The sequence below is a fragment of the Esox lucius genome, chromosome 23 (genome assembly GCF_011004845.1).
Source record: "Esox lucius isolate fEsoLuc1 chromosome 23, fEsoLuc1.pri, whole genome shotgun sequence".
Classification (NCBI taxonomy): domain Eukaryota; kingdom Metazoa; phylum Chordata; class Actinopteri; order Esociformes; family Esocidae; genus Esox; species Esox lucius.
In genome coordinates, this window is record NC_047591.1 from 8,223,414 (window position 1) to 8,480,116 (window position 256,703).

The 256,703-nt window shown below is 43.9% G+C and overlaps 2 protein-coding genes across 5 annotated transcripts in view; one reads left to right on the forward strand and one right to left on the reverse strand.

Annotated features, from left to right (window-relative positions):
• The window catches only part of cerk (ceramide kinase), a 22,779-nt gene extending 15,112 nt beyond the window's left edge, over window positions 1–7,667 (reverse strand). Inside the window, exon 1 of the mRNA XM_010886980.3 lies at window positions 7,426–7,667. Within this exon, the coding sequence (XP_010885282.2) occupies window positions 7,426–7,597 (172 nt within the window). The 5' untranslated portion in view covers window positions 7,598–7,667. The remainder of the gene's footprint in view (window positions 1–7,425) is intronic.
• Window positions 7,668–9,658: 1,991 nt separating this feature from the next.
• On the forward strand, window positions 9,659–143,058 carry tbc1d22a (TBC1 domain family, member 22a). Of its 4 annotated transcripts, XM_010886981.4 has the most exons (15): window positions 9,662–9,911; window positions 10,781–10,837; window positions 13,810–13,993; window positions 14,097–14,346; window positions 18,629–18,808; window positions 32,663–32,733; window positions 43,667–43,795; window positions 44,976–45,038; window positions 45,688–45,753; window positions 51,559–51,673; window positions 67,695–67,801; window positions 80,693–80,768; window positions 94,271–94,398; window positions 116,612–116,707; window positions 140,237–143,058. In XM_010886981.4, exons 1-15 carry the CDS (start codon window positions 9,850–9,852, stop codon window positions 140,363–140,365), a joined length of 1,713 nt encoding a protein of 570 aa, XP_010885283.2. In that variant the 5' UTR covers window positions 9,662–9,849; the 3' UTR covers window positions 140,366–143,058. The 4 variants fall into 4 exon arrangements, with proteins under 4 accessions (XP_034145856.1, XP_010885283.2, XP_010885285.2 ...); XM_034289965.1 differs by lacking the exons at window positions 116,612–116,707; window positions 140,237–143,058 and adding an exon at window positions 112,818–113,126 and having other exon boundaries at window positions 9,659–9,911; XM_010886983.3 differs by lacking the exon at window positions 45,688–45,753 and having other exon boundaries at window positions 9,663–9,911.
• The last annotated feature ends 113,645 nt before the right edge of the window (window positions 143,059–256,703 follow it).

The window sequence follows — 256,703 nt, forward strand, 5'->3', positions numbered from 1 at the left end:
GAGTAGGGCAAGGGTATTTAAGAGTCATACTGGGAGTAGGACGACAGTAAATAAGAGTGACTGCGCTAGGAGTAGGGCAAGAGTACATAAGTGATACTCAGAGTAGGGTGTATATAGGATTTATCATGTATTTGTTCAACAAAGTGGTAGGATCAGTGTGAGCAGGGACTAGCTGATGTTACGGATCTGCCTACTGATTTAGTGTAACCACCCAACGATGACATAAAACCCATTATGTCTCGGTCGACAGCCTAACCTGCGCTGGGATGAAAGATACGGGAGGACGTTTCACACGCTTCAAAATGATTGAAGGCAACAATAAGCGGAATGGTACTTGAAGAATGGTCATAATGAGTGGCTCAACGCTGACACTGGGGTTCAGTGCAGACACCTAACAGCATATGGCTGTCAGTCACTTGATGGGAAAAAGGACATACAGGGTACTTTAAGATGAGTAAGGTGAGGTTTATTAACAGAATGTGTGTGTAAACATGGGAATGCAGCAATCAGAGTTATTCTCCAAAGAAAATATAGCTTGTAAATAGACTTGTACACCCAAAATGAAATCCTAATTGGACATGAGTCTGATTCGTCTTTATTACACCATTATTACAGTTTAAATAAAAAAGAAATTAATTGATCAAATCGAGGATTTCGATTTTGGATTCCACACACCTTACTGAGTACTTCTCAAATTTCATGTTCCACCTCACATATTTTTTTTTGTTATAAGCCAATTTGTATAGGTTGCTTGATATATGGTGTATTACATTTGAGTCACTGGATTAAATTGAGCCGTTATATGCAGTATATTATCATTATTGGCCCATGAAAAAGCACTATATACAGACTCTATACACCCTACAGAGTATTTCTCTAATGTTTCAATTAAGTCTTGTTTTTTGTTATCAGGCAAAGTTACCAAATCAGTCTGTACATTGTATATTTGAATATTGTTCTAAAAAAATATTTAAAATGTTTTCCATTAGTTACTATTTGCATTTGCTTAAAATCACCATACAAATTCCCTTTGACTAGTATTCACTATCTTCATATTAGGTATTTAAAAAATTCGAACTTAGTGCTGCCAGCACAACGGTAATTTCACACGGAGTGTCAATCCCACAAGATACACAGAAACGCAACTAGGGATTCAACAACTACTCGATCAAATCATTAATGTTTCTAAAAAAAAAGAAGGCAATTTCTTTATCGATTGTTTGCGTCTACAAGTATAGGATTAAATGTAATGCCCTTACATCGAATCGTATATATGTTTCTGGATCTAAATAATGGCAATGATTAGCAACAGATTAATTGATCATCAAAATAGTTGTTAGTTGCAGCCCTTAACATAACTGTTTTCCCCCAATGTACTGAAGAAAGCCTTAGAAGGAGTTAGATCGGGCTAAATAAATGACAAGAGAAAGGAGGGTGTTAGTATCAAATGACACTCCAGCCACCTTACGAATGTCCCGCTCCTACCTTTAAGCAAACCGGTAGTACCCACATTGTATGATTGTAAAACATTGTTTGTGCCATGTTGACATTACACCTTCATCAGGCTTTATACAGTGGGGAGAACAAGTATTTGATACATTGCCGATTTTGCAGGTTTTCCCACTTACAAAGCATGTAGAAGTCTGTAATTTTTATCATAGGTGCTCTTCAACTGTGAGTTGAAGAAAATCCAGAAAATCACATTGTATGATTTTTAAGTAATTAATTTGCATTTTATAGCATGACATAAGCATTTGATACATCAGAAAAGCAGAACTTAATATTTGGTACAGAAACCTTTGTTTGCAATTACAGAGATCATATGTTTTCTCTAATTCTTGACCAGGTTTGCACACACTGCAGCAGGGATTTTGGCCCACTCCTCCATACAGACCTTCTCCAGATCCTTCAGGTTTCGGGGCTGTCGCTGGGCAAGACTTTCAGCTCCCTCCAAAGATATTCTATTGAGTTCTGGTCTGGAGACTGGTTAGGCCACTCCAGGACCTTGAGATGCTTCTTTCGGAGCCACTCCTTAGTTGCCCTGGCTGTGTGTTTCGGGTCGTTGTCATCCTGGAAGACCCAGCCATGACCCATCTTCAATGCTCTTACTGAGGGAAGGAGGTTGTTGGCCAAGATTTCGTGATACATCGTCCTTTCCCCTTTGCAGAAAAGCATCCCAAAGAATGTTTCCACCTCCATGCTTCATGGTTGGGATGGTGTTCTTGGGGTTGTACTCATCCTTCTTCTTCCTCCAAACACAGCGAGTGGAGTTTAGACCAAAAAGCTCTATTTTTGTCTCATCAGACCACATGACCTTCTCCCATTCCACCTCTGGATCATCCAGATGGTCATTGGTAAACTTCAGATGGGCCTGGACATGTGCTGGCTTGAGCAGGGGGACCTTGCGTGCACTGCAGGATTTTAATCCATGACGGCGTAGTGTGTTACTAATGGTTTTCTTTGAGACTGTGGTCCCAGCTCTCTTCAGGTCATTGACCAGGTCCTGTCTTGTAGTTCTGGGATGATCCCTCACCTTCCTCGTGATCATTGAAGCCCCACGAGGTGAGATCTTGCATGGTGCCCCAGACTGAGGGAGATTGACCGTCATCTTGAACTTCTTCCATTTTCTAATAATTGCGCCAACAGTTGCTGCCTTCTCACCAACTGCTTGCCTATTGTCCTGTAGCCCATCCCAGCCTTGTGCAGGTCTACAAATGTATCCCTGATGTCCTTACACAGCTCTCTGGTCTTGGCCATTGTGGAGAGGTTGGAGTCTGTTTGATTGTGTGGACAGGTGTCTTTTATACAGGTGCAGTTAATACAGGTAATGAGTGGAGAGCCGGAATTCTTACTGGTTGATAGGTGATCAAATACTTATGTCATGCAATAAAATGCAAATTAATTATAAAAAAATCGTACAATGTGATTTTCTGGATTTTTGTTTTAGATCCCGTCTCTCACAGTTGAAGTGTACCTATGATAATAAATTACAGACCTCTACATGCTTTGTAAGTAGGATAACCTGCATAATCGGGAGTTTATCAAATACTTGTTCTCCCCACTGTATATCCTTCCTGTATTGGTGTGGTATCGTCTGATACAATAAATTGTTGCAATAAATTGTTCTTTGTTTTACAGTCTACAATATTCTTTTTTTGTGCTGCACCGAAACTGTGCCGAGGTGTGACCATGAAACCATAATACAGTGTGGGTTAGGCATACCGTCGATTCCCTCTGGTTACCAGCCCCCTGGGGCACCATGTAACGAAGACAACATACACCACTAACCTGTGTTACGTCATCTTTGACTGAGTCTACACACCTCAGCAATTAGGAGATGATCTAGATTCTTTTTTAAACATATACAGGTTATTTTTCAGTCAGGTCATATGGCCATACAAGTCGGTGGTAACCACACAAGACATGTGAACATTGCCTCATACTTTCTGGCTTATACAAACACCTTGAGCAGAACATATGAGACACGGTTGCTCTTTTAAACAGATCAACAGTCTGGGCACAAATGTAAGATAATGATACCCTCCACTGCTTTTCCAACCTATGTGATGACAACCTGAGGGTTAAAGTCCTGCTTATTATCAAAGGTAGGAGGAATTTCATATCTATATAGGTCTGAATATTCTGCTAGGGTGGTTGCTAATATGAGTAAGAATACGGTTGAGACATTTCTGGAGGCTGGCTGTGCTACCCAGCTCTAACATGGCAACAACTGGCCGACCGTGCCCGCTGCCAAAGAAAAGCTAATGACTACACCAGGCAGTTCCCTCAATGAAAGGTGGATGGATTATGCAGGCTGATAGTTACGTAACCGTGACTGAATGATATGCAGTCATTCTTTCCCAATAGTGGTAGATTTACCAACCCTGTAGTCATGGAGAACCGACAATATGACACGCTCCACACAAAGACACAAGCTTCATTTACTGTACTGATTAATGAACAATGTTGTCAGTAGTTCCATTATATATGTCATTCAACTCACAATATATAATTTTGCTTAATACATTAAAAAAAAGTGTATTCAGCATTTAATCATTTGTTTAGCCATTCAGTGGTGCAGCTACTCGAGAAACAAAAACTGTCTTTAGGATGTCCCCACTGAGGAGGTTGTGACATGTTCCCCAGGCAACCAATGGAACTTTAACATGATTTTGATATACCTTTTTTTTTTATGTTACAAATAAAATGTATCTTAAGGCTAGTGTGAAATAAAATTGGTAGTTTGATTAACTATCTTTAAGTACTTTCTTAAGTACCTTCTCCATAACTTGTGAATTTAATTAATAACTCATGAATTTCTGCAGAGAATAATGATGTCAGAGCAATTGATTTTTTAAATAAGGCTGTGGCTCTCCTATGAAGACGTGGCTCCAATGTATTGTGGCTGGAAGTGTTATTAGTGGTCATGTCTGCTTTGTGACAGCATCCCTTTTGATTAAAACAGAACTTCAATTAAAACAGAAGTGATAAGGAGTTTTTGGATTTACAAAATATTAACAGTTCAACCTGTTTTCTCTTTTGTGTGTCCCTCCAAGAAATGTTCTTTACACGGTGCAGAAGGGCAACAAATATCATCACCCACAACAACATCTGCTAAAATGTGTTTGAGACCAACTTTGAAACTAAAGATTTTAAGCTCTTGGGTGTGAGTGTGTGTGGGCCCCGAGGACAAAGGAACTTAAAAAGTATAGACCATTAGTGTTCATACTTGGGCTCCAAAAGAAGCAGTGGCTGGTAAGAGAGCAGAGATTCCCATACCTTCCTGACAAAATGTTAACTGGAAACATTCTATCTACCTACCTACGGAGAGGAAGGCAGACGGACAGTTTAATAACCCTATCTGATGCCAAGCAGGTCCAAAGCTCAAACATACACTATATGAGAGTGAAATGCCCCACTGGTAACAGTGAAGCCTACTGTAATTGAACAGGTTGGTAGACCCATGCAAATGTAGAGGAGTAGAGGGCAAGGAGCACAAGGCCCAATACGCTTTATATGAGCCACTGATATCCTGTATCTTTATTCCCTATCCATATTTAGTCACTGATTGGAGAATGTGTGAATTGTTTATGAGTTATTAGTGAGGTCAGACACGGATGCCCCCCGGCCCCTGTTTTGTTTAAAGACTAGGTTAGTTACCATTTTTCTTCAGTGTCCTATTTGAGTGTGTGTTAGTGTGCATGTGAGAGACAGACTGGGATTTATTATTGACATTTATATAACAATTTGGTCCATATGTTTTTTTTTTGTTTAAACATCCTGCTCAGGGTTTTGTTTTAGGTTAAAACTTATTTTTGCTTAATTTAGATAAAGGCAATAATGTTAAAGGTTAAATGTTTAATTAAGTTAAGGTTAGGCATAATTGCTATTTTATTGAGGTACACCGATCAGCCATAACATTATGGCCACCTGCCTAATATTATGCAGGTCCCCTTTTTTGCCGCCAAAACAGCCCTGACCCATCGAGGCATGGACTCTACTAGACCTCTGAAGGTGTAATGTGGTATCTGTCCCCAAGACGTTAGCAGCAGATCCTTTACGTCCTGTATGTTGCGAGGTGGGGCCTCCATGGATCTGACCTGTTTCTCAAGCGCATCCAGCACAGATGCTCGATTGGATAGAGATCTGGGGAATTTGGAAGCCAACTCAACACCTTGAACTCATTGTTGTGTTCCTTAAACCATTCGTGAACCATTTTTGCTTTGTGGCAGGGCGCATTATCCTATTGAAAGAAGCAAATGCCATCAGGGAATACTGTTGCCATAAAAGGGTGCACATCTGCAACAATGCTCAGGTAGGTGGTACGTGTCAAAGTAACATCCACATGAACGGCAGGCCCCAAGGTTTCCCAGCAGAACATTGCCCAAAGCATCACACTGCCTCCGCCGGCTTGCCTCCTTCCCATAGTGCATCCTGGTGCCATGTGTTCTCCAGGTAAGCGACGCACACGCACCCGGCCATCCATGTGATGTAAAAGATAACGTCATCAGACCAGGCCACCTTCTTCCACTGCTCGGTGGAGGTCAACTTAGGGTAGCGTTTTGGGTAAACCTCAGTATTAAAATATTGGTTAAATGTTGGGTTAGGCATTAGGGTCAGGCGTTATGCTTAATTGAGGTTTTGACATAAAGGTTAGGGTTTGGTTTAGGGTCAGTGTCAAAGTATCATTGTAGCCAGAGTTGTTGTAAATAACCAGCAACAGGGTTAGATTTAGGGTCAGGCGTTAGGCTTAACTGAAGTTTTCACATAAAGGTTAGGGTTTGATTTAGGGTTAGTATAAGTGTCATAGTATCTAGAGTTGTTAATAACCAGTGTTGAATGTGAGACACTACATAGAGTAAAACGTTCTCATCAAAACAACTTCCATCATTATCATGTTTTCCAAAGATCAATTACATTTTTTTAACCAATCCTATCACTTTGATTTTCTGCATCTGAAACTGGTGTCAATGTGCTGTACCTCCATTACACAATAATTATTGAAATTAGTAGTTGCTGCAGTTTAAATAATTATATAGGACTCCCCAATTTTGAATAGCTCGGTTGTTATAACAGTGTTCTTACAATGCTAGGGTTGTAGGTTCAATTTCCACAGGGCCCAGTAAAACAAATGCTCTCACTTGTGAGACTAGAATGGGAATGTGTTGTCCTCACCCTGGTCCTTGGTAGTTATTGTGAATGCAGGTTGGGTTTTGGTGAATAAACATTCCAACTGCTAGATATCCTAACTCTGTCTGTAGTGTATAACAAAGGGAGTTTCATAACATATCACTTTGCGAGGCACCCTACTTGTACGTTAGCTAAGAATGCATGTCAATAGCATAATGGTTAATGATACTTAAGAGGTGTTTTTATATAACACTGATATGTGAACACATACTGACATTGGCCAAGTATTAAATAAAATAACACCATCTGGATGTTGTGTAATACTACAGTGAGGACCTCATTCACTAAAACAAACACATTGTTTTTGATGAAGGACATAATAAAGACATTTAATCAATATTATTAAAATTGGACACGAGACTTGATTAGTTCGCCGGCTGCAGGTTGAGCTATATGTTAATTTTAATGTTTTTTTTACATAAATGATAGTTAAACCTGGTTTATTGGCGTTGGCCCTCCATTAATAGTATTTATTGTAAATTGAAAATATCCTAAATCATTTTGTCACTTAAAAATGTTGCCTTTATTTTTGCTTTCCAATCGGACACAATAACGAACATTGAATTTGCTTTTAGCCTCAATAATAGATATCTGATAATTTCCTGTTAGGCTAATTAAAAGTACACTTTGTAGTAACTTTCGCTTTCCAATTGGACACAGTTAACGAAACGTCTTCACTATGCTCAAAATACAGGATTGCAAAGTGATATGCTGTAGCAACACTGAATTACTCACCATCTTTAGAAACGCAGAGAAAGCTCCGAGCGTGTCTTCTGCTCATATCAACCCTCTTCCAAAATAACATAACGCGGTTCAAAGTCAGATCTGCAACACTGTTTCTGTAAAAAAGTTGCGATGACAATAATGTTGGTTGTTTCTCCAAAACTGAGAATTCTTGTAATAACATCGTCACAATTTTGCATTTCTGCTGAAGCGACAGTTGCAATATGTGACCGTGTGTGACGGTTCTAACTACATTGAACGATTTTCAATGATGAGTAGTGAAGTGGGCGGGGGAAGTTGGGCGATGCGAGCAGTGGCGGACAGCTGCCTCCGGCCTTAATTATAAGGGGCCTCGTGAAATTGACATAATAAAGTATAATGGATAACTTTTTTCATGCAGTGCTAGAAGCCGCAAATCCTCCGTTTGAGGTTCCTCGTCGAACAACGACCCACAATTATGCCCTGCCCAGCTCCTGACTTTGACCCCAGAGTGAATAAATGGACATAAGTGATCAGCATTTCAGAACTCCTTTAAGACTGTTGTAAATGCATTCTGGGTGATAACCTCATAAAGCTGCTTGAGAGAATCAATAACGAGTGCGTGCAAAAATGTCATCAAGGCCAAGCGTGGCTATTTTGAGGAATCCGCAATATGAAATGTGTTTTCATTTGCAGCTTTGCAGCACTTTATGAGACTTCCCTGCACTTTTTGTAACAATGCATGAGTTTATGAAAATGTGTGCCATATTATGTCTGATACCTTCCAGCATTCATGAAACTTTGGAGCGTTTTAGAAAACATTGCAGCCAAGTATTTTAGAAGTTGTTTGCTACCATTCACACATAACTATTTCAGGTGTCATTGATTTTGTTTCCAAGTGGACCTTGATTCATTGTAAACAAAGAAAGCAAATCTGCAAGTTGCTGTCACAGAAAATTCATTATAGATGTAATGTTTTGTTTTTGCTAGGTTATGTAGACAAAGAATAATATTAAAGATGCTGGAATAGCCTAAACATGTGAAAGAATGTGTTAATGTAAATGTATGTTAATTTTGCCTGGTATCTCTAGCTTGAGCAGTTTAAGAAATACTATTGGTGGGTTAATTCATGCAAAATATGCAAATTGTAATAGCCATAATAAAATGTTTTTAAGAACTATAAATTGGGATTGAATTGAATTATGTAAATTGAGTTATTGTTAAATATGTGTGTGTGTATATATATGTACAGTGTTTTACATATAGTGTTATATGTGTGTAGCTATTTGTTAATAAATAGAATAAGTATACAAACATTTATAAAATCGTGCTTTACCTTATGGCAAGCACATTAAATTCATGATGGGTGAGTCACACTTCACAACTTACATTTTAGCTTTAGTAGATGTTTGCCATGAATTAAAAATCAGCATCAGGCCTACTAATGCAACTGAAACCTGTAGTTGCTTACAGATGTAAATCGCGTTTATGTGGTTAAGACTCAGAACTAAATAAATCAGAAATTCCCAGCTTGCTCATTGATTGAATATACTCAATCAATCAATCAATCAATCAATCAAATGTATTTATAAAGCCCTTTTTACAACAGCAGTAGTCATGGATGTAGCACAAAATTCTGGGCCCTGTACATAGGCGGTCTCTGAGGGCCCCTCCCCACTTTATTCAAGATTCAAACATTTTTGAGGGCCCCTCTACACATTAGGGCCCTATATACTTAGTACCCCTTTTCCCCCCAGTCCAACGCCCCTGGCAGTAGTCACAAAGTGCTTTACAGAGACACCCGGCCTTAAACCCCAAGGAGCAAACAACAGTAGTGTTGATACACCTTGAATCAGCTTGATGTTTATATTTTATAATTTCAAAAATATATTAAAAATCAAACTTTTAATATTTACAAAATGTTCAATAAATAAACATACTGGGCTAAACAGCTTGCCATAGGTAGATTATGGTCATTATGCGTTTTAATGAGTCACCGAACTCCGAGCCGTCTCTGTTAAAGTTGATCTTTTTATTATGGTTATTATGATTACTTTTTTTTCGATCAGGAACCTGCAAGTAAGGATTTAATTGTATGGTTTGCCTCGTTTATCCTGTACATACGTCTGATGAAAACCTGACAATACAAGCTTTCTCCGAAAACACTTGAACGCAGCGCAAGACTGTCAGTTTACAGTGCTCGATTCTTAACGGTCGGCTACTTCATCGCTTCCCAAATCACTTGTTGTAGATCGTACTTGTGATTGGGCGATCGTGAGGAAGTGTTAAACGGACCAATCTATGCAGCTCTTGTTCAGAGAATAGCAGTTCCAATATGGCGGCTTTCTGAGTTTTGGAGGAGGGGACTGGGTGTAAATAAACACACATTAAACGTTTTAAAAACTATAACAACATTTTATTTTTGGTGTATATGACATATTGTACCGTGGAAAGAAAATGTCTACTGACAGCAACAAAAAACAATTCTGGAAAAGAAACACAGCTAAAGTCCCTGGCAGGCAAGTGACGTGTTACATCTTGCTAGCTAGTTAGCTACATTTAGCTTACTTTGCTTGCTAGCTTGCTCTTACGTTGAACTGTTGTATCTAAAATACAGTATACACTTGGATTAAAGCATTATAAATATATGGCGTGTTATACTTATGTTATACTTTGTCGGGTTAGCAAACGTGCGGTTGCTCTTTCTATAGTGAGTGTCGAGACCACACACACTAGTCAGCCTTATTGATAGGCAGCTAACTTAGCGACTAGCTTAGCGAACCTCCCAGCTAGTTTAGCCAAAATGTCTAATTAACCAGTTGGCTTACTTGCTGACTAGATAGTGTTTTACTAGATGCGAGCTGGCAGGATTTTTTGATATATCTGAATCGTTGTCAGCGAGTATTGTAAACAAACTAACCATGACATATTGAGACCACTACATGAACATCTTTCTTAGCTAACGTTATAGTAACAGCAACAGAGTCAATAGTAATGCAGTAAAATATTCAGCTTTCCATGTTCAAGTTGTGGACAAAATCTAGAAAGCTGACAAAAGTGTAGCAGAGATTATATGATGCATCTAACTTGTTGCTTCCCGTACATGTGTTTATCGGCTGCTGGGAAGAATTTTCAAGTTTTAAGTAATTTCACTTTTAAGCTATATTATCAAAATCTGTAGTCGCATTGCCATCTCCTGTTGAGGACTGCTTTAAATTAAACCTGTGTAAACCTTAGGATGTTCTGTTCTATTCATCTTTTTTTTTATTATAGTGCACTTTAATTCAATCAAGGTCTTAGTTGATTGAAGAAGTTTACCAGGTGTTTACAATGACATTTGCTTTTCCCACAAACCAAACCAATTTGTAATTTTCTTTTCTCTCTACAGCATACAACATGTGTATGGTGCTCAACATCCTCCATTTGATCCTCTTCTGCATGCTAAGTAAGTGTCAGATTACTGGTAGTGTTTGTCCTTCAGTGTATCTGAGTCCCAAATGGCAATATGTCCATATGAGTGGAACACTCAATAGTTAGGTTGCAGTTTAGGTGTTGTAGCTATCTGGGACACTGTCTCAATAACACACACATTGATGAAACCATTTGAATGTGGCCCTCTGCTGTTTTAGCACACCCTCACTTAACTTTCATGACTATCCTACAATAAATGGCTTGCACTTTAGAAAGTGCATTCCTCACATTTCTAAAGGCTGCCATTTGCTTGCTTCTGTAAAAGAGGATTTCAATTGGTTATTCTGGATGAAGTAGTGAACTAACCGGAAAATCCTGTTGATCAGCTGGTTTTTCAGGAAATGCTCAGACTAATGCTCGGTGGGGGGGGGGGCCTCCTAGATTGGGTTGCACGATGTTGGAAATAACTGACATTGCGATATTTTGTTTTTCTGTGATATATATTGCGATAAGAAAAAACAGAGGATGCCTTCAGAACGAGCTTTGGCTATCAACCTGACTGTCTGTGTCCTTCATTCTTCCCCAGCCCCATCCTCTTCAATTAAAATGTATGAAACGTATGCACATTTTTTATATTTCAGAACAGGTTGCTAGGTAATAATATGTAACAGTAATAGTATAGCAACAGTAGTAAAGTAGAATGCGCAATTGGGCATAACTTACCAACTGCAAGATGCAGTCCGTGGCCAAAGCACTGCAATCTGGTCTACTTGTTCAGGTGCAGCCTTCACCATGTTCGTGGCATTGTCTGTTGTAATACAGACTAGACGACTCTCATCTAGGCCCAAATCAGCTAAAGCTTCTCTCATCCCTGTTGTGATGTTCTCACTTGTATGATCCTTTGGGAATATGCAGTTTGCAAACAGCGACTTTTCAGGTGGAAGTCCTCATTAATAAAGTGTATGGTCAGACTTATGTAGGGCTCCGTTGTCCGGCTGGACCACAAGTCTGTTGTTGCTGTATAATATTCCACTTGTGACAGCTCTGTTTCATCTTGTGCCTTGCATTTCTCGTACAGCTCTGAGATGGCATCTTGAGAAAAATAGTTGTGTGATGGCATTACATACCGCTTGTCAAGCTAACAGATGTTTTTAAAACTCTCTTTGTTAACTGTGTTAATTGGTACCATGTCTTTGGCGATGTGAAATGTTATTGAATGTGATTTTTCTCTGCCTTTTGGAACCTTTCTTGTATGGTGTTTTTGCTTTGGACAGCATTGAAATGCTTTGCACTCGTCATACCAAGATTTGTGGTGCTGCCTTAAATGATCGAACAAATTGGTCGTGTTGCCTCGTTTTGTGGCAAAAATTGCAAGGCACTCAGAAAAAAATATATATTGTAGACTATATCTGTTTAACCTACTAATTCGCATGTTCTGTGACGTGACTATTGCGGATGCATACCTCCCAATGTCGATGCTGAAACGATATATTGTGCAGCCCTAATCCTAGCCATTTGTTGTTTTTCACGGCCCATCCAACCAGAAGGTAATCTGGATCAGTGCATTGTGAAATGCATTGCTTGAGCCACCTGTGAATAGCTATAGATAAATGAGACCAGGATACCCTGCTCCCATCCCTGAGCGATGCTGGCAGTTTGCACTGCAAACAGGGTTTCTAAGCCGCTTGTCAGCTGGTGGTGCCGCTGATGCTCGAGCCTAGACTGAGGCTGTTGGCTTACTGCACCGCATCAGTCTGCCGGTCTAAGTATTCAGTCATCACTAGCTGCTTTGTGGCCTTGCCAAAACCAGAACCCATTAGTTAAAAGTAGGCCATTAGAAGGGTTGACTTGTCTCCCGGGTTAATAGCTCGACTTCATGATCAGTTCACTTTTGACGTCTGTTATATTGAATCCCACATTCCTAATACATGTTTAATCTAAGACTAGGTAGCAGCCCAGCACAGCCTAGTCCCGTCTAGCCCTGCTGGGCGCAGTTCTGACACTCCATCCTTCTCACTTACAGTACCAGTGTACCAGGTCTATTCCCTCAGTGGTGGGTTGACGGGAGCAGAAACACCTGAAGCAGCCTATCCTCATTAATAGGCTTTTATTGCTTTGCTGTGTAGTCTAAAGTGCAGGAAATCTAATCATGTGGCTGATGTCCACGGAGGGTCTTTTCATTTAGTTGTTTTTGTTAAGCTCACTGGCAGAGTTTTTGTCACCTCTGCCTGGAACAGGCTAGTCACCGCCAGTCACACTGAACGTGGTTTTGCTTTTGTTATGTTAATGTTTCGTCTTAAATGAAAATAATATCCGCTGCTACTGCTTTTCAATCTCTGTGGTGCACATGAGAGCGCATGAGAGGAAAAAGGTTACATTTAATTGGCTTTTTATTACATATTTTCCCTCTGAAGGCAGTCTCACATACACAAAGGGAGGTTTTCTGTGAGAAATGGTTGATTTGATTTAATCTGGTTGGTGTATACCTTTTACAATAACTATTTTGAAATATTTTGAATAGATTCTGACTTGTGGATTGTCCTTGTGTTATTGTGATTGTCAGATATTTCTTCCATTATTTCTTTTACCATTGTCATCAGTGTTTTTTTCCTCCCAAATGTGGCTTGGGTGTGAACATCTATTTATTGACATCAAGGGAACAGCTGCTGTCTTTCACAAATCAAACAAAAGAGTGACCCTTTTTGACCCTGTGAATGGAAGACCTGTTTTAAAATGACATACAGTATTTAATATTTGAGACTTACTGACCATTTAGGGCCATTATTATGTTTTTGACCTTCCAAACTGAATTTGTCTCCCAGTCCTTGCTTTCAAATGCCTGGATTTTACAAACTCACAATTACCACCTCTCCTTGTCCTTCACCGAAAACAAAATTAGAAAACAAATGTTCACCATCATTTGTGGTTTTTGATGTCATCTTTAATGTTTTGGGTGAGCTCTACCCTAATCTTCTCCTAATTTGCCCCCCCCCCCCCCCCCCCCAGTCTAATCAAAGCAGGCAACAAGCCCCCGATAACCCTGGGGGGGAAGCCAAAGAAAGCCACCACCTTCCAGGAGTTTGAGAGCATCACCAGCGACGCCTGGGACGTGGGAGATGACGATGATGAGCTGCTCGCCATGGCCGCGCAGAACCTCAACATCGAGGTCGTCATGGAAACCGCCAACAAGGTGACTCCCCCTCTGCAATCGGTAGTGACGCAGGGTGTTAATGCATTATACCCTGTTTCTAAGACACATGACACTGAACTGGGTGGTCATTGTCATTATGAAGGTGATCGAAAACCACAGTAAGCAGCAGGAACGGCAGAGGCAGGACGACGGAGACATATCAGAGCCAGACCAGAGGGAGGAAGAGGAGGCGCCGGAGGACGAAGAGGAGGAGGAGGAGGATGATGAGGAAGAACAAGGAGAGGAGCTGGAGGAGACGAACCCTGAGGTGTCGTTCGCCTCTGAGCACAGCCCCCACAGCGACGGCAGACTGGTGAAGTCACTGAGCGAGGCCCCCATCGGATCACCTAAGGGTTCGTAACGCACGTCTGCCCCGCTTCTCTCTCCTCTGTCTCCCCATCCATCATCAAACAGAAGTATAAGCACCGGCTGGGGTGGTGGATGTGAACAAGTAAGGGGTCTTGAAGGCCTGTCAGTCTCCAGTCTCCACCCACTCCTCCACAGTTTCCTCTGAGCCTGCTAGGCCTTTCATGTTCGTCTGATAGTGTGGTGACAGCCTCAGCAGCAGTGCCTTGTTGTTTTTTTCAGTTGGGAACGGCTTGCTGCCTGCCGTCTGTCTGCCTCTGCCTGCTTTCTGCCTGCTTTCTTCCTGCCTGATGTGTAGGGCTGTTACAATTGACCTTTTAGTGGACAGTTAATTGTCACTCAAATAATTGCGTTTAACAATTCAATTGTCCATATTGTAAATGTTATGCCATTATTCTAGTGTAACCTGATAATATTGTAAAAATACACTTGGTGAGTCCGGAGATGATGACTTATGGTGTTTGTGCTTTTGAGCGCCACCTTTATGGAGCAAATCTGTCAGTTTGCCTACTCCAAATGATTGGGCTCTCCTCTTTCAATTTGGCTTAAAAACTAAATGTGCCCAGAGCAGCACAGTTGCTTTGGAATTACCTCTAAATCAACCATGTTAGCGATTGCTGTTCAAAAACACAACCGCAGAGCATTGACAGTAACGTTTGACTGGGCATCGTGACGTTTCACCTCTTGCTCTGCTCCAAATATTCTAGCCTAGTTATTTGAAACAGCCTTCCTTACGTAGCAAAAGGTGTTTCAACATTTGATATGAAATGGGACTACATATATTTCTATACATACATTCAAATGTGCATGATCTAAATATGGTTTGAAATGACAAAATTCTACCTATAATATTAGTACAAATATTTTACAAATATTTTATATTTTTATATGGAATTTTTATATGGAATTGATGCAACAGATAAGCGACTGAAACTTGTTACATGCCTATTAAATAATAATGTTGCTTTAAATATACTGAAATTAAGAGGAAAATGAGTTTCAGTAAATAATCTGCGCCTATAACTTCCCAAAGAGCTGACAAATGCACTTCTCCCAAGTGCTAGATATCCTAACTAATGGAAACTGACATAATTTGCATGGTATTTGTTGAGACATTTCTAACATTGGACTAAAAATCCTGGAAATTATTTTGGAATAAAAATATTGTGCAAAAAGATCTAGCTCAAGTAATCGCGACCAGGCAATTATGTAACTATTGCGACAGCCCTGTGTTCTTTCCTGCTGTTTGTTTGAACTTCAGCCTACCTGTTTGCCTGCCAGTTTGCTGTCTGCCTGATTGCCTGCTTTCTTGGTGTCTGCCTGCCTGCCTGCCAGCTATGTGTCTGCTGTCTGCCTGCTTTCCCGCTGTCTGTCTGCTGCCTGCTTTCCCGCTGTCTGTCTGCTGCCTGCTTTCCCGCTGTCTGTCTGCTGCCTGCTTTCCCGCTGTCTGTCTGCTGCCTGCTTTCCCGCTGTCTGTCTGCTGCCTGCTTTCCCGCAGTCTGTCTGCTGCCTGCTTTCCCGCTGTCTGTCTGCTGCCTGCTTTCCCGCTGTCTGTCTGCTGCCTGCTTTCCCGCTGTCTGTCTGCTGCCTGCTTTCCCGCTGTCTGTCTGCTGCCTGCTTTCCCGCTGTCTGTCTGCTGCCTGCTTTCCCGCTGTCTGTCTGCTGCCTGCTTTCCCGCTGTCTGTCTGCTGCCAGCTTTCCCGCTGTCTGTCTGCTGCCTGCTTTCCCGCAGTCTGTCTGCTGCCTGCTTTCCCACTGCGTGTCTGTCTGCTGCCTGCTTTCCCACTGCGTGTCTGCTACCTGCTTTCCCGCTGTCTGTCTGCTGCCTGCTTTCCCACTGCGTGTCTGTCTGCTGTCTGCCTGCCTGTCTGTCTGCTGCCTGCTTTCCCACTGTCTGTCTGCTGCCTGCCATCCCACTGCCTGTCTGTCTGCTGTCTGCCTGTCTGTCTGCTGTCTGCCTGTCTGTCTGCTGTCTGCCTGCTTTCCCACTGTCTGCCTGTCTGTCTGTGGTGGTGTAAAAGGAGATAAGACAGCAGCCTTAACCCCAGTAGTTATCTCCCCGAAGAAGACACTGGCGGAGTAGATACTGTCTGGTGTCTGCATCATTCATCCACATTGTGTGTGTGTGTGTTCACTGCGCACACACACACACAGACCGAATGTCTGCCTTCTGCACACAAACTCTTCTTTTCTGCTGGAGGAGTGTGCCTGTTATGGTGTTTGACTGTAGTTCTGTTATTGAGCGTATTGCATAGATCTCTGACAGTTGTTGAGGGACAGCCAGACCAGTGCTTATGGATGAGGACTTTCATGACAATCAGATAACTGCCAAAACCATATAATATATTCATTAAAAGTAAATAGGGCTTGTTTAATTGGCTAGAGGATGTGTCCTGATGATGACCCAGAGCTGGTTCACCCACCCCACTCTTTTCTTTTCCTGCATGAAGTAGTAGTTCTGCGACTACTTCACTTAAAATATTCAAACCAACCTGGCGCCTTGACCTTCTGTTTAGGGCAACTCGCCCCGGAGATCATGCACATGTAATTTCCATTCAGCGCCGTCATATGGCATGACTATTACCTTGTTCCCCCGTCTCCCCCCTCCTCTCATTCCTTGCCTTTGGATGGGATGCCGTCTACCGTTGTCTGTCTGTGGACCCAGCTGCCCAGTCCTATATTAGATAAAGCCCCACAGCAACGCTTTCTATTTGGCTTCACCCAGCCTGTAACCTTGCTGCTCTCTGCTAATGGACACAGCCAAACAGACACACACAGACAGAGAGAAATACACAGACAGAGAGAAATATGCTGGCAGACAGAGGCATGAAGGCAGACAGAGGCAGGCCGGCCGACAGAGAATTAGTTCTGTCTCATCTGTGCTCTATAGATCTCTTAATCCTCTGTGGGTGGCATTCTGTAGTCTACCCTTTGCTGTTGGGAACATAGTTCCTTACCTAATATCTGTCTGTAATTGGTTGTAGTAAGAGTTTGCTGTTGCTGGATTGGAGAAAGGTTGTCCTGACTAAGATTTCTATTTATCGACTAAGATTAAACCTGTTGACTTTTCCATGTGTAAAATGTCACTTGTCTAATTAATTATTTGATACAGACAGTGTTTTAATAAAACCAAGTTGTTTTAAATGCTTTGAATAAGATGCTTTAAATAGCTTTTTTGAAATAATAAGAAACAAATAAGTCAAGAGGGGTATTGACACCTAGAAACAATAGATGTCTTCCTGTCTCAGTGCAGCTGTTGGTCTCCCATTAGGTTTAATGGCGTTACGTTTACTATGTCTCCTAATGTGGCCAGAAGCCAGTAAGATAGAAAAAGTGCCTTGTTATAACTGTGGGTGAAAAATGTTGTTCATCCTGCAAACCAGCCAAGTGTGTCAGTTAAACACCAAACGCTAGGGAGGGCAGCCTACGTCAGTCACAGCGATGTCGACGTGGAAAATAAGCTTACTGTAGGTTCAGCGTCTTGGGAAAGGCCTCCATACTGTTTGGGTTGGCAGGAGAAGACTCTGGATGGGCAGAATGCCATTGGATTTTGATTTCATCATAGAACCTTTAGAGATTGAAATAAAATATTTTGGAATTTACCTTCAGCGTTGGTTTATGTCTCTGATTATACACCAGTATATTATGGTTTTATTTCAGTACAACAACCGTGTAAGACGTTTCTACCAGCTTTGTTCTCATTCAGATGTTCAACTAGACCTAGCATAGTCAAAGCTATGTGAACAAATGGCTTGTCTCCCAAATAGGGCACTTGCAAAATATGACAAATCATATATGCTACAAGATAAGATGTTCAGATTTTAGTCCTCAAGAACATAAACAATGAATAATTATATTAAAAATTGCTTATCCAGTTAGGATATTTTTAACCTTCTTGGACATTAAACAAACTTGCTAAATTCATGTCCAGCACAGAACTGACTCCTTTCACTTCTCCCCAGCCCTCTTCCAGGCCTCATTTCAATGCCAATGTGGAAAACGTGCTTTACAATATATTATAATATTATAATAAGGCCTCAACTATAATAAGGCCTCAACTATAATAAGGCCTCAACTATAATAAGGCCTCCACTGTTAAGGACTAAACTAATCGCTAGTTGAAAAAATGAGGTCAGCCCTAACATGCACTTTGTATTTCTGTGGCGTTTACATTGAAATTGGTGTACTGGAAAGAAAGATGCGTGTCCATGAGTCTATGTACCCGTGTTTTGTGCGTGTTCCATCATTTGTCTTTCTGTGCGTGTGCAGATGTGGCTGGAGACAGAGCGTGGCTCCACCGACAGCAGTCCCTGCCCCACCGACCCACCATCCCCATGGTTGCGCGTATAGCCGACCAGAACACCTCCGGGACCCCAGCCATGACCGAGAGAGAGGCCTCACGCCTGGACAAGTTCAAACAGGTTCTGGCCGGACCCAACACCGACCTTGGTAAATTGCTGTGTTCTCCTTTTAGTTTTTCCTCAGTGTGTTCTTTTGTAGAAGAAATGGTTGACGGGTCACAATGAAGCCACGACCTTTTACTGTTTGTGTTTAGTATCATAGCACTCAACTGTGTCCGAGTTTCAGGGTTAACCTGTACTTCCACCCCTCATCTCCTCTGCCTCGTACCCAGTAACAGCAACCGTTGTACTAAAACAGCACCCTATATTCATAGAAAGCACAGTGTGCATCTCTGTGGTAATGAACTCCATCTGAAGAGAAAGCAAACAAGCACTGAAACGTTTGCGGTGTTGTTTTAACGATGCCATTTGAATGTTGAGGGGAAGTGAGGCTGTGCCATCCAGCCAGGGCATATAATCCGATGGGTCCAAATGATGCTTTTAGCTTTACTTCCACTGCACTGCTTTGAGATGACGGTGTAAAGCAGCCTCTTGGTTCTTCTATGGGCATTTCTCTGGCCAATTTAACATTTTATGGGCGATGCTTTACACTTCTGGGGAGGATTTGTTTCTTTGGGCCATTTCAAGGAGTCTGTTCACGCTTTGAATCTGCCAGTCATCTCTACTCCATCCTGGAAAAGCATGCGGGTAGATTGGTAATGAGTTGTTTGGGTGCTTTCAGATGGTGTGTGCACGTGTATGCCTGTGCCTGCGTGTGTCTGTGCCTGCGTGTGTCTGTGCCTGCGTGCGTCTGTGCCTGCGTGCGTCTGTGCCTGCGTGCGTCTGTGCCTGCGTGCGTCTGTGCCTGCGTGCGTCTGTGCCTGCGTGCCTGTGCTGTGCGTGTGTCTGTGCTGTGCGTGTGTCTGTGCTGTGCGTGTGTCTGTGCCTGCATGTGCGTCTGTGCCTGCATGTGCGTCTGTGCCTGCATGTGCGTCTGTGCCTGCATGTGCGTCTGTGCCTGCGTGTGCCTGCGTGTGCCTGCGTGTGCCTGAGTGTGCCTGCGTGTGTGCCTGCGTGTGTGCCTGCGTGTGCGTCTGCGTGTGCGTGCCTGTGCTTGCGTGCCTGTGCTTGCGTGCCTGTGCTTGCATGCCTGTGCTATGCATGTGTCTGTGCTGTGCGTGTGTCTGTGCTGTGCGTGTGTCTGTGCTGTGCGTGTGTCTGTGCTGTGCGTGTGTCTGTGCTGTGCGTGTGTCTGTGCGTGTGTCTGTGCGTGCGTGTGCGCATAAGCTGGGCTCATAGCCCTTTTGTACTCATGATGATTTTCCCTGCAGTCGGCTTCTGGATTCCTTTGAATATCCTCGGATTGTTCTCTGTATAATTCTGTGTGTCTGTTCCACCTGAATGGTTCCAGGGAGCCAGTGGAGGCTTAGCGTGGTTATATCCTACCTTGGAGGGAGTCAATACTGTTGTTTTTATCATTGTGATATCGCTGGTGTCATTGTGGTATCGCCGTTTCAACCCAGTGGCTGATTCCGTATGGGGGGCTCATCATCACTGACAGGCTGCTCAGTAAAACCAGAGGTGAGCCGGGTCATTTTAGGTGCCACGGTGTGCTGCTGCTCAAATATGTGTGGGAGTAGGAGGGGAACCAGTGAGGTGCTGAATGATGAATTGGAAATTGGGAAGGCAGTTTAAACCAAAACGGGTCCTCCCGTATTGCCACCATTTTCAAATCGCACATCTGTATAGAGCTCGGTCTCTGACAGCCTGTGGCCAACGAGGTCCTAACTAGAGGAGCCCCTCCCACTGACATGTCTTGGTCGGTCCTCAGTGTGTTATTCTAATGCCTTGGGGGGACGGGGAGGGGAGGGTGGGGGCCCGGGCGTCGGCAGGGTTACGGTCAGTGATTCTAAGCCTGTCAACAGTGATTATGGTGGGCCAGCTGTCATGACCTGCTGTCTCAATGAAGTTGTTGCTGCTTTATTACATATCCAAGCTGACTAGCCCGGCGCACGTTGCCTGCGATGAAATATTAACTTAGTTTAGAGGCCATAATTAAGAGACTGGGAGAGGGAGGGAGAGAGAGAAAAGGAAAGAGGGAGGGAAAGAAAAGAGGGCGGGGAGAGATGGAGTGAGCGAATGAGGGGAGTTAGAAAGAGGGAGAGTGAGAGATGACAGAGATAAATGATGGTGATGTCCTGTGGTTGAGGAGGCTGTCCTGGTTTGTGTCCTGTTTGCCCCTCTCTGACATCACACCAACGGTAGAGCTACACAGCCATCCATCAGAAGTCTCACTACCAGCAGCGCTCACTCGAACCTCTCTCTCTCTCTCTCTTTCCCTCCCTCCCTCCCTCTCTCTCTCCCTAACCTCTTTTACTCATCCCTCTCTCAATCACACAGCTGTCTATCTGGGGGGACACTGCCCTCTAGTGTAGAACAACCACTCTGACCGTTGTCCTTAAGGTTACGGGGCAGTGTGTGTCTGTGTGTGCGTTTCGGTCTTCTTTCTCCCGGCTGATGGATTGCAGCCTCGTTTATGGTTCCAGCCCTCCATCATGTTGGGATTTGTCTCCAGAGGTTTGTGTGTGATGGACTGACTGACCGCTCCAACTTTCTGCTCTTACCTGTTTATCGATTCAGAGATGAGGCATGGGACAGATATAGACTAGACCGATAGGCCCTCAAACAACAAAACGCACATTTTCTCATTGTTCTGCTTCTTACAATATGTGCAGGTAAAAAGTTTGGCTGACAACTAACAGTAAACTATCAATAAAGAGCTGGGAGGCAGGGGTAATTTCCTATAATTTTGTAAATTATAGGAAATTGGGACTATGCATATACATAATATAGTGTATATCCTATCATTTAAAGAAAGAAATAAACATAAGCAGCTAAGTACATGACAAGATGGCTACTACAGCAACACTCAATACCCAAGACAATTGTTAGCATAAAGTAGCTTAGTACAATCTGCGCTTAAAAGCTGGAAAAGTTTCAGAAAAAAGTCATTACTCCATAAAACACAGCTTGAACTAACAAAAGCATCCACTAATGGCCGAAAAAATAAGGTGCCTGCTGAAGGACTTTCAAACCCTATTAACTAGGCACATGTGGAACTTCTCTAGTGTTGCTGTTCTTCAGCAAGATTAAACAAGAATGAGCTCAAACTGCCTTAAAGCTACAGCACCCAATTTCGCTAGTAGATGGCAGTGTATCAATGGAGAACTCTAATTCTATATATAATATATACCGTGGATGTACAGAACGCCCATGATTCATGAAAATAATGTACTTTTGGAGCCGGTAGACATGGTGTTCTTGTCAGTCGAACCGGTGATTCCTGTTTTTCTTCTTTTCAAGATGACCACATTTATCCTGCCTTTCCGCACTTTTCGCTGCAAATATCTGTTTAACCATGAAGAGAAGGCTTTCATCCTAAGCTGCGTGCTGTATGAGCTGCACAAACAACAGTGGTAGACCTCGCATCTGCACTTGATGAGATGAGTGAATTCTATTTTTAACCGTGTCGACTGAAATGGATAGTCATCATATTACTATGTCACATTTTTATCCTCTACGTTCTTAGTTTATGTCTCGTTGTCCTTTTTTATCGCTTCCAGGACAACGATCTTGTCCTGCGTTTAGAACATTCTAGTGGCCCCGTGATGAATGCTGGGTACGTGTTGCATTTCTACTACGATTTTGACCAACGTTGACACATTCAGTGTTTGTGTTATAGTACCTTATATCTTGGTGTGGTTCATGGGATGATCGCCAGTGCTCAACCGCTTCTCTTTTACAAATGTTGGCCAAAAATCGCTGGAGGAATCTCTGGCAATGCTTTTCTGTCACACCAGTCAAAAGGCGTCCCAGATTTCAGCGTATGTAGACCTGTCTAAGATCTCTTGTCTGTTACTGCTCTGTCACCTCCCGCGACCAAGCGTGGTTATCAGGCTAGCTTCATTTTAGAGACAAAAACAGTGTACTTGTTTTCCCTGAATAATAAGATTAATTTGGGTTCAAACTGAGTGTTACTGGTGACCACCAATCTGGCTCTCCATCCCCATATTTGATGCTGAAATGGCTAAATCGTATGCAAACAGAAACACTTCCACGTGGCGTTCCCCAGCTGATTAACATGCCCTCTGGACAAGTGATAATGTCCCTCTGATCTCTTCTTGGCGTATATGACTTACCGTGAAATACAGTGGGCCGTGAGCTTGTGGAGTGGAGTAGTGTCTGGTGGTCTACTGTAGGAAAAGGCAGAAGATACAACAGCACCATTCCAGAGTGCGTTTTCTAACATTCTGACCAATTTGGGGTTTTCAAGTCTGTTTTTTTTTTAGAAGGGGAGTAGAAATGTAACCTTTTTTGCACAAATGTTGCTCTGCAGTGTACCACCCCAAGAAGGGCTACGTATTTGGGCAGATGCCCAATCTATGAGTGCGAAACATGCCAAAAATGACTTTGAGAAGTACTAATTTTCAAATAACATCTTTCCCTAATATCCTTCATGATTTTATTAGCATGTATTTTGTGTTAGTGTGTGGTAAATCTTACAAATGCTCCTTAAAAGAAATGTATTGGTTAGATTACATCGACATATACAAACTTAGCCGGCAAATTTCCTAGATAAGTTACCTTTGAATATTTCAGGTAACCTTTTAGTTAAAATGTATTGATAAACTTTATTAAATCAAAAGGAATTAGTTTGCACCCCCTGCTGTGAGTAACATTGCACCTGACTTTCACCATAAAGCCCAAGGTGATCGGGCAGTTTCTCCTCAAGCTCTTTAGTCACTGATGTAAAAAGTGTTAAAACTGTCTGCCACCTTGCTGCTGTCAGATTCAATCTCTCTGTTAATGCTCAGTCCTTACTATAGTATTGAGCCTTTTGGCCCTTTGGTCCCTTGAACCATTTGGCTTATGTAATTATATAAAAAAAGTGAAATCTAACTGATCTGCAGACTTCTTAAGTACATGAAAAACTTTATTTCTCTTTTTGATTGCCTTAAAAAAAATTATCATTAAAAAAAACATTCAATTAAACACTTTAAGGAAAGGTGTGATTTGAAATTGTGTTCCTCTGGTTTATTTTTGTCTCAATGTTGTGTAATTACACCATTTGTATATAAAAAGCATTTTGCGCTTGATAGTTATACCACAGGCAGGATAAGCGAGGAAGAAAATTCTGCACTGCACATTTAGCCGCTCATTCCATCTACCTAAACCAAGGAAGCGTTCTCTGTCTTGCGCCACTAACCTAGGCGACATATGCAAAAACTGTTTGCTCACTCGGTTAGTTATGTCATGGTCAGGATAGGCTATAATAAGGAGGAATTTAAACCACTCATTGTATTCCATTAGCTAGATTTTCAATTGTTAGCTGATGAGGGTGTTTATTCCCCTTGTACATGATGGAGGGCTGAACTTATACATTTCTCTTAACTCTTAAAGATTTCATGGGACAAGCAGCATCATCAGTCTTCCATAATATCGCAACACTTCAGTATTGTTGACAGTTGACTTCTTGAAGTAACTGAAGAAATTGTCTTTATTGTAATGTTTTGATTGATCATTTTTCATACCGATTTAACAACTTGCAAATACTCCTACTGTTATGATTTCTGATTCCTTCATTGAGCAATCCTGTTCCATTAATGAACCCATGTTGATCCATGTTATAACTTGGTCTGAATCTTACATGACTTTGTGAGGTCCATGGTGTTATTTGGTCTGAATGTTACATCACCTTTTAAGATCGATGTTCTTACTTGGTTTGCGTGCGCTATGCCTTGCCATGCTACCACTCTAGCATTTCATTTGCTGTCTGCCTCTTCAGCCTGTGCAACAAGTAGACATGTTTTGTTCTAATCTTGCACCTGCTTTGTCTTGGACTAGCCTGCTGTGCCCCCCAGATTGTGGTTGGTTCTGTGACATGCTAGCTGGGATGGGGGAGGCTGGGTGGGTGAGGTCCAGATTTTGGCGGAAGAGGTATGGGGATGGCTGATTACAGTGAGTGGAGTAGGATGGCCATTTTCATTGTTGGAGTTTGGGTGAAGGGTTTTTCATTTTTTTAAATTCAGATTTTCTCTATGTTTTTCTTTAGGCTTTATTTCAGGAAAGAGAAGCACATGTAATCTGCTATTTGCTCCGATTTTTCCAGCAACATTTTTAGTTTTGGATCTAAGTAAAACAATTATTTATTTGTGGTTGTTTGATTCATAGCAGTAGTCATTCTGTCTGTATGTCAGCATTTGTGGCTGTTAGGTGGGCTGACAGAGTGGAATAGAGCAGGCTCCAGAGAGCTGGGTTAACCAGACCACGGCAAGAGTAGTAGAAACCCATTTATCATCACAGAGACACATTATGACTGGATCTACCTTTCAGCCTCTCTCTGTCCTGTCTTTTCCATTTCACCTCTCACCTTCTCCCTCTTGCCCCAACCCAACCCCTCTGTTTAAGTTATGTAAAGTCAGAAAAGGCACCTGGTAAGAAAGATGTGGAATATTAATTGGGCAGTAGCAAGTAGTCTGCCCTTTTAAATACAGGCCTAAGCAAGACTGATATCTTCATCCACCACTCGCTCCTGGAAGAACTGTGCCCTACAGGCTATTGGTTTTAATGGGTTATATCAGCCAGTAGGCTGCTCATGGTTTGAAGAGAACAGAGTTGTACAGAGCACATTCACACTTTGTCTTAGGTCACTTGTTTTCATCTAGCCAGCTTATTAGAAGACTACACAAATATTAGGTGATCGGTGGTTAATTCAATAGGTAGCTCTAGGCTTCCAAATAATTGGCAGAACAAAACAATTATTGTCGTCTGTCTAACTGCACGCAGCCTGAACAATTCTGACTGCGCCTCATCGATCTCCGTCGTGGCCTGCGGAACACAGCCCTCGGCGTCCCGACAGACGGAAGTCAGGATGTTAACCTAATCTACTTGGGGTTTTTTGTGATAAAATAGCCCCTTTGGGGGACTTGAAGTTATGTCCCTCCCTGCCTTCTGACTGATACATTTGACCTGTAGCATCTGCGACGGAGGCCACTCTTCCGTTCCCTGTCCCTGCTCTTAATGAGGGTTTTCAGAACCCGCCGTGCACAGCCTGGTTGTTTGAGCTGGATTTCACCAGTCACAGGGGTTAGCTTTTACATTTTGTTATTTTGAGGGACTAAGAGCGGCGAGCATCAGACATCAGCCAATTACCTCTCTCTGTGTCTGATGGTGGCAAACGCAGCCGTTTCCATGGCGATGCTCTTTCCTCTGATTGGGCTCCCCCCCCCCTCCTCATTCCTTAACGCGTCCCTGTGCACTGAACACCCCCACTACATTCTGACTCTTTCGGTGTCTTTTCCTGCCCTGTGCACTCTCACTCTCCTTCTCTTGTTGTTGCTTTCTGCTTCTGTCTGCCACTTTCTGTTGTTTGTCGATCACTGTTCATTTGCCTCTCTCTGCCTGTTACAACTGGGGGAGCTGCTGATCTATGGAACTCCTCCTGTCCTCTCCTGCTGCAGCCCCAACTGACTGGTTCCCTCTTTCTTTCTCTCTCCGCTCCATCGTTTTCCCTCCTCCGCCTTTTTCTCTGTCTCTCTCCCACTCCCTCTCTTTCTCTCTCTCTCACGCTTATGCGTATCTATTGCTCTCTCACTCTCCTTCGGTCTTTCGCCGTGTTGCAGCTGCCTCTCATTCCACAGCTACAGCTGACAATCCTGTTACACAGCAATTCCGCAATATTATAGGCTTACTACCGTGGCACCATTCCGGAGTTAATAGCTGACATCAAGGTTCAAAGTGGTCGTCTAATTCAATTCAACTCAATTCTGACATATTTTGTTGAATCGGTACAGGAAACATTTAGGAGGTACAGGTAACTGCTGAATTGAAGGAAACATCGTGGCAAATGCATTGGAGGGCAAATGGCTTCAGTATTGGCATAGATTCTGCAGATATCTCCAGCCTGATTGTTTTATGCAAAGTTACATAATTTGGTGTTTTGTCTCTGGTGATGGTAAGACGCTGTTTCAGAGTGTTGGGATTTGAAAGTTTCAAATAAAGCTGCGTTATCTCATGAAACAAGACTTCTTAGGATACATACCCCTCTCTCCAGGGAGAATGGAGCGGAAAGACACTTTTGAAAGAACATGGTCTCCATTTTGGATCGTTGACACCACTATATTACTTCCAGATTCCATGTGTCTTGTGTTATACAGTATTCCTCACACCTCTGCTAATTTGAGATGTGTGTGTGTGTGTGTGTGTGGGGCTGTCTGCTCTGACCTTGTTAGAAAAGCGTGTGTGTGGGCTTAATGAGATCTCCTGTAATGAGGATGTGTTCCTCAAGGCAATGCCCTATGCCAACCGCTGCCACGTGGCATGGTCTGCCAGGCCGGCCCTCCATCTACCCGTATTCTCCCTCTGATTATTTAAATTTTTTTTTGTCTTGCGAGGCAAGCTGCTTTAAAGTAGGTCTTTGTCAATAAGCAGTGTAGAACATGCAACTTGAATTCATTTTAAGTAGGTCTTTGTCAATAAGCAGTGTAGAACATGCAACTTTAATTTCTCATATCGTTTCTGTTTGTTTGGTTTTTACTTTGTGAATAGCTTTTCAACCCCCAAATGAATGAATCAAGGCTTGATAGGGTTCCAGCCCCCCCCCCCCCCCCCCCCCCTCCCGGAGTGGAAGTGTTTTGCAGGCAGTGTTTGGTACTGTAGCGGACATGCCCCTTAGGGAAGTGGTGTCTGACAGTGGGAGTATGACTCACTAGATTACAGTGTTATTCAGCAGGAACTGGGCACATTCTAACTTCACGTGGTAGAAGAAAGACGTATGTCTGTGAACTTCCCATGAACCAAATTATAACCAATATAGATCCGGGGGTGGCGGGGGGGGTCCTCGTAATCCCTGCCTGGCACTTAGCCTCCATTTAAGGCCTTAAAACATTTATCGTTGCTGAACCTGATCCAAGCATGTTCCAAGACATCAGAGAAAAGTTGTAATGAATTGCTTTCGAAATAATGTGTCATCTTAAATTTGAATATTGTACGCGGCAATGAAATTTGCAAGAGGCGAGAGTTAATAAGTAGGGGAATTTCTAATGCAATCAGTCTAAGAAGCCATTCACCTCTCCGCTGTGACTTTGAGAGGCCGGGCAAGGGGGTATCAACAGGGGCCCTCCAGGGCTACAGAAGCAGTACCTCAGTAAGGCTGCTGAATCAGTGGGGCCCCGATCAAACCTAGCCTACTAGGATGCTATTCTCCTGCTTATAATGCATCTCATTGTCTGGAGTCCATCTGGTAATACAGACGAGTCTCTTTTCACCAGGGTGTTACTAGGCTGTCCTCCATGGCCACTTGGTCTTCTCGTCCTTTATATGCGCTAACAGCGATGGACTCCGTCTCGTCTACACAGACGGACCCTGCTGAAGGTGGCGCGGCTCGTTGTTTACCGCTGAATAAAGTCATCAGACCACATCACGTCCTTTCTAGCCACGACAGCGACGTGGTGCCAATTCGTCTGGTTTGCCTGTCCTCGTTCTTCGCCTGAAACAGGGCTCTGCTGCCTCTGGGATGTGAGGCACTGGGTCTCACATTTAACAAAGACTGGGGAGTGCTGCGTGCATCCGTGGGAAAGTGGAAAAGCACAGGTCTGTGTTGCGGTACCTCCAGGTGGGCGGACCTGTTGGCTGTCTGTCCGCCCCATTGCCCCCTCTGTCTGGCTGGTGTTTGAATAGTGCATGGCTCCGGTCTGCCAAATGTCTGCCTTCCTCTGCCAGTCACCACCTCACTCAGGCAGCACTGACAGACAGCTCTCCTCCCTGCTGATAAATGGCCTGTGTCTTCCCTCTCCTTCCCGTATTCCTCTTTTCATTTCCCCCTTGTCACACACACGCCGGAGTGCAGATTTGCGTACGATCACATGCACCCGACACACACACACACACACACACACACACACACACTGTGTTTGGACTCCAAGCACTTGACTCTCCATCTGGTTGTGGTCATACCAACAGGATTGTTGCCAGCTCGAAGATCAAGAGGTTCTGTGAATGAAACGACGACAGTCTGTCTCGGGACTGTGCATTATAAACACTTGATATTTAACGTATTTAGCATCCATTACTTCAACCTGTCCCATAGGGATACAGCTGTTTCAGTGCTTAAACAGGAGGTACACCATGTTACAAAGTACCAGCGTGGCCACAAGGTATACTGTACTGTAGCCAAGTCCTATCCAATACGAGCTTATGAATAAACCATGACCCAGGTGGTCTGAGGACAAGGTGTCTGGGACAGGAAGTCATTCTAGTTGTGATGGTTTTGGGAAGGCCTTTGTCATCTTCAGAGAAATAGGACCGCCCTATCATTACTAGTCACTGTCATTCATAGTCTGTGGCACTTTCCTTTGATTGTTGTTCCGATGTCTAATTATTATACTGGGCCCCTACAAATCCATCTAGAATATCCCTTTTCTGGATTCTTCTAGATAAGCCCTCTCAGACAGAACGTGGACTCATTGACTGTGAACTTCATACTTAGCTAACTCTAAAACTCTTACTCTGGGCTGAAAGACTTTTGATTTTAGCTCTAGGCCTTTATCTCCGGGGACCTTGTTCCACTAGCGTTTTTGGCGTTCCTATTTTATTTATAATGCACAAATGATTTATTCTCGGAAAAGCTGTGCTTTCTGAGAAATGAGACAGCCCCGGCCACCAATGAAATGTCATTGTCAAATTAAAACCTGGCTCTGCTGAACAAAGTATGGGTTGTTTCTTGCCCCATGCAGCAGGACTTCCAGATGGAATTTGCTCATCAATGAATGAGTCCTGGGGGAGATGATGTAACCCAGTCCGTTAGGAGAGACCGTTAAAGGAACATGTTGGCGGAGTTAAATTATGACGCTTTTATAGCACTCATTTTCAACCGTTTAGACTACACAGCACGCCCATCCAAAAAAGCGATACTTCTGACCTTAGCCGTATGTATTAATAGAATGTCATTTAAGAGTTTGTCATCTGAAGCACAGTAGGTGGTTTGAAGCCTCGTTACCGTCTTCGTCTGTGGAGAGTAGTGTTTAGAATGCCGCGAGCACAGGGGGGAGTGTTCCGGCGTGTTCCGTGTTCTGTATGTGATGAACGGTTCCATCAGGCAGATGCTTTCTCTCGGTTGGACAGATGGTGCCAGGGAAATGTCTGACCTCCAACCCTCATGAACACAGGCGCCTTCGCCAGCGTTACCCAGTCGCACACACACACACCATTCTTATGGCCATTTGAGCAGGCCTCTTTCGAGGTCACCGGTGCCCGGGGAGAGGGTGTATATGTCTGTGCCCCCTCCCCCGCTGTGAGATTAATGCCAGGTGGAGAGTATATAACAGATAGTTTAATTAAGCAACGGCCTGTAAGATTCATCGACTAATTCCTGTGCCTGACAGCGCAAATGAGGGTTCAGAGGTGGCGACTGAGGAGAGACACCGGCGAGGAGCTATGTTTAATGACTTGAATGACTTCCTATTCCCATAAAGTTTCTCCCTCTCCTGCAAAGTCTCAGAGTTCATTAAAGCCTGCCCCCTCAGTGCGGTGGTCAGCCCTCCGGCTCTCCCTCCGGCCGCCTCCTGCTGGCCGCCTCCTCCCCACTTGGTCGTTCGTCGTCCTCCTCTGACTGCACCTGCCTCCTGACGCTCTGTCACCGTGCAGCCCCTCTCCTTCCCGCCAGCTGTCCTGGGGCAATGGAAGGCTAATAATGTTGGCTTAATTACCAAACACACGACATTTTAATCACATTGAGGATGCGACGGACTATTTCATCTGAACGCACACGCTTTACAGCCCGATAACGACACGCATCACCTGTCTGACAGCTCGGGGACCTCAGGGCGTCTGTGGGATTCCGTTCTGATGAGGACATTGGTTGCGTCACGGTAATCTCTCGACTTTCGCTAACTGTGCACTCGTTCTCTTCTTTGACTGGAACGGGAATGACTGGTGTATGGAAAGTCTGTGTAGGCCTCACCAGAGGACCTTGCCACCCATTAGGTTGTCAGCAGAGACCCTGGAGACAGGAAGACATGGGGATAAATGTTTATATATACACTATATGCAAGCCTCTATCCTGCGCCTATGGACTTGTATGTTTGTGGGATAATAAATACCTGATTGTTGGCTTCATCCTCTCCACTTAATTTTTCTTTTTTTTTTGTTGTACAGGGAATGGCAGTAATGAAGAATAAACAGATGAAAAGTGAACATGTTTAGAATGTAGCCATGCCTAAAGTAAGTGGCGCTGCTCATAAAAGCACCAGGGTTAGGTGTGTTCATGGTCAGGGTGGGTGGATCTCACCCCGTTTAGCCCATGGACCCAGGCTCTTCTGTACAGGTGTACGTGTCAACAGTTCACATTGCAGTGTCTGTCTCTAACAAAATACTTCATTGCATTTGTTTTAGAACCTGGCAAAGTCATTTGTCACTAATCAATATTTCTCTTTTGTTTATACCAATTTCCTGCGTGCGCTCTGGGATAGAGTCAAGGTGGGAGTTTAGGCCTAATTCCGAAATGCGTCTTTGGAGAAAGAGCGATGTAGATTGGGATCTGGGAATAAGGGGTGGGGAGGGGGGGGGGAGAGAAGGAGCAATGGAGAATGTGAGTGAAAGAGGGAGCGAGGTAGACAGAGGTGGCGTTGCGCTGTTTTGCCTACCGGTGTCATCTAATTTACACTCAAATCAGTTTCCCCCGCTCTTGTAACACGAGTGAGACGATGCACAATATGCAATTACACTGAAGAGATTCTTGTTGAATTTGTGTGGAATTTGGATTGGAGGTGGCAAGCGGAATGTTAATGAAACAGTGCTAAACTTCAGTGAGGCAGAAACGAAGCGAGATGCCTGGCGATTTCTGAATAATGGATGAATGACACAGGGAAAGGCCTCGCGTGCGTCCAAAATGGCCCCTTAGCATTTCCCCTTTTGGGGGCGGGCTGTTTTGGGGTTCAGGGTACCGTTTGGGCCTCAGGTTATACCGCTGACTAGTCTGGACAAGGTGAACCACTCTGCTCTCCACGCGGATATGCCAGTAGCGAGTATTCACGGCCGTGAGTTCCGTGGGATCTGTACGTTTCTTTGTATAGTCAAGTGCTCTCGTGAGTCGAGAGGCTGTTGGTCTCTCGTCTCTCTTTATCTAAAGAGTCCTATAGTTTAGTGCACAAATGAATGCACACTTGCGATTCTGTACGTGTAACGCATTCAAGGCTTTGTTCCCTGACAGGGTGGCTCTTTTGCCCGAATTAGCATGGTTTGGCCTCGCTGTGTCTGATGGATGCTGTGGACATGCTGTGAAAACCATAATGCCCGTACTACACTACTTACGGCAGAGCACTATAGGGAATTATGGAGCCAATTTGAACACATCTGATGTGACAGATCCTGTATTAAACCATATTTTATTTATATTTCTTTTATTATAGACCTTAGGGGAGCTCCTCTCTGCCAATTTAAAGGTGGAATTTGCACCTCAGTGAGATTGTATTCACATTACTGCCCCTTGGGCCCGGAATACAGCCCCTTGACCATGTTTCTGGAAGCCTATTTAAATGTTCATCTTGTGGCTGTCAGAGATGTCCTAACAAGAAGATTCTGGGTTTGGGGTTTGTTTTCTGGCACAACAATGCCGGGAATGTCAGGGAATTTGGGAAAAACAAATCATATGGAAAAATGGTTCCTGGATGTGAGAATTCTGGGTATTTGGGGAAAATAGTCTATATTCATGTTGGTGTCTTTGTGATGTTTTCCCTGAAGCGAACATGAGAAATGCATTAGGTTAGTGCTTCTTTGTGGAATATGGAATTATTCACGTGTTTAGAATTCTTCTGTTCTTTTGCTTTATTAAGGCAAAATATGTTATATCAGCATTGTTGTATTCTTTGGAACTATCAAATTGGTGTTCTGTGTCTTCTCCTTTTAGAGGAATTACGGAAGTTGAGCTGGTCTGGAATTCCACGCCAGGTTCGTCCAATCACATGGAAGCTTCTTTCGGTAAGTAAAGCCTTTAAAATATATATGTATTTTATTATTTTATTGTCTATAGAAAGTTTTTAAAACTTGAAATACTGGTCTCAAATTTGGAAGTGAATTTCTTTCATTTGTTTGTTTGATCTTTTTGACATTTTGTCTGGAAACGCGTCTCTGCCGAAGGTTTTGTGGTCAGGCGTTGATCACACAGCTGTCCTCTACAGGGAGCCAGGTGGTCTTGTGTCTACCCTTGTCAGTGGCAAGGCTGTGCTCACTGAGCCTGTACCTCGTCAAGGTTTTCCATAGCTTTTGATCAGTATCCGTGGTCAAATAGTTTGCCGTGGCTTACTGTCAATGCCGAGCCAGACTCACTGCTTTGTGCTTGGTTTTCCTAATGGGTCCTATATTTTTGTTTTGACTGTGTAGTAATTTGATTTAGACTCTCTCTCGCTTTCTCTCTCACCCCCATTTAGAAATTAATTGCCATGCACAAATAATGTATTCATGAGGTGGAATGTTTACTCATTAAGCTATTGTCGCAGTTTACAGTGACCCAACTAGTGAGTGACTTCTGGCTGGCGAATACTTAAGCCTGGGGAGCATTACTTTGAGAGGTGGGACTTTTACAGTAATTGCTGTGTATAGTTAATGTCCCACAGACAAGGGCTCATAAAACCGCCTAGGGCTAGCGAACACAGTCTGTAGTCGAGACAAATGAGTGTCAGAGGTCTCCAGTTCTGACTGAGGACTGAGATGTGTAGCTGTCTTTTGGGGAGTAGATGGTTTGTTGATGAAAATCAGCCTAGTTGCTTGGCTCTGCTTATCCACTTTTAAAGCATTTAGGGGGAATTGGCTGGGATGTTTGATGCAGTATGGAGTGATGGGTTCCAGTTTATTAGACCTTCACCCTCTAGATAGAATCACCTTGTCTTTGCTGATGATGACAGCGCTTTGAAACAATATGGGTGTCAGATTCAGATTAGTATCAATATCCTGATCCAATATCACCCTAATACTGTACCCCTATCAGGTTGTACTGCTTTCTGTTTTGCACCTGCTTGGTTTCAACGGGACATTTGATAGGTTCACTTTGGTTCCTCATACTTAACTTGCCTAGCCACCCTACTTGCTTGGTCCAAATGCTGCGTCAATCCCAGAGGCGTTCATTTGTTTTCCTGAGAGGAGTCTGGATCTAAGAACCTCCACAATACCAATGGATGATGCCGGGGCCATGTGGGTAAAGCAGCTTGTGAAGTTATCTATACCAGTGGTTCCCAACATTTTATCGTTTCCTGTGTCACCAACGGAATTGTGTTTTCCCGGACTGCCCCTGAACTACTTCCTTACGTTTTTACTACCAATAAACTGATGGTCTCATGCGTCTTCTCCAGTACCCCCCTGTGGATAGGCCAAGTACACCAAGGGGTCCTAGTACCCCTGGTTGTGAACCATTGTTCTAAAAAACTCTTACCAAGGAGCCTCCAACTTCAATGTGTTGAACAATATTTCAGAGGGAAGTTCCAGTTGGTTGTTAGGCAAATTCCTGTCTTCCAGAATATTCAGTATATGCCTAAATGACACAGCAGGCGGACATGAGGGATCCGTGTGTTTGATTTCATAGAAAAAAGAAACGGAAAAGAAAATAGATGCCAAACCCCTGCAACATGCCATCCCTATCCTCCCCTGAAGGACTCTGGGATATCTGAACACTCCCCTGACCTTTAAATCCTCTCTGCTGAGATGCCTTCTGCGATAGACAGGAGTGGCTCTGAAAATATATTCCACCTTCACCCCACACACCACCACTATTCCATAAACTTGGAGTCACTTAATAAAACTTCACTCCAGACGCGTCCCCGGTGACCTTCTCCGCTGCAGACCGTGCACTGGATATTCAATTTGTTCATTTCCAGAGGCTGTTTAGGGCTAGGTGTAGTTCTTCCTCTGAAAGAGACAAGCAGACATTTTCTAGGCTGAATATATTTTAAATGCTGCATCACCATCCATCCTCTCCCCCCCAGCTGCATTTGAAAACCCGGCCGCACAAATCACACATCACTGTCTGGAGTGTTATTAGGAAAGGGTGGGAGTTATAAGCTAGAAGAAAACAGTGAACGAGCCTTTCTCTATTCTCCTGCTTCTGCCTGTCCCGTGGTGATATTTCTTTACGCTTGGCTGCGAGTTTGTTTCTATATGTCTTTGTCTCTACTATATGACACGCAGGAAATTTCTGCTTTCAGCCCTGAGAAAAATTATGAGCGTTTCTGCAATAAAAAAAATGGAAAAAAAGAATGGCTCACTTGGCTTTCAGCGCCCGGAGGAAGTAAATTAAGTGGATTTTCTGTGTTAAAAATGACTGTGCCGCCCGTGGCAATGTGTACATTCTCCTAATGGAGCAGAATAGTTAAATGTTAAGTGCTGGTAAAGTAGCTGCTAACTGGCTTTGTGGTATTGATGGGACTGCAAGGCCAGATGTATGCCTAATGACCCCTAGTTTTGAGAGTACATTCAGCACATCATATTGGCTGTAGCAAAGTTACACGACACTTGCTTCATTGTAAAACACAAACGTTCTGATCATGCACTCAAGTACACCCCCCCCCCCCCCCCCCCCCCAGGAGAACAGTAACCCCCCCACACTCTCCGATGGGATCCTTGTAGCGAGGGTCAGAAGCTTTTTCTTCACGCTGCTACCATTTAGCAGACAACGATTGTTCAGAAGCATCATAACCAGGACTGAGAAGGGGGAAAATAAGACTCAACTTAAAGGCCATCAGACCGTTAAACTAACGACCTATCTGTCCGGCGCTCTAAACTGCACTTTAGAGCCCATTTGCACTCACACTCGTGCACACAACCTCCCCCCGAAGACCATTTAATCCATGCAGAATCTCTCCAGCTCTTTGAGACTTCGCTTGAAGAGTTTCCTCTTCAGCTCGCCCCACAGGTTTTTCATGTAGTTTAAATCAAGGGTCTGGGGTGGTTATTGCAGAAGCTTGATTCTGTGGTTAATAAGCCTTTTTTGTGTAGAGGGGTGGTGGAATGCTTTGGATAACTCTTGTGTTGGTATTTAATAAACAATGCCATGTATTCTAACCAGGTTCCCAGGACCGTTGAAAGTAAGACAGTCCCACAAAATCACACATCCACCATGATACCAGTGCATTTTGACTGATTTTCCCTCTTCCTGCTCCAAGCCCATCTGTAGGCCAAAAATCTGTTTTTATCTCATCTTACCATAGAAGCTGGTTCCGATAATGTTTACCAAACTACAAGCACTGATGATTATGTTGAGGCAAGACTTCGAAATAGGCTTGTTTGCATGGAGATGACGTCTAATTATAGATTTAGAGGCTTGGTGAGTTACATTTTTAATCAACTCATGTAGTTCTCCAACTGTGATTGTTGGAGTTTGTCAGGCGTATTCTTCACAGCTTGAGTTGATTTAAAGTTCTTAAAAATGCAGTAGATGATTTATGGCCACTGGTTCTAAATGTGGGGCTGTTGAGCCATAAAGGGTTCCCAAAACCTGTGTTCCATGTCATGTACTGGGACTGACGCACTTTGAAGTAACCACAAACATAGCCGCAGTCTCCCCCCCCAAAAAAAACGGAGCAATGTGAGCCCCACAAAGCTGGAATGTAATGCAGGGCTGCCATTCGGAAACCGCTTCTATCCATGGCAAATTAAAGACACAACCGGACCCCTGAGCAATGGGAAAAGGTAAAACGATCTGATTTAGTAATCTGTTACCTTATTTTATACATTCTGACTGGTTTACCCTTGGAGAAAGTCTTAGGATGCCTTCAGCCTGCAATGTCTGCTGCCAACTGTAAAACATGGTGGGGCATCCATAATGGTATGGGCAGTCATCTAGTGGGAGTCACCGGGTCTGATGACTGCCCTGCATTGTCGGGTAACTTCCAAGGAATATGAGGCCATTTCACTGGACCAGGTGCTCTTTATGGTGCCAACACTGGTCCCTCGTGATGTTCCAGTTTTCCAGGATGATGATGACCCCGTACACCGAATTGTGTTTTCCCAGGCTGCTGAACCAATTCAGAGTGTTTTTATGAACTGCGGGATGACGTCAAACTTCTTCCACTGCATCTTAAATCACCAGATCTGAACGTTTTTTAAACTTAACGGGACTTTCTGAGGTGCAGAGTGCAAAGTGTATTTCCACATTCTTTATTCCTCAAAGGAATAGAGTCTTTTCATCTTGAAGAATGGTGCAGTATTGTACTGTATATCGTTCAGGCCTTGAATGACAGCATTCCAAGGAGGATTGGAGCTGTTCTTAAGGAAAAGAATGGCCCTACACCTTATTAGGTCCTTGATATTAATCCATTGTTAGGGGTTTCTCTAGTTTTGTCCACCCCCTGTATGAGCTGATAAATGTGCCCCATGGCATACAACCACTCACTTTCAAATGTGTACGATAGTGAGTCTACTTATAGATTACGCACATATAAACAACATATTGCACATCCAGCCCAAACAGGTGTTTAAAAAAAAAAAAAAATCACTGAAGTCCCAGACTCAATCTTCAATTATTCAGTAGAGAAAAATATAGCTTCACGCAGGTGACCAATGCAATTTCATACAGCTTTTAATTCCCACCCAATTTTTTTCTGTCCCACACATGCCCGCGCGCGCGCACACACACACACACACACACACACACACACACACACACACACAGGCCTACACCATGTGCGTACACACAGGTCAGACAGGTGAACTAGGTGTCTGTGTGTGGCAGGTGAGCCAGACGTTTGTGAGTGTGACTCCGACCCAGAGCTGGAGCTTTGCTCAATCACACCACATTGATCCACGCTATTGAACCCTGTGTGTGTCTGTGTGTTTGTGTGTGTGTTTGTCCTTTTGAGTGTGGTTCTGCCTTCTGGCCATCAAGTCTTCCCCATGTGTGTCACTCAGACCCAAGGCTGGAGCTTCAATCCATCACTCCACATTGATCCATGCTGTTCAGTCCTCCAGGGGGTGACGGTGTGTGTCAAGGTTATACGTTCGTTGATTTTATATTTGTAGGAGATTTACGACCATGGTTCACTATTGACCTAGGACGGAGACAGTTCAGGAACTAAGGAGACACCCTGCTTGTTTTACATGAGCCAGCAAAATGTTTAGCTCCTCTAACTAGATGAATGGCCCCGCCCTGATTAGGAAAAAAACACTGGCGTTTAACACAGCAGTCATCCGCTTCAATGATGCATCAATGTGCGTCGATGATGTCTTCCCAGCGGAGCATCCACATCCCAACCAGTAGCCTTGGATTATAGGCAACACACAACGCACTGCGCTAAAGGACAGAGGGGCCACTGTCAAGGTGCCGGACACAAACACTATGGGTCACATGAAGTCCCCTCCGCGCTCTATGACCTGGCCGGCGTCAAAGCAGGACTGAGATTGAATGCTGCTATTCTGGCTCTGACGCTCGTCGGATCACGCAAGGCTCGCAAACTCTCACTATAAAGGGAAACCAGATGAGCTGAATTTCTTTTTGTTCACCCTCGAGGCAATTAACAATGGACCACGCCCTAGAGAGTCTGCTGTTCCATTCATTGTGCTCCTGCTCTCCATAGTCAGTGTAGATGGTTAACATTCGTAAAGCCAGGTGAAATCCATGAGTCTGGACATGTTGGCCGGGGGTCTTCTTGGACATATTCACCCTCTCCATGACCTGCTCCGTTCCACCGGTTTTAAGCGTTTCAACGTAGTCCCTATGCCCAAGAATGCCACCCCGTCCAAATGCCTCGTCCAGTCACGCTCTGTTGATCTGTCGGAGTGAAGTGCTTCAAGAGGCTTGATGTTGGATGGACGTGTGCACATCGGCCTGCACGGTACGCGTCCTGTTCAGTTTTTTCAGAAAATCTGGGAAGTTGGCGTTTTGGATGTTACTCATGTCGATATCGCAATTTATATCGCAATTGGATTAATCGTGCCGGCCTAGGATTCCTTCCTTGTGCCATCGTTCCTCTGCAATTTATCCAGATTGTCTTTTGGCCTTCAACTTTCCCTGATGTCACCGTCTCCCCCATACACACTGGTTAATAAATCGGCATCTACTGGCAACCTTTCAGCACCTGAACTGGTTTAAAAACCTTACTCCAAAAAACGCTCTATTACCCGAATGGTTATAACTTTAGTGTAGTTTTTTAATTTTTTTTAGTGAGTTTACCTTTATTTTAGATTCTGTTTTAGTTTTCATTAATAATCTATTTGTGTGTGTTTAATTCTAGCAAAAAAAATTTAACTGCGGGGAATCGTCCTTAAACCAAAGCGATGACTCTTCGGGGCACCATTTGAAGAGCTGTCGTTTTAATGCACGATCAATTCTCTCCATCCTGCTGACTTCACACTGTCTTCTACACACAGACGCACACACCCCATTCAGCCTTCAGCAGCCTTCTCCAACGCTTGCCTAAGTAGAAATCATTTTTGTTTGTCAGTTTCTCGCTGGTAAATAAAGGTTTCATTTACTCCCCAAATTGATTCCTTTAGCTTGTTTTTCCGAGGGTGAGCAGTGGGAGAACAGAGTTTGTTGTGTGTGTGTGTGTGTGTCAGGTGTCAGCCTATGGATTCATGGAGAGATTAGTGGAGAAAGGAATCCGCAGTAACTTAAAGGGGTCTTCAGATGTGTCTAGGCTGCTCTGCATTGATATGTAGGCCACTGTCAGCTCCTTGCTGTTTTACTCACTCCTCGTCAAAATCTACACAAGGCTGAAATTCTAGTATTATATGTGTGTTAGTTGGGTGGAAGCTAATTGAAATTGAAATTTCACAATGACCAAACTTTGTACCAAATGCTAACCGAACCGAACCCCTCAACGGTGCCTGTGTTTTTTACTGTGTGGTTTAATTCTGTAAAGAGACCGTTTCAGGCCTATAGCATATGTTGATGAAGTGCAGTGCTTCTCAGTAGAGTGCGCGTGCGTGTTCTCCCTTGTCAGACCCTAGTACAACTACCCTCTACCTTGGTTGAAGAAACATATTTCCCCTTTATGTTGCCTCTTGTCTGGCCACAGTTGGGATGACTGGCGCAAGGCGCTCCAGCCCATCTCACAGCCGTAGCATCCAGCATCCTCTGCCGAATGAACACCTTCAAGGTTACATACAAACAAACCCAAAGAACAAAGACGAGCAGAAGGTTCCCTCAGTGTTGGGACTTACATTTAGGGAGGGTTTCTCTGTCACAGATTAAGTCTGGTGAAGGACAAAAGATCCAAGGCCCTTAGGGTTTATATAATATATTGGGATATCATCTTGGCTTAGACCGCTCTACCTGCTGTTATGTCTTAATGCAATCTTGAATAGTGCCAAGATTGAGGCTTAAACAGTCTGTTCTTTACAAGCTGCATAACAAACTTAAGACAGATTTTGGAAACAAAAGAAGGCATAGGAGTTTCCCTGTGAATGGAATGATAAGTGGTTAATTTATTAAGCTATGTCCATGGGAGGTCATTACTGAAATTTTAAATAATCTAGCTGTGTTACTGCTATTCCGCTAGACACAAACATGCTGTGCTTGTTGACAACTGCCACATCTACGGAGCCTCCATTGATCATTTCCCACTTCTAAGACTGATGGGGATGAATGTAACCTTTACTGGTAAGTTCTAAGCAACACCTAGCCTTCAAGAAAAAAAAACAAAAAAAAGGACTCCAGCCTTGTGCCCACCCTCCCTACTAAACAACTCACAACTGATTTTTTTTTAAATGCGGTCACCCTATTCAAAGTCTTCAAAAGGCTGTGAATTTTGCTAACTTGAAGGATGTGAAAATCGCTGTGGAAAGCATTGAACATCATGTGGAACAGGAGGACTATGAGACCAGCCGCTACCATAGATGTCTCCCTCATCTACACCGTTAGATTGAACTTGACGTTCTATGGCGTGCCCAAGGTAGGGAATAAGGATAAATCGCCTGAAGGCAAAGCAAAAAACACATCACTTCAGAGCAACCGTCCAAGTTTTTTCCAGAGAACCTCTGCCCTGGGGTAAGAGGAACGAGAAACCAACCGTGGCCAGCAGTCATTAAAAAGGAAAAGGTTGCCTACTTTGTCGGAGGATGAGGCTTCATCAATACTTCAGACAATATCCCTACCTTGGGCCTCACCAGTAGGAATGTGCTGGTTCTTTCAGCCTTTGTAGTCTTTCTTATTTGGCCTTGACAGATTCACCATCCTCTGAACCATTTACTTTTCTAGTATGACCACTTTTATTTACACAGTGTCTCGTTAAGATGACTGAAGGTTTTAATTCTTCCTATTATAAAGTTCTGAATACATTAGCCAAAGTATTGTCTTAAGGGCCTTACCGGTCCACTCAGCTCTGCTTTTCTTTTCCCTTTTTCACAGTCTCTGATTGCACTAAAGAATGGTTATTTTCTCCTGTACTACAGAGAACACTTATTTTGTTCTTGAAAAATATTTTTAATAACTTCAGTAAAGCTTTCCACTGGAAGCTAAATAGCTACTTATAGAATGACAATACAGTTAATTAGATTATCGGTATCCTCTCACTCTTAGACAAGGGCTTGTGAAGGAACATTTAATGTTATGAACTGGGAGCTATTTAATGGTGCCTAAAACAGACAATGTTGTAGTAATATTTTAAAAGCTAAACAATCTGAGGAGGAAAGGTAGTAATTAAGAAGCTTCTCTCTCTTGCAAATCTACAGACAGTCTTCCAGGGGAGAAGATGGAGCTGATTGAGTTATGAGTCAGGGTGATGTCCCTATGCTTGAGAAAGAATGGAATTGGTCAGTTAAAAAAAAAAAACTATATTTCACTTGCTATCCATGTTTCACATTTATGGTGTTATTACAGATTACCAACAATGATTTGCAAACTATTAAAGCAATTTGTTAAGGCATGGAGTCTGCAGAAAAACTGCCTAATATGAATTTATCAGTGATACGGACTCTGGAGTGATCTAGTCTGTCAGTCAAACACCGGGAAAATAAATAATGCTGTATTATAAGCGTTTCATACACTGTTCTTTGAGTATATTGCTTCCTTTCTGATATTTATTTACACTGATGCGCAAGCCCACCCCCTCCCCCCTAAAAGACATAAGCCCCTCCCTAAAAGACATTTCCCCTGACTTGTCCCATGGCATGATTGTTTGTTAGTGTTAAAGTGAAGGTTCCCATCTGTGTGATATTTGTGTAATGTGTTATTATATCCCCGAGCACCCTGCTTATTTTATCACGTTTGGACCATTTGTTCTCCTGTTGTTGTTCTTTTCTGTATATGTATGAATGTTGGACCTTTTTTTCGTTTTCTAAAGACTTACTGTTGTTAATAACCATAAAAATAGAAATAAAAAATGGAGGTAATCATGTTTAGCTTTTCGCTCTGAGTAAAAATTGTTTTCCCTGACATTGATTTTTCACAATAGACGGGTCTTTCTTCTGTGCTCTACTGCATCCATCAAACAAATCTTCCAGCCCACTGCAAAATTCCTAGATTTCCACAACTAAAACCACTGTGTGAGTCAAACCCAAACGGTGCTTGATACTCGGTGTAACAACAGAGAACCCTGCCAGCCTACGAAACTCCTTGGTACTGAGTACCTTCCTTCGTTTTTGACTGGCTCCCTCGTTCCATGGCTTTAAAATTCCAACGTCCAACAAAAAAAAATACAAATTAAAAAGCACCAAATCTCCACTGTCATCCTGACGTAACCAGCCCCCAACCTAAGAGTTTCACGGTACAAATTGCATCGGTACAAACATGAATAACCAGATATCTGCGTTTAATGTTCTAAGTTAATGTCTCAAATATGTTTATGTCTTTAAAGTGTTTAAATTCTCGTAAATGTTGGAGGCGTCATTCTACACAGTGCACCTTTATCGGAGGTGTTGGAGCCGACCGCACAGCACCCAGCGATCCGCTTGAATCCGTGACGCCAGTAACAGTCTGATAACACTTCAGTCTCTACAGCTACTTGACCTTCCTCTATGGCACCAACACTAGAATACCCATCCCTCTCCCACTCGCTTTACGGCGGATCATCAATTCAGCGTAATTACGCGGACATATGGTAATGAACCCTACAGCCTGTTCAGGCCGGCTGACTGGCACACATACATCTTGTTGTAAGAGCTGTCTGTCTGGCCGCGGGAGTGAAGGATGAGGGGTGAGCCTCAACGCCGCCACAGATGAATGATTTACCGGGGTGGTGGATTCCTCGCCGATCAATTACTGGATCTCTGTAGGCTGAGTCCACATCTCCAGGACTTTCCATTTCTCGCCCGGGCGTAAGCTTCTGACGAGATCCGGGAGGTAGGTTGGGGGTGTGTGTGTGTGTGTTGTGTTCTGTTGTCTTCATGTTATTTTCCTGTTTGGTCCTGACCCGCTTCGTAGCGTTCTGTGCCCATCTGTTGATGGATTTGGGTTGACGTGCTGCTCGCCATACAGCCAACAACCTGAACAATTCCCGGTCCAAGTTGTCCCAGCATACTGAATAATTCACTCGTTTGCTCTGCGCGGAAAGTGTGTCAGTATTAAAGAGCTCTGACAAGGCGGTGGTCCAAATGGCCCTGTAGTCTCAATCATACCCCCCACAGGGTCCCGGTCCGACCCAGATAACTGCGCAGGGGGTTGGGAACCATTTGGACGCAGGTGTAGTCTGTCCTAATGGATGTCATGACTCCGTGGCCAGTTTGACAAGGCCAGTGGGGAGAGGTGGGTCCACCGAGTTAGAGGGGCGGGAACTTACTGGACCCCTGTAGTACGTGCAAGTGTGTGAACGAGTCACGTCGGGCTTGCGTAGTGAGTGCGCCGGGCTCACGACAACCGTAATCTCAACTGCGCACGAGGCTCGCCCGGACAGCCGCGCCTGGGTGTCGGTCCACGTTGGATTCTGTTTCCTGGGGCGACGTCCCCCGGGGCGGTGCTGATGCTTGTGGTTCCTCCTCCCCTCCCCAGGGTTACCTGCCGGCCAATACGGAGAGGAGAGAGAGCACGCTGCAGAGGAAGAGACAGGAATACTTCGGCTTCATAGAGCAGTACTACGACTCGCGCAACGACGAGCACCACCAGGACACGTACAGACAGGTAACAACACTGTTGTTTGGCCGCTACGCTGGCCGCGGGGTCCCAATGGGCTGCCGGGAGATCCAGCTGCGCCGGGAGATCATGTGACCTGCTTTTTCCTCAGCTATCTACAGGTCAGCCGCTTCAATCTCAGCGCGGGGCGGGGGTTAGTTAGATCTGCAGCTCTACCCTCTGCCGTGCGTGCGTGCGCGCGATCAGGCAGATTGAGCCTGGAGTCTGGATTACAGATCCAGTTATCTGGTGATAAGTGAATTTTTCATGCAGCTCCCCTCACATCACAGGACTACTATGAAGGGGTTGACAAGGATTTCTGTCTGTCTCTTATTCCCTCTTGCTCTCCTCCCTTTTTTTTTTCAGGGAAATGGCTCCTGCTGGCTTGCTTGCGCTCACACACACACACACACACACACACACACCATTCCCTATGTTGCAGTGTGTCCATGCTTAGATTAACTACCATCTCCTGCAACAGTAAGAGTTATTGTTTCCACCTTTGCCCAAAAATGACTGATATTTTCTTTCAAAAGGAAGAGTTTCAGGGCCTACAGCGACCTGAGTAGGAACGTGAGGTCGGTGGGGTTGGGGGTGGCATCCCTGACAGTTGTTCTCTCCATTCCCTTCTGTGTTGAGTGGAAGAGGATGTTCCCCGTCTGATCCCGGGATCCCCGTCTGGCCCTGAGTTGCTGCTTAACTCCTTGACATTGACAGGCCGAGACGTCTGTCCTGACAGTCATCTTCCAATGTCCCCGTTTCTGTCGTTTTCCCAGCGTACTCTCGTTCTCCTGTCTTATATACCTCTCTTCCTTCTCCTTCTGTCTCTTTGGCTCTTTGTCTGTCTGTCTTCCTCCCACACTCACTCCGGAGGTGACTTTTAAACAGTCCCGCACTTCTACAGTAGTATTTTTAGAGTTGACATGTTTGAATCTCAGTGGAAGATCCAGAGCCTTCGTGTTTCATCGGGGTTTCAGTCTGTGACTGTACGCTATTGAAATTGTTAACATTATGTTCTGTGTGTGTGCCTATATTGTTTGCGAAGCAACACTTTGTCTCTTCGTTATCTGTGGCTTGGAAAACAGGCCTCCAGATCAACCGCGCGGTGGATATGTCTTTAAATTAGTTGGCTAACCCTGTTTATTTCCCCGGTCTGTGTGTGTTTTAACTGTTTTCTCCACACCTTCAGATTTGTATAGACATTCCCCGGATGAGCCCAGAGTCTCTTGTGCTGCAGCCTAAGGTCACAGAGGTAAGGTTGGTTAAAGGGGCTGCAGATTCTCGCCAGATTCTTGCAGCAGCGTCCCTCCGGTCCCGTCCGGTCCCGTCCAGTCCGCCCTCTGTCAGTCAGCTTGTCGGTCCATGTTTGTTCGTCTGTTCGCAGGCTCCAGACTCTGAACTGGGAGGTGGCACTTTAAAGGTTTCCAGTGCTCTCCTCCCCATGCCGGCCATGCAGATGTGTATGTATGTATGTGTGCGTGCGTTACCATACCTGGGAGAACCAGAAGTCTTCACATATATAGTGTAGTAAACTATGGCGAATCACAAGGACTTTAGCCGATGTTTTATGGTTACGTCTAGGGTTAGCTTTAGGGTTATGGTCAAGGGAAGTATGATTTTTAATGGGGATACATTTTCCTCAAATCTTTAGTAAAACTAGCGTGTGTGTGGGTGTGTGTGTTTGCTCTGCGCTGGCCCACTGTGGTTATATAGGGTTTGGTACTGGAGAGGGCCGGTGAGCCACAAAACCCCTCCACCCAGTTCAGATATCCAGTTCTCTGCTGTCAGTACATGGCCTGGACCTCAGTCCAGTCAATCCACTAACCAGCCTCACCCCTCCTCCAGATCTGTGTTAACCTTGGCTGCTCTGCTCTTTGTGTTTCTTTCTCTTTTCTCTGCAGATTCACATTGACATACCGAGAACTAATCCCCTTATTCCTCTCTTTCAACAAGCTTCTGTCCAAGAGGTGAGACCTTCTTTGAACTCTGACCTGGACTGCTCAGTCAGGCTCTCACCTAGACCTCTGACATCTCCTCTAGTCTTACTGTGCATGGTCACACTGCTCTGTGCATGCACACACACACACACACACACACACACACACAATATAGAATCAATAGAAACAATCTGGTGTCATGAATGGTCCTGTTGTTTGTTTTTTTTCTTGGACTTGAATATCTGTTGGATTCTGGTTTGAGTATTTATTGGATTCTGGTATGAATATCTATTGGATTCTGGTTTGAGTATTTATTGGATTCGGGTATGAATATCTCTTGGATTCTGGTATGAGAATCTATTGGATTCTGGTTTGAGTATTTATTGGATTTTGTTATGTGAATGTATCTGGCAGTTTTACTTGAAAGTAGGCATACTGTAAAAAGAAACAAAGTAATTGAGGTTGAGGGAGGTGAGGTATGTTCAGGGAGGAGAGACAGGAGATGGCTTTGGGAGGTGAGACCAGAGATGGCTTTGGGAGGAGAGACAAGATATGGTTGAAGGAGGTGAGACGGGATCAGTAAGGAGAGACAGGAGATGGTTGAGGGGGATGAGACAGATGATCAGTAAGGAGAGACAGGATATGGTTTAGGGGTGTGAGACAGGTGATCAGTAAGGAGTGACGGGAGATGGTTGAGGGGGGTGAGACTGGTGATCAGTAAGGAGAGACAGGATATGGTTTAGGGGTGTGAGACAGGTGATCAGTAAGGAGTGACGGGAGATGGTTGAGGGGGGTGAGACTGGTGATCAGTAAGGAGAGACCGGATATGGTTTAGGGGGGTGATACAGGTGATCATTAAAGAGATTATATGGTTGAGTGGGGTGAGACAGGTGATCAGTAAGGAGAGACAGGATATGGTTGAGGGGGGGTGAAACGGGTGATCAGTAAGGGAACACAACCAACCCTTCAAAAATGAAATGAAAAAATATAAACGCTTTTCAAGAAATGTCAGGAAATGCCATTGCATTTTTATATAAACTATGAAAATGGAGCCACCTCAAAAAGCACTACCTAATTGCCCAGCTGACTAGCTCCCCATCCCCACTCCTCACAAACACCCTTCTGCAACCCCTACTGCCCCTCTCCTGATAGGGCATTCAGGACGTCTCTGAGCCCTTAGCTCTGGGTCTCTGCGTGGAATGAATGCATGAATTAATAATGAATAAATGAATTAGTGAGCAGCCTAAAGAGGGTGGTGAGTGAAGGGCTTGACTGTGATTGCAGTCGTTTCACTAATTTTACTCATTCTCTCCTCTTTAGCTATACCTTTTCTTCATTTTCTGTATCAAATAGTCCTTCCTACACCTCCATAAAAGCCTCGTTCTCTCTGTATTACTCCCACTCTCCCCCCCTCTGCCCTCTCTCCCCTTTTCGTTCTCTTGCTTTCTTTCTCCCCTGCCTCTCTGTCCTCTCTGTTTTTTTCCCCTTTGCTGTCTTTCTCTTGCTCTGTCTTTCTCTCACTCCCTCTCTTCCTACTTTTCTCTCTCTTTTGCTTCCTGATATTGTCATTCCCGTCTTTCCCTTTCTTCATTCCTCTTCCCCCTCTCTGTGCTTTTCCATTCCCTTTCGCTCTGTACCGGCTACAGGCTCACATTGAAATATTCAGCGATAATTTAATGTGCTGTATTTTTAATTTTCCGGACCAAAGTGCCTTGTTATGGTGATGCATGCTTTGGCAGAGCTGTCTAAAAGCCCTCCGTTTCTCTCTGTATTAGTTATGATTCACGCGGTGCGTGTTGGTGAACACGCTACTCTCCCGAGATGCTAAATGACGGAGCAAAGTACCATGTAGTAGTTTTGATGGCCTGTTGGCCCAGACAATACGTCTGGCTATCACACCAAACCGGGAAAGGTCCCTCCCTGAAGCACGAAACACACTGGTCTTGAACCCTGCCTCAGTGGACAACTTTGTCCATCGACGTACCGTTCGCATGTTGTCATTGAGGTTAGGTGGTAAAATGAATTACCAGTGAGTAATAAATTGTTGCCTAAACTGACCTCTTTCATTTGAGTCTATGTTTTGTCAGTCTAAATAATTGTTATTCATAGATAATATATTTGAAACAAATAGGCCTTACAGAACAGTATTTTTCATCGATCCCTGTCTGAGGCCTTTCACTGGGCCATGGATTCTCTTGTAGACTACAAGAAATATCACTGACATTAGTGTACCTTTTATTAACTTCTATGCAGCTGGCCTAGCCATGCTTAGATACAAGCAACTCTTTTTGCGCTGGCTCCATTCTACTCGTCCATTATGCTAAGCAGGGCTTCCGCTACCACCAACATCTGTGTTGGACAGGTAGACTATTAGGCATGATGCTCCATGGTTGGTCGCCAGCGGCTTCAGTGGACTGTGCGGTTGTCACCACGGGTCATGGATGTCTGTCCTGGTGGGTAGTCGATGTCGTGGTAACGTGGGTCATGGATGTCTGTCCTGGGGGGTAGTCTATGTCTTGGTAACGTGGGTCATGGATGTCTGTCCTGGTGGGTAGTCGATGCCGTGGTAACGTGGGTCATGGATGTCTGTCCTGGTGGGTAGTGGATGTCGTTGTAACGTTGGTCATGGATGTCTGTCCTGGGGGGTAGTCTATGTCTTGGTAACGTGGGTCATGGATGTCTGTCCTGGTGGGTAGTGGATGTCGTGGTAATGTGGGTCATGGATGTCTGTCCTGGTGGGAAGTCGATGTCGTGGTAATGTGGGTCATGGATGTCTGTCCTGGTGGGTAGTGGATATCGTGGTAACGTGGGTCATGGATGTCTGTCCTGGTGGGTAGTCGATGTTGTGGTAATGTGGGTCATGGATGTCTGTCCTGGTGGGTAGTCGATGTCGTGGTAATGTGGGTCATGGATGTCTGTCCTGGTGGGTAGTCGATGTCGTGGTAATGTGGGTCATGGATGTCTGTCCTGGTGGGTAGTCGATGTCGTGGTAATGTGGGTCATGGATGTCTGTCCTGGTGGGTAGTCGATGTTGTGGTAATGTGGGTCATGGATGTCTGTCCTGGTGGGTAGTGGATATCGTGGTAACGTGGGTCATGGATGTCTGTCCTGGTGGGTAGTCGATGCCGTGGTAACGTGGGTCATGGATGTCTGTCCTGGTGGGTAGTCGATGCTGTGGTAATGTGGGTCATGGATGTCTGTCCTGGTGGGTAGTGGATATCGTGGTAACGTGGGTCATGGATGTCTGTCCTGGTGGGTAGTCGATGCTGTGGTAACGTGGGTCATGGATGTCTGTCCTGGTGGGTAGTTGATGTCGTGGTAATGTGGGTCATGGATGTCTGTCCTGGTGGGTAGTTGATGTCGTGGTAATGTGGGTCATGGATGTCTGTCCTGGTGGGTAGTTGATGTCGTGGTAATGTGGGTCATGGATGTCTGTCCTGGTGGGTAGTTGATGTCGTGGTAATGTGGGTCATGGATGTCTGTCCTGGTGGGTAGTTGATGTCGTGGTAATGTGGGTCATGGATGTCTGTCCTGGTGGGTAGTTGATGTCGTGGTAATGTGGGTCATGGATGTCTGTCCTGGTGGGTAGTTGATGTCGTGGTAATGTGGGTCATGGATGTCTGTCCTGGTGGGTAGTGGATGTCGTGGTAATGTGGGTCATGGATGTCTGTCCTGGTGGGTAGTTGATGTCGTGGTAATGTGGGTCATGGATGTCTGTCCTGGTGGGTAGTGGATGCCTTGGGCAACATGGACCAACCCTACAGACCAACTAAATGAAGTTGCCGACATGAGGTCAACATAACTCACTCTGCTATGGTAGTGGAGTGGTCTGGGTAATGCCATAATGGCACATTATCTTCCCCGGGTCCAGCAGAGAAATAAATGCCAATTTGCATTAGGACATTATAAGCATTTAACACATAGACATTACTGCAAGTAAAAATACTTGACAGGTGATCCATTAAACATTCAGTAGATGCTTTCTGGGATCAGAAAGGTTGTCTGCAAAGCAAATAGATAGATAATGTATTCACTCCTGGCCTCTCACTTTTTCTCTCTCTCTTTTTCTCTTCGTTTCACTGTATCTTTTGTTCTCTCTTGTTTTTGTTCCTTTCTTTCACCTTCTCTCTCTCTCTCTGGTCATTGATTTCATCCACCTGGTTTAGTGTCTAATTTCCTCCTTCTGAAGGAGTGTGTGTAGTAGCTTTGGCCATGAATTCTAGCTGCAGGCGGAGGTGGCTGAAGCGGACGTTTGTGTGTTTAGAGGGAGAAGGGCTGAGGAGAAGGGGGGACACTGATGAGAGGAGAACGACTGCGTGGTTGAGTAGGCGAGAGAGGGGACGAGTTGAGGTGGGTGAGGAGAGGGGAGGAGACTGAGAGAAGGGTGAGGTGAGCGATGGGGAGACGATGAGGAGAGGCGGGAGGGCTGGTTGAAGGAGAGGGCGGGGTGTTGAAGGGGAAACTCAAACGAGCCCTCCCCTGTCCTCCTCCCACTCTCCTCTACACCCCGCGTTGATAGATGTGACTTTGATGATGAAAGCTCGGGGGCAGGACGGCAGTGGAGAAATCACGCTAACCACTTTTTAAAAGGGATGTCGCCGAACTCTTCACAGCACCGCCGCGCTAGCTCACACAAGACACCCGCACCCCGGGCAGCTAACCAGCATGTTATTTCAGGGTGGGGGGGGGGGGGGTGGGGGTGGGGGGGGGCTGATCACAATTTGAGAAATGAGTTTATTTAGAAGCTGACAGAAAAGCCTTCTGGAAAAGCGTTCTGTATGTGCGATGTCGCCTGGCATCTCAAAAAGCAGACGCAGAGACTCAGCGGCCCAGCGTGAAGAGGGAGGAGAAAGAGAATGGAAATCCATGTCCGTGTCCCAACAGTGGCCTTATTCCCAGTGTAGTGCACTCCTTTTGACTGGGGCCTATAGCTTTCTGCTCTAATGTAGTGCACTCCTTTTGACTGGGGCCTATAGCTTTCTGCTCTAATGTAGTGCACTGAAGGGGGAATATGAATCTGTTTGGGATGCGATCACAGACTGAGTTTCTCTTCCCTCTTCTTGCCGGGCTGCAGAGTCTCTGTGACGCAACGTCTTTGTGTGGCTGAACTTCAAACCTCCTTCAATTTAGCAGGGCTGACTGCTACGAGACACCCCCCTCGTACACAGCCTGCGTGCAAGATGGAAGGGTTTGCCTCGCAGAGAAAGATCGGGGAAAGATAGTGTGAAGGAATGTAAGATGGAAAGAAGTTGGTCGTTCCCGAGCTCGTTTGAAGCTCTTGATCCTCAGCGGGAGCCGAGAGACCGGACGAAAGAGCAGATGGGAGATTGATGTTGAGGTGTCCTGCATTCTTCAGTTGGAAGAACATTCGTTGGGAATTCTGGAACACGCTTCCCATCCCTGTCACAGCTCACCACACGTGCACGTCCTGTCCCTCTGTTAATAATTTCCTCGCTTCTCTAACGCAACCAAACCTTCATGTATGTGATTAAAACCTGCATTCAAACTGCCACATTTTTTTTTGATTGATTGGTGACCATGGGATCCGGGCGCTCGTGTGGCTTTCAAACCGTCTTGAAAGAAAATAATAGTTAATCTAAAGGATGGACTCTTACATGAGTCATTCCTCGTTTGTATGTGTTCTTCTATCCACATTTTATTGGCAGATGGATGTTGGTCATGAGAGAGACTTTGTTACTTTGACTTATGGTCCTCCATGTGCCGATGTATACACGATAGCTCTTGTATACTAACTGCAGATTTAGCCGCCAGGTTCTTGCACTTGAGATTTACTGGGTTGTCAATCTGAATTTGTCCGTCTGTTTGCCCCTTCAGATCTTTGAGCGGATCCTATTCATCTGGGCCATCCGCCACCCTGCCAGCGGCTACGTCCAGGGTATCAATGACCTGGTCACACCGTTCTTTGTCGTCTACGTCTTCGAGTACATCGGTGAGTCTCTTACTCCTTCCTCAGGTCTTTTTGTCAAAGCCAGACTAGATAGTAGACATGTTTCTGGTCAAAGCCAGACTAGATAGACATGTTTCAGAACAAAGCCAAACTAGATACTAGACATGTTTCCGGATAAACCCAGACTAGATTGTAGACATGTTTCAGAACAAAGCCAAACTAGATAATAAACATGTTTCTGGTCAAAGCCAGACTAGATAATAAACATGTTTCAGAACAAAGCCAAACTAGATAATAAACATGTTTCCGGTCAAAGCCAGACTACATATGTTTCAGGACAAAGCCAGACTAGATAGTAGACATGTTTCGGAACAAAGCCAAACTAGATAGTAGAAATGGTTCAGGACAAAGCGAGACTAGATAGTCGACATGTTTTTCCCGGGCAAAGACACACCAGATTGTAGTTTTGTTTCAGGGCTGTGAGTCCCTCCTCATTCATCCACCTTTCTACTTTATTCAGGGTGTATCCCTCTTTTCACTTTGCTCTCTGGAATATAAAAACAACAACTGGAGAGTGGTGTGTGTTTTGAGTTGAATTACATCAGTTCCACTGCTACCCTCCTGTGAGGGTGTACAACTGCACCTTGAGATACTCCAGTCTATTTCAATCAGCTCTGCTCTCAGAGGGGAGCTTCTTGGAGCTTCTTGGTGCCTCTTAGAGCCTCTTGGATCCCTGCTGTGTAAATTTGTGGTGTCAATTATTCGTTGAGTGACTTTTGTTCATTTCACTGATGATGCCAACTAATGTTCTCCTGTGCTGTGTGAACCAGACTAAATGACGCCCGTTGACATGCAGAGTGGAGCGTGTCTCAAATGGCAGCCTATTCCCTGTATGTCTATCCCGCAGCTCAGCCTGTTATGAGTATCAAACACTGTTTGCTATGCTGTGTGAGGTTCCCAAGTTCATAGGTGGTCCCCGTTCCTTTAGCCTCTGTCGTCACCCCTGACCTTTAGCTCTTCGGCGATGACGATCTCATTTGCAGCACATGCTACTCCTTCCCTTGCATACAATTAACGGCCTCCTTCCCTTTGTCTCCTCCCGCGTCTCCGGCATCTCGAGCGGCCGCCATCGCTAGGCAACTAATGAGCGCCACAGCGGGGGTGTACGCCTATGCACTGTACACGCTAACGATCGCTAACGAGAGACGTGACAATGGAAACACATCAGGGCCCCTTCTGGACTAATGGAAGGGTTATACCAATAACCCACAGATCACATAGGGGGTTGCCAATGACGCTGGCCGCTCTCTCCCTTCTTTCTGCCTTCAGAGACCGTTTGCTCATAGATGATGAGTCCATGGCAGCTGTGCCACTCCAGGGAGCGGTCTGAAGGTGGCCGGAGAAAGTTGAGGCAGAAAGTGGCGACTGCTGTTTCTTACAACTGTCTTTCCCTCCTTTCCCCCTCTCTTTTCCTCTACTGCTCTTTCCTCTCCTCGCTTCCCTCTTTCTTTCTTCTCCGCCTCCTCGCTCCCTTTCTCCCGCCTGTCCTGGTGTTCTCTCCCCATCCGTGTTGTTCCTCTCTTCCCGGGTCTTTCCCTCTATCTTCCCTGTCTCTGACTCAGACCCCCGTCTTCCTCTCTCTGTCTGTCTGTCAAATCATCAAAGGCTCTGGGCTGTCGTGGCTTTGTTTCCACGCGTCTTCATGTGCTCCTGATGAGCCTTGAATGCTCAGCAAGCCAACAAACCTTCAGACACTCTCCGCCTGACGTCTTGTACGACGGTTTGATGTGCCCAGCTGTCTGTTGTTTATTACGTGGTTGATGGAGGGTTACAGGCCGAGAGGGAGAGGGGGTTGTTTTTAGGGCTTTCATGCTGAGGAAGGCACAGTCTAATTGTGCATCTGTCTGACGGATAGGAAGGTATGCCTCTACCCCCGCCCACTCTCAACCCAACCGGCCAACCACCCCACCCCCTGCCCCCCCTCAACCCAATCCCCCCCCCCCCCCACCCCACATTTGTGGAAGTAGGCGGGGAAAGAGCCTCTGATCACGGGGAGGATGCAGATGTGAGGGTGACACCGCACGCGTGCACGTGCCACCCGCAGGTAGACTTTTACTTTGAAGGAACCGGGGCGGGGACCGGGGCGGGGACCGATGCAGAGTCGCGGCCGGCTGGCAGTCGTGATGACCCGGCGTTCCGCCGCGCCTCGTGAACGGAGGGCCGGCATTGACAGGCAGTGATGGTTCATTAATTCAGAGCGGGCTGTTCCCTCTCCTTCGCAGCATCACGTTGGGGAGAAGGGAGAGGTGGGAGGGCTGAGGGCTGGAGATTTCACTAGAATTTATTGCTGTTAGTGTTGGACTCTCTTTCTCTCTCTCTGAGTCAGATTATCTTGGTTTCTGTGTGTGTGTGTGTGATGTTGTACTTGGCTTTAGTCTCTGGATCTCGTCAGAAATCCGCTCCGACTAGCAGGATCAGTCAGCCTGTAAAGGAAATAGATGGTTTTATACTCCTAATTCCCTTTTCTTCAGCAGCATTTCACAGGCTGTTAGTACTGCATGCTTTTTGTTATGGCTGGTTTGTCTCTACTGGAGAATGAAAGAAAGGGCTGTGTCTGTGTGGGTGCTTTTTCATTCATGCACGTGTGTGTGTGTGTGTGTGTGTGTGTGTGTGTGTGTGTGTGTGTGTGTGTGTGTGTGTGTGTGTAAGACCCTTTTCGCGTGCGTGCGTGCGGGCGGACAGCGGATCGCGTGATTGGTCCTAGCTGTGGATTGTTCTATTGAATCACTGTGCGTTAAAGATGCATGATGACAGGGGAGTACAGGCCAGGGCAGGCTGCCAGGGCCACTTACTCCTGCTGCTCTTAGGAGCCATGCATTATGGAACATTGGAAGAGGGTCTTACCTCACGTACACACACAGTGGGGACCCGGCGGTGGGTGTGTAAACAATTCACATGACAAAGAGGCAGGCATCGGTTACAGAATATGGAGTTTCTCTTGCGTCCCTCAAAAGGCTTAGCGTAGGTTGGTTTACGGTCTCAACAGTTACATTATGCATCGGCAGCGACTGTGGCGTTGGCCGTTTGTGGCGTTGCTTTAATACATCGCCCAGCCTGCCTCGCCTTGCCTGGTCTCTGGGGGCGACAGAGCATCATGTCTCTGTTTAATTACAAGTTCTGAAACACAGGGGCTATTTTTCTTGTCATCATTCTCATCATTCACTCTGGTTGTGAAATGTTATTTGCAACTTCTACTGTCAGGAAGTGATTAAGACGTTCACCTGTATTAGGCGCTCGTGTCTCTCTCATCAACACCATCTAAGCAGTTTTAGCAGACGGGATCAAAGCTTCTGCTGCTGCTCAGTGTGTCTTCTCTCCTCATCTCGTTGCTCTGTGACAACACCATGCTGTCCCGCTTCGCCTGGTCCTGACGCCTGTATGGCTTCCTTTTGTTGCTGCTACTTTCAAAACGTCTTTATCTTTCACCCTTTGATGATGCAAGGTTTTGTTTTTGGCACTGTTTTATTGAACTGACGTCACTCCGATTTAGATACAACCATATCATGTTTTTCCCTCAACAGTCAAGCCACATGCAGGGTTCTGTGCTTTTTCTATAATGAAGCCTTTTCTGTACGAAGTGGAGTGCTTTTATGGACCTGGACTACTTGTCCAGAGAGTCAATACATGGAGTTGTTTGCTAGTTCAGACACATCGCTTTCCAATAGAAATTAGCAGTGTTTCTAATTTAATCCTGCAGCCGTTAGGCAGTTTTAGAAGGTCCAGACAAGGCCAAATTCATGGGGGAAAATCAGGAATGTTGTCCTGGACCCGCGGGGCAATTTTTTAATCACAAATGGATCTCACAGAGACATTTAAATATTCCTTCTACAATTATTCACATTTGAATAGTTGAGCAGTTTACTGCAAGGTAGGACTTTTTTGTTTGTTTTATTGTTGGACAGGGCTATCTTATATTAGTTTGCAGGTATGATTGTAGAAGCATTTGCCTTTTCATGGGCCTGTTCATAGCCTTAATTCAAAATGTTCACTGCGTAAACCCTGCCTCTAATTACCCGCAGAGAGGGAGGCAGGGATTCTCTCAAGGGCCTTCCTGGATTCCTGACAGCAGCCCTGGTCCAGGTTAAACCATGTGTTTGTATAAAGGTGTTGACTCTTGTTATTCTTCATCCACTGGCCTATCCTCAGCCATTGATTCCCAATCTCCTCCCTGGCTTTCAAACCTGGTTGTTTTTCACTTTTCTTTATTTTCTAGCTTGGACATGTATTCCAAGGGAGCCTGTTTTTCCATTATCCCCCATTCTCTTCGCTTTCCCTCCTTAAGAGCCAAGCTGCTTTCCCATTAGGACACAATAGAAGTTGGTAATTAAAGAGGAAGGCCTTTGATTGAAGAGTTGGATGGACCAGGCAGGGGTTTTATTGTGGTCTCCTTGGAAATTGATCCCTCCAGCAGATCTATAATGCCATTTGCATGGTTCTCTGCCTTGGTATAGATCCTCTGTTGGATTGAATGTTCTGGAGTAGACTAGAGATGAGCTTTGTTGGTCTTTTGCTAATTGTCAATGGAGACTGAATGGACTGATGGGAAATGTGGAGTGTCTGTTCTCTCAGAATGAATCTGCATGTTTCCTGGAAGGTGATCGGATCGAACTGTCAGGCTTTCTACAGTTTGTACTGTAAACATTTTTACGCCTTTACACAGTGTAGAGGTGCAGCTACAAGTTAAAGGCTGACGCTGGTGTTGGTCAGCAGGCCTGGATACAGCAGGGAGGAAACAGGACATTCACTCCTCCCTGTTTAGAGCTCCACCCTGCCTGCCTTCTGGTCATGACTAGGAGGGCATCAGAGTAGAAAGAAAGGGATGGAGAGAGGCTGAGGAGAAGAGAGCAGAAGAAAGGAGCAGGGGCGAGGAGAAGAGAAAGGAGCTGGGAAAAGAGAGGAGCTGAAGAGAGAGGAAGAGAGACAAATGCTGAGTAGAGCTAAGAGATCTTATGTTGAAGTGACTCTGAAATTGGCCCTGATTACATCGCTTTGTTGTATTTATTTCAACTCACTGTTGAGATCGCTACATTTGCTGTATATGACATGAACCAGGCCTCCATCATGCATCTTCTTAAAACAGTGGAAGATGATAGACTTGGACAGAGCTAGATACATTATTCATCTGGGTTTTATTCACAACGATAATCTAGACACACTAGCTCATTCCGGAGTCTGCTCATGTCATGTTCACACGGAAGCCAACATGGAGGCATGACTCTTCGTTCATATAATAGCCTCAGATACAGGTTTTCATGTGATCAATTGTGTTTATTGTATACTCAATCATTGTGCAAATAATATTTATCGCATTATCAGAACTCAAAACATTAATTATTCAGCAAACAAATGAATTCAGCCACAGGGCTTCCTAACATTCTATATATGTTCCTATGGATCATTTTAGCATGAAGAACAACTAAATGAAAGAGTACACCCTAGAAATTACAGTGTTAAGGTATATGGCGGTTTCCATTTTAAGTTAAGCATTAGCTTAACTCTTCTTAGCTGCAGTTACGCCTGCTAGCCTCACCTGTTTGTTGTTGCAATAACATTGATAAAGATGTTCCATCCGATGGTAACTCAGCTGGGAAGCTAGGTACTTCAAAGACTAGAATTTGAGACAGAGATCATTCTCGGTTATTCTCTCTCGAAAATAATTGACATGAGGATTTTCTCGTACCTTCAAGAGTTTGTGCATAGACAACAGAGACATTACCTTTTGTTTTACATTTGCATACCTAAAAGCACATAAAAACTGGGAATGAAAGAGTACTCTATGTAAGTATAATTTCATGCTGTGTGTACATGTTTTGAACTCAATGCAGTCTAAATCTAACGTGTCCAGCCGATGTGTATAACCCTCTCACTCCTTTGGGAGTACTTAATCTGTCTTTTTCCTATTAAGAGATAATAGTGTTGAAAAAGTGGCATGTGATAATGCCAAATGACATGACAATTTGTCTGCCTAATTGCTCATTTCCATATAGATAAAACAATAGAAACAGCCTCGGAACCGTGTTAAGGACAACCAGATAAGCTATGAGAAAAGAGTCAGACTGCTCTTTCCGCAGTGCTAGCCTAGTCCGGTGTTAGCATGGCTGGCTGGTTTACTGTGAGATGTAGATGACATGCTGAGGATCTCTGACAGATGCTCTGAACAGCGCTAATGGAAGCAGTGCTAAAACGATTTGCCCAGTAGCGAGCCTATGAATATGGAGCCAGTGGTGTTTGTGTGATCAAACATTGAGCGATGTAACTCCAGACCCCGAGAGGAGAGGGAAATCAGAGAGATGAGACGGAGCCCTGCTGAGTGTAAAGGTGTCTGGGAAACGTTCCTGTTTCCTTTGGCGTGGTGGAGGACCAGTTGGACGTGAGCGCGCACACACACACACACACACACACACACATAAGCGCACACACTTTTTTTCCTATCCTTTTGGGGTCCTTGAACCTCGAAATCTGTAACCTTACCATAATGCCTAACCCACAACCTAACTAGTAACGCCTTGACGTTAAAGTAACCCTTATTTTAACTCTGCCCAGTTGTTTTACCCTAACCCTACTACATAAATGCCTTTCAAAAGCCTTGGTGTGGACAGGTTTTTGCGCTTTGGGTGTACACACAGACCTGGATCCCATACACACGCATAGAGCAGGTGGCTGTATTTTTTTGTAGGGAGAAACACAAGGTCAGGCTGAAAGGAGTTGGACATTGCCCCGCGAGTGGTCCTAAGGCTACATCATCTGATTATCACAGAACAGGTTTGACCTAATTAAGTCTGTTCTGCTCATCTGTCCACTGGAGTCTTGGAACTTCGGCGAACTGCTCCAGACCCTGGCCGTTTGAGTGTTGCATCACCGGTCCGTATTGACTCTGTCGATCGGGCCTCATGGCTGTCATTCCATCTGGGGATTCAGCACCGGGCCAGTGGGTCTGCTACTGTCTGTCGTTCCCTCTGCCACTTGAGAAGAGGGTGCTGTCTGTTACTTGCTCTGTATATTGAGCAGCGGGGTCCGTGGGGTGTGCCTGACGCTCTGGCTGTAGAATGGGGAGGGGGCACTGGGGTGTGACTTGTCGCTGAGTAGTTAATGAGTATCGGTTTGTTCGCCGTCTCCCATCGCCAGGCGCTGATTTTAACGCTGAGCTGATTAAGGTTCTTTATTTGCTCTAACGAGTTGTTAAGTAATTGCCTTGGCACGGCCACTGGCTTTCAGTAGAATTTCCCCCCCATCTCTCCTCCTCCTCCTCTCTCGCTCTCGCGCTCTCTCTATCTCATCCCCACTTTCTTCTGTCATTCCCTGCTTGAGTTCCTCATTGACGGAACTAGGTTTAGAAGAGGAATTCAAAGCAACACTGAAACCTCAGCATTAGGATTTCTCCTGTTGACAGTGTACTGTCGGTTTTGCCTTGAGAGTTTTTTAGGGTGCTTTTCCGTTTATATTTTGGGAGCAATTAGGGTGAACTGTCTATTTCGTTGAAAGAATGACTTGCCAGCTCCGTTTTTAGAACCAGCGACCTTTCGTTTACCGACCCATCGCTCTTAACCACTAGGCTACCATTCCGCCCACAGATATATTCATTACTCTGTACTATGATTTATTGTTTGGTTCCGTTTCAAATCTTTGTTCTAAAACAAAAAAGTAATTATGATCCTATATAAGAAAATGTGAAATTGGCCTGCTTTGTATCACCTTTGAAATATGTTGTTCAGTAAGATTATGAAGAAGCTTAGTCATTATTCCAGTGGCCTTATGCAGGATCTCAAACATCAGATCTCATTTGAGACTTTCTCGACACATTTTCTCATTATTCCTGATTCCATAAAATGCACTGGAGCCGAGAATGATTCAGACATATCGCCCTGTCAAGAAGTAATACATTTTCCATGAATAATCGTGGTTATTGAATATTTCTGGATTAAGTTAATTACTCTACTATAAAAAGGCATAAATTGGATTTCTGCACAGATTTCTCGCCCTGAGAAATGGCTCCTTTATCATTTTGTCACCCTGCTGAAATCCGATACACTTGACCTGATGCAATTGAGGGATTCATCTTTGTTGGAGGACACACTGTCATGTCACCTCACAGGTTGCTGCGTCATCCTTGGCTCTGCCCATGCCCATTTATTTGCATCAATAGTCATTTGGAGTGTAGCTGTTCTCCACATTTATCAGTTTATCAATTAACATTCCACTCAGAGTGCTGTTTAATTGTCTGCTCATACACCCCTCCTTTGTCCCAAACTGCACCCTGTTCCTTTTGTAGTGCTCTATGTATGACAGGTCAACATGTAGGCAATAAGGTGCCGCTTGGGACAGAAAGCATATCTCCCATTAACTATACGTCTAATGGTTTCTATGAGACTGTAGATTACAACAAATGCATTTCTTAATGGACTAATCGGCCTCCATGTTTCACACTGGAAACTTCCCCCTCTCTTATTTCCCGTTGTGGTGAGGTTACAGTAGCGGACTAAAGAGCTGCTGTCAGGCCTATGGTATGGGCCAGATCGGTCAAATTGACATTTGTATATTAAGAATTTAGCGCTCCTTATTTTTACCACGTCACAGTCGCGGCCCTCGGTACTGGCTATATAACCAGCCGACCAACCATCCTGCAAGCCACGCGGGGGAACAGAAACATCAGAAACATCTTCCCTGCGCATCTTCAGCGATGCAGGCTGCATGTTCCCTCCTGCACACGACGTGTTACCTTCTGACCAGTGGCCCCGCAGACAAAGCCATGGAAACGTCTGAGACGCGGCTCTGCTCTGCCATCGCCATGGCAACGTGGCCGAGAGCCGCGCCGGACCTTGGCAGGTGAGCCGGGTCGGCGGGGCGGGCGGGCGGAGGTGGGAGGAGACGCGCGGCAGATGTGTGTGTGTGTGTGTGTGTGAGGGCTGAATGTGCCAGTCCGGTCTAGGGCGAAGCCCTGGGCCCCGTTCCCCGTCACATCAACCCACTAGCTGGTGTCCTCTGTGGGCTGTTATAACACTACTGTAGGAGGAAGTCTCAAATCCACTCTGCATCACGGTATCCCATCTCAAGCTCTTTGTTTAGTACCTCCAGATGTCTATTTCCATAAATCACAGATGGATTCACACCTCTCATCTAGCGCGCTCTCACTCGTACTCTTTCTCACACAGTATAATTACGCTCCAAGCATTACTTGTTTCTCTGCCGGTGTGACAACGACAACTTTGCCAAGTTTGACTCCCATATTAATTATCAACTGTTTCAATTACCTAGCTCAGAGGGAACTTTGTGATCGTAATTAACAAACACTAGTTTGGAGGATGTTTTTACCTTAATTGGGTTGTGTGAGTCAGGATGGATTTATCTCATTGTGAGGTGGTTGATTTCCGTGGCCGGGGCCGTTCTGGACTCTCAGGAATATCCAAAATGAAAATGATGCATCCCGATATACCTTCCATGAATTCACAGACTCCCCATGCCTACACAGTGTTCCCAGATTAATGGTGGTGATTAAGACAATTTATTGATATTCAAATTTTTCATCACTGGTATGCGCCCTCACAATTCTGTTATTACATTCAATTATTATTATTATTATTACTATTGTACACTACTTTTTTACATTTACATTGTAGTCATTTAGCTGATCCTCTCACCTATGTTACCTAGAGATAATTTTGTAATTTATTGATTGCAGTTACTTTCAGTAACTGTAAAAATGGGATGATTGAGCCATTTGGAAGCTGGGGATGTTTAGGGTGGCCATAATGATATGAGGGCTAAAGTGAAGATAAAATAAATAGGACACTTTGGTTAACCTACCTACTCATAAGTGCTATTGGATCTTTAGTTACCACCGAGAGTCAAAGCACATGTTTAATGTCCCATCTGAAAAATTAAACCCCAAGCAGGGCAGTGTGCCTATCAGTGGCTTTGGTGTGACATACCGATATTTGTCCACTTTCACCAGCAACTGGTTCCCCATCCAGGGGCCAACAAGCACCAATACCACATAGCTTCAGAGGCAAGCCGGCAGTGGGAAGCAAGATGCTATGTTGCTAGTGTATTTTGTTAAGAAAAAACCTTCCTTAGAAACAGTTTGTTTGATAGCGTGACCTGATATCAGGCAGATCGAGTGTAACGCAGATCCCCTCTCGGTCCGGTGATACGAAGGAAAATCATGATGTTACATCATCCCACATTACCACTGAAGGCCCATACTGCTACGACCAGATGGCATGTTGTGTCCTACTCTCTCTGGAGGTGTAACCCAGCACAGTGTGTGCCAACCCCGGCACAGGGCACATCTGGCACTGGCCTGCCCCGGACAGCCTGGCATCAGGGCCAGCAGGAACAGGAAGTCAGCCCCAGGCAGACACAGGATGCTATGGTGTCACTGGCCAATGGGAAGTCACTTGGCTTGGGTTAGGCAAATGTAGAGCAGGATCTGTTTTAGGCTGATACTGGAGCTAAGCGTGGACTTGGTGTGCACACAGAGCTACACGGAGACCTTCCCATCCATATCCTCTTCAAACGCTAAACCGTACTGGGTGACACGGATGACATTCTGAATGTAGAGTATTAATATGGATCAGACCTCCGCCTCCGGCCGTTATTTAGCAGTGAACAGACCACGTCGACTACAAAGCAGCTTAAAATGTAAGCACGCATGTCTTCCTCGTCGCCTGTCAAAAGGTCTAGGCCACGCTTCATTAGGTGGGCTGAGGCCCAAACTGCCCTTTTTTTTATTGGTCAAGTACTTGAATACAGGGCTCGGGTCAAAATGAGTCCCCCAAATAGGCGCATAGGGTGCGGTTTGCTATGCACCCATGGATGTGGTGGCACTGGCCTAGTTCTATTTTGCGATTGGTTGTCCAGGGAGGTGGAGCGGTAGTTTAACCAGAGCCCAAGTTGCTCCCCTCTATGGGCTGTAGAGAAAGGTTAATGAACCCAGATGATCACAACAAAAAGGCTCTAGGGATCAGCCTGTGTGTGTGTGTGTGTTTTTAGCGTGTGTGTTTTGTTTTGGAAACCGTGTGTGTGTGTGTGTGTGTGCATGTGCCCGCTGGTGTGTTTGTTCATACGGCAGTGTTGTGCTGACATGGCCTGGCCTTCACCTTGTATGGCTGTAGTCCCTGCTCTCTGTTGTCCTGTCAGTATGATGCTCACTGGCCGTTTCACCTCGCCGTGTGTAGCTGTGTGTGCGCGTATGTGTGGCGGAAGAGAGAGTACCGCATGAGTCTGTGGAGTGGACTTGCTTTTTCTCATTCAGAGCGCCTTGCGAAAGTATTCAGACTCCTGAGCAATTCTCTAATTGTACTGAATTACAAATGGTACACTGAAGTTTTATTCTGTTTGATATATTTTATTTTGAAACACTGACTTATCAGTTGGATCAATTATTGTAAGGTGAAATTGGTTTTATGTTGCAAAGTATTCATCCCCTATACAATAATGTTTTGTAGAGTTTGTTGAAATAACATATTTCAGTCCTTTGTTATGTGTGTACCAGCTTTACACAGAGTGGTTTTGGCCCATTCTTCTCCGCAGATTTACTACCAGTTGTTTAGGTTGGTTGAATGATGGTCATTGAGATCAGGATCTGGGCTGGATATTCACCTTTTTGTTCTTGAACCACTCCAATGTTGCTTTCACCTTGTGCTGGGGATCTTCCTCCCACGCACCTTTTTTTCTGGACTATAGCATGCTTGTTTTGCTCCATCCAGTTTTCCTTAAAGATGCCAAGACACCCAGTCCCTGCTGATGAGAAGCATCCCCACAGCATGATACTTGCCTGTAGGGATGCTCTGTGTTGAAGCAAGGTCAGTGTTAGGTCAGCACCAAAAATAACACTTTAAATTTTGCCCTAAAAGCTCTGTTTTGCTCTCACCTGAGCACAACCCTTCTTCCCCACCATTGCAGCTGGTTCACTCTCATACTTTGAGATATACATTTTTGAGTAACATCATCTTTCTTGCCACCCTCCAATACCGGACAGTTTTATGCCTAGCGCTTAATATGGTTGAATGTTCTCCATTGCTTCCATCAAAGCCATCACACTCTGTACCTTCAAAGTGATTGTTGGCCTCTGTGTGGCTTTCCTCACAAGTTGCCTTGTTTAGGTACTGAAGGAAGTGCCTTGGTCGTGTGATACCCCTTCCACTCAAGGATTTTTGGTCCACCTGGGCTTACTGGGATATCCACTTAAATATTATGTTACCTAAACTACACATTTGTATTAATTTATATCATCTGTAGAATATGCTTTGGACTTTCCTTTCAGATTCACAGCCTGACGCTCTCTTTTAACAATGGGTTTTTTGACCAGTAAATGGGATCGAAAATATTATTTACTGAGGGGCGTTTAGGACAATTTCTTTCATCTAGGTAAACTGGGAGATTGCACAGCACAGGGATTTAATACAAGACGCCCACGGAGAAGCATTGGAACCTGGCCATCCTAATGTTGTTTTTTTCCTACGTCTTTACTCAAGAGCTTAGTTCTAACAGCTCTCTTTTTTTGGCCATCCAGTCCTCATGGGAGGCCAGGTCCCCTTAACCAAGTTAAAGCTCTTCTCTGTCCTAGTCACCCAATAACGGAACCAGCTTCTTAATAAGGCTAGCACATCGTGGGACGGGAGACATGGACAGATTGAGAGACAGGGACAGGGGGGGAGAGAGAGACAGAGAGAGGGAGCCATGGATAGAGAGAGACATTGACTAAATATAGCAAAGAAAACTGTCTGGGAGGGAGATTGGGAAATAAACTCAGATTTCACTACAAAGCAATGGATATGTTTGCTATGCTTCCCTCCCTATGGAAATCCACTGCTGTATTACAATCACTGGCCACTTTCTCTTGTGACCACAGGGGGAGCTGGTGGTTTGTGAAACAAGTAGCAGTCATTTGTGCAATACAAAAACACATGGTAGCTCCTCATTTCCTTGTGCATACATACTATGAATGAGACCAAGTTCCACACCAACCATTCTCCATACCCTTGACTGACACACCGTCCTATCGGATGTAGACAGGTGTCTTACCCAGCCTCTCCACCAGCCTCTCCACCAGCCTCTCCACCAGCCTCTCCACCAGCCTCTCCACCAGCCTCTCCACCAGCCTCTCCACCAGCCTCTCCACCAGCATCGCCACTAGCCTCTCCTCCCCTGAAAGAGTTACATTCTTAAAACCTGTTGGTATTAACGGCTCCTCAAAATGCTCTACTGGTTTTTAACATCCATCCGTCCATCCATCATCCCTTCTCCCTGTCCTGGCCATTAATGCCTGTTTCCAGCATGTTGGCTCTCATCTCTTCTCATTTGCCTTTCTACCGGAGGGTTGCAGCTCACCTCCCTTCTGTTACTGGTCAGATTCTGAGGATGCACAGGCTCAAGCACTCGTGCACTGGGGTGAGTGCGCTGCAGATGTCCTCACTGAAGCTAGGGTGAGTGCACTGCAGATGTCCTCACTGAAGCTAGGGTGAGTGCACTGCAGATGTCCTCACTGAAGCTAGGGTGTGTGCACTGCAGATGTCCTCACTGAAGCTAGGGTGTGTGCACTGCAGATGTCTTCACTGAAGCTCGGGTGTGTGCACTGCAGATGTCCTCACTGAAGCTAGGGTGTGTGCACTGCAGATGTCTTCACTGAAGCTCGGGTGGGTGCACTGCAGATGTCCTCACTGAAGCCAGGGTGTGTGCACTGCAGATGTGTTCACTGAAGCTCGGGTGTGTGCACTGCAGATGTGTTCACTGAAGCTAGGGTGAGTGCACTGCAGATGTCCTCATTGAAGCTCGGGTGTGTGCACTGCAGATGTCTTCACTGAAGCCAGGGTGAGTGCACTGCAGATGTCCTCACTGAAGCTAGGGTGTGTGCACTGCAGATGTCCTCACTGAAGCTAGGGTGTGTGCACTGCAGATGTCCTCACTGAAGCCAGGGTGTGTGCACTGCAGATGTCCTCACTGAAGCTAGGGTGTGTGCACTGCAGATGTCCTCACTGAAGCTAGGGTGTGTGCACTGCAGATGTCTTCACTGAAGCTAGGGTGAGTGCACTGCAGATGTCCTCACTGAAGCTAGGGTGAGTGCACTGCAGATGTCCTCACTGAAGCTAGGGTGTGTGCACTGCAGATGTCTTCACTGAAGCTCTGGTGTGTGCACTGCAGATGTCTTCACTGAAGCTCGGGTGTGTGCACTGCAGATGTCCTCACTGAAGCTAGGGTGTGTGCACTGCAGATGTCTTCACTGAAGCTCGGGTGTGTGCACTGCAGATGTCCTCACTGAAGCCAGGGTGTGTGCACTGCAGATGTGTTCACTGAAGCTCGGGTGTGTGCACTGCAGATGTCTTCACTGAAGCTAGGGTGAGTGCACTGCAGATGTCCTCATTGAAGCTCGGGTGTGTGCACTGAAGATGTCTTCACTGAAGCTAGGGTGAGTGCACTGCAGATGTCCTCACTGCAGCTAGGGTGTGTGCACTGCAGATGTCCTCACTGCAGCTAGGGTGTGTGCACTGCAGATGTCCTCACTGAAGCCAGGGTGTGTGCACTGCAGATGTCCTCACTGAAGCTAGGGTGTGTGCACTGCAGATGTCCTCACTGAAGCTAGGGTGTGTGCACTGCAGATGTCTTCACTGAAGCTAGGGTGAGTGCACTGCAGATGTCCTCACTGAAGCTAGGGTGAGTGCACTGCAGATGTCCTCACTGAAGCTAGGGTGAGTGCACTGCAGATGTCCTCACTGAAGCTAGGGTGTGTGCACTGCAGATGTCCGCAGTGATGCTAGCTTTCATTGAATTGCTAGGCCTGGGCTCGTGCCAGATCTGAACCATCGAATCCAATGACCGATCGTGTCCAACACACCACCTTCAGCATCTCGCCGCTGTTGCCAAGGAGACCAAGCAGAGCTGGCAGGGCTTCCATGAAACGAGCGTATGAAGTTCTCATCTCAAGGCTCCTATATCTCTCGTGCGCACGCACACACACACACGCACACACACACACACACACCTCATAGTAGGAAGGCCAGTGATGTATGTGAAGGTGTGTGCAACGGCCATTTAATCACCATCCCGTAGCGTTCCTCTCTGCTGCGGTGAAACCCTTCATTCAGCCCAGTCACAGCCCACGCTGTATCTGTCAAACTCAACACGTTCCCCTCATGCCGCACCTAATCAATCTGATTATATGTTAATGATCCCGTATGGTGCCCACCGCCGGGATAACAGATTCTATCATACCTGCTCTAAATTAAACCAGGCCGACACGCGGTTGACCCATAAACGGTTACAAGAGTGTTCCAACTGTCATTCAGGAGTTAATACGTTTAACCCGCAAATGGGCTTAATTGCTGATGCCTGCCTTCATAATCTGTACAGCTTTTTAATGGCATTTGATAACCATCTCCAATTTCCGATCGCGTAGTTGCACATGCATGATCTATCTCGGAATCAATGTCTGTATGCTGTGCACATGCTGAGAAATGTTTTTGAACATGTTCACTCACCACTGTTAGCTGCTTTGGATATATGCCTCTGCTAAGTGACTAAAATGCACATATAAAGAGCCCTGGAGAAGGGCTGCGTTCTTTATTTGTTTGTAGATGTTATAGGGGCGTGATGAGCAGATGTAGTTGAATGGCTCTGGTTGGAGATGGAGCACAAACAAAACACTTCACCTGTCAGTGGGCACGGTATAGGCTGTAATTGATGGCTGAAGGAAGTAGACGTGTCCCTGTAACAGGTGCGATTTGAGAGACCCCCACCGTGAAGCGCTGAGTAGGGCCATCTGTACCTCCCCTCTCCACACTCCATCAAGGAGAGAGACTCCTCAGGCTCTCCTCAACAACAACCCGTCATCCTTCCCCTCTGTCCTTCTCCTAAAGTAGGGCTCTTAGAAGAACCTGCTGGGATTGTATTGGATCCAACTCAGTCTCTTTTTCATTCTCTCTCTTTCTCTCTCTCTTTCTCACACACTCCACCCACCCCCATTTCCCCATTCTGCCCTCCCTCTCTGTCTTTTTCCCTCTCCATACAGAGGAGGAGGTGGAGAACTTTGACGTGTCCAGCTTGCAGGAGGAGGCGCTGAGGAACATCGAGGCTGACAGTTTCTGGTGCATGAGCAAGCTGCTGGACGGGATTCAGGTACCCTAACAAACCTGCTCCTTTCCACCGTCTTTCCGTTCCAGGGAGTGTGTGCGTTTTACTGGATAATCATCCCAGTAGTAAATGATTTAGGTGTGTGTTGTGTCGGGCTCCACAGGAGGTCTGTTGTATGTGTGTGTTGGTGTGTTTTAGTCTTAGTAAGAGTCCCCCGTGTTTAGGTTTGTCTGCCCCCCCCCCCCGTCCGTCCGTCTTTCTTCCCTTCAGCAACGATAAATATTATCTCCTGCCTCGCCGTAGTCACACTGAGCCCCTGCGGCGGGCGGCGTTGAGTGCATCACCCAGGGAACCGTGCTGCCTCCACCTCCGCCTCAGTTTGTCTCTCTCATTGTCTGTAATTGATTTACGGCCATGACGGCATCGGCGCCGTGGGGGTTTGTTGGTGTTTGTTTATGTGTGTGTGCGTGCGTGTGTTTGGCCCTAGACACTGAAGTGGCTCGGCAGTAAGAACAGGCCTGTAGGTGGCTAGCCTATAGCTGGGGCTTAATTTAAGCCGTCCATGCAGCCATTCAGTGGTGAGTGCTGCTACCCACACGCCCAGCAGTGTTCCCTGGTGGCGCCGCTGCTGCCATTTGGTCACACGTTTGGAACAGTCGCTAGCAAGGAAATTATGTGTAATTACACCGGGGTGTTTGAAGTGCTGCGGAAGAGGATTTCATTCACTTCCTCCAGGACTGGCTTTTTCTCTGTCACTTTGCTGCCCCCTTCTTCTCCCACTTACTGTCTCTCACACACACACACACACACATCCTCCTAAACGTAGACACAGGTTTTTTTTACGTTCCTCTGTTTCTCTGAATTCAAGACACTTTATTGACAGGATAAAATAAAGCTCTTACATTAAAGAGGATAGTCCTGGTGTCTTCAGCGTTTTCCAAGTCACTCCTCCACACTTTGTTTTTCTTCATGTTGAAGGATGATTTGAGGTTTGTTATGTTAATTAACACTTTTTTATTTTTTTTATGAATGCCGACAGTATTTCCCACTGTAATCTACAAAGACTGCATGATGAAACCGCGGAGGAGGCTGTGGTTGGTCTCCGTACGTGTGTCAACTTCTCAGAATCCTCTTGCCTGATTTTGATGAGTTTTGGGTTATTGATGTGTTTTAGCAAGCGATTGAAAATGCAGACCAGGCACCGCGACACCTCACGGTTTGGCCAAAAATAATGTAATCTGGTACGTCATTTCTGTCCTCACAAGGAAATCCTTTTCCTCAAGAACTCATGGTTCATCATAACAAATTCTCAGTCATTTTGGAATTTCAAGAAATTTCCTAAACCCTACTCCTTTGGCACAGTCTCCTTTCACCAGTCCGCACATGATTTTGATAAAGATCTGCCATTTGCAGTGCGTCACTCCTGGAGGGCCCCAAGTTGATGGTTGCTTTATTAACACACTGGATTATTAACACCCCTCCCCCCACCGTTTCAGACCTGTCTAGTAACCCCTCCCCCCACCGTTTCAGACCTGTCTAGTAACCCCTCCCCCCACCGTTTCAGACCTGTCTAGTAACCCCTCCCCCCACCGGCTACATTCACAACACTACGTCTACCCATTTTCTCTATTCTTTTTATGTATTTCTCTCTTTCATATTGCTTTCCCTCTCATTTTATTATTCAGTCTTTCTCTCTCTGTTCGTTCCGTGTTACCTGTGCGTTCTGAGTCAGACACAAACACATCTCTTCATATGTCTCTCCTCCCCTCCCCTTTCTCCTCCGCTCCCCTCTCCTCCCCTTTCTCCTCCGCTCCCCTCTCCTCCCCTTTCTCCTCCGCTCCCCTCTCCTCCCCTTTCTCCTCCGCTCCCCTCCCCTCCCCCCCGCTCCCCTCCCCTCTCCCCCGCTCTCCTCCCCTCTCCCCTCCGCTCCAGTCTTACTCCATCCTAGACAAGGCCATCTGTGTGCTGGTGACTCACCTCTCTTTAGAGGCAGTACATTAAGATGCACTCTCAGCCTTCCAACCTTTTGTGCTGTTTTGTTCCTAATTACCGCAGTAAATTGTGTGTACAAAGCTGATTCTCACAGCCACTAATGATTTTCTCTTCTTATTGTTTTTCTTTACAACTAAACAGCACCCAGTTATAACCCGTGAAAAGTCACACCTTTCACCCAGTGTGTGTGTGTGTGTGTGTGTGTGTGTGTGCATGGTCGTTTGTCTGTTCTGTGTGTTCAGCGTCTGTGTGTATTTGTGACAGGGACTGTTTGTCTGCTTGTGTGGGTGGGAGCAGATCTGAATTGAGCCTCTGCTTATTGCAGTAGACATGAACACTTGCTTGGAAGATTATGTGAAGCCCTTGCAATCTCCACACAAGTCTTGACCATGGACTGACGTTGTGATGAATATTGCTTTTGTTCTGTAAACTACTGTTTGTAGAACAGGGATTCCTGTCTTTCTGTCGCAAATCTTTAGGCGTACAACAGAAAATCAAACGGGCGGCTAGCGGCCAACGCTACATCTGTGTCCTCTCTGACCAACAACGCCCTCAGTTCTGAACACTTGAGACCAAACTCTTCATCAGACAGCCTCCTGTAGGCTAACAACCCAGGCAGCCTTGGTTTCCTGAAAGTCCCCACGATGAGGCTCCCAGGGACATGCAGTCTTCCGAGTGCTTTCCCCTGGGGAGACTTCTATTGTCCTGTGTGGGCTCTAGCCAACAAACCCGTCATCTGTTGCACTGCCCCTCTACCGTGCGTCCCCGCCACCTGCTCCAGTTTACACCATGACCTGTGCGGAAGCTAACACGCCTTTGCCTAATCCCGGCTGCCCGCAAGTGTTTGGTTCCCGGTGCCAGACTGAAAGAACCTTTACAGGCTTAGATTCTGTTCCCCAGAGGCTCTTAGCATGGCACTTAATCAACGGCACAACAAGACGGTACCTGGCATGAGCACACACTCACGGACACACGCTAGTACGCACATAGACACAAGCACACACTAGTGCGCACACAGACACACACACGCACACATTTGGGAAACGCAAACATCTCGGGATACAAAACACTCCTACAGGTAACTAAACACAGACAGGAAGTATTGAGGGGTCGCCAGCTGCTGGGTTTCACGAGTGACAGGCGAGCGGTGCCGTCTAAACCCCTGCGATTTGCCGAAGCGGGACGCGCCGCTGTTGGGCCCCTTGAGACGCGGGCTCTGATTAGCACGGTTTGGTGATCAGTAAACAGACAGATGTTGTCACAAGGAAGAGAGCGGGCTGATTGAGTGAGCCTGCCTGGTTCGGCAGGGGCCATTTTGCTGGAGTTGGCATGCACGGTGTCATTCTGAATGTGTGGTTGGAGTTTGTTTCACCAGACAGCCAATCCAACTGGCCTGGTACTCGCTCAACACTGCAGCGGTGTGTCCAGGTCTCGCGTTGATTGTTTCCTTGTTATCCTCTTTCAGTTAGACTTCAACCAAATCCAAACTTTAAATAGTGTCATTATTAGATAGCCTTATTGTGTTCCAGTCATTTACTGAATTCACTGTCCAGGAGATGACCGGTGTTTCAGCTAGATCGTGCAACTGTTTTTCCGACCAGTGTTTATGCTTGAATTACGCTTATTTGCCGCCACCACCGCGATGCTGTCTTGGTACATTGAACGACCAAAGGCTGCGTTTGACTTGCGTGTGCGGTGAGTGGGGCCGTTGCCAGGGGAGAGTGAAGCACGCCACGTAGCCGCTGTATAATGGCCCGTTGCGTTGATTTTGTGATCCCGGGAAGGGACATGTCAGCCCTGCTCCTCTTCTGCTGCGGTCTGCCGCTCTGCCCGTGAACAAACCACTCGCCATCTCCAAGTATTCTGATCCAGTAACATTGTCGGTTCCAGTTTAGGCAATCGGCTAATTTATTCTATACATGTTGTCACCGTTGATGGCAGGATGGCCTCCAGTCTCTGCTGGTGGATGTATATTTTTTCTTCTGATTTGACATTGTTGAGCTTTATAGCACCAATTTATATCTGAGGCATTGATATAGCCGGTCCCTTTTAGATTTTCTCTATTTTGGGCCTTTTCTTTCATTGACAGTTTTTTTTCTCTCTCCATTTTCGTCGTAAAACTGACATTTCATGAAGTGTAAAAAAAAGTAGTTACTCAAAATCCGGTTTCCCTCTGTCAAAATGAGTTTTCCCCTTAATGCTGAGTTTCTGTAACTCAGCGGTTCCGTAGGTGGTGATCACTCTCTAAGAAGGTTGGAACTCCATGATGGGACAAGTTCTTGTTCAATCCTATGTGGATGAGGATAAGCCCATTAAGGTAGCCTAATGAATGCAGATGCCCAACCCAATTGTTCAGCTATCTATAGCCTAACCAGGTGTGGGTGGGATCCGGTTTTAGTGAAGACCATTCTACTGTAGTTTTGAATCAACTTATATGAATATTTTCCAGAGCAGAATATTAACAAGTTTGAGGTGAGCCCATACCTTGAAATTGGTAGAAAATTGCATTCCAAGTGGCATTAAAAAGGTCTTAAATGTCTTGATTTTAATGTGATGGAGCCTGCTGGTGGATCCCCCGCACGCAACCCACAAAAATAGATTTAACACCCAAACACAGTGTCCCCTAATGGCTTTTCAGACACCCCAATTCCTCTCTGCATTTTCAGTCTTCCTGTCCTCTGTGGATGTGGCAGTGGTCAGATAAAAGGTAAGGTCAGGGCTAAGAGAGACCGTATGGATCACAAACTTGCTAATTAAGGTGCCAAAGGTGTTCAATGCGTAAAGATTGTTTAGAAACCATTAGGGTGTTGGGTGTTCACACGCGCGCACACACACACACATAAGATAGTACCAAGGTCACAGGAAACACACGCAAACACTCTCCAGCGCTTCTGTAGGAACTGCTGCACTAGACAAAATGTGGCATTTACGCCAGGACAAAGGAGCCGAAGCCTGCATTTATTAATTCTCCTAAATAAATAGGTCCCTCTTGGGGACTTGTCGCTGAAACACATTTTCAGTGATATTAATGAGCCACTTGTTTATTTAGCCTATTTTTAAAGGGGCTCTATAACTGACTAAACCGGGAAGGAAATTGGAAGCAGTTACCTCAGGAATCTCTAGAGGTTGATGGTAAAATAAAAAAACTGCCACTGTTGGTATAATATCAGATTGGGTGAAGAAAAGAAAAAAAGCCTCTTCTGGAGTTGATATTAAAATCCTTTGGGGTTGAGCTTGAAATGAAGCTTCAATTATTTTCCAGTGACTTGGTGACTTCTCATTAGAAGGTTTGGCACAATTATTGTATATCCATGTAACCAGAGGTTATAAATTGAATGAAATGTCTGTCATAAACATTCAACCGCCACAACTTTTTACATTTTTTTGCACAAACTAACCAACAGACTGAAAACTTGGCGGCTGGCAGCACGTTTTTTTTGCCCCTTTTAAAAGTCCAAATTTTTTTTCATTGCCAGTGCTCTTGTTTCATATTATTTAGATGACTTTGATAGTTATGAAAGTAAATGATTCGCTCTTCATGGTTTTATTACCTGCTACTTTCAAACCGGTAAGGGTTATGTCCACGGATAGCTTTTTCACACCTGTTGTACTCCGTGTGTAAATATTAGATTGCTATCTTAATTGGAACAAAAGTTTATCATTTGAACTGAGTTAACCTTTTCTTCCCTGGCTGTGTGTAGCAAGCAAAATCATCAGACATTTGTTATTGCTTCATATTTTTCGTGTTTTTTTTAAAAAATAACATTATTTTCATTTCTTATTCATAGACCTGTTAAAAAGCTAATGGTTAATTTATTTGTAACGAGTCTCTAACAATTAAGAAATAAAGTGCAATCAGACTGACGCTGGGGATCCTACAAACACCAAATGTGGAACCATATTGTTCAGTGCAGCTGCGGCAACCGGCTAAAGCCAGTTTTCACTTCTTCTAGTTTCTGTTGCCACTATGCAAAAATGAACTATGTCATTAAACCCCCCGCCCCCCTTTCTGACAATGCAACAAAAGGCAGTAAAAAGGCAAGTGTGCAGTTCAAGCCCTGGATTCTTTTGACCTCCTGTGGACAACACCACAGATTGTGGAAGGTCACTGTTGGAGTGTGCAGGGAATAACTGTTTCCAGGGTTGCCAGATTTGATTGACCTAAATGCCCCCAACTCCACCAGAAACTGACGGAAATTCTAGTTTGGCTGTTACTCAATGTCTATAAATCAGCAATGCAGATTTTTTTTTCCCGTGCACCATGTCATTAAAAATCGGCCAATTGTGAGAAACACTGTGTGTTCAGATGTTTGAATAGGAAGAAAATCGTTTCAGCATCCTTTCATCCTCCCTCAATACGTGCCATACTCACTATTATGATTTTCTTTTTTTCCTGTTCCAGTACCCCTGTACATTAACCGCTGCTGCTTATGAGGCTAGCTAGTAATCATAAGATAGTTAGCAGGGCAGAAATTACACATGCTAATGAATAAACACGCCCTAGCTAGCAGGGCTTACATTTCACTCTGCCTAATTAGCTGGTAGGACTGACATTACTGACATGCTAACGGGAACAAACTAGCTAAGTGCAACACCTGATCAGCAACCACAGTCGTTTGTCTAATAGTCATCATACCAAATTAAATCATACTATATAAATCCTACTGTAAATGTAACACTATATACACAATACGTTCTCAAGTCAAACTATTTGCATTTTCAGACAGATGTTAAACACAGGCCGTGTAGCCCAAACACTCTTCTGCTCAAGATAAGATAAATATTTGTGTGTATTTACGCTGGCATCTTCAACCAAATAGAGCATAAAGTGGGATTACTGTAGTGGCTATCAGCTTTGGCCATTGATGATGGATTGTGTTGGAACAGTGTTATTGACTGAAGCTGCAAGCAGTCAGATCTGCTCTCCGGGCTGGGCCGGCTGCCTCTTTCTCCGGCCAGCCAGCTATTACATAGTTAGCATCGATTGGCGCCTCATCCTTGATTCCACAGCTTAGCCTGCGTGCCGGATGGGGAGCATGGTGTGTTTGTCTGTCTCGCTCTGCGCTGGGCGGAACACACCTGCGCACAAACAGTTTAGCTTTGAGCCAAGGGGTCCGCGGTGTGACTCGGGTGTAGCCACGCGTCGAGGCGCTGTAGTGAGCAGTAGAACGGGGTCGCTAGCTAACCTGGTATTACTGCTCCGGGGAGGTTTCGACTGGGGAATGACGCACAGCTTCTGCCCGGTTCAGCTTGGCCTGCGTGTGCCTGTCTGTGTGGGTGGCATCGCGGAGCCCTGGGCCGGGTGATGCCAGTCTCTGTTTGGGAGACTCTCTCAACCCAGCGCACCTCTGCCAATTAGATTCGATCAACTGCAGCCAGGAGGCTGGTTGGGGGGATACATTGAGTGGGGGAGAGAGTGTGAGAGAGAGAGAGGCAAATTGTAGAGAAGGACATGCAGCCGGGTAGAGCCCGGACGATGGGAGGAATGAGAATAAGACAATGGGAGGGAAGGGAGGAGGAGACAGGGAGCAGGGAGGGGAGGTTAGGAGAGCCAGGGGGAATGATGGTGAAACAGGGAGGCAGGGGGGAGCGGTAGTTTTTCTAGCTGACTGCAGCACTCTTCCTTCCCTTTTATTGACAGCTGGACGCCTCTTTTTCAGCTCAGCTAGATACTCAATCACACAGCTGATAGAGAAGCCTGTCGCTCCATTTCTGCCCCCCACACACACACAAAACATACTCTCTGTTCCGATCTTCTCTCACTCTCCCTCCCTCCAGTGCATTTGCAACATCCCACACACATTTGAACTGAAAGACTCATCCGCAGGTACCCTTAGGTACCACACAGGAACCGCTGAAAGATGCATGAGACCCCCCCCCCTTCGCCGTCACACACGACGACTGAGAGGCGGGGGGAATGGTAGAGGGGAGCTCCCGGTCAGGACGGTGACTTTGAGATGTTCCCCACGTAAGCCCCTGATCCCTGATTGTCCTCACATAATAAGGAGCCAGGTTAGCGCCGATCCCTCTCCCGCGGTCCACAGATAACACAGAGTCACAATAGAACGGCTGACGCGCACCACACACGTACACACAATTGGCGGAGAAAGCTAGATATAGGGAGGTTGATTGATGCGCGTCAATACAGCTTTGTCCTCCTCACACGGCCTCCTGCTGTGTGTGTGTGTGTGTGTGTGTGTGTGTGTGTGTGTGTTCGTTCAGCGGGTCTATTGTGTGCCAGGGTTATCTGTAGCTGTCATCTCTGTAACTGACGCCTCCAGCGACACGCAGACAGTTGCCCACGCTTTGTTGTCCTTCAGTGTCGTTCACCTTGTCGATAGACCCGCAAACAAACACGGACAATGGGTTCTGTCTACACAGAACGTCGCCCGCGTTGTTCAGGCTCGTCGCCAGCGCCGCCGCAAAGGAATGGCATCGCCCAACGACATCCTCGGCCCTTAGACGGCCGCGAGATTCCCCAAGGTCTTTGGGAAGAGATTTGGAATCGCTGTCGTTCTTGGTCCGGGATGAGACATGTTTGCGGAAGAGTTTCTACTTGAAAACAGCTGAAGAGGAAAACAGGAGATGGGTGGACAAAGCGTGGAATGTGGAGGGTTCCAGAGGATGTCTCACCGGGTCCAAGCTTCGGGGAATAGAGAGAGTGGTGGAGAGAATTGGCGATGGAGAGAGAGAGAGCCCATTAGAGACGGAGCAGTGGAGAGGAAGGTTGATGGAGAGAGGGAGAGCATTAGAGAAAGGCCGTGGAGAAGACAGATGAAAGAGTCAGAAGGAGAGGTGGGGAGGGACTGGGGGACTGAGATGAAAGACTTTATCATGCAGTGTTCATTCTGACGTCCGACAGAGCTGACATATTACAGTGTCAGGGTGTAATCAGAGAGCTGTTGGTCAGGTTAAGTAGATGTCCGCCCTCCCAGTTGAACCGTGCCCTGACCCCTTGTGGTGGCCAGCATAAGCATGTTCCAACTCATCACGTTGGCGCTCATATCGAAGCTAGCAACCCTATTCAACATAATGGCCTAGTCTTTATTTCCTGAGTTAAGCACGCTAACGCCCAATCAATCAATCAATCAAATGTATTTATAAAGCCCTTTTTACAACAGCAGTTGTCACAAAGTGCTTTACAGAGACACCCGGCCTTAAACCCCAAGGAGCAAACAACAGTAGTGTTGAATTTCAAGCCTAACCCTTGTGCAGAGACCTATAGCCAAATGTTCAATGCTAGCTTCCCCTTCAACTAGGCTAGGTCAATCCCTACAGGTTCATTCACCTCAGGGTACTACTGTCATTTCTGTGGGTTGTCCAGGTCAGAAGCAGTGTGATGTCTTAACTGGGTCTTAATCTAGAGGCACAGGTTTAACAACAACAGTTTTCCTGGGAGGATATGAAATGTTATTAGTCACAATCTTCATTAACAAACTGACTGTAAAATGCTTGCTTGCCGACTTACTCTCCAAAATGCAGAGTAATCAACAAAAAGGCATAAAGAAATGGAGAAAATAAGAGAGCGTTTAATCTGCAGGATGGGCGATTATATAGGGTCGTGAAATGTTTTCTGGAGGAAGGGTTGGTCGGAGTTGGCCTGTTGAATGGGAAGTGATTTATCATGTAGCCTAATCCAGTCCGACGCTATGCGGAGTGAGCAACAGATCAGACAATTTTATTGTGCAAGTGACTGTTGCATAAGATAGTTTACATGTTGGGCAGAGAAATGTTTCGCTCATTTCAAAATGTTTATATCGAGCTGCGAAGATGTCTGCAACCATCCCACCATCTGAACTAAGTTTCTTACAGTGCACTTCCTGCGCTTTGTTGCGGGCCTCAGAGTTTAACTTGGTCACCTATAGCCGGGCTGTTTTTTCAGATGAGCTTTAAGCGGTTGTGTGGGGGGTGCCGGAGAACGATCCACTGCCCCTCACGTCTCTGGCACGTCCCTTCCTCCCTATTTAGGACTTCCTGCCGAGACAGGTAGCTACTTCATTAAAGCAGGGGTCTTAATGCTGATGTAATTACTGTTCCCCACAGGCTCTGGGCTAGTCTTAATACATGCTTCAAACTGGCCTACTGCTCACTCGCTTAACAGGTAATTGCATTTCAGCACAGGGAAGGATGGAGCGCGGAACGGAGGAAGAGGAAGATAAAGAGGAGGAGAGCTAGAGCAAAATGGAGTTTTTACCAGAGAGCGAGATGCAGAGAGATGATGAGATAGTGGAAGGCAGCCGTAACCGGGGAGACCAGCTGTGCACGGCCAGCGTATTATGGTCTGTTGACCTGAGGACATGGCTACTGTACGTTTGCGGATGGAGCCAGGAAGTCTCAGGCCAATGCTCTGTCTCTGGAATAAAGCAGACTGTATGGTCTCTGTGTAATGGGTTAGGGATTGTTCAATCCCCTCCCTGATAATTTGGTTAGAGTCATTACTGCCTAGTGCTTTGTCCCTGCAGATTTTCTATAGGAGAAAGGACTGACTGCCTCTCAGTGGGCATATATGAGGTTCATCCACTTCATATGAAATGAAAGCTAACCAACTAGTGTAATGCTGAAAGATGCATTCTGGGAGTTTTTGTGAGTTGCGAACATTCACATTTTGTGGTTGATGTGTAGTATTGCTTATGTGTGTGAAATCTAAGTAGAACCATTACAATACCTCAGTTTGCTCGGATTCAAACTTGGATAGTTAAGGCTGTTTTGATGACATATATCGGCAGATGCATGAAGTAGTAGCCGATTTTCCGGGGACATGTTTTGTCTCTCGACAACGCCAGAGTCCCAAAATCACGGAATGCATCTTTATTGCGTCGTTCCTTCTATAAAGTAGATTTCTGTACTTAGCTGCTGTAGTTACATTATCACAGTGAACACGTTTTAATGAATCAGTAACTGCCTTGTTTTGCCTCGAGTCAGTGCAGTACTGAGACAGCTCAGTTGTCCCTGAACAACATGACAACATCGAGACGGGTGGTTGGCTGCGCTGTAAACGTGGGGGAAGGCGTTGAGGTAGATGATTGGCTGGTAGACTTAGCCGAAAAAAACGGAAAAAAACAATGCACTGGGAATGTCTCTGTCTTCTTATTGGCTAATTCAGGCCAAGTCTGACGCATTGCGCCGTCAAGACGTCCGAGGACAGAACTGCTCTGACCACTAGTCCTTCTGTTTGATAGAAAATGTGTATGTGTATATATATATACTTAATAAAATAAAAATAAAAGACCTACGTGAGATCTTATGATATTAGACGTAGATCATGTTATGATATTAGACGTAGTGTATTCTTTCCCTGAAGTGTTCTCTAACTGGGACCTCCCTCTCTGTCTGTACAGTAATGTTCTGTATCCAGAGCCTCTTCCGTATTCATGGCCACAACACTCCAGCTCCTGAACACTCACTGCAGGCTGCTCAGCTGAGCCTGAAGGACAGACAGGAATTGTTTATTGGTTAATGACTTCTCTCTTTCTCTCTGTCTTTCTCCTCTCTTGTCCTCTTATTCTATCGTGTTCTGTCGCTCTCTGTCGCTGTGTCTCTCACTCCCGTTGTCTGTCGCTCGCTCTCTCTCTCTTCGGCGAGTGGCGATCAAAAATGGAGGCTCCGTTCACTTTGTCCTTCTGGTTTAGACGTTAGGACAGACCTCAGATGAACGTGACTTGTCAATGACCAGGCTCCGGTTCCAATTACTGTTGGCCTGTCTTATTATCACTCCCATGAAGACGCCCTGAGATGTAGCTTGTTATAAAGACCGGTCCTACATTTCAGCGTTGGATGAATACCCACTGTATCCTAAATGTCTCCAAATAGTGCCCTACTTTTGACCGGGGTTCATAGGGCTAAGGCTGAAAGACGTTCACTGTGTAGGGAATAGGTGGCCTTTTGGGATGTACCCTGACTCTATTCTCTAAGGAGGCATAATTAGCTGTTCAAGAGCTGTATTGTATTCATACAGTAGTTAAAGGACAATTTACATCAATAGATGCTGGTCTAATGGCCTCAGTACTTTAGCTTTGCTAGCGTCTGAAATCTGCATCTACCCATGGGATTAGCCTCTTGTCAGATTGTGTTTCATGGTTAACAGGGCAGCTTACCACCTTATCTCCCTCTCTCCCTCCATATACAGTACATGTTCACATGCTGTGTTAAGAATGTCCTGTATATTCACTTCACATGTCATAGAAAATCCATGTCAATCTCTAGACACTGTTCATCTGACAGTAAGCCTACGTTAAGAAAATGTCATCGTTCATAAAAATATTTTTTGTGGGGGGGGGGGGGGGGGGGCGGCTAGCAGGGTAGCTGAGTGATTAGAGCATTTCCCCTGTGACCGAAAGGTTGTTAGATCTAATCCCAGAACCGACAAGTGGATTAAAATAATTCAATTGTTCTGTCAACAAAATGAACACTGATTGGCCAAAGTGTGGAAGCAGCATTCTTTGTGGGGGATATGTTTAGTGGTGTAGGAAATGTGTACATTGACAGAGCATGTGAATTAAAACAATATTGATCCCTGAGTGTGTGAGTGTGTGAGTGTGTGAGTGTGTGAGTGTGTGAGTGTGTGAGTGTGTGAGTGTGTTGGTGTTTGTGTAGGTGTGAGAAATTACTACAGGGTGATCAAGAGCTGTTGTGTAGCTGCTAACACATTAATCTTACAGTGTCCTTGTCTCTCACCATGTTAACTGCTATCTGTCAAAGCACTAGCATTCCTAGTTTTACCTTTTTTTACATTTGTTTTGTCAAATCATTCCTCACTCGCACTCATCCTCTGTGTGTTCCGTCTGAACCTGTCCTGTACATGCGGGTCTTCTGCAACAGTTCAGTTTGGTAGCCTTTCAAAAGAAATAAGACTGAGCTCGCTGCGCTATGATATGTGGCCTCACCTTGCTGTGAAACTCATCTCTGTCTCTCTTGTCGCTCTCTTCTGTTTTCTCCCCTCTCAAGGACAACTACACATTTGCCCAGCCAGGGATCCAGAGGAAAGTCAAGGCCCTGGAGGAGTTGGTCAGCAGAATCGATGGTGAGTGCCGCTCCACTACTACACCCCCCCCTCCCGTCTCCCTATCCCTCCCCCACTCTCTTGTCCTCTCTTATCTGATCTCTCTCCTCCCCTCCTTAATCTCTCCCTCTCCTGTCCTTGGCCTTTGTTTCAACTCCCCACCCCTGGTCATTGTTCTTTCCCGAGTTCTATCTCCCTCTTTTGATCTGTTTGCAGTCCAGCAGGGAACTTCTGTCTCTGAGTAGAACACCTGTGGGGTGCTACCCCCCCCCCCACACACACACACACCCTTTACACCCCCCAGCAGTCTCTCTTAAATCACTCTCTTTTTCAATTGCTCCATTTTTCTCTTGCTCCATTTCTCCCTTGTTCCATCTTCCTGTCTCTCTCACTCTCGCCCCTCTCTCTCTCCACTCTTTCTTTCTGTCCCTGTCCTCTCTTCTGTCTTTCCCTCTCTCTGTCCATCTGTCTGTCTGACCGTATATCTGTTCCTGTCTGTCAGGATAATAATTAGTCCCTCCAGCGGCCTGAGTGAACATGCGCGCGCCTGCATCCTGACTGCTGTGTGTCATCCCCACTCAGTGGCGGGTCAGTGTGGCCTTTAATGGAGTGCTTGTTGGCTGATGTCTGGTCCTCTGGGGATCACCAGCCACTGAAGCATGGGCATCTCTCATTACGTTAGATTAGAGACGTGGAATCAGGATTCACCAGTCATCCTTTCCTCACTGCACAGTCAAACACAGACAAAGACCTAGTCCTAACACCAAACCTAGTCCTAACCCTACCTCCAAACCTAGTCCCCCCCCAGCCCTAACCCCACCCCCACAGACCTAGCCCTACCCCCTCCAGACCTAGCCCTACCCCCTCCCAGACCTAGCCCTACCCCCTCCCAAACCTAGCCCTACCCCCCAGACCTAGCCCTAAATCCCAGCCCCATCTAAATTCCTCCAGTGCCATCTAGTCCTTTTGCCTGATCATTATACACTAGTGTCACACCCATCTGGGGATTCATTTTGGTCTTTTATTTCTATCCTTGCTCAGTTTGTCCTCGGCTATATTTAGAAATTAAATTTATGCAGGGAGTGAAATTGAGTTGGGCTTTCTGGACTAGATAAATGTCTTTAGGTTAAAGGTTAGGTTTACCCTCGCTGGAAATAAAGAGTCTGTTCTTGAACACGGATTAAACTTTAACTCCTTAGAAACGTCAGCCTCGGTCTGCCTTACTTCACTGAGTGGCCATTTTGACTTTCCTGGTCGTTGTGTGCGTCTTCTGGAAATGACAGCTAAATACTGCTAATGAACCCTGCTTTGCCAGGTACTACTGTGAGATTGTCAACAGGTGTTAAGTGGCTTCTTCTCTGCGGCTGTGTAAACAACTTCACATGTAGCAAATTAAAGCAACCTCGCAGCTCCTCTGAGGTTTGGATGCTCAAGCCTCGCAACAAGACCGCGCGCACACACGACTCCTCAGAGGACGGAACCAACTCTCGGCTGAGTCTTGTAGTCATACCGCTTCTAGTAATTAGAGACGAGCGTCTTTGCCCCTGAATGAGCTTCCTACCGTCTCAGAATCTCAATTTGTTAATTGTTCAAGTATGAATCCCATCCGGGTGCCTAAATGGCAGCCTCTTCCTTTTATAGTACACTACTTTCCCCCAGAGCAGATGTCAGAAACAGCCCCCTACAGAGGGAACGGTGTTCTGTTTGGCACGGAGCCAGTGTGTTAATGGGCTGTGGTTAAATACTTTGTATATGTCCTGGTCATCAACATCATGGGCAGGCTTTGTCATGTAAATGCCTGCCATTAACACTGGACTCTAATGGCCTTCTCACGGTTCTCGTAATGAACACTGAACACAAGCCTTAATGAAATGGCTGTTTGTAGTGAAGCCTTGTTCTTCACTAACCTTTACATTGTTAGACTCCACCGTCCCACTCCTATCATATGAACTCGTGTCATTGTCTTATAGTGTTTTTCTTATTGTCACTGTTGTTTCCTTGACACGACTGGAGATGAAAACTTGTCACTAGCTTGCGAAAGTGTAAGGGTTTAGTGTGGCCGTTGAGAGAAATTAGTTTTTTCTTCTCTGCATCCTGTATTAATTGGTGTGTGTGGTTTTGTGTTCCTCCAATTTGTCCATTTGTGCTTTGTGTGTGTGTGTGTGTGTGTGTTTCAATTGATTTCTACCTTTGTGTAGCTAGGTCCATTCGGGTTGTTCCCAGGGAGATTTAAAACACCAGCACCATAGCTCCTCTCTGCCAGCAAATGAAACCTGACACAGGACATGACTCTAAGGGGAGGGTCCTGGGTAACAGCCCAGTTTACCACCAGTTCCTCACAGCCCGGTGTGGATTCAGAAGATGAGCCTAACCGCCACTCAACGCTGGGATCTGAACGTCGAGAAGAGGGAACGCTCCAGACTGCAGAGAACAGTGCCTGAGAGAGAGAGAGAGAGTGACAGAAAACAGGAAGAGCAGAGTAAAGGAGGGAGGGGGGTGGGGGTTTGTGAGAGGGGAAGAACGAGGGCTGACACAACAGCTGCTGTGGCCCCCGCTCCGTTGCCTTGTTTCACTAAGACACACATCAGCCTCGGTCTCTTGGTACGCCAGCCAGGTTGGTTCTGATCCCATTATCTCCACGTCTTGCCGCGGTCCCCGGCGTGATCCGCCGTCTTTTAACCCGGGCCGGGAGGGGCGGGGGGGGGGGGGGTGGGACCGCTGAGAGGTGGCCTGCCCAGATCGGTGCTGCCTGTGTGGGCCGGGGCCCTGATGTTAACACATGCTCGCGGAGCGTACCTTTGGCTCTCCTCGGCCATATGGCTCCGCTCCGCTCCGTCGGGCTACAGGAAGGAAGGAGCCAGGGCCGCGGGGACACCACAGCCCTCCGCCAGCCTGCCAGCCTTCACGTCTGCGCGGGCCAGGGGGAGTCCGGGCGGGGAAGTGGTGGGCGGGCGTGACGGAGAGCGAGAGAGAGAGAGAGGGTGTGGAGATTTAGAGGGAAATGGTTGGGATTGGCCACGTCATGCTGGTGACCTCAGACTGCAGAATCTGCCCAGGTTGCATGGTTAGGGTATCGTGTGAAGGGGTGTTCTCTAATTTCCCTGAGCAATCATACCCGATAATGGGGGCGCTGTGTTTTCTAGGGCCTTTCAAGGTGCTTGACGTGTCCATGGCGGGACGGGGGAGTGACCTCGCCGCGCTTCTGTCGATGAGGCGCTGTGCTGACGGGATCCAATCTGTAACTGATCCCCATCTGATGATGATCTGTGCGGTTGTGTAATATGCTGTTTATGGACACTGACCAGACTTTAGTTTTACCTGATACCGTAGCTGCCTCTGCGTGCATTTGACTCCAGTGTCTGATTGCATTAGGGCTCCGTCCCACCCTACCCTGTTTTGCTCTGTGTCAGCGGCGCAGCTTTGGCCTTCAGTCTCCTCCTCTGCCCTTCAGCCCAGTCACAGCCAGCCCACCTGCCTTTATCTGCATCGAACAGAGTGCAGTGCGAGAGAGAAGCTAGACAGAAGAGCACTGGGCGTCTGGCACTGCCTGGCCCCCTACACGGCCCTGCCTGGCCCCCTACACGGCCCTGCCTGGCCCCCTACACGGCCCTGCCTGGCCCCCTACACGGCCCTGCCTGGCCCCCTACACGGCCCTGCCTGGCCCCCTACACGGCCCTGCCTGGCCCCCTACACGGCCCTGCCTGGCCCCTCCACCCCTGGCCCCTTATTTTTGTTGGTTTGATATTGACAAGAACAATGTCACAATTTCATTTAGCTAGGAAGGTAGTTTATGTTCATTTCGTCTGATCGTCGAAAAGAGAATTATGAATTGTCGTCTGTCTAACATCACCATCTTAGCTGAAACCAGGAAGACCGCAGCAGCCAATCCGAGCTGGCTTCCTCTGGCTACGTAATCACAGGGGGGCGGAGAAGTGGATTGAAGCATAGGTGTAGAAGGCGGAGGAGTTGAGGCCTGTTCCTCCATCTCCGCTCCTTTAGTTTCTGTCTGGTTAGTGTTTGATACCTCCCAGACCTCCGTGGAATGTTTCCGCAGGATGTTTACTTTCATTCAGACACTATCAGCTCCGGCCACCGTGCTCACGCTTCACACGCTCGCTCATTTTGGTTCATTCATCCCGGTCTGTTAGAGGTCAGTGGGCCTGCTACATTCAAGGACAGTTAGTCGTATGCGTAATAAAGGCACTGCTATTCCAGGATGAGCGACGTGTCGATTTGCTTTTGTAAGGGGATGACAAAAAGATTGAACACCATTTATACATATTTCCCTTTGTCCATGCGCAGCGCGTCTGAAATAAGCGACAATGTGTGGAGTAATAGGCTCAACCTGAATAGGTTATAGGCAGGGTTATCTAACTGGATAAGAGTGGTTCATTTTTCATTCCTGACTTGGATCTGGCTGGGTGAAGCATGAGCGTTTCAGTGAGTATGTTTCCCAACCTGGCGTGCGTTTGTGTGTTCGATTCCAACAACGGCCCCTGGTATCTCTACATCTCCGCGTCCTCCATGTGGCATTCTTCCCTTATCTCTGAGGGTCTAATCCCCCCCCCGTCGCACACCAGGAGTAACGCGTGGTCCGACAACAGACTGGGGCTGATGCAAGACAAATGTAGCAAGGGCTTTCAGATCACACACAAAGAACCCGCCCCCCCCCCTCTCATTGATTTCTCTGTGTCCTTTCATTCGCTGCTCCATGCCAATTTCCTCCCCCCTCTACCTTTTTCTCTGTCTTTCTCTCTCCCCAGCTCTCTCTCTCTCTCTCCCAGCCTTTGTGTGCTTTTGACCAACTTAATCTGGACACCGCTGCTCCTGTCGTCTCCTCTCTCCTCTTCTCCTCTCTCTACCCCCGTGGATGTTGATTGATGGATGGGCGGGCGGGCACCGTGGAGCTCCGTACAGGAGTGGATGCCAGTGTTCACTCACCGTACAGTAGAAAGAGTCCGCTGTGCCAGTGTGCTCAGTCACCAGACAGCCATACCACCATATGGGCCGCTGCTGTCAGTCTTGATCTGCTTGAACGGCTGGCGCCGTGGTCGAGAACACACATTTTTTTGTGTTTATATTATTAAAAAAAATTTGGAGGAGAAGGGTTGGATATTAACATGCGCCATTTATGAGCCGTTTTTACCCGATTGCCACATAGACATGGTAGATTCCCGTTTTTTAACGAGCGGGCCGCTCCGGGAATCAAACCGCAGTCTTGGCGTTTCAGGAGCCAGGCTCTAACCAACTGAAATGGGAATGATTGATGAGCGTTGGTCAGACGAGTGGTTGCTAACCGTTAGCCAGGAATGAAAAGATGGGCTCTCCGCCAGGTACTGTATCGTTCGGTATGGAGTATACTATACCGACTAATGGAATTTAGATATATGAGGCCGGAAACCATCTGCCTTTGTAATCCTGTTTTTTTTTTTTTATCAGGTGCGTGTGGGCATATTTGTGTGCGGCTGCGTTTCCCGTTTGTCCTTCCAAAGTGATGGACGACAGCCACCCCCCCATCCGCCCCGGTAGTCCCCCACGTTCCCCTTCTCTTTCACGGCCCGCGCCACCGCCGTACCTCACCCGGTCCCGTTAACGGGAACCCGCCGCTGGAAACGAGCTGTGTGCTTACTGTTAAAATTAATGCGCTGAAGAAAGAAGAGAATTTTAAAACGACCCCCCCCCCCCTTTACAGTGTGTGCACATCCAGATAAATGAGGATGAGAAGAAGGCAGTCACCTTCAATCCAGGAGAGTGGGACGGGAACAAAAGCCTCAGAGGTTGTTATCATCGGCCGGCCGCCACATGCGCAGCTCTCCGTTCTAGTCACTTTAATGTTCCGCGGGAGTTGATGTTACAGGTGACATTGCCTGGTGAGTGACGAACGCGCTTTCCCGGAAGTGTTGGGAAATGAGTTCCCCTGCAGACAGCTTTATGTCCATTAGTTATGATAGGCTGTTATATCGCTGGGACCATTAGGCTGTTGAGTGTTAGTGTAGCGTGAGATGGCTCTGATAGAGAGCGCACGTGTCCTTTTTATAGAAGGTGTGTGTGTCGGACACCCCGGCTTGGTTAACAGTAGTCACTCGGTGACCTTACTCAGCCGAACCCACGGCACCGGGCTCTCCTCTGTCCTGGCGCCTCGGCGGTGGATGCGGCTTGCCCTGGAAACAGAGGCGGTCCGGTCCGTTCTGGAACAACTTCTGAGAAACCCGTCTCCTCCTTTAACTCCGCTCCCCCTCCGCCCAGAGACCGTCCAGCGAGTCGGGAGCCCAGCTCTAATTAACACAGCTTCATGAAAGGATAGTCCCGTTATCCTAGCGTGTCGCTAAAGCGTGTCATTTCTCCCGGCACGCCACCGTGCACCGTTCCCCCCCTTTCCGTGAGAGACGTGTTAATGTGTCCTCTTATCTCTCGCGCTCTTATGTCGCGTGTGAGCACAGAATGCGTCCGTGGGTTCATCAGCATGCGGATTGCTGGAGGTGAATTTATCTATGTAAATGGTGGAGAGAAACATCACGGGTTTCTGCGCTCAGTCACATACTTGCGAGTACAGTTTGTTGGGTCATTGAAGCGGAACAACGGACAGAATTATGAAAGCAAAAAACAAGTTGACTAGTGAAAAAAAAAAGAAATCCTCTGTTTCACAATGTAAGGAAATTCTACAGATTCTCTCATTTGTTCTGTCTCTCTGGATTGCTCTCCCCCTCAGGGCACTATTGAGTGAATTCCTTCCCTCCCTCCCCATCTCTGTGTCGTGTTGCTGGGCCAAGGCAGGGCTTTATGTTGATCTGAGATCAAGTCTGCACTCTGAGGTTTTAACCTGCGGTCACCTGTGTTCTGATCCCTGTACCTCTCTTGAGCTCCTCTCATCTTCCCCAGGCCTCTCTGTCCACCCACACACCACCTTCCCTCCCCATCTCTGTGTCGTGTTGCTGGGCCAAGGCAGGGCTTTATGTTGATCTGAGATCAAGTCTGCACTCTGAGGTTTTAACCTGCAGTCACCTGTGTTCTGATCCCTGTACCTCTCCGAGCTCCTCATCTTCCCAAGGCCTCTCTGTCCACCCACACACCACCTATCGATTCACCCCACACAGCCCCAAACAGCTTTCCTCTGCCGCTTGAGCATGGCAACAAATGCGTATCGCTTTATTGTCCTGGCCGTATGGATGGTTGATCTATACACTCATCATTAGTACCGCGGCCCCTCCTGTGTGAACTCGTGGACAGGTGCGCGTGCACAGACACACACTGTTAATTGTCATCCTGAGATAAACATTACCCAAATCCAAGAGCCGCGGAGTGACGCCGTCACGTCAGCTGATAGCACTGCACACTGTTTTTAGTCTATCAAGGTGAGCTCCGCCACAGATACAAAAAGACATTGATATGTCACAGATGTGATTTCTTTAGAATGTGATGTAAAAGAAAAAGCTCAGCAGAGAAGTCACGGAGACAGCCGTGCCTCCTGGAAATGCTGCTAAGATCGAGGGCGGGTGAAAGATTTATGATGAAAAAGAAAGCTGAGTGAAGCGACAGAGGGCGGAGAGAGGAAAGACAGAGAGAGAATAAGGAAGGAGAGAGTGAGGGTCACTGATGGAGGGGAGCAGAAATGTAGAGCTCAGCAGAATGCAGCTCAGCAGCCTCACTTGTCTTTCCTCTGACCCCTGACCTTTAACTGCCCGCCCTCAGCCAAAAACGACCCAGCAGGCCTATCGCTTTCGGCTGGAATCTGCCTGAGCGCTAAACACTCCGCAAAGCACTACTGAAACATTACAAAGGCCGGCTTAGTTAACCTTTTTTCAACTGTATTGTTGTCCCAATTGTAATCATCAGGAATATATATATATACACATACACATACAGCTCTGCCCCTTTTTACTTTCCTTTCCAAAAAAGTCAAATAGGAAGGTTTTGAGTGAGGAACAGAAGGGTTAAAATATAGAGACCACTGCAAATTGAACGCTTCTATTCCTCACTCAACACTTTCCTTTTCAACCAAGGTGCAGTGGTCTCTTAATTTTTTCCAGAGCTGTATATACACATACAGTGGGGAGAACAAGTATTTGATACACTGCCGTTCTAGCAGGTTTTCCTACTTACAAAGCATGTAGAGGTCTATAATTTTTATCATAGGTACGCTTCAACTGTGAGAGACGGAATCTAAAACAAAACTCCTGAAAAACACATTGTATGATAAATAATTTGCATATTATTGCATGACAAGTATTTGATCACCTACCAACCAGTTAGAATTTGTTTTTCTTTAAGAAGCCCTCCTGTTCTCCATTCATTACCTGTATTAACTGCACCCGTTTGAACTCGTTACCTGTATAAAAGACACCTGTTCACACAATCAAACAGACTCCAACCTCTCCACAATGGCCAAGACCAGAGAGCTGTTTAAGGACATGAGGGGTAAAATTGTAGACCTGCACAAGGCTGGGATGGGCTACAGGACAATAGGCAAGCAGCTAGAACGGCAGTGTATCAAATACTTGTTCTGCCCACTGTATGTACATACATACACATATACACTCACCTAAAGGATTATTAGGAACCCCATACTAATACTGTGTTTGACCCCCTTTCGCCTTCAGAACTGCCTTATTTCTACGTGGCATTGATTCAACAAGGTGCTGAAAGCATTCTTTAGAAATGTTGGCCCATATTGACATATTAAAGTGTGCCAAGAAAACATCCCCCACACCATTACACCACCACCACCATACATACAGTACCAGTAAAAAGTTAATGTAAAAAAAATTCTAAATAATAATGAAGACTAAAATTATGGAAAAACACATTGGGAACCATGTAGCAACCAGAAAATGTTTAGCAGATCAAAACCCTTTGCCCTGATGACAGCTTTGTCCACTGAAAATTAGTGATGAATGAAAAACTTTGTACTGGTTCTGTGTGCATAGTATACTTGTTATTTTAAAGGCAGGATATTATGACGAAGAGGCTAGAGAGTCAGGTGTGCCGAGGCTGACAGGGAGGACGTGCATCAGGCTAGACAGGTCTTGATCCCTGTTCACAAGGGGTCATGAACCCTGGTTACCAGGGGTCATGTGTGATAGGGAGCTTGGACTGCTACACCAGACTCCGGCACTTCATTTTGATTTGTGAGAGTACTTTCCGGGATAAGCGATTGCAACCACTGACTTGATCCTAATTTAGCCTCACCCATGTCACTGTCCAAGTGCTTTAACTGCTGGCCCGATCATGGTAACTGGCCAACGTTAGTCTTCTTAATGTGTTCCTAGCTAAAAGCGGAATCCAACTCCCTGGGTGTAAAGGAATCATTTAGAGAGTGGGAGATGAAATGGACAGAAAGCAGACTGTGGCACCGAAAGTACACACTAATACTGATCTCTCTCTGTCTCAGTCTCCGTTTTCCTTCCCCAGCTATTGCAGCTGTTGCTTTCTTTTTATCTCTGTAATAAGTAAATACCAACTAATGGACTCCTGGGATGAACCCAGACCATTCACCATACCCATCTCTTTGTGTCTCTTCTGACCACCCCCTACAGACCATTGTCTAGTCTTCTCCTCCTCAACCTCCATTTTCTAGGCACTCCCACTCACGACAAGGTTTCAGAGCCAGACAAAGCACATGGACTGCCTTGCTCCTTAATGAATGCGGCCTCTAGGGCTGCCAGCTTCCTCGTACTGCTTGACCTCAGTGTGGTATGCGGTCAGCCATCTCATGCTGGTGGACTGCCTGGATAAACTCCTGGGCTTTTCAGACACTGTGCAGCTTGTGGGGATTTCTACCAGCTTGTTGTAGTAGGTCAGACCCAGTAGTGGTCCCCCCTGGGTCCATCAAGTCTCTCAGATCACTACTGTTTTGTATCTACACCGGGAAAGCCTGGTCCATGTCTCACGATTTATCCACTGGGAAATGTCTTGAGCCATCGATCAGGCTTTCACTCTCAGCTGGGTCTCCACATGCAGCTCTGGAAAAAATTAAGAGCCCACTGCAAAATTATCATTCTCTCTGGTTTTACTGTTCATAGGTATGTGTTTGAGTAAAATTAACAGTTTTGTTTTATTCTGTAAGCTACTGACAACATTACTCCCATATTCCAAATACATTTTTTATAATTTAGAGTATTTTTTGGAGGCAACCTGATGCTCACTGTGTCCCTCTGCCAGTAAAGCCAGAATTGAACCTTTCTTTTTTCATCCTGAATAGTTATTTTTTTAAATTCTAATTAACTTTGAGGTGCTACTTGCCCTGTTTTTGCCATCCAGCTGGTCCTATTACAAGAGGATAGTGATGACCACAGCAGTGGTTTTTATAATCTTCCTAGTTAAATTCGCTAATCAGTACCTCATTAAGTAAAATGAGGTGTGCCTGTGTTGGAATTTACACTGGAATGGAATGGCTGCCATACATGTAGAGATGCTGATTTAAGAAAAATGACCAGAGCTCTTTACTGACACTGCACACCAGGTTAGTTGGCTGGACAACATCAAAGAGCAGATGGAGCGCAGACCGTTGAACTGCAAAAAGAAGGGCCACTTGCGTCATTAGTGTCCCAGTATCGAGGTTTCAATTAAGTTTGCAACCTGAGTACGATATTCCCCAGCTCCCGTTTGAAGCCAGCATCGCTATTCCATCGACGGAACGATGCCAGATTACCATCCTTTCCTGTCCCGACCTGGGGCTACGGCGACTCCTCCGCTTCTTTACCTCATCCCGTCTAGACCGTTGAAATGCCTGTTACCGTTGTAATGCCTGTTACCGTTGTAATGCCTGTTACCGTTGTAATGCCTGTTACCGTTGTAATGCCTGTTACCGTTGTGATGCCTGTTACCGTTGTGATGCCTGTTACCGTTGTGATGCCTGTTACCGTTGTGATGCCTGTTACCGTTGTGATGCCTGTTACCGTTGTGATGCCTGTTACCGTTGTGATGCCTGTTACCGTTGTGATGCCTGTTACCGTTGTAATGCCTGTTACCGTTGTAATGCCTGTTACCGTTGTGATGCCTGTTACCGTTGTGATGCCTGTTACCGTTGTGATGCCTGTTACCGTTGTGATGCCTGTTACCGTTGTGATGCCTGTTACCGTTGTGATGCCTGTTACCGTTGTGATGCCTGTTACCGTTGTGATGCCTGTTACCGTTGTGATGCCTGTTACCGTTGTAATGCCTGTTACCGTTGTGATGCCTGTTACCGTTGTGATGCCTGTTACCGTTGTAATGCCTGTTACCGTTGGACCTTCAACATATCCAGGACTGGGATGCATGTGTCCTCACCAACACCTCTGCCGTTAATCCCCCATATGTCCACATATTGACTTTAAAAGGTTGGCTCTCACCTAACAAGGCATCCACAACTCCGGACCTAAGTGTCTGTCCATCCTCATCCTACACTCCTGCCCCCCCACACACCCTTCGTTATCCTTTCAGGTAGACTAAAAGCTGTGGCTGACAGTTCTTTCAATTGTGTGGGCCATTTGGCTGTGGAACTCAATTCAAGTCTGTGTCATTGCGGCATTTTAAGGCCACGCTTCAGAAAAGCTTTCAAGGACCTTCATTAATATTGTTTTCTACTGGGTCTGATGACACCCGTATCGAGTTTTGATCGCCTCTTTGTAAGTCTGATTTCAATAGCTTTAGTTGCCTGTACATTGTTTTCATTAGCACCTTAGGTGTGAGCAAGGCTTCTCCCCGGTCAATCCGTCAGTATTAGCTTTGTCCCTGATCTAAATCCACTTCGCCCAAGCCGTCGGAATATCATGCAAAACTTAAACCTAGTCTGCTGCTCTCTGCAGCTGATGTTTTGACTGTTGTTTGGCTTTCACCATGGAAGCTGTTTCAGAGGTTATGTATCGCAATTATTCACCGTTAATGAGGTTAGGCTTAAGTTGTTTTCGTGTAGAATAGCTAGTAGGGCTGTCAAAATTCCTCAAAAATGACGTTAGAATATTCCCTCTAAAAAGACACAATATTCGAACTATTCGAACATCTGGTTGCGCATGCGCATTTTGTCAATGACGCGCTTTTTGTCAATGATGCGCATTATGTCAATAAGAGGACAAATGAATACAAAGAGACATCAATAGACTACCTATACAAGTAGTTAAGTTGAAACATATTTGACAACGTATCACCTACACAAAAACAAGTAAATCAAATGATGACCAAGACCGCAGACCTCACGCTCGCTCGCTCAAGCACTTTCTCTCTCTCGCCCTCACGCTCTCTGTGCAATAAAGGTTTAAAATGAACAACAATTAACACACTTTGAATGCTGATCAAGAGTTTTGTGCAAGCAATATAAGGTCGCAACTATTGTCCCAAATATAGCAGGCTTCATTCAGTGATTGAAACAAATATTAACATTAATTGAAGTTTCCAGTAGAAGTAGACGAATATCTTTCAAACTAACCTTTGTTGAGCTGAAATGAAGACAGATTCAGCAACTGCATGGCCTATTTCTCGCTTAAAATGTTTTCAGAAACACGTTTCAGTGAACTATTTTTGTAAAATACAAGATCGTATTCTCAACGAGCCGCCATGACACTGTTGAAATTCTCGAGTAGCCAGACCCACATCACGCGTTCATCCAATCAGCTGCTGGTCAGGGGCGTGGAGCATCAACCATGGCTGTATGACGTCGCGACACCACGCTTCAGTTGTGTCGGACATATGGATCTGTACCGTCAGGCGCGCTAGCGCGCCCACTCGCAAAGCAGACAGCCAGACAACCTCTGCTACCGCGAATGTTTTTTTCCACATTTAAAAAAAAAATTCTAATATTATTTTTCACCTTCGAAATTAGTTTTTTTTAAAACTATTCGAATATATATTCGAATTTAGAATATTCGTTGACAGCCCTAATAGCTAGGTGATAATTGAACTAACAGTTTCCCCTCTGGGTGGTGTGCGTTCACACACGTTTGTGCACTGCATACAGTACACGTCAGATCAGGTGACATGCCAAGTGAACCTGTGAGGCGGACAGAGTAGGGGTGCCGGCACGACCCCCAAATTAAATACAGACCACTTACAGTATCTCAGCAAATTTTCTTTTATTTCTTTTTTACTATTTAGGGAAATGAAACCAGTTTAATGTGACAGCTGATGACTGTAGCAGTCCAACTACTAGGAATTGTGGAAAGTGTATTAAACCAAAATGTGTGGTGCAAATGAAAGTTCAACTGTGTTATCATTATCGCATTGGTTCAGGCACTTGGTGGCAATATACCTTTGTATCCATATCTCCCAGCTCAAGAGGAGAGGGACGTTGTTCTCAACACCAAGTAGGAAAACGGATGAATATTCAGGCTTTGGGAATTGGAGTCTGTGTCTGTTTAGCTGGTTAGACTGTATCTCCTTCTTGATAGGATGCCTGTCTCTCTTTGATAAGTGGATGTCCCCTGTAAATGTTTGTGTGTGTGCTGATCAGTCTCTGAGGAGAGTGTGGGGCGCGAGTCCATTATCGTTTGACTGTCTTTCCTTGTTTAACGTGAGTGTGTGTGTTTGTTTATTTGTGTGTGTGTGTGTTTCAGAAACGGTGCATCGACACATGCAGCAGTACGAAGTGGAATACCTTCAGTTTGCCTTTCGCTGGATGAACAACCTGCTGATGAGAGAACTGCCTCTACGCTGCACTATACGCCTCTGGGATACATACCAGGTACACACAAACACACATGTGTATGTATATATGTATGTATGTATGTATATATATAGTATCTCACAGAAGTTAGTACACCCCTCACATTTTTGTTAATTTTATCTTTTCATGTGACATCGCTGAAGCAATGACACTTTGCTACAATGTAAACTAGTGAGTGTACAGCTTGTATAACAGTGTAAATTAGCTGTCCCCTTAAAATAACACAACACACAGCCATTAATGTCTAAACCGCTGGCAACAAAAGTGAGTACACCCCTAAGTGAAAATGTCCAAATTGGGCTCAAAGTGTCAATATTTTGTGTGGCCTCCATTATTTTCCAGCACTGCCTTAACCCTCTTGGGCATGGAGTTCACCAGAGCTTCACAGGTTGCCACTGGAGTCCTCTTCCAGTCCTCCATGGCGACATCACAGAGCTGGTGGATGTTAGAGACCTTGCGCTCCTCCACCTTCCGTTTGAGGATGCCCCACAGATGCTCAATAGGGTTTAGGTCTGGAGACACGCTTGGCCAGTCCATCACCTTTACCCTCACCTTTAGCAAGGCAGTGGTTGTCTTGGAGTTGTGTTTTGGGTCGTTATCATGTTGGAATACTGCCCTGCGGCCCAGTCTCCGAAGGGAGGGGATCATGCTCTGCTTCAGTATGTCACAGTACATGTTGGCATTAATGGTTCCCTCTATGAACTGTAGCTCCCCAGTGCCGGCAGGACGACCATGACACTCCCACCACAATGATTGACTGTAGGCAAGACACTTGTCTTTGTACTCCTCACCTGGTTGCCGCCACACACACTATCTGAACCAAATAGGTTTATCTTGGTCTCATCAGACCACTGGAAATGGTTCCTGTAATCCATGTCCTTAGTCTGCTTGTCTTCAGCAAACAGTTTTTGGGCTTTCTTGTGCGTCATCTTTAGAAGAGGCTTCCTTCTGGGACGACAGCCATGCAGACCAATTTGATGCAGTGTGCGGTGTATGGTCTGAGCACTGACAGGCTGACCCCCCACCCCTTCAACCTCTGCAGCAATGTTGGCAGCACTCAAACGTCTATTTCCCAAAGACAACCTCTGGATATGATGTTGAGCATGTGCACTCAACTTCTTTGGTTGACCATGGCGAGGCCTGTTCTGAGTGGAAGCTGTCCTGTTAAATGGTTTTTGCCGCTGTGCTGCAGCTCAGTTTCAGGATCTTGGCAATCTTCTTATAGCCTAGGCCATCTTTATGTAGAGCAACAATTCTTTTTTTCAGATCCTCAGAGAGAGTTCTTTGCCATGAGGTGCCATGTTGAACATCCAGTAACCAGTATGAGGGATTGTGAAAGCGATGACACCAAATTTAACACACCTGCTCCCCATTCACACCTGAGACCTTGTAACACTAACGAGTCACATGACACCATGTGACTCATTGAAGCAAAGTGTAATTTCTTCAGTGTTGTCACAAAAAAAATACACACAAAAGATACACAAAAAGATACACACAAACACAAACAGATATATATACAAACACGCATACAAACATACATACACACACACACACACATACAAACATACATGTATTCTCTCACACACACACACACACACAGGCTTTCAAACAGGTTGTCCCGTTTCAGCCAGTAACAGTGCTATGTATGTCTGAGTATTATTCTCCCATTGTGTTCCTTCATGAGGTCCCACACAGTGGAGGTCATAGATCTCTGTCGGGTGTCTCCTTTGTCTGTGGCTGTCAGCAGCTCAGAGCAATGAGCCCCTGCCTCAACACTGCTGAACTATTACTAAACAAAAACCTCGTTAGCAAACCATCCGTCATCGACGCTCTACTTGCTTCCGTCCCTCCCCCAGAGAACGGCCGTAGCCGGCTTCTAATAGGCTGTCATAGGACAGAGAACGGGCCGTAGCCGGCTTCTAATAGGCTGTCATAGGACAGAGAACGGGCCGTAGCCGGCTTCTAATAGGCTGTCATAGGACAGAGAACGGGCCGTAGCCGGCTTCTAATAGGCTGTCATAGGACAGAGAACGGGCCGTAGCCGGCTTCTAATAGGCTGTCATAGGACAGAGAACGGGCCGTAGCCGGCTTCTAATAGGCTGTCATAGGACAGAGAACGGGCCGTAGCCGGCTTCTAATAGGCTGTCATAGGACAGCGGTGCAGAAGCTTTTGGGTCGACCCTCAAGGGCCAGCGTGGCTGCCGCTTTTCCTGTGCGTCCAGAACCTGGCATTGTGTGACGTGCCTGGGTCGATGACATGTCGGAGGTGTAAAGAACGGGCCCCCGTGTCAGCTCTGTTCACGCCTGCAGCCTGGTTTCTCCGCCAGTACGGCCTCTCCCCTCATCTGTGCTGTCTAATTTGTTTGAAGTATTACGTGAGTTCATTGGATAGAGACTGAGGTGAAATGCAGGAGGGGTCCGTGACCTTGGCCGTGTGCTCCGGAGTCCACCCGGGCCTCAATCCCCTCCCCCAAGCATGCTACGACACAGCACCGAGCCGATGAAGTCACTTTGGACCCGCAGCACAGTCATTCTTCCTCCTTAAACCTGAAAGCGTTTCCAGCCTGGTTTCTTAAACCCGACATAGTTTTCCAGCCTGGTTCCGCCTGACTCCCTATGTGAGGCAGTGCCCTAGCTTTGACCTCAGTCTTAGGGGTCTTAATGAAATGCGGTGCCTTGGTTGTGCCTTGCAAGTGTTGTTTCTATCTAGGCCACATCGCGCCTCCTCAGTGCTGCCGAATAAAGAGCCTGGCTTTATGGCTGACAATACATACAGTGTAGTTTTAAAGAGCGGACAATGTGCGTCGTGAAAGATAATGCCCCCTTGATGTAGGTCGTTATAGCGTGGTGTTAAACGTGGCCCTGGTTTATGGGGGGACCTTAAGTCATTGTAGAGACGGAGATGAGCTCAGCTGATAGATACTGTCAATGGTTCTGTGGTGTCAGATGAGGACAGTCTTTTTAGAGTGGGAATACCTATTCTTCTGGCTGTGAAATGTGGTCAGTTTACTTGAGCTGCGTGTGAACACACACACACACACACACACAAACCAGTGTCGAGGCACATCATCTCTGCTGAATTTTGAAAAAAGCTTTTTTAATATAGCTCTGGGGTGACTAATGGCTTTTCACTTCATCCTGGTAATCAATGGCTCGCCGGGACCTTGAGTTGTTACGAGGAGTGGAGAATTCAGCCGCTCGTTTTAATACCAGTCGACTCAGTACTGTCCAGCCCTGTTGTTGAGCTACGCAGGCGTCCTGTGGTCTGGACGGGGTAACCCGGGACCTCCATAAAGGACCCTTTCAGTTAGTTCACTGTCCCTGCCGAGAAGGTAGGACCGAAAGAGAGGAGCAATAGTGTTAGATGGAGATGGAGAGCAATAGATCGGTCCGGCTGTGTCTTTTATCCAGTCAGACTGCTGAGGGAGCGTTGAGAAGATGGCCTCCTGTTCTGCGCGAGCGTGCGGGGCTCCGGCGATGGCCTTCTGTTGTTGACCTGAAGCTGTGCAGAGTGCGGGCTGTGTTATGAGGGGGGAGATGGAGGGCAGCCCTCTGGACCTCTCCACCGGCTGTATTGATCGCGGTGCTTGTTGACGTGTACTGCGGCGTGGGCCTGCCCGGCAACGCTTCCTTATAGGAGTCAATGGCAGCAGGATATGACTTAATTACTCCCCATTGATTCCCGGTAAGAGCACGTGCTTTTAGGGGTGTACTGAAAACACACACACGCGCACGCGCGGCGAGCGAGGCGATGATGGGTTATTGGCATGTCGGGGTTTTGAGGACGCTGACCCTTCCCTCCTGACAAGTGTGTTTAATTGCCACGGCGACGCTGTGGTGGAAGGTCACCATGAGGGGAGGGCGATGTAATTGTGCGCCAGTATACACTTGTTTTCTTTCAATTATCGTTTGACTCCCTGTATTGACCAGGAGGGAAGGAAGCACGCACGCACGGGAGAAGTCAAGGCTGTAGGTTTTCCGGGAGTGTCGTGAAACGTCGCGGCGAAGCCAAACGGTGACGGAAGCCTATTAGTGGGCTGAGGTCACTTGGCTCACGGTGAGTGGTTAGCCGGCGACCTCCCACGGCTCCGCTCATAAAGTCCCAGTGGTTTTATGAAGGCTTCTAAACTCCCCCAGGTAGGTGCACGTTCCCGGCCCATTAACCCACGGCGCCGCTGAAAAGGCCTCAAAAGTTCAGCTTTTATGAACTCGGCACTCGAAAGGCCGCTGCCCACCAAGAGTGAACTGCAGATAAAACCGAAGTGATTTTCTGCTGGGTATTATTGGCTGTAAATCGCACCCCGCCACGGCCGAGACCGCTTTCTCCCAAAACACTTACGAGCCCCTGCTCTCCCAGGCAGACGCGGTCTGAACGGCCTCTCCCACATCTCCAGATGACGGGTTATTAGAAGGAATAACTGTCCAGACTTTGTTCTTTACTTTGAGTTTTTGGAGGTGTGTGGAGTGATTGACTTGAGTGGAGTTTTTCTATTCAGTGGTTGAGAAGGCATCGAGCGACCAGAACAGGAATTAAACCGTGAGTGGTTGACCTTTGGGCTATCAACCACTGTTGAGGTATTCTTTTAGTTCTGACCCTATATTCTGCCTCTCTCTCTTCACGCACACACACACACATGCACACACATGCACACAAACAAAAGCACTCTGAAATTCAGCCAGTTATGTCCTGTATAGTCTACCTTTCTCTGCCACACACTCCGCCAGCTAGGACTGTACAGTTGATTCAAACAACCTGTCTACTGGAATCTGACATCCACTCAACGTACCCCCCACCCCACCTCACACACACACACACACACACACACGTTTGTATATACACACAGAAACGCACATATTGTGCTATCAGCTGCACATACACCCACACACTCTCTCTTTCTTTGAGAAAATGTCAGGCACTATATCCGTGGACTGAGACATCCTGTGCTTTCGGTGCTCTCCGATGAGTCGCTCCGCCATATCCGAGGTTGACCTCAAAGAAGAGCCAACCCACTTCACATTCAGCCTGAGGGGGACATCAGCTCATTATTGTGAGCGTCTTTTTTGTCTTTGCCCAAGCGTAACACATGGTTTATCGACCAACCTGGCCGTTTCTTGAGTAGCTAGCCACCCCGCTCTTTACCAGCAGTGGGCGGTATCACATACAACTTCAAATGCAACTCGTGCTGGTTTATAATCGGATAGTTATCGTCTGCAGCATCGCTGTGACACTGCGGGTTTGAGTATTATCAGCGAGGCAAGGAAACGCGTCGCAAACTAGAGCTGAAAGCCTGAAGGATAAGCTTATACTAGACGAGCTTGGCTGAAGCCATCAGTCTCTTGTATTTTTATTGTCGTCACTCACACAGTCAAGGTTCCCACATCAGTGTTAGCTGTTCTTCTTCAGAGCTGAGATTGTATTGCACATCACTCAAGGTTGCTTGTAAACAAAAGAAAGCCTCTGTAGTAACCCAACATCTGAACTGAAGGCTCTGAGACTGACTTGAAGGAAAGAACTGTTGTTCTCTGGGAGGGGCAGCGATTATCATACAACCAGAATATTTAGACTATTTCATCACTAGGTTTTTAAACAAATGGACAACCGAGATTGACCTCTGACTCCAGAACTCAAGTGTCACTTAGTCAACATAACTCAAGAATTCAATGTTATTCAGACATGACATTGAATATTTAAGGCATTTAAAAAAAAAAAAAAAAAAAAAACTAACACCCCCCAAGAGTGTCTTTATTCTCCCCAGCAACACAGTAACTCTCTGCATTTCTCTACTTTGTCTAATGAATATTTCAACTACTGTGCCTTCTGTGGTCGGTGAGACGACACCAAACTTTACATCTGGTTGACTTTCTGTGGATGATGTTTGCATAGGAGACCCATGCCCTCCTCGTCCTTTCTCTGGATGATGTTTGCTTTGGAGACCCATGCTCTCCTCGTCCTTTCTCTGGATGATGTTTGCTTTGGAGACCCATGCCCTCCTCGTCCTTTCTTTGGATGATGTTTGCTTTGGAGACCCATGCCTTCCTCGTCCTTTCTCTTTGTGTTGCGTTTATCTTCGTCAATGCCTTCGCTGTCTTCCTCTTCAGACTGTGAAAGCTAACATTCCCCAAGGCTGCCCTCCACCTCTTCTCAAAGCTTTCTTTGCAGAGAAAATTGCATTGCATTCATGTCTCAGTGTGAGTGGCTATGCTATCAGGCACACATTTCCATTCTGACCCTAGGAGTGTTTAGACAAACCAGAAGCTGAAACTGTCTTTAGTCGTGAAGCCTAGGTGAAGTCTGAGGGGAGTTGCTTTTGTGTTTCCAAACAGGTGGAGCATCAAATGGTGTAGTTGGCGTCAAAGAGAGCATATGTCTGAGAGTGTGTTTGTGTTTGCGCACTAGACCCTGTCTCAGGGTTGGGATGAGGTATTATTACAGATGCATTTCAGCTTTAACCTGTGTTGTAACTCACCTGTGGCCGCCAGTCCTCCCACTCGGGTCGTCTCAGCTCTGCTCACCTGGCTGGTGATGCGCGCACACACAGACACACACACTCCCTGTCATGGGCACACAATCCACAGGTGCTATTATAATGCCAGGCATTATTGTTCAATTACGGTGCGTCGTCCTCCATGATTATGGGCCGCTGTCGTTGCTTAGCGAAAGGCCTTACATGAGTGTGTGAAGCTTTGTATAATAACAATGATCTGCCACATTAATTCCGGTTCACGTAGTCTAACCACGTTTACATGGGGGATTACCTGAGTTATGGCTCAGTTAGTGGAGCGTGACCCTTGCCACAGCAGAATGGTGGACTCGATTCCCAGGACCACCCGTTTGTTAAATGTAGGCACGCGTGGCTGGAGGTCACTTTAAAGAAAGGTATTGTTATTCTATTTATCAGGTGGGTATCTGCCAAGCCATACCTATTGCCACCCTGTGGGGGTGGGGTGGGTCGGCCAGTCTAGCTATCTTTCTCAGTAAGGATCGGGCCCTCACAAGCCGCCAGAACTGCTTCAGTGCGCCTTGGTATACATTCCACAAGTCTCTGGAACCCCTGGAGAGGTGTTCAGTTTGGTTGAGATCTGGTGACTGTAAAGGCCATAGCATATGATTCAAATCATTTCCGTAGTCATCAAACCATTCAGTGACCCCTCGTGCCCTGTGGACGGGGGCGTTGTCATCCTGGAAGAGATCCGATAATTAACCTTCTTTCAAAGTCCCTTAGGGCCTTTCCTCTTGCCATCTTGATCCAAAATCATGGTCAACTGGGCCAGCCCAGTATTTTTTATGAATGCCACAGAGCATGATGGGATGTTAATTGTTTAATTGTATCATGCAGTTCACCTGTATGGAAGCATCTGCGTATTTCTCTCCACTCATTTATTAAGCTTTTTCCTGACATTTTTCACCTGTCTGTGTGTAAACTGTGTGTATAAATATGTAAACACACAAAGTAAGAAAACATATGTGTAAAAAAACCAAAATGAGGTGAAGAGGTCAGTCAGCTTGTTTTTATTAACAACCAGTGACTTTTGTTGGTTAGTTTGTCCATTGACAGGGCCACTGCCTATTGGTCTCAAGCTGATCCTGTTGTCTAATGTAAGTTTACTGCAGTAGCAGTCCCAATCTTGCTCTGATAATGTATGGTTATATTCTGAAAACATAGTCAAAAACAAAAACCTTCACTGTCTTTATCACTGACTCTAATCAGATTAGTGTTACTACTTCTATCTGGAACTATTGGTTGCCATAGCAGCTTGGAGGTGTTTTGTCCTCCATGATGGTCACGGAACTCTTGAAATAAGGTTTGAAAACACATAAACAGATGAATTGCATGACGAGTATGGGATTTTTGGATTTTGAATGAATGGAAATGTTGGACTTTTTTACCCTCCCACGGTTGGACCCATTTTATTTCCATTTGGTCCAACAGCTTTGACATTAAAATGCAAAACACTGTTTTAAATAATTCATCTATACAGAGTAATGCCTACATATTTCAGTAGTATCTACAGTAATGGGATGTTACTGTAGCCCCAGATTTCTCTGTGTGAAACGTCCTCTTGTATGACACCATTCCTTGACTAAAAAAGGAGCACGCCAAAAGACATTCCTATGACTCCTTAGGACAAAATTTACATTTCAGACATTTGGCAACCCAAGTGCCAATTTGTTTTTGTAATAAATTCACGTCTTAACATTTTCATTCCATATACACGTGTAGCGTCCTGAAATAAGTGACTGCTATGCTGTGTGCCGGGCCTTTATTATGCAGTTCAGATATTGGTTGACTCCTGTCACTGCTGGTACTAGTTACATTACACACATCTGTGACAATGTCTACAACTGCCCCTTGGGATGCTTCTCTGTGTGCATGTATGTGTTTGTTCGCATGTACAATCACACATGTAATTGGGCTTCTGTCCTGTGCGTGTGCTTCATTAGAAGGTCTGGGGTCTGGCATGGCATGTAGAGTCCTCTGTGTTTCTTTGGTTGTGGTTCTACTACAACTAATAAGTGTAGTGTCAGCCGCTACATTATGCAGCGATGCTCCCCAACAGCAAGGGTCACGTGGGAATTAGCATAGGACCTCTGTATCAAGCCTCGTCGTTAAGGGGTGGCAGGTAGCCTGGCAGGCAAAGACACTGGGCCAGTAACCAAAAACCACAAGGTTTCAGGTTTGAGTCCATGAGCCGACAAGTTGAAATGTCTGTTCTTTTGTGTAATGGCTGGTGAAAGTTTACGTTCTTCTTTACTACTTCAGATGTCATTCTTTGTGTGACTCGTTAAATGTCTTTGTTTGTTTGAAACCAAGGGATCACTGGTAGGATTCATATGCATTCTTCTGTCTTAGTTATCAGACCAACAAATGTATGCTTGATGTGTGCAGAGAAAAGCAGATCAAGCTAGGAGCAGCATTAGATGAGAGAAATATGTTTCTAATTCATATTTGGACAACGGGTGCGAGAATGAATGCAATTGATTGATTATTGATTTTTGGAATAGACAGAGCTTCATTGAATGAAATCGTCCACAGACTTGGTGTAAGAAGTTTATGAACGATTGAGTGATCTGTCCAATGAAACAGTTCGTTTGAACAGCTGGTACTAACGAGTCCTGCGCTATGATCACTTGTAGCCTTCCTTTGTGCTCCTCCAGTTCATTGATCAGACCGACTCTTTGTTTTGTGGACCCAAAGAAAAAGTACATCAAACCACAGGCAGCAGTAGAAAAGAGAACGATGCGTTCAGAACTAATGGTTGGATGCATCGTGCGAAGAAAGTATGCAAGGAATTGATTATAGAATGCTCCAATAGACACAGCTTTTGTGGAATCAAAACATACACAGAGCCTTTGTTCAACAAACCGGTGAATAAAGCATGGGGAGCTTTGTGCTGTTCGTTTGTGCTCATCAGAGTGGCAGCAGTGAGGAAGAAGCAGTTCACAATCAAATCCAGTGGCAACCGCAACTAAACCTTGTTTAAGATGTCAAGAAATACTCTCTGTATGCTTACCAGCCATTAATGTACATTAAAGGCCCATTTACAGGTGTCCGTAACAAATGACAATTTGCTTTTAGATTCATCGTCAGTATGTTTTTTACCGGTAGGAGGTCCTACTGGCTATGTGCATTGCTGACTGAGAATACAGGAGCAGATAAAGTTTTGGTCACACCTACTCATTCAAGGATTCTTCTTTAGTTTTAGCATTTTCCACCTTGCTCAATAAATAAAATATTAGTAAAAGCATCAGTACTATCTATGACCAACCTTGTCATCAAATATTGGACTGTATCCTACAAACCTGGTCATCCGCAATAGGACTGTATCATACAATCTGTCATGTTTCATTCAGACCAACAAGCATTGATGCTGGATTTGCATCAGAGATGAATGTTTTTACAGTGTAAATAATTGAAAATGGCAGGTTGGATTGCATTGTGGGACACTTCTCACCGATTCTCCCTGTGGCTACTGAGGTCTGAAGACAACATCAAGCTCAAAGTGTTTTGGAGTTGTATGAGTGCGGATGTAGATAGTATGTTTCTGTACGTCTTCCCGGCATCAAAAACAAGAATATCAGAATATTTTTTTGCCGTTTGGATGCAACTAAAAACATCTCACACTGGGACCAAAACAATTCTACTATCACCAGTAACAACACCTGTTTGAGAGAGAGCACCATGTTACATACCAGGTAAATAACATAGGCCAGGGGTATGGCCAATGTGGTGTGTACGCTGGTGTACAGCACCCTTCTAGTCCAGGAAGAGATTCTCCTTATCAAGTGTGAATAGAAAATATCATTTACATATTATGGAAATGTTATTTAAATGAATTTGTCATCAGGACAATTGTTGTAGTCTAAACAGGCTCCTAGTCATCAACTAGACCAACGTACTGTTAAACAGCTTGTTCTCACCAGGATGTTTATTTGCTTGAGTCACTAGACTCATAAGCACTTATTGGAGAGATGCTTCTTTTTGAGTCAGGCGTCTGTTTTCTTGATGTAAACGCTTTTGCTCAATAAAATGTTTATCCAATTTGCTTTTAAAACTTACTGAAGTTGTGTTTTAGCTTGGGGAGCGTGGTTCATTCCATACATACTAATGTTAAGTGTTTTAGTATTATAGTATATACAGTATTTTGCCAAAGTTCTAGACCACACAAAAGATATAATGAAGGAACATAAACACACTGAAAACTAACAGAAATATCTTATTTTTTTAAAGCAAATAAGTATTTTTGTGGCCTCCTTTTAGAACCCAGAACTGAAGAAATGTCTTAATGCTCAGATGAATAGGTATATAGCGTTACACAAGAGTCTCACATGGCCTAACACAGTATCACACTGTATCACATTAGCCTAAGGGAACAAATGCATTACGGCAGTACCTAATTTACAGCCCTGTTAGGCCATTGGTAACATTACAGGGGAATGGTCAGAAACTTGCCATCTATCTGAATGTCTTGCCGAAAACACAGTCCATGTTATGTTCCAAATGTATTCTCCATTCTCGTTGTTCTACTGGTCTTTTCCAACCCACTCTCTTGCCTGAGCCCACAGTTTTCTCTTCCCAATCCACAGGGCTTTCCTTCTTTTACTTTAAAGCAGTGGATTTGGGTATTCTGAACTGCGATCATGGGCCACACGCTCTGAAGGACTTGGCCACTTTTTGAGTAATGAGCACACAAGCTGGCATGGAAAGGACTTCCGAAGGACTTCAGGGGCTTGAATGGGTTTGGTCTAACCAGCTGTGATGACTTCTGTTATAATGTGGTAGCAAGGCTCGAGCTCCCCCTGGCAATGCTGACGTGACATCGGTATGAGTCTCCGGCCAGGACATGAGGGGCAAAGTCGAGTTTCCCCATGTCTCTCTATAGTCAGGCTGTCATTCATTCATCGTTTGCGGAGGCTGACATCGCCACCCATTTATGTCTTGCATTTCCGTCACGTCTCTGACAGCCCCTTCGAAGACGATGTAGGGCTTCAGATTTGTCCCGTCCCCTTTAACTGCCAACGCCGCTGTTAGATGGCTTTTTTCGTGATCAGTCTCTTTGAGGGCCCGTGCGAGCGCCTCTCGCGTCCACGCTTGTTGAGCCGACCGTAAATAACTGCACTGGTGTTTCATCCATGCTCATGATGCATTATCTTGTGTCGTGGCATCTTCCACGCTATGAACTCCACATGGGACACCAGGTCTTCGACTAAGTGTCAAAAGAGTTTTTGGGCTACAGCAGTGTGATGTTTGACTGAAAACCAGTTGCGCTTAAGGAGTTTGTTCCGCTAGCCAGCGCAGTAACGAAGTCAGAGGCCTAGCTGTCATTCAGCCCTCGTTACTCTGGCTGCTTCTCTGTCAGTCCGGGCCTCTCCTAATCCTCCTCAGACAGTCTTTCCACCATCTTCCTTGAAGTTCAACCTTTCAACCCTGCTTTTCTCCCACACGTTTGGTATCCATTCCAAAATCCCTGTCAGATGCCTTTGGCCAGATTTTTCTCTGCTAATCACTTATTGAATTTGGTTATCTAATGTACTTTTTTGGGTTTCTCAATGTTAGCATCATGATTATGGGAATATCAGGTGCTGTGTTAACCTTTCATTCACACCCATAGTTGAAACCAATGCTTATTTCTGAAATCTATGACGATTCCTGGCGGTTTTAAGGCCTCTCTTTATGACTCAGCTTTTATTAAGATTTTACAATAACCATTAACAGTGTGACTGCAGCCTACTGAACCTGCAGCAGTAATCTGGGATGTAAAAGGACGGCTGACCTCTTGAACTTTGCAGACTCTGTTCTACATAGATGTTCCAGTTGCTCTCTGATGCCAATGGATTGTGTATGAGCATGCCAAAGGGAAAGGCAATGTGTGTGTGAGTTTAGCATTTGAGGGAAGTTCATTCATTGTTTTGTTTTTTTCATCCACCCCCACTCACAAACACCCGAACCACTGTCGTCGTCCCCCCCGTCCCCCACACACACACACACACACACGTGCGCGCACACATTCACCACTCTCCCTCCCTGTGCCACTCATCCCTGACAGAGGGGTGTCCAAATTATCCTTGTTGCACAGAGCATGAAATTAGCAAGTGGCTCAGTGTGAATGCATTAGCATGGGGTGTTAAGGAGCAAAAAGCCCCTCCTATGCTCCTCTGGCGCAACCAGGAAGACAGAGTGGGTTTTCGCACTACCTTATATTTCCTGAAATGAAGCAAAGATTACCTGAGCTGAGAGATTATTTTTTTGTTCTATAAACCTGTGTAAATCTCATTCTCGATGCGCTACCTTCTGAGGTAACCTGTGGTACTTTATCAAGAGCTCTTTCCACCCTTCCTGGCCTTGGTTGTTTATATGCAGATGTTACAGTGCATCACTGATCAAACTTGCTCAGGAAAGGTCAGCGGGAGCTGGGGAATTTAGTGCACAACATACTTTCTATTTTTGCCAAAGCATGGCATTATTGAAATAGCAGGTGCCTTTTTTTTTTTGGGCTGACCAGGAATGTTTATTTCGTGGGTACTTTTCGGAGGACATCTCTACCCATGGACTGCTCTCTGAACATTTTCAAGAAAGGCTCGCGTTGATAATTCCTGTAACTAGTCCCAAGAACATTTAATTAAATTGAAAGATAGGAATTATGTTTTTTGCCAGACCAGTGACAATAATGTGAATTTCTAGGGTTATTAAAGACGAGGGAGAGCAAGAAAATGGCAGAACTGTTATTACCCAGTGTAGTTAATCATAGATACATACACTTCATATCCATTAGAAAAAGGTGCCAGGGCACTGATGTGGTCCTATTCAAGTTGCTGGAGGCTCAAATCCTTTGTTTCAAGCTCCAATCCTGTCTTGGCTTGTTTTTAAGTAGCTGCCAATTAAATTGAAAGGTTATGTAAATTATGTAAAATAAAGCACATTTCTCTGTTTCTTTGTCCTCTGAAAAGGGAAAGGGATTTGATAGACTGGGTGCATGATGGGTTTCCAAACCGCTTCATTGAGAAGTGCCTACCTGTCATTCACTCTGTCCAGGCCAAGGTCTCCAAAAGGGTCACGCGGAGCCGTGGTATCCTAGCCATACCACCGCCCTGGCTACTGTATTGGAATGGATCGCATGACGTCTGCCCTGCTCGTTCGAGTAGTTGTTTGAAATGTAAGAGCGCTAACTCTGGGATGGCCGACATTTGTTCTGACTTTCCCTTCGTTCTGTGTGGTCGACTGTGCAATCATAATTTATATCAGTAATCCAGAGAGGGTGAGAGCGAGGGAATGAACGAGAAAGGTAGGACAGGGGAGGAATAATGTAGATGGATGGAAGGGTAGAGGGGGACTGCACAGCTCGCAGGCCGAGCCAGGGAAGGAGAGAGGGAGCGGAGGAGGGAGACGGAGTGAAAGAGAGCGAAGGATAGAGTGCTGATAGTATCCGCAGGGCACCAGACAGCAGCAGAGTGATCCTAAGGGATGCGGCCCCTCGCCCCCAGCCTCTTTTCCCTTCCCCTCCAGGCCCCACGGGGCCTCCTAATGATTGGCTGTTTGGTGACACAGAGAGCCAATCCCCAACAGGTACAGCTGAGGTTAGAGGCGGGGTCAGCCACACTGCCCCAAACATCAATACTTAATCTGTTCTGCTCTCTATAAAAATCAGACCTCTGCCGCTTCACTCACTCCATCTCTCTAGCTCTCCTCTGGAGCTCTGCTCTTTGGTTCTCTCTCCCTTTCACTGCTGCTCCCGCTTACTCTGTCCCCCGGCTTTCCCCAGGTGCACTGTTGGCTAAACACCACAACCACTGCTGGAGAACGCTGTCTCTGGGGCTTTTAGTGTTTGTATATTGTGTTTTTCAATACATACGTTCAATGAACCAACTGCTTTTTACCATTCTACGGAAGCCATATGTATATATGTTTTGCGATATTACTTTTAGCAATTTGGTTTGTAAAGCACGTTAGTAATATACTTAACAGTATGTAGCATTATCTAGTAACAGCTGTTTAATGAAAACCAACTAGGTCAAAGTATTTGTCATAGAACAGAAGCATTAACACTTATATCATGTTAGACATTGCGGCCAGGTGTTCAAATCCTCCTCACGGCATACCAACCCTGACCCGGAGTCCCACAGAGGACAGGGCATATGTCCCAGCACTGTGTTGAGTCCAAGGACTGACCTTGTCACGTCGCGCTGTAGACTCCTGGTGGGTTGGGCGCCTGCAAGCTCTACTGAGTTTATTGGCCAGAGAATGCGCTTCACGGATGCAATGATATCCGTGAATACTTCCTGCTTGAACAAGCACTGTGATATGAAGCAGATCAGCATGGCGACACGTCTCGATGTTGGAATATCCCGAACTTGCCGGGAGTATCTATGATAAGGCATTGCTGGGTCACGCTTTAACGTGAGAGTCCCAAATCTTTTCTGTGGATTCATTACAGATTATCTACTGAATGTCAGTAATATTTTAAATATCTACTAATACTATCCCTTATCCTAACCTTTTTCCCAAACATAACCATTGCTTAAACCTTATTCCAACCTTATAAGCAGTTACTTATTAACAGATGGGTTTGTTGATACATTACTATCTATAGAACATCTACTAATGGAAATTGGCACTCTCAAAATAAAGTACTATCCAATGCTGTAATTGCACATTGGGAATCACGTAATTCAAAATAAATACAAATAATCAGATGAGGAGCTCACTATGACTGCTTCATGGCGGATGTCATGCTTACTATCCCATCCTTTATCTGGAAGGTCTGCTTGCGTTAGAGCGTCTGTTGGGTTGGGCTGGCCATTGTGAACTATACATGGATGGTTGTATTGTCTGATTTGACTCTAGCCGAGGGAAGATAACATACCATTTCACGCCTTTCATAATTCAGTAATTAGACCGCTCACAACCACCAAAACTCTTTCATTACTTTATTGTTCTTAATTCAATCACTGTCTTCACCCTCTTAATCATTATTCAGTCTATTTAAATTTGATTGTGAATTCACAAGCACGGTTATCAGTTCCTTTCACCCTTTTATCATTTTACAGAACATCATTCTTTCAGTGAGGAGAGAGCCTTTAGTAGTTGGGCAGAGATTTTTTACAGTGGGGCACCATTTCTGATGGTCACTTAGCTAGTAATACAGTAGGTGTTGACAAACAGCCAAACATTCTCTGAATTTTTGGTTAGAGAAATATTTTTATGTTGCTTTCAAAATGTCTCCCATTCTAGCTTTAATCCCTCCATCTCTTTATCCTGTTGCAATACTGCAGGCATGCTTTGTCTGAATCTCATCAGGACAAATCATTTGTGTGATGGCACAACATAATGAACACATTCATTACCAACAACACGTCATGAATGCGGACCTGATATTGGTCATTTCTTTGCTACATACAGGGACATTCAGCATGTCTGTCGGTCAGCCGCTGTCAACACAGCCCGTGCCTGTCTCCTTCAATACTAGGCCTGTGACAACATGACGCAAATAAAATTAGGGATGGAGCTGTGAGATGGGAATCTGGTTAATAGGGGCACACTGAAACATAGTCCTCGTTATCAGCCTGTGTGTGAACTGTACCAGTCTAAGATTGAGAGCATATGCAACCCGATTGAATTACGTCTCAGTCCAAAGAGTGAAATCCGAATGATTGGCATATATCATGAGAAAACACTGAAGCTCTGTTGTTTGGTAGATGATTTGCGTTTTATTCTTGAGGTGTCTCCATGCCTTTTGGTCAGTCAGCGGTTGGCGGTAGAGTTGGGGGAATACGGAAGGGGTTCTGCGAGGATGTGGTTGTCCTTTTCAACAGCAGAGACACTCCTCCGAAAGGATGCGAGTTTCCCCTTCCTTTTCCTGATTCAAACTTCTCCCGTTTGACTTCTCTCAGAGATCAGTTCCATGGGGAAGCAGTTGGCTCACTGGCCTAATCTTCTAACAATTTCTGCGTTTTTTTGCAAATGTTGTTTGCTGTGGTATCTCCAGAGACAGACCGCAGTAGTAGTAATGTTAATTAATTGGGTGCTGTATTTATCTTTTATCGCACGTATCCAACGTGTCTTGTACAAAGGTGTGAGTTGAAAATGTAATTGTCCTGGAATACCCTTGGAGAGTGGGGTCACAGCCAGGAAAACAGCCATTATTGACAGTGACCCTGGAGCAATTTAGATTAACTGAACAACACTTTTTACTACATCAGCTGAAGGATTGGGTTAATGTCCTGACACACTTAACCGCTAAGCTACCTGCCACCCGTATCTCCACATTCTGTCCGTATTGGCGGGGAATATACGTGAACACATTAGCATCCAACTAGCAAGGAAGAAAGTGAGAAGGAGGTTGATGTTTTAACAAAGGAACGGCGGGTGTGGATGTATTGGGTGGGGTTGTGGGGGGGGTTGAGTGAGTCTGAGGTAAGCTGTTTGGCGATCATACTCCCAGAAGTGTGTGCCCCTGATCGTGTGAGAGAGCGAGAGCAGTACATGTATCTGTAATATCGGACAGATAGGATAGTTAATATAGTAATCAAAGCCTGTAGTGTGTGTGTGACTGCCAGCCCTCCCATCAGCTGCTCAGATTAAAGATGTGAGGTTAGACCAATAGGCAATCATCAGCCAGACCATAATTCACCACGCGCCACGCTTCACTTCTCTCTAGCTCTCTCACTGTCTTGGTCTCTCATTTTGTCTCTCTGCCAGTCGTTCACTCACTCTCCATCTGAATCTTCGGTTCTTCTTTCACAGTACATCTTTTTTTCTGTCTGTCTTTCTCTCTTTGATTCTCTTTCTCCTTCTCTCCTTGTCTTTCTCCCCTTCCACACAGTCTCCTCCCCTGACCTCTGTCTGTCTGCTGACTGAGTGATTGACAGTGGGGATGAGGTGTGTCATTTGACACAGCCTCTGTCTGTGTCAAATGACCAGTCCCCCTCCTCCATCTCTCAAAACCACATGACCTGTCCCCCTCCAACTCCATTTCAACACCACCTGTCCTTTCCCCATTCGTTTCTTCCTTTTCTCTTGTAAAGACACATCCTCTTTGTAAAGTAATAACTAACAATGTGTGCTCTGACTATAAGTGGCTGCAGATAAGTGTCTGCTAAATGACTGAAATGTAAATGTAATGCAAGACCTTTATTCCATTCTGGCCTACATTCCAGACTATACATGTTGGCTAGTTACAGACACATCCTCTTTGTAAAGAAAATGAAGAGGTCTTGTACTTCATATCCATTAGCAGCCTTACTAAAGCATGCAGAATGAGGCGGACCAGTTTCCCTCAACCTGCTCCTTTGTCTTGTCTTCCAGAATGACGGACAAAAGCAGCTGATTAGCTCTGACGGGGCGGTGCCCTGGTGTGCCGCGCGCCGTCTTAACCAGCCCATGTTGTTTTGGCGCTGCGTGCTGACGAAGCAGGTCACTTATTAAAATGGATACCAGTTCTGGATGATGTTAAAGGTGTCCTAACATTATCTGTGACGTACCGAAGTCGCATTGTAAAGCAGTACTTCAGAACAATGTTGTCTCAGGTTTGGCCTGGTTCTGGTGCTTCCGGGGTTTATGATCTTTTGGATCATTTGAATAGACAGACCTTTGGTGTATTTGGGAAAGGGTTGACACTGTCGTGTAAAAGTCTGTATCTATGGCAGTTAGGATTGTATTGCCTGTTTATGTGAATATATTGACTATATCGTAGATATACATTGATTTATTGTCTGGTCACGTTATTCTGAAATGTAATTTTCCTGTAGGGAATGAGAAGCTGTAATTTGCTATTTCATTAAATAGGAGAAATTGCTGTGCCAAGACATGGCCCAAAGGCTTTTGATCTGGAAATACATTACATGCTCGAATTCTAGAACTTTCGTAATTTTTTTTGTATTAGTATTTTAATTACTATTGTGCGAGGTAAATCTATTGAGCGCTCATTGTCATTTACAGAGACGCCCTGGGGATCGATTAGGATTAACTGCCTTGCTCAGGGGCAGAACGACAGACGTTTCAGCTCGCGGACCGCTGTGCCTCCGCCACCACCGTGTTCATACTGTACCATGCCCGACGTATCCTGTAGCACTTGTAAATAGGTGCACCTGCATCAGATGAGCGCTCTAACCCTCTGAAATCCACCACGGCCCCAGCTGAGTGTTTGTGTGGGACAAAAGTGACCTTGTGGTGGTGGTGGTGTGGGGGAGGGGTCTCTGTGTCCCTTTTCCGTCTTTAAACAGGTTAACAGTGTCACCCTGAAGCGGGCCTGGCGGGCAGAGAGGGAAACCAGGCCGCTCACAGAGAGGAGGTGGGGGGGTGGGGGGGTGGGGGGGAGGAGGAAGGATGAGGCGAGGTTGAGATGGGATGCTGTAGAGACGGGAAGAGAGTACCAAGGAGAGAGCGAGAGAGAAAGCATCCAGTGCCTTTTCATTTATTGTGGCCATTAATTAAGGTCCCATCGTGGTGCGATTTCCCCGGGGAGACGAGAGGCAAACAATTAAAATGATCCATGACTAGGCGCCAGCCGCCGTTAACTTTTACTCTAAAGGTGAGCCCCGGCCTCGCTGCTGTGTATAAATACCCCCGCTAGTCTAGTTTCACCGCTAATACCGACTCCCCGTTGAGGAGCAAGCGGAAGACAGCTCTTTATTAGACATTTTAAGCTCTATAAGGCAATAGTATAAATAGGGATTCGATAGTAACTGGAATGAATGTGCCGTCAGTAGTGCATTTTAAAACATCCGTAAAGTTTTGAATGGATATGCCGAGAGGAGGATTTGGCATCGTGCCTTGTGGCTCGCTTAGCTGTGGGCCTGTACGGTTTTAGCTTTGTGTGCATTAACAGTTTGCCATGTGTCAAACATATGTACTGTATGTTATTACCCTCAACGAAACGAGAGTCGTCTGCACAGCCCGTGGCCCCAGACGTTCGCTTCCCTTGAAGAGCTCCCGCCTCGTCCTCTCCCGCCTCGTCCTCTCCCGCCTCGTCCTCTCCCGCCTCGTCCTCTCCCGCCTCGTCCTCCCCCGCCTCGTCCTCTCCCGCCTCGTCCTCTCCCGCCTCGTCCTCTCCCGCCTCGTCCTCTCCCGCCTCGTCCTCTCCCGCCTCGTCCTCCCCCGCCTCGTCCTCCCCCGCCTCGTCCTCCCCCGCCTCGTCCTCCCCCGCCTTGTCCTCTCCCGCCTCGTCCTCCCCCGCCTCGTCCTCCCCCGCCTCGTCCTCCCCCGCCTCGTCCTCTCCCTTCTTGCCTGTTTATTGGTTTGAAGGAAGACAGACATCGATTTTCATTACGTTCTCTCCGTGTCTGGCATAAACGACCACCCGGCGTCCCGTCACTGTGAATACGCAAATGCGGCCTTCGCCCTGGGAGTTGGCTCCCTGTGCCGTGGTAAAGAATTGCCCTGGACAGGGTTTCGGGACCTGCCCCACTACTCCAGCGCCTGACTATTTACCCAGGAAAGTAGGAATAATTACCCTCGTCAGAGGTTGCCATGCTGCTGGAACTGTGACAGACGTCCCAGGGACAACACCAGTGGAATTATGCATGACCCAACCCAGTCCCACCCAATGCTGTGGTTAATGCTTAATGTGTAGCCGTTCTCACGCACACACGCACGCGCACACACACAATCACGTACACACATTGAAACAAACACATTCACACGGTATGTATACTCACTGTCTCTGCTCTGTGAGACTGAGGTCTGTTTGACTTGATTTGGGCTGAATAATGGCATATTGACCAGGGGTGGGCAAACTGTCTGCCTCGAGGGACACATCAGACTTACAAATTCAATCGAGGGCTGAATATGTTTTCATTCTGTAAAAACCCATTTGCAGGCCAGAAAAAGCTATAAAAAATGTATTGGTCTGTTATCACTTCTTCATTCTTTTCAAATTTTAGGCATTCAAAAGTCAGGATGCAAACTCGTGAGGGGTGAAAGTTTCTACATTTATTTTGTATGGAATGTGTTTCTACATATATTTTGTATGGAAAAAAGAAAACTGTGTAAAGTGGCAGAAAATGTGATTATTTTTAGGTTTGTATTGTCGCAATACCGTCATACGAGTGTCATTATACCAAGCGTTTTGTTTTCTTTTCAACTCGTTCCCCAGGACACCTGCTCCCCTTTCTGATATATTCTACTGATTTGCTACAAAAAAATAAACCCTCATTCTCTTCTTCTCGTAACAACACATGGAATTTAAGTTCACGCGGTTTACTGAATAACAGAATAGGCTGCTGCACTTGCTTTATTTGTTTTCATCCAAAGACCTACCTTAGATTTTACAAGAACATAATCAAAATGCCATTGTGTCAGTTAATGGAAAACCCTCTTTTTCCCTATTTATTTATAACATTTTTGAAACATAGTCTCCCAGCCTCACAAGCCCTCACTCTCTCTCTCTCACACACACACACAAATCTAGAGTCTCTGAGACTGTCTCTTTCATTCCTGCTCCCAAAGGCACCAAACAGAATTTAGGAAACGTTATTCTGGAAGACAAAAAAAAGATAGACTTTTGATTGACATACACCTTATAATTAACTTTGGTTCCATATATTATTAAGGGCTGGATAGCTGATCCCAGAGGATTCATGCCAAGTGGATGATGCGCACACAGTGGCCCCCGGACCATGTTCTCCCCTTCTGATGTAGACTAGATGAGTGTAGTCTGGCTTGGGGAGTCCAGTCAGGTGTGGTTCAAAATCTTCCAAATATTTCTTTAGTTAAGTTCTTGAGCACTTATTATAGAATCAGTTTCAAGAGCAAAAACAAACCGTATATCATGAGAGGTCAACCAACTGAGGTCATGTCTTTGAGCACCGCGTCCTCCGCCAATGGAGATGAGGTGGTCAGGTCGCGGCTTGAGTGGCGCCAAGCGTTCAGCTGATGGTTGAGGATGATGCTGTTTGTGGTTGTGGAGGGCATATCTGTGTGACGGCTTTACTAGCCAGTGGTGTCACTACAAACCCTTTTCTCCTATTCCTGGCGCACTTCTGACAAACCTTTAAATAATGTTCACCAAGACACAACGCTGATACTGTGTCCAGAGTCTTTTTTAATTTTTTTGCTAAGTGTATGTTTCAGACAGCTGTCGAGGCACAAAGTTAGAAAACACCAGATGTATGAAATAAAACTGAACATTATAAGAAATAAAATATTTGATGAAAAACCACTTGAAAGTAACTCCAAATGTAAATGTGTTGTTATCCCTTGAACTGCTCTTTAGTTGAGAACAGATAAAAGCGCATTCGCTCTTCTGCTTTTTCTTACTTTCTTTGTTTCTCCGTCTCTCTCCTTAACTTTAATCCAGTCTTTTATTTGAGACGTATAAACGGCCCTGAAAACCTAATGAACAACTGAAGCAGAAGGGCTGGAATGTAAAGGGCAAATTTAACAGTCAGATTTGTCTTTCAGCCGCTAAATTCTCCAATTGTGACAGAAAATATTTAATCGTTTTTTTTTTTCTTACTCCCCTTTTTCTTCCCCTTTTCTTGCTCTGCCTGGCGGTACAAATACACGTTGAGAGTAGATTTGAATCTAGTTCCATCAAACAATGTCAAGGTAGAGTAAGTGGGGAGATTAAGATGGAAGGTGAAGCAGCGGATGCTACAGTATTATCATCACCGGTCCTCTTCCGATGGTGTCTGTTCAATCCCCAGTTTACTGTGTCAAAATCACTCCGGATACATTAGGACAAATACGCTGTGGCGTGTCACTCTCCCACTCTGTTCCTCTCCTCTCCACAGGCCGAACCGGAGGGTTTCTCGCACTTCCACCTGTACGTGTGCGCCGCGTTCCTGGTCCGCTGGAGGAAAGAGATTCTCGAGGAGAGAGATTTTCAGGTAAGTGAGAGAAGTCGGCGTGTCGTTTGAACCTCCCGTCAGTTTTATTAACACCACGGCCTCTCTGGTACTTTCCCTCTGCACGGTGCTCCGCGTAAAGAGGGTGTCATTTGAGCTCAGGTCGCGGAACAACACGAGGCTCATTTGAGACCTGGCCACTAAGTATAAATGTGAGTCCCCCGGTAGGATTGCAGCCTGTGCGCGCAGCCGAGTGCTCATCATTAACTGCGGGGGTCAGAGGTTACCGCGGCTGCATTAGTGAGATGAGAGCAGCAGCAGCAGCTGCCGCAAGGTGACATTGGCAGGAAGCGCTGGTTGGGCCCGGTCCCCTCCTCGTTCCTGTCACCTCTCCTCCCGGCCTTATCTCCAGATGTGTATCTTCTGTTCAAGTCATTTCCTTTCTCGCTACGTCTGCTCTTCTGTCCTCTCTTCTGTCTTTTCCTCTCCTCTTCTCTTCTTATCGCACCTCCCCTTTCTTCTCCAAGCGGTCCGAAGATTTTTGAGTCATTGGATGCTTCTCGAGCTTTAATGAGACGCGTTTCCTAGTTCTCCCTTCATCTCTCCCCCCCACATCCACCCCCCCTGCCTGTTCCCCCTCCTCTCTCCCTCTCCCCCTCAGTTTGTATTTAAACCGCTATACGCTTGAATATGCAGAAGTTCAGCGGTGCGTGTCATGGGGGCTGTGTGTGTTTGTGTGTGTGCCCGTGTGTGTGTGCCCATGTTTGTGTGTGTGCCCGTGTGTGTGTGTGTGTCCAAGTTGATTTATAGTGTTTACAGTGCCCACTGATTCAGTATTATCCCTGCTGCCCCACACACAGCTTGGCATTCAGACCTCCACCGACGTGCCAGGGCGCTTGCATCCATCTCTCCCAAGCTTTCTTTTCCTCTCTCCTTTTTTCTTTCTTTCCCTCCCTACGACCCTCTGTAGTCGAACATCCTGTTTGTTCCGCCGTCATCGGCAATCGTCTGCGTGAATCATCACCGCGCGCCACCCCGGCTCCCCGATTGCCTTCGTCCCCTCCGACTTCACGACGTACCCCCGCGGCCCTGCTCGGAACAGGGCGGAGATCGGAAGTGACGGATCCGCGGGCGGTTCACTCCAGGGATAGGTGTGATGAGAGGGACGTGATTATGGCAACCCAAATGAGTGTTTCATCTAAAGGTGTGGGCCGGTTGTACCAGCCTGGCGGCCATGTCACAGCAGAAGCTTTAGTTAGGGTCTCCTCTGTAATTACATTGAATGCTGTCTACCGGCGGCAGGGTTCATTCCGGGATGGGATGCCTTGATGGGGTGAGTGCGTGGGCGCTCCTGTCAACCATGATGGAACACCTCATCCGACACGTACCGCGTATCACGGCTGAACAGACGAGGCTGTCGTCGGGAGACTTAGAAATCGGCTGTGTGAGAGTATATGTCGTGCTCACGGGAGGGGCACAGTACGTGGCCTTTGGATTGCAGGCCCGTCTACGTCCAAAGCAGCAAGTGACGCACCGATTCTTCCTCTACACCTCATCTTAGATATCCATGGCCTTTCAGATGAGGTCCTTATTTATTTTTCCACGTGATTTCCTGACTCTCTGTGACTGTCCGTATTTCCACGCTGGTGTCATGGCGTGGCCGTGTTGAGTGTTTACATGCCTCATGCCATCGCCACTGGCATTATCCCGGGCTGTGACTGTTCTCTGACCTTCTTCAGCCCTAGTTCCAGCCAGTCTGCGCCGAACCGCTGTCACCTCTTGACGGCCAGGCCGATTCTCGGCAGGGGTCCTGCTAATATGTTTGACCTAATTAGGACGCCATCGTGGGATGACCGGAGACCACAGCTGGGCAGGGCAATCAGACCCTGGCTCTCCTCCTCCCCCCGACAAACTCACTCCCAGGCCCATTAAACAGCAGTCAGCCTGGGAAGCACCAGAGACCAGTGTATGATAGGACAGCCAGGCCTAGATCCAGACCGCGCCTCCCTCCATCTTCTGAGCCTCCCAGGCCCGGCCTGCTGTTCAGGACCCCCCCCCCCCCCCCAACACACACACACACACAGACAAACACACAGAAATACCTCTTGGCATCTCCCCATCAAATTCAGCTAGCTAACCCACCTACAGTCATCACCCTAATTGAGGGGCTTCGGTTTAATCTTAGCCTCATTCATCATACCGGCAAATCCAGCCCACGGTGGGAATGGTCTCCGACGGCAGCCTTTTCACCCCCACCAAACACCAGCCTTCCATCTCCACAGTGCGGCAGGGCCTCTCAGAGCAGGCTCCATTACTCCCTCTCCCAGCGGTGACCTTTCCTCTGGGCCATGTGAGAACCATGCAACGCCCCTGGAGCACAGGCCACGCTAACTCCCTTCCGCTCTGAAACTGAAGCCTACCGCTTCCGCTAGCTCCAGTCCAGCCTGCTCTCCGACTGCTTCCCAAACGACCCCTGATCCCCTAGTCATGGCTGCCACCATCGACATATTACAAGTGGTTGAAAATGATGAATCAGAAAATGTTACAATGATGTCATTCTGTTTGTCATTATCACGATAACCGTGTGCATGACATCAGGGCTCAGGCCCGCTTCAGATCAGTGTAGCTGTACTGACTGATGGACGTTCTGAACCTGAGCACTGCACAAAAAGAGGAATGTGCCCCGATCCCTCCAGCGAGTTATGCAACTATTGCAAGTGTTTTGTCATCTGAGTTAATGAAAAGCTGGGAGTTAAGAGGACTGCGTTGAAGGTTACAATAAATACAGCTTTCATGTCATGCAAGCAAGCTGAAATCCCATAACAGTCATGTCATAAACTTTGTCAGTGTTTATGAGCGCTGTCTTGTTTTATGTTTCATGTAGAGTTACAAGATGACATGGCGTTATGCCCTGGGTTGTTCAGAACCGAACCTATATTTGTCTGTTGAATAGAACATTTTGCTGTCCATTCCAGAAACTCATGTTGTTGTAGTTACTGACCAAGTTGACCGACTAAAATGCCTCTGACTTGAGTTATTATATTTCAGTTTGCCATAAAATAATGTTGAGTGCACAAACAGCAGAAGATCGAAATTAAGAAAGCGCACACAGAATTAACAAATTGCCAACAAATTATTGTTATATGCACTTCCCAGCAAATAATTTTTGATATTCAACTGACCAGGTAGATAATCTTGTGCTAGAACAGCTTTCCGGTTAGTAGTCAGCCCACGTTAATAGACCTGGGCAGGGAACCCAGAGAAAGCTCAAACAAACTCCTCCATGCTACCACTCCACTCTTCAGCCTTACAAAGCTCGTGTGAAAACATTGGAAATGCTGGAGTAGAAACGTAAAGCAAAATGCATTTTGATGGAAATGATGCGTTGCATTCATAAAAAGTGGTCAATCCCATTCCATAAAAATGGGCAATCCTTCCTGCTGAAACAATAGTGGGAGAGAGCGCATTCTGGTTCAAATAATGATTAAAGCAAACAGATTAGTGGTTGTAAAATGTAATGATAGTTTTATGTTATTTTTTTAAATATGGATGTATACTAACTGGGGTAATTAAAGCCCATGTTTGAAGTGGTTTACACTTTACTGGTCAAATAATCTTATTGGGAAAGAGGGATATTATAATCAAATTTGTGACAGTATTTCTTAAAAAGGTCTTACACTTAATGGGCATGATCAAAATTCTAGTGTTATTTTGACTACATAGTATGGAAATTGCATTGAGAAATGAATTTGTTTAGGGGCATTGGGCGTTGAAACCTGATGTACTCCTTATTACTGGTCAGTGACAAAATGATTGGTCTCCCTTGATAAAGATGAGCCGAAAAGGTTCTATGAAGTAAACAACACAGTTAATGAGTAAAAATGTGGCTTAATTAATAATTAAAGGGAAAGTTACTCATTACTCAAATGATTGATGTTATTGGCCAAACAATGAAATGTCAACGTGTTTGGCAGCCTTGTTTTTGGTACTGTGGAGCCTCCTCTTGCGAGTGCTGAGCCTTGTCGGATAATTTCCTTTGAGGGAAGACATTGGAAGGGATCTCAATCCATTCCTCCTTACGGAATCTTTCCAGAACCATGAGATGCTTATTAACTGCCATCATCAAGTAAAACCACAAGCTTTCAGTGGGATTCAAAGCCAGACACTACAATGGCAAATGCTCCATTTCCGTTTCTTCTGACCAAATCACACTTTTGATATTCAAATTCATATGACATTTAGCGAACCTTAGCCACTTCAATTGTTTGGTTGCTCTCAGTTAGGAATTTATTTTCTGTGGCATCAAATTTAAGACACAAAGTCAAGATGCAACCATGTTATGTAACTCTACAACTGTGGCCTTCAGAGATTTCTTGAGGCTGAGGTGTACTTAGGAAGGTATGTTAATGATGGTGTGATAAATATATATATTTCTTTATATTCAGAATAATTTTATTGTCAAAAGTATATTTTAATGTGTTGCTGTAAAACTCTAAATGAGACTATAATAAAAAGAAGGGAAAAAAAGAATTTCAGAGGAAAGCTTAATGAACATATGGCAATAATTTCGCTGTATGTCATGGAGGGAGTCACGGCATTGCAATGTACCATAGGCCGACTCATTTATTTGCTTCTGCAAATACTTTCACACATTTTGTGACTTTGTGACTTAGTGACTGCCTACTATTTTATTTGTCTGGAAATTCCTTTTACCTGTGGGAAACACTCCAATATAACATTGGTCACATCATCCATTTCCCCAAAATGTGATGGGTTAACAGAAGCAGGCATCGATAATACATTTATTTGGGGAGTCATTTGAATGCAGCTGACCAGAATGCATGATGGGACTTGACTGGTTAAACGGTGGAAATGTTAGAAGGTTGAATGTGAACGACTTGTATGGGAGTTGAGCAGGGAGTCTACAGCGCTGACCCGGTTGGGTTTAGTGACTACAGTGCTGACCCGGTTGGGTTTAGTGACTACAGCGCTGACCCGGCTGGGTTTAGTGGCTACGGCCCTGACCCGGTTGGGTTTTGTGACTACAGCGCTGACCCGGTTGGGTTTAGTGACTACGGCCCTGACCCGGTTGGGTTTAGTGACTACGGCCCTGACCCGGTTGGGTTTAGTGACTACGGCCCTGACCCGGTTGGGTTTAGTGACTACGGCCCTGACCCGGTTGGGTTTAGTGACTACGGCCCTGACCCGGTTGGGTTTAGTGACTACGGCCCTGACCCGGTTGGGTTTAGTGACTACGGCCCTGACCCGGTTGGGTTTAGTGACTACGGCCCTGACCCGGTTGGGTTTAGTGACTACGGCCCTGACCCGGTTGGGTTTAGTGACTACGGCCCTGACCCTGTTGGGTTTAGTGACTACGGCCCTGACCCTGTTGGGTTTAGTGACTACGGCCCTGACCCGGTTGGGTTTAGTGACTACGGCCCTGACCCGGTTGGGTTTAGTGACTACGGCCCTGACCCGGTTGGTTTTAGTGACTACGGCCCTGACCCGGTTGGTTTTAGTGACTACGGCCCTGACCCTGTTGGGTTTTGTTGCCATAAGCCTGGGTGATAATGAAAGCTTCTGTAGTGCCTCTCCTCTGAGTTATGTGCGTTTACTTGCAAATGTGTTTCCTCTTTACACTGCCTATTGCCTCGCCTCTCTCCCCTCCCTGTCCCCTGCAGGGATGAGCCACAGGGCAACAGACCGCCAAATGTCAGACCCCGCTGGCATGTACTAAGGCCAATATGCAGCAAATGAGCCCTCATTATCTGTTTGTTTATCACCTATTGTGAAGCCTTTTCTCAGGCTAATGAAACGGACACAACGGCAGCAGCCTGTATGGATCCCTGTTCCCTTCATAGCACACTCCTCTTGACCGGTGCCCGGAGAGCACTTAGGAAGCACTCTGCCATTTGGGACACTGATTAAAGATGTAGTTTTTTTTCCCTCTGCCTCTGATTAGCTACTACATTTGTCCCGCATGTGCTTTGGTTGCACAGAAAAGTCACAATATCAGTTGTGTACAAATCATGGGGGCATTTAGGCCTACTAATTTGTATGAACAACCAGTGGACAGTTCTATACAGGCATTAGGGAAACCACGGATCCTGTGCTCGTATATGTTCCATAGACTTCAAGGCCTCATCGGCAAGGCGAAAGTCAGCAGTCTGAGCACGTATTCTGTTGCCTGTCCAGTAGCTGTCAGATTCAGCCGTCTCTGTCCCACAGTATCGTACACCTGGGGCTGGCTCTACCGCCTGTCTCTTACACCTCACCTACTCTCTCCGCTTAGCCCACCACCCAACCAGGTACTGAGCCCTCTCCTACTCAGTCTCCCACTCAGATCTCTCCCCCTCCCCCCTATGTGACAGGCTGTGTCTTCAACCACTAGGCCACTAAGCTATATGTGTGCAGAGTGTCAGTATAGCGTCTCAAGGTTGGATCATTTTGTCATGCATTAACATCACGCCAAGTTTGAATATTTTGCTAGACACCAATAAGCATTGTGTTAAACTGACTAACGTTTCTTATTAAGTTTACTTCCACCACAAGTAGCATCTATGAATTGTATGGCTTTAGCTACTGGCCATTTTAACAGCTTATTAGCCAGTTATAGGTTTACTAGTATCTACTAACTTACTACTTGGAATAGTTATCAGAATTGAGCAGTTGCTAGCGAGACTGAAGATGAACTTTACACTGCCAAAGCTATTTCATTTCATGGCATTGTTTTTCTTTCATTAACTATCAATGTAGGTGATAACTGACTTTTTCATCAAGTGAAAATACGAGAGAATTGTGAAAACCCTCCTCTTGGGGTTGTGATCTACAGTGGATGTAAAAAGTCTACACACCCCTGTGAAAATGGCAGGTTCTTGTGAAGTAAAAGAATGAGACAAAGATAAATCATGTCAGAACATTTTCCACCTTTAATGTGACCAATTCAATTGAAAAACAAACTGAAATCTTTGAAGGCGACAATACTTTGTTGAATTGCCTTGATGTTTTTGTTTGTAAGAAAATGCTTCCGTCTTGCCACCCTACCCCATAGCTCATTCATATGAAGAATATGGGAGATTGTTGTCACATGTAGCACACAGCCAGTACTTGCCAGAAATTCCTGCAGTTCCTTTAATATTGCTGTAGGCCTCTTGGAAGCCTCCCTGACCAGTTTTCTTCTTGTCTTTTTATCACTTTTGGAGGAACGTCCAGTTCTTGGTAATGTCTCTGTTGTGCTATATTTTCTCCCCTTGATGCCATATTTTCTCTAGATGATGATTAGATATACAACTATGTTCCATTGAATATATAATGCCTTGGAAATTATTTTGTACCCTTCTCCTGACTGATATCTTTCAACAATGAGATCCCTCTGATGCTTTGGAAGCTCTCTGCGGACTATGGCTTTTGCTCTGAGATGCGACTAAGAAAATGTCAGGAAAATCCTACTAGAACAGCTGAACTTTATTTGTGATTAATCAGAGTCCCTTTAAATGATGGCAGGTGTGTAATGACTTCTATTTAACATGAGTTTGAATGTGATTGATTAATTCTGAACACAGCCACATCCCCAGTTACAGTGGGAAGAACAAATATTTGATACACTGCCGATTTTGCAGGTTTTCCCACTTACAAAGCATGTAGAAGTCTGTCATTTTTATCATAGGTACACTTCAACTGTGAGAGACGGAATCTAAAACAAAAATCCAGAAAATCACATTGTTTGATTTTTAAGTAATTAATTGGCATTTTATTGCATGACAAGTATTTGATAGATCAGAAAAGCAGAACTTAATATTTGGTACAGAAACCTTTATTCGCATTTACTGAGATCATACGTTTTCTGTAGTTCTTGACCAGGTTTGCACACACTACAGCAGAGATTTTGGCCCACTCCTCCATACAGACCTTCTCCAGATCCTTCAGGTTTTGGGGCTGTCGCTGGGCAATACAGACTTTCTGCTCCCTCCAAAGATTTTCTATTGGGTTCAGGTCTGGAGACTGGCTAGGCCACTCCAGGACCCTGTGATGCTTCTTACGGAGCCACACCTTAGTTGCTCTGGCTGTGTGTTTCAGGTCGTTGTCATGCTGGAAGACCCAGCCACGACCCATCTTCACTGAGGGAAGGAGGTTGTTGGCCAAGATCTCGCGATACAAGGCCCCATCCATCCTCCCCTCAAAACGGTGCAGTCATCCTGTCCCCTTTGCAGAAAAGCATCCCCAAAGAATGATGTTTCCACCTCCATGCTTCACGGTTGGGATGGTGTTCTTGGGGTTGTACTCATCCTTGTTCTTCCTCCAAACACGGCAAGTGGAGTTTAGACCAAAAAGCTCTATTTCTGTCTTATCAGACCACATGACCTTTTCCCATTTCTCCTCTGGAGCATCCAGATGGTCATTGGCAAACTTCAGACAAGGCTAGACATGCGCTGGCTTGAGCAGGGGGACCTTGCTTGCGCTGCAGAATTTTAATCCAGGACGGCGTAGTGTGTTACTAATGGTTTTCTTTGAGACCCAGCTCTCTTCAGGTCATTGACCAGGTCCTGTCGTGTAGTTCTGGGCTGATCCCTTACCTTCCTCATGATCATTGATGCCCCACGAGGTGAGATTGACCGTCATCTTGAACTTCTTCCATTTTCTAATAATTGTGCCAACAGTTGTTTCCTTCTCACCAAGCTGCTTGCTTATTGTCCTGTAGCCCATCCCAGCCTTGTGCAAGTCTACAATTTTATCTGTGATGTCCTTACACAGCTCTCTGGTCTTGGCCATTGTGGAGAGGTTGGAGTCTGTTTGATTGAGTGTGTGGACAGGTGTCTTTTATAAAGGTAATGAGTTCAAACATGTGCAGTTAATACAGGTAATGTGGAGAGCAAGAGGGCTTCTTAAAGAAAAACGAACAGGTCTGTGAGAGCTGGAATTCTTACTGGTTGGTAGGTGATCAAATACTTATGTCATGCAATAAAATGCAAATTAATTATTTAAAAATCATACAATGTGATTTTTGAGATTTTTTTAGATTCCATCTCTTTCAGTAGAAGGGTACCTATGATAAGAATTACAGACCTCTACATGCTTTGTAAGTAGGAAAACCTGCAAAATCGGCAGTGTATCAAATACTTGTCCTCCCCACTGTATAAGAGGGTGTGCACACTTATGCACCCAGGTTATTGTAAGGTTTTTATTTTTCATTTTCCCCCCTTGAAGATTTTAGTTTGTTTTTCAATTGAATTGTTCACATTATAGGTCACATTAAAAGTGGAAAAAGTTCTGACATGATTTATCTTTGTCTCATTCTTTTACATCACAAAAACCTGCCATTTTAACAGGGGTGTGTAGACTTTTTATATCCACTGTATATTACCCCAAAAAACATGCACGGATGCGTACTTTGAAAATCCACCAGAAATAGTAGCAATATAACCAAAAGCAGTTTCATTTTAGGCTTACTATAATGTAGCTACTGAAGATTGTAGCCAGAAGATTGTCAATCCTGAAAAAATCCTAATGCATAATTTGTTTTGACTGTGGCGAGGCTCAGACAATGGTTCACTGCATGGCTGTCTGCATCTCTAACCACTGCACTATTTTACATCTCTGTATGGAAGCATCTGCTTTCCTTATGTTCCTCGATGAATGTATTCTTCTTTAATTTATCACCCCTCTGTATATAAACACACAAGCACACACACATACATACGTGTGTCTGTTGATTTCAGTAATGGTGACGCAAGGGATGGGAGATTTAAAGTTCCCACTCCTTGGGAAGCCTGTTGGGAGACCTGGGTGTGGGCCTTTTTTGTAATAAGAAAAGTACATCCTGTTAATTCACATGGCCTTCCTGTGCTTTCAGAATGGAATATTCACAGGTTGATAGTAATATACCACACTGTCTCCTAACACAGATGTATGTGAATATCTATTATAGAGCTATATACCACACTGTCTCCTAACAGAGATGTATGTGAATATCTATTATACAGTTATATACCACATTGTCTCCTAACACAGAGATGTATGTGAATATCTATTATAGAGCTATATACCACACTGTCTCCTAACAGAGATGTATGTAAATATCTATTATACAGTTATATACCACATTGTCTCCTAACACAGAGATTTATGTTAATATCCATTATAGAGCTATATACCACACTGTCTCCTAACAGAGATGTATGTGAATATCTATTATAGAGTTATATTCCACACTGTCTCCTAACAGAGATGTATGTGAATATCTATTATAGAGTTATATACCACACTGTCTCCTAACACAGAGATGTATGTGAATATCTATTATACAGTTATATACCACACTGTTTCCTAACACCCCTTCAAAACACCCCTTAATGATGAAAAATTATTTGAGTTCCGTGACGTCGCCCGGTATGGCGCAGCCGGGGCCCCACCCTGGAGCCAGGCCCGGGGTTGGGGCTCGCACGCGAGCGCCTGGTGGCCGGGCCTTTCCCCATGGTGCCCGGCCGGGCATAGCCCGAAGGAGCGACGTGGGGCCGCCTTCCCGTGGGCTCACCACCCACAGGAGGGACCATAAGGGGTCGGTGCGTAGAGGATCGGGCGGCAGTCGAAGGCAGGGGCCTAGGCAACCCGATCCCTGGACACGGAAACTAGCTCTAGGGACGTGGAACGTCACCTCGCTGGCGGGGAAGGAGCCTGAGATAGTGCGTGAGGTTGAGAGGTTCCGACTGGAGGTAGTCGGAATCACCTCTACGCACGGCTTGGGCTCTGGAACCACACTCCTTGAGAGAGGATGGACTCTTCACCACTCTGGAGTTGCCCATGGTGAGAGGCGGCGGGCTGGTGTGGGTTTGCTTATAGCTCCCCAGCTCTGCCGCCATGTGTTGGAGTTTACCCCGGTGAACGAGAGGGTCGTTTCCCTGCGCCTTCGGGTCGGGGATAGGTCTCTCACTGTTGTTTGTGCCTATGGGCCGAACGGCAGTGCAGAGTACCCGACCTTCTTGGAGTCTCTGGGAGGGGTGCTGGAAAGTGCTCCAACTGGGGACTCTATCGTTCTACTGGGGGACTTCAACGCCCACGTGGGCAACGACAGTGACACCTGGAGGGGTGTGATTGGGAGGAACGGCCCCCCTGATCTGAACCCGAGTGGTGTTCAGTTATTGGACTTCTGTGCTAGTCACAGTTTGTCCATAACGAACACCATGTTCAAGCATAAGGGTGTCCATCAGTGCACATGGCACCAGGACACCCTAGGCCGCAGGTCGATGATCGACTTTGTTGTCGTTTCATCTGACCTGCGGCCGTATGTCTTGGACACTCGGGTGAAGAGAGGGGCGGAGCTGTCAACTGATCACCACCTGGTGGTGAGCTGGATCCGATGGCGGGGGAGGAAGCTGGACAGACTCGGCAGGCCCAAGCGTACTGTAAGGGTCTGCTGGGAACGTCTGGCCGAGTCTCCTGTCAGAGAGATCTTTAACTCCCACCTCCGACAGAGCTTCGACTGGATCCCGAGGGAGGCTGGAGATATTGAGTCCGAGTGGACCATGTTCTCCACCGCCATTGTCGAAGCGGCCGTTCGGAGCTGTGGACGTAAGGTCTCCGGTGCCTGTCGAGGCGGCAATCCCCGAACCCGGTGGTGGACACCGGAAGTAAGGGATGCTGTCAAGCTGAAGAAGGAGTCCTATCAGGCCTGGTTGGCTTGTGGGACTCCTGAGGCAGCTGACGGGTACCGACAGGCCAAGCGGACTGCAGCCCGGGTGGTTGTGGAGGCAAAAACTCGGGCCTGGGAGGAGTTCGGTGAGGCCATGGAGAAGGACTATCGGCTGGCCTCGAAGAGATTCTGGCAAACCGTCCGGCGCCTCAGGAGAGGGAAACAGTGCCCTACCAACGCTGTTTACAGTAGAGGTGGCCAGCTGTTGACCTCAACTGGGGATGTCGTCGGGCGGTGGAAGGAGTACTTCGAGGATCTCCTCAATCCCGCCGTCACATCTTCCATTGAGGAAGCAGAGGATGAGGGCTCAGAGGTGGACTCGTCCATCACCCGGGCTGAAGTCACTGAGGTGGTCAAGAAACTCCTCGGTGGCAAGGCACCGGGGGTGGATGAGATCCGCCCTGAGTACCTCAAGTCTCTGGATGTTGTGGGGCTGTCTTGGTTGACACGCCTGTGCAACATTGCGTGGCGGTCGGGGACAGTGCCTTTGGGATGGCAGACCGGGGTGGTGGTCCCTCTTTTTAAGAAGGGGGACCGGAGGGTGTGTTCCAACTACAGGGGGATCACACTTCTCAGCCTCCCCGGGAAAGTCTATGCCAGGGTTCTGGAGAGGAGAATACGGCCGATAGTAGAACCTCGGATTCAGGAGGAACAGTGTGGTTTTCGTCCGGGCCGTGGAACACTGGACCAGCTCTATACCCTCTACGGGGTGTTGGAGGGTTCATGGGAGTTTGCCCAACCAATCCACATGTGTTTTGTGGATTTGGAGAAGGCATTCGACTGTGTCCCTCGCGGCATCCTGTGGAGAGTGCTTCGGGAATATGGGGTCCTGGGTCCTTTGCTAAGGGCTGTCAGGTCCCTGTACGACCGAAGCAGGAGCTTGGTCCGCATTGCCGGCAGTAAGTCAGACTTGTTCCCAGTGCATGTTGGACTCCGGCAGGGCTGCCCTTTGTCACCGGTTCTGTTCATAATTTTTATGGACAGAATTTCTAGGCGCAGCCAGGGGCCGGAGGGTGTCAGGTTTGGGGACCACACGATTTCGTCTCTGCTCTTTGCGGATGATGTTGTCGTGTTGGCCTCTTCAAACCAGGACCTTCAGCATGCGCTGGGACGGTTTGCAGCCGAGTGTGAAGCGGTGGGGATGAGAATCAGTACCTCCAAATCTGAGGCCATGGTCCTCAGTCGGAAAAGGGTGGCTTGCTCACTTCAGGTTGGTGGAGAGTGCCTGCCTCAAGTGGAGGAGTTTAAGTATCTAGGGGTCTTGTTCACGAGTGAGGGAAGGATGGAATGGGAGATTGACAGACGGATCGGTGCAGCTTCTGCAGTAATGCGGTCGATGTATTGGTCTGTCGTGGTGAAGAAAGAGCTGAGCCGCAAGGCGAAGCTCTCGATTTACCGGTCAATCTACGTTCCTACTCTCACCTATGGTCATGAGCTTTGGGTCATGACCGAAAGGACAAGATCCCGGATACAGGCGGCCGAAATGAGCTTTCTCCGCAGGGTGGCTGGGCGTTCCCTTAGAGATAGGGTGAGAAGCTCGGTCACCCGGGAGGAGCTCGGAGTAGAGCCGCTGCTCCTCCACATCGAGAGGGGTCAGCTGAGGTGGCTTGGGCATCTGTTTCGGATGCCTCCGGAACGCCTTCCAGGGAAGGTGTTCCGGTCCCGTCCCACCGGGAGGAGACCCCGGGGAAGACCTAGGACACGCTGGAGGGACTATGTCTCCCGGCTGGCCTGGGAACGCCTCGGTGTCCCCCCGGAAGAGCTGCAGGAAGTGTCTGGGGAGAGGGAAGTCTGGGCATCCCTGCTTAGACTGCTGCCCCCGCGACCCGGCCCCGGATGAAGCGGAAGAAGATGATGATGATGATGATGATGATGTTTCCTAACACAGAGATGTATGTGAATATCTATTATAGAGTTATATACCACACTGTCTCCTAACAGAGATGTATGTGAATATCTATTATAGAGTTATATTCCACACTGTCTCCTAACAGAGATGTATGTAAATATCTATTATACAGTTATATACCACATTGTCTCCTAACACAGAGATTTATGTTAATATCCATTATAGAGCTATATACCACACTGTCTCCTAACAGAAATGTATGTGAATATCTATTATAGAGTTATATTCCACACTGTCTCCTAACAGAGATGTATGTGAATATCTATTATAGAGTTATATACCACACTGTCTCCTAACACAGAGATGTATGTGAATATCTATTATACAGTTATATACCACACTGTTTCCTAACACAGAGATGTATGTGAATATCTATTATAGAGTTATATACCACACTGTCTCCTAAAACAGAGATGTATGTGAATCTGACCATATATTTGTTCTGTTCTGCCATTAATAGCAACAGACAGACACATGAACAGAGCTGAAGTACCTGCCTCCTCTTGTGTTAACCACACTATCAGAATGCTTTCTGTAAATGGGCATTTTCACAGCAAATAGATTGGTCTTTCCCTCAGTTTCTTTGTAGTTCACTTCAGAGCCAGTTCTGATGTTGAGATCACTACCGAGACTGGAAGTGTAGTGTAAGTTGAAGTTCTGAAATCCTTTATGCAGTTGGAGGACAGGACATTGTTTGTCCTGTCCATTTCTTTGGGTTCTCTGTCATTCTTTATTGTGTATTCTCTCTTTCTGTGGATGGTTCTTCTCCCTCTATTTATGTGTCTTTCCCTCCCGCTGCTCTACCTTTCGATCTCTGTCTTCTCTCTCAGTGTCTTTGTGTCCGTCTCATTCTTGACACTCTCGCTTCCCTCTGATGTTTCATGAGGGCTTAAAAGCCACCTGTGATCTCTGTGACCAGTCCCTCTGTAGCCTGTTTTACTTTGGATGGATGGATCAAGGGACGGAAGCAGGGAAAAAGACAAATGAAACAGGATGAATCAATCTTCCATGTTCTATGGTAATGGTTTGATTTCAATTGGATTTAGCCTCCGATAGTGCTTTGAGTTCAGAGACTGTCGTCCACAGGTTCTTCTGACACACACACTGACCCATGCAGGGGTATCTACACACTCTCTCTCCACCCTCAAAGCTGGCCTATGCAGCTCCTGCCGCCAGTCAAACATGCGAAGCAGAAACTGTGAAGTTGTGTGCATTATGGATGTTATACATGAGAGCAGCCTTTAATTAAAAGGCGAGTATGTATGGCCCTATGATATCCAGCATGTTAACTCAGACTTACAATATCACATTATAGAATACACGCCTCTCTCACCCGCTGTCATTAATTTCCTTTTTATTAGACTGCAGTGGCCATTTTAATTTCCCCAACCCTCAGGGCTATAGCACTTGGCTTAGTTATCTTAGTGCTAATTCCCATTGACAGCTAGCATCTCAATCTTCACTGTGTTTAAGTGGTGGACTGTCCTTGACATTGACACAGAGCTGTGTTATCACCATTGAAAATGTATTGTGACCAAAACCTTGCAGGCCGTGAAACAGACACATGGAGGCAGGAAAGCTGCAAAACAATGATGATTATTATAAGGGACACATTTGTGGAGACATTAATACAACAAATAAGTAACCATAAACCACATTTCCTCTTCAAAAACCGTGACTCCCGCTGTAGGAAAGCGGAAAACATACTGCTTTTATTTATCTTGGCACACTGCACCTTACCTCCATTCCATCCTCCAAATAGCAAAACAATAACAGAGTTGCTTGAGGAGACAGTAGTGCTTTTCCCCTTAAGTCAGATTCCACCTTTAAGCAGCTGATCTAAACCAGTGACTGCCAGGCTCAACGTTCTCTGTAAATGTTCTCTCTGTTGCTGCGACTGTAGCTGGAATCCCTGTCACCCTCAATAACTGGTTCTATACAGTACCTATTACTTATCACACACAACTACTCTCTCTCTCTCTTACTTCCCTCTCATGGGCTCTCAGGGCTCTGGGAGTGAAAGCCTTCGGAGGGGTTTCCAGAAGGCTAAAGCACTCAGTGCCTCTCTGCATTACCACCAAATGCCGAGACACTCCGAAAACATTGACGGTGTCTTTGGCTTTAACTGTCTCGCAGTAGTGCCGGGCCTAGGGCTCTTCATCTGTCCCAGTGCCTGTATCTTTAACTCTATCCAAGTGTAAAACTGAGAATTGCTAACATTCACAAAGCCGATGCCTTGGCTATCATATCAGATTATACTGAATGGGCCCTTTCAGTTTGGACCAGTCAGCTGGTGACGTAAGGTCAAGGGGACAGACAAATGGAGGGCACTCAAGTTTGTTTCCCTGAATTCACAAAATGTAATTGAGGACACGGTCCTCTTGTAGCATTAACAGCGGTGGCATCGATTTAAACCCAGCTGTGCCATTTCTCTGTCATTTCATTACTAACCGGTATTGAATAAATGCTGAGAAAGTCATTTGAAAAGTTAATTTCGTCCTGACTGGGATGTAGACACAAAGCTATTAGTTTGGTGTAAATAGAAGAACACAATGTCATTCTCCTGCATGTATACACACACACACACACACTCCTAGCTGAGAGGGAGAGAGGAGTTACACAGTCGGCTTTAGTGCAATTACCAGTCTATCAGAGGAACGTGGACCTCTTTAAATGTCAGCTGCTTTTCTGCTGATTAAAGGTCTGTCTTGAACACATTTACTTTAAATCGCAGCTATTAGAACAGGCCTGTAAGGTACCACCACACATCCTATACTCTAAACTAAACTATCCAAAGGCCCATTCATTTGAGACTCCAATCGTGTTTGGATGTTATAGCCATGTCAGTGCTGTTTAGATGTCCGTACATCAATTTTGGCGGTCTCTGCGGATGATACAGAAATGTCAGTCCAAAACGATTCTCCGCGCCCCGTTATGGAACACCGGGAATACGGTTGTGACGGCAGCACCATATGAGGCAGTCACAGCACCAACTCCCAGTGTGTTCCATCACAATTGCTGTTCTGTAAGAGACATGCATCACTGGAGCCTAAAAGCCTCCATTCAATCAAGGGCCCCAAAGAAAAAGAACAGGAAAAACTCACCAACCCCCATATTTCCAGATTACATCTCCTATTAAATCTGTCGAGTGCCAATCGTTTTCCAGGCCTTGTGTGTAGCCATTTTTTTATTTTTATTTTTTTTAGCGGCATCATTTCCATAATTTCTTTTGGGAGTAGAGATTGATGCGTGGAGCGCGCCTGATGCTTGTCATTTAGCGGCTGGCTGTTGTGAGTTATTGCTCCGAGTCTATTAAGAGCGCTGCGCTGAGAGATGAGGTGTAAACTTCTGCCTGATTAATACCAACGCCCTCTCCATTACTCAGCAAAAGTTGTAATTTTGTCCAAACTTGGGCTGCGAGCGGAGACTCATTTAAACTGCCTGGTTTTTGGATGGATCACCAGGGTAGAGTGCTTTGGTGTACTTCTGAGAGAGAGGGGGCTGGAGACTGGGGGAGTGGGGGGGCTAAATGGGCTTTAATACACTCTGTTGATGGAGTGTCTCATGTCGGCCATATGAATCCACTCAACACAGAGGCGTTTACTTGAAGGAAGAAGGCAGGGAGAAAAACAGGGTAGTTAATACCGTGGAAGTAATTACACCTCCCACCCGTGGCCCGCTGTGTGTTCTCTCATGCTAACTTGTGTGGCCTTTTCCATCATCCCGGCGGATTGATAAAGTGTCCGCCCCACTCAAAGTTTATTTATTTTTTGTTGCCTCACAAAGTGTGATTGAAATGGGTTTAGTTTTCTTTTTTTCCTTTCCTGGGGTTAACTGTTGGCGCCAAAGTCAAAGGGGAGTTAATATAGATCACTAATATAGATCACTACAATACGTGTTCATGTGTTTTTAGATGAATTTCATGTGAATCTCTAAGAGCTTTACACGTCTGGATTGTGGAATGATGACCCATTATTCTTTCCAGAATGTTTCAGGCTCAGTCCAGATTTTATGGATTGTGACTAGATGCAAATGTTGAAGTTGTGCCTCGGATTTTAAAACTGACTTAAGGGAAAACTAACTTGCATTATGTCCTGGGTATGCAACGCCACCGTAGATTGGTGTTGTGTGGTTGGTTGTTTGGATTTTCCCTGTACTTAGAAGCATTACGTTTATTTTCTTATAAAACGATTTGAGTTTTGCCAATGTCGAGGACACCCTAGCGTCCTAGACCAGGCCATGTTATGCTACATTTGGAAACCTTGCGTTGAACAAATGTGATTTTAAAACGGTACAATGCCGGTATAAATCTGCCCGGCAAAATTTCAACCCAATCAAATGCCTTGAATGAGCAGAGCTCCTAAAAGGTGCCTACTTGATCTGTGACTGAATATTTAGTTTTTTTAGCATGTTAGATGTCATTTTCCACTTTAATGTGGAAGCATTTTCCACAGTTGTCTTGATTAAAGTTCCATTTTTGAGATTTATTTGGATGTCTACTTGCACGGCCATCTTTAATTGCAGTACTGCATAAGGATGGCTGGGAAATTGTAGATTCAATCCCCATCAAAATATGTTGATGAGTGCATATTTATGGTAAACCATAAGCTTCAGTCAAAAACAAATAAAACCTCATGCGAGGTAAATGGTCATTAATTCTTGTTGTCAGTTTGTAGAGGAATGGCCCCACCCAAACCCATCGCCACTAGACTTGAGCGATGTTAACCATCTCTTTGCCTACCAGTCCGAAATCATTCACTGAACTGCGTATGAGACAGAATACAATATCTATAACCTTCTTTGTGTTTCAGTGATTTCAGAGAGGCTAAATTAATCAATGTCATTATAGTTTTTGATTAGAACCACACTGAACCACACGTGAAAAGAGAAAATGAAGCTGAATAGATTTGCCATTGCAATCGGAAAAACTGAAGAGTAAAGTGACTGTTGGTCTTATGCTTTGTTTTTGTTAGTGTTGGTCTGTGACTGTTGGTCTGTGACTGTGGCCCTGGGTCTGTGACTGTAGCTTTCTGGTTCTGGGCCTGTGACGGTTGGTCTGTGGTTCTGGGCCTGTGACGGTTGGTCTGTGGTTCTGGGCCAGTGACGATTGGTCTGTGGTTCTGGGTCAGTGACGGTTGGTCTGCGGTTTTGGGCCTGTGACGGTTGGTCTGCGGTTTTGGGCCTGTGACGGTTGGTCTGCGGTTTTGGGCCTGTGACGGTTGGTCTGTGGGTCTATGACTGTGGCACTGGGTCTATGATTGACTGTGGCTCTGGGTCTGTGATCCTGTGTCTCTGGGTCTGTGGTCCTGGGTCTGTGACTGTAGCTTTCTGGTTCTGGGCCAGTGACGAGGCCTGTGACGATTGGTCTGTGGTTCTGGTCCTGTGATATTTGGTCTGCCGTTCTGGGCCTGTTATGGTTGGTTTGTGGTTCTGAGTCTGTGACGGTTGGTCTGTGGTTTTGGGCCTGTGACTAATATCCTCTATACCTGTTAGATTTAGTTGACCCCAACCTCATCAAGTATCCCCATCCAGTTGAACTAAATTGATCAATCCCAATCCCAGTATGAGCACACCTGACCTAAGCTGGTCGTCAAGCCCTTAATTGGTGGAATCAGTCAGTGTTGGTACTGGAATAGATTCAATAAGAGTTGGTGACCCAGTGTAGTCGTAGTGGGAGCTATGTGTAATTATAACTACTGTTCATTTAACCAGCCAGCCCTGATGAAGCACTAGGCCATTAAGTCACAGCATACCCTTACTGTGTTGGTCCATTACTAACCCCAGGAGTTTGTCCTCTATTCATTAGACAGCGCTTTGATCTCTCAACACCACTTTGGGAAGAATAGATAGCGGAGGAGTCATGAAGTGCCATGCTTTTCATTTGGGTTTATACAATCTAAGCTGCATCTTCGTTTAGATTGTTTAGAATTGGTAGAATTGATTATGTTCTTGGTGGTGGTGTTGAATACCTGAAATCCTTTGGCTGTTCATGTTAGTAAAGCGTCTCTTTGTAAGGATTATGGTTTTCTGCCGGTGGCCTTCCTCCTTTAGAGAGGCTGTTTATTATCTGTGTTTGAGTAGACTGAGGGGCCTTTTTGGATTCTCTTCTGAAAACGTTTTGAGAATCCCTGGCAGAGTGCTTCTCAAACTGTTTGGGGCCAGGAATTCTTTTATGATATCAATTTCACCAGGGTCACCCTAATACTCCGAAACTAAGTTGGGAGTAAAAGAAAATACCTAGTGATTGTCTAAGCGCAAATTAACTGTAATTCTACACATTTTATCATGAGCCTGAGAGATTTTCTGTCCCCAGCTTTACAGCTAATATACAGCAATTTGACACATTCGTGATGAACAGAGAGAGCATGTTGCGCTTAAATTACAATGAGTTATCTAACAGAAGTAAATACAGGAAGTATTATGTTAACTTGATTAGTGGTGTACTGTATTCTTACCTCTGTCTCTACACACAGACACACACACACACACACACCCCCACACGATTCAAGTGCCCCTAACGGAATTAGTAAAGAGATTTCTGTTGCCGCCTGTGAGATCTGTTTAATTAAGGTAGGTTACGCTTATTAGTGGAGTAGAAATGATAGCCAACAACTTGTCAGGCATTAGAATAGTAACAGCCATTAGCCAAGGAACCCGGCCAGACAGCGACTAGGGGCGTGTATGACCACTGGTTTATTTAGTTAGTTTGGCTGGTAGGTCTCGGTATGGCTGGTAGGACACTAACTACCAATGAAATGCCTGTAGAATATCCACTGGTCCCCCGGTAGTCCATATATATGCAGTTCGCATTGTGCTCTACTTGATACCCAGCAATGAGTCAACACTGCATCGATGACTAGTAAGCGCTACACTCCACATTCACTCTGGGGACCGTTCATTAGACACACAGTTCACCCAAATGGATGGCTCCTACAGAGAGTCACTTGGCTTGCTATATAAAGCGTGCAGACGGGTATCAGTGCGTTCAGTACCTGTTCCATTGAATGTTAGAACTGACAAAGTGACCTAAATGACTTTTCGTTGTCAGTGCCTGATGCCCCTGTTCCAGTATTTCAGAAACGTACGCCCGTCTGAGCTTTTCAGTCACGACAGCGTTTATGGTTCCCTGGCAACGTTTGCGTAAAGAGGTCTGCAGGGAACGACAAGACTCACGTAAGCAAAAAGGTCCGTGACGTGGCAGTCCGGCAGTGGCGTGCGGAAAGGCATCTCAGAATGCAGAACCCGTCTGTGCTCGTTAAGGGTGGGCTGTTGCAGTGGTCCGACACACTGGGTTCCACTCCCATCAGATGGATGATGACGCGGCCTTGGTACCAGCAGGCACATGGACAAACACCTGAGGAACGGTAACGGGTTGGGCCAACAAATCCCCGCTCCGTTTACTGGAATATCCCGTGAGGTCCCCAGACCTCAACCAAACAGAGAGTCTCTGGGAGGAGATGGAACGGTTGATTCCCAGCAGGCATGTGCCGCTGTCCAATCAGAGGCAGCTGGGTGGTTCCATCGTTTCCGCGTGACACTCATCCGTGTGGAACGCTTTCGATTGGTTTGTGAAATCCAGCCCCATTCTGGAACCCAGCACATCCATCCCAGTACTGTATGGCCGTAACACACATTGATTACAGGGACGTATACACCTACTATTAATTGTAGCGACATGATATGCATGCTATACAGTGCATGGACATACGGGACACACAACATTCGTCATATGCAACCTGCCGCATGCGTGTTTGAAGACATTTCAATACGTCCAGATTGACTGTGTTGACAGTTATCGGCCTCCCTTTGTTTCCCGCTTGTCTTCTCTCAGTCAGTCCGTTATTAGCTCTGATGAAAGGCTGCGGCTGTGTTTCTTTCTGATTAAAGACTGAAGCATTGCCGCTCCAGTGAATATGCATGAGGGATGCGCGCGCACACGCTCTCAAGTAGGCTCACCAACCCAAATACAGGTCCTGATGTCAAATGGCAGTCTGTTTGTTCGGAAGGGAAACTAGCCTGGGGGAACCATGGTAGTCTGCTGCACAGCGTATTTCGTGAGGGTACGGCGGTTGTCCCCGTGTATCACCGTGCACTCAGGTCCGGCACAGACACTTCAGCTGCAGACTGTGGTAACCGGGTCCATCCCCCTCATTGGGCCCCCAGGCAGAGGGCTGTATTGGGATGGAGGCTGTTTCACTCCTCCGGGTCTAATGCATCCGTCTAGAGGAGGTCGGTCCTGGGCTCTCGCACTCCTTACAGACAATATGTATTTAATTTGCTCCTCCCCCTCTCTTTCACACACACACACAGAAACGCACACATTCACCCAGTGCTGGCGCTGGTCACCTCTTGATTGGGTTGGGATTGGGAGAAAGGATTTAACTGATAGTCTGTTTACACAAACACACACAGCAGATTGGGGGGAAAGAAAGCCTTGCTGATTGAAAGTGTAAGTGTGCCTACCTGAATGATTAGTCCTAGTGCCTCACTGGTTGCTGTTACAAACCTGATATTGTTGTGAGGTGCTCCTTTTTGAGAATACCCTCCCTGCTCCTCTAAGCTGATGCTCTCACTGTGTTTGACCCGTGCAACACATCTACACACACTGTAATATTCCCTTAAAAGGCCTTTATTGGCACTGGAAACGTTTATACTGTAAAAATATTACAACAAAATCAGTGATTGTAAGTGAATATGAAACCCAGATTTCAAAATGAAGATATCTTTCATTATTATTATATATTTTATGTACCGTATTGGAACAATGTGTAAATAGTTAAAATATGTTAAATACATTTACAGTGTTGTTTCAGTGATGTGCCCCACTGGTTCATAAATGTTTTCTTAATTGTTTTATGTTGTAATTATGTGTATAACATGGTCAATGTTTTGGCAGGAGATTAGAAAGTGCAGCTCGATTTCCACTTCAATTTGTCTGCCTTCTCTAAAGAGTAAGGTCTTTATATGCCACACTCAGTGTACTTTTTCTTTATTTTGTGTCAGTTACTGTGGTCAGGTACTCTGACAATTTGTGTGCTGTGTTAATTGCATTACAAATTCCAATTTGAATCTTTCCAGTGTTTCAAAAAGTTGCCTTTTTTGTTTACTTATGATTTAACTGTGTTGCTCTGTGTGGTCTACTTGTGTTTGTGAATACAGGCCTCAAAATGAGCTGGCGTAAGAGGCTCTTCTCTAGGTTCATCTCTCTATATTGACATGGCCTGCATTTGTTTTAGCTTAGTGTTTTACTCCAAAGTTAGTTTTGAAGATTTATGCATGCAGTTTCTCAATTGGTCGTTTGTTCCATTAAGCACATTTTTGGTTAGTCTGGCCGAATTTGTGCAGAAACTGTAGGTCCAGGCATACTTTTCATGGAGGATATAATTTTAGTCTTACTGAATGTATATCGAGTCTGACAGAATGAATGCAGACAGTCTTAGCCCTGCTGTAGACCCTCCATGGTTAGGGACTAAAGCACCAGGTCATCAGCAAGCAGTAGACATCTTATTTCATTACATGACTTATCTAGTAGGGAGAGGCTGGGTGCTGCAGTCTCTTCTATTTCTCTTGCCAATTCATTCATATAAATTGAAAAAAGAAGTGCTCAAGCTGTATCTTCCCTGGCCACCAGACAAGAAATATATGTTTTGTTGGCAGTTTTACCTACATGTACATTGACTTTATTAATAGTGTAGGATTTTTTTCCCCCGGACACTGCTTTTCATGCATTTGCACGAAAGAACCCATGCCAAATGGATGTTTTCAAATCAACTAAGCATTACAAGAACTTGTTTTGTTTTGGTTGTTTGTCAATTAGTTTTTTCAGGGTATAGTACATCATTAATCTTACGTTATTTTGGCAAGAATTTGGAAACATGGTCCATGTCCCTCACTGTCTACAGCTTCACTAAACACTGTTCTCCCTCTCTCCGTTCTCCTCTCTCCCTCTTCTGCTCTCTCTCTCCTTCCCACACAGGGTCTGATGATCCTTCTGCAGAATCTACCCACCATGCACTGGGGAAACGAGGAGGTGAGCGTGCTCCTGGCCGAGGCCTATAGGCTGAAGTTTGCCTTTGCAGATGCCCCCAACCACTACAAGAGATGAATGTGGGCCCCCTGGCCCCTGGACAGCTCCCCTGTGTGGCCCTTGAAAGCGGGCTACAGAACCCCTGACTGAGGCCCACTGGAGGACGGAAGGACGGATGGACCCCCCCAACACCACCACCTAACTCGACTTCATCCTCCCTCTGCAGGCCTCGGCCATCGCTACTAGGAGATTTAAAACAAAAAACAATTCTGTGTCCCAAATGGCACCATATTCTCTAAATAGTTCTCTACATTTGACCTGAGTCTGGGCACTATGTAGAAAATAGGGTGTGTCTTGGGAAGAGAGCAATGTCTGCTTCTTGGTATGTGTGAGCAGTCCTAATCCTCTGTTCTTCTAGACTTCTCCTCTTTGTTCCTACCCAATAAATGAAATGTGTGCAACACTCCAACCACTGTCCTGTGGAGGTAGACCCCGACCAAACGACCAACCTCCAGCCAGTGCCGTTGTTGTGGAGATATTTCTACAGGTACATGGACGTGTTCCGAACAAGACTGCGCTTTATGTCCCTGACCAGGCTGTCGTCCCCCAACAAACATGTTAAACTGGACCACCAGTTCTACTGAGTGGACTCCGCAGGAGCTACTGCAGGACTCAACACTTAATCAATTCATTATCGGACTAGCCTGGTGGGTGGCAGACTGTTGGTAGAGAGAGAGAATGAATGAGAAGGAGCTTCTGGGCTAGGTTGATATGTCATTTCATTCCTAAGGAAACTTGTAACACGCCACACACAAACAGACACTCACACACACACTGTCTCGCACGTCATAACCAAGTCATCTGTAGTTGGCATCGAACTCTTCTCTCTTCTCCACGCTCTGTGGCTTCAGTTCCAGACATGCAGCCAGTCCCTCAGAGAGTAGGTTTTCGTTAAAACAGAACCAGTCACTCACATCAAAAGCAATAATTAGCCCATAGGGAGATCAGATGGTCTCTGTTATTATCATGGATGGTTGCTATCCCAGTCTGACATGGTCCATAGGGCTGGATCTAATATAATGTCTAACAACATTTTCTCTGGAGTCCATCGTCTTATGTCCGTTAACAGGACAATTGGCATTGTTGAGGGCAGGGTTGCAACATTTATCAAATCGCCTGGTTTTCTTGAAATCCTGATTTGAGGGTTCCATATGTACCGCGTATGTCCTGATTCCGGAAATACTGAAAGCTGGAATTCTTTTTCTTTTGGAGAAGCCTAGTTGATAAATGAGACGTAAGATGTCTGAACCCAGGACTCACTACCTCACTCGCTCAGATTCTAAGCCAGACCGTGTCATTATTAAACAGTGCAGGTCCATGACGTGAAGACCTGGTAGTCCAACAGCTTTCCTGATCATTTAACACCAGTCCTCTGCCCGGGAGTGGAGCCATTAGGTTGATTTCTTTGGTCTGGAAAACCTCCTGGACATTGACCCTGCTGACCCAGTTTACCCATAACTCAGTAGCTTGGTTCCTTATTTATTCCTTTGAAACTGATTGCTGGGTTAGGGTGGAATTACTCTCTAATTTGCCTTAGTTTGGCTGCTTTAGGTTTCTTTTAATTTCACATACCAAACGAGGTGATGCTCTACCCTTTCCCAGAGGTAGCAACTAGCAGTGCCATATTGGGGTAAAGAGTTGATGTACAATACAAATTACAAGTTGAAACAATGTACATCTTTAATCATTAAATGATGAAGACTCATAATTGCTACATGATGCCCTCAGTGCTGTGTGGGTTGGGAGGTGGATGGCTAGGCCAGGGTGCTCGTTTGGAAAGCTTCATACACTCAGTGTTTGTACGTCCTCTGCTTTATTTGATCATGTCTCCAAGGCTTTGAGTCACTTTCAGGCCATTTGTTCCATTCTCACACTGAATAGAAAGATAAAATACTGAACAAAGTCTATTTTCTCTTTTTTTGTATGAAATATATTCTTTTGAATCTGCTTTTTAAAATCTTTGTTTCTCTCTCTCTTTTCTCTTTTATGTACTGTTTACATGAGCCTATTAAGTTGTGCCTAATGAAGAGATAGTAGAAGATCATCCTAGATATTTATTTTACCTTAATGATAATGTAAGCTCTCTGTGAACGAGATGGGATGTTTATCCAGTTAAGTCATTCTCTGTTTGCTAGGCCATGACAGCAGATGCATCCAAAATGGTCCCCTGTTCCCTGTGAAGTGCACTACTCTACAATATCCTGTAGGTAATAGCTAATGTGCCATTTGGGACTCAAACAGTGAGTCCACAGAATCACATCAATAAGTTTAGCAGCTGCCTTCTTTGGTGTCCATAGTTGTTTTAACTGGGTTTGATGTGCCAGACCTTACACTCGCACAAACATACACAGACCCCTGGGACAGAAGTCAAAACCGCTCAGTTTCCATGGTTACGGTGATGACTAGGTGTTTGTGAGCCGTAGCCCCTTGACACGGGCACATACTGGACAAGGTGGTCAATCTCATGGGGCATGGCCTTAGATGTGTGGTCTGTCTGCTACTGTTATGTTTTTACCATTCTATTGTTCTCTAATTTCTCTAAATGTTTCTGTCCACACTACTCCCCTGTTGATTAAAACATCTGAACGTGTGAATCTCATGAAGTGGAGAGGGGTGGTAGAAATGTTCTTGAATATAAAGTGTACAGAGCAAATGAATTTTGAAACAAAGATCTGTAAATACAGAAAATGTGTAAATAAATGCTATATATGACCAAACTGTTGGTATGTATTTGTTGACTAGTTGGTCTGTGTGAATCGCTTCATTACTAAAATATGTTAGAAGAATTGTATCTGTACCAGAAGCAGTCAGAGGTTTCACTTCTTCACAGTGACTTCAACCCTCCACCCCAACAATGACTTGCTTAACAACTGCGTATGTAAGCTTTGCAATGGTTTCCATATTGTTCATCTAATGTTTTAAAAACTGCTCCATCGTAGGTGTGATGCTGCTGCTTTCCTCAAACACACACACACACACACACACGCTGCCCAGGCTGGTAAACAGGTTTGTTGTAGTCCCTGTGGAGTTGAGTTGTTGCAGCGTCCAGGTTTGGTAATTAGGCTCTTTAATGTGTGAAGGAGGTCCCTTGTTCTCTCCCTCCCTCCCTCCCTTTCTCATTAAGGTAACTGATGTTCACAGTAGCAGAAATTAAAAAGTCATTACAATTACCTGGACTTCCTATGTCGCTGGCGCGTGGTACAGGTGGCATGGGCCTGTCGGAGAAATGTAATCTCACAATGGTCTTTCACGGAGTTCCATTCAGCTGGAGCGTGTGTACATTAAGCAACAGCCGCATTTCTCATTGGTATCTGGCAGTCATAGACTGAACTGTCACATGCTAAGTAGAACACTAAATATCTTAGATCATGAAAATGTGCAGGTTTGGGTGGGAGAATCGATCTGTTCAGCATTGTGACTTACAGGGCATTCAAATGTGGCAAACCTAATGACACCCTTGTGACATCCCATCCACCCATGATCAGAACTACTGAGCTCTGCAGCTCTGCTGTGTAGTTCTACCTGGTGAACTCCGGAGGTTCTGCCTGGAGATCGTCTCCATAGAGACTGCAGCATGTGCGGGAGCGGAGCTGGCCCAGTTTGACTGGAGCGTGGAGTGATAGGCCTATCCGAGCGGGCCAGAAGGACGTCGCTTTAAATCGCTCGAGTACGGCTCTAAGAAGCACTGGCTTGACGAGGTCAGGGCATGCCAGGCTCCACAAACATTTGTAGGATCGTTGTTTTCTCCTCAGTTCGTCAATTGGGCTGCCATTGAGTGTGCCAGGTTTGTAATCAGACTTTAGTGCTGATTTAGGATTCGATTATTGGGCTAAAAGTCCATTAATTTGTACAGTGAATGAGCTTATATATTAACGTTTTCATGTTGTTGGTTAAAATATGCCATTTGCTTCATTGACATCATGCATGTATCAATATAAAAAAAAAACACGGCCCACATGCATATTCAAAAACGTATACAGTATGTTTATGCTTAAATTGACAGAAAATGACTCAAGTGAATTTGTTGTTGCAGTATTTTTTTTTGTGGATCGGTTGGGAAAGGTGTGGAGTGGTGCCCAACCACAGCTCCCAGAGCGATGAGGGGCATTCCGACAGCTCAACACCGCTCACACTCTGCTTTCGACCTACCTTACAGTAAACAACCATGTTTAGAACGCGGCTCTAGTGAACCTCTCTAGTCTGCAGTAGTATCCACATACAAACTGACAGCTTAGCAGTGCTCTCCAATAGACTTGAATCTGTGCTCTGACATCATTGCTTCTGTCACTCAAATCTCTGCTTGACTGAGCACAGCAGGAATGCCCTTCTCTTTCTCCTTTCAAGTGGGAACACTGAGTCCCTCATGTACCCTCACACATGTCCTTTTACTTCACGCCTCAAACACTAATCAATCCATGATATATATATATATATATGACAGGCTATGACCAGGGGTTTCCAAACCTCTCCTCAGGGGGCCCCAGACGATTTATTCTAGTCCTAGCACCTGATCCAAATTTTTAACAAATTATCAAGTGCTTTAAGTGAATGAGGTTGGTTAGTTGAGGGCTATAACACAATGGTGAAATGTCAGAAGGTCCCCAGAAAGAGGTTTGTAATCTGCAGACTCAGACTAGGCTATCATAAAATATTATCAGTCGTTAAAAGGAATATTTATTGGTAATGCTTAAGTCAGGGTATCCTGGTCCTGGGATCCCCAAGGGGTGCATGTTTCTGCCCTGGATCTCACACACAAAAATTTGCACCCCTTGGGGTCTCGGATCAGGAAACACTGGCTTATGTCATTTACTAGCACAGGTGTTGATGAGTTTGTCTTGAGTTTGGATTGGCAGTTATTTAGAAGATCTGTATTGATGCAGATGAAGAAATTCCATCCATGTGTCCTGGGCCAGTCAAAACACAACAGCTTTAATAGTTACACACACATGCTATTTTGGGGAGTAACAATTCATTTACTAGAAAAAAAATCCTATTTTACTTAAGCCTTGATCTAACCTCTAGTCTTCTAACCTCTAACCAGCTAATCCTAAACCCTTTAAAGCGAAATTGCTTATAGAAGAACACATTCACTGGCCAACAACCACAATGCAGTCTGCAGGCTACCCGCCTACCACAAGGAGTCACTAGAGCGTAATGAGGCAATGCGAACCTGTTACAACATCAACCCCACTGTCTCCAGACGGTGTTGAACAAGTTGGCACCGCCCATGTGAGAGCCTGACATTGTCAGTATGCTGCCACCAGGATTTGAACTCTTGGCTGCAGTGATGCAGATGATCTGTATTTATTTATTTATTACAGAGAAGAGTTCAAAAATTCCTTTACCAAGACAAACTTTTCATCTGGCTCGTTCCACATCAGTTAGAACAGTTTTGTCCTTGAGGTCCTTGTCCTTTGCCTGGCGCTATAGGCCATATATCTGCTGCTGTGCTTGCTGGAATTGTTGCAAGCTTGGCAGCCCTAAGTCTTACAGTGATAAAGACGGAATGCTTTGAAGACGCCCTGCCAGCTCATGTGAGACAAATAATTGCCTGTTGTGTTCAAGGAGTTAGCCCGAGACTCGAACTGAGCCCTGGACACTCATTCCCTCGTAACGGCAAACGTCACAAGCACTTATTCAGATGACAGCTCAGCGGAATAATACCATGCTAGCGCTGCACATTTACCCCTAAAGAACAGTATGCTGTCACTAAACAGACACACACTTGCCCACACGCACAGCTATGACGATAACTCACAGTATCATGTGCACGTGTGTCGGCTGCTAAAACATATCCTCCTGATATTATCTCCTTTCTCAGAGATTCTGTGCAGTTGAGACGGTGGCCGCCATGTTTAAATACGAACAAGCTGGTCATTCATGACAATTACACGTTGTTTGACCGTTCCCCAGTCAACCGTCCGGCTTTTTGACTCTGCCTCCATCCCAAATGGCACACAATTCTAAACAGTGGAGTGCTTTTATAAGACCAGGTCAAAAATAGCACACTTTATAGGAAACTGAATGCAATTCTGACAGGGAATATGACTCTGTTCAGGACCAAGCATGAGCCTGCATACATTTGGTAAGCGGAGGTGGGGAGAGTGGGTGAGTCTGTCAGTGAGTGGGTGAGTCTGTCAGTGAGTGGGTGAGTCTGTCAGTGAGTGGGTGAGTCTATCAGTGAGTGGGTGAGTCTATCAGTGAGTGGGTGAGTCTGTCAGTGAGTGGGTGAGTCTATCAGCGAGTGGGTGAGCCTGTCAGTGAGTGGGTGAGTCTGTCAGTGAGTGGGTGAGTCTGTCAGTGAGTGGGTGAGTCTGTCAGTGAGTGGGTGAGGTTGTTGCTTAGGCCAAGTTGTCCCGGGATGTGCATCATTACTCATCTGACCCTGTAAATTTTTTATCGCTAACCCCTCTCCCCTACCCTTCACCTTCCTGTCCTATCCCGGCCCATCAGACTATTGCGTGACATTCCCCATGTCTCCATACCCCCACCTGTGCCCCAAGATGCATATCTGCGGTCCACACATACACGTACACCCTTTCAGCTGTTTTAGACCGACCTCCCATTCTTCAGATATATGTGTATATTTTTTGTTGAAATCTCCGGGAGGGAATCAGAGTTCCTTTGGTCGCTTATTATGCGGTCCAGCTCGTTAGCGACGTGATTAATATTCATCTTGTTTTCAGAGCATAGCGCCTCTCTCTGCTGCATTTTTAACAGGCTAGGAGAGGCTTGTCCACGAAGGGGAGGGCGTGGAACTTAGGAAGAAGCTGAGCATTTTCTTTACCTACCACTAAACTAAACCAAGACACATGAAGATATGAAAGCTGATTCTCACAAGGCAACTATTTGTGCTGCTTCTTGTTGATATACTTCAGAGTATAGAATTGGAAAAATACAGTATGGGTTCAAATGTTTAGCAATACAAAAATATCAACATATACATGTAAAATCGAAAAATCTTATATTAGTTAAAAAAAAAAAAACATATTTGGACTTCACTTCATCACTTTTGAAGGATAAAGTTCACTTAATTTAACAAATGACCCGGAAAGAACATACTTTGCAATAATATATTGATCAAAAATCAACAGAAATCCATTTACAATAGCTGCTGTTGGCCCCTTACTGTCCTGCTGTCCACGTGCGCTATGATCCCAAGACGCAAGCTCACTGTACCAAACATTCCCAAACCAACAGTTGGCCGTTCTCCTGCAGAGCTCCGTCGTTGTGGAATGATCTGTAGACTTAAGGTGAGAGACGCAGACTCAGTCTCAACCTTTAAGTGTTTACGGAAGATGTATTTCTTCACTTGGGTCTATGATTAAGTGCAGCCTGGCCCAGGGGTGTGAAGGTGAACAACAAGACACTAGATTTAGAAACCATCCTTGCTACCTTTCTCTTTTCCACTGGGATGACCTCTCTGCTTTGCCAATCGGGGGCAGAGTCACTGTCTTACTTGTGTCACCCCATGTCGTCCCGCATCCCCGCCCCCCCAGTTTTGTGATTTAAAATCAAATCTCAACACGTGTTGAGTAACTGTGAAGTGCTTACTTATGGGATCTTTCCCAAACACAAATAAAGGAAAATAAGAAGGTACTAACACAATAAATACTTGAAATACCGTGTCTCTAGTATTAACAATAAAGGGTTAGGGTTAAAGAAAAATCTATTTGAACGACTGAATTACATTAACTTGGTTATTTACAGGGAGCACCAGCAAGATGTATGACGGGGGTTGTTCCTGTTGATGGACCTTTAGGTCGGGGTAGCATGGCATCAATAAGAAACAGTAAGAGTAGCAGTGTGTTCAGGGTGAAGTGTGCACAGTGCTCTGTGTCCACAGCATAGGTTCTGTACTGTTTTTGTTCCTGGAAACACTACAGTGAACGCTATTAGAATGCATTGGCAAAACATCTGAATGTAAAAACATTACAGGGACTATAATGGTATGGATATATACTAATACTAGTGTGATAAGTATGCTGTAGTATTTTCTTTCCTTAAGGTCAGCGGTCTGCACGCAATCATGTACACACGCATACTCTCTCTTTGCTGCACACACAACAACCAAATGTACACAGCTAAGCCCAGGTTAGTGTGCATTCTGCCTTATTCAGCGAGCAAGCAGAGGAGAGGCTAGCTGAGGAAAACCGTCAAACGATGAATGGTGAGCTGTATCAGTAACCGGCGTCATCGCTGCACACCGTTAGAATTTAACAATGCTCCCATTAGCCTGACAAATGATTCATTTGGATACGTGTTTCTTATTTACATAAATGGAAGTTACGTGCTTGTTTTGAAGAAGAGTCTTAAGATTTATGACAGCCTACAACGATGCTCCCCATCTGTCTTCGTCTAATTCTAGCAACCGGAGTGTTCCGTGCTTTGACGCTATCATAAACATATTGTTGCCATGGTAAATGTTTTGAAGTCTGTTATCGTGGCGCCCATATTAAGATTTCATCCTGTCTGTATTGATTTAAACACAGGATGAGCAGGAATATAGTCAACGTGTCCTCCTTTGAAAGCAGTCTCACCATCTCAGGCCCTGTTAAAAATGTCAAGATGTATTGATGACTGTGTGTGTCTCATAAAGTATTGATTTTGTTATTAGCTGCCTTGGGAAGCCATTTCACTGTCAGCGCCTTGTCTTTTTAACATCCCTAATGACACTCTACTCTCTATTCTCTATTCCTAGGGGCCCTTATCAAAAATAGTGCACTATTTAGGGAATTGTTTGCCATTTGGGAGGGATCCTCTGTGTTTGAAGTCCGGCACAGACAGGACTGAATCCTTAGGGAGGGTTGATGGACGCGTCTCAAAACCATCCCGCTGACAAAACCTGAGGACTGAGGACTCAGTCACCCTCTTTGACAGTTCCATATACTTCAATCATCCTAAAGCCAGTGATCCAGAGGAGCTCCGTTTAACCACATGCCTTTGGGGCTACATCAAGCGCATAGGCTGCTTTGCAGTGTCTAATGATTGAAGTATAGGCCTTTGTTGCCCTTAAAGTTGGTTTTCTCTCTAATCTGTCAGTGAGAATAGCAGGGGTGTTTTCATTTCTCCAAACAAAATGTTTTATTTGCAAAACGTTTTGTCAAGCTGAGATTTTATTGGTGCGAATTCTAATCGGTCCCTCTGTATTTTTTATTCATTTGACGATACATGGAAGTACATATGGTAACTGAGTTTGGAAATTGTGAAAAGGCAGGTTTTGGTAGACATTTAGTTGAGTATGTAACATAATGTAGTCTACAGTACCAGGAAAGCATGACATGTAAGTTTGATTTAATGTGGTCTCTTAAAGAAGTTGTTATTGTAAAAATTATATATTCATACTTAACCTATTTACTTAAGACTATTTCAACATGTTAATTGCCAGTAGGTCTTGCCAGAATGGTTGGGGGTGTGTCCAACAAACAGGTGCCATTTTAAATGTGCTGCAAACCCATTGTTTGCTGTGTGCTAATATGGATTTCTGGCATCTTTTCTCTCTAAAAATACCCACTGTTGTGGTTGTATTTGTATAGCATAGTTGCGAGTCACAGCAGATCATTGGAATGTCATCATTTTTGTTGGATTTGTTTTAAAAAGCTTTTTGAGATCTCCATCAGAGGTTCAGGTAGGACTAAAAGTTTAACCTTGTGTTTTCTTTGTTAAGAGTATTACTCAATAGTGTTCGATAAAGGCTCATGGGTCTACTTGGAAAAATCTAATTTTCCTGATATAGACTTTGAGACAATTTAATTTACAGTAGGGACATAATTCAGCTGTGTTTAGTTGTTTGTTTTGATGTATTTTTGCACTCACATCACATGATCACCAAACTGAAAATACCAAGCTCCTTCAAAACCACACTGTTCTAAAAAGGTCATCTCACCTTGTCTCAAGATGACCCCACCTTGTCACTCATTTTGCCTTCCAATGATTGGTTTGGTGGAGCTTTTCAGCTGAAAAGGGACCATACGGGTGGTCATGTGACAGGAGTGCACCTTTTAAGTCAATAATGAAAGATGCGTTGTCCTGCTGTGTTATGAAGCGCCATCCAATACGTTTAGAGCTAGTTGCTCGTACTTAAGCAGACTGTTTCTGTACACGTCATCTTTCATTCTGCTGCAGCTGTCAGTATCAATAGTCAAGTGTGCCAGTTCCACTATCAGTCATACATACTCAAGTCATAACACCCCCTCTTCCATATTTCACAGATGAGGTTATATGCTGTGGATAATGGAAAGTTCCATTTATTTTCTGAACTTTCCACTTCCCATCGGTTTGATGGATGTTGATCTTTATCTCTCGGTCCACAATACCTTCAACAGAACTCTGCAGGCTCTTAGGTACCTTTCAGCAAACTATAACTTGGCTGTCCTGTTTTTTGAGGTTATTGGTTGGTGCCTTGCATTGAAGCCTCTGTAGTTCTGCTGGAGAATGCAGATGTTAGTGGCCAACATCCACAACACATCTACCTAGGTATGGTTAAAAAGCCGTAGTAGCTTTTGTGATGTGTGTGTGTGTGTGTGTGTGTGTCTGCGTGCATGCGTGTAGCGTCTGTTTACAGATGTGAGCGTGTGTGTGCGAATATTCAATTAAGATTTGTGCAAAAAGAGACATTTCATAATCATTGACGATGATAACCTTTCATTCGGCAGCCTTGCTGGAGAGTCTCATGGCCTTCTATTGAAGCTGGGATGATTCTGATGGTGACAGAATTTAGGTACTGATACCGCTATGCGGTACTGTATAGGTTTACATGGGACAATTTGTAAATAAAAAAAGTATAATAATTGGGACTTGTTAGTGGTAGTAAAAAACAAAAGTGTATATATACATTATTATGTCCCCTTCGTATCAACTCCCAGCAGACTTGGAACTGACATTCTAGACTGGTATTTCTACGCCAGGGGTATTCAGCTCGGTCCTTTAAGCCAGTTTACACTCCGTTTTTCTGTTGCAAACCCCTCATCAGGGACTTATTTCAACCTGGGACACCAGGTGACTGCCAGTAATGACGAGGAAAACCAGCAGGCTCCGAACTTCGTGGGGTAAGAGTTGAATTCCCCCTGCCTTACACGAGGAGGAATGCACTGTCTGGACCTCTACCTTGATTGAGCTCACAGGCACCCAAGCCGCCACAAGGTGTCACTAGACTGTGTCAAAGCAAGCCGATTCGCCTATTAAGCCCCCATGCCCCGAATAGTGTCGGCCAATTGCAACCCTGTCTGCGGATCTCTGGGCTAATACACAAGCAGAATTTAAACCCTGCTCTCCCAATTACGAGGCAGTGACTATTGTGCCGTTGATTTTTCTTAATGTTAACTCAACTCTCTCAAGGAAGAATGTTTTAGCTACAGGAACATGGCAAAATACAGAAATCTTGCTGCAAATGTGGACAAGAGGTACAGCTGTCTAATTGGATATTTTTCTCCAGTTCAGCTCGCTCTACCTAACAAAGCATTGCTTCTTTCCAATTTCAAACAGAAATGTAACACTGTTGGTTTGTTGGGATCTGAAACCACAATGTTAGGGTGAAATATGAAGCTCACAGAAGAAAAAGGACCTTCAAACTGAAGTATTATATTGACATAGGGCTATTCATGCTGTACAACATGAAGCACTCACACTATTTAGTCATGGAGCATGTTCCAATTGTCCAGTAGGGGGTTAAGCAGACCAATCTAACACATATGTTCATGGAAAGTCAACCCTTTCCCACCAGCACTGCACACAAGGTTTTTGTTGTTACAATCGTAAACATATTTCGGACAAACTGTAGCGCTATAACATTCACTGACACTTCTCAGTGGGTTTGGTTGGTTAAAATGGAGAAGTAATTGTCATCATTTTGTATTCATGGTGAGTGGCCACGTGTCTTTGTGTACATCTCCACGGTAGGTCTGGGCCTGTGGGGCACTTTTATACAACCGGGTATAATCATCATTCGACTGCCACAGGCCAACCCCACGCGTTAATGTGAAGGTAGACAGTACATCATCTTGTGGATACTTGTGGAATACAAAAATGGATGTCTTCCTGCCTGTACTTAGCATGGGGCCCATGAATGTTGCATGTGGAATCACGTGTTCTGAATGAACATTTCAGTAGGCTGTGTAAATTGTGTATGAATGATACATCTCCTCTATACTCCTGCTGCGCCTCTTCAGCCATGCGCTCCAGGCTTACAGTACTTTAGGGGAACCAAGTGGATTAGCTAGATAGCTATATAACTATGGTACTAAGCCAGGCGTGAGCACAGTATGATTCATACACACACACACACACACACAGCATACATGCATGCATTCATGCAAGCACCCACACAAACTTGTACACACACACGCACGCACTCCAACACACACACTGCACAGACAGGCATTCCATTTGTAGAGGTGTGTAAAGCAGCGATTCGTGGCTCATTCATTGTTCATTCATGAATTGAGCAGGAGCAGCTACTACCGCAGGCCCACGGCTCGAGAAGACGTCGAGGAGACATCAGAGTCATGTAGATGATGAGACATGCCGGAAGACTGCCGTTTATTCATGTCCCAGGAAGAGGGGAAAAGTGGGGCATTTTTCCGTTTTATGAACGGAAAAATGGAAAAGAAATGTATGGTTTTCTGCTCGACAGGATTCAACAGGAGAAACGTACACTTAGTTCGTTTGATTTAGTGCAGCCATGCTTCTTAGCTACAGTATTGTCCTACAAAACGAACCCCAGGCAAGATGCTGAGTTACTGACTGCATCACATGCAATTATTTTACATGCGTATAGGTTGGTTGTATTATGGGTCCATTATCCAATGACTGACCGATTTAAAGAAACATTCCCTACTCAGCTTTTCAATGTCATCTGACATTTCATGGCTGAGTAACACAGTAAAACACTGATATCATTCAAATTGTAACACACAAGGTGTCTGTCATGGCCGCATACTTGCCACAACCTGGTTTGAGCGAGGAACGTCTCTGTCCGGTATAAGGAAGCCACCTTGACTGCACAACTTTGGTCAGAAATGTTTGGCAGAAAGAATATATTTTATAATGCTTATGTCTTCCAAACAAGTGAGAAAGTGATCAACGGGTATTTTATCATATGCACATCATTTTAACGGACATGTTGTGTGCCCTCCCTTGTGTGTATATTAACTGTTCCCGTCCCATGTATCATAAAGAAAATGGATATCCCTGTCACCTGTAGTTAAGTTTAATTTCTGGTGAGCAACATGTCCCCAACACACACACACACACACACGCACGCATGTATATATAAAATATACTGCAGGACCCTGGCATCTCCCTTGTTGTTCTGTGTTTCTTGTTTGTTAGAGAGACTGCGATAAGTTGGACTCTTGTTGAGTCTCTGCAAGCTTCAGAAATTCAAATGAGGCATTAAACCTTGTTCCTCAGCAGCAGACTGTGTGCTCTGTAAATAAGCCTCTCTTCTTCCCTGGTTAAGCTAAACATGCTGGGATGTGGGGACTTTAAGGGGTTTTATGAAGGCCATTACTTCTGTCACAAACTGGCTGTAAATATGCAGGTATACAGAAAGGAAAATGCACAAGGAGACGAAATGATAACCTGGTCTCAGGGGACTACGTAGACTATTTTACGTAAATATTTGACAGCCGAATTTATAAAATATATTACGTTAGGTAAACTAACGTTAAAGTAGTGCATTGTAATGTAACCTAACGTAACGCAACCTATCATACGAAATCAGGTGCCATGGATTTACGTAGAATAGTCTATGTAGTCCCCTGAGATCAGGTTGCAAATGATGAAGGTTTTAAGATGCACATTGCTACATGGTAATTGCATAGCATACAGTAATAATTTAATCTGTCGGTGGATTTGGTAGTCTTATATGAAAAGTCTAAATATCAAGGTTCAGGTCTGCTGTATGTGTCCACTTCAAACAACATATATTACTGTAGGCCTGAATACATTCAGAGGTTAGTGAAGAAAATCCACATACAAATAAAAGATTTCCTTCAGGACTATAGGAGTGTATACTGTAGATGTGGCTTGACTTTGGTCCTTTATGGAACAGATGGTATGTTCTCTACTGATGATGTCTGGGCCTGGAGGCCCGAGGCTATCTGACCCATGAGTCCCCAGATGATAGGAACATGCATGTGGTGGACACAACCATGCTAGAAATGGATACAATTAGATTTACAAAGCTTGAATCCCCCACGTACCACCTGTTTACTCCTCACACTGTGGAGATGTGTGTGAGGTAGCTACACACTTGCATTGCCCTGCCTGTTGTGGTTCCAATCCATCTCTCAGTTTGACTTCCCCGTCCAGAACATTTGGAACAGCACTATTTAGGAGCTTACTGGGCTACGCTGATTAGGGGAATTCACCACAGCAGCCACTTCGCCACAGAAAGCAGTAAATGTTTACCAGTGTGTTACTGTTCTCCGAGCATTCAAACGGGAAGCGCGGAACAGAGTACGAATCCTAATCGCAGCAGGTTAAACGGTCGCACGTTGAGCACTGGTCAGATGCATGTTTCATTTGCACACGTTTCGAAGTGGGCACCGACGCAAGCTTCCACTGCAATAAGAACTGGTACTGTGACGTGAAGCAACCAAGAAACTGCACAACGTTGCTTTGGGGTTCTCCAGTGGCAGCAGGTTTTATGCTTAAGCCAGAGAAAGTTAACTCTGACTCTGGAATTAAAACATGTTCATTTAAATCTCATATTTTGGCTGACTACCATATTTTATTTTGGTACATTAACAAATCCAACTCATTTTGGCAATGTTTAACTGTCTAGAATACCTGCTGTAATGCTGTAGATCCCAGGATAACTGATCAATAATTGAAAGCTTGGTAGCTGACAGTTACCCACAAAGAATTCATAATTAACACTGCCCATTTACCTTGCATAACTACATTCATTTGACTTAATTGTTTTAATGAAAAACTAGCTGGCAAGCCATTTGTCTCTCTTGCCATTGTAATATCTGGAAATAGCCAGTTTCAGTGGGTGGGGAGGTGTAGTGTGGGGTGATGGACTAGGGGGAGTGCAAGTGTTTCTGAACTGTAATTTTCTGCATTCGCAATACATCCAACATACTCTAGAGGAGGACTTCTGAGAATGCACACTGAGCAGTAGTGTGTGGGGCATGGTAGTAGGCATATTGACAAGGACCCAGTGGTTCTGTCCGATCCAACCAGCCAGCCGGTGAGAGGGATTTTAAGGAGGAAAACCCTTATTCAGAGCCCCTGCAGTGTAAAATGGTGGATGTGAGTCTGTTTTGTGGGTTGCCCTCATTGGTTGTAAACACGCGCAGCCCTAGCCAACATATTTCTTGTTTTTCAGTTGTTGATGGTTAAAATCTTGGTAAAACACACTATGAAGCGATAACAAGCTAATTAGCATTATACGAGTGTTTGAAGTCTTGAGCAGGTGTCTGTGTGGAGAGAGACTGATCAGAAACTGTCGAGCTTTCATTTGACTGATGTTTCTTTCCAACATTGCGGCACATCATTTCGTGATGCGTAAATCTCTGCTGTTACACAACAAGTCTGCGAGTAAAATGTCAGCCATTACTCATATTGGCCGTTGCCTTGTTTACTTTAAGACTTTACTCTGGTATTATCGATCGGACTCTCTATTAAAAGGTCACTTGTTCTGGGATGACAGGAGATCGAGCATCATGGGAGGTCTAGTCTCCGAGCGCTTGGCATCACTCCACATCGCCTGTTGACCGTGAAGGGAGTCGGTGAACGTATATTTGTCCCTCGTTTTCATTCATTCTTAGGTGAAAGGGCGATTTTTCATTCCAGTAGATGTTCCCTATACGTATGAAGTAGCAAAGGAATTGCTGTGGGGAATACTCTTCCCATAGAAAAAAAGTTAAAGGTTATACTCATCCACATTTTAGCACATGATGCATGCTAGGTGACTCAGACGATGTGTGTAGTATGAGCCATGTGATGTCCTTGGTCAGACCTTCAACTACGTCCCTTGTCACTTATTGTTGTTTTGTAATGTACTGGTTATGCATGGGTTTTTGTGCTGATTGTATTCCTTAAGGTGTCTGTTTTCTTATGACTTATGCAATGCTGGACTACTTCATATTTATTCATTAGATGCAACCATGAGTAGTATGCAGAGAGTTCAGAGTCAATCAGGAAATGACATAAAGAAAACAAATCTCAGCCATCAATAGCAATTCCATTTCTCTGGAAGCTATTTGTTGAAATTTGTGCATGTAATTTCATCCTTTCATGTGAAATACCAGCATTAGTTCTAACAGAGTATTCCATGATCTAAGAGAAATGAATGAAGGGGATCTCTCCAACGCTTGTAATGCAAACGTGTTATATATTACCATCATCAGCGAGCAGCTATCTAACCATTAAAGGGGGAGTGCACTTCTTCGCTTTTAGAAGACATTTTCCATTTGCATGTCTGGGAAAAAAAAGAGAATTACTTTCCATGTGCAAAAACCACTGAAGATCCCTTTAAGTATAATGTGTGATTAAATATTTATTTTTGCCTTTGCTGGCTAACGCATTTGACATTTACATACCCAGCCCATTGTCAGCCTATCTAGTGCAGTGCATTTGTCTTATTACATATTCATATTTGTCTGACAGCTTCGGTACTCTTCACACTACCACCAGTCCGTTAGCCCTCTCTTGTTCATCTTTGCTGTTCCGCTCAATGTGAAAATGCATGGAGGCGGGACCCACTGTGCATGTTGTCTGTCTGTCCGTGTGGGTGGTGTGGGGAGCTGAAAGACGCTGTGCTGTTTTACTGATGGACAGTGGAAGAACTTCACAGAGAAGCTGAGAATATTAATGTTCATAAAAAGACCCAGTTTATGTTTGATTGCGGAATAAATAGCTGGCTCTAAACTAACAGTTTTGTGGACTGTTTAAGCACCTTTTTGGTTGGAAAAATGAATGGATATTTTATTTCCTGGCCGGCGTACAGACATATTTCGATGCATGCCGCCTTGCAGCAAGTGAATGCCAGCCACTCGTATTAAAGGCTCATGTGGAAAATCCACTGCAAAGATTCCATAAACTTCCATAAACATTGCAATCATCTACAACACACACAAGCCTTTGGTCCGAGGTTTTTCTTAAATCATGTTGTGCAGACAAATTGTGCAGATAAATTCATACACTTTGGTATTTTGAACAGTCCACAGCACACATTTTAACAGCTCTGGGTGATGCCAGATGAAGTAAAACTGGAGAACAGTTGGATAAACTGCAGGATCAGTATGGCTAGTGCTGAATCATCTGCAGTTAGGAGGGTCTGGGAGGTACAGCAGTCTCTCCCCAATGCCCTTTCTTTCAAGCATCTATGCACACACACACACACACACACACACACACACACACACACAGTCACTTTGCAGAAAATCCTGTTAATGTTGTGACCGGTGGGCTCCCATACTCCCATACACACGGTGGGTGTCACTACAATTATCATCAGACATAATGGAGCACAACACACACCACTAGAGACCTGACAGCCTAGTGTGTGTGTGTGTGTGTGTGTGTGTGTGTGTGTGTGTGTCAGTTAACTTTGGACGTTAACTCCAGATAGGTAAGTTCATTTTGTGTATTCATTGTAAGGTTCTGGAAAGGCAACAGTAATGGACAACTGCCAAGTGTCTTGGTGTAGCACTGGGTCTCAAGCCCTTCTGAGACATCCACATCCACAAAGCCTTACTAAGCCTTTAGCGTTTGCCTTTGCCCAAATCGGCCAATCGTAAGCCACTGGGAACTATCGTGATCTCTCCAAAGAGATAGGGGCGGTGGAATATAAGAAATGAGAAAGTCAGAACTGGAGAATAAGTGAGTGATCAAATCAAATGAAAGCCCATCATTCAGACATCAGAGATGAGGCAAAGCTGTAAGTGCCCTGGAAAGGTTTTACCTCACGTTAATGGCATCTTACAGCATCTTACATTAGGTCCCAGCTAGCTAAATCTCATTCAACCACATTTAAATGCAACTCTTGTCCTGTATTTGAAAATTGCAATGTTCAGCTATCTGGCGTATGGACACAAGCCCTGGTTCGGGAAAGGAATCGATTCAGTACGCTTCTCAAAGCTCTCTCCCCCGCCATCATGCTTCATCCCTCATCCTTTTATATCTGTCTATCAAACCGTCATTTCATATCACTGTGAAAAATTGATTAGAGATTTAGAGCTGAGCGAACCTATTTGATGTTTCTGGGTCTTTCTTGGAGTTCTGAGGTGATGAGGATCATGTTGGAGCTGATTGCCCTCACACCACAGGAGCACTGAGCAGAGGCCGTTCGGTTCTATGGCAGCCTCTCGTGATATTCCTTTTCTTCTCCAGACAAACGAGGTTCACATCATACTCGGTTTCATAACATAAGGAGAGTTAAGCACTCTTAGGGAGGGCTGGCACATTCATACAAAATAACCGCTGGCACACATACAGTACCAAATAACCGGTTGTTATGGAGGAAGACTCATGACAGTCATAACTATATAAGAGATGCTGTAGATAATTATATTCGGAAGGAACAGCTGGGATTGCAGGATATTCATGCAGTTCCTTTCTGATGTAACATGAACTCCTAACAACTTGATGAAACGTTGTTGCACTTTGGTGAAACAAGTAAGGTGCTTGGATGTGAAAAGCAACCTCCCTGCTGTACATGCACAAAGAAATATAATGAGTCATTGTATTTATGACAGCACATGCAGTCAGAAGTGCAGGAAAGGAGAACATGTGTGCTACTACTTAGTGCTCTTTACCAATTACTTTCATCTAGAGTTTGATGAGTGTCACTGCCCTGGTTCTGGCATTCAATCAATCAGCTTTTTTATAAAGCCCCTTTTTATCAGAGGTTGTCACAAAGTTTTTATACAGAAACCCAGCCTTTAGGAACGGGTTTAAACTTACGTAATTTATCTTAAAGCAGTAGAAGTCTTATCCTCAACCGTCTTTTCTTGCTGGTCTGTGGAATTGTGGGTTTGAAGGTCTTTCATTACCTTCCTGTGCCACTGACACTGTAATATATATGTCTGTGTGTGTGGCTGTGCCTAGATGGGTGCAAAGCCCTATTGATTTGGTGACTGAGAGAAGAGAGAGCCCAGAGATGACTGCCAGGTGAAAATAAAGTATAGATAGACCCAGCTATAGCCAGAGAGCTTTAAAATATAGATAGACCCTGCTATAGCCAGAAATCATTCCCACACACACAGACCGATAAACACAGAGTACACACATCTATTACCATGCAGCAAAACTGGACTGCAGACATACGATAAACACACACACACACAGTACATTTAAAAAATTATCACAGTCTCTGACACACATTACATTACGGGCCTAATAGACAATATTTCATAACTTAAACATTTTGAGAGAAAGCATACAGTTGCATATATGGGTCAATGTGACATTTTAGTGTTTAATTAAAGCATGATTACAATAGAAAATAACGTTGTCTACAAAAACAATGTTATATGACTGGTTTCTGTCTTCTTTCTCAACTTATTCATTATGAGTTGTGGAAATGGGAGCTATTGAGCCATACTGTAATTTAGAGAAACTGACAAAAAATTGCCAAAAGATACACATTTTAAATCAACCCCAGGGTCCTAATTATTTGGTGTTTGGCATTAATATATAATATTATATAAGCTGACTGTTTACAGTTTTATGCTTGATATAGTTTATTTAATGCTATTCAATATAAAATACACTCAGGAGCCATTTCTGACCATAATGCATTACAATAGTCACATGAAAGGATATTGCATCATAGAGAAGATTATATTATAAAAGCTGGAAATTGATGGTAACAACCCTTTTCACTTTAAAATGTATGCAAAACCAAAGCATACATATATCACCCTTGGTATATGTATTGTGACCACATTTTCCCCACAAAATGTATCAAATAACTTGTAGTTAAGATTAAAAGATGTCTGCAGGAAGAATGGGTTCTCAGCTATAATATGACACTTTGATTTTTATCATATCTAGTGAAGTGGATCAACACCTGATGACAGTGATTGTCACAGAATTGCATCATTGGTTCTTGATCTAAACAGAAATAGATCATTTTAAATATCATTCCTTTCATACTGATGTATTATTAATACTTTTTTGGGTGTTGATTGGTCCACGATTGATCAAATACCACTTTTTGCAAGTTCACTAAGGTATAGTACAGCTCAGTACACCAACAAGGTAGAGCATATTTCAGTAGAGTACAGTACATTTGTAATAGTTCACTACAGTAAACATGAGTAAAGCTCTGAAGAGATTTAAACTTTTCTGGATTTTTTTTTTTATTTACAAAGAGAAAAATCAGAAAGCAAAACATTCCTGCAAAACAAAATAAAAGGTTGAGATTAGTGTGGGCCTTGAAGATTCTAAAATATTGGTAAGACAATCTTTTGTCATTTCATGTGACATTTTCTCAACATGTAATTTGGTGTAATGAAACTAAAGTAATATTGGTTTGACAGGTCAGAGCTGATCTTTACTGCATGCTTTCTTTCCTCAAAGTAATGTTGGACATCAATGGAGGTCGGTTGCACCTGACAACCCTTTCTGCTTGAACGTGTTTCATTTTCCCCCTAAAGCAGGCAGAAAGACCTAAACCAGACATTGATGGAAGAGGATTTTGCTGTTTTAATATGAGATTTTGGCTGATAAACCTTGACAAATAACCCCATGCCAGTAAAAAAACAACAGTAATGATATTTAGTTATTCAGTTTTGATTTCCTGAGAAGTACCAAGTGCCATGCTTTAGTAACTGTGTCACAAAAGACCACAATTTTTTTTTGAAAACATATCTATAAAATCCGTTACTGTTATACCAAATGAACATTTTCATGGAGATTCCTATTAAAAATGCAAGAATATACTGCTTATACTGCATATACTGCTTGGTACATAAACCTGGTTGAAATGTGCACAACACTCTAATACAACTGAGTTGTCACTAACCCCCATATTAAATATATACACATGCAGACAAACAGTCTGTGAGACACAAGCCCACACAGATGTACACACACACACACATACACTTTCTCATGTATAGTGGCAGATGAGATTAGAGGAGAAAGCAACATCTTTCTGCAATTAAATGCACTCTTGCATCATCTGGAGCACTGGCACGACAGCTTGGGAGAAAGAGAGACGGGCAGAGTGAGCAACAGATCCAGGGAGATGGATTGGGACTTGGTAAAGGATCTCTGTGTCTCTGCTAAATGACAGAGCATGATAATCCTTCGATGGCTCATAGGAACCGAAAACAATCAATGTCGACAGATATGCGGGAACGGAGACACACAGAAACACAGGCCGATGCACAGACCGACAGGCAGACGGAGGTCCACCCGTGGAGGGGAAAATATAGCTTACCAGTTAGCCAAAGAAGAGAACGGCTAACGCTGGCTGACGTGGCTATACTGTACAATGCAGGCCTTGAATATGGCTCGGAGTGAAGGCTGACCTCTTCTGGTTCTCTGCTTGTGGTGACCTGGTAGGAAGGCCAGCCAACTGGTAAGGCCTAACGACAAGGGCCGCAACACAACATCGCTAGGCAATAACCATAAACCACACGCAGAGCCAATGTACCAGTGATGATGAATTCACTGTTTCTAAAAGTCCTTTTTCTGCTCCTCTGAAATGTTTTGGCTGCAGGCGGAGATGTTGATAGAATTGAAACAAGATTGTGGTTTAATGTGGCTATTGCTCATTCTGCTCTGAGAAATGTTGGGAGATGGTGGAGATATAGAGATCTGGCAGGGTCTGGATTCAGGGTTTGACAGGCTGCCTTGGACTGCTGCTAAACGGCCTACAGCTGTGTGTGTGTGTGTGTGTGTGTGTGTGTGTCAATAATCTCTCCCATCTACTGGTGCCTAAGCTCTTTACCTTGCGCTTAGAGGTGTGTGAGAGAGAAAGGAGTGGGAGGGAGAATGTGGGAGGAGGATGGAGTGTGTATTGCACCGAGCAGCAGGGATGAACTGCCACCACTGAACACAATGAGCTTACACAGTGTGCTTCTGTCACACACTCTCTCTCACACACACACACTCGGAGCGCAGGGGTGGCATGTTTGTGTGCGACGTCGGTATGCATGGAACAATTGGTCCTTCATCCCAGCCCAATATAAGGTGGGTGCACACACCTGCAATGGATGTAACACGTTGGAACGTCGCCAAGGACGGCGGTCCCATATGTTGTGAAACAGAGGACCTCCGATTCAAGCCCCATTCGGGGACATTTGCATTGTACAGAGAGCGGTACCGACTGAGTAGAGTGACATCCTAACACCCCCGCACACTAAACCCCCAACCCCCCCCCCTCATCCGCCACCTCGTCCGCCACCTCCACTCCGCTGGGCCTTTGGGGTTGCTGTCTGTGGACGAGGCAATGGCGAGGTTGCCATGGCGAGGTTGCTTCATTAGCTATGACATTTAGCCGGACCCTTGCGCCGTGTTTAGTGCAAATGCCACCGTGTGCCTGGCAACCGTGGATGATACCCCGACGTGTGTTAAGGTTAATAAAGTCTATAAGTGGGCTCAGATCTCTGCTCATGTCCTATAAGCAGAGTCTTTTCCATAAGGATCTCTAAGCCCCCATCTGAAAGAAGATCAGACTTATTAGTGGAGACTGTGTCAGAGGTGCTTACGGAGCTGAAACACAGGTGGATATGCCAGCCAGTTTCTGTGTCTTTGTTTTTGTCCGGGCATGTGAACAGTGGCGAAACACAATGTCGGTTGTCATCATTGGGATTGTACGTGCCTCTAACACCACTCAGCTGTGTACTCATCAGATGTATAAATATACCGCACGTACAGTATGTAAGCAGAAATGAAATGGAATCTGAAAAACACTGAGGTCTGTTATATGCTCCGAAAATGTTATTTTATGCTAAAACGATTGCTCATAACAAAATATGTTGTTTAAAGGGTAACCAACCCCTTCATATTTTAAAAATTAATTCTGGTAAAAGGTTTTGGGCAGGGGGAATTGTTCATAAATATTCATTCCGGGATTGAGTAAAATGTTTAGAGTGCTACTGGGGTTACACAGGCTCAAATGTTTCAGTAAAGTAAAAAAGTGAATTTTACCCCAGTGAATTTTGGTTCCATGTACGTGTGTGACAATCTCTGGTCTGCCGCTTGTGTGTCAACCTGTCACTGTGTCGCCTCTGTCCGCTCTAGCCTCTCTGCCTCCACCGCTCGTCCAGACAGGGACCAGAGCCTGCCGATAGCCTTGTTTAGAGGCAATGGCACTACTCACTGTTTGAGTGGCAGCGAGATGTGTCCTGGCAGCTGAAATGGCCTAGTTTTAAAATAATCTGCTACCCCCGTCATTCCACCCACCCTTCATCCGCAATCCTTCATCCGCATTGAGAGACCCTCATCACTTTGTATTCTACTCTGGTGAGGCTATGCGAAGGCAATGGCATTTTTTTTTTCTTTTCCTTGTTTCCTTTTGTCAACACCTATTTTGGTGACTATGGCCTTGCCTCATTGCATCAACTTTATCGCAGGCGCAAGGATGTCATAGTTTGAGATGTGTTCTGCGACGTACATCTCGCCAAGCCGTTCCGCTTTTTATCACTTTTTTTTTTTTACCCATGCTGGATCCCGGGGACTGTCAGTGTACCGCAACACACAGCGGGGTGGACACAGCTGCACAGTAAGACCATGATCGAGATCACGGCTCCACTTTGGGGCCACAGTGGCGGGTACCTTGGCAAAGTTCACAGGCCAATGAGGCTTTTATAAACCGGGCAGCCTGCATATACTGCTCAATTTCCAAAAGCGAATTAACAATATAGCTTACTTAGCTAGAATAGGTAACTTGCTTCCTTGCCACAATAACTCCTCATCAGCCAAATGTGCCACCTGCTTTTACAGTGACAACTGAGTCCCACCCAGCATATCTACTAGGTAGTGACATGCCCTCCCTCGATGAGAATAGAGCATCTCTGTAAGGCACCTCATCCCAAATTTCAGTGGCAGAGTTTAACCAGATTGCTAGATTTAATACTAAATGAACAAAATGATGACCTCTGTCTCCATTATCCACCACCATGGATGTAGGCCTAATAACCAACAACAATGAGTCAGCCTATAGAGAGAAGAGAAGCAAACTGGCGCCTAAGGACTGGCGCCTCAGGACAACTGTGTTAAGAAAACCAAGAAGATGACTGACTTTCAGTAGCAGACGAGAACAATGTCCCAAACCCGCATCAACAAGGCAGCATTACATTAAGCAGTTTCAAGTTCACAGTATCAGAGGGATATCCACTACTCAAGCAACGATTGCTCAACAGCAACATTACTCAGTAAGGTGACTAAAGAAATTTTTTGAATGATACCATGGTGTTGTCTTTATTAACTTCCAAGAATGAACGTTCCTGTTTATTTCTCCATTTCTCAGGCAACTCTTCTTTCAACTAAGGTGGCCTCTCTAGCCCACATTTCCTTTAGTCCTATTCTAATACACTGAAACATGAAAACCAAAATGGCTGCCAGGAAAGAACACAAAACTGTATGGTGAACACAACACTTGGGTCATTTACGATTGCTAACGCTGCACCATCAAACGTACTGTATAAATATTTATGTACATACTCTGATTATTAGTACTGGTAATTTGCCCCATTATTATTATTCATATTTTGTCATTCATTTGCTGTTAAACAAATAAAATAAAGGTGGCAAATTAAAGAGGTAAGCTTGAATGTTGCCCTTCAAATAATCTACATTAAAAATAACTTCAGAGAGGATGCTTGTAAATGTCTGGTTTGGAATTGAAGCCGATGTGCAGGCAGGGAAGCCACTCTGTCCTGTGAATATTGCAAGTTGGTGCTTCCTCACTTGCATTTCCAAAAAGATAAGTTTTCCAGTCGTTCACTCGTCTGCTATGTTTTTCACCAGGGACAGTAAAAAATTGAGGCGCTCGTCCAAAAGCTTCTCTTTTCCATTAAATCAGAATTCTCATGTTGCAGTTACCACTGAGTGTGTTATTACAGTGGTCCACTGATTTCCTCGGTTTGCTTCCCGTTGAAAACTACATCCCGAACATTAGTAAAGCAGGTGTTCTCCAACAAAGAATTGGCAAAGGAGTTGGCCCGATGGCCCATTAGGCTGTAACTGGCCTGACCCCTTCATTGAGGAGACACCAGAGGACAAATAGGTAAAGGTTTTCCTCCACGCTGCACAAACATGGACAACCTAACAGAGATCCCCCTCTTGTTAAGTATCTCAGCTGATAGATGAGTGAGGCTGGAGTGGGTTTTTAATCTTCATCCTAATAGTGGCATGTGGTATGTTTGTCTATTCGTATGTTTTTGTTACCCACTGCTTGATTCATGTGAATGAAAAACCATGAGTCTTTTTTTATTCGTGAGGTACTGTAAATTTTCCTTTTCCTATGAAATCGATTTCACACGTGTTTGCCCATGTTTTTATACCCAAATGAAAGAAATTCAGAAAATACCATAGATTGATTTAAATACATACAGTATGCTCTTGTCCCCTTCACTTGATATGTTAAACAAAAGGCATCTCTCAATAACCTATTTTCTCTGTTGTTCTCTGCTTCTCCTTTTATTCTTCCTCAAGCGAGGGGGCGGCGGATGACATCAGATCAGGCCACCGGACTCACTCCTTGAATTAGAACCAGAATTGTCTTTGCCTGAGTACAGCTCACGTGCCCAGATATTGGTTTTGTATAACAGCCTACAAAAAAAAATCTCAACCTTTTCCCACCTGTGTGTGTACAAAAACATATATAGTGGCATTTTGGTTTTCAGGAAAACAACAAGCTTTAGAGTATCTAAGTTGAATTAATGACATGTTTGTATTCATTTGTTCAGGGTTATTTGGTAGTCTTCATATGATTATTATAAGATGTAAATCCATCCGGACATGGGGAAGTAGCCCGATAAAGCTTGAAATGGCCCCAGGAGATTGATCTAATATATAAGGTCAGTTTTGTTATTCTCCCCACAGTATTTCCGTTTAGTGTTGTTGGAGGGAAAGCTAAACTTAGATCTGTGCCTAAGGGCTACTTCTATTCAAGAAGCAAGGCTGGTCTAGGAGACGACTGATCATTACTGGCCAGCTCTATAGGAAGATACCTGGAGACGGGCCGCTAACCGTGTTTGTGTGCAATGGAGGAGATGAAGAGGAAGAGGAAGACCGAAAGGGGGGAGGGGGGTTCAGAGAAAGGGAGGGACTGAGAGAAAAAGCGTGACCGCAACAGATATACGGAAAAGAAAGGGAGGAAGGATGTGGAGTGCGTGTAAGCACGGATGTTGGCTGGAGCAAGAAGATTTGAGCCCTTGCCAGTAGAAAGAGGGCCACCAAACTGGCTGCATGGATTCTGTCTGTTCTTAGTGACTCACCAGGGCTCCAGCAGATCACAGAAAGAGGAGGGGGGGGAGGGGGGGAGTGACGGGAGGCAGAAGGAAGTAAACGTAGGCAGGTATGTGGGGGGAGATGGGGGAGGCGCTGGTAGAGAAAGGAGATGGAGAGGAGGCAAGGATAGCCCCACGTCTTACTGTCTTGGTTGAGTGAGCTCATGTCACTGTGAATTAATTGTGGGCGAAGCACATAGTTTCAAACGAAAAACAAACCATTAGAGGAAAGGAATCGAGCTTTACTTTTTCCCCCCTCTCGTTCCATTTGTGAGTCACTTGCTGAACTGCGAAACAAACAAAGTAAAAACATGTTCAATGTCGATTCACTAACATTTTACAGCATTTTTCTACAGCTGTCTCCTGAGGCCGTCTGGGTGAATGCTCTGTTGTTGAGTTCTAGCTTTCAGACTCCACCACAGCAAACGGCCACCTCTGTCGGTGACAGCTTAAGCTATTTCATACCCTTTAGTCCTCTGGGTTAACCCTACCCCTATTCTAATCTTAACTGGGCCGACTGTAATAGCTGACAAATGTGTGTGCCGGTGACACTATTTTCCTATAAATCAATGACTTGCTAGATGCCTTTAAACCGGGCTGAAGCTAGCGTTTTCTCCATGCACATCTTCATCGTATCATTAATCTAAACCGTTTCAGGGAAACACAGTCCTCACCACGGCCGAAGATCTCGGGGGTGCAGGGGGTGTGGCTGCACCAGGGCCCGGGGTGGGTGGGGGGCGTGGATGGGAGGCCCATGGGGGGTGGGGGTGAGCCCCGGGGTGGGCCTCTATGATAATATTTCGTTTTAAGTCGCGTTGTTCTATGTGGCTGTCTTAGTCAGATGTCGGCTGTGAGGTGATTTTACGCCCCGATCTGCTTCGCATGCGTCTACACCCTGTGAGGACAGCTTGTACCCCGACCCGGCGTCACCCCGCTACGCCGGAGTTCCTCACTATTAAAAACACGCACATTGACTCCAATGCACAGGTCCCCTTCACTTCCTAACACGTCCCAAGTCAGCACAGGAGCCACCGCTCGTACACCAACGCGCGAACCAAGGGAATATCACGCCGGCATTGGCCTGAGTGTCTCAGAGGAGGAGTAGGATGAGGTTCAAGTTGTTTGTTTCTGTCTGGGTTGCTGGGATGGGAGGTCTGATTCACAGTCTTAATCATGATCCCTTGGGGCTGGGCTTCATAGCCGTCGAACTCCATGATGCCTTCTTTTGACTCTTATACTGGAAAGTGGTTGCGCGCGCGCACGCGCGTGCGCACACAAGGAGTCCCTCTCAGAAAACATCAATGTCCACTTTCTCTAAATGATTTATGTTGTTTGATTTTCAGTTAAATCACATTCCGTAATAAATTAGACCAAGTAGGATGAATCAGAAATTCATTTCGGGACAGAATGCGCCCTGGACCTTTTTCAATCTGTCGAGGCCCCTGGTCGGCATTCCAAATATCACCCTATGGTCTTTTAGTAGGAAGCCCTGCAGGCCCTGGTCAAAATAGTGCACCATTTAGCCACTAGGGTGTCATTTGGGACGTATCCTCTGTAAATATGAGCCAATGGGTTTGGAGTTTTCCCATTACCCTCAGATCACCTCTCATCATCCTCCATCTGGGATGAAGACACACGGAAAGCCTCTTAAAAACACGTAACAGCACGCACGTAGACGCCCACGCGAAAATATCTGTCACTTTCTTTCTCTAACTCTAATCATTTTACAGGTCATATTTTGTGTCTTATAGATTATTATTGCGCGGCGGCCTGCTCTCACTGCTCTCGCGCTTGTCTAACCTTTTGGAACACTGTGAAGAACGGCAGGATTGGGCAGTAAATTTCGTCTCCATAACCGTCCGATTTAGAGCCGCTCGTAAAATTGATACGTTTTTCTGGAGCTCATTCCGCGAGATGTCATAAATGCCTCTATCTCTTATGTTTTAGATTTAAGGCGTGAGGTTGTCTGGTCAGCGTGTGGGTTGGTCGTGTCACTTTCACTAAGCAGACGCAGACTGGTGTAAGGGATGAATACACGTGCTTATCTCTATTCGTCTGGGAGGAAATGGCTCTATTCATTTTATTTCAATAACTGGGGTGTTTCAGTTTTGCTCTTAAAATAACTTCTGCTCGACTTCACGCTCTGAATGAGTTGAGCTATTTTCCTCTTGAAACCACAATGTGCCATGTCATATAACACAGCTCTGAACATATGCAGTAGCCCTTAAAGGTACGATACATCATGTCAAATCCTGAACATGTCACTGGGTTTGGTGGAACACATTCCCTGTTTTCTTTTTTCTGTCTGTCTTTAGAGGGTGAAATTGTTGGCCATATTTCCGGGTTAGGTTGATTTATTACCCTGGTTTCCCACAAGCCCCTCTGTGTTTTTCTTCCACCATCACACATGAGGTGAATGAGTGATTCAGATTTGGGGTGTGTGTGTGTGTGTGTGTGTTAATGATTCAGTTTAGAGTCTACATAACAATAATTGCTATTTTCCTCTATTCCTCTTTCCCTCTGTCTCCACACGTGTGCATACACTGGTCTAAGCTAGCTAAATGAATGGGGACATTGTTCATTTTTAATAATCCTAAACCCATAATGTTTTCTAATCCTAATTAGAAAACACTTCCAAACCTAAAACTGGGAAAATAGCCCTATTAATCTAATTCGGCTTGTACAACCACATCTTGAAGATTTTTGTCCTCTTATTGGTTAAACCTATTCACACACACAGGTTTATCACTATTTACTTGAGGATGAACTACAGATTACCACTGAAATAAATGCTGACTGTAATCCTACCTTAACCCCCCCCAAATCCCTAAATACTAGGTACCCCCTGTGTACACACACAGCTTTATTTGACAATAGGTAGATTTCCATTATCTTCCCATCCAAAGTTGAACTTTTAGAAAGTATATATTTTAATCACACAACCATTGTGTTAAAGCCCTGCCTACTTGTCAGAGGAGCAAAACCCTGCAGCCTATCCACACCCTGTTTAAAAAAAATACAAATAAAATGTTTCATGAATAAAGTCAGGAGGAAAATGCACTCTATCCTGAAGGCATTTGCATTTTCGCAGTTAGATAGTTAATCATCAAAAAAGGCATTTTGAGAAGAAGAATAGGTGTATAATGGATAAAATATGATGAAGTATTAAATATTTAGTACCACTCTCACTTTCAACCTCTCGGTCTGACCACACTGAGTATTGTATATGCAAGTGACTGTACCTTCAAAGAAACCAGTGTTTCGAAGCATTAAGCTCAAATGTAGCTTACATGTCTATTAAATTGGGTAATTAGAAAGTCACACTTACTGTTAGGAAGCATGAAGCAGTGTGATAAAATGAGTTGGTTTAAATGTCGGCCAGATCAGTTTGTTACTGGACCAGGTAGAACTGACATGACCTATTCTGAGGCAGCATGTTGTAATGCTGAGATTTTGCGATCTTCTGGGTGTAGGATCTAAAGAGATGGATACTATATGACTCAGAGACCTTCAGGCCCAGGATATTGTGAAGAGTTGAAAAGCATGATGATTTTCAATTATAGAAAGCATTGGGGGAAAATTATTTGAAATGGAGTACTTCCGCAATTGTCTATTTCTTGGCATATTCAAACTCAGTGCATTTCCATCCGGTCATTGCGTAGTGCCAGTCTGAAATAATTTGCATACTGATCTGGAGGAAATTCAAATAATTATAAGCCTCACTTTCAAACAATGGTGGACTACAAAAGGCTGTGATGAACCAGAAAGCTAACTGTTGGCCATATTTCTCCTAAGCATGTTGCATCTAAGTACCATGATGGACTTGCCATTTCAGTTTCATTTAATGTATGATTTTTAGGTTGACCTAAAATGGATTTGGTAACATCAGCAACATTTCCCAGAAAAGCTTTGCTGCAAGAAGTTTGTTTAAATATCTTCATTTTTATCATAGGTACTCTTCAACTGTGAGTGACGAAATCTAAAACAAAAATTCAGAAAATCACATTGTTTGATTTTTAAGTAATTAATTTGCATTGTATTGTATCATAAGTATTTGATACATCAGAAAAGCAGAACTTAATATTTGGTACAGAAACCTTTGTTTGCAATTACAGAGATCATATGTTTTCTTGACCAGGTTTGCACACACTGCAGCAGGGATTTTGGCCCCCTCCACCATACAGACCTTCTCCAGATCCTTCAGGTTTCAGGGCTGTCGCTGGGCAATACGAACTTTCAGCTCCCTCCAAAGATTTTTTAGGTCTGGTCTAGATGCTTCTTACGGAGCCACTCCTTAGTTGCCCTGGCTGTGTGTTTCGGGTCGTTGTCATGCTGGAAGACCAAGCCACAACCCATCTTCAATGCTCTTCCGGAGGGAAGGAGGTTGTTGGCCAAGATCTCGCGATACATGGCCCCATCCATCCTCCACTCAATACAGTGCAGTCGTCCTGTCCCCTTTGCAGAAAAGCATCCCCAAAGAATGATGTTTCCACCTCCATGCTTCACAGTTGGGATGGTGTTCTTGGGGTTGTACTCATCCTTCTTCTTCCTCCAAACACGGCGAGTGGAGTTAAGACCAAAATGCTCTATTTTTGTCTCATCAGACCACATGACCTTCTCCCATTCCTCCTCTGGAGCATCCAGATGGTCATTGGCAAACTTCAGACAAGCCTGGACATGCACTGGCTTGAGCAGGGGGACCTTGCGTGCACTGCAGGATTTTAATCCATGATGGCGTAGTGTGTTACTAATGGTTTTCTTTGAGACGGTGGTCCCAGCTCTCTTCAGGTCATTGACCAGGTCCTGCCGTGTAGTTTTGGGCTGATCCCTCACCTTCCACATGATCATTGATGCCCCACGAGGTGAGATCTTGCTTGGAGCCCCAGACCGAGGGAGATTGACCGTCATCTTGAACTTCTTCCATTTTCTAATAATTGTGCCAGCAGTTGTTGCCTTCTCCCCAAGCTGCTTTCCTATTGTCCTGTAGCCCATCCCAGCCTTGTGCAGGTCTACAATTTTATCCCTGATGTCCTTACACAGCTCTCTGGTCTTGGCCATTGTGGAGAGGTTGGAGTCTGTTCGATTGAGTGTGTGGACAGGTGTCTTTTATACAGGTAACGAGTTCAAACAGATGCAGTTAATACAGGTAATGAGTGGAGAGCCGGAATTCTTACTGGTTGGTAGGTGATCAAATACTTGTGTCATGCAATAAAATGCAAATGAATTATCATACAATGTGATTTTCTGGATTCCGTCTCTCACAGTTGAAGTGTACCTATGATAAAAATTACAGACCTCTACATGCTTTGTAAGTAGGAACCTGCAAAATCAGCAGTGTATCAAATACTTGTTCTCCCCACTGTAGATTATAGTCTTCGGCTTGAGTGGCTGGGGGTCATTGACTTTTCTTAAGGCCTTCCTTTGAAACTGCCCAGTGAAGAGGTTTTGATGACGGGGAGCTAAGCTTCAGTGATGATCTCAGCCAGTGGTTCACCCTCTGAAGCACCTTGTGATGTAGGGCAGTGTAAATGCTATACCAAGTGGCAATGCAGCCTGTCGAGATGCTCTCAATGATGCGGCTGTAGAACTTTTTATGTGTCCGTGGGCCTCCTTATGAGGGAGAGGTTCTGAGAGACTGTCAACACAACTGTCTATGTGTGACCATGTTAGGTTCCTGGTTACATGGACGCCAAGGAACTCGAAGCTCTCTACTTGCTGTACGCTGATGTGGATGGGAGTAGGGATAGGTCTTGTGGTCAAACTAATTATTATTATTTGCGACATGGATTATTTTGTTTTCCGCTCCCAAAGCATTTGCACCAAACCAAATGTTTCATGGGGCATAATATGGCACTGTACAGTGTATACACTATACTTCCAGGATCCAAATGGGGCAACCATTTAGATGTGCAATCAAACATTGCATGTGTCATAAAGTGTGATGGGACTAATAACTAGCTTACAAATGGACCTTTATTTACCTTAATTACATGCTCCGTAACTTGAATGTGTGCACGTAGGTCAGAAATCGGCATATTAAATGCAGTGTGTACCATCTTTAAAGATGGGGGACAGTAACTTAAGAAATTCAGGGCTATCCTTGACCAATTTGGGTTGGCAAGCCCAAGATGTGTCCATGCAGGTGGTGATAGTAAAATAGATACAGAAAAGATAACTCCAATCAGGAATGCATAATCTAAACATTAACAGTAAATAACAACAGCAGCCGAAAGAGGGGCTTCTGGCTTCTTTCTCACAGACTGACGATCAACCCTAATTATTTACACTTGTCTGCAAATAGAAGCTCAGCTCCGCAACTGCTAATGCTGGGTTGTGGCCACCTGGGAACGAAGTGTGGAAGTCTTTCATTCCTGGATAGTAGGTTTATATCCTACCACCAACCTCCACTATTACTGAATAGAATTGGCAGTGTTTGACTCAGGCAGGAGTCCACTGAAGCTGAATACCGGGACCTCACACTTTGAAATGGATGACCTTCTGTTGTTTTTCCAGAATATTAACTGAGAAGTATTTTTGAGCTCCAGCACCTAAATATAAACAGTACTGGCACCAAAAGAAAGTGCTGGCACTTGGGCCAATTAAAGAACTGGTCATAGGGCATTGATGGACATGGGGTAGTTCAGCTCCTGTAAGCTAGCGTCTGGTAGGCCAACGCTACACTGCCTTGAGTTGACAACAACACCGTCTGGCCCATGTTGCCCTATGGTAGGTGCTTGAATTGGATTTGAAATAGGTCATGTAAAAGCAGTAATGCTGCTGGATAGTAAAAATGACATTAAAAACAATTAAGCTGTGCTATTTTCCTGGTTCAGTCTTTCAGTGTAAATGTATTCACACTCAACACCAACGTACAGAGGTATTTATAGCAATCTGAAAATAAGAAATGACTTGCTTAAAGCGTTTCATACTGTGCCTGCAAATTAGCAGCAGTTGTTGGACACACCCCTTGCTCTCTTCAAATTCTCTTTATTTCTGTGTCTTCATTTCAATATTTAATTAGTGAGCTTTTTGATAATTCAAGCTCCACAACCAGAGAGGAGGATGCAGCACAGCTGTCGGGTGCTGGAGGGTGGTGACAAACACACACACACACACACACACACACACACACACTTTCCTCCGTTTTGACAATCTTTCTCTTTTCCCCACCTCAATCTCTAGATTTCCATATGTTGGCTTCTCTTCACTCCAAGTTTCTGTCTTTCTCACTCTAACACTAACACACAGCTGCCCATCCGGGCTGGTTCTAGCCTTGTGTGGACTGGTCATGCCAAATCGTTTCCCCTTGCCATAAAACGTCCCCCCTCTGTGTCACAATGGGATTCAAGTAATTCAAGCATTCGTTGTCAATGTTAACGGTGGGCTAATTTTTAGAGCTCCTTACAGTGTAATCTACATTCAAGTCACGTTATGTAAATAGTGCACATTTCCCTGATGCTGATGAAGTGCTTATTTTTGAGAAATTGTGCTGCTAAAGAGATTTTTGATTAGCAAATAACAAGAAACGATGTGTTTACTTTAACGAATCAAACTAACTAGCTGGCAACCGAAAAATAACACTGTCTTTGATTTACTTGTACAAAGGGCGAGAGCGCTTACGAGGTAAAATCAATCCAGAACAGTCAAACAACCAATGTAGCAATGGACGCTACGTTCTGGTCAGAATCTGGAATGTTACAACAATGGCCCTAATGGGGTACTGATGGAACCTTTGCTTCAGTACGCTAGAAATACACATCACATTGTGTGCAGAGGGGACGTTTTGTTTTGGCACAGGGACACTATTTGACATGACGGCCCAAGGCAGAATTACATTTTGTTGGGCCTCCTCTCACAGCACCAAGGTTTATGTTATAAATGTTTTTATAGATGTTGGAGAAAACATACTGTATATTGTATCTCACAAAAGTGAGTACACTCCACACATTTTTGTAAATATTTGAGTATATATTTTGACTGAAAACACTGAAGAAATGACACTTTGCCACAATGTAAACTAGTGAGTGTACAGCTTGTATAACAGTGTACATTTGCTGTCCCCTCAAAATAACACAACGCACAGCCATTAATGTCTAAACCGCTGGCAACAAAAGTGAGTACACCCCTAAGTGAACATTTTCAAATTGGGCCCAAAGTCTCAATATTTTGTGTGGCCACCATCATTTTCCAGCACTGCCTTAACCCTCTTGGTCATGGAGTTCACCAGAGCTTCACAGGTTGCCACTGGAGTCCTCTTCCACTCCTCCATGACGACATCACGGAGCTGGTGGATGTTAGAGACCTTGCACTTCTCCACCTTCCGTTTGAGGATGCCACACAAATCCTCAATAGGGTTTAGGTCCTCCACCTTCTGTTTGAGGATGCCCCACAGATCCTCAATAGGGTTTAGGTCACATGCTTGGTCAGACATGTTTGGCCAGTCCATCACCTTTACCCTCAGCTTCTTTAGCAAGGCAGTGGTCGTAATGGAGGTGTTTGGGGTCGTTATCATGTTTGAAGGAGACTGCCCTGCGGCCCAGTCTCCGAAGGAAGGGGATCATGCTCTGCTTCAGTATATCACAGTACATGTTGGCATTCATGTTTCCCTCAAAGAACTGCAGCTGGCCAGTGCCGGCAGCACTCATGCAGCCCCAGACCATGACACTCCCACCACCATGCTTGACTGTAGGCAAGACACTTGTCTTTGTACTCCTCACCTGGTTGCAGCCACACACACATGACACCATCTGAACCAAATACATTTATCTTGGTCTCATCAGACCACAGGACATGGTTCCAGTAATCCATGTACTTAGACTGCTTGTCTTTAACAAACAGTTTGCAGGCTTTCTTGTGCATCATCTTTAGAAGAGGCTTCCTTCTGGGACGACAGCCATGTAGACCAATTTGATGCAGTGTGCGGCGTATGGTCTGAGCACTGACAGGCTGACCCCCCACCCCTTCAACCTCTGCAGCAATGCTGGCAGCACTCATACGTCTATTTCCCAAAGACAACCTCTGTTGAGAGCACGTTCACTCAACTTCTTTGGTCGACCATGGGGAGGCCTGTTCTGAGTGGAGACTTTCCTGTTAAACCACTGTATGGTCTTGGCCACCGTGCTGCAGCTCAGTTTCAGGGTCTTGGCAATCTTCTTCTAGCCTAGGCCATCTTTATGTAGAGCAACAATTCTTTATTTCAGATCCTCAGAGAGTTCTTTGCCATGAGGTGCCATGTTGAACTTCCAGTGACCAGCATGAGGGAGTGGGAGAGTGATGACAACAAATTTAACACACCTGCTCCCCATTCACACCTGAGACCTTGTAACACTAACAAGTCACACGACAAATTGGGCCCAATTTGGACATTTTCACTTAGAGGTTTACTCACTTTTGTTGCCATCGGTTTAGACATTAATGGCTGTGTGTTCAGTTATTCTGAGGGGACACCAAATCTACACTGTTATACAAGCTTTACACTCACTACTTTACATTGTAGCAAAGTGTCATTTCTTCAGTGTCACATGAAAAGATTATTTACAAAAATGTGAGGGTTGTACTCACTTTTGTGAGATACTGTACAAACAGACATGTAAAGAAAGAAGTACTACAGAGGGGCCTGTTAGAGCCAACACGATCATTAATTACAACCAGAGTGAGTTGTGTTTGGAACATTATTCAAATATGCATTCTATATACCACAGATTTCATTCAATCAGCATTTTGGTTTCAAACAAAATGGTTTACTCGAAATCTTATAGAGCGAATAGTCTGAATCCAAAATGTTGATTGGCTGATAGGCTTGATATATGACACCGCACTTTTACTGCTGCAATTGAGTTGGTAACCAGTTTTTAATAAGGAGTCTTGGTGGTTTGTGACTTATAGCCAATACCACAACTAAGGGTGTGTTACCAAAGAACAGATCTTAGCCTTGGTATATTGGCCATATACCCGACCTCATCGCGGCTTATTGCTTACATATACTACAGCAATTATCCAATAAGGATTCAAACCGCGTGGTTTAATAGAGAGCGTTTACAGCAGGATCATCAGCTATAATTGGGTTATAACCACATTGTAATTGCAATAAGGCTCAGGTTTGGTGCTGTATGGCCAGCCGCTAGCCGCCGTTGTATATTGGCCATATAACAGAAACCCTGTGTTCCACAATAGTAGTGCACCAGTGAAGGGGGTGTTTGTGGAAACTCACCAGCAGAGCAACCAGTGGAGGAGGATCGACCTGCACAGTAGACAGCAGTGGAGACAGGTGACTTTCTTCTTTGAGCTAACAGTGCAGAAATCTTCAATATCTGGGAAGATCTTTAGGAAAAAGCATGCTGTGAATTGATGTTTCACACCCATGTCATTTATGCATGGCCTTTTACTTGCCTTTTAGGCCTGTGAAGTTCTCACTCTGTCTTTTAACCCTGCGTTATTAGCATCGTCCAAATTCATGAATGGAATTTGGCAAAGCTGCACTGAAAACTACTCCAGAACACTTCACACTACATTCAGTAATCTGTAGCAGTAGCATCACATTATTTTAAAACTGTACACTGACAAAACAGCCAGTGGAATTGGCTGAATTCAAACTGCCACTGGCAAACTATTTCCTACAGCCACCATACACAGCTTCCGTTCTTCGACAGTGATGTCATCGAGGTGAGCGTGAACTTTAACCTCAACAAGCTATGTGAAGATACGTTGCTTCGCCTAGCTTTTTAAAACTGCTGCTATACTTGGGTATTTAATTGCTGCATTTTTTGCTTTATATAATTCTTACTATGTAGATGTCGTGTGCCATGTCATAATCATTTTATTGTGCAGGATGACGCTGTGTTATTCAGTGTCTTTGATAAATAAACTTTATTTTGAGGAATATAACATTGTCATGTTCTTTGAGGTAAACAACACCACTTAGTTTGGAGTGTTTTATAGTAGTTTTCCGCTTGTAATGCAGCTTTGTGATAGGGCTACGTATGGTTTCCATTCATGAATTTGTATGATGCTAATAATGCTAATTACTGACTGAGACAGACCTGAATAATGGATTGTTTTAATAAATGACTCTATGTGCCTGTAAGTCCAACTGGGAGTAAGGGGTCTGTCACGGCAATAAGATTTTTGGACGAACTATTACTTTTAATTAGTGCTTTTTCCAGGCTAAGCCAGACACATGAAGTCTGAAGGTTTTCAAGTCCTTACTGATGGACATTATTACACACCTTGTTGGCAAACACAGTGTACATCTTTGTTGAGCTGATTGTTGGGAACTAATGCTGCAGAAGATTGTCAAGTTGATGCCCGATTCATATGGAATATTTCACAAGTCAAAAACTTGGCGGTTGTATATTGAGGGCCATGGTTGCTAGGTCTAATGCTCAAATCTATAATTACATTTTGCAAGGTTGTACATTTAATTCGTGCTTGCAAGCAGTATTTGTCAAGCTTTTAGAATGAAGTCTTTTATACATTTTACAAACTCGCAGTTCTATAACCAAGCATTTGTATGGAGCAAGGGCAATAACATTATGAAAACAATTCCAACTCACTACTACAGTAAGACTCAGTGGATGAGAGCATCTGCTAAATGACTTACATGTACAAATGACAATAACAAGGTCAATACTTTTTTGTAATTATTTGACTGTTTGCCATTTGTAAAACCAAAAGTTCCAACCTATATGACCCCTGAAAGAACATACCATATATATCATCCTTTATAACAGAAACAAATTGTTCTTAATAATAAATATATTCCAAATCATCCCCGTATCAGTGATTTTAGGGTTAAGTTGTTCTTTAGGAGTGGCTCTCTGGCAAAGTGGGCCAATCAATACAGAGCTACAAAACCCACTGAAGAGGAACAAAAGGGTTCTTGCCTCATCCAATATGAATATGTCAAATGGTAATACAAATGAAAGGCCTAATTGGTTGCGAGAATTTAAAAAAAAATCAGTGTCCTTATTCGTCTCAAACCATTAAGCAACTTCTCTGTGTGTTTACCGACTTCACCGTGGTCTAAAAAACCACCACAGGCTGAGGCAACCAAACTGGGGGGAACCAGACGCAAACACAGGTTTGAAACAATGACTGGCCCTCCAAAATATAGAGCGCACACGATTGCATACAACATAATAATGACGTTCTTTCAACATTCTCCCAGGCTATCTGGGATATTGAGGTTGAGTGATGCGCTGATGTGTTCTATGTGAAAGTGACTCTCCTACTGACCCTGTCTCCCCAAACTTGAACAGTAACAAAGAGCCTGGAGACAAAGGCAGCGAAAATGAGATTTTTATGACAGCACATCGAGTGTAATTAAAAACTGTCATTTAAAAACAGGACCTGTTGGTGTAGTTTTATAATGAAGCAGATAGAGTTGTTCTGTGCATGCCCTCCATTTGCCTGGAGCAGAGAGACCGAGAGAGAGAGATGTTGAGATGGAGGGAGAGTGCGACAAAGGAAGGGAAAAAGAGAAGGAGGAAGGGAGAGAGTGATGATATAGTGGATGAGCAGCTAATGTGTTTTAGATGGGACTGTGTTATTCTTTTGACAAAATGTCATGTGACATTGCACCGCCACAAAAGTCTTTAGTTGCTGTGGGGTGGAGGGTTCTCAACATACCCTTTGTGTCTCCATTAAGATGCTGTAGCTGTGAGTTAAATCAGAGGTGATGCTTCAGCTGTGAGTCAAATCAAAACAGTTAGATTTTCCAGTCCTAAATTGGAAACATTTGAGGAATATTATATTTGAGGGGCATAGACAAACATTCACTTATTCAAATAAAAATTCACTATTAAGCATAGATCAGACCAGCAGTGGTTAGCAACTGGTAATTGTCAACTTAAATTATAATGAGTTGGAATTTATTAAATGAGGGAAATGTTCCGACCGTAGAAAAAAATCTGATCTAATTCAGTCCCTTCATGCAGTCCTTAAACATGGCAGACACATTGAGAGTACAGCTGTGGGCTAGTTGAGTTGGAACAATGACTTGTTCACACAAGGAACAAGCATGCATCTATGATGCGTTGTTATCCACAAAGAATGTTAGAAGATTTCGACATCTCAAATGGTACCCTTCGGTATACTACACATAGTGTCTTGGAATCAGATGGGCCCTGGTGAAATATTTCATTTACATATTCCTTTACTGCAATTCACATTTTCTCCATGAGGCCTTGAGAAAACATTGAATGGGGTGTATAACACATTTAATGCGCTTCTACATGATGCTTTTTTTTTTTAAAGGAAATAAAATATTTATGCAAATGTAAAGCATATTTCCAGCAGTTGTATCCATTTTGTCATATGGTGGTGAGAGATTATTTTAAAGTTAATTTATTGTGTTATACACACTTTGTAAGTGTTCCTAACAAAATCAATGGGGGTCCCGTGGAGCTCACAGCCCCTGGCCTGACTAGGCCAATAGAAAACTATTAAAGTTAGCAGACATGGTTGATTTAGTGACTGGAATGAACAGCCGACAACATTCTGAAATTGGACCTGATATATGCTGCCTGTCCTTATTCAATAGAAAGTGGCAATGTTCCACCCAGGAAAACAACCCATGCTTACCTTAGTAGCCCAGTGACTCATAGAAAAAAACGGGAACACAATTCTCTTGTTGTGTGCTTGTTCAAGTCAATTACAAAACGATAGTCAAATACAACATACATTTTCCACACGTATCCAGCAGCTATGTGAACTAAGACACCAGGTCCCCATGTGCTTTGCCGGCCCTGATTATTTTCTTTACATAAGTAGTGCTGGCAGAAGGAGCGTTGTTTCCCCTTGTTGTATTAAATTCTAAAGGAGGAAAGTGCCTGCCATCATGAAATGATTTTCATTTCCATTGACAGAAACGGTATGCAAGGGGGAAAAGTAATGCAGAGAGTAGATGGAATGATACAGAGCAAGAAAGAGTGAGAGAAAGATGGATGGACTGAGAAGAGCGAGCGAGAAGAGAGTAGACTTGTCAAGTCAGTTTTCTGATGACTTACAGCAATCTGATTCAGCATATCTATGCACTTTTAAGTTTCCCAGAGACAAGTTAGGGAAGAACAAAAGATTTCTGATTCATATAAAATGCACAGAGGGAGGAGAGTGAAGGAGAATTGAAGGAGTAAACCCCATCGCCCTCCTGTCTTGGAGAATCCCAGACATGTTCTGCTATGATCTTTACAATATCATTCCTCTCCAAATGTAATTACATTGCATTACTGTCACGGTTCTTTACAATGTGTTGGCGATTCCATGCGTAGTTCCACACAAATATCCCAAAATAAGACCTACAATTCCAAATACATCACTCTTTTTGGTTATGTGATAGAACATGCACCTCCACAGCCAACTTTTAACAAAGTTTAAAAATAGTTAGGTCCATTTCACTGTCCGGAGTAATTGTGGATGTGATGAATAATAACGTATCAGCTTTATTTCAGATACTTGTGCATTAGCCACATTTTGTCTTCTTGGTCTTTAGGCTTTTACTGAAGGAACTGTTGATCTTGAAATGTACATATGCATGAATGGATTTAGCATATCTGACTACAAAAGGGGATTGGCAGCATAGCCACCTGCACTGTATATTTTTTCTTTTGCATGTTTTGTTAATAACATGAAATGGGTTAGTGAGGGGTGGACCTGACTTAAAATATTCTATTAACGTCTAACAGAGATTTGAAAGTAAACCCTGACTATTCTCTATGTCAGGATGCTAGCTAGGGCATGGACGTTACCCAGTGTCTTGTCGTCGTCGATGAGAGTGGTCAGTTAGGGTCTGTCTTGCTCAAGGACCGAAAAACCATGGACTTTCTGTTGTAGACATGCTTTCATCTGTTCTGTGGTTGTGTGGGTAATGACAAATTACTGTACTCACAAACATCCCTGTTTCTACAGGCTCTCTGAGTCTGAACAGAAAACAGTCATGAATCATTAACAGACTGAGGTTTGTAAATAACAAGCCAAGCCAGGAACCAAAAGCAAGGGAGCAACAGTACAGAACACAGTACAAACAGTACAGAACACAGTACAAACAGTACAGAACACAGTACAAACAGTACAGAACACAGTACAAACAGTACAGAACACAGTACAAACTGTACCAAGTTCTTGAATGTCACCCTTTCTCAAAAACAAACGGTGTATCTTTTGAAATTACCTTTCCACTACTGTATTGCAGTAACGGAATTTGTAGATTACCAAAACTAAGTAATCTTCATGAAATTGGCTTGTAAATACTGTTTTATCTAACTCCAAAAGGACATATTAGTGTACTGTTATTTGTGTTTTTCATGCCAAGGAGATGTCATAGCTTCAAAGCAAGTGCTGCTCATATTATGAAATGCTGCACACGCTAAGTCAAAGACGTATTTGGTTGTGAAAGAAATATGTTTTTGTTAGCGACCCTTTATCTCAGCAATTTCAGCAGTTGAAGTCTCTTGAAAGTGCCAAAGTCTGATCATGATGCATTTGTTAGGCCTGTGTGAAAATATTGAATCAACACTCATTTAATTGATCAATAACAAGCCCTACTAAAGTTTAGATAGTAGGCTAATTCCACAAATTGTATATATGAGCTGGGATCTGAAATTTGCTGTCAGAAGAGTACATCATTTCATTGGCTGTTAACAACTGCAGATGATTGGGCAGTTTATGCTCAAATTCCTGAATACTTTTCAATTCACTGAGCCATAATTTATTTGAGGGAACCTCAACATTTTCCACATCAGATGGAGCATAGTTCTATATTTAAAAGTAGATCAAACATTCAAGCTGTTATATTTTTCAAGCACACTGGCCTGCATAATGTCTGAATTTCAAAGTAATCCAAAAACATGTGTAATCTGATTATAGTATTTTAGCTGGTAACTTGACTGATTACCCTGTTAGTTTGAGATCATACGATAATAGGCTGGCAATATACTTAATTCATATCACTGGCATTCCTTCTCTTCGATGCAGCCGAGAGCAATGTTTTTACTCAGTACATTGAAGAGTGAACTAACTCCCTCCTCTCTTTTCTCTGTTTTTCACTCGCTCTCAACTCATAACCTTTACCTCTAAGACTGTCATCATGCCTTTGCAGAGAATAATCTATTTTTCAACTCCCCAATTCCTCCTTCACTGTGCTACCCAGACTCTCTGTTTTTACAGTATGAGAATGTGATAACTCGTAGCAGATATTCTGAACCACAGAATGGCTGCTGGCCCACGTTTGCGTCACAGTGCACGTACGGAGTGTTTCAAATGAATCACAGAGGCGATGACAGGGGGTCATTAAAGGAGAAAAACACAGATAAAACAAGAATAGGAGATAAAGAGAATTGATGCCTGGGTACATGCAGGGACTGATGTGTTGCATAGAGATACACTGATGATATGGCTGCGGTCTCTCTCTGGCGCTGGTCCCTCACACGGTCTCTCTCTGTCGCTGTCTCTTGCACCGTCTCTCTCGCTCACAGTCTCTCTCTCTTGCCTTCTGTCTGTGCCTCTACTCCACCACCAATAAATCACATTAAGACTCTCCTTGTGACCCTTCAATCATCCACTGGTTTTGGGGTTCAGATAATCTGAATGTGGATGGGGTTAGGAGGGGACACAAGAAGAGCATGAGGACATGTGTCGTCGCCGCAGTCTGCCTCCGTGCCCGGCGCTCCCTCACTTTTTAATTGTTTAAGAGATTACTATCTTATTATAGTGGACCAGGGTGTGAGGATGGCATGGGGTTACTCCGATTAATGCTGAGTTCACGCTACCCTGATTAATGAAGGTACCAAAAAGGGGCCATATACAATACGATAAATTACAGGAGCGTAGAAAATGAGGAGATGATGATGATGATGATACCCTCTACAGCGTGCTGGTGAACCTTATGTCCCTTTAGGTTCAGTGGGTTTGGTTTGACAGCAAATAGGTTACTAAGAGTATTAATGGAAGGCAAATGGGCTATACAGAAGGACAAAAGGATTGATGCAAACAATGCATTGCATGGTGAAAAGAAAAACTTTGTGGTTGATTAAATTCACGGTAGCCTACTTTCTATTCATTCAAACAATCACCATATTGCACAAATCAAGTGCTGTAAATTCATGTGAAGAGGAGTGTAACTAATTCACTTTATAGAAATAAGAACTACTGTACTGGACTTGGAGCCAGTGATGAGAATCGCCCGCCCCCACATTACCTATAATGTAATTGCGAGTTGAAAACCCTTCTGCTGCTTTGGTGCCAACACACCAGCAGTGTTTTCAGATGAGCACCATAATTCAGGAGAATAATTGGGGCATTTAAACCAAACCTGGGACCCATCCAAGCCAGACAGATACAGGTCAGAGTGGTGAGCTGTCAGGGGGAAGGAAGCAAAGGAGGAGGGGCTGGAAGTGAAGGAGGAAGAGCGGAGGAGAGGGATGGAGGGAGGATTATAAAATACAGGGTCAAGGGGCTGCAGAGAGAGTGAAAAAGAGAAAAGAAAGTGGAAGAGAGAAAGTAAGGGGAAGGAGAGGGGTATGCAGAGAACACATGCCTGTCTGAGGGAGGGAGGGAGGGGGGGGCAGTGAATGTAAAGACAGGTATGTTACCACAGAGGGTTTTGATTGACCGATCTCTCTTTTTGCTTTATTTTTTATATGAAGCTGTCTAGTGAAAACAGAGACCTTGGTCCTGTCTTATGATTTCCCCTCTTCTGCTTTCCCCACGTTTTCAGCTGCGTTTAGGTACGGGGTCTGGGATGCTCTTCGTAAAAGTTTGATTCTGTGGTCGATTAGCCATTTCTATGTGGATTTGGAGGAATCTGTTAAATGATAGCAGACAGGCCAATTTAACCTTCTGGCTGAGGTACCCAGATTTTTGGGGAAAAACACAGCATTTTTTTTTTACCTCTCAAACTATCCTTCTCTCTGTGTGTGGGGGCAAAATGGTCCACTTCCTGGCAGGTTCATCACAACTTCAGTTAATGGACACTTTCAAGTGTGTTGATTGTAATTTTTTCCCCTGTCCTTTCCTATTTTGATAGATGAATAGGGGAGTTATTTCTGATTATTTCGGGAAGATATTTCTACTAGATTTAGTTCATCGGAATTTCTAGGGTGCCATAATTGCAGCACATGGTTTTGAGAGAAATATTGATTTCTTTAATAAGAATGTTTTTTTCTTTCTCTCAAATCTTCCACAGCCTTTTTTGCACCTATTTACTAAGGTGGACAATAATTCTGGAGGACACTGTATATTTATAGTTTCTAAACAACATTCAGTACCCCGAAGCAGTTGCAGGAATTCCAACTATTTCTGAACAGTTTTGACTAATTATGAAGCCCTTGATGACTTATATATCGGGTGAGGTAGTTCAGGGCTACAACATCATTGTAAAATGCGTGGGTCCCCAAGGAGAATTTTGACAGCTTTAAGACACTATTCCAATGTAACACACTGCAGTCTGATCCTATATGTATGACTCAGTTATTCTTTTACATTGTCGGCGCGCCGTGCCGTTTTACATTCATCAATCCTGGGACTGCTAATATCTAGCAGCCAGTTCACAGTCCCGCTGTGGCTTCCTGCTGCTCACAGAAAAGGGCAATGTTGCAGTTCTAAACTGCCACTGTACCGTAAGTCCATAACAAAGGAGCCACTCCAGGTGGAGTACGACTGATTGTCCCCTTGCCCACCCACTGCCGGTCCAAATGTGATTAGACGCTCCAGTGTCAAACGATGTGGGAGGTGGGGAGCGATGAGCAATGGAAGTCCGTGCCAAAAGGCGCTTCATAGGACCGTTTGAGTACTCCCACCACCACCACGTGGATTCTGTCAGTATTCGTTTTCTTTCAAACATAATTTTGAGCTTGTGATTGCACCTGAGGCCAGAGGGCCAGGATGGCATGCAGGAAAGCTCAATAAAGCACACTGAAATGGTAAAAATACTATTTGAAACCAGAGTTCAACACACTCTGGCCTAGTCTTACAGCACACCATTAAAACCATTACCTCTGTTTCTGTAAACATGTTTTATGCCCCTAGACACAGTTTGGCCTAAGGTCAGATTTACATTAAACAGATTTACATTTAACATTGTAGATCTGTGCTTAGGGGTACATTTGAACAAGATCCCAATGGTGCTGGGTTCACGACCCCATGCCTCATCACGTGTAAATAATGTTAGTAAGGAAGGGACGAGCCTTTACAAGTGTCACTAAGCTTTTCCCTGTTGGTAGTGCTCAGTGATCTTCAGGGCAGTGTTAAGTGTAATTTCCCTTCACTGAAGGGCCATTGAGAAACCATCATGTTCCCCTACCATTATGGCCAAGGGAGAGGCACAAACTATAGGTTAACACAGATAAAAAGGTGCTGCTTTGCTACAGGGCATTATTGTGTGTGTTTGTTTCGTGTGTTTGCTGTGCTGTAAACCCCCGATTCACTGACACTGAGTGACAGCCAGCATGTAAGTCTCATGACCGGTGAAACTGCCCTGAGGCTGTGCCTAGAGTGGAGTCACCGCTATTATCAGCAATTACAGTCTACTGTGTGATGTCACTCCGACTGGTCACATTCACGCAACATCATCTGTCAACGGCTGCTTTAAACCAAACGGAATGGAACTACACATTAAATTCAGTACTGTTTCTTGGGGGAATCTAGTATTGCTTTCGAGAAAGGTTACGGACTTATTCACACATAACTGAATAATATTGTTTCAGATGAACTCCTCGTGAGGAAACGCAGCATTTGTATATATGTACAGTATATCGTATTTTGGCGTGTTCCCAGATTTAGCCTGTGTACGCCGCTAGCCACAACAATGTCTGAGTAACAGCCGAACCTCCATCTATTCTTGGCCACCAGAGCCTGTGGAGGGGAAGTGGCAGACAGTCTGTTTACTACATTAGACTGACACCTAAGCAGGGCCAGCCCTAGGCATAAGCAACAGAAGTGACCGCTTAGAGCCCCTGACTGCCAGGGGGCCCTGGACTGCTAGAGGGCCCCGGACCACTAGGGGAGAGGGGGCCCCCCAAAATTACATTTTGCTTAGGGCCCCCAGAAAGTTAGGCCCACCACTGCACCTAAGTCTGGAGGAGATACAAACACACTCTCTCTCTGTCTCCTTCATTCTGTCTGTCTCTCCCTCCCTCTGTCTCTCTCTCCCACTCTCTGTCTCTCTCCCTCACTCTTTCCCCCTCCTTTCTCTGAGAAACTGACGTACTTCACATCCTTGTTTTCTGAGAAATTGCCACTGTTCTTCTGAGGTCTTTGAGAGGATTGCTGAGGGCCATCAAAATAACATTTACTTTGAATGGGTCTATCTAGGCAAGCCTTGAACTTGCCGTGAAGGAATCCCCTATTACTTAACTTACAGGCCGCTATTCCCCAGTCCGATGCAAACTGTCAGTGTTTAGATAAATAGCTTTCTAAGTCGTTTCACCTGTTGCAATATAGGCATGGCACCGGCTTTGTTTATGTTCAACCTTTTCAATATGCCCAATTGAGTGTACATTTTTTAAAATACAATAAACTGTATAGAAACATATAGGAGTATTTATCATATGGACAAGCATGCGGAATCTTTGTACAGCTCTATTTAATACCTGTCCAATGCCTGTCATATTCAGTCACGGTTTTGTATATGATTTGCATTGGACCATTTCTCATGTAATATGTGGAGAGGTAAGTAGGCAGAGATTAATGACGTTTTAGCCTTTTCACTATTAATCCTTTTCTCTGGTCTATGATGTTTGCCTTACATGTATCATAGCCTATTACTGTATATTTATCATGTGTTTTTAAAATATATAGACTTCTCTCATGAACACACTGATGAGGCAGAGGGGTAATTCCACTGAGATGCAGATGCTGACTTTTCACTGTAGCCCAAATAAAACCAAAGGCTAGCTTAATTTCAATACGTTCCACTAAACATTTAATAGCAACACATATATTTGAAGAACAGTGCAAACGTGGTTTCTAAATATAAAAATTATCCTTGGGTTCCTATTTGACCACATTTATCAATAAAGTATATTTGCGTAACGCAAGTCGGGAGCATTACTTAATTGCTGAATATTAAGTTACGCCCACTGATGTTCGCCACTGGTCAGTTTAAATGGGGGTTCCTGAATATTAAGTTACGCCCTATGATGTTCACCATTGGTCAGTTTTGGGACATCCTGTTTTGACGGTAGGTGTCATGTATGGGTATGACGTCATTACGTGGAGTGTGCTAATGGAGAAAGAAGAGTTAACTCACTTGACATCTTTATCTCAGAGTCCATGTGATTTCATTCAATATCTTTTGTTAAGGTATAACACAAGGTTCAAGGGGTTCAAGCATTGATATAGAAAACAAAAGTGTATTTGCTTTGACTACATGTTGAAAAAGCATTCTAGTCTGATTATGCTTGTACCAATTACGAAAAATGAATTGGTATTTTCCAATACCATTTAATTGTATTTTGTTTCAGTATTGAAATTGTTTGATAACACAACTGAAATATGTTAATTTGAAGACTGGTGGTCTTGGTTACAGTCAGGAATGAGACACTGGTGGTTTAGAAAGCTGCTGAGTGTAGTTATAATACAGACACATGCATACGTACACATGCACATAGTCAGTTTTTCTTTCCTTGATTATATGTGATACAGTAGAGGGCCATCATTAGGAGGTTGATGGTTGAGAATGCTGCTTATTGCAGTTACAATATAGTTGATCTGAGCTCTACATGTTACAAAGTGAAACAGGCCTCCCTTTTACACAATATAGGTTTATACAGGATAACCATTTAAGCATTTTCCATGGATTCTACATATTACACAAATGTGAACAACTTTAGCGTCAGCTAAACTGTTCTGAAGGTCCTTTGCTGAGACATGTGGGTTCTGCTGTGTAGATCTGACCAGTTTTCATAAATTCATTGTAATGGTTTCTCCTTCCTTTGACTTGCTTTGTTCAATTTAACAGCATTGTTCTAGAAAGTTGAAACTGGTAACTGGAAGTGTTGAATTTTTTATAGCCTGTTGCAGAAAGGTGGCAAGTTTCAATTTGCATCATGTAGAGTTCAGTTCAACATCTGTTTACAGAAATATTAATGTTTCTGTGGGTGCCTGGAACAAGAACATTTTAAATTCTAAAGTATGACATGGTTATTTAACATTGTTGGGAGGAATATAAGTGTTTCATGTCTTGGATTTGATTATCTGAGGTCTAATTTAACCCTTATCCTAAAAGCTGATTCAACAACATCAATTACAAGTAGAACAGGTCCAAAAGAGCACAACAGACATTACTGAAAGTCAATTAATGTAACCCAAAATCTTAAAGTTAATGGCATAACCTAAAATTAATTAAACCTTTAATCACCCAATCAAATATTCAAAACATTACATTCCCACACTGACAAATCTAAACTCTTTCTTTATGTACTGTGTATTCAGCTTTCCCCAGATTCTGTAGGCTTTGGTTTCATCCTATCATGTTGTATGGCTAGGTGAACACTTCCAAAACACTGTCCAGTTTACTCTTGCTAAACAACATCCCCCAGGTCAACAACGCATCTTGGCAACTGAAATGAAAGATAACAACAATCACATAGAAGTAGAGGTGTATAAAGTACAAAGTACTCAGCTGGGTTCGGCTGTGATCACCACTTTAGGGAAGTATCTAATTAAGATCTAAGTAACCAGGTAAAGGGAGATCAAAACAAACCAATGATCAATAAAATTAAAAGGAAGAGTGTAAATGATCAATTAAGGTCATTGGTTAGTTATGAACTCGTATTTAGGTAATTTAGCTTAGCAATTTCCCAAAACTGGTGAAGCCAAATCCTTCTACTTTTTACTCCACTGCATAGAATATGGCCATGACAAATTATTATTTGGTTTACATTTCTAAATGATGACAACATAGTGTATATGAAGCTAAAAAATAAATGGATCTTGCCTGCTTGCACATAGTGACAGGTGCATCATGTATCTTTAGCTAGTTATAACGTACCCTAATTGACTAGAGCTGGCTAAAGAGTAGCCTACCTCGTCGCATAGCTAGCTATCTTTAAACGTAGCTATAAGGGTTGTTGTGTTTTCTGTCTTCTGTCACTGGCAAGCTATTCGAATCTCAGATTCAAAGAATTTTGTAGATAAGCGATCTCAGTGAACACGTCAACTATGCCTAATTAAATAGCTGGTTGTCATATGGAAGCTCCTACCGAAATCTTCGGCATTGACCCTGTAATTCTTCCATCAGAAACGCATGCACTAGCTAAACTAAAAACACCACACCAATGGAAACTGTCAATGGGCGTAACATAAAATTAAGGAACCCCCATATTAAATTATGCGCCCGACTTGCTGTTTGCAGATATACCCTCCTCACTTTTATAGAAACCTCTCTGAATTTTGATTAAAATGTCTGCAGACAAAATTGAAGGTGGGCTATGACAACCTGATTTAAAAAAGTTATAGGGAGATAGAAAATACCTGAATTAATTGATAGGTCAACATTTATGTTTCTGTCATTATCCTCCCTCCTCATAAACATCTTGAAAATGTTTTTTAAACAGAATTACTACACAATATTTCTTAACGTATAGGCAAAGAATAACTACAACCCAAATATAATGTAAATGTTTATTAGTAATACTTGTTTCAATGTATATCAAATACATTTTAAGACTTTTTAGTAGAAGCTGTCTGAGTCTTTGCTAATTCTCATTTTATATTTGGTCTAATTTTAAAATAGAAATAGCTTTTGTTTGACACCAAATTTGATGTGATAGGCCCTTTTACATAGCCAGAGATTTAACAGGGCCATTTTCATGACTGAATACATTTTAAAGTAAAGGAGTTCAATCAATGAATTATTCAAAGTGACTTTGAAGAGGCAACCAACCCACCACGGTTTTGGTAAACCGCTAAAGAATCAGGCTGCTGAAATATTACCTACTCTCAAATTCATAGATGGAGCTGAGGATCCAGGGACTGTGAAGTGACAGGACGAGAAAGCCACTTCAGACTACTGAGGTTGACCCAGCCAGGGACTGATAAAAGAAACTGTTAATTGGATTGGACTCTTAACAGTCTTATGCTGGCATGGATATGGTTGAAAGTCTTCCATACAGAATCCTGCATTGCCAGGACATGGACATTTTGAATCACAATATAATCAGTATTATCGGTTATACACGATGGTGTGGCCATTCTCCCAGCACCTGTTAAAAGTTTTGTTTTATGATTTCTATAAAAAATTAAATGTTTACCCTAATCTACAGCATAATGAGCCTTTGACCATCAGTTGGCAAATGGCCAGCCCAATATTCTAATGACCAAGTCACGCAAACCCGGAAGGAAAAAGTTGCGGCGTAAGCAAAAAATACAAACAGAGACCCGCTCCACAGACAAGATCACGGGAAGAAAATCTAACTTTAAAGGTGCCAATGTAAAAGTACATTTCTCAAAACATCCTCTCTTTATGGTTGCTAGTAGCAGGATTTGTTTGAAAGTGGAGTGCATTTATCCTCATGATTCCTGTAATGAAAGTGTGTTACTTGGCCCTGTGTGTGTTTTGCAGGGGGCCGCTGATCTCATGAGCGAGACACTCTCCTCTACTCCCACACGCTCCAGAAGCGATGTCTAATGCAGTTGTGGAGGAACAGCGCTTTGGAAGCTTCATTCCCTTGTCTGTGCCAAAGAGAGGATGACCTCAGCTCTCTGTGGATGCAATTTGTATACCTCGGTTGTCAATATTCAGCTCAATAGCAACGTTTTTACAACCAAGGGAATTGGCAGGGAATAGGAAAGGCCTAATAGGTCTCATCATTAGTAACGGACTACATTTGCAAAATACTTTTTAGGACATTACATTTACTTTTGGAAGAGTACATGGCTCTTAGCAATACTTTTTTATTTACAGTTGCATCTGGTTGGTGGGTTTTAAATTTCCACTTCAGGTGTTGAACCAAATGAATTAGGGTATTTTAAACATGAATTATGTACTATATACACTGATCAGCCATAACATTATGACCACTGACGGGTGAAGTGAATAACACTGATAATCTCATTATCATAGCACCTGTCAGTTGGTGGGATATATTAGGCAGCAAGTGAAAACATTTTCCTCAAAGTTGATGTGTTAGAAGCAGGAGAAATGGGCAAGGGTAAGGATCTGAGCGACTTTGACAAGGGCCAAATTGTGATGGCTAGACGACTGGGTCGGAGAATCTCCAAAACTGCAGCGTGGATGGCCAGGTGCGTGTGTTGCTTACCTGGAGTTCACATGGCACCAGGGTGCACTATGGGAAGGAGGCAAGCCGGCGGAGGTAGTGTGATGACTTGGGCAATGTTCTGCTGGGAAACCTTGGGTTTCATGTGGATGTTACTTTGACACGTACCACCTACCTGAGCATTGTTGCAGACCTTGTGCACCCTTTAATGGCAACGGTATTCCCTGATGGCATCGGCAACTTTCATCAGGACAATGCGCCCTGCCACAAAGCAAAAAGGGCTCTGAAATGGTTTGATGAACACAACGAGTTCAAGGTGGTGACTTGGTCTCCAAATTCCACAGTTCTCAGTCCAATCGAGCATCTGTGGGATGTGCTGGAGAAACAAGTCCGATCCATGAAAGCCCCACATTGCAACTTACAGGATTTAAAGGATCTGCTGCTAACGTCTTGGTGCCAGATACCACAACACACCTTCAGAGGTCAAGTGGAGTCCATGCCTCGATGGGTCAGGGCTGTTTTGACAGCAAAAGGGGGACCTACACAATATTAGGCAGGTTGTCATAATGTTATGGCTTATCAGTGTATAGAATAACTGATATCTGTATTGAAAAACAAAAATCAGATGTTGTTTTTATTGACATGTTATGAAAATGCTAATTTATTATTAGAGAAGGTTAATGAGAAATGTTGCTGAAAGAGCAGTCTGCTGGATTTGAACTGTGCTGCAGCAGTACATGGGCCTTGGAGATGGAGGATTAGAATGACGAACCACCTCACTAATTCATCTGTTTACAAGAATGAAACTGACATTGTCATCAGATCTGAATGTAATGTAATCTCATATAGGGAACTGTTGTTTTAAAGTCCAAGGTTTTTGGGACCAGTCGTGGTCAACTTGCACATGTTTTTCCATCCACATCTTCCCACAACTGAATCCACTTGCCTTCCTCTGCTTTATAACATTCCTGCTTGGATGTTACTTAATAACCTTGCTGACTACCTGAGTCGTTTTATTTCATAAACAAAGCAATCACATCATTAAATAATTACTCATGATTTGGGTCCAACCAGATAATGCGACCGGATCATAGGCTGGTGTAGGATTGATTCAGGAGACTGGGTATTCCAATATGAGGCACTAATTTGTGATGTAGCCTAATTTGTCAGCTTGGCTTTCACAATATGTAACACTCAGTGGCTTTTACAGGGTTTTTGTTTTAAATATGACCTAGGTTAATAAAAAGAGGAACACCATGTCTTGCCAGTCACCGGTTCAGAATGGTGGAGAAATGCTAACCCTGTGCAGGGTTGAGGTAAATTTGACGGTAATCCATTCAGGAAGGATATGCTGTTTACAGTATATACAGTTGTCCGTTCATATGATCTGTTTGGTGAGGTTGTTGGATGGGTTTGCGGCTTTCAGGGACATGTAGGCTTTTTGTGGATTAAATAGCTGGGCCATGTTGTTGTACTAGTCCTTCAATGTGTGCGACGTGCCAACGCTGCAAGCTGAAATTGATCTGCTCGGTTCTCAATGCGGACGAACAAAAGCTTGACACAATCCGTCACCAAGCTGCGGAAGAAGTGCGACGCTGTTGCACTCCTTTGAGGTTGTGCCGGATTGGGTGAAAAGATCCAACATCATTACAGCAAGCTACATAATTCCATGCATCAGAGGGCTGACTAAACGGGTTGCCCTTCCTGCAGACATCAGTGGTTTCGCCACAAAGAGACCACCAGCTCAATAGGATTTCCTCCACAGTAAGCACACCACTGGCAAAGAAAAATTGATTGGACACACTGTTTTCACGGAACAACCAAGCAAGGCTGCATGTACCAACAAAGAAATGGAGGATTACCGTACCTCATATCTTCCAACTACTGATCCTCTGAAATGATGGAATACAAACAGTCTTACACATCCAACGCTCAATCCAGTATTTACACGTCCCCAATTTTTAGTATTGGAGGCCGTGCCATCAGAGCCGATCTCTGTTCGATCAAAGCTTTTTAAATCCCTTATAATGTTGGTGTGTACATGCTATATCGTCCTCTTTAATGAGACATGTTGTTATGGGCTGCATATTGTGAATTAAGTGAAGTAACACTTATTAAATTGTTTGTTTCAACCTAATCTGTGTTGTCAATAACTTCTGAAGTCCAACCGAATTAACTCAGATATCGAATAGAAAAAGCGTCAACAATATTGTAAATACACGTATTTATTTCTCTCTCAAGTGAAAGTGAACAAAACAATGTTTTTATAACAAATGTAAGGATTCTGTGGTTTTTAGGCAAGATTTTTACTCATACAGTAGCATATTATTTAGTCTTAAAAAGCAATTATGATATACAATATGTTAAAAGGTGTCTCAACCCAAATATGATGCACAGTAGTTTTTCTTATTGATTATAAAAATAATTGATGTCCCCAAAAATGTGGGACGCTGCACAAAATGCAAGTAAAAACAGAATGTAAATAATTTATCTCTATATTTAATTGAAAATAGTACAAAAACAACCATTGAAATCAAATATTGAAACTAAGAAATGTTTTTGTTTATGGAAAAATACATTCCCATTTTGAATTTGATGCCAGCAACACGTTTCAAATAAGTTGGGACATGGGCATGTTTCCACTGTGTTGCATCACCTCCTCCTTTAACAATACTCTGTAATCGTTGTTGAGGAGACCAATTGCTGTAGTTTTCAAAGTTACATTTTTCCCACTCATTGTTAATATAGGATTTCATCTGCTCAACAGTTCGGGTCTCTTTTGTCATATTTTTTGTTTCATAATGCTCCACATGTTTTCAATGGGTGACAGGACTGGACAGCAAGCAGGCTAGTTTAGCACCCAGACTCTTTTACTATGGAGCCATTCTGTTTTAATACGTTCAGTGGTTTGGCATTGTCTTGCTGAAATGAGCAATGCCTTCCCTGAAAAAGATGTGGTCTGGATGGCAGCATATGTTGCTACAAAACCTCTTTAGATTGTTCAGCATTAATGGTGCCTTCACAGATGTGCCAGTCACCCATGCCATGTGCACTAATGCATGCCCACACCATCACGGATGCTGGATTTTGAACTGTGCGCTAATAACAAGCCGGAGGGTCCCTCTCCTTTTTAGCCCGGAGGACGCGGCGTCCATGATTCCGAAAAATAATTTCACATTTTGATTCGTCAGACCACAGGACAGTTTACACTGCGCCTCAGTCCATCTTAAATGAGCTCGGGCCCAGAGAAGGCGACAGTGTTTCTGGATCTTGTTTATATATGGTTTCTTCTTTGCATGGAGTTTTAACTCGCAATTGTGGATGCAGCGACGTACTGTGTTAACCGACAATGATTTTCAGAAGTGTTCCTGAGCCCATGCAGTGATTTCCACTACAGAATTGTGTATTTTTTTAATTTAGTGCCACCTGAGGGCCCGAATACCACGGCCATCCAAAGTTGGTTTTCGGCCTTGTCCCTTGCATACAGAGATTTCTCTAAATCTTTTAATGATACTATGTACCATAGAGGATGAGGTCCCCAAACTCTTTGCAATTTTACATTGAGAAACTTTATTCTTAATGTTGCACTATTTAACTGCCGTTTCACAGAGTGATGAACCCCTCCCCATCTTCACTTCTAACATCCTCTCTGGAATGATCTTACCCTGAGGTCTAAGCCTTTCATTTGCTGTTATGATGCTAATTATGATTTAGAGATTTAGAATCTAGGTAGACTGAATGTATATCTGAAAGTTATTTGAAATTACAGCGAAGTTGTGATTTACTTCTATTGCATAGAACATTTTTATATTTAAATATTTAAATGAACCTTTAAATATAACATCATTTAAAGACATGCTCAATTCCAATGTTGTTGCTGAAAATCTTTTTTCCCTAGGCTCTGTACTATCGAGATATTCATGTAATTTTAAAGTTTCAAACTTTTGAGTTTTTAAATACAATGTTGTAAGGTTTGTATTCTCTGGGTACTACAGTACGTCTTAAAAAATACATTTTCCACGTCCCATGCTTTTTTCATTTGATTAGCTTACACCAGCAGGTCCAGTAGAACCTGACGTGTAAGCTGAAGTGCATCCCATCTGCAGCATGAACACACACCCAGAGTTATTAAATAGAACATAACGGCACGCTTTGTCTACGGGACAGAGCCAGTCGACTGTGCAATGGGAACAATCTGTGAACATATGACCCCAAAGTGGTTTGTCCTTGCCTTTTGTATTCTGACTGTTCAGGTTGACAGTCACATAGGCCAGTACTCACAGAACGTACGCCACATTGTGTTTGGATGAATTGCCTCTAACCCTTGTGGTTTTGGGTCCTCTGCTCAAGTCGCTGTGATATCGTCTCCTGTTTGATGCTTCAATTCCAAGTTGTTCTAGAATCCCCCCTGCTGCACTTCCCTTGTTGATTCCATATCATGGCCTTTTTTGCTATTAACTCGTGTATTGTTTCTTCTTAGTAAGTGTCCTGGCAAGCTCCACTTTCTTCTCTTTGAGTTATATCTTCTTTTGGTTTTTGTTTTGTAGTTTCCCACCGCTTGTTGTTATCCAAACCATCAAACTCCCCAAAGCGGTGACAGTGATTGATGCATGTTTGCTGTTTGTGAACTCTGTCAGTGGGCGTCCTCCGTGTGTCTGATCTGTCGAGCAGAATGGATTGGATATTTCAGTTGACATTGCTAGTTTAAGTGTGAGTTCGAGCATAGCAACAATTTTTTCTTGTTTGGGACTTTTGTCGTGCACTTGCTGGTGAGTGTGTGCAAAATGAAGACAAAGAACCCGATTAAATGTGTTTTTACACATACAAATGTGACCAAAACATTTAAATCCCTGAGGACCATTATCAAGTTGTATCCCTTTCAATCTCGGGTTGATCCTGAGAGATGAATCCATACTTTCATTACTAGCTTGGTAGATTACTGGTACAATTTCCTTCCTGGTTCACCAAGGTGACTGGCTTGAAAGTCTCTGCATTGATTGTCATTGAGTTTAGACTTTTATTGTTTTTTTAAGTAACTTTAAAGTTGTGCACCCCAATCTGTGGCTGACATGAACCCCAGTATGGGCTCTGGCTCTGGTCTAACAATGACAAAACCTGTGACAGAAGACATAGAGAGAGGTAGCCTTTCGTTTTTCTGACCGCAGCATCTGCAATCGAAAATGTAGACATCTTTAAAGAGATGTTGAAACGTACCTTGTAAACTTTGAGTGTCCCTAGGGTCCTTCAATTGTTTTGTTGTTCAGTCCTTTTAGCTTTTCTTTGTAACCTTCTTTGTCTAATGGACTGAATTACATTGAGTCTAATAGGTAGATTTTAATTACATTTTAATTTGATAACTGTGAATATGTAGCTTAACTTTTTCCAGGGTGAATTAAATTATAGCAAAATATTTTGATTTGATATATTGATTGATACATTTATCTTGGTTTGCATAATCATTTGCATAGTGGTTGAATTTACACCGACATATTCGAGACATACCACACTGGAATCTAGCAATCATTAGCGGGAAAATCCAGCCATATGCACAAAAACTAGATACACTGTATATCTCAGACAAAATTACATGATGTAAATAAGACCTACATTTTCAGAGTAGCTTCCCCAACACTGGTCAGTACAGTAATAGAGTAATAGTAATGGAGCACAACACAGAGAATAGAGCACCACACAGAGAATAGAGCACCACACAGAGAATAGAGCACAACGCAGAGAATAGAGCACCACACAGAGAATAGAGCACCACACAGAGAATAGAGCACAACACAGAGAATAGAGCACAACACAGAGAATAGAGCACAACATAGAGAATAGAGCACAACAGAGAATAAAGCACAACACAGAGAATACTACTACAGAATGTACGTTACTGAAATTAACGTAGAGCTATGTGTAAAACAATATCCAAACATGCAGGATATTATGTTATAGCTTTTGTGTACATGCAAGATATTATTTTACAGCTTTTGTGTACCTATTCAGGATAAATCACAATGAATACATCATGTCCATGAAAACACCTTTCTGTATAGCTCCAATAACCAGTGTTTCAGTGTTTTTTTAAATCTGGTCACATACTCAATGTTATTTGGTTATGAAACATTTTAGCGGCACCGTTGTCTTGTTCATTTCTTAACACACCAGTTCAAAATAATGTCTCGCTTTCATTCTGTTACCATGGAATTTCCTCCTCCATCTTACACTTCTTTTTTTTTCTCAATCAATAACATTTATTGTATATTTAACCCTCTCTGTGTGTGGCCATAATTATACATTTGGATTAATAGCATTTCAGCTGAATAGACGTTAATGAAAAACCATTAGAGAAATGGTTCCACTCAAGTCAATGTATAATTATTTTCAAGCAGTGGGTTATTCAGTTCCCTTTTTCTTTTCCTGTTTTTGTAGCCGATCACCAATATGTGTTCATGCATAGGGACGCAAGAGTGCGGGCGTATGATTTACAAACACGATTCCAAAAAAGTTGTACAATTGTGAATAAAAACAGAATGCAATGATGTGGAAGTTTCAAATTTCTATATTTTATTCAGAATACAACATAGATGACATATCAAATGTTTAAACTGAGAAAATGTATCACTTTAAGAGAAAAATAAGTTGATTTTAAATCTCATGGCATCAACACATCTCAAAAAAGCCATGTTTACCACTGTGTGGCATCCCCTCTTCTTTTTATAACAGACCGCAAACGTCTGGGGACTGAGGAGACAAGTTGCTCAAGTTTATGAATAGGAATGTTGTCCCATTCTTGTCTAATACAGGCTTCTAGTTGTTCAACTGTCTTAGGTCTTCTTTGTCGCACCTTCCTCTTTATGATGCGCCAAATTTTTTCTATGGGTGAAAGATCTGGACTGCAGGCTGGCCATTTCAGTACCCGGATCCTTCTTCTATGCAGCCATGACATTGTTATTGATGCAGTATGTGGTCTGGCATTGTCATGTTGGAAAATGCAAAGTCTTCCCTGAAAGAGACGACGTCTGGATGGGAGCATATGATGTTCTAGAACTTGGATATAACTGTCAGCATTGATGGTGCCTTTCCAGATGTGTAGGCTGCCCATGCCACACGCACTCATGCAACCCCATACCATCAGAGATGCAGGCTTCTGAACTGAGCACTGATAACAACTTGGGTTGTCCTTGTCCTCTTTAGTCCGGATGACATGGCGTCCCAGTTTTCCAAAATGAAATTCAAATTTTGATTTGTCTGACCACAGAACACTTTTCCACTTTGCCACAGTCCATTTTAAATGATCCTTGGCCCAGAGAAAACACCTGCACTTCTGGATCCTGTTTAAATACGGCTTATTTTTTGACCTATAGAGTTTTAGGCGGCAACGGCGAATGGCACGGTGGATTGTGTTCACCGACAATGTTTTCTGGAATTATTCCTGAGCCCATGTTGTGATTTCCATTACAGTATCATTCCTGTATGTGATGCAGTGCCGTCTGAGGGCCCGAAGATCACGGGCATCCAGTATGGTTTTCCGGCCTTGACCCTTACGCACAGAGATTGTTCCAGATTCTCTGAATCTTTGGATGATATTATGCACTGTAGATGATGATAACTTCAAACTCTTTGTAATTTTTCTCTGAGAAACTCCTTTCTGATATTGCTCCACTATTTTTCACCGCAGCATTGGGGGAATTGGTGATCCTCTGCCCATCTTGACTTCTGAGAGACACTGCCACTCTGAGAGGCTCTTTTTATACCCAATCATGTTGCCAATTGACATAATAATTTGCAAATTGGTCCTCCAGCTGTTCCTTATCTGTACATTTAACTTTTCCGGCCTCTTATTGCTACCTGTACCAACCTTTTTGGAATGTGTAGCTCTCATGAAATCCAAAATGAGCCAATATTCGGCATGACATTACAAAATGTCTCACTTGTCTCACAAAATGTCTCAACATTCGATATTTTATCTATATTCTATTGTGAATTGAATATAAGTTTATGAGATTTGTAAATTATTCCATTCCTTTTTTACTCACAATTTGTACAGTGTCCCAACTTTTTTGGAATCAGGTTTGTAATTAGTTGTATTGTCTAATTTCATTTTGAATTTTATACCGGAAATACATTTATAACCAGATCCTCAAACATTTCTGACCCCCCGACAGCTTTCAGTTCCACCACAGATCTCCATTGAACACTGACATTTAAATAGTCCTACTGAGGAGGACTTTTTACTGAAGCCCAGTAGACTCCAAGAAGTCCCCGCTGAGAAGTATTTATCCCCACACCCTAAGCATCCCCTGGACACACTGAATCATCACAGGGTGGTGGTCACACGCGCTGCTGACCGTGCTATTGATTTGTCCACTTCTTTGGTCCAGGGGCCCTGACTAGCCTGCAGACATGCCCGTACACCCCCCCCCCCACCACACACACACACACACACACACACACACACACACACACACACACACACTGCCCTGTGTGACAAACACGCAGTGCACAGGATGTGGAGCTTACATTTTTTTTTTAAACCTGGGCAGGGACTCAAATCCCTGCAGACTGAATAGATTTTAACCTCTCCTCCCCTCACATTTCCCTTCTGCACATTTTTTTTATCTGCTACCCTAAGCAAAAACGCAGATAAACAACAGAAAGGCATCTAAAAAAGGCAGCGGGTGATGAAAATGAGAGAAAATATGACAGAAGTCAAAATGAGTTATTCTTTGTTTTGGGAGATGGGGTGCCTTGCTCCTTTGTTACTGCTATGAGTGTTGAAGCAGGCTTATACTTTGTGAAAGAAACCCACAGAAGTAATGGAAACATCCATGGCTGCAATAAAAATAAACATTTGGGCCACATTATAAGTCCCAGAATATATCCTCCATTACTATTAGGGACAGTTTGGTCAAACTTGAAAAAAAACACAGAAACCTATCCCTGAATTATCCGGAATTGTTGCCCTGATTTCAATCTGTAACAAATATTTCTTATGCCAGAAATGTATGCCAAAAAGCCTGTCAAATTTGACAAATAATGTAGAATTGTTGAAATGAATGACTAAAGGCTTGATGCTGTTGACATACTCAATGAACAATTTGTTCAGATCAAATGGTTGGGGAGAAAGCCTAGAGCCTGTACACTAAACACATCATCCATCTTACAGTCTGCTCACAATCAGTCAGCATTTTCAAAATGTTTACATCCGTCAGCATTTTCAAAATGTTTACATCCGTCAGCATTTTCAAAATGTTTACAGTCGATCAGCATTTTCAAAATATTTACAATCAGTCAGCATTTTCTTTTTTTTTCTTTTTACATTCGGGCAACATTTTGAAACTGATTTAAAGTGGTTAAAAGCCTTTATGTTTATATTATATTCTAGAGCATGTGTACCTTGTTTTGAGGTTGCGTGGCCAAATCCACCCATAAAAATACATTATTTTTTAAATGCCTCGTGCCATTAACAAGGAATGTTTTCTCCAAGGTTCTCTTGGTTACAACTTTCATTATCCAGCTAACAGAGGTACAGGCCTCGTCATATTAGCCACTCATGGTAGTTGTCATTTTTAGATCACCCCTCTGTCCAAATATCTAAAGGATCTGTTCGTCTCTCACATGAAACCGCTCGGGTGTGCGGTGAGCATCGTGAGTTGCAGTAGTCCAGGCATGAAATGACAAACGACTGGATTATGACGAGCACTGCATTTTATGGGAGGTACGGTCATACTCTACGAGTGCTGTACAGCATAAACCTGCATGAACCGCTTTGATGTTTGCAGAGAGCAACAAGGTGTCATCCAGGTTCCCATCGGGTTCTGAGAGTCAGCTTGAGCCGGGCGAAGTACCTCTGTGGCACAGAGGGGAGCTTTCTCAATTTGAGGGACCCGTCTTGAAGGCTGACTGGTTAGGGTCCCGGCTCCTGAAAGAGGTCACAGGAGAGTTGCTCGGAGACAACACGCTGATGCGTTTTGGAAAAAACCTGAAGGGATAGCAGTTTCTAGTTCTGGATGTCAGAGGATTATATTTTGGTTCCTAGAGAGGGATGGCATCCAATTGTTAGGAACAGTAGGAGATGATGAGTGAAGTGAAGGGAGAATGTCTCTAGAGATGATCTGGAGGAGGGGATTTACTTACATTTCACCATTATTTAACTTGGGAAGCTGATTTACAAGGATGACCTGGCCAAAGACATTGCAAGACAACCCTTGGTTATAATGGAATGGCCAAAAGACCAATATAATACACAGTATGAGGATGGGGATGAGGGGGTGGGGATGAATCAGACATCACCCGGGCCCCTGGGCTGACTGCGGGGAAAAAAGGTTTATGCATTTACTTTGTATGAGGACCAGTGGACTCAATATGTTGAGTAAATTAGTAAACCATGAAAATCGGTCCAATCCCATCCTGTTATAATGTGACAACCAATCCAGGGCCTGACTCCAGAAATGAACCACTGTTCAATGCCCCAAAAGATGAATACACAACCCGATAATGTACAGGACTTTTAGCCTTAAATATTCTGTGTGTGATTGTGCATAATGAAGTATAATATTTCCAACCACACTTAATTCAGATTGAAATACAATTTCAATACAATTTTGATCATAGATTAGCCCACATACAGTATATCAAATTCAGATGAGGAGTGTACGCCCCGCGTGGATGATACCGCTACCCTGGCTAGTACTGCTATTTCCTGTCATTGTACTCCTTTATTGTTAGAGAAATCCAGACTCCATTTTCATTGTCAGCTGCAATTGAGCAAATGTTGCTGATAATATTAGGTGGGCGGGCAATTGGTTGGCACCATGCCGGGCAGGTTTTCCAGAGTGGGCAAGTGACCCCCCCACCCCCCACCCCGTGTCTGATGGCAGGAGATAGGCCCTCCTCTCATTATGGGTTGGCATCGCCTTGACAACACAGCGGCACATGGGGACCGCTGACCTTGCCGACGGGAGTTCTGCTATAAACACTAATTAGGATGACTTTGGGGGACTGGGGGGGAGAACAGGATAGAGTGAGAGAAAGAAGGGTGGGTCTGAGTTAGGTTGAGGGGGGGGGGGTGCTGGGTTGTGAGAGGGGGTGGGAGGGAGGGGGGAGTAGTAGAGGGAGGGAGGGGGAGAAAGGGCATAGACACACAAGCTCACAGTGGATCTGGTGCTTCACCGTACCGTACATGAGTGGTCTGACAGCTGACAGGACTGGACTCTGCTACTTTACAGTAAATGTGTATAAATGGTTGTACCTCTCTGGCAGTAGTCTGAGGGCAGCTGCTGGGCTGTGCTCAGGCAAGCCAAACCGCTGTTCAAGATTCTCCTTGCTGCTGGGGCCGCATTTTCAGCTAGCCTTGGACAGATGTTGCCGAGGGGCGTGTGTGTGCGAATTTGTGCACTGTGTTTGACTGTGTGCACTTGTGAATATGCTCTACGTGCACGTGTGTGTGTGTATGTGCATATGTGTGTGAAAGAGAGAGTGTGGCGCTGGCAGAGAAACACAGCCTTTGGTGGGCCAGTTCTGATCTGGGCTGCTGGGCTCTGCAAACACACCACATCTGTTCTCCTCTCTCAGACCGTTTTTCTGTTTCTCTCGGTCCTCCACTTCTCCACCCATCTGCAAATAATACCCTTCATTATCTTGCTAACAGCTCTTCACAGAGACTTGCTTCGAATGTACATATTTAACAATTAATACAGGAGGCGGCATTTTAAGGGAACTGACTGGATTTGACTGCATGCTATTTTCTAGTAAACTATCATGTTTAATTTGTTTTTAAAGCCATGCTATTCCATAAGATCTTTGTATTGGTATAGGGTTAGCCAGCAATGCAATGTACAGTGTTGGTCTGCAGAATAAAACCATAGCGATGGCAAGCAAAGCTTTTTCTGTTTAGCAGTTGTTGTTTTTTTTCCCATTTATCTGGAGAAGACAACTTTAAGCTTTTTGAAAAGTTTTCATCTTTTGTTTTTAGCTTTCCATCCACAGACTAAAGCAATGGCCAGATCTCCTTAGTTCACCCGAAAGGACCTTAAGCTTTCTTTGAGGCGGCAACCTTTTACACAATAGTCCTTTTTCTCTCCCATAGCAAACAGTATAAATAGTTAAGTTGTGGATAAATATTAATGGAGCTACATCAGGTTATGACATGAATATTTCATATTCTCCCTGAAATGTGAAACATCCAGTCTGTGCTAAAGCGTTTGTGTGAGTGTTACGTCAGACATTTGGTTTGGGTGAAGCTTACACTAACAATACACCATTAATGTCATTGCCTATGTATACGTGTGATGGAAAACGCGTGTACCTGTGTTGGCTGAGCCTAATGTACAAGTCAACATCATGAAAAAGAATGTGTACCCAGGCTCGAAATTTGGTCATGGTTGGTTGGAGTGTATATGTGTATTTTGTTAGTTTCGGATGCTTTATCTGCTTTACATGACAATCTCTCTCTGCGTATCTCTGTGTACAGTATGCGAAGCATTCACAGAACATCAGTACATCCTTCTGCCAAGTGCATGTAGCGTACAAGCGCTGTGGGACTGCACACACTCCGCCGCTTCCTCGGCTCTTGGCAGAAACCAATGGCGGCAAAAGCAGAGCCTGTGGGTCAGAGTTCACTGGTCAAACAGTTTGGAAATGAAAAGGGTTAGCGCTTTGAAATGCTCATGGGGGCTGAAGCTACAAGATAAGGTTTGTGGCTGAGAGAGCAAGGGGTTGTGGGGATCTCCTTTGAGGACAGAAGTGTGTTTGTGTGTGTGTTTGCTAAACTATGCATTGTGTTCTGCTCTACACTTGGCTGAGGGTTCTGTGCAAGCTGACCGTTCCAGGTCACCAGGGGTCAGGTTAATTTGGAAGTAGAGCCATTTGGAGTAGATCAAAAGCATCCCATAGTGCCAGAGAGGTGGAGAGTCAGAGAGAGAGGTGGAGCGAGAGAGAGAGGTGGAGCGTCAGAGAGAGAGGTGGAGAGTCAGAGAGAGAGGTGGAGAGTCAGAGAGAGAGAGGTGGAGTGAGAGAGGTGGAGAGTCAGAGAGAGAGAGAGAGAGGTGGAGAGTCAGAGAGAGTCAGAGAGAGAGAGGTGGAGAGGGCTGTGCCCAAAATAGCAACCTAAACATAAGGCTCTGATTGAAAGTACCGAAACTATATAGGGAATATATTTGCATTACATACACATTTTGAAACCTAGCCAGAGGCTGAATAGAGCCAACCCTCTGGAATGGTGGAATGTGTTTGATGTTCAGGGGGAAAAATGAACCAGTGATCAATAGGAAGGATAAAGGGAAATCAACACTGTCAGAGGGGAGGGAAAACAGCACGCCAGCTAATGGCTGCAATAGGTAAATATTACAGCCATTCCAGCTGAATCTGAGGCTTCTGTGCATGCTGTTGGTTCAATATAACTAATATTCCTAATACCAGTTGATGCTGGCTCTTGTTCTACTCTCTGTAAATTGAACTGAGTGACCTAAAGTAATGGGCAACATGCAGCAGAGACAGAAAAAGTAAAAGAATGACTCATGGTGGTTATTCAGATTGCAGACTCACCCAGCATGAGGTTAGATTAAATAAATCAAAACCTGAGTAAGGAGGCTTCCCAAGCTAGAAAACAATAGCCAGATCAGGTGCCAGTATTGTAGGTTACTGTACATTTTCCGTAGTTACATACCGATAGATGTCCATGTCTTTACCAGACAGATGTTGTAGACAAACTGAGCTATGACGCAAAGTGCATCTTCGTCCACCCTCCGTTTGTCTGATATTCTAACTTCTTCAAAACAAAAAGCACATCCCCTACCGAGTATACAAGGCGATGTTCTTTCCTTTCAGATTCACATGAGAGAACAAAGCCAGGTCATGTTGCTATCGATATAATGTCCTGACTTATCAGTTGTACTGCTGTCAAACGTCCTAGGTTTTGTCTCTTCGGTGTAGATCCACATCGTTCAGATGTGGGTTTGCTTGTGGAATGGGCTGGAGGCCTCGGATGTTGGGGGGGAGTTGTGCGTTGACAGGCTGCGTGGATTTAATGGATGGGCTTCGATGAACCGTGCCGGGGTGATGAGTAACCTTGCATGAGACTGAAGCCTTCCCCTGATGCTAATCTCCAGGCTCGCTCTTTTCTCTTTTCGTCTTTCCTGCCCTCGCGACTGCTTTCGCTTCTGACCCTTTCCACTTATCTGAATGTGCTAGAAAAGCCATACTGTATATGTTTCAGAGGATACTGACTCTCCCAACGTAATACCACTCTGCGTCAGCCCCTTCAAATGTCCCATCAAGTCACCGAATCTTGGACCTAGAGAGAGTGGAAACGTTGGACTGTTTCAGTTCTATCTTCTGTCTAATCATGATTTTGATGGTTGGACAGCGAGTGGTAATCAGTGGGCGTCTCCAGATCTTAACATTATGCAGCTTGTTTGTATTCAAATGAAGCCGTCATCCAGCGGTGTAATCAATAGTGTGGAGAGGATGTTTAATCACAGACTGTTTTGATTGATTCACACAATCCCACAACCATTTATCAAGCCAGTTAGACATTAATCAGGAAGTCTCTCTCACTTTTGACTCTCACTCTCTCTTAACAGAGGTCGTTTTTTAATGTTATCCACCTGCATTTCACCTATGGGATGGGATTAAATGCATAGAAATCTAATTAAAAGAACAGAAGTTGTTATTCAAGTCAATGGTTAGTCTTTTCTGATATATGCAATGTAATTATATTTCTATGCATTTATTTCTAACCACTAGACAAGATTTCGGTGGGTAGCTTTTTATAAACGGTGTCCAAAAAAGTTGAGGTATGAATCAGATGGGCTGGGGCAGAACTCTGGGCTATTCTAACTTCTTGCTATGGCTGGTATCACCATTAAATATGGAAAAATACTGTTTGGTTACTGTATGAAGCATTAAAAGGGTTATTCATCACTTCTTTGTTGATCGGCAGATACATTTTATAAAGATGATTTATAAAATCATCAAAACAACAATGTCAATGAAAGCGCTAATGTCATTGGGAATGCTTTAGCTTTACCTTCAAAGCCTGAAGTAACAAATATCCCAACAGGTGAATAATATTCACAATTCCATCAAGTGGTGTTGTGACAGGTCTATCAATAATTCAGTCATCCCACTCACATTCCCATTGCACTGAGGTGCTCAGTTAATCAAATGAATGCTAGGGGAGGAAAAATTTACTTTTTTCCCTTTATCCTAATTTGCTCTGCTAAATGTAACACCATTAAATTAACTATCACCTTTAGTGAACAACAACAACAACTTCAACAACAACTATCATCGAATTAGATTAATTATTCAAGGCAAGAGAAAACGAATATCTCCACAGACATAGATTAAATAAACAGTATTTTGTTCACTGCTTGACTTAACGCAACTAGGTTTGTCTGCATAACTGATTCATTAAATGTACCACAGGGGAAAGCATCTGGTGCAATGTTCTGACTGCTGACATCACAGGTTCGACCTAGCAGAGACACTGGGAGCATTTGCCCCTACAAAATCCAAACCTGAACTGGAGAGAGACTACCAATGCATTGTGCAGAAACCCTTACTCGACTGAAGTACAATTCCTGGAAGCCGTTGAGTCGTGCAAAAATACAACAAGATGTTGAATGAAGACAGCCTGCTTACGAAGGACTGCTGTATGTCTCCACCCTCGTGCTGCAGATTGACGACGTTACGGATGCCTTGGTTGAGCCAGTCCTTTGGGTGGGTGAACTGGCTGTTTTAAGCCTGGTGCTTCACCGCCCCCCCCTCGGAGACCACATCGCTCCTCCCTCTGAGACAACATCGCTCCTCCCTCGGAGACAACATCGCTCCTCCCTCGGAGACAACATCGCTCCTCCCTCGGAGACAATATCGCTCATGCCTTGGAGGCAACAGAACCCAATCAGGATCTCCCTCTCTCTCTTTTTGTGTCTATCTCTGCCTCTCTCTCTCCCCTTATCTCTCTCTGTTGCTCTCTCTGTCTATTTAACACATTCAGATTCATTTAAATTCAATATGCTTTAGTGGCATGAACGATTAAGTGATGTTGCCAATGTGCAGCAAAGAAACGAAAAATAAATACTACAAATATATACAACAATCAGCACTTGAAATAATAGATGATATACACAGTGTACACTCACATACAAGCATCATATAAATAAGAGATGTTACACATGTATAGTTTACACTCACATACAAGCATCATATAAATAAGAGATGTTACACATGTATAGTTTACACTCACATACAAGCATCATATACATCCGTACAGCACAGCTGAAAACACACTGCAGCACCAATTTACGATCGACATCAAGACCCTTCTACTCTAATATACAGACAGCCGGCACCCAAGTCCTCAAACGTCCTGAAACAACCTAATCATGTTTTAAAACTCAATTTTAACCCTGAGGCGCACAGAGACCATTCCCCTAAACAATAACACAGGGTCTTATTGCCCACGACCATCTGACACAGTTTCTCCTAGTTAACCAAACTGACAGTTTAGTTTGGGCAAACAAAATATCCTACAACACACTTTCCCTTCTCCAGACTGGACCTGCACCCAATCACAAACATCTCCAGACAAAAAAAACACCCCCAACTTCACACACACACACACACACACACACAAGTCATCTAACAAGGCCATTAAAGCCTGGCACATAGAGAAAACACATGTCGGACAGTTTCCTTGGGTAGGTTCGCCAGCAGCCCGGCAGGAGGCCAGTTGATGCCACAAGATGGGAATCATTAACAAGCCACTAAGCTGTTAATGATTCCCATCCTCCCCATCCTTCCCATCCTCACCATCCTCCCCATCCTTCCCATCCTCCCCATCCTCACTATCCTTCCCATCCCGCCATCCTCCCCATCCTCCCCATCCTTCCCATCCTTCACATCCCCCCATCCTTCCCATCCCCCCCATCCTTCCCATCCTCCCCATCCTCCCCATCCTTCCCATCCTTCCATCCTCCCTATCCTCCCCATCCCCCCATCCTTCCCATCCCCCCATCCTTCCCATCCTTCCCATCCTCCCCATCCTTCCCATCCCGCCATCCTCCCCATCCTTCCCATCCTCCCCATCCTTCCATCCTCCCTATCCTCCCCATCCTTCCCATGCCACCATCCTTCCCATCCCCCCATCCTCCCCATCCTTCCCATCCCCCCATCCCCCCATCCTTCCCATCCTCCCCATCCTTCACATCCCCCCATCCTTCCATCCTCCCTATCCTCCCCATCCTTCCCATCCTTCCCATCCCGCCATCCTTCCCATCCCGCCATCCTTTCCATCCTCCCCATCCTTCCATCCTCCCCATCCTTCCCATGCCACCATCTTTCCCATCCTCACCATCCTTCCCATCCCACCATCCTTCCCATCCCACCATCCTTCACATCCCCCCATCCTCCCCATCTTTCCCATCCCCCCCATCCTTCCCATCCTCCCCATCCTTCCATCCTCCCTATCCTCCCCATCCTTCCCATCCTTCCCATCCCGCCATCCTTCCCATCCCGCCATCCTCCCCATCCTCCCCAACCTTCCCATCCTTCCCATCCTCCCCATCCTTCCATCCTCCCCATCCTTCCCATCCTTCCCATCCCTCCATTCAGTCAGCCATGACACCATCGCTGTTGACACTACCTCTCAGTTGTTCCTAACCTGCCTGTCTGAGCACAGATAAACCTCCAGTACCTTGAGACTACCCACCGTCTCTGGCACCAATTCTATTAAGAGACCCTAACCCACTGACTCTCCATGAGAAGTGAGTGGAAAAGATGCCATTTCCACTCACTTCTTATGAGCAATTTAAGCGTTGTCAGAAAACAAACCTTTTCGCACCACCGTGATCCTTTTCTTCAACCTGAAACGTTTCTTAGATGAGAGGACATTCAACCCCTCAATTCTCAGGCTTTTTCACCAGGAAAGTGGGACTCCAGAATGACCTTCTTACCTTTAGTCACAGCCAGAAACTTTGTCTGCTCCCTCACCATGTAGGGCCCTCAACCTGACTGGCTGCAAGCCACACTCCTCCCCACTTGACCCCCCCACCACCTCCTCTTCCACCTCTTTTAGTGAGAATATGTACGTTATGTCGAGCCAGTGCAGTCATTTAAATTGAATGGGGAAACGTAGAGAGTGATAGAGAGGGTTCTAGCATATAAACATGGTGGGTGTCTCAGTGGAGCGGTTTCTCTGACTGTCTTACTTTACCACCTGTCAACCATGAGCACAAAGTGGAACTTTCTTTGTCTTTGATTATGGAACGTTTGTGAGAAGGAATCCACCCAAATGAATTGCTCATCATATCCAAAACCTGTTCTCACTTCTCTGACTGAAACCGAAGAAAGTGTGTGTGTTTGTGAGAGTGAGTGAGGGAGAGAGAGGAGACAGAGGAGAGAGAGAGAGAGAGAGAGGATAAGGGCAAGATAGAAATAGAGAGCTTGTGTTCCCAATGATGAGTGGTCTCTTATTGGTGGGGGGGAGGGCGATGGTCTGATTGACATCAGCTTTCTTTCGATCGAGCAGGAGAGAAACATGTTGTGAAAAGATGAGTGTTTGAGTGAGCACGTGTGTGTGTGTGTAGCTGAAATCAAAGACTCCCAGTTGCATCTGTAGAAGTCATTGATTTTTCCAATTGTAATGAGGTCACAGTGGTTAACGAATGATTCTCTGGGATGAGAATAATCTAAATTAAACTGATTTTTGCTGCTAGAATAACAATATATTATTTATTCTGAAAATGTATTATGCATGCAGGTTAATGAATAAAATGGACGACCACACCAGAGAATAGTGCTTGATGAAGTTTTCAATTTCTCTGGACCAAAGTAGGCTGTACTGTCGAGTCTGTCCAATGCTTACCGTAAGTATTAAAATACATGGACTAAATTATGCGTATTTTCTTGTTTAAGACCTGAAACAACTAATAGAATGTCGTTAATCAACCAAGCATTCGTAAAGTAAATATGATAATGTCCTGTATAATTTAACAAGTGAGGACTAAGTCATGAACTCCGTACAGTAGACAGGACAGTAGACAGACAGGACAGTAGACAGAGAGTACAGTAGACATTTTCTCTTCACAATAAATGAAGAGGAGTTCCTAGTTATTAGCAGCCGGTTTTTGACAGAACGACTTGTCGGTGTAATATAGTTTAATACTACATTCAAGTTTAATGTTGGTGCAATATAGTTCAATACGTTTTATAGTAAATTTCCTCCTACAAAATAAATAATCTGCACTGTTTGGAAATCTGGCCTTGGTTTTCAAGACCCAAGGATGGATCCCAACCACCTCTTGCTGTAGTCCTACCTGTCAGTGGTAGGACTACAGAGCAACACTGGCCTTGCAGGTCATTGGCCTTGACAACATTTAAAGTCGGCCTTGTTTTAAATTCCTGATAGTCTTTTGCGGAATTAATAGGGAGTATTGACCCTTTTAAACAGTGGCCTTAAGGGAAGAGAGACACCAAGATATCGAGAGGGCCAAATTTGCAGCTCCTTCACATCGCGACGAGCAAGGCGGAGAGATTCGGTCTGTTAGTGCAACACTGACGTAACATGTTACACAGCGCAGGACCTTCTCTTTGTTGGGGAGCAGGAATTGAAATGACAAACACTGGCTGAGAGTGGTGGATTAGGCAAGGCTGTCACGATTTAGTCAATTGGCCTCTAAGCCTCTCTCACACAGCCAGGCGATAAGAAATGTAGCCAGAGCAGAAAGCTGCATCCATGTCTCCCCGCTGAGCATCTCTCACCCGTCTTTACAGCTTTCTCAAGAATCCAGATTTTGTCTCTCTCTCTCTCATGGGTGATTATTTTCTAAACTACAACAAAAGAGGACTGGGATGTTTCGGGAGGTCGCAAAATTCACTACATAGGAGGGTCCTTTTGAAAAAAGGATTGGTGATGTACGATAATCCTTCTTTCTTTTAGGGGCCATTTATACAGAGAAATTAATATAGTAGGGGAGAACGTAGCAGGAAATGTAGTCAAGCAGGTGGAGGCCATTTTGAATCGGTTTTCACATTCACTTGGTTGATAATGCATGCAGATCGTAGTTGTAGTAGAGAATGATCCCACTGCGAAGCTTTGATGCGACCATGGAGTATATTATGTTCAACAATATATTAGAGCATTTGCTGAAATAAAAAAAAAGATATATTGACCCATTAAGAAAATGACTTCCAAGTGATTATTGTGCTGAGCAAATTCTTACCACCCCAAACAAGACATCTAAGCATTCTTTGTGGGCCAAGACCAGGATTTAAACTCCTGATTCTAACCTAGGCCTACTTTATTGCTATAAATGTTGTTAATTATATACAGTGGGGAGAACAAGTATTTGATACACTGCCGATTTTGCAGGATTTCCCACTTACAAAGCATGTAGCAAGTAGGAAAACCTGCAAAATCGGCAGTGTATCAAATACTTGTTCTCCCCACGGTATCGTCAGTGCTTCACAACCCAATTATATATTATACAAGACATTTGTCCAGTGATGGCATGCTGTGCAGACGAGCTATCTACAGTAATCCTGGAAACTGTTGCACAAAGGTAGGTCTTACAACTACTGCTTTCTCAGGACCCCAGAGACATAACTTGATATTCCTAGCTGCCATTTGCTACTTACAAGATGGACTTGAAGCTTAAAATGCAGCAGTAAAATTGCATTCATTTCCATCTTGATTGCTCTATTATTTTTGGAAAATCTTGCTGCTTTGTCAATTATTTTTGCTGAGGTATTGTTTTAGATTTTTTCATATTCTGCACCAATTACCAAAATTAGTGGCTAGTCAGGAAATGACAAACTGACATCAATAAAGATAATATAGAATGCAAACATTAAGCCCAAGTCAATCAACTGACACACTGAATGGACAATATTAGGAGAAAATCCACACATTTATGTATTATATGCTACAGTAGTCTACCAATAGACTAGGCTACTCCCTGGTTATTGTTGATTTGCTTGTTGTCTCAAGGCTATCTACAGTATGAAAGAATGCCTGCTCTCAAATCATAAATATTTCTTGTAAGATTTATTAGTGTTTCTTCCAACCTGAAACCATTAGGGAACCCCTATACGATTAAAACTTTTTTTTTTAAGGTGAAACATAAAGTATTTCAAATAATTCCTTTTAATGGTCCCTCAAAAAGTAACCCCAAAAGTTTTTTGTTATTTTAGGAACCATTAAGAAGGGTTTCTTTAAAGAACCCCTTTAAGATCCTCCAAACTTTTGCTTTTTTAAGTGTGCTTTTGGTTACAGATTTTTTGTTTTGTTTCTATAGGTAAATTAGTCTCATCTTTTCAGGAGGAGGCATTTGCTTTCAAAACTGTAGCCTATGTTTTCCTTGCAATTGTATTTTTAACTTTGGGAAAGACATACTGACAGCCTCAACCAACCATATAAATATATTCTCTTGAAGATTCGTAAAAGGGCAGGTCCCATTCAAATCAGGACTGGCAGCCATGAGATTAACAGTCAAATTGTTTCCACAACCCATCTAGATGCTATTACGTTTGGCTTGCATGCTGCAGAAATTGCTAACTTTCCAACACTAGGATGCATTCAAAAATATAGTGTGTATATTTTTCTCTGCCTCAAAAAAATTATATAGTGTGTTTTGAAGGTTCAGTTTTATTCAATCACTTGGAATCAATGAAACTCTTAATGTACAGATATATAGCTCAAATGTATTTTTATTGTAAATGTATCAAAAGCATCAAATAAAATGAGACTACTAAATAACCATTGCATAGGAATTTAAAACACTGTTATAAAGTATTAGAGAATCATTAAGGTGTTCCCGAATTTCCACTATGGATTTTGCACTTTACGTGATATTATAGAGTGTAAATTATGTGTAAAGTATATCTCAAGCTATATTTTCTGACTATCTCTATACCTTGACAAATGCCACTGTCTGTTGATAATCATTTTGACTGTATTTCTCTAAACTTAAGAGAATGTTGACTACCTTATAACCATGTTCACAACGTCTGGTTTTTGGGCCTCAGAAATCATGCATGTACTCTACTACCACTATAAACTGTCTCCCAATCAGTGAAAGTTTCTGGCTACCATACATAGTTAGAAATATATGGTATGATAACTAGTCTCAATACGGCTAATAATATAGTTTGTTTAAGGTCATGTTTGGACCCAGTACAATTGAGCAATGCACCAGCTACCGTAGTTAGCTGCTATAATATTTGTTTTGCTTGGGGCAATTTATTTTGTTAATTATATTTAATCTCTTCAGCATCTGGATGATTCTTGCTGCTGTACTCCACTGCTAGTCCCCTCACTGTGGCCTGCATCAACTGGATTAGCAAACAATTGAAAGATTGTGCGGTTGTATTTGCACTATTCTTGTTTTGGAAAAAGTAAGATGCAATATTGAAGAAAACAAAATTGATAGCGTTAAGCTTTTTAAATGTATTGCATGCGTTACAGCCCTTGCAAAATGTGTGACAACTCCAAACACTATCGCCCATATTTCTTTTGGAATCATACCTGCAGGTATTTATCTGAGTTCCTATATTTAAAAAAATCCTATAAATGTGTATATATATATTTGTTTATCTGTGTTTCTCACTCACATTCATTATTTCTCTGTTCTTTGATCATTCCTCTTTCAATCTAGTTTTTCCAAGGCTAACATTTTTCATAATCCTGTAGTAAATCAGATTTCAATACACCGAATATTATTTAGGCCTAACTGCATTAACATAGTAATTACTACAATCTATACTCCAATTTAACTAAATCTGGACCACATAAAAAGCGAATTGAAACAAAAATAACATATGCCTCTGTCTTAACAGCAAAACATTGAATGTTTGCCAGTCTGAAGGAAAAACATCATAATGCCCCCAAAAATCTATTTTCTTTTTTTTTTACCTTATGGGAAAAACAGGCATATGTTGCCATAACTATTTTAATTGGGACCTTCTGTTCAGGGGCTTGCAAATATATTGTATATTCCTAATGTAAAGTTCACTGGGAGCATTGGGGGAAGTATTGTAAACATAAAATGGGTGTGTTGAGTGTTTACTTGGATGTAAAGGTAAGAGGTTGGGGTTTCAGGAATGTTGTGTTGCTTAGTTATGTATATGTCCACGAGGTGGCTTTTTTTCTGTACACGAATACCAAGGCCATTCATAGTAACCTTTCTACACATTAGACAAGGCCTACATGCTTCATTATAGACAATTATCGAAGCTTCTGCTATGTTTATTTAGGACAGAATTTCCACAGCATTTATCAGAGACCTTTAACATCATCTTACCGCTATTTTACTTTTGTATATCCACGGGGATTTGTTTATCTTTTTCTCTCTGACAATAAAAGGGAGAAAAAAAAAGCATTTACTCGTGGCAATTTGTTTGGCTGTAGACCTTGGGGCTGGTAATGACGGCTCTCTGTATGATCCATTAGGAGAGACAGATGTAGGGAGGCTTCAAATGAAATGACAGAAAGCTGCGTCTCTATCAGCATCTCTAACATCTCCTCCAGATCCACTTTGAAATGTTTAAAATGATTTCTCAAGGTTTCTTTGACCTTCCATTCCATTTCAAATGGCAAGTATTTGTTTGTACCTTCGCACTCACAGTGTGTGTGTGTCTGTGTGTGCATGGCTGGGCCCCACAAACTGATTTTGTCGTGGGCCCCCTAGTGGTCAAGGACTTACTATGATTATGCCTGTGGCCGGCTCTGTGTGTGTGTGTGTGTGTGTGTGTGTGTCAGAGACACCAATGGTACTTCACTGATGGCTCTTTCACAAATTGTGTGGAAAATGTATCCATTCTGCTTTGGGGAAAGAGAAGAAAGAGGTCGAAAGGAAAGCAGGGAACAATTAGGCCATAGGGTGGTATTTGGGATGACAACCAATTAAAGATGACAAGATTAGAGAGTGTGTGTGTGTGTGTGTGTGTGTGTGTGTGTGTGTGGAGCCATTGTGTTGTTAAAAAGACTCACATCCCCTGACAAAGGACCACAGTTGGTCTCTGGGACCTAAAGTGAACTGCAAAATGAAGTGTGCTGTTTATCTATCATCCTTCTCGTTTCCCCTTTTTCCGTGTCCATAAAATACTTGGTAATGATGAATAATCCTATTCATTAGAAATTAGTTCTATAGGGAAAGAGGAACTAATTCTATAGGGAAAAAGGGACTAGTTCTATAGGGAAAGAGGAACAAATTATATAGGGAAAGAGGGACTAGTTCTATAGGGAAAGAGGGACTAGTTCTATAGGGAAAGAGGGACTAGGTCTATAGGGAAAGAGGGACTAGGTCTATAGGGAAAGAGGGACTAGTTCTATAAGGAAAGAGAGTCTAATTCAATAGGGAAAGAGAGTCTAATTCAATAGGGAAAGAGGGACTAATTAAATAGGGAAAGAGGGACTAATTCAATAGGGAAAGAGGGACTCATTCAATAGAGAAAGAGGGACTCATTCAAAAGGGAAAGAGGGACTCATTCAATAGGGAAAGAGGGACTCATTCTAGAGGGAAAGAGGGTCTCATTCTTGAGGGAAAGAGGGACTCATTCTTGAGGGAAAGAGAGACTCATTCTTGAGGGAAAGAGAGACTCGTTCTAGAGGGAAAGAGGGACTCGTTCTAGAGGGAAAGAGGGACAAATTCTAGAGGAAAAGAGGAACTAATTCAATAGGGATAGAGGGACTAATTCTACAGGGAAAGAGGGATTAATTCTAGAGGAAAAGAGACACTAATTCTAGAGAGAAAGAGGGACTAATTCTATAAGGAAAGAGGGACTAATTCTCCTGGTGTCAAGGCTGTGTGGTATCACAAAATGAGCATTTTACTCAATCGTCCCCACACAGACATTGACAGAAATTATGTCTGATCTTTATGCCAGATTGTTCTCTCTGTAACTTCATTGTAGTTGACCAGTAAAGCATTACCTGTACTCCAGTCTCTGGAACCAGTTCACATGCACACAATAATTGTGTATGTGTCTTAAACACCAGATTCATTGAAATCACCACCCTAACTAAGCAAGCTGTGTGATGAACGGAGTTGTTATAAAACCTGTTATAGCATATACAAAAGGAGTATAAGAAAATGATTAACAATTTCACATTTTAGGAGAATAAACAACTTGAATAAATTAAATTCAAAAATAGTTTTATAATCTGTCTAAAGGACAATGTGAATAGTTGTCAGAGACTACTTTAATATTCCAATCATATTTGGAACAAAAACAGTATGACTTCTTCTTTCTAGTTGACTGTTGAAAACATCATTCACTATTTAAGAATTTACATATGAGGACATGATATCCAAACAACCTTAATACAGTACCGCTTGATAAAATAACCACCACAAAAACTTCACATGAGGCCTTTCCATAGAATAGAACCCATGACAACCTCAGATCAATGTTTGGTGTCGAATTAAAGCTAAGTCTACTTTTAGTTATTAGAAATGTGAGCAGTACTGTGCGATTACAATTTAAGCTATTTATCTTGGCAGTAAGTGTTTATTTCCTCTTAAAAATATTGAACCAAATCTTTAAGATGTTGTGTTCAAGCTGTCGTAAAGATATTTGGAATAAACGTGTCAAGTTAGATAGAAAATCCATTGGAAGGCCTTAAAAGCTTTTTACATCTGATGAACAGTATTTAAAAATCACTTCCCTGAACGAGAAAAAGAAAATCCAGTAAAGCGCTTGCTCTGCATCTGGCAGAGTCATATGGCAGAGTCATCTGGTACCAAATTACACACTAAAACTGTGAGAAGTCTTAAAAGAACTGGCGTCGTAAGGTGTTTTGCAGGGAGAGTTGAAACATGCTGAAACCAATATTCCGTTCGCACATACAGTATAAATAAACAGTTAATGCGTGAAATATGACTTTTTAGCGCCTACAAATCCTTATTATGCATGCATGCACACACATTCAGTCAATAAGTTAGCTTTTTTATTCACAGCCCATGAATCCATTTAAAGGCTTCAGTCTAGAGCTGTTATTGCCGTAGAAACTAGGGGCTCTGAGACATGGCAATAACCATTTTCACAATATTTTGTATGACCGTCAGAATCTCTCCTCTGCCTCATTCATCATCAGTCACAGGCTGTAATAAACAAGCTATCAGAGTGAAAGGGAGAAAAAGGGCAGCGTGCGTGTGTACGTGTGCTTTTCGTCCCTCAGAATAGCATTAAAGTACCCAAAGAGAGCATGTGTTTCGATGAGCTGGTGCATCATATTCTCTGTGTGTTTGCCGTGGCAGTGTTACCTTGTTGAATGCCCTGTTTTGCAGTGTTTTGTCAAAGTAAAACGTTCCGGGAGATGTCAGAAAAACATCGGTTATTCTCAAACCATTTGAGCTAGAAACAGTATGAAAGGAAAAAGCCTGGGGATCATGCTGGCCTTCGGTTTTTGGCTGTGACTTTCAAAGCTGGAGATGCATACAAATTCGTTTACAATCACCATGGCTGGTGAGTGGTTACTCAGAAAAGGTCTTGTCACAAAACCTAACACCACAACCTAATGATGGGAACTACCCCGTTTAACCTCTCTGAAAGTCTCTGAAACATGAGGATTTTTTAGTTTTTTTCTCTATGTTGCAAACAACTATATTCATCAGTATAAATGTAATCTGGGTAGTATTACTGCATAGCAATGGAGGGGAGTGGATTTCTTAGTGCCTTTAGCTAACAATGTCTTAAGGACTTTACCTGTGAATTCCTGGAATATTTTTTCTTTTTCCTAAACTGTATGATATAACTATCACCATTTAGCCCTAACTCACAAAGAGTATGCTTCTGAGATTAATTGGTAATTAAATGCATGGACTATAGCATTTCTAAGAATAATGGGGTCAGAGTGTAGAATTATTTGTTTGGGCTAAGAGGAATTGCAATTTTTCTGAGATTTACCAGTTTACCAGGACTTAGCTGGGTTCTCTTTACTGACAGTGTTTACATAGCAGTGCGATACGACCTAACTGATGTTTAAAATGAACTGGTCAAGCTAACCGTGTTCATTAGTGTTTTGACATTTTCTTTTTGTGATGATGTCAGACAGAGGTTTTTGAATCCCGATATATCTGACACAGACACTGGGACAGTGGTCAATAATATCCAGAGAACTGATAACCAATAACAGCATATTTCTCTGGTGTTTTTTTTCTCAATAGAATCATGGTCAACTTTGAGCCTTTTGCATTCTGCCAGGTAGACTTGTTTTCAGATTGAGGTCATCACCACATCCTTAATTCTGTCAGAGGATAGATAAAAAAAGAATAAACCACTCTCTCCAAACACTTTAGTTTGTAAATGAGGACAGCAAGCTGTTTAGCTAGGTTTGCAGAAAGAGGACGATTGCTTTAACAGTGAGAAGATTCTAATTATTCCCAGGCGAAAACTTAATGCCAAGTATTTCAGATTGTTTGGCAAAGAGATGGATTTCCTAATTGAAAGAGAGCAAGGATTTTAGACAAAGATAGCTACACTGTCTCCTCCTGTTCTGTCACCTCTAAGCACATTATAACCATCAAGATTGATATCAATGGCGTTTCCATTCATCCAAGTGTCTGTTATGATAAAAATGCGAGGATTCGGTTGAGCACCCCAAATCTTGGTATGATCCAAAAAAGTAAGCTCCTAAAATGAATACGCATGAACCCAAAACCTTTGTGAGTTTGAAAGTCAGATGGAATACCAAGGCTTGACAAATTTCCTGGTCAATACAAAAGATTGTGTAGCAACAGTATTTCAAGTGCCAAGAATTACACCATTACAGTCATGCCTATGCAATGGGCCATCATAGGAAAGGGCAGTCACCTGTGAGAGAATACTGTGGATTACCTAATATGGGGTTTGGGAAAGAAACAACAGAAGTTCCTGACCAGTATCTGCGATGAGAGTGGCCTTCTGTGGATCTATACTCCTATTGTTGAGTAATATCAGATTACCCTTTATTTGCAATAATCTGTCTCTCTCTGATCAGAAAGACCTGAAACATAACACCATGCTTCAGGATGACTCCTGGCTGTCCCTTTCACCAGAAAAACTGCTTGTAGTGCCATCTAGTTTCTATTGTCCTGCCTGTGTCTTTGGAAACTAACCAGGGCATGTGTCTGAAACCAAAGTCAACATGCTTTTGCAAACATTCAAACTTCCTCCAGTAACATGTCCTCCCGCCTCCCAGTTTGGCGGTTGTAGTTTTGATGGCCTCTCCACCCATCTTCTTCCTTCTTCTATTTCCACTTTGGAAAGGTGCACCATTTAACATTTTCACCAAAGCTCAAAACATTGACCAAGATTTTTGATGAATTCATGCAATTCCAAAAACCTGAGCAGAACACCGAAAGTACAGTTTCTCTATAATGTACACTCACCTAAAGGATTATTAGGAACACCATACTAATACTGTGTTTGACCCCCTTTTGCCTTCAGAACTGCCTTAATTCTACATGGCATTGATTCAACAAGGTGCTGAAAGCATTCTTTAGAAATGTTGGCCCATATTGATAGGATAGCATCTTGCAGTTGATGGAGATTTGTGGGATGCACATCCAGGGCACGAAGCTCCCGTTCCACCACATCCCAAAGATGCTCTATTGGGTGGAGATCTGGTGACTGTGGGGGCCATGTCAGTACAATGAACTCATTGTCATGTTCAAGAAACCAATTTGAAATGATTCGAGCTTTGTGACATGGTGCATTATCCTGCTGGAAGTAGCCATCAGAGGATGGGTACATGGTGATCATAAAGGGATGGACATGGTCAGAAACAATGCTCAGTTAGGCCGTGGCATTTAAACGATGCCCAATTGGCACTAAGGGGCCTAAAGTGTGCCAAGAAAACATCCCCCACACCATTACACCACCACCACCGGCCTGCACAGTGGTAACAAGGCATGATGGATCCATGTTCTCATTCTGTTTACGCCAAATTCTGACTCTACCATCTGAATGTCTCAACAGAAATCAAGACTCATCAGACCAGGCAACATTCTTCCAGTCTTCAACTGTCCAATTTTGGTGAGCTTGTGCAAATTGTAGCCTCTTTTTTTCCTATTTGTAGTGGAGATGAGTGGTACCCGGTGGGGTCTTCTGCAGTTGTAGCCCATCCGCCTCAAGGTTGTGCGAGTAGTGGCTTCACAAATGCTTTGCTGTATACCTCGGTTGTAACGAGTGGTTATTTCAGTCAAAGTTGCTCTTCTATCAGCTTGAATCAGTCGGCCCATTCTCCTCTGACCCCTAGCATCAACAAGGCATTTTCGCCTACTGGATGTTTTTCCCTTTTCACACCATTCTTTGTAAACCCTAGAAATGGTTGTGCGTGAAAATCCCAATAACTGAGCAGATTGTAAAATACTCAGATCGGCCCGTCTGGCACCAACAACCATGCCACGCTCAAAATTGCTTAAATCACCTTTCTTTCCCATTCTGACATTCAGTTTGGAGTTCAGGAGATTGTCTTGACCAGGACCACACCCCTAAATGCATTTAAGCAACTGCCATGTGATTGATTGATTAGATGATTGCATTAATGAGAAATTGAACAGGTGTTCCTAATAATCCTTTAGGTGAGTGTATAATTCTTTATTGTCCCATGATGACATTTAGTAAGCATAACAAATCTACAAGCCAAAAAAAAAACAAATGCATCCAAAATGTGTAGTCACAAGGACATAGTCAATGCTATGGATATGAAACGAAATATTGCATTTGGCTTAATGTTAAGTTATTGTATTATTAGAAAATATTATAATTGTGGCTATCATTTTGCATACAATGTAGCTCAACGTTGTGAAAAATGTGATTTGTTTTTATGAGTGCTAATCATTTCAGAGGTGTCTGTATTCACAGAACAGTAATGAAGGCGGAATGAGATTTACCCAGAGAGTTTGACCCAGGGAGAGATGAATTGCTTCAGTGGGTGCTATGGGTCAAAGCAGCCAGTAAGAAGGACCCACAGGAACCTTGTCATATCATTGGAAAAAAATATCACAAGCAGAATACAAATCTATTATGATTTTTGGTTGTTGATTAACTACATATTTATTTTAGAAAATGGGCATTTTGGCATTATATCCGTATTCATTTCATTTAATAAAGTCAAAGTGAGAAGGAACTGACCCCAAGAACAATTGTAATAAATAGGTTTAACAGAGCTCCCATTGAGAAACCCATTTGGAAAGGGTCAAATATGAACATAAACACCATTAGTAGAAAAAAGAAAACACAATTGGCAGGCCAACGGAAGGTAACTTTAGGAAAATGTCTGAATTCACATTTGTCTTACCTTTATTCTATCTCAGGTATGTTGACTGCAACCTTGCCAGTCTTACCACTTCTCTTTGGCTGCATTTATTGCTAGTTATGGTGTTCCTTTGAGGGTTGTGTTGAACATGAGCCATTCAGTCACGAGCTGTGTTACTACACAGTAGGTACCATTGAGAAGAGTAAGGACAGAACCCTGGGGAGATGCTAGCTATCCTGTAGCCCTGAGGGAGCATGGAGACCAGAGGGACATCCCAATGAGACCTCCCCCCGTTTGACTGATGGGATACTAACTGGGGCGTGTTTGATACATCACTGTTTATCATGTAGAGCCAGAGAGGCTAAACACGTGTTTGAGGTAAGAATCTGCCTCTGGGCTTTGAGGTGTGTGTGTGTGCGAGAGAGTGTATGAGTGTGTGTGTGTGTGTGGATGAAAAGAGGGTGAATGCTGTAGAGCACACTCAATTCCCAAGTGACATACATGTAGGAGGAGGGAGCTGTCTGGAGGCTTATATCTTAGGAAAAGGTGCATCAATATACTGGATATTTGATTTGAGGTGCCACTTTGAATGAGCGATGCTTGATGCTTTCATTTATAGTGAATGTTACCTCGTACTTCAAGACTAATAGCACAGGCACACAGCTTGACATACAGTTAGGTCCGGAAATATTTGGACACTGACACAATTTTCATAATAATATTTGGCTCTGCACGCCACCACAATGGATTTGAAAACGAAACAACTGAGATGGAATTGAAGTGCCGACTTTCAGCATTAATTCAAGGGGTTGAACAAAAATATCGAATGAAATGTTTAGGAACTGTAACAATTTTCATACATGGTCCCCTTATTTCAGGGGCTCAAATGTAATTGGCCACATTAACACAATCATAAATAAAATTTTCATTTTTAATTATTTGTCGAGAATCCTTGGCAGGCAATGACTGCTTGAAGTTTAGTTTCATCTGTCCAAAGAATGCTGGACAGATGAATGAGTCTAATCTGGCCTTTCTATTCTTGAGGCTTATTAATGGTTTGCACCTTGTGGTGAACCCTGTGTATTTGCTCTTGTGAAGTCTTCTCTTTATGGTAGACTTGGAGAGTGTTCTTCACTTGGCTGGATGTTGTAAAGGGGTATTTCTTTACCATGGAAAGAAAAACCTCTTTCCATTTGCACTGAGAACTCCTTTGACCGCATATTGTGGGTTCACACCAACAGCTTCCAAATGCAAATGCCACACCTGGAATCAACTCAAGACCTTGTACCTGCTTAATTGAAGGTAGTTACATCATCAATGAAGACAAGTGGCCGGTGGCAGCCATATATGCCCCAAAAAAGAACCTTTTTTCCAACATTATTTTATCCAAACCTTCCTCATTTCATCACTCTGGAACATACTGATTAGTTTCTTCTGTCAATAATACAATTTTTCCCCCAGAACTCTGAAGGCTGTTAAGGGAATTTGTTTTAGCTTATACTGTTTTTGAGGCAAACTAGTGTTGTTGCACCCTTGCGGTCCAGCCTCTGTAGTTCGGCTGGTGAAGTCTTCTGAGAGAAAGTTGTGAAGACAATTGTGCCTGTGCTTTTTGTCCCCTTAAATGGGCCGACTGTGTACCAAACATGCTGTTATTGGTTCATCTGATTTGGATGGAAATACGCTGAAATTAAAGCTGACATTCTGTACTTTATTCCCATCACCTCTATACCCAATACAATTCAAAGTGCTGGAGTACAGTGCCAAAACAATACAAAATGCATTATTGTCCAAATACTTATGGACTGCAATGTCTGTTGATGACTGTACAATACATATTATAATATATATATATATATACACACGATACATAGTATATAATATCTCTTGCAATTCTTCTATTTATTGTCCTTCTCTTTTGTTAACACAGTGGCTGCACACTGCAATGTACACAGTATAAAACTGCAGAATGCAGTAGGGAAGTAAACATAGAATTGAAAGGTCACTTCATACAAGTTCTAACAAGATAAAGCATGTATCACAGGCTGCTGTGATGCTTTTCATTCCCCGGAGAGGAGTTGTTTTCTTCCTGAGATGCCAGTGAGCATGTGTTTGTGCGTGTTTGACCCTTAAAATGACTGGGCGTGTGGGTTCCTATGCTCTAAGCAATGGCCTAACCTGCGTCGGGCACTGCCAGGTCTCCATGTGCTGCAGGTAATTGGGTGGTTCTGTCTCTCTTTGAAGCATGAGGAGGATGTGGAGGCAGAGCAAAGTGATCAAACACTCTTTAATCAGCTTCCTTTACTTTTGCCTTATTAGTTCATTGTTATTGATCATATGTTTTATATGATCCCTTATGTTTCATTTCCATATGTGTAGCCCATGTATCTTGATGCTTTCTGGACCAAAATAGTATGACATTGACTCCTGTATTATTTGACTGATGCCAGTGGTATCCACTAATTAAAATACAGGTTCATTGCACTTTCAGGAGTCAAGTCCATACATGCTACATGGCCAAAAGTATGTGGATACATGACCATCACAACTATATGAGTTAGTTGGACATCCCATTACAAAACCATGGTCATTTATATGGAGTCCGTCCGCAGCTATAACAGCCGTCACTCTTCTGGGAAGGCTTTTCACAAGATTTTGGAGTGTCTCTGTGGGAATTAGTGCCCATTCTGCCAAAAGAGCATTTATGAGGTCAGGCACTGATGTTGGACGAGGATGCCTGGCTCGCAATCCAATTCATGTTCAATGGGGTTGAGTTTAGAGTTCTGTGAAGGTCACTCGAGTTCCTCCACACCAACCTCATTGAACTCTGTCTTTATGGACCCCACTTTGTGCACAAGGTCACAGTCTTGCTGGAACAGGAAAGGGCCTTCCCCAAACTAAAGCCACAGAGTTGGAAGCACCCAATCGTCTGAAATCTCTTTGTATCCTATAGCACTAAGATGAGCTTTCACTGGAACTAAGGGGTCTAGCACAAGCCCTGAAACACAGCCCCAGACCATTATCCCTGCTCCACCAAACTTTACAGTAGGCACTATTCCTTCTGGTAGGTAGGGTTTTCCTGGCATCCATCACACCCAGATTCGTCCATCTGACTGCTATATAGTGATCAATCCAGAGAAAACATTTCCACTGCTTCAGAGTCCAGTGATGGCGTGCTTTACACCACTCCAAACGGCGCTTGGCATTGCACATGTTGATGTGAGGCTTGTGTACAGCTGCTCGGCCATGGAAACCCATGTTGTGAATCTCCTGATGCACAGTTCTTGTGTTAATGTTGCTTCAAGTGGCAGTTTGCAACTCAGTAGTGAGTGATGCAACAGATGACAGGCGATTTTTACACAGTATTTATTGTACTTCAGCACTTGGCGGCCCAGCTCAGAGTTTGCATGGTCTACCACTTTTTTGCTGGGCTGTTGTTGCTCTTAGACGCTTCCACTTCACAATTATAGCACTTATAGCTGACCGGGGCAGATTCAGTTGTGGCGAAATGTCACAAACTGACCTATTGCAAATGTGTCACCCTCTGACAGTGCCATGTTTAGTCACTGAGCTCCTCAGTATGACCCATTGTACTTCCAATGTCTGTCTGTGGAGATTTCATGGCTATGCGCTGGATTTTATGCACATGTGAGCAATGGGTGTGGCTGAAACGCCTGGACTCAATAATTAATAAGGTTGTCCACATATTTTGGCCCATATTATGTATATAAGGGACGCAGCGATGAAAAGACAGAGTACTCCATGCATTAAACTGCACACGTAAACCAGGAACGACACTGCTTGAAAAGGACCTGCATTTTAATGAAACACAGGGGTTCCATGTTTGACTTTTCTTTCCATTGGGCCTTTTCTCCGGGATTTTTTCTTTCTTTAGGAAGTTGCAGTATCAGCACACTAGTGGAGTGATGGCATTCACAATAATAGGATTTGTAGTTGGACCAATATAGTGCATTCCACTTCTTAACCTAAAGAAAATAACTGTAAAAAGGGTCAGCGTCTTTACTCCTATTTGAGACAAATTCACCTCCTCCAACAGCACAGTCCTCAGGGCATTTTATTATCTTAATGGATACAGGCAGCGCTGGGCTGGAACGGATCACCCTAACTGTGATTGGAATCCTGTGGGACACAACCAACATTTAATTTCTCTGCTGTTTTTCAAAAGTAGGTGGTGGGTGTTCTATGCTTTTATTTTATCAGCTCAAATTTTGGATGGCATTAAGGTGAAACTAGTTTCAAAAGCACATTCTTTGGCAATTTTTACCCATTAAAGAAGCCCGCTATTTACCTGTTTTACATCAGTTATTTAGTTGTTTTACATAAGTTCAGATGGTAGAGGAGCAAATATCAGAAAAACTAAACATGAGGCTCTTTGGATTAGGTTATCTTGCTGATTTTATAATGTCATGATTTTGGTCCCCCACCAATTTTAAATATTGTTTTTGTTTTTTCGTTAGTAACTCAATTTAGAAAAAATATATAATCGTAAGGACCTTTAGTAGGCATGTTCATGGCTTAACAATATCAATCAAATTAAATCAATTTTTTTTTAGAAAGCCCTTTCTACATCAGCAAAACACCCAGCCTGAAACCCCAAGGAGCAGGCAACAACAATGTTGAAGCCCAGTACCACTGTGCCACAATATATACAGTACCACAACCCCACTTTGAAATGTGAATGACATGTAATATAAAATCTTAGACAGGAATTGACAACTTTGATTGGGTTGGGGGCCACAAATGAATCTAATGAAATTTTAAAGCTAATTGCACACAGTTCTGGTTATTTTACAATTGGACGAAGAGAACATTTTGCAGTTTTAAAGCCAATTCCTGCACCTTTCTACGTGTTAGCAATTGATGGAGAGAACATCTTGAACAGTTTCTAAAGTCATATCTGTGTGATAATGACTGAGAGATAACGGGAATGAAAAGTAATTGAATTAGAGCTTGACACAATGTATGGATTACTAACTATCTCTGTAGGACACTAGGTAGGAGATGTGATGCTCCATTACTGATGGGTCCCATATACCCTGGCCATACCATCTGCTAGGAACTGTGTATGACTGTCATAGGACTCTCTGAATAGACCCTTGGGTCATAGGTTAGAATATACCATACAAGGGTATTTTGTATGATAAACCTTTCAACTGTGTAACGGTTGGCTGTGACCACTGACCGCCTGCTATGTGTCCTGGTATAAAAGACTGCGTAAACGTAATCATTGGAGAACATGTAAGAATTATGGAAGATCAACATCTTGGACTCATTCTACATAAAGATTCTCCCCTGATTTTGGTTTAATCAATGACTCTGTTCATGGATCAAAAGTGGACAGAAGCTAACATGAATTAACAAAATCAATGGAGGAACCATGATTACTATGATTTTAAAATCCTTTCATCTAGATATATAATACATCTATTTCAGTAACATGGCTAATTTGATGACTGTCAGTTTAAAACTGCTGATTCACAGTTGTAATTACCAGAGAGGGTCTTGACATTTAAGTGCTGAGCTGTGATCTAGTGAAGACTCTCACAGACCAATGAACATACGTGGCTCCCTGCCGAAGACGAAGGTTCAAACCTTCACCACTCTGTCTCCTCTTCATCTTCCTCCCTATGATTCCCACTAGCAAAGAAAGCTTTGAGGAAAAAAAGGGAGAGTCAGTGTACTTTGCACAATATAAAAAAATCCATAACTTCTGGTGTTTTCAGTAATAGTCCTATGTTTTGCAGATCAATCTATTAAAATAACAATTAATTATCAAGTCGCCAAGCACAAGTTCCCCATTTCCAAAATACGGCACATCGAATTACTTTAGCAAGGACGCAGAGAATAATACATTTAGCTATAAATCTTTCAGTTTAATCTGTTGATGTGTTTGAAATGTCAACATCAGTAGAAAGATGAAAAAACATGTTTTACTGAAGTGATCTTTGTAGCACCCTTTGTAGTTTCTAAATGGAACTCATACCACAATGGGCTTTGCAGAAACGTTAGAAGCTTCCATGTTTTCGTAATTCTCTATGTCCCTCTTGGCACTCATGCCCAGTGTTGTGCTTGTCTGTTGTATTCACCCTTCAGGTACAAACACATTAACTGACAGCTGAGCTATCTGCACTGTGCACAGACTTGTGAGGTGTGTCTTTGACAATGTTTTACAGAAGCAATCTGTAGTCCAGCGGATGAAGTTGGGTGACATCCGTTTAGATTCTGTGTATTATTTCTTAGCCCAATTGAGAGAATCTCAATTGTAACTGTACAATACAATGACAACCATATCTGAAAAAGAAGCGATTAGGAACAGCCAGTGTAAATCTGGGAATAGAAATTAGATCAATCGAATGTATTTCATCAAGTCATTTTACACTAGCAGTTTACATAAGTGCGTATACTGTAGACACCCTACCTTAAACCCAAAAGAGCAAGCAATGACATGTTGAAGCACAGTGGCCAGGAAAAAAAAGGCAGACACTTAAGTAGAGCCAGCTTGTGCTCTTGCTGTGCCATTTGGAGATTATTAGTACATGGCCTTTCAAAGCCAAATTGTTCATCAAGATATTCAAAGGTTGAAAACTTTTAGAGTAAATGTAAATGCCACTTTGCTTTTAATAATCAAGGGTTAAGAGGTTGAGACAAAAATAGCAAAACAACCAGGTGATCTTTGGACATGGAGCGCTAAGCACTGCAACGGGTGGTGAACACCGCCCAGCACATCACAGGAACCCAGCTCCCAGCCATCGCTGAACACCAGCGCAAGTGGTGTCTGTGCAGGGCGCGCGGCATCACCAGGGCCCCTTCGCATCCAAGCCACAAACTTTTTGCCCTCCTTCCATCAGGCACGTGGTACAGGTCTGTTCACGCACCAGCAGGCTGAGGAACAGTTTCTTTCTATTGCAACCCTGCTGAACTCTGTGACCCATCACTAACCATACCCACCCTTTGTACTCTTGGACTCTGTCACTGCCTTACAAAGTCTGATAAGGACGTTTTCGGTTGTCTACAGGTACGTGTCATTGCTGCTATTTCTGTATTTCATTTGCACATGCCGACTTGCACCTTAAAATTGCTTTCATTGCTCAATTAGAACTGCCACTGTACTTGCAATTTCAATTGTTACAAACACATGTCTACCTCGGGAACCTCATTGCTGCTATCCCTGCATTTCAGTTGCACATGCTACCCTACTAATTTGCCTCGATAGCAAATTCAGAATGCCATTGAGAATTGCCACTTGTACCCACACAACTATTTATCCCACCTGTACATACATTATGCTTGAAAAAAGTCCATCCTCTATTTGCTTCCATTGTACATTTAGAAGTGCCATTCAGGTGCTGGTCATGAAATTAGAATAACATCAAAAAGTTGATTTATTTCAGTAATTCCATTCAAAAAGTGAAACTTGTATAATGTATACATTCATTCCACACAGACTGATATATTTTAATTTTGATGATTATAACTGACAACTAATGAAAACCCCAGTATCTCAGAAAATTTGAATATTACTTAAGACCAATACAAAAAAATGATTTTTAGAAATGTTGGCCAACTGAAAGTATGAACATGAAAAGTATGAGCATGTACAGCACTCAATACTTAGTTGGGGCTCCTTTTGCCTGAATTACTGCAGCAATGCGGCGTGGCATGGAATCGATCAGTCTGTGTCACTGCTCAGATGTTATGAGAGCCCAGGTTGCTCTGATAGTTGCCTTCAGCTCTTCTGCATTGTGGGGTCTGCCGTATCGCATCTTCCTCTTCACAATACCCCATAGATTTTCTATAGGGTTAAGGTCAGGTGAGTTTGCTGGCCAATTAAGAACAGGGATATCATGGTCCTTAAACCAGGTACTGGTAGCTTTGGCACCGTGTGCAGGTGCCAAGTCCTGTTGGAAAATGAAATCTGCATCTCCATAAAGTTGGTCAGCAGCAGGAAGCATGAAGTGCTCTAAAACTTCCTGGTAGACGGCTGCGTTGACCTTGGACCTCAGAAAACACAGTGGACCAACACCAGCAGATGACAAGGCACCCCAAACCATCACTGACTGTGGAAACTTTACACTGGACTTCAAGCAACGTGGATTCTGTGCCTCTCCTCTCTTCCTCCAGACTCTGGGACCTTGATTTCCAAAGGAAATGCAAAATGTGCTTTCATCAGAGAACATAACTTTTGACCAGTCCAGTCCTTTTTGTCTTTAGCCCAGGCGAGACGCTTCTGACGTTGTGTCTTGTTCAAGAGTGGCATGACACAAGGAATCTCACAGCTGAAACCCATGTCTTGCATATGTCTGTGCGTGGTGGTTCTTGAAGCACTGACTCCAGCTGCAGTCCACTCTTTGTGGATCTCCCCCACATTTTTGAATGGGTTTTGTTTCACATTCCTCTCCAGGGTGCGGTTATCCCTATTGCTTGTACACTTTTTTCTACAACATCTTTTCCTTCCCTTCGCCTCTCTATTAATGTGCTTGGACACAGAGCTCTGTGAACAGCCAGACTCTTTAGCAATGACCTTTTGTGTCTTGCCCTCCTTGTGCAAGGTGTCAATGGTCGTCTTTTGGACAGATGTCAAGTCAGCAGTCTTCCCCATGATTGTGTTGTCTACAGAACTAGACAGAGACCATTTAAAGGCCTTTGCAGGTGTTTTGAGTTAATTAGCTGATTAGAGTGTGGCACCAGGTGTCTTCAGTATTGAACCTATTCACAATATTCTAATTTTCTGAGGTACTGAATTTGGGGTTTTCATTAGTTGTCAGTTATAATCATCGAAATTAAAAGAAATAAACACTTGAAATATATCAGTCTGTGTGGAATGAATGTATACATTATACAAGTTTCACTTTTTGAATGGAATTACTGAAATAAATCAACTTTTTGATGATATTTAATTTTATGACCAGCCCCTTGTATGTAATGCATTTGCATTAATTGCACACCTATACATTCCACATATACATATATTTAACACTTAGTAAATATTCTGCCCTCCTCTATTTGCACTTCTGGTTAGACGCAAACTGCAATTCATTGTACTGAACATGTACTTGTTCAGTTACAATAAAGTTGATTCTAATTTCATCTAGGAGTCTTCAGGCCAAGCATTAGAAGGAACAGCTAAGATCCAACAGGACACCAGAAATTGCCCCAGAAAAGACAGACTGACTTTAGTCCCTGGCACATGGCACTGAGATGTGTGACTCCTCTGGCCCTGCCCAAATGTACCCCCGGACAGGGCCCACCAAGCAGGAGATAGTCACACCTCCTTTAGCAATCATAGCTCGAGACCACAAAAGGGGCCTCAACAGACCACTAACCACACAGTGTCAAGAATAAATAAAGCCCACAGAGTTCTTGGAGCAATTTAGAATTCTGCATCTTGTGACAGTGCAACACCTATAAGTAAGTATGGCAGGACTAATTCAGAGCGAGAAGTAGGAGCTAGTTCATGTAGTGTATGGGTATTCAACTCTGGCCCTTGAAGTCAGTTTCACACTATTTTATCATTACAGTTCCCTAATCAGGGTCATTTTTAGAGCTGTGACACCAGGTGGGTCCAATTAATGAGATATAACAGAAAAGCATCAATCTCCAGCCCTCATAGGTGTTAGCTGTAGCCTTTACAAGAAGCCAGTGTATAGAAAGTGTTGTGAAACCATTACACATGTTTTATTCTAGACAAGATTTTGGAAGACGTATTCAGCCCCAGTTTACTTGATACTCCACTGCTTTATCAGGGTAGCCAGAGAGATGAGCAATGCAGCGATTTAATATTTAAGTAACAAAAGCGTGGAGTATAATTTCTGCCTTATTTTTGGATAAAATGTTTCTGCAGTTGGAGAGCTGTGGGGAGCCGCTCTTTAGCCGTTCTGAGCCTGCGTCCTCTCTAGGTTCCTTACAAAATTTGGGCATTCGTAGGGAGTTATTCCTAGCCACTGAAATTCATCAATACTGTTGTTTGCTCCTTGGGATTTAAGGACAGGTGTTTTGTAAAAGCACTTTGTGACATCTGCTGGTGTTAAAAAGGCTTTATAAATAAATTTGATTGATTGATGTTCATCAAAACAGAGTTCAAAGTAACACCAATTGTCTCGCTCTAATATCAATGCTTCCACCACTTATCAATCCTTTGTTAGCTAGCTAGCTGTTGCTAATCACGTAAGTTGTTGCTAATCACGTACGTCGTCTGACGTAAACAGTTTGATTAACTTGATTTATTTTGCCTGACGCAGTAGACATGCTGCCACTAGGAAGTGTTATCAGAAATCAGTGTGTGGAACAACATCTTCTTTATGCTACATGATCAGATGTGTGAAGAGCACTGTGTAGAATTGATGTCTTAGTGTGGTAAACTGCAGAAACACAGTTCACTTCCATAACAACCCCTCTTCAGCTTCCCACTCACACTAATGTTTTAATTTTGATCGACCATAATTTCTTATACATAATATATGTTTTAAAGAAATCCTATAACAATTTAGATACCACAATGATTGCCTACACAATTCAGTGCTTGATTTCGCAGACGAACTGAAAATTACTGAGCTGTGTGGAATTGTGGCAACCAGGAAATGATAGAGGGATTCTCTGTCTGCCATTGTTTGTCTTTGTGCTTGAGGAGATCACCACGCCAGTTAGTGAAGCCAATGGTAGTCAGGGGGCGTCCAGCATTTTCATTTGGCTTCTGTTGTCCTAAAGAGAAAGTCTGCGTTTTAGGATGAGGACACACATTGTATCCACATAAAATCACTTCTGGGTTGATAAGTCTTTTGAAAATGGCCTTTCCACTGTTGCTGCAGGTATAGATATTTGCTGATATTAAAAGGCACATTTTATACATATTGTCTCTGTAAGGCTTGGATGTTTTCTATATAACGGGAAGTTAGTTTTATGTGTCTGTTGTTTATTATTAAATGTTTTGGTTGACCCACATTTTGGGTCCTATACAGGGTTAAAATGTGAATCATTGGTAAGGTGGCTAAAGTGTCTGTAGATATTTACTCGTACATGTATCGACAAGGGATACAATATTTAACTATTTTTTTGGTTAATACACAATTCCACGTGCCATTTCATATTTTTGATGAGTTCAATATAAAACCACAATGTAGAAAATAGCAGGCACAAGGGGGTGTTGTACAAGCCTAATATACTACGCCCATGTGCTGTTAGACATGACGCATCACAAAGTTAGGCAATACACCAGAAACCCTAAAATTGCTATTATAAACCACTTTAACTAGAACAGTAAAAATGTATGTGATCGCATTACCGTTGGTGTACAGAAGTAATAAGGCACCAGGAGTTCAAAATGATTTGACAATAAAAGGTAATACTATGGCTAAGAGCTGTTCATACTGTAGGCACGACACATTGCAGAGTGCCTGGACACAGCACTTAGCAGTGGTATATTGGCCATACATCACAAACCCCTGAGGTGCCTTACTGCTCTTATGAACTGATTACCAATGCAATTATAGCAATAAAAAGACAATCTGGATTCAGGATTCAAACCTCCCTGTTTCAAATCATTTTGAATGTGTGGATGTTTCTCAGAGAAAGCAGAAAGTGTTAGAGACAGAGAGGCTTGAGGTAGAGAGAGCAAGAGTGGGTGGAATGTGAGAGACAAGGGAGAATTACATTGAACAGGACAGCCTCTCACTGTGGTTATTTTATAAACCTCCAACCTGGTTTTTTAGAAAGGTCTGGTCCAGAAATACTTTGAATACTTAGTATACTTGTAAAAGGCCATATCAGCCTTATTCCATGTGATGGAGGCCTTCAACCAGATCAAATTGCATTCCTTGCTGGAGGTGGTGGTTACTGGAGGAAACTTGTGGTTCAATGGAGAATGATGATGATTACCTTTGATTGTCATAAGTCATTATATTAGGTTTGATGAGGGGAACGGAGGATAGAGGCCTCAAGAGACGCCTAGGTAAGTCCGTCTGAGTCATCCCTTCATTTCTCCATCTCCCTTCTGCTCCTCCGGTCTCAGAGCTAGATACTGGTCAGTGATGATGGCATCCCAGACAGATGAGCTGAGAGGATAGAACAGAATGTCCAAAGGAGACATTGTCCAGTCAATCAGACTGCCCTTCAGCTATTGTGATTTCCCGAGAGAAAATGGGAAACGGGGTGCATGAATATTGGTCTGGATATAAGGTCTGAGGACTTAATAAGTAACCTTCCCAGGGATCGGAACTCCACAAGCACTTCGGTGCAGGATTCAGCTTTGTGGGCCAGCAGCTGACCACCGTTTTCCGGGGCACGAGATCACTCAAGTTCAAACCACATATGATGCTGCCCCTATCAGCAAAACCCATATCATTCCAAAAGACAAATCTCTAAACATAATCCCTTAGGGACAGGAACATTAGAGACTGTTTCAGTATTTGCAGAGCTTGTTATTCACTCCACTTTATGCAAAGACAGAAATCTATTTCAAACTCAGGGCGTCTTGGTACTGATCAATGAAGTGCATTCAGGCATTTGAAAGAGGACAGAGCTGAGGGACAGACACAAACAAAAATCGTGTTGTGCAAATTATGTTGGGAATTGATCACATTGCATCAAACACTTGAACTGACAAAGCATTTTCTGTGAACACTGCTTAATGTAACTCAATATGCTCACTGTAATGGATTCCATTAAGCAACCTTAATTCTTAGCAACCGTTACAAAGCATGCGTCCCTGTGCTCTATAACGACTAGGCTACGATAAATCTATATTGAACAGACAACAGAGAATAATGTAGCTAAATGGTTACTTCAGTTTCAATTGTCCTGCAAGGACAATATTGTCCTGAATAGATCTCATTGAGTGAGAGGCCTTGTTTCTAGGGCACAGCTCACAAAATACAGTATTGTGCAAAGGTCTCTGGTATCTGAAAGTATTTTGCAGAGTACCGTATGCCATGACACCTCATGGTCTAGGAGGTGGTTAAAGCACAAACAGTATAGTGCAGAAGACTGTAGCTGAGTAGAGCAGAGAATAGCGATAATGAAGGTGACTGAAACGTCCTTTGGTCTATGTCATTGACTCACGACTAAACATTAAGGAAACAACTCAGCATTTTGTGCTCACGTAACACTAGGGATGGCTAACTATAGTACTGTGTGCCTGTGGCTGTTGTGCTACAATGTAAATGGACGTTCTCATTGAGTGAGAGCAGGCCTCCAGTCAGGACATACAGGACATCTAATGCAACAATCGACTGAGACACCTCCAATCGACTGAGACAGCTGGGGGCCCAGTTTCCTCCTACGCTCTTACAGGTAAAAGGAAAATGAGAAATGAATCCAGTAGGATATAGAACTACTATTGAGCTAAAATAGTATTGAGAGAGAGAGAGCTCAGGTACAGCTCTCAAGGATAGTGGACTTTTCTAATGCTGTCTGGAAAATAAGGGTTAGCTTAATACTTTCATTATGGAGCTCTACCTTTGGGCTCAGATCGTTTAAGGTTGTCTACTCGCTCCCCTGCACACGCACACATGCGCGCTCTCTCTCTCACGTACTCTCACACACACACTCTCACTCTGTCACACTCTCACTCTGTCACACTCTCACTCTGTCACACTCTCTCTGTCTCTCACACTCTCTCACATACTCTCTCTGGCTCACTCTCGCTTTTGGTGGCAAACAAAACCGAGCAATTCAATCTTTATAACTGTCACACTTTCATGCAACATCACAACTTGTGGGGATGTAAATCCGAAAACATACGTTATGTTTAGATATTTATGTTTGGAAAATGTACCCACATTTTGCATATTAAACCCCTTGACGCTTACGACCACACCAGTGTGAGAAGGCTAGAATGGTCCCTGAAGCGTACGACCACACCAGTGTGATTATAACGTATTGTTTAGAACGCACAATTAGAACGTCTAGGTACGAGTGACGTAACAATGGCTGGTCAGACCGTGCTTTTATTTACTCACATTTGAGCTCAAATAGTGTTTATAATTTTATTTCCACATTGTAATTGTTTGAAGACCACACTATGATATTAACCAGGTTGCAGTGCTGAACATTTCTGATTGGTCCAGTAGTAGTAGCAGCGTTTACTAGCAGAAGTTTTCAACCGCCATTTTTAAATGTCGTCAGCGGAGTAAATGTACAGGAGTTATTAAAGAGTTTATTTTGCTTACAAAAAAAATAAAAGAACATATTCTAAAAGAACAAATCGAGCGACAGATGGACCGACGACGAAGTCCAGGCCTTAGTGAGTGTTTATGCTGACGACCAAATCCAGCGAGAATTCGAAACGGCGATTCGTAATGATAAGGTGTACACTGAAACCTGATGGTCATTTACAGTTGCCAGTATTTGGGACAGATTTGCCATCCTGGGAAAACTATGATTTGTCCCTGCCCAATATATCACTGTAAAAATACCTGTAATTTCCAGAATATTTATAACACGCAATAAAAGCACCTGTGCTGGATATAGACACTTAATAGAGCATTTAAGTTTCAAATGATTGCGACCCAGCGCCCTTTGCCTCACAATGGTTTGATCTGGTTCTCAGCAGTGGCACATAATGCAGATACTACATAACTACCGTGCGTGTGTGGGAATCTGGGGAAGTCTGTTGTTTGTGGCTGACTTTCAGTTTTTTTTTTTTACTTCTACCGCTCATTTTCGCTGCACTTAACAACAGGTCACACTTTGTTAGCTAGCGGATAGCTGACGTTTGCTAGCTAGCTACAGTAACACATCAATCAGTGTTTGCAGCTGTTTGAATTCGAGTCAATGAGAGAAGCTTGCAATAGCAATGTACACTCACCTAAAGGATTATTAGGATCACCATACTAATTCTGTGTTTGACCCCCTTTTGCCTTCAGAACTGCCTTAATTCTATGTGGCATTGATTCAACAAGGTGCTGAAAACATTCTTCAGAAGTGTTGGCCCATATTGATAGGATAGCATCTTGCAGTTGATGGAGATTTGTGGGATGCACATCCAGGGCACGAAGCTCCCGTTCCACCACATCCCAAAGATGAGGTCTGGTGACTGTGGGGGCCATTTCAGTACAGTGATCTCATTGTCATGTTCAAGAAACCAATTTGAAATGATTCGAGCTTTGTGACATAGTGCATTATCCTGCTGGAAGTAGCCATCAGAGGATGGGTACATGGTGGTCATAAAGGGATGGACATGGTCAGAAACAATGCTCAGGTAGGCCGTGGCATTTAAATGATGCCCAATTGGCACTAAGGGGCCTAAAGTGTGCCAAGAAAACATCCCCCACACCACTACACCACCACCACCAGCCTGCACAGTGGTAACAAGGCATGATGGATCCATATTCTCATTCTGTTTACGCCAAATTCTGACTCTACCATCTGAATGTCTCAACAGAAATCGAGACTCATCAGACCAGGCAACATTCTTCCAGTCTTCAACTGTCCAATTTTGGTGAGCTCATGCAAATAGTAGCCTCTTTTTCCTATTTGTAGTGGAGATGAGTGGTACCCGGTAGGGTCTTCTGATGTAGCCCATCCTGGATGTTTTTCCCTTTTCACACCATTCTTTGTAAACCCTAGAAATGGTTTTGCATGAAAATCCCAGTAACTGAGCAGATTGTGAAATACTCAGACCGGCCCGTCTAGCACCAACAACCATGCCACGCTCAAAATTGCTTAAATAACCTTTCTTTCCCATTCTGACATTCAGTTTGGAGTTCAGGAGATTGTCTTGACCAGGACCACACCCCTAAATGCATTGAAGCAACTGCCATGTGATTGGTTGATTAGATAATTGCATTAATGAGAAATTGAACAGGTGTTCCTAATAATCCTTTAGGTGAGTGTATGTAGTGTTCCTTACCTGGCAAGGTGACTGTTCATGTCAACTGTCTGAACGGCACTCGATGCACGTAGCTAACGTGCGACCGCCATCGCGAAAAATACGACCGCCATCTTGGACCGGTCATACTCCTAGTTGCGTAACAACAGAAACAACGGCGCCAGAGCACTGTGCAGCATATTCCTGCTCAAATCGGCGGACCATCGAAAGCAGGGCTCGGGGGATTACTTTTCACAAGTAAGATTTAACATTACCGTACTATTGGTTGTATTTTGTGACTAGAATATTAGCAGAGAGTTGAGAAGGAGCAAGGATCTTTGATATTACTGCACCAGAGGTGTTCACCCAGTATATTCCATAACACTGACTTAGATTACAACTGACACAAAAATACTATTGTAGAAATAAAACTATTTTTTTCTTTTGCAGGTACTTGACGGTCATCGGATTTGTCATCAATATCGTTGATGCTGATAATTCCTGAACTGCTCAAAGTTCAGCGGTATGTGCTCACCTACAGGTTTAGCCAAGATCACTTGGAGCTCCTTTTTAATCCAATCAGAGCGTCAGGTAGGGTGGTGTTCTGTAATTACAATTAATCTGGATAACATACCTAATGAATATCTTTGTCTTGTGAGTAATGTATGTATTGTGTGCCTGTTTTCCATACAAGGCGGCTGGAATAACAATCCATCGGCACGCCAGTTCCAGGCCATCTTCCTCCACCTGATGGTTCGGTGTGGTGCCTCACCTGGTGGGACTGGCAATGTGGCAGCCCAGGATAACACTGTGTCCCTGTCTGCTGTGGATATGTCCTCTCATGAAACCTCTGAAGAGCACCCATCTCCATTCGCCAACATTTCGGCCCTTGTGTGTGACCACAGTTATCTCCCCACTCGGTTTGGTGGTTTGGTGGCAAATGCTCTGGTCTACATAGCAGGGTTTGTAGTCCAGCAGATTCTATAAAAACTGTCCTGCGATGTGTGCCGTGCGAGCTTGGTCAGAGATGCTGTACCATCTTGATTTGAAAAGAGCTACCACCTTCTAACCTTGAAAAACAACGGCGGCCTAGTGATTCCATCACAAGGCACAGTGAAAGTTTGATTTTATCTTGTTTTTTTTAATTATTTTAATCTTTGTATATTAAGGTTGCTTTGTTCTTATTTTCTCTGTTTTGTAAAGTGTCTTTGAGCACTGTGTAAAGCGCTATATAAATATAATGTATTTTTTTTAATTATTATTTTAATAAGGTGCTGAGAGCTGCACAGAGGGTGATCCGCCAAGCTTCACCAATGCAAGCTCCTAAGGTGTTGACAGTCACACACATCGTCCGGGAGGAGATTGGAACGGAGGATGTTTTTCTGCTTGGGGAACACATTGAGGAGACACAGTTTGGCACCGACAACCATCATTCTGACTTGTTGTCATTGGTTGCGTCTGTGTTTCTCAAAATAAGGCTGCACCACATTGCCAAACTCACCTCTCTTGAACTGCAGAAAGGGAGCACGAGGAAGAAGCTCAGCAAAATTGTCCTCTTTCAGGGGTTTTATAGCGTGTGCGTATGTGTGGTTCCACGACAATTCAAGCATCCCCAAACTAAGCGTTATATCAGTACTTTAACCTTACTCATCACACATAGTATCTTTGTCATATCAGTCATAATTCTGACAAGATTAACACTGAAACTGAAAGAAATGGCTTAAAACTGCCTGGAAACAGTGGTCTGTCACATTAGTGAAGTTTATCTTTACATTGTCTTTGTGATTGTCTTCACCCTGATCTCTCCCTCTGGGTTCAGTAAAGCACTTTGTAACTGTGTTTTGAAAATTGCTACATGAATTAAGTTTGCAGACTTTTCAAGGGAGTTTCAACAAAGTAAATGTGCTGTTTAAATAAAAACTGTCACCTTTCATTTCATCCTGCTATTTTAGACAGAGTACTGGGACCCGTGTGTGTCTGTTGGGAGGGGGGCTGCAAAATGAAAGAGAGAGAGAGAGAGAGAGAGAGAGAGAGAGAGAAAAAAATATATCTGACTTTACTGCCACTATTTACACATTAGGTGTTTCAATCAGAATGATAGTCAAACTGGAAATGTCCTTGTTCTACTCCCTTTTCGGGGATTATGTTCCCAGTTTTGATCTCGGACGTCTGGTCACTTTGTCATATATCATAATATTATATTACTGTTAAGCCCACTATGAATATTAAAATACGCCGAACCATTTGTCCTGAATCATAGCTACATGTATGACATTTACAGCAAAAAATAAACGTGTGAAAATCAGTAAGGTATTCCCTGAGGTATGATTAATTAAATGCGCTGACCGGTCCTAGATGGCGGCCCCATGGCTCGTTAGCGCCAGTAGGCAGTAGCGGTCGATGCGGCGTCTACTCTTTATTATGTCTATGTTCCAGCACTACTTTTTTGTCCCAATCAGGAATTGCTCTTGAGAAAAAAGCTCAACCTAATTTCAATTATAAATGTTTTCACTGATCGTATTTGTTCATTACTAAATGCAAGAATCGGAATTCATAATTTGTCATCAACTTTTGAAAGATTTTAACAAATAATTAAGTAAATAAATGATGTACACACCACCTATGCCTGATAGTTAGCGTATGTTAAATTGATACAACAAGTCATGCGTATCAATATCTTTTCTGCCGCGATCTTTAGAAAAAGGACAGAATTTTTAAGTTTGGTCAATAATTATTCAATATACATTTTTAACAGTTACAACCGTTAGAGGTTTGCTAATATAATTGAAATAAATGAATAACTAGTAAGCAGCGTGGTGTTTATGTGATGTCATAATCAAATTCTAGTGAGTCCTGAAATCACGTGCAAAAAAACTCACGCTAGCGGCCATTAAGGGATATTTGAAACTCACGTGTGAAAAGTTTAAATATACCATGCCACATTTGTTGTCATTTGTAATGCTTTTTAAGTGTCCATAGAAGGCTTAGTACCTTAGGATTACTAGTGGTCTGAATAATGCAGAAGACATGGGGCCATATCTTATCAGGTATAATAGTAATTCATGGGAACTATATAGTGCTTTTCAGGGGCCCAAAGTAGCTTAAACAGGTAATTGTAGACATATACTATAATATTTTTTATTTAGGGGCTATATGTAGGCTTATTATAATAAGTATAATTGTAATATTAAAACAAAAATGTCCATAATATATCTGCAGTAGTAGTGGGATGGTTTCACAATTTCTTTTCACCAGAAAATAGTTTTGGTGCAAGAACTGCAGACAAAATGTCTGTTGATCAACAGAAGACAAAGGTGTGAGCAAATTGCTAAACAATGTTGAGGTACAATTAATTATTGTGCTATCTAAATAGCTTTTTTAATTCTTTTTTAATATCAAGCTTTTGTACAATGGTAACTAGACAAACTTACTAGTGGTAAAGTGCAACCTGGTCTCGCAGGGTAGACGTAACATAGCACACGTGCAAATGGGACACTGTGTTAAGAATTTTGTACAGTGTAAGATGCTATCAATTTGCAAAAACGTATGATATGTAAGGAATTTGCTTAAACGTATATTATATGACATCTAGTTTCCATGTGAAAAATGTATTCAACACAGTGCCCCTTTGATTTAAAACATTGTAGCAATGTGCCTATACAACCAATCAACTTCTCTGGAAATCTTACATTTTATAGAAACTCTCCAGGACTATTCATAGCTTGTAGCTTATTTCTATTTAAAAAAATACATAATTTGCAGCAAAGATCTGGTGAATAATTCCAGTAAAGTTGAGGGGGTTGAATAAGCCCAGGAAGGATTTAATAATAATTTGTGAAGCCCCAGCCCCCACAGGCCACACATGGAGCCAGAGCCCAGTGAAAGAGCAGACGCACAGTGACATTTTCCCAGCGCCATATAGTCTCTCATTCATATGTAGTGCTTACACTCCTTCCAGTAGTCAGACTGTGAGCCTCCCAGACACACCACAGTGCCCTGCAGTAGACTAATGTGGTTAGTAGTGAATCCAGGGGTTACGATGGTGCTCAATCTTCATCTCTACAGAATGGCATGGAATGTCGGTGTGTGCGCGCACACATTTGTATTTGTGTGTGTTTCTGTGCAGCAGGGACACCTACTGCAGGTGTTTTCATTATTGTGGTTTGCTCCTGCCTATAGGGGGCAGGATTTCCCCTGTTAACAGCTTGCATGAGTAGGTCCAATCACAGGAGCCTTAATAACACACTGTACGTACATAATGTAGATTAGGTCATTGGATGGATGCATTATGGCAGATCCTGGCTTTGTCCTGACCTGTCCTGTTTCCTACAGATTCTCCATAGACTTTAATTGTTGCTGGAGGGCCAAAGGTATCGGTTGTTTTGCCGTGAGTCTTCATTTTCTCTACCATAGACTGAGAGACTGATTACTATAGAAGGTTTCTTAATGGCCTTATGTGCCTGTGGGCAATTGCAGTTTAATGGATCTGAAATTTACATGAAAAATCTAAAATGTTATGTCTCACTGAATGGACAAACAACACTTAAATACGCTGGCATGTTGGCGAGATGCAATGTTAGAAAAACGGGACAAGTCTTTGCATCAATAAAAGTATAAAGAATACATTACAGGAGAATCACAAAAATGTAATGAGTGTTCAAATGTCTGAAGCTACTGTATGATACATTATTATCCATCACATCCATATCTATGATAGATTAAACAAATATCACAATGTTGAGAATGGTTACAGACGATGAAACCCAGTCACCCTTCTATCTTCACAAGAATATAGAACAAAAAACTTAAAACATTTCACTGCCTCCTTACCGTGTCATCTTTATAACTAATTATGTGGGTGGACAGCTTTGTGAGTAAAAACAAGGCTCTGCGCTTCACTTCTAAAAGTCATTAAAACTGATAGACCGAAATGCCTTATTTGAGACTATGCCACCTACTTTAAATGGACTGAATTTATGCAGGTTCCCAGATGCCCTAGATTCACCCCTGTATTAAACCCTCTCAACTTTCATCTATTCAACCGGGCGCTGTCTCTCTGACCCATTCAGAGGGCTTACAAAAGTGATGATTCTATGTGGGCTGGTGGGCGGGCGTGTGCTCGTGTCTTTGCGCATGTCTTCACATGTGCTTGTGTGATGTTCTACAAGTTTAGCTGGGGTGACTCACTATAGTTATGGAAGGTGCTCTTGATGAGAACGTCAGCTAAATTACTCAAATCTAAAATAATAGAAATAGCTGTAGACCAAATCTGATTGCAGTCATAATGACTGTACCTATGCTGAGACACTTGCATCACTATTGTGTTACTCCAATTGAAAATGTCCAAGATACTCAGATTTTGGTTCAGAGATTAGAAAATAAGCATGCTATATGAATCAAGTTCACATTTTCTTCTTATTTCCTTGTAGATAGATTTACTATTCATGATTTACTGTAATGATAGGACAATTCAAATTAAAAACTATTAAAGGTATTTATTACTCAATGGAATTAATACAGAATGCAACAAATAATAATATACACAGAAAACAGCATGCATAGAATATTACAACAGGGAACTAGGTAAATGACAATCCATCAAGTTCCAATATTGTTTAGTCTTTAACACTAACACTGTGTGTGTGTGCGTGTGTGTGTGTGTGTGTGTGTGTGAGAGAGAGAGAATGAGAGTGGGTTGGATTCTACTAGAGTGGTTAATGATGAATAAAACAAATGAGCCTGAAGCTTCTTGCTCTGCCGGTACACATGAACGGAAGATCCCCAGTGAGTTTACCACAATGCCTATAAACGCCGCTATTATACATGATTGAATGGTACATTGTATAGACACATTGATTCTTGTCTAATTGGGGAGAAATGTGTGAGAAGTATAGATGCCCAACAGAACAGAAAACAGAACATGTGTAGGCAGTATTTACATGAAGTGAATATTGAACAATGACTCTATACATTAATACCATGAGGGATGTGTACTTATGTACAAGCACAATCTTGCTCACATTTTTTTTAATATCTCAAACACATTGGCCCGCCTTCATGAAATGTGCGTACAATCAAATTTGAATATCGTTTCACCGACAGAGCTAGTCTTTGTCAATATTTTCTTTGTCTATCCTTACTATCAAACTTACGTCTGTTCGTCTGTTCGGAGATCGTGTGCACCAACGTAAAAAAATTAAATCATGCTTGATTTGCAGTAAGTGCATCATGATCACACAAAAAACCCAACAATCATAACAGCCTCAGCAACAACAAACACAATAATAATAATTATTATTATTATAATAGATAAAATAAGATAAGGAATATAGCACATACAAATGTACCGACTTATTAAATAATGTATCACTACCTCATTAATGTAAGATATATTCCTTTTACTTTGCTGCATTTTTTTATCTCTTATTTCTGTTGTTCATGCGTTTGTAAGGTTTGAATTGCCTTTGTGTATATAATGCGCTAGACCAACTTGCTTTGTCTTGCTTTTCCTAAGTCACTCTTGCCTATATTGACATACTTAGAGATCAGAAATGGTCATTATAATTTTGGTGGCTGGCATCTTGTTTAGCTAACAGGTCTTCAGTTGACTAGTGAGAGTATAAATACTCCAGTGGTTGTGGGTCAGTAAACCTAATAATGTCAGACCTTGCTCTTCTGAAGGACCTTGTCTCTAGGCTGAGACACGAAATTTTGTAACGCTTTTTCATGGAGAATGGCGAATGGTTATTTAGCGGTTTTAGGTTATAATTTCTGCTGAAAGCTGTCAATTCACAAGGGTGATTTCAAAGAAGTGCTATAGTTTCAGAAATCTCACTTGGAGTTGATCGTACATCTCTTCCCACACATGAATCTGAGATCTTTTCTGAGTAAGTTTCATGAATGAGGGCCATTATCCTTATTTGAGCCAGTCACAGCAGGAGACCATCCAGCAGGTATTGTGAATGTGAATTGTTTGTAATTATTGGTTTACGTTTAACGTAGTGAAAACCATTCAGTGGAAATTAGAAATTTCCAGAGCATTCTACATTTCCCACTTTGCGGGAAGTTCACTTCCAACAGGGATATCAAATGAAGTTGCCATGTTTGTCCACAGAAAGCAGCCAATCGATTAGTCACATAGGCGGGCATGTAAAACAGTCTGACGGGCTGGCAGAAGTACAACCCACCCCATTCCGCCGGGCCTCAGGCTGATTGGCCACTCAACAAGTGGCGTGGCAGCTGAGCACCGGGAAGTTTAGATAATGGGATCATTAATCATGAACAGTCACATACATCACTAACAGTCAAACAGCCAGGTCTTAGTTTAACAGCCAGGGCTACGAGAAGACTGGAGCCGCCGTTCACAATAATTCCCATTTACAACAACATTTCGGGAAAAATAACCCCCCCCCCTCCCCATTGGGAATAGGGTACAGAGTATGGGATTGTGGATGCTCATGACTGAATCCCAAACCACACCTAGTCTGGGAGGTGCTCTGTTCCGTGAACTACCAGCAGCACCACCCTGTTAGTCTCTGAATGAAAATCAGCTCTTTCCAGCCTGTCAGCCAGGCGATTGCCACCCTCCCCCAAACAGCCTCCGCTTGTCCGGCCTCCGGCACACGCACAGGCGTGCCTGCGCGCTCCGCGGAAAGCGCTGCCACTCAACAGTGCCAGTGAGGTGAGTGCAATGCGCTGTCTTCTGTCATCTGTCCACCTACTGTCACAGGCAGGAAGGTTAGGGTTGAGGAACACCTGGTGACTTCTGCTGGTGACAGGAAACGCCTAGAAGAGCTGTCACAAGCCCCACAGGCACCTGGCCTGGTTGGCTACAGTGCCTGTCAGATGCGGCTACGGTCGTGGACGACCATCAGTGTTTACAAGGCTGACACACTTATTTCTCCAATCAGTGAACTATTACCCCCGCGTACGTTCGATCCACGTCAGTAATTGAAAATGGCCACCAGGCCGATACCGATGAGCCAATTTCATTTAAATGCATTTAGAAAATGTATCTCAACCGTTGTCCTGTGCGCTTGATAAATAATCTCCCATCTAAATGACTGTAATATTCTATTAAGAGACAAGCAGGCGAGTTGTCAGCCGATGTTGGTCTGGTAAATTAAAGCTGGCATACTCTGCAGTGTGTGATGATGACAAACACTTTATCTCAGCTCTGCTGTATTGACAGTGTGCTCTGTCTGATTACCATCACTCACAAACATCCATTAAATATGAGTTAATAAAGAAATGAGAGATGTAGGCAGGATACATGGTTAATGATTGAAGACTGTCGCTGTATCCTCTTTAGTTGATGTTTATTCATTACCTCCCGTGCAGCTGCTCTCTGGAATAATTAAAGTCGGCACTGCCTGGTGGACAACTTCTACACTGATTGACTGAACGACGCCTTGACAGCGAGATGGCCGGAGTGGCCAGAAATAATGGGTTTTTACTTTGCCATGGCGACACACCAAAAGACAGAGCCACCGAGCTCTCAGACAGGCATCCTAGGAGAAGACATCCGAAAGAAATGGACTGCTTAGCTGTTAGTCAGGTACAGTAGGTTTGACATTTTCACACTTTTTAAGTGATGTGTCACAGCTTGCCGGTTTCTACAGTAGTGTGGATACCGTGGGCGTGATGCAAATGGTTTGTTTAATTAGAACTGACAGATAATATGAATACGTGTAAATGCGATACTGTTGGAAAACTCTGCGTTGGCAATGTGAACGAATAGAAGATGGCTCCTGTTGTGGAGGTCACGACACAGGTGGACTCGTGTTCCTAATCAGAACTGTCACATAGAACGAGGGCTGGTAAACACGATATTGTTTAAAGTTATTTCATATTCGCGTCGATTGTTTCATCACGTCAGTAGAAATGATTAATGACACGTACAGGACCGAACGTAATATACGTAACCGATATCTGAAACCCTGGGGGCAAATCCAATACAGAGAAAAGCTTCACACTGTAATATCATGTTGGCAAGGAAACAATGTTTACTGGTGACTGTTACACCAGAAGATGGATCACAGGTCATGGGACCAGACATATTAAAACAAGACAGCGGGGCTTGTAGGATCAACTTTGCCTTGTAAATGACTCTTTTAATGAATTAGATGATTATGACGAGGGGCGAGGCCTGATATCAGACTAGCCCTCTTATGGCTTCGTTGGCTTTCAGAAGACGGGTTCATCAGGCTCATCAGAACCAAGGAGCATATCACAACTCCTGTCTAATACAGAGTTTTTAGCATAGTCCATTAAAACCAATGATCACAATAAATGATTGTCAATATCGGCCGATAGAACAAACGCTATAGTAACTCTCTTCCCATGATCTCTCCCTGTCTCCATAATGAGATCTTCTGCTTGGATGGTGGCAGAGGAAAGTGTGTTGAACAATAGTGAGAGCGCCAGTTATGCATCACATAATATTATTTTCTTTTAGCTGGGAAGGAAAAAAACTATTCCTTCTAATTAGGACTGTTGTCGCTGATGATGGCATCAATAGCTGCCGCCGTTTCCACCGCTTGAGCGTGACACACATCGGGACCCAAACATCCTCGCCTCCGAGCTCGCCGGCTCATGCAGCTTGAGCACGAGCAGTGAAAATCCATTTGTTGAAGTCAGTGGCGGGCAGGCAATGCGGACGGCGGCTGAGGATGTGTTACTGCTACATCGGGAGGAGATTAAGGATTGATACCCCGCTCTCTCTTGCCCATCACCGATAATGCACAAAGGCGCAGTGGATAATGGCACAGCGTTTCCCCATGGAAGATGGCCTTTATACTCTTCTCCCTCCCCATCTACAGTATGCTGACGCCTCCAGTATCTGAGCCATGGAGGTTTTGTATTTTCCCTCCAGGAGTTTATACCGCAGTCCGTCCGTACACATCACCAATGACACCCTGTTCTGTATACAGTGCTCTGCCTTTGACCCCATGTGTCGCTGGTCAGAAACCGTTTTGGAAGCACGCCGTATTACTAAAACTCTGTAAGCGATTCATCTATTAATTGTGTTTCCAGGGGTCGGTCTCGCACGTCTCAGCGTGGCTCAGCACAGCAACGCAGAGAGGAGAGATCAGAATCCTAAAAGCCTCCCCAGAGGACTGGGCCTGTCAATTTGGGCTTTTCTTAGAAAACAGATTTCCGTCCTTCATGCTGACCCAGTGTTCTCCAGTCAGGGGCTGAGCTGTGGGTCTCAGTTCTAAGACCTATATGGTCCGGGCTGTGGGTAGATCAGACAGGATTAGGTCTCAGCGATGCCATAGAAGGGCTAGGGGTTCTGAACGTATACAGAGCTGGGGGTGAGGCGGGGCCAGATCAAGAAAAAATTGTTTCTGTAAGGGATTTTACCATCCACAGCCATATGTTTATAACCAAAGGGCTTAAGGTGTGAACTACTTGTTCACGAAAAGACGCTGTTCTACCCAAATCATGGCTGCAGACTATGGTACAGGGAACACTACATACTTAGCACTGTGGGTGGATGAGTCCTAGCTTCACTGATGCAGTAGACTGATGTCCTATATTGGTGATAGAGTTCCTTCTATATGGATGGTTGATACAGTATATACTGCACTGGAATTCATGAAACAACTAATCGTGACTGAGCTCCACTTTCAAGGTTTTTGCAGTGAACAACAGCTGAAAAGTAACTAGCTATCGTTGGCCTACAAACATTCATTTTGATTAAAGTGTGATTTCAAAGACCAACTCCCATTCCCAAATTACCATTTGCTCATACATTCACACTTGCCTTCCAACAGGCGCCAAAAATGCATACAGGACCTGTTTCAAGATCCCTTGGAAATATATTAATTACCATGCAAATAGGTTTGGGAATCGTTAACTAAAAGCATTCGCCATACTTCATTTCAAAGTCTGTAAATGCAATTAATGGGACCTCATTCACAAGAAAGCGGAGTTCGCTGCCATATAATTGTCATTGTCGCCATCCCATTTAAAAAAAAAAAAAGTTCCCAGTCGCGTTCAAGCAGCAGCGCTCAGCGGTTCTGAGGGAAGCCTTTCCGTCACATTGCTGTGACACGGGCCTCATAATGGGATAATAAAAGTCCTTTCATCCGCTGTGAATGGAGCGATACTCACAACAAAGGGCCCAGAAATGATTTCCACCATGATTTCTGAGAAGCCCCTCGTTCAATTACCATTCCCGGGAACAATCTATGCAAATACCTGAAAGGCCGCTGCTGATGACAAGTGCTTCCACTGCTTGAAATCCTACTTAGCAGGGATACACTGTGGAAAGTAATGAAGGGAGGAGAAACAGGTAGAGAGAGAGAGAGAGAGAGAGAGAGAGAGAGAGAGAGGAAGGGGGCAAGGAATAAAATGGGGAGAGATGGAGATGGGAAACAGGAGTGAGAGTCGGAGGAGCGGACAGAATGTGGATGGGTGGTAGAGAGAGTGAGGTGAAGGGAGGGCAACCAAAGGACTCAACCAAAGGACTTTTAGATTTGAAGGGAGAGAGACACTTGGAGGAAGAGAGAGTGTGAGAGAGTAATTAAATAACGAAGGAATCTGGGACTCAGCCAAGCCCCATAAACAAACAAGTTCCTAGACACACGTTTTTGAGCAGACAAGGGTGCCTGTGGTTTTAAATTAGAAGAGTCCAATTTGGCACTTTGAATGATGCCTTTATAGTCCATAACAAGAAGCACAAGGCTAGCCCTTCTTGTTCTCTCTTGGACTCTCTTTCTGTCTGTCTTTCTCTCTCTTAAAGTGAAATGCAAGTGAAATGAAATGCCATGGTCATAAAGTGGGCTGTCATTCTGTCAGTCTCTGTTTTGTGTGTACAGTAAGCCAAGTCGGACACTCCTCGGGGTAATGTGCAAGATATCCTCACTGTCATCCAGGCATATTCAGTGGGCCTTTGATGAGTGGATGAAGTACAGTGTGTCAGAGCAATGACACTGATAGCCCCCACAACGTCAGTCTGCAGAGAAACTAGCCACTTTAACTGTAACACAACAGTGCTAGTGTCGTATGGCCACTTGTTGCATTCAGTGTGACATATTAGAATAGCCACGCGAGCTGTGCCCTCACCATGATGTTACCAAGCTAGAGAGGTTATGTCAAATTTTCAGCTGGCATAAATAATCTCCCTATCATAATCTCTTGGAATAATTAATCAGTTGTTGCTTTCCCATCAGGATTAGTATAGATTACTACTCAATTTCTCTTTGTTCTCATTCCTCTTGATGAATGTTCACTAAGAGATAAGGTATGTACTGAAGGTCTGTGGTCATCTAGTGGACATGACGCATTTAGACCCCTTGCACATGAAGTGCCATTAGGCTGTTAAAAGTTCTAAAGAATCACTTTGACCAAGCTATAGAGTCATTTCAGTACATGTTAAAAGTTCTAAAGAATCACTTTGACCAAGCTATAGAGTCATTTCAGTACGTGTTAAAAGTTCTAAAGAATCACTTTGACCAAGCTATGGAGTCATTTCAGCATGCTGTTGGAGACCAGTAATGGGTAATCATCCTCATCCGGCTTTCTCACACTCTGGTTTTTCAATGGTTGCCAGTTATCACAGAGCACTTGTAATAAACGACACAATTCCCCAACAAAAAAATCTTGATTCGTGCCTCTTGAATTTGAACTCGCAAGCAATGGACTGAAAGTCAGTTGCGGAAATGCCTGCCAATGTCCCCGACCACAACGCCTTAGCAACCAGCCCCTCTGTTTTACTATGAACACGTTCACAACTGCCCCCAGCGGCCGGCTTCCGATTGTTAAGAGCATTGTTAACCTCACTCCTCATATGTTCACACTGAACATAATCACATTTTCCAAAATAGTCACATATGCATGTAATTCCTGCGATGATGTGTTGGGAAGGAAATCGAACACCAGTGGTTTATTTAATACCTACGTCTTCTGTGCTACAGGGCCTGCAGGACAATATAGCCTTTGAGTCCCAAAATAGCACCTGTGAAATACTGTTCTACTTTAGCAATTTGGGACATTTCCTTGAATAAGGGGTGAATTACAAAACAAACGGCGTTTTCTTGTAATGCATAATTAGCCTGTTAGAACTTGTTCTGATGTATAATTAAAGTGTTAGAACTTCTTCCAAAGGAAAATCAGTTAGAACTAGTCCTGATGTATAATTACTGTGTTAAAACTAGTTCTGATGAAAAATGTGTGGCTTGGAACTAGTTCTGATGTATAATTAGCATATTAGAACTTGTTCTATAGTTTATAATTAGTATGTTAGAACTAGGCCAGCTACAAAACAAGTGTCAAAAGGACATTTGGACAGGCTAATTTGGGAAGAGGTCATCTGTAATGGACTGTAAGTTCTACCCTTCTGGATGCAACAGTGTCCTAAATCCTTCCTTCTGAAATCTTTTCACAGAATTTTTTGTTTTACCCAAACTTTTCTCTCTTTCCAATTTCGTCCAATCCCTGGTTATGCTGTTTCCATAGCAGGTACAGTACAGTCAAAGATCTGTGGTTTCCACCAGCATATCTCGCCTAGCCATGCTTATTCTCATCACAGTGCACCGTTCAACCCTGAAGCCTTTAACAGGTACCCGTGAACAGAGGTCACCCATTCCCCAACAAATTTAGTTGGCTGGCACTCTGACTTTAGCACAAGGAGTCGCTAAAGCGTGACTTAACGTGAAGCTGCAACTTAGACCGCTGCACCACACAGGACCCTCTGAATATCAACTGTATGAGCGTTCATTGTGGTATAGAAATGATTTTACTAGGCAAATCTGGTATTCATGGAGCATTATTATTTGGTTGTTAGACTGAATTGCTGATTGGCTGCGTCATACCACCTCCATAGGCGGATGCCTACATTTACTATATATATTTAGAGTTTTAACATGATAATTATATATATATATATATATATATAGCTCTTTTATTTCCTTTTCAAATAAGTTGAAAAGGAAAGTTTTGAGTGAGGAACAGAAGCATTCAATTTGCAGTGGTCTCTTAATTTGAACGATTCTGTTCCTAACTCAAAAAGGTGCAGTGGTCTCTTAATTTTTTCCGAAGCTGTATATATGATTGTTCCACTTGTCCTTGCCATTGTCCCGTTCCTGTGAATACCAAAGCTCACCACCTCCAGTGTAGTGGGTTTGAGTCGCAGATCTCTCCCCTCGGGGGAATGTCCTCTGCGGGCCTGGCTGGTTCTGTGGGTGACAAGCTGAGTTCAAAGCCACATCACCATCCAGGCACAGCCAATAAAGGACGTCTAGCCGGATCAAAGGAATAGAAGAATATAGCAGAAAAGTTCAGGTCGTTTGTTCTGTGTCCCGAATTGGCCATTAAGCCCCTGGTAGGGCTCTGTTGAAAAGTAATGCGCTTCCTAAGGCCTTATGGGAGGCTACCAGACTTACATTGGGGAGAACAGGTATTTGATACACTGCCGATTTTGCAGGTTTCCTACTTACAAAGCATGTAGAAGTCTGTCATTTTTATCATAGTTACTCTTCAACTGTGAGAGACGGAATCTAAAACATAAATCCTGAAAATCACATTTTTTATTTGCATTTTATTGCATGACATAAGTATTTGATCACCTACCAACCACTAAGAATTTTTCTTTAAGAAGCCCTCCTGTTCTCCACTCATTACCTGTATTAACTGCAACTGTTTTAACCTGTTACCTGTATAAAAGACACACACTCAATCAAACAGACTCCAACCTCTCCACAATGGCCAAGACCAAAGAGCTGTGTAAGGACATCAGGGATAAAATTGTGACCTGCACATGGCTGGGATGGGCTACAGGACAATAGGAAAGCAGCTTGGTGAGTAGGCTACAACTGTTGGCGCATTCATTAGAAAATGGAAGAAGTTCAGGATGACGGTCAATCTCACTCGGTCTGGGTCTCCATGCAAGATCTCACCTTGTGGGGCATCAATGATCATGAGGAAGGTGAGGGATCAGCCCAGAACTACACGGCAGGACCTGGTCAATGACCTGAAGAGAGCTGGGACCACAGTCTCAAAGAAAACCATTAGTAACACACTACGCCGTCATGGATTAAAATCCTGCAGCGCACGCAAGGTCCCCCTGCTCAAGACAGCGCATGTCCAGGCCTGTCTGAAGTTTGCTAATGACCATCTGGATGATCCAGAGGAGGAATGGGAGAAGGTCATGTGGTCTGATGAGACAAAAATAGAGCTTTTTGGTCTAAACTCCACTCGCCGTGTTTGGAAGAAGAAGAAGGATGAGTACAACCCCAAGAACACCATCCCAACTGTGAAGCATGGAGGTGGAAACATCATTCTTTGGGGATGCTTTTCTGCAAAGGGGACAGGACGACTGCACTGTATTGAGGGGAGGATGGATGGGGCCATGTATCGCGAGATCTTGGCCAACAAACTCCTTCCCTCAGTAAGAGCATTGAAGATGGGTCGTGGATGGGTCTTCCAGCATGACAACGACCCGAAACACACAGCCAGGGCAACTAAGGAGTGACACCGTAAGAAGCATCTAAAGGTCCTGGAGTGGCCTAGCCAGTCTCCAGACCTGAACCCAATAGAAAATCTTTGGAGGGAGCTGAAAGTCCGTATTGCCCAGCGACAGCCCCGAAACCTGAAGGAACTGGAGAAGGTCTGTATGGGGGAGTGGGCCAAAATCCCTGCTGCAGTGTGTGCAAACCTGGTCAAGAACTACAGGAAACGTATGATCTCTGTAATTGAAAACAAAGGTTTCCGTACCAAATATTAAGTTCTGCTTTTCTTAAGTCATGCAATAATATGCTAATTATTTACTTAAAAATAATACAATGAGATTTTCTGGATTTTTGTTTTAGATTCCGTCACTCACAGTTGAAGAGTACCTATGATAAAAATTACAGACTTCTACATACTTTGTAAGTGGGAAAACCTGCAAAATCGGCAGTGTATCAAATACTTGTTCTCCACACTGTATATTCACCTGGCTGAAAAGGTTGCATCAGGAAAGGCTTCCTGTTAACTTGCGTAGTGCCACACAACACAAATTGTTCTTGATTATTGTACGCCACATTTGATAGTCAAAAGTAGTACACTAGGTAGAAAATAGTGATTTGTTTGAACAGATAAGCCGACCGCAGAATCCCTCTTCAGTAGAACAGCAGAGGACAAAAACAAAAAGTTCTAGAAAGAGTTTATGCAATCTAAACGTTGCAACCTGAAAATTACTGTGAGCTTTAAGTTAATGTATTCCAGTGGAGAGACTTTTTTTGATAACGAACCCAGGGCAGTTTTTTTGATAACGAAACACATTGCTGGCAAATAATGAAAGACCTGGGCAGAGCTAGTTTTGTCAATCAACCATATACTGTAGGCCTATACAGTCATTGTGTAAAGTATTGGCACCCTCAGACATTATTCAAATAATGCAGAATTTCATATTGTAAACCACTGTGATTCAAAAATATGTATTTCTTAACATTTGCAAAACAAAACCCCCAAAATCTGAATTTGTTAATTAATCTTAAACTCATTCTGCAAATAGATCTTAAAGTGGTTCTGACAATATTATTGCACCTTCTTGAAGAAGTTAGAAATACTGTAATAAGATTGGAGATGGCTGCCAGGGAGAAGCTGATGAAAGATCACAGTTAAGGATTGTTTAAATGGTGGAGAAAGCACTTCAATCAACTGTCACACAGATTCAAGCTGACCTTCAGACAAATTATGACGGTTTCAACACGCGCCATCCGTCGCCAACTTAGTGAAAAGGGGTTGTATAGTAAGATACCCAGAAAAAACTCTGTGCTGAGACAAAGGCAGGAAAAAGCCTGAATGCAATTTGCCAAAACATACCGGAATATGCGGTGGAATGTGGACAGATAATAACAAATAAGAGACTTTTGGTTAAACACACCGTCTCTATGTTTACCGAAAACAAACTGAACCAACATCTCATTCAAACATGAGGGAGGTTTAGTGATTTTTTTGGGGTTGCGTTGTTGCTCCTCCTTCAATGGTGCCTTGAATGTGGAAATTGAATCAGAAGAACACCAATGCATTTTGGAGCACAATGTCAAAACCAGTGCTAAAAAGCTGTGTCTTTGTCAAAGATCAAGGTTCTTTCCCAACAGGACAATGACTGCAAACACATGTTTATAAAGCACCCCATGGTTCAACACAAAACGTTGACTTTTCTGAAACGACCTACAAAGAATCCAGATCTAAATCCTGTTGAAAAACTGTTCTGAAAACCACAGTTGGGAGGCAACCTATAAATCTAGGTGACAGTACTTCTGGCCACCAAGAACTGTATGAAGGGTGTTGATGACTTGGCCTCACCCTTCCAATAGCCAGAATAAATGTTCTGTGCCTACCTATTGGTGTGAACTGCTATCAGTTACTCATTCGCACCAACCTGGATCTTTTCTACCATACCTTGTGTTTTTATGCCAAGTCATTTCTCCAATAGATGGACTGTACGTTGACAGTTTGGAGTAACCATTTGGGAAAAAAACAGTAAGGGACTGAAAACATATGTAGGCCACAGCTCGTGCCCTGTCTCCTGGCTAGAATTATTGCAGGCGCTGGGCGACTGTGTTTCGTGCCAAGGCGTGGCTAGGTCTGCTGTACCCAACCCACTGCCAGCGGAGCAGGGCAAGGTTCCAACATTTCTCTATCCTCTCCTCCATTGCTCTCTTATTCTCTCCATCTCTCTCGCTCTTTCACTCTCGTCTATTCATGCATTGCTTGCCATTGGATACAGGCGTAGAATTTAAAATACTCAAGTCTTGATGAGAGTGGGAAGGGAGAATTGCTGGAGTTTTCAGATAACGTCTGTAAGAGGGAAATAAAGGTGCTTATAAATGTGTATTTATGTAAATGTAAATATTTTTTACGTGGATTATTTCACAAGGCAATGCAGTACATAGTCCAGTTCATATCATCGCTAAATGGCTTGTAGGCTTTCAAATGCAGTAAGCTGCTTTATACTGCGGAGTATTAAATAAGGATATGATGGGAGTATTAAATAAGGATATGATGGGTGTTTTTAGTGCGCATAACATACGGCTATTTATTATTATGCTAAATGACAAACTCTAACAACTGCAATGAAAAACCATGCATGAATCTTATTTTCCCATGAAACTGTCACCATGCTGTCAAGTAGACGCCTGCTGATGATGTGCACGCCTTGCGCTGTCCTGTAGCTGTGGTGCTGAACTGCCAGTTTGAGCTGGCTTAGAAAAACGCTGCTGGATTCTTAATTAATAATGTTTTCGGCACTTTCATTCAACTAACATTTAGTTTATTTAGTATTTAAAACGTAAACCATGTTAAGTACAGATTAATTGAATTGTGTAGTTGAGGAAACTGATACAGCGTACGGATTATCTGAAAAGACCACACACGAACACGCGCGCGTGCGAGCGTGCGCACTCACGCACGGACGCATACATGCACGCCACCTGTGAGCATCCCAGTATGTCAGATTAGGGAGGGCTGCCTGCATCGGATGGCTCATGTCCTGTTCTCTACATACACCAGGAATCACATATCGGGGAAGAACCGCAAACTCTGCTATTATTTTAAGTAATATTATTTAATTCAGTTTTAGAATTGACATTCCCGGCTCAAAATCATTTGGATGGAACTTACGACGCATCCTGCGCTTGCTCTCTCTCCTTCACTTACTTTCTGA

Excerpts from the sequence above, each read along its gene's own strand:
- tbc1d22a (XM_010886981.4), top strand. The coding sequence starts at position 9,850 with ATGTCTACTGACAGCAACAAAAAACAATTCTGGAAAAGAAACACAGCT. Across the intron at positions 45,754-51,558 it reads AACAAGCTTCTGTCCAAGAG|ATCTTTGAGCGGATCCTATT; the intron begins GTGAGACCTTCT and ends TTGCCCCTTCAG. Across the intron at positions 51,674-67,694 it reads CTACGTCTTCGAGTACATCG|AGGAGGAGGTGGAGAACTTT; the intron begins GTGAGTCTCTTA and ends CTCTCCATACAG.